General features: G+C 41.6%; 1 protein-coding gene across 2 annotated transcripts; it reads left to right on the forward strand.

Moving 5' to 3' along the window:
- The first annotated feature begins 29,563 nt into the window (after window positions 1-29,563).
- On the forward strand, window positions 29,564-224,638 carry LRP8 (LDL receptor related protein 8). Of its 2 annotated transcripts, XM_075155731.1 has the most exons (19): window positions 29,564-29,633; window positions 30,458-30,577; window positions 147,220-147,342; window positions 181,874-182,002; window positions 199,116-199,478; window positions 205,422-205,544; window positions 205,890-206,012; window positions 208,955-209,074; window positions 209,204-209,329; window positions 211,232-211,403; window positions 214,218-214,445; window positions 215,027-215,145; window positions 216,646-216,785; window positions 219,235-219,376; window positions 219,858-220,010; window positions 220,674-220,901; window positions 222,949-223,017; window positions 223,243-223,415; window positions 224,452-224,638. In XM_075155731.1, exons 1-19 carry the CDS (start codon window positions 29,564-29,566, stop codon window positions 224,488-224,490), a joined length of 2,760 nt encoding a protein of 919 aa, XP_075011832.1. In that variant the 3' UTR covers window positions 224,491-224,638. The 2 variants fall into 2 exon arrangements, with proteins under 2 accessions (XP_075011832.1, XP_075011833.1); XM_075155732.1 differs by lacking the exon at window positions 205,890-206,012.
- Window positions 224,639-238,987: the final 14,349 nt, after the last annotated feature.

A 238,987-nucleotide genomic window follows, 5' to 3' on the forward strand; every position in this document is an offset into this window, starting at 1 on the left:
GTGGCTGTGAAGAGACACCGGTACCCACATGCTCTTCTGAGTCTCGCTGCACTGAAGCACCTTTTAACAAATTGAAGCCCCTTGTAGTTGCTATGGGAGAATCACCGTCTTGCTTCTTACTGTGTAAAGTGCAATGCAGGAAAGAGTGGAAGTGCAGTACAGAAATCCTTTGCTGAGGTTGCTGTGAATATGCAGAGATCCATCTCTAGCAGCAGAGAGGCAGAAAAGCTTCTTCCAGGTTTATTTTTAAGGATTGAATCGTGTGGAAAACTTGCGAAAGCTGAAAATCTTCGGATTCAGATAAGCTTTTCCCATATATTTCTTATCTCCCATGGCTGCTGATAATGACTGGCCTTTTCACCTGTGGAACTGCTCAAGAGCACATTAGAATGTCAAGTGCTAAATGAAAGCAGGCAGCACGTATTCATGAATGCAAGCAGTAGCTTATGTCCCAATTTCCAATGAGCAGTTTCATTTGATGTGACAGAAAGCATGCAAATTGGGATATTGGCATGAACAAAAAAAAGTTTTTTGTGCATACGGTGTTACAAAAGAAAGCATCAGTGTCTACATATATTAAAACTAATCTGTTTTTAAGGTAGCACTACTGTAAGGAACAGCTCCTCTTGAATTCAGTGTTTTAAATTGGGAATACACAACAATTTACAGAGAGGGTTTTCATACCAAAGAAAATGTAATTCCTGAGGGTGACTGTCCACAAGTGCTATCAGTGGAAAGCCTACAAACTCCCAAACCACAAGTTAGATACAACAGTGTCTGGTCATGTGCCTGATGCTAATTAAATACTGAGCATTCAGAGATTTCTGACCTAAAACCTTAATTGGTGTTTTTTTTAAAAAAAAAAAAAGAAACCCTAAAACTAGATGTCAGGCAAATTCAGAAGTTTTTTTCTTTTTCTTTTTTCTTCCTAAAAGTTTATGTAGATTTAAATGGAAAATGCCACTGTTGACATGTTTATAGTTTTCTCTTTGGGTTGTGAAGTCTTTGACTTACGTTATAACTGACAAAGCAGAGGAGTGAAAGCTCTGCAGAACAGTTTTGCAAACTATTGGCAGTAAGGAAATAATGAGGAGCAGAAATACAGGCAGATTTGGTAGTCTCCCTTCCTTTTTGCCTCTTTGCTCTATTTGCTTGGCCTCTTCCCTTCTTCCTTGAGGCACATTTTCATCTCCTATGTTGTTGCTCATATTACAAAGCTCCATGTTGCATGTCTGTTATACAGGTAGATCTTACAGAGTGAACCCAGTGACATGGAGGGATTTTCTTTACCTGTGCAGTAGCTGCTTTCTTTTCCTTCGGCATTGATCAAAAACACATGATTGATCATGGTAGTAAGTTCAATCTCCCGTATATAGGTCAGCTGCTGGCATGTGTGGTCACTGCTTTTGTGGTGGTTCTCCTCCTTAGTGCTGACACTAGTTACCAGAGCTTTGCTAAGAGGTTCAGCCCTCTACTAAATGGCTATTCTAAGAAAATTCCATTTCTCAGAGAATCTCTCTGTGATTTCAGATGTGACTTCAGGAGTAATGACAATTGTTTCCTAATCTTGGACTGTCTATATGGTGATTCACTCCCCCAAATAAAGTCTGCCAACTCCAGATTCAGACATACTCAGTTGTCTATACATTGCTCTGTCTACCTTCAGACATCTGATATCTGCTGATATCCCAAAGGGACCCTGTGAGACTGAAACTAAGCAGTGGTCTTATTGGCGGAGGAAGAGGAAAAAAAGATGATCTTCTGCTGGCTAGTTTCAAGATGATACAGTGGAAAATCTGAAGTTTTGTCAGTGTTTAAAAGTGGAAGGAGCTGGAGACAGAATGGAACTTCACCTTTTGATAGCTTATGTTCTGCAGATGGGTATCTTGGAAAAGGCTAATCTTATATTGTAATGCTGGACTATGTTCCAGATGGAGAGAATAAATTGAGTTGGCAGAAGATATGAGCTGTACTTCGTTTCCATAACTTGCTGGCCTGAAATAAAAGGTGGAAGGGCTGGCATGTGTACACTGCCAACCCGAGCCTCCAGCAATTTGGGGACACCTACTTCCTCGCAATGACTATTAAAGTCATATGTGCCACACAGGCAGGGCGTGCTGAACTGCCCCTTTGTTAAATGTCTGCAGCATATGCAGAAGTTTCCACCTCAAAAAGACAGGCTGTAGTCAGGGCACCTGGAACAGTTCAGAAAGAAAAATGTTGGAAATGTTTTCTTTTCCCATTCCTTTTTCACTTAGGCTGCTGTTCATGAGGACTTGATCCATGCCCACTGTCTTCCTCTCATTCCTGGCAGCTTGAAGCTTTTTATGTTTCTGAAATATTCGGCCATCTTCTTGCATCTCAGATTTTTTTCCCCCTTCTTATTCCTTGAATAGTTTGTTCGCAATTTTGATAACCAAATTGTTTTATAGCTAGTGTCTTTTCTTCACTTAGCTTCTCACTTACAATATTCAAAAGGCAAGTAAAAATTTTGCAAGAAGTTTGGTATAGTCTGGCAAACTGTAGTCCATCCGGGACTACAGGACTTGCATTGTCTTTGTGTTTTTCTCTCCTGAGCTCATTTACACTGTCAAATGGTTTCTTGCTGTCAGCTTCCCTATTTATCTTCTCTATTTTTCCTGGTTGCTTCTGCCAGCATTCTTGCCTGCCACCTATCGTAAGTTTGGAGATGTCATCACTTTTCCCTAAGCCATGTTTGCATTGAGCGCACACATTTAAATATGGATGAGCCTGGATAGATTCCACTTTGTCTTTTGCCTGGCACTGTTATAAGCTTGTCATAAACACTTCCTAAAGGATTGCCACATTGAAATATTTAAGAGGCTGTTTAATCTAGTCACACTGATTAAAATTACTTAGTTCTTTAATGCACCTCTCTTGCTTGCTTATATTTGTTATATTTACTGTGCTAGTTTGCAAATTTGCTGAGAAAAAAGATCAACAAATAATGATACTAATCTTAGCAGCTTGCATGCTTTTGTCATGAAAGGCTCATCTTTTGCCACTTTCTCCAAAGGAGGAGTTGGCAGGAAAGAAATACACAAAAGAAATATAAATATAAAATATTTATAAAATAGAAAAGAAATATAGTGGCGGGGGTGTTCAATAATTGCTTAGGCAGAAAAAAAGCTGTAATTGAAAAGACTTTCAAATCATTTGATTCCAGGACTTCAAGCCTGAATTATAGTATCAGTGGCAGTTATGCCACTTCTGTCATTAGGGAAAACTTTTTACTGCCCTTCAATGTCTGGCAAAATCAACAGTCATCTGAGAAGTGTCAAATTATTAGTGACTTTGGTTCTGAATGCAGTAAGCTCTTGCTTTACGTGTCATTAGTTCAAAGCCAGTAAGGATGACCAGGTTTTGCCTGTTCTTTGTCTTTTATTCCCCTAGATAGCTTGCCATATCTAATTAATATTTTGTCATCCATCACTATATAAGTCCTCAATGCTGTCTTCCATATGAAATGTTTTAATCTATTTTGCTCTTTGTACCATGTGTTGTATGACAGGGTCTAGCCAGTAGACAATAGAAGCAGCTGCCTCTAGAGCTAAAATGTGTGGCAAACATGTCCTGTTCCTTGCTGCGCTGCTTTGAAGCTCAAACCTCATGGTAAGGCTCAAAACTCAGAAGCATGAAATAAAAATTAGTCCAGAGAGACAAAAATCTCGTGTTATCACCAGCAAGTAGCGAGAGTCTATGCTACCTTGTTCATTGTTCTGTGAGTCAAATGAATTATGTATGTGTTGTTGGTGGTGAAGAAATAAATAATAGAAAATAATAATAAGTTTAAAGTATTTTCAGGATACATATTTGTAAAAAGATATAGCTTTACATTTGTGGAAGCCTTTATGAGTTTGGAGATAACCATCGAGGCTTTTGGGGCCTTGAAGAATTGGTCCAGGAGTCTCTCAAGGAAGAAGCTGCTTGGGAAAATTTTCATAGAATCATAGAATCGTTTAGGTTGGAAAAGACCTTTAAGATCATCAAGTCCAACCGTTACTGTTTTTTCCTGATTTTTTTCAGTGCCATACTTGCTGCGTATTGGCACTTCTCTTTCTGGTATAATGTGACAGGGGGAGACACAAAACGTTACCTCAAATTATGGGAAGAAGAAAAGAGCTAACCTTGATCAAGGCTATTGAAAGGTGCCTCTGCTCATTTTTTTTCCACTTTGGTTAAAATTGGCAGCTTCCTGCTCATTCGGAATGGTTCCAAAAATCTCTCCAAATGTCTTCCAAATGCCTTGTGAGATGAAGCTGGGTGCATGAAATGCAAGTCTGCAAAAGTCATATAATTTAGCTAAGCACTGAATGACCACCCTTTAAAATTTTTTAAGGTGTCATAAATCAGTCTTCTTTTTTTTTTTTTTAGTTTTATTCTAACATGATGGCTATAACTATTCTAAAATTATTGCTAATTTCTGCAAAATCTTGACTGACATTACTTTGACCTAATTAATTTCTAATTCTTTAAATCTGTTACAGTGTTTACACAAATATTCCTCATCTACTTCACAGGTTTTAACGATACTGAGCTTGTTACCCTGGTATTTATCTCAGCACTTCCATGTAACTGACATTTTTGGAGCCAAATCCTCTATTTCAGTTGAGAACGGGAAGGCAGAATGATTGGAAACAACTTACAGAGTATTTCTGCATTGTTGGTAAGCCTCAATATGCTATAAAGCGTCTCAGAAGTGTCTGTGTGCCAGCACTCACTCTCCGCCTCTGTCATTGCACGGGCGATGGTGCAAGACAGGCTGTACTGACCTCTTAGAGTAAGATCATTTATCTTTTTATTTATGTTGCCTATTTTGTACCTTCTCTTGTAGCGCTTTACAGGTGGAGATACAGAAACTTAATTGACAGGGAATTGTCCTCCTTATGTGGGTTTCCACAAGATATTTGTGATTTAGTAGGAACCTGAATCCGGGTATTCTACAGCAAGCACAGTGCTTTTTTCTTTATCCTTTCTTGGGAATCCAACAGCAGAGGATAAGCCAGACTGGCATTTGGGCTGATGTTGCCTCCGAGGAGCACTTTGCTTAGGAGGGCACAGCGCAGATGAGTACTGATGCACCTGCAGCTGGTTTTCTCAAGACTTACCTCCATGCATCCAACTCCTTGACTCCTGAGTCCCATGAAGATGCCAGCACGCATAGGCGGCCCTCCCTTTTGTCCCCTTTCACAGGGAAGTCCTGTGCCATGGAGCTGCCTGGGAGGTGCTCAGCCGGCAGAGGGGCCAGAGGTAGCCTTCCCTGCCTGTCTCTTGTCTACCAGGCATTTGTGCAGCTTTTTCTGTGGCTGGCTCCAGCAGGAGTGCTCTGGCCCCACTGCAGCAGTATTTGGGGCTGAGCTGAGGGAATTGTGGCAAACCAAACCGTAACTTAACCTGTACAGTACTACATGTGGCGTAGGCATGATCTAACCAATCCTGTGTGCAACTCAGCAGTCATTTGCAGCTCCCTCCTCCCTCATTCGGACGGAAGGAATTTTTTGTATTTTAGTTTTCCTTGGGAGAAAACTCTTTCAGAACTGAAATCTTGGAATATACTGTTTTGCAATCAATACAAATGTGCTTATCAGTAGACTTGGGCTTGAGAGGCACATAGACCGCAGCACTACCTATCTATTGACTCTAATATATTAGCTGACTAAAGTACTTTCCAAGAAAATAGCAGCAGCAGTTTGACCTCTAAGTAATGCTGCACTCCCACGTGTCCTGTGAACTAGGCATCTTCATTCCTGTTGCTCAGAGATGCGGATGCTGGAGCTTGCAAAAGCAGGGAGATGAGAATTTCACCCTGCTGGTTCAACCATCAACATTTTTCCTTGTCTCTCCAGCCCCATCTCAGCCTGATGTACATCTTCTATATAGCTGACAAACTGAATTGGAAATTGGTGAAAATAACTGGGCTGTTATACCTTTTTAGTTGAGGTATAAGAACTGCAGCCCTTGCTTGCCTGAAGAGCTTTTATTTGGGGAAAGCCACAGTGGCAATAAATTCCAGTCTGAGCTTTGGTCTAAAGGGGGCTAGAATGCCAAATCTCCTGCAGAAGGTGGCCACAGGGCCAGCTGCTCTGATGATCCCAGACTGCTTCTAGTTGAGGGACGGAAGCCAAAAACCATCCAGATTTTTTTTTGTTTGTTCTTTGAGGTTCAGATAATGGTTTCCTGTGGTTCTTTGGGCCTGAATTCTATTTGAAGCTGTCTATTTTTTAGGAATCTGTGTAGCAAACAGTGACCTGTATTATTATTGTACCACAAAAGCTATCAATTGACAGTGGGGCTATAATGTAGGTCCTACCATATTTACTGATAGTTGGTGGGTAGGTTAAGCATCGACGACACTTTAAAGCAATCTTTAGCTTTCAAAAGGCTTGGATGTCTGTGGGACTGAAGAGGGATTTAAACTTTTAATGAAGATAGAAAGGAGTGGCAGAACCATTTAAACAAACTGGATAATAACATAAAGGTGAATTGAGCAGGGTATGGATGTCAGGCCGTTGCACTGGATGAAATAGTGGCATTAAACCCTTTCAGTTCTTATTCTGAAAAATACAACTGACCTCTTCGTTCTGTATGTTGGAAGCTGGGGTCCTGCTAGTGCTGCTATATTAATTTTCTGGAATTAATATAGGGGTATTTTTCTGAGCATAAAGAATCTTTCTTTTGAAGCCCTTCCTTGCTTGGGGGAGAAGGGCATTTGTTTATGCTTATGAAGCCAGATTTTACCATGTGCACCACATAAGAAGTCCCACTGAAATCAATTAAAGAATATATGTCATAATTGACCATTCAGTATGAGTAAGGATCGCAAAATCTGGTCTTTAGATAAACCACAGGAGGAGAAAAGTCTGTCTTAATACTTTATTTTTATAAATCCTGAAGCAAACACAAGACAGATTGGTACAAATGTTGCAGAAATTGAGGTGAGCAGGATTTCTTCTAAATAGCCTGATAGCTGGGTTGCACCCTACAAGATTGATCTGGCAATGAATACAGAAATAAACTAATTAGCAGCATTTTCTGTGAGAGACTAATATCCTGCTGTATTAGCTCAAAGTACTGGGAACGAAAGAAAAAAGAGACAGATGAAAGGATGGAAAATAAAGGCCTTTAAAGGAAAAGACAAAAGGAAAAAAAAACATTTCTGCCTCTGAACAGATTCCAAACGGATGATTGACATAAAGGATCCTGGTATTGTCTCCCACGTTCTGTTAGGGCTGTCTTATGGCTTGAACTGAGGAAATCTTAATTTTCTAGTCTGGTGTAAAAGGAAAAGCATCTTGAATTTCCTGGCCCGATGCCCTATTGAAGCATCAATTCATATGCCATTTCAGAATGGGCCTGGCTAACAAGTGCTTCTGTTTGAATCCTGAAAAGCTTTCGAGGATATGCAGTGGCTGTTGCCTGGCAGAGAGGGGCTGTCTGTTGAAACCCATAGCTGGTGTACATCTGAAGAGCTGGACCAACTGAAAATCATACCTGCTCTACTTATATATATGAAGAGATCAGCAGATTGGTGTGGAAGGATGCAATACTAAGACAGAATTCACATAGTGTACATAATTATGGTTAGTAACAGCAAAAGACTGACGAAGGAATGTGTTCACTTGCCAGGTAACAGCTAAAGCCAGAAAAATTTACCTAATTTATTTCTGATTTAAATTTCTTAAAAATGACTGCTGTGACTATTGTACATCTGGATGACTTTTAAACAAAAATACATAGTTGTAATTAAAATGATTATATTTAAAAGAACAGTTGTTCTTTTAAGAATATACAAATAAAACTAGAGAATGCACATGCCACACTAGGAAGAGAAAGGAAGAAGAAGAAGAAGAAGAGGAACACAGGGAACAAGAGGAACAAGAAGAAGAAGAACAAGAAGAAGAAGAAGAAAAAAATAGGAAGATTAAGGAAATTGTGTGATCTCCAGGGCATATGCAGCCCTCATCCAACTCGTGGTGCTGATAAGCAATTGCAACTGTGGTAGATGATGGTGCTAATGTGGGACAAACACCTAAAGCCCCAAGAAATCCTGAGCAACCTCAGTTTTTATGTTTTTTAGAGTGAGACAGCAGAGGGGAGTGTGACATCTTAGTGTGTACCACGATGAGGTTACCAGTTATGGCTGTGTAAGGAACAGGATGTGGAAATGTTGAATGAACTGCTTTGCTCTGCTGGGTTTCTGTACCCTGGCAGGGCTACCCACACTTGGGTTGGTTTATACACACAGAAGGGTGTACTGAGATGTAAAGATGCCATTTTGTTAAAACTATAGGTGGCTAAATGTAATGAACTGCTAGTAGTGCTCTGTTCTAATGACAATGCCTTTCATGTTCAAAGGGTCTTTCTTCCAAGAATTTTGAAGTATTTCAAATTAATCAAGGGCAACCTTAAATCTGTGCAGTTTTCTGTGATGCTACTTATGCAGCCTTCCGTGCCTCCCATGTTGAAGCCATCTCTGGTTGCTCACTGATGATTCCCTCAGATTTTATTGATTGGGCCATGGCAGAGAACAATTCTCTTGCTACTTTCCTGTACATGCCACTTGAAAACTTCAGGCTGCTCTCAGCTCCTCTGGCCACACTGGCAGATGACCAGGGCAAGGAAGCTAGTAGTTCTGAATGGAAAAATGAGTTCTCCCCTTTACTCGGGGAAGTGGTGGGCAGGAGAGGGAGCCGCTTCTGGAAGGATAAATTTCCAATTTACTGGACTCGCAGATGTAGTCATTTCTTTGTAGTTTGTCAGCTTTTCTGACATGTCTTTCTATAAATTCATAAGAAGACTGCAGCAATTTTTTGCATGATTGATAATGGTGCATACTTCATCCAGTTTTAAACTCGACAACCTTATGTCCTGAGCAGTTTTTCCATATCACTTTTCATAGGACAGATAAAAATTATCTTGAAGTCTCCTTTTTGTGTGTTACTAGCATTATTAATATATTTCGTTTCCAGTTCAGTCCCATTAAAATCGTAACTTCAAGCACATTCACTGCTGACTATTTCATCAGAGCGCACTGTGTATTTATAATCCCATACTTTTCCTCCTTCAGAACAATTTCATTTTTCAGTTTATCAATAGCTCTGACAGTAGAAGCAATGGGTGCTCTATTCTGGACTATTTGCTTTTACATTATTGCTACTTAATGTGTTATATGGTAGTTTCATCTTTCTATCTATCTCCTCCATTCCTTTGCTTATGGCATCACTGCAAATTTATATTCTATAACCTGCTGTTTTGTACCAGTCTGGGAAAAACATGAGCGATAAAAGCCCCATTCTCTCCTTTTCAGGGGGACATGCAGGCAAACTGTAGTGGTTATTAGTATAGAGGACAAAAAGAGATTTTAAATCTAAGTAGCTAGGTGAAAAGAATGGATACTTTATTATTCCATTAGGTAATTTGTGTAATAGTCACATTGCTTTATTATCCCACTCCTTTATCACTTCTATTAATAATCATGTTTATTTTCTATCAAATTGTTCCTGGAACTTACATCCCTGGAGCCATAAATTGTGCTGAAATATGTTGAGATTGTGTACTTGTTTATGCAATTTTGCTAAAGCCAAATTGGATAACAACGGCTGAAAGCGATGCTCAGGATTTAATCCATTGAATACTTTATCAAAAACATAAAATAATAGATAGTAATTAAATGGTGCAAGCAACTGATTAATGCTTTATGAAGCTGCCTATGTAGTCTGCCCTATTGCTGCTGTTTTCAAACAAAGGGCTGTGACAGTCACTCTATGCTTCATTGACTTGTATGAAAAAAATAAGAGTTGTACAGCAAGGCCACTTGCATGGTCATTTCGCTGCTGACATTGTAATACAAACCCCTTAGGGGTCTAACAGAGATCAGTTTATCAGTACAGTAATAACCTCATTAAGTGCCAGGGAAATCATAAAGCATTAATGCTATAACGCGTTCGGATTTTGGTCATTATTATGTTAGGAAAACGCTATTAATAATACCTTATGCCTGTTTATAGGAATTCTTATGAGCAATTTGAGATACTAAATGGCAGGTGGGTCGGTCATGCTCTCTTTAGTCAGTGAGCTTTTGGATGAAAAGACAGGGACTCCTAACTGCCACTCTCCTATTACTCCTGTGCAGCATGGGACTAGTGACCTGAGCCACTGCAGCGGCACTGACACTGCCTGACCTCGCAAGTCTCTTCATACACACATTGAGCATTCCTATCTGTCCAAGACAATATTAAGAACTTCAGCTTTAATCCTTTAAATATAACTGTTAAAGACATCCATAGCTGAACAGTATTGTCTTGTGATTAACACATAGCTAAATTGCGCCATAGGAAAGGTGACTCATCCAAGTTTTCATAGTTAAGGTCCTCCTCCATTTCCATAATTGTTTTAATTCCCTCTAAAGCACTGTGACAGGTGAGCTGAGTCTAATGCCAGGTATCTTAGCTGCAGGTGTGAGGGGCAGCTGTGTGCTTGCATCCCCTCAGGAGTTGTTATAGCTGGTACTGCTACCTATGGCTTTAGTTAACATCTGGTGCCAGCTGGCACCTAGGGAAATGGTGATCAGTATCAGTTTCTTCAATTCTTCAGGAAAATAGCATATTATTTTATGTGCAGTGGCTCTTTTCATAATGTTCCTGTGACAGTGATTTGCTCTTAAAAGGCACTGTAATATGTTGCTAATTCTGTGGAAGATACTTTCTGGAGATTAACAGTGTAATGTCATTTTACTAATGAATCTGTAAAGCACATCAAAGGCATTTCCAACCCTCCTCTGTAGTATAACATTAGGAAATGTGAGAACTATGGGTTCTGACAGACTAAGCTTGACCTGGACTCCTGACACCCAACCAGGCTTTGTGTTTTAAAGCACACAAATGCATATGATAGTCAGAGGTTTAAAGTTAGACACCCAGGCACCCAGGAGCTAGTCACATCAGCAAAGATGCTTTTTAGGACAGAATGCAAATTCTGTTTTTTAATTTGCTTTTGGCTTTTGTTTTGTTTGTTTGTTTGTTTCTTGTTTCTTTTTTTTTTTTTAATAAAGTGGCTTGGTGTGTAAGGAGGACAGAATCAGACCCTTCTTAGTTGTCCCCAGTGACAGGGAAAGAGACAATGAGCACAAATTGAAATGCAGGAAATTCCATATTAATGCCAGAACTTTTTTTATTATGAGTTGGTTGAACACTGGAACAGGTTACCCAGAGAGGCTTTGATGTCTCCATCCTTTGAGATGCTCAGAACTGGACAGAACTGTGACTGGACACAGCCCAGGGCAGCCTGCTTTAGCTGACTCTGCTCTGAGCAGGGAGTTGGAGTAGATGATTTCCAGAGGTTCCTTTCTACCTCAGCTATTCTGTGATTCCTCAGAGAACAAAAATTTGGTGCAGATTATGTAATGTTGTGGAAATAAGGAAATACTGAATATAGCCATGGGAATACAGGACAGAAGATAGACTCTTCAAAAGGTATAGCAAAGAGAGTTTACACACTTATTACCACAGCTGATGTATACTAGCTCCCGGAGAGAATGTAGAGCTTACTATCACCTCTGAGAGGAAGGCCAGAATGTGAGCTAATACTCAAGTCAGTGCTTAATTAACCAAGGAAAAAATATCAATACAGGTGCATCTGAATGTCACAGATAATACAGAAATACAGTTTCTAATTTAATGTAGTAAAGTCTCTAGACATGCCCACCCCATATAAATGAGATCTAGGCCATTATTAAATAGAAAGGATGATAAAGCAGGGAAAGAAAGGCTAATCTAAAACAGCTTGCTGCAACTTTATCAGTGATGTACTGATAGGGATCATCTGTGTTTCTGAACAACCGTACTTTCAGTTTCAGAAATAATTGTTTTAAAGGGATTAATTTGTCATTCAGACTTCTGGTTACAAGTCAGTGATCCACTATGGTTCAAACAAATAAACAAATCTACGATGTTTTTTTAACCTGAAGCCATTGGATTGGTAATATAGTGTAGCTTGCAGAGTAGGAGCATCTTTTTCAGAGCTGCAGCAAAGCTTGCCTGCTGAACCCCAGCAAGAGAGGGCGCCTAGACCCTGCCTGGTATCTGCAGTATCTGAAGCAAAACAATCCCTTGCCTTTTCACTGCAGATCCTGTGCTGCTCCATTCCTGAGAGTGGTGCTGGCATATGATTTGGTCCTATGCATTTACTTTGTGTTACTGGAACATCTGGAAGTAATGTACCTGGAAGTAGAGGAGGGTGTTTTCTCTGCCGTGGTATTGGGAAACCCAGTGTGGCAGATAGCTGTCATTGTAATCAGCAAGAGTACCTGTTAACTGTTGAATCATTCAAACTGAGCTAAATTTTGATGTGTGCAATGCAGAGCTTTGTTGCCTTGAACTGAAATAACTCCAATAAATTGTGTACTGCTGTTTCTTAGTAGGTCTGTAACAGCAGGTTATTTTGAAGTCAGATATGCTTCAGCGGCATGGATTTACACTGAATTTCTGGGATGTCAACACTGCAATCTGAAAGGAAGTGGTTCTAAAGTAATATCCAAGCTGTTATGTTTTTCTTTTCTCCTGCTGCCTAAATAATCTATCCTACTTTAGCTGTGTCCTTATTTTCCTGCACTTGAACTCTAAGATTTGCATAGCAGCCACAATGCTTTCTGCACAGCATATCAAATGAGTTGTGTAGTCCATAGCAACATCATCAGTTTCAGTTCTTGCTATAAGCCTCCTGCATTCACCCAACTTCATCCTTCACTGTAACTTTTTGGAGACTTTTATGACAACAAAACAGTAAATCTTCTTTGATTTGATAAATCTCTCTGTAAGCATGTGTTCTGTTCATGAACGGTACTGGGTAGTCCTGGAAACTGTACATCCTTTCTTTATCAGACAAAGATAGTGTGGACAGTGATGATGGATATTCTCCTCAACCTCTTGCATAGTGGTCCAGAGTCTTCCAAAAATAATGTTAATACCAACTATAGTTTCTATAGTTCGGGTACTTTTCTAATATCAGTGGGAACATCTAATCCTGCCATACAAGGCCTTGTTATTATTTAACACTACATAAATTAAGTTCTTAAAAGTAAATCCACTGGTGGTAGCAATTATAATCGTCTAGAGAAAACTTGTAGACCAGGAATTGCATGAAGCATTGTTTCTCAGAAGCCTATGTCAGAAAAAGATCACACAGGATATAGTCTTTTCCCAACCATCTGCTGCTGACCACTGCTGGAAGGAGGATACTGAGCTATGCAGATTCTTGCCTGGCCCAGTGCAGAAGTGATATCCTCAAATCAGCTGCCTGCTGAGGGTAACTTCTTGTTTCAAGTGATCTAAATTAATCTGAGCCAGCAATTTAATTTTTAAATGCTCCTTGTTCCATGACTGTAACACATAGTTCTCTGGTTGTGTTAATGATGACTATATTCAGTTAGGTCAAAACAGTAAAAAGTAGCAAAAGGAAATACCCATGGGGAGTGGAGGAAGTGTGGAAAAAATCAGTATTTCTCAGCAAGAAAGCACCAATATTATAGAAAAAAATGTGATTTTTCAGATCCACTAATAAGAAATACAGTAACACAGAGAAGCTTTTGCTCTCTTTTGTGAAAAGAGAGGAAATACATAGATGGCTGAATCCATTCAGTTAGGAGAATAAGTAAGCATTATTGAGTACCTCTGTCTTTCACAGCATGTGATTGATTTTTAACTAATTCTACACTGAGTGAAACTAATCCTTGTGTGAAAAAAATAATTGGATTTATCCATCAGTTCCTATTTGAACAAGGATGTCAACATCTGTGCAACCAAATATTGTCCCAGGGAAGCATATAGTGTAATATCACTCTGGACAGGTATGTTAGTCTCCACAGTGTTTTGAATAAGGAGTCTGATTGTGTACCTCCACTGAAATCATTACAATTTTGTAGTGAGCTCAGTCAGAACAAAATCACAAGCACATTGCACACATCCTAGGAGAAGCATCAGCAGCAGTTTAAGGATGCCCAGACCCAGATGTTGCTTTTTGCAGTGCAAAAGATGTCTGAAGATGTGACAAAGGTTTCTCTTGGCCACGATGGGCTCTGTGCTGTTCGGTCACTGGTCCTGTTTGCCCTCACTGTCTAGGCAGAGCACCGTGAGCGGGCTTTCTGGCTCTTACATTGTTCTCTGAACACTCACTCCTCTGATGTTAAGCAATAACATCAACCTGCCTAATAATGTGCCCTGCTGTGTGTTCCCTTTTTGAGCTTCATGCCAGCTACTGGCCAGGAATATCGCATCACTGCACAGTAATGTTTCCATTAATATACGTGCGATTTCCTGGTGCTCCATATACCTTTATCTTGTGCTTATATGCACAACAGCCTGTATCTGTGCTGTGCAGAAGGATGCATCCAGAATTCATTTTCTGTCTCATGTAATATGAAAGGTATTTCTGAAAGAGTAACTAGTGAAGTGATGAGAATCCTCCAGGCTTTGAAGTCTAAGCTTTGCTGGTGTGATTAGTTTAAATGACTCATTTGCCATATAGGGAAGTTGTATTGATGGGTTTGGGTTTCTTCACCCCCCTCTTCTGTTTTGAAATTTGATACCTCCCAACAAGTGCTATTTGGAGCAAGCTCAAAGCTGCTGTTGTGTTTCCCAACAGGAGCCCTCCAATATATGTGCAAAGAGGAAATTATCTGGCATTTCTGAGCTGTTCTTTTGGTTGCCCATGCACTACTTTACAATGAAGGTGTTTGAGAAAATGGTGGTGGGTGTATAATACAAGCTTAGTTGGAATCTCTCCTCTCCAGAAGCCTAGGGCACTTCTCAAGATACATGTTTCTGACTCACAGAGTTAGACAATTGCAAATGCTTACAAGAGCAGATGCAAGTTGTCTATGCACCCAGCTGGACCTTTCTGTAACAGTTATTCAGCTCCTCAGACAGTCTCCCACAATGAGGATTTAGCTCGGTGTTTGTTGCCTCAGTCTCATCTCCTCCTCATTAAAATGAGCTCTCAGCCAACATAACCAAGACACATCTGCCATTTATGGGGTCCAGACTTCCTCATGGCTGGATATTAAGATGGACTGTATGATGAGAAAACTCACTTATGCTGAAGACTGACTTGATTTACCAACACACAAAACAATCAATCCTAGAACTCATCATAAAAAAAAACATTTTAGTCTCTCAAACCCTCTTGTTACTCAACTACTCTGTTTCTGCTTTCAGGCCAGGAACAGAGAGGACACTAGGATCTAGAGATAGCTGTAAGCTGTAGAGGCATTCAGGGACCAGCGTATTTCTGTCATTATTTAAAGTCTAGCTGGTGTGTTACTTTTATGTGTTTGAATCTTCCTGTGGATAGTCACCTGCATGCTGACAGGCCAACATCCACGTGGATTGGGTCCAAACAGGCTTGCCAGAGCATCACTGTTGAAACCTCCTATGACTCTGTGTGCAGTGAGCATGGTCTGCTCTCGCTGAGCAGGGTTTAATTGCAATCATGGGATATGTTAAGTCAGGTTGGGCACTCATTCTCCCTCATCTCCTTACAGCCCAACAACTGCAAAAGCAAGCTATCTGAGTGAGAGTCTGAGGAGATAACAGCTGGGTCTCTGGTTTGTGCTAAAAAAGAGCACGGACTTTATATACAGATGTTTAGAAAACCTATGAAAAATGAGCGTTAAAATGACAAAGTTAAGTTCACAGTAGTTGAGCTTTCCTATGTTTCCAATGCAACCTTAATTCACCTGTTTTATACACTTGAATTTTGTTAATCTGTAATTATGGAATTCTACACTATATTTTTTTTGCTTGGGACTTTTGCTTCATTTAAAAATTAACATAATGAAGTGTGTTCTGGAGATAAATCAATAGTCTATAGTGAATGAGCACCAAAGCTTTTCCTGTTGCAGAAAATGAAGAGCACATAGCCAGTGATGCAAGATCTGCAGAAGGAAAAATGATGATTTTGTGATGGCTTTCTCTTGTGGCAAGTGAATAGCAGAGAAATGGATTTTATCTCCACACACTCCAGAGAACTCTTACGTAATTCTGAGCATCCTTCTTGCATCAAATGAAACTTTTCAAGGCTGTTTCCTACTTGTGAGTTTGTCTTTTTTTGTGGTACACAGCTAAGATCCCAGGGTTGTAAACTGGGTAGCTGTTGAGAAATCACAGTTCCAGCTGAAGCCACTGGACTCTTAATCTTGAATATATGAAGTACTGTATAATAGTCTGAAAACACAAGTTTTAAACAGCTTATGTTAGGTACCCAAGTTTAGCTGATACTTCTTACTCAGTTCATGTTCTGTAAAAATGGCAAAAACTATAACCTTAACATCCCAGAAAGTTTTTAAAAATGAATGCATTGATGTCTGAAGTATTCATACTATTCTGATAAGCACCACAGAAAAGCCTATGAAGAAATGAATAATTCTGTTTTCAAAGCAGAATCTGAATAGCGTGCAGTAAATAATGCCTGGTGAGAGTGAATAATGAAGGGAAAATAAACTATTGAAAACTACACATTAGTTGAACATTGTTCATTCTGTGCACTGAATGAAGTAAGGGTCTTATGGAAAAGAGCATATGTGACAGTGTCATTTACAGTGCTATCATGGTGCCTGGGCACGAAGCACATGAATTACTGTTTCACAGGCAACCACACCATTTTATGTGCTTGATTAGCAGCCTTTATAATGTAAGCATAGCACAGTTTTTGTGTGCAATAAATAAGTTACATGGTTTTTAACTCATTTGAAGTCCCTACTTCAAGATCTGAAGGCTCTGAAGCCTTTTCAATTAAATGGTACTAGGGTTATTCTATTCTTTCAGGTGGGGGAACAATATATTCTCCCTGCTTTAGTTCTCTGAAATATGTGAACTATTTTTTCTGAAACTAAGAAAGAAAATAAAGAGTCAGCCTGGTGCAGGTATCTCATATAATGGATTTTATTAATACTGTAAGTGAAAACAGAATTTGATCATGGAAAGTACTGGGCAGGGGCTAAGACATCTGTTGGTGGCTTCAATGTTTCCTGTTGTACCACTGTTATTTAGGAACATGGTGGCGGTTCATGCACCTCACAACAGTAGTGACTGCAGATGCCAGACTAGTCTTTTCCTTGGCAGAGTCACCAGTCTTGCTTATGTCCTACACTGCTGTTACTCACAGAAAGAAAAGTATGTGTAATTATCCACTTTCAAGGATAAAGGGGCAGTTTGGTCAGCCTCCAGGTGCTGAGGATGAATTGCCTGGTTTCATAAGTGGCTTTTGTAAACAAATACTCGTTAACACTGGTAGGATTTCAAGAAGAATCTACATGGAAGACAGCAATGCAGTATATAGAGATCTGAGCTAGATGGAAGTGAATCATGTGAGGTGTTCACGTTGCTCACGAGGTTGTTGTGAGGATGGATTTACATCAAGTTCGCTGCTGCCTAGATAAATATTAGTGCTGATGACACAGAAAGGTGTCAGAAGATGGTGGTCCCATATGGCAGAAGACAGAGAATTTGGGATTTGCTGAAAGTCATGAACAGCCTCAGGGTCATTAAGTAATAAGCTCCTCTGCTCACAGCAATAATTAAAGAAAGGCTACCATTCAACTTAAATTTTACTTTTCAGCCTTTTTTAGGGGAACTCTTCAGGTTTTATCCACTGACATTCCCATTCTGCTGTGCAGGACTTAGACACTGGCTTATTTCAAGATAAATTGTCTTAAATACTGGTATCTTTTTCATCTTAATCTTTGTACACTTCGTTAAAAAAAAAACAAGCCACCATGTTCATTGTTTACTCTTGCATTTAATCACAGGAGCACTGTCTTGCCCTTTGAGTTTCCTTTGAAGATGGATGAATTCCCAGAGATGTCTAAAGCAAACGAGGGGGCTTTAACTTAACATAAGAACAATGACAATTTAAAAATTTTATAAGGGTGCCAACCATGCTGGTTTAACTTTTAATAAGGGATGATACTACATTTCTGCATTTTTAATAGAGAGACTGACGAAAGAGTCGTTTAAGCTACCTAGAGAGACAAACTTTTACAGCAGGACTGTAACCAATTCAGATGTTAATGGTAAAGATACCAGGACAGTCTGTCTTAAAAGACTGTCATGAAATACACACTAATGTTGCTGCATAAAAGTAGAAAGATCACTTTTGATTTGCAGACACATTATATAATGCTTTCAGATTCTTAAAATTGATTTGGAAATCATTTTGATATTGTAAAAAACTGATGTAATAAAATCCATGAAAATACCACCCCAACTGCAAGTAAAACCAGAGAGAACTTAACTCTACTGGGTTTCTGTTTGTTAAGGGAAGACTTTGATTTTATATTACCAGAATTTTTCATGTGTTTCAGAAAGACAAGTAATTTCAGGTTACTAAACTCTTATGATCAATAGATCATAACACAAGCGTATAAGGCACAGTAATATTTGATTTTATTTGCACAGCCTTACAGATTATCCTTGCGTAAGAAAAGCGATGTTTATCCATGAAACATACATACTATGAGCACCACTGCAAAAAACATGACAGGACACTTTTACTCAAGGTCGGATTTGTGCACTTTGGCTATTTTGGGGGGAGCTGAGTTGTGAATTGAGACCTATCATCAGCCATGCATCAGATATGCTAGGTGGGTTGAATGGTAAGAAGAGGGGCTCAGTTGATTGGGAATAGGGCTTTTGATAGGGTTCAGTGCTTGCAGGGCCCTACTACCTGGTATGCTCCCTGGATGCAAGGCAATGCCATGGCCTATATACCAACTATGTCTTCTCCACAGTAGATCACCAAGCAGCCTGACCATCTGCATCCTGCATATGTTGCCACAGATGGGGAGAGAGAGGTCACAGAGCAGAGCTGCGCATGGATTTGATATAAGCCTCACTGTGGGGAGTGTGCAACAGGAGATAAATACATTGCTCTCAGCTCTGTGGATAGGATGTAGGATAGGATAGGATAGGATAGGATAGGATAGGATAGGATAGGATAGGATAGGATAGGACAGGACAGGACAGAATAGAATAAAATAGAATAGGAAGGGACCTACAATGATGATCTGGTCTAACTGTCTACTTGTACAAGGGTGTTGGTTGCCTTTTGTGGGCCTGTTCAGCCCTGTCTCATTCTTCTTCCCTCTCTAAAATGGGTCCTGCATAAATTTTCCTGGCCTGGCAAATTTTTGAGAGGTCAATAATGCTGTTAGACCCTAGATGAACATGAATAATAGCCTGTTTGCACAGCTGATAACTGAGCTGTAAAAACGAATCTGCTCCCAGATGAAACTTGACATGCAAAATTTAAGCTTGGGGAGCAATTCTTTGTATGTATTCTGGGGAAAAAAAAAAAAAAAGGCTTGGTCTGCTTAATTTTTATTCATCCTTAAAATAAAAACTCCACAGGAGGGTCAGCAGAGAAAGCTTCTGTGTTTTGATACAGCACTTGAAATTAGCTTTAAGCATAAAATACAGCAAATGTTTAATCTGTAATAAAGTTGAATCCGCTCATTTTGGAGAAGAACGATGGCCAAGGGTCGAAGCTTTGGGTTCTGCAGTTGCCAGATGGGATCATTTCCAAAAGGGAATTTGGATGGTAATCAGTGTCCGCTGGGATCCATGCCCACCGCTCCGAGTCCGCGTGCCACAAAGGAGAGATTAGGGGCAGAATGAGAATGTGCAGGGCTGGCACGAATCAAAGGGACTCCCTGTAAAACCTATTACATCTGCTCTCTAAAAAATGCATAGAGAAACTGACAGTCAGGAAAATGCAGTTTTGATTGTGCTTTGATGGCTGGGAAGCTAAAATTGTGTGGGTGGGTGGCTAAGTGTAATTCCTTGTCCATGCCAGCTTTATTTGACTGAGACAGCCAGAGTCAGGCCAGTTTTCATTGTCCTTTCAGGACTTTCAGAGGCAGCAGGATAAATAAAGGAATAAAATGGGGAAATGAATTTATAGACTTTGGTTGTCAAATGATTAACAAAAGGCCCAAACCTTGGTGTTTTGTTCTATTGATTTTGTTTTGGCAAGGCAAAGATAAGATTGCAAACCTATACAAAGGGAGATGGCCTTTACTTCCCTCTGTGCCTTTGTGAATGGCTGGGTGATTTGCTGAATTGAAGTTTCACTTTTGGACTGAAAGCAGGTGTTACTCTACACTGAATTATGAGCTACAAACACTATGCCATGTTTTTGGGACCCACAGAGTTGGCTAGTATTAAATCAAAACAGATCCCAAATGTTTGGGTGGGAATATCTGAATTTCTCCAATGTCTGCTTTGTAACGGTAAGAGAAACAATCCACTTCCCAAATCAAGTTTCAGGTGAACTACAAGGACTTGTCATGATCTTTGCGAGCCCGTGTTAGTCCTTGAGGCCTGAACCCTCTAGCAAGTGAGTGTGCCCATGGCTTGGGTCCTAGCCCTCTAAACCAGCTAAAGAACATGAGCTGCTTTAACCTGATCTGGCCACAGGATCATCTTCCAGGGCAAAGGGAATAGCTGTGCAAGGCTGTGAGGTTGGCTGCAGCCCTTCGGTGCTCTCCTCCAGCGCTTTGTGTTGGCCTGGTGTTGCCCTTCTGTCCTCCTAGGGATCATGGGCCTCCTTTGCAAGTACGGAGACCAGCCTTTGATGACTAGTGGACAACAAATATTTGGCAATCCTACCTCCTACCGAGGTTATATTGAAATAGAAAAGTTATTTAAAAAAATAGTAACTCTGAGATTAGCTTGGACATGTTTTAAGCTTTCTAAAGAGTGAATGAAAGGGAGACAGGGTCTTTCTGAGACAATAGCAGGAGTGTCATGACTAAAAATGAAAGTGCTTTAACAAAGTGCTGTGGGAAGTGCTTGTGGAAGTTCATATTGTATGAGTCTGACAAGATCTGTGCAGACATATAAATGCATAAATAATGTGCTTTACCAGAGCCATAGGAGAACCCAGGGCTGAAGCACAAGAGGTGCAGCAAATCAAGGACCAGCTGAATTAGTAGGAGTTATTTTAGGTCGGTTTAGACTACAAGTATCTATCTGCTTGTATTCTTTCAGGCTTGATCCATCTTGGTTAGAACTTAATATCTGTGGAACAGACAGACACTTTTGCTTTTGAAGGAAGAATTGGGGATGGGGGAATATTTTGAAGGGTGTACTAGTAAGGGTAGGAGGAGAGCCGTTTTGTGCTTCTAGAAACTATGTCTCTAGGACATGTTATTCTGAAGTGCATCTATCACTTCATGCTTTATGTGATATGACAAAATGCCACAGGGATTGATCCATCAACTTCTGTTGTTGCGACATGGTATAACAGGCAGGAAATCTGAAAGGACATGTTTTCTGAAGCTGTAGCTCTGGGAGTGCACATACACGTCTATCACTTACAAGCATGGATTCTACAAATGGCATCAGCTCTGTGCTAATATTTGAGAGAAAAGGTTTCTCAACTTCAAAGAAACAAGTTTTTCACAACTCAGTTACATTGATAACTCTTCTCAAACGTATGCAGAAATGTAAACAAGGCTGCATGTGTGACTCTTATCTATCTCTAATGAAGCCGTGCATAGAGACACCCAGAAGAATTTTATCATTGACTAAGCAAAACACCGTGCAAAGTGAAGAGAGATTTGAACATCAAGGCTACATTTGCAAGATGGTAATTGGATACTTTTTCTCTCCTGGAAAAAAGATCTCCCAGTGTTTCCCTTTTCTTCCTCTCCCCTCATTCCTATTTTGGGGAGATTTTAAAAACTAGTTTGATTTTTATCCACTTTGACCAAGCTGAAATGTTTTGATTATGCACAAGACTCCATTCCTTCTCTTGTTATTTAGGAATTGAAAGTGATGAGATGGCAATATCTAATGGGATAGCTTTGAAAAAAATTATTAAAGACAAGCTAGTAAATCAAAAAAGAAAGCAAGAAAAAAACATTCAGAATTCAACCTTGAAGAATTTGCTTTTAATGAGCTCTCACTTTAAAAAGGAAAACAAATGTTGAGTTCATATTCCTTCATAAAGAAAGACAGTCTTGTCTAGCAGCTATAAGAATTTACAAATTCGACGACTTAGGCTCTGCCCGCTGCTTAGCATGAAGGCATAGATTCAGCACTAGCTTGAAAGCAAGACGGGTTTTAAAGTGTTCTGCTGTCATAAAAAATCCATACAAATATAATGAGAAACATTCCATGCAGACATCATCTTAAATTCCCATTTGGGTATTATTTTCTCATTGATGTTGTAATTAATGCTAAAATAATTTGTCTGTGAGCCTTCAAGATGCTTAGAGCTTTCCAGAAGGCTGCTAGGAGCTGAGGGAATTTTGCACCTCACAGAACCAGACCTTGTCTCCGCTTCCGCCATCTATGCACAATGCACCACTTCTTTGAAGCATTGGGGCCTAAACAAATAAGGTGTGGGAGAAAAATGGAGTGAGTGTCTAGCTTACAGAATTTTTAAAAAGGAAAAAAAAAAAACAGGCTTAGTGGTGCTACTAGGTTTCACTGTTTGTGTCTAAGCCCTTTAGGAGCCACAGAGCAAACAGCAGCCTGTGGTACTAATCTGCTGCTTTACAGCATTGGTATATGGCCACTGTAGAGTTACACGAGACACTGTCAACTTCAGTTTTGCTCCAATTCATGATTCCTTTGTTACTAGTAATAGGATAAATAGTTGGAAGTGAAACATCTTGAAAAAATCCCACTGTACTTGTTACTAACTATGGCCTCAAGTCTGCATTTTTGTTAGCTTTCACGGTGATTAGTCACTGTACGACAGCAAAGAGCAGATCGGTCTATAGCAGTGCTCCTCTAGCATGCAAAAGATCTTGCCAGACACCTAATCCTCACTTTTTTTCTTGTCGGTCCCTTCATTCTTATGCTCATTAAAATTAATGGGAAAGGTCCCTATTGTGACTGTAGGTTTGGTTGCATTCAAAGATATATTGTCTAGGGATACTGCTATGGTAGGGTGTTCAGCCTTGGGATGGGAATGAAGGGCAGAAGCCTTCTGTGTTAACTCCTTTCTAGCTGAATAAAAAACTTCACAAATGGACTGCAAAGCATCTCTTATCTTCCCTTACTCCCTTGAAAGAGCTGCTCTAGAGTGGCAGGAGAGAGAACATGAAGTGGAAGAAGATGGATTTGAAGCCATACTGGAAAAGTATTGTGAGTAACTCTCCAGGAAGCCACGTTCCCAGGGAGCTGCTCTTCCCAGCTACTTTGGGAACCTTACATGCCCAGAGTACTGCTGAATGACGCTGGATAATATTTCAGTTGGAAAACCAGGAGGTGGTAGTCAAAGGGGACTAACTTGGGTTTGCAGTTTTATATATATATTTTTATATATTTATATTTTTTTAATATATATTTAAAAGTTTAAGAGAGTGATTGTAAGTCAGAATTGCTCTGAAGACAAGAATCCCTGAGTGTGAGATATGGACTGATATCTATGCATGTGTATATGCAGTTAGTGAATGTGTAATACAGTGTGTTTTACATTTAAGTGGAAGCTTTAGTCACTAAATGTTGCAGTCTCATACCTGGACAATGAATACCACTGGGATTTTGTTTGGCCAGCAGTGTGGCAGTGTTATATCATACTGCTACTTATGCTTGAATAAAGAAGAACTGAGTGACAGTTTTAGGACAAAGAATTATGGCTATGGAAGTGAGAGATTCTGGCTTGTAGGAGAGACAATTCTTGGATGATAAACTGGTGGGGTTTGTAGTTTGATTTAAATCTGATTGTGTGATGTCCTCCTTTCTTTACTAGGCCATGAGCTAACTAAAGATAAGGATATGATCAGAAGACTTTGAGTGTGCTAAGGGGGTTAAATTGACCTTTTAGGCATGAAACAAGCAAAAGGAAAGTCCTAGTGGCTGTGAAAGATCCCTAGAATGTGGAAGGGGAAGATGGATCCAATAGACAAAGTAGTACAGAGCATGGATTTAAGTAAGAAATATGAAAAGCAAAACAGCAAACAGCTGACTTCTGGGATTGGAGTCCTCTGGAAGAAGTTGAAGTTGAAAGAGAATAAAATTAACCTAAGAAACAAAAGAGATTATAGAAGATATTGAACAAAGCATTTTAAAACAATAAAAGTTGCAAAAATAAGAGCATAGAAAAGGGAGATCAATGTATGGACACCATTTAGTCAGATACAAATAAAAATATGAATTGAAAAAAACCCTAAAGAATTCAAGTACTAACTTGCTTTCACACACGCAAAAGAGGATTTGTGCAAATGAAAAGTAGTATCACCTGTCATTAAAAGTGCCCTTACAAAGAGACAGACAGGGATGGCCACAATGATGTAACGGGGCTGGAGTGTAAAATGTTAATGGCCATAGGTGCTACAGCAACAGTGGTCAGATGCATAAAGTAGGGGAAATTCCTACAGCCACATGGACAAGAGTGGAAGTATTTAAGGAAGCTAACAGGGGAAAATTTTTAATTGAGAGCTCTTGGAAATCAGTCTAGGGAAAACTATGAAAAGAGAGGAAGTAGAAGAAACTTTTCTGTGCAGTTTAAAATGGCCAGATTTTGAAGAAATTAATCAAAAGCAAAAAACTAAAGTATCTTAACAGATAAAAACAGTAAGCAGAACATTTTAAAACAGAGTATTAAACAAGGTGCGAACAAAAGTAGGTTTGGTAATCCCAAAAGTAGGAAGGAAGCTTGTGAAAAGTATTAGTCATTCTGAGCACAGTAGGTAAAAACCAGGAGCTACGTAAGAGTCTTAGGGACAAGTCCTGATCAGAAGCGAACCTGTACTTACACTCCACTGGGCTTGTGGCTTGTTTTGTGCTTCACTTAGTAGAAAAATGCATTTTAGTTTTAAATGTAATATACAGTACTACCTATAGCTGAAAACTCACAGTAGTTTTGGCAAGGGAATTTTATTTTAAAATGTAAATAATATTGCAGGTACTGATATATCATTTGGCAGTTTAAGGGATGTGGCTGCTAGTGCATTGGTTCAACTAACTTTAATTAAAAGGTTTAATTTAAATATCTGTTTGCAAAACATATTACATTAGCATATCTAAAAGCCGTGAGGGGATTGAAGGAATTAGGTTTGTCTAGTTGAAAGACAAGCCTGAAAAAGTCAGCCTAATGGACAGGCGATATTTTCAAAGGTTATTATACAAATAGAGGAGGACAGGTTTTTAAATGTCCATTTGAAAGAAAAAAAAAGATTGTAGAAGGACATTGTCTGGGGCAAGTGAGGCAGAGGGTGTGTGTTAGTAAAAATAGCTTAAGAAACTTGGTCTCCACAGCTTGAAGAGTTTCAGCAGAGAGACTGGAGACTTCCCAGTGGAAGTATATGTACACTAATCCTGTTCTTTCTCTTCCCTGACAGTCTGTCTTTTTTTTTTCACATTTCCAAAGATACTATTGACAAAGAAAGTGAAGCACGTTCTCTTCTTCCATACTTGAGAGAGCTCTCTTTGGCTGGGGCTGTCTCTCTGACAGTGGTCACAAGGCAGGGGAGGTCCACGGCTTGTTGACATTCTTGATTGTGAGTGGCAGTAAATAAGCCAGGGTAAGTTTGATACGGCTCTAACTTGGCACCATCATGCCCAGGTTATCAGCGTTAAACTAGATGGAATCTGTTGCCCGTTTCTAAGTCAGTGTGGATGGTGTTGGTCACCTCATCTTGCACAGCTAGTCTGCGGCCTCTTCAGGTGCGATGTGGTGAACACTAAAATGCTCCTGTGTATTGTACATCAGGTGGAAGTACTTGTAGCATATTGCTCAGGATGGACTTTTGGTCTGAACCTGTGTAGCGTTCTTCTGCAAAACAAGGGAAAGTGTACGTACAGTGGACAAAAGCTGGAAACACTAGATGAACTTGCATTAAAATAAGTTTGGTGCATTGCTTTTTACATGCTTCTGAATGACTTTTCCAATGCAAATGAAATCTGTGGTTGGGAGGGTGTGTATATGCATGCCTCTGTGAGTGAACAACAAAAGAACCTGGTATACTAATAAAAGCCTGCAGAAAATCCAGTGTGCAGAATACCAGTTATTCATCATGACATCGAAGAGACTTCTCTGATGTATAAGCTGTAGCTATCATGAGATACCTATGGATCTAAGTGACCAGTTGTTGCAAAATGTATGGAAGAAAGATCTGGGTTCTGTGTTAAGGGGAAAAAAGTAATCTAGCTATAAAAATCAGTTTGTGAAACAGATCAAAGAAATGGTGTGGATGATGAAAGACACAGAGCTAGCTGATGGGAACTCCATCTGGATGGAGCTCTATAGAAATAGCATTTCACTGTTTTGATGTACCTCCTTGCTCTGTTCGTGGCAGGCTGATTTGTGCTAGTTTGTGTTGTTTAATGTGCACCGGTATGTGACCAGAAGTAGAGGCAAATTAGCAAATTATACGTACAGCAGGTTATTGAACTGTCCCTTCCTTCACAGCACTTTGACGTGGTCTGAGAGCCTCCTGCTCTCATCTTCGTGCCTGGGGCTGAGGCTGCCCTATTGCTGGTTGGTCTGCCTGAACTTTTAGGATGACTTTGAATGTTTAGTTAGTAGATAGGGGTAGAACATACCCGTCACTCAGATGGAGAGAAAAAAGAGTTGACACAGCAGCCTGAGCCTAATTCCTAATAAAAACTATACATAACAGCCAGCAGAGAAACAGTCTGCTACAGCAGGAGCCCTGTACTAGTTTGAGAAATGTTGAATAAAGCTGGGTCATCCTTATGCTACAGATCAACCAAAAATAAGGAACATGTAGTTCAACTCTGTGCTGGTCTTCTAAAAATCATTAGGATGGTACTGTGTTCCTAAGCTTACTTACGTTACTTTTGAGCTGAAGTATTTCCATGCATGGCAAGAGCATACATTCTGTGCTATACACCTGGAGCCAGTAAGGACCAAACAGGGGCAGAGCAACATGAAGCAGAGGTACTTCACAGAACATGTAGGGCTGGGGAACTCCTTGCTTCAGGGTGTGACCCCTGCTAAAGCTTTTACTTACAGTATGTTTGAAAAGGAACTGATATTCACGAAAAATTGTTCAGGACTATTTGAATACAAAGACACTACCACTGTCTCAGGAAATCCTCAAGCCACTAATGGCTGGAAGATAGGAAACTGTTCTGGGCAAGCATTGCTGTATGCTGGCTCTGGTGTTAGGTTCGCTCTCAGGCATCTGCTATCAGCTGCAGTGTGGGTCAGAATGAGCTAGAGAGACCCTTGGTCTCGCCTACTATGACCAGTCTTGAGATTAGGAGACAGACTGGTTTTTATGTGTGTCAAATCCATAAGCAAACTCAGCTGCCAACTAGCAAATGCAGTATATTAGAATGTGTTCTGTATATGATAGTTACTAAATGTTGCATATTAGCTGTTGGAAACTTACTGTTTGGCCAAATATGCCTGTGCTGTTGCTTTACAGATTTCCATAGAGTCTGGACAAAAGAAGTGTGAGTTCCTGTTCCAGTTTCTGACTCAAGAGGTGAGCTCCTGGAAAAGATGCACCTTGGGAGGTAAATTAACAGTCTTAATTAACTATTGGAGCATAATGGATAAAACTAGATTTAATTTCTCTTACATACCAAATGGTTTCCCTTGCCCAATTTACTTCCCTTTTAGCACCTCTAGTTTCCTGCTTGCCTCTGAAATTCCTTGGAGACATGTATGTCCACAAGATGGTACTAGGCTACAAGTAGCCCCCACAATGGCTGGTCAGTGAAGGCTGTTGAAATTGCTGTTGGTCAGGTATCATCAGAGCAATTTACCCAAAAAAAAGCTTATTAATGTTGTTTTCTGTGAGAGGCATTCAGGCCAAAATACTGTTTGGGTTTTTTTAATAAAACAAAATTCTGATAGGAATTGTAGCAAATCATTGCTGTGACTGATGCCCTGCACACTTGCACCTGTTTCATACTGGATAGCTTCATTATTGCCTTTGGAGCCACTTCCAATTTAAACTAATTTAGGAAAGAGAAGAATGAGGCCAGGAATTATAGTAGCTTTATGAATCTGTGTTTTGGCACATTTAAAAAAGAGAAATTTGACCTAATGTGTTATAAATACCTCATTTGCTTTAAGCAATTATTGTAATCTATCACATTGATCCAGCCAACACAAACATGCGCCACATTTTGCATGCTAAAAAATTGTTCAAAAAGGCTTGAACAAATTGTTAACACTCTATAAGCTGCTAGTGAAATAGCTCAATGATTAGCTCTTCTTCACATGATTCAAACACATTAGTGACACTACTGACTAATGACTTGCAAAATTTTTGTTAAAGGCACAGGTGCATTTTTAAATGGCAGACCAGTTCTGAAGTCAATGGCATTTCAGGGTTTGAAACTGAAGTTTCATTACATCGGTTTATGTAAAATTAGTGCTCGATTATTTTTTTTTAAATAACACTCCACATATAATCATGTTAATCCTGTTGTGATGTTAGATTCAAGTTACTCCTGAAAAATATCTTTTCATAATAAGATTACTGAAATGCTCTTAATCCTGACTGTATGAACAACGCTGCAGTGTTAATTAGACAGTGAACCGGCTTCTCATCAGCACTGTGCAAACGGAGTGATAAACACGGCCCCTGATAGCTTGTGAAACATTTCCTTTGTAGTTACTGATCAAACCGCATGTGCTTAAGCAGTAGCAAGGGCGAGCCGTTCCTGCGAACTATACTTCGTACTTGTTTCACTAATTTGAACGCAATGAAGTGGAGATGACCACATCAGTGTGGTCATAATGAAATCCCTCAGTGGGAGAGCTGTAGTAATGAGGAGAGCACACAATTTGTGACTCAAGGCCGTTTAAAAGAGTCCACGTGTTTAATTGACTTCCTAACATTAAGATCATGAAGGAGGCTGTCATTGTAACCGGGCGGGAGGCTCATGACCAGAGGGCCCGACCCTGTCCGCGTGGTTCAGAGCGGTGCAGGCCAGTCTCTCCCCGCGAGAGCTCCGGGCTATCGGAGCGGGGCCCGGGCCTGCCCCGCTCTCCCAGGGCCCTTTAGCTGCTGGCTGCCCAGCACCGCCGGCCCCTCTGCCAGGAGGTGCCGCCACCTCCCGCCGCCGTGGCGGGACTTCGCCCTCGCGAAGCGGCAGCAGGTGAGCCCGGCCGCCGCCAGCCCGGTCGCCGAGGCGGCGAAGGCCACCATCCTCCGCAGACGGGCCTGGAAACGCCTGCTCGAGCGCGCCGTGTGCCATCCGCGGGGTTTTCGGTGGCCGCCGCTGCACGGCCGCTCCGCAGCGCACCCGTTCGCACGGGCGTGCCGAGGGACCTGTCCCGCAGGTGCCCCTCCGGGTACGGCCCCTTCGGTGCCCGTCCCGGCGGCGGCGCCGGGCAGGCGGGGCGGGGGCCGCGCTCTCCGGGGGCAGCGGCAGGCGGCGGCCGGGGCCGTGCCGCGCGGCGGCGCGCGGGGCCCGCCCAGCGGGGCGCGTCACGGCGCGGCGGCGGCGCGCGGCGGGGCGGGGGCGGCGCCGGCCGCAGTCGGCACGGGGCAGCGAGCGGCGCGCCGGCTGCGCGCACCCCGCACACGGCCACGGAGGGAGCGAGCACCATGTGCCGGCCAGCGCTCGCCCGGCTGCTGCTCCTCCAGCTGCTGCTGCTGAAGCTGCACCTCGGCAAAGGTGGGTCCGGCGCGGCCCGGCGGCTCTCCCTGAGCGCCGGGGCGGCCGCGGCGTGCGGCAAGTGCGCGCCTCGCCTCGGCGCTCCCGGGGAGGGGGCGAGCGTCCTGCCTGCCCGGGCACCCAGGGGTGTGCGGCCGCGGGCACCCACTCGCCGCGGTGCCCCGCGCTCGGGCCGAGCGCGCTCGGGGGTTGCGACCTGCGGGGGCCGGGCACGCTCCTTATCGGGCGAATGCAACCAGACCGCTGGTGACAGGAGCTGCCACCTTTAATCCCTTTCTGAGGAGATTTGTGCCTCATCAAAGCAGCGCTGCAGCGTGTCTGCAAAGCAGATTTGCTCCGTCCCCTCCCGCCCTCAACTTCAGTTGGGTCAGTTCCCTTTTCCCGGGACGGCGCCGGTGCCTGTTACCGCCCGCGTCCCCGAGTGTCTGTGCGTTTTGCCCCGGTAACGGACGCGGGGTCGCAGCATCGGTGTGCTTTATAATTTTTCTTTGTCTTTCGCATTTCGGGTTTAACCATCTTCTATTCCCAGGCTCCTTTCCCCCCTGCCTTTAAAACAATGCGGGGAAGCACGCGAATGGTCCCTTTTATCCCCGCACAAAGCAGCTTCGGGATCGCCGCCGTCCTCCCGCGGAGACGCATCTCCCCCAATCCGCACCGAGCCCCTCTGCCCTGGCGAGCCCAGCCCCAGTCCCCACCCTCGGCCGGCGGCTCCCAGCCCCCTGCCCGGTTTGTGCGCAGCCGGGGCCGGGCGGGGAGGCGGCCCCGGGATGCCCCCGCCGGGGGAGCGCGTCCCGCTGACCCAGGCGCGGCCCCGTGTCTCGCAGGCGCCGTCAAGGAGTGCGAGGAGGACCAGTTCCAGTGCCGGAACGAGCGGTGCATCCCCGCCATCTGGAAATGCGACGAGGACGACGACTGCTCGGATAACAGCGACGAGGCGGATTGCCGTGAGTGTCCGTCCCCTGGCACGGTGGGGCGGGGAGCCGGGGATGGGGGCCCTCCCCGCGCCCAGCCTGGAAGGGCGCGCTTCCCAGCTGCGCTGCGCCTCTTTTTTATGAATGAATGAATGAAGTCGCGCCGTTCTCGGCTCTGGCGCCGATTGGCTGCCGGGAGCAGCAGATCCGTGACGCGGCGGCCGGGCCCGCCGCGGTCTACGCTGCGCGCCGTGGGGTAGCGGCTCCTCGCTGCCGGCCGCGGCCGGGCTGACTTGGCCAGGGACAAGCGGAGGGTGATGCGGCAACGCGAGTCCGGCGGCAGCGCTCACCTGGCAGCTCCCTGCCCTCTCTCTGCCCGCCATGAGGTACCGCCCTGGCCTCCAGCAACGTTTCTGCTCAGAGCGTCTAAAGGGAACGGCGCAGTTTGTGCCCTCAGGGGAGTTGGGAGAGATGTTTAACCCTGGGGGAGTCCGTGCTCAGGGCCAGTGACAGGTGCTCATGTGAAATGCTGCTTACTTTTAAGTGTCCTACAAGATGTGGGGTTGGTGTTGAGTTTTGTGTTTAAATATATGTTTGCAGTCATGGTGAGGAGGAGGGAGATAAACAAGTAGCACTGCTTGGCAGTGTCAGTAACACTGACTGATTCCCTAGTAGCGTAAGGGAAGAGAGAGCAAGGAGATCTATACTTTCAGTTCTGAGAAGATGACAGTCTTCTGCAGTGTGGCCCTGGTGCACGTCAGTGGCACCCAGTAAACTTTGGGTAGTTTGTAGGGCTGTGCTGTTATTACCTCTCTGTTATTTTGCTTACAGCTTCTAGGAGAATTTTTCTCAAGTATGGATTGTAAGAAGCATCTGTAAAAGAAGTATCTTTGGATACTTTGGAGTAAATTTGGAGTTTAAGTTGCAAATATTGTAGCAAGTACCACGTCTCTTGAGGATAATAGACGTTGAATGTGCATCAGGTTAGAATTCACTGAATGAACTCTTGAAAGTTCATAGACCTGGGGGATGTGTCAAGAAAAGAAGAGTCACTGGTTATGCGTTTTTCAGTATGCAACTGTCCTGTTAACAGCTTCACCAATAAATCTGTGTCAGGTGATACTCAGAGTGAAGTCTAAGTAGATTAGTTTAAGGAGAGCAGGGATTCCCAAACTCTTCTTCATGGGAAACATCTTGATGTTATAACATAGAACATAACACTTATTTCTGGTGCTGCTGTATTCAGAGGATTTGACAGGCTTTATATACGCCTAAATTTATTATCTGGGGAGTTAGCAGCATTACTTAATTCGGGTATAGAAATGGTTTATGCAGTAACTATATTGGCATTAGGTAGAGGCAACTTAGATTTGGAATGTTTCAAATTACAAAAGGCTCAGGGAAGTCATGGCTGACTGAGAACTAGCTTGGACTTGTGTGTAGTCATAACTGGGCAAGTTTTCTCAGAAGCGTGTGAGTTTCCAGAGAGAGACACTAATCTGTGGAAGCGCTGGCAATCTCTGGGCAGGCTGATAATGGTATTCTTGAAGCCTTCTATTTAAAAGTCCCTCTGCGCGCTGTTCTACAAAGGCTCGGTGAGCTGCAGGTGACCTATGGGCTGTGCTTTGGGAACTGCTGTTTCAGAGGTTGGGGTTGTGGCTGGAGTAGCATCTTGAGGAACAGATGCTGCACCCCGCACTCCCCATTGAAGAGTAGGTTTGTGGCCTGAGCTCCTTGCCTAGCACGAGTGAGTGGGTCGGTATCTGTGCTGCTTTTTTATTTTTCCCTTTTTCTTGTGATCTGCCCTCTAAGCATTGTGTCAGAAAAGAGAGTGTAAAACAACATCCTGTTGAATATCAGCTCAGTGTGAATTGTGCTGTGTTAGAATGGTTAAATGGGTAATTGCATCTGATTTAATTTTATTTCAGAGGGTTGTTACAGTTGTTGGGGTTGGGGATGGTAAAAATATGATGGCGAGATTGTGGTAGAATGGTGACTTCTAAGATGTTGGGGAAAAAGAATTTTTGGATGTGGAGACATCAGGAAGAGTTCTTTGCTTTAATCTGAACTTGGCATTTATTATTGATTGAGGAGAATACTGCAGAAATTATTCATGGACTGTTTATTTAGTTCATATATGTATATTGACTTTGCAGTTGCTTCTCCAAGCGGTCTGAAAGACATTTAATTGCATTTTTCACTCACATTTTTGTCGCTTACATTGTTCTGAACACTGTTTTCTTTTAAAAATGCATACCCCTTTTCAGCATATGTAATGTTTAGCGTTATACTTACTGGGTGAAAGTATATGTTCCATGTGGTTTTGCTTCTAGATACCACCTCTCTTATCACTGTTGTAATAAACAGGTATTTATTTAAAAACTATTTTATGAACATATGCAATGGAAAAAACTGCTCTGGAAAACTCAGCATGCCGGAGTGGTGATGGAGAGGGAGAAGAATATGCAGGTAGCCTGCTGGTAATGAGTACTGATAGGGACCCTGATAACCCTGTAATTACTTGCTGATGCTTTTTTCCAGAGTTGATAACATACTTGTAATCGTTCATTGCTGCTTGTATATATCCTCCCTTGTTGAAGAGACAGGATGGTCTTTATTTGTATTAAAAATTGGTTTATGAAACAAGCTTGTCCTTGTGGTAGACGGTCTATATACACTGGAAGATTTTGTAACCAAGAGTAACTTAAATAGTTCTGGAAGGAGATAATTTTTCTGGCAGTACTCCGTGTGCTTCCTACTAGAAGCCATCTTTGTGTAAGACTGACATTGTTGGTTTTTTGGGGATTTTTTTTGTTTGTTTCTTCCCCCCTCCTCCAGAGCTTTGCTGGTATAATGTTGGCTTTTTTAAAGGAGTTTTAGACTCTAAGGAGAATGTCTCAGTAATCATCTTGTATCGTCTCCTTGGAATTTGCTTTCCGTTCAGTAATTCTTTTCTGTTGTCGTTGGTAGTTCAAGTTATCTGCCATAGGATTGATGTGTGAGTTAATATGGCAAACATAGGAACTGAAACATGAAAAAGTAGTGAGCTCAGCTCTTGCACAAATCAGATTACTCAGTACTGGTTTGTAAGGTGTATTAAGTTTATCCTAGGTTGCTCAATAACCTTCTTATATATCATAGGGCCAAATTCTTTCTTGGTATGTGGCAGTTGACTTTCGAGGTTTTACTGGTGGGAAATGAATGACATGAAAGAAATCCAGTTTGGTTTTCTTCTTTAAGAAAAAAAGGAAAAAAAGCTTTAACACATTTTCTTAACTTTAACTGATGTTGCTGATGAAGGCAGAATTTATGAGCTCTCTGGCCACATGGTTCACTTGTGATAGCAGGCAGTTGAGACTAGGTGCATGTTCGAGAAATGGGATTTGTTGCTCACACTATTTGGATTATCATGCATTGGTTGTTTTTGTAAGATACCCTCTGTGATACAGACTAGACTATGTATATCACTTTGGTTCAATTTAAATTATCTTTACAATTTTAGCATACTCCAAGAAGCATCTTTGGAGTTGAAACTTCGTGCCTCTTTGGTCTTCCCCATTTGAGCAAGTATCAGTTCTGCATATGGTGCATATTTCATATCACATATTTCAATGTTATCAAGTCCTTTTAGTAATGTTGATGATGTAAAACAGTCAAAGGGCTACCAGAAAAAATAGATGACTCTTGCAGTACAAAGACAAAGTGCTGAGGATTTAGGGAAGAGCAGGAAAATAGGGATTGCAGAAAGTGCCTCGCTTGTTGGGGAAGGGTAAAAAAAGAACCAAATAGGTGTAGGTAGCAAGTAAGTACGAATATAGTGACTGCCTTACAAGAATTAAAAGGAAGCAAGTCCTGGTAGCAAGAAAACTGTAGCAAGGGAGGCTGCCAGGAAGAAAGGAGACGGTGCTCATTTGTCTGGAGGCATGTGGCTTGTGAAGCGTTAACAAGAGAGAAAGAGATACTAATTTGTGTGCATGGTGGAAATATATAAAGCTGTATACAGATTGCTTAAATATGAAGATGCCTTTTTCCTGTCATGTCTTCAGAAAGTTACAGCATTTTATGGGGAAGAAAAGAAAAAGGGAGTAGAGAAGTTCCTTAAAATGTTCCTGTGTATCTACTAAAAAGAAACGAAACTCCCAAGAGAAAAACAGTGAAAGTTATGGTGTTTGGACTGCTGGGGAAATCAAGTCTTAAGCTCTGGAATTAGAAATCTTGGGTAGCTATTACAGAGTTTAAATCTATATAAGACTATTGACTCTGCTTTATATGAAATTTATTTGCTTGAGCTCAATCCAGTCTGTGTAGGCCTGACAAGACAAAAACCCAGTTGCAATTTACAGCTTGCACTGTCATGATCTGCACTATATGTGATCCACACAATGAAGACAGGGCTCCAGGGCAGTTCTGAACATGACTTTTTAGATGCATTTTACTCCTTCCCTGTACAAGCAAGTGATGCTTTTTCCTCTCAGGAAACTCTGGAAAGTCAAGACTGAATTTTATAACCTATTTCAGAGAATGTTTACAGAAACACAGTCATCGAGACTTTTCCATAATGGTATAGCAGCAACATTATAAAACACCAAAGCTATTTTTGTAGTGGGAAAAATGTCCATTTTCTGAGGCACAATGTTTTGGCAAAGGATCGCTCCTTGCTGAGATACTCAGAATGTGGGATACTGGGTTTTGTTCTATATCTCCCTCAGGATAGGTGGACATTGCAGGGCCAGGTCAGCCTCGGGGCCCGCAAGCTGCGTGCCCAGGGTGCCTGCTGCTGTGTGACACGTCGCCCAGAATGGAAAATCCTAGAGAGCTGCTTTGATGGGGGAGTGGCTCTTGGAGACTTTTTGCCCAGTTTTGCAAGTTACTTCTTGCTTGCCACTGCAGCCAGCAGAAAACAAGGAAGAACTTGCAAATTACAGCCAGACACAATGTATTTGACGCAAAATAAGAGCTCTTAGTTTGATGGTTGTGTTTGATAGGATTTTATTTTTCTGCTGGAAGTAGGGTTCACGTTATCTGAACCCAAAATTCAGAGTGGGTAAAAGGGACTGGAAGACCTCTGCTTAAATGTTTCACTGTTGATTAATCCTGAAACATGGCAAAGAGTATAGTTGCAAAAAGCAAGCAGTAGCTTAACCAGTTTCCTAAAATGAAACACGAGTTGCAAGGCCACTTAAGCTTTGTAATACCTGCCTGCAGGGAGACACAGTCAAATGCAGAATTACTATTTCTCTTTTAAAGCTCCATTTTCCATCTTTGTCTTGGGATCCTTTCTGTGGTGTTACTTTCTGGTGAGTACTCTTCATAGGGATATTTTATACTGGACAGCATTGAGCCTGCCTCAGGTATGAGATGCAGTCTGAAGGGAGTTACTGTTTCAAAGACTGTTCCTACGTGGGAATTCAGGGTAAAAACGTGGCTTCAGCAAACTTCCCCCTACTTCAGCCCTTGCCCTGCGTTGAGGCCACAGTGTGTGACTGTATAGCTGAGACACACTTCCCTTGCTATTGGGAGGAGGAAAGCCTCCTGTTCTCCTGCTGGCTTTGTGCACAGAGAATCTGCAGAGAGTTTGACTCCTGCTCCCTATGCGAAAGCCCAGGGGGCAGCCTGATATTCTCCTTGCTTTTCAGTTCAAATTTCACTAGAGCTGGAATTTGGGAATAAAAATATATCAAAAGCCTATTTGAGAACTAAAATCTGGATCCTCTGAAGAGTTAAATATGGCCTGAGAGGCTTTGAAACGCAGAGCGTAATGGTGTGCCATGCTTGCAGGTTTTGGGACATGACAAAATGAGACAGCAGGCAGTCCTAATTGCCACATATATTCTATAACGTTTTTGTCCTGTCTATAACTTTTGTAATCCATTTTTTTTCATGTTCAATGTTAAGACGGTACTCTCTGTGCTGAGTGATAGCTGCATGTTACTCTGGAGATGCCTGTGTGTCTTCGATATGTGCACATCACTATGTGGAGAGTTTTAAGTTTCCTTGACATATGCATGGTCATATGCTCTTGATTATGTCAGTGATAGTTTAACTGAGTTGCGTGGCCAGCTTGCATGCTCATCTCAAAACTGGAAGCACTGGGAAGAGGGTGCAGAGAGGCAGGGCTCATTTGCTTGCCTGTGTGTCTGTTGTCTGCCTGTCTTTGGTCTGTACTGTGTCCATGTGCAAGCTAGGCTCAAAACCAGTTTCCTGATCTCTTGTGTTCCACAGTGAATATTGTTATTCACTTATCTTCCTTTTTTCATTATATTCTCATTGTCTGTTCTGAGAAAACTAACTTGCATATTTTTGGGGTTTGGGTGTCTTCCCTGTGCTGCATCCTTCATGTAGAAAATCAAGCATTAAATACATGTGGGGAACATGCCCTTCTCCATTTCCTGGCACATTCACTTGGGGAGTTTTATTATCTCTAGGTACAAACTGCTTTCCAGGAGGCGGTGTTTTTCTGTCACTCCTGCTCACAGTCTGGGAAAGAAAGAGAGAAAACTGGCATAGGACCACTGAAAAGACAGAAGAGGGAACTCGGATGCATGGGATTGCCACTGGGGGCATTATGGCTACAGAGGGAAGAGAACTTGATTTTACGGAGTGCTGCTATGCTACAGCAAGAAAGCACATGGGTTGCTCTAGATACAGTTACAGGAACAAGCTGTGATCTGAAAAGCTTTCCTGAGGTCAAGGAGAGTGGGAAGATTGAAAATAATGATTAAGTTCAAGAATGAAATTATGAAAGTGCAGTCAAAACCAACAATGACTTGGTTTGTTTATCAGAGAGCTCAGAGCACTCATTTCAGAGGATATAAACATATTCTACAGTTTGAGCCAAGGTAGGCAAGCTTCATCTAGAGTATTTTAATGTATAAAAAGGTAGAACAAAAGTCAATGTAGACCAGTTCTCTTTTGTCTGCAGTGTTATAAACCCAGGATTAGCACAGGTTTGACAGGTGATTTCTTATTGGTGATAGAGTGGAAGATACTTAGGATAATTTAATATTAATCAGATAATGGCACCAGCTCTTTTAATTCACTGACAAATTTACCGTGTCTTTGGCGTACCTCAGAGACTGTGATGTTGTATTAGAGATGCGTTTGTGGTAGACTTGATTAGGTGTGAAGTTCTCCTGGTCCTTGTACTGTCGCTTCTCTGATGGCCTTCTCCTCTCTACAACTTTCCTATTTACCTGCGGCTTTTCCCTGGTAATTTCAAAGATGTTCCCAAAGCATGTTTCTGCTCAGCTCTGCTTTTCTGTGTCATTACATGCCTTACAAAATGCTGTAAGATGTCAATTTTTCTTTCTTTGCTTTTCCCAGAAAATATCAGTAAGCTGAATTTGAGTGATGGGGATGAAGATTTGTGTTGCTGCTTGTTTTCTTATGCAGTGGCTTGTCCTTGGTAGAAAAACAAACTGTCTGCTCCAGTGTGCTCTGCTTCCAGTGCAGACAGCTGGTTCTAGCCAAAGGGAAGCCTACACTGTTTTACGGTGCATATGCGGGAAGTGTTGAAAATGCCGAGTGTAGTTTTTCTAACTCTCTTTTTCCTGTTAAAATTATTAATATTTAGATAGCCACAAGGGAAGGGAAGGAGGTAAAAGGCCCTGTGATAAAATTAATGCAGATTTTCTGCTCTGTGAAAAATTCTGGCTGAAATACAAGAGATAACAAACTGACTAGACTTTAAAAGTTATAATAATGCTGTAAGCTAGTTGAAAAATAAAACGAAACCCATCCAAACTGAAATATTTTCAAAAGCCAGATTTTAACCTAATAGAAGCCAGAAGATTTTTAAAGTGGGGATGTGAGCTCCATCTCTGATGGTCTCTCAGGGTGAGATATGCTCTGTGTCTTGCCCTAATAATGATGCCCTAGTAGACTGTGGTTCTGTTCCTGGCAAGGACCATGACTTTTTCCCCAGAGCTGAGGCTGATCTGGCAGCCCTATGCCTTGCTGCTCATGAAGAGGTGAATAAATGGTGTTACAGCTCTTCTGCAGGTGGGAGCTGGCCCTGAGTGACTCATGGTTGTACCAAGTAGTCAGCAGCAAGAGCCAAGAACAGGAATGAGGTGTCCTACCTACCAGTCCCATGCTCCATATGCGCAACCATATTGCTTACTGCAGAGGTACCTGTTGGATTAGTGGAAGTGTCTCAATTTTTCCTCCAGGTTTCCTGGCTTTTTTCAGTATAAGCTAAGGCCTGGCAGTCAGTTTAACCTTACAGTTAATGCCAAGAGCGAATGTTAGAAACTAGGAGAGAGCAGGATTTATAGTTGGCTTAAAGTAAGGCTAGTAGCCTTTGGGCTGCAGCCATATAAAATGAACTTTATTGCCAATTTTTTTTCTTAGATGTTCTGTTTCTGATACATCAATATTATTTTTGCATTATTAATATTTATTAAATGCTTGAGAGCATGTGTGGCACTGTACCAGGACCAGAGCAGTCAGGGACTTGGTTTCCATGGCAGCAGGAGCACAGTCCTGTACTTGCAGAACCAGAAAGGCTCTTTTTGGCAACTGCTTTCTGTGCTGTGATTACTTTTTCTTTTTAAAGATAGATACATAATTTAAAATCTAATTCATTAGTGCTGCAGAATCTTGTCCATCCTGGGTGAGAATTTTGCCTGCTGTAAGTTTCTTTATCTTTTCTGGAGTTCTAGCTTGGTTTCTGTAGCTTCTGTGGGTGTGATTTCTTTTACTTGCAAAACACTGAAAGAGGGGAAGAAGAGTGTGTTTAAAATCCATTGAAATAGATGGAAGTTTCCTCTTGATTTTGGTTAAATTTGAAATGTTATGTCGTTGTAGACTTCTCTCCCTTTCCAAGTAGCCTATAGCATAGTTTTATCAATTTAAAAAAATAATTGTTGAAGAAACCAGTGTGTACAACTGACAGTAAACTCTTAACTGTACTTTTTTCCTCATTTAGATAACTGCTCCGATTCTGGGTTTTAACTTTGTTTTGTATTTTAACTGGCCTTGTTTCATACTTTTTTCATGCTTTCTTCCTTGAGACGTAATGTTAGTATGATGTACATTGAGGTGACATTTTGCTTCATTTCAAAGGGTGAATTAAAATTTTCTTTTGATCCCAAGTCTTTGTTCAGCCATGCATTACCTGGTACAGGTTTTCTGTCCATCTTTGCTTTCCACGTATAAAGTTAATGCGATTAATTTCTTTGGTGGCTTTTCAGGCTTTTTCTGTTTTTGTTGAACTAGATAAGTAAGGTTGTAGGTATCTTTCCAGATGTGTTGCATGGGTCTCCTACAATACCAGCTGCTTGGCTTGCTGATTTAGCAGTGATTGTGTATCAGTAAATCTTGCTGTGTTTGCTGGACCTATTCCGTCCAGATATGATGCTACTCTGTGTGGTCCAGGGAGTAGTTAAGAGCGTAAAAATCAGCAATAGCAGGAGTAGTGAATATACTTGCACTGAGAATAAGAATTTCAGATGTGAAGTTACAACTGTTTCTGTAGACTTCTCATCCTGAATCACAATTGCATCTATGCAGCTACTTACAAACAGAGAGAAATGCCCCAGTTTCTCTGATAACAAATGTCAGTGTTGACTGATACAGGCCAAGAAATACACCTCCTGTCTCTGTAACTGAGTGGTTCTATTCTTGTTAGTGTAGTTGTGTTATGCTGATTACACATTTGTCATCCAGTGGCTGGTTAGCAGTTTAGCTTTCTATAAATCTTCACCATACAAGTGGACTAAATATTATTTTACAGATGTGAAAACTGATGCTTAGAGAAGTTATCCTTTGCCCAAGGCTGTAGAGTGATTCAGCAACTCATTGTGAACATTAGTGACTCATGAAGAATGTTCCCAATTTCTTGTTTTCTGGTCCATTATCACATTGTTTTAACACAGATAATCGTGTTCCTTGGATTAAATGACTGCTCAAGGGCACCGCCTTAGCTGTGCCTTTGTCATACACAGTTTGTAAAATATTCAGAAAAATCCCAGTCTTGAGATAACTCACTGTTTCAAAATTTTAGTGTTGGATCAAGTGCAAGAAATACTTCAAATGGATCACTTCTTGTATTTAGTGTCAAAGACACTCAAAATACAGGCGTTTGAGAGGGAACATGGTATTTGTTTTGCTTTTCAAAATGGACTTCTTTCTTTTTGTACATTCTAACATATCCTAAAGAATAATAGAGCGCAGCCTGTATATGGGTCAAAAGACCCATAGCAAAAGAGCAAAAAGTCATCGCTGCAGCCACCTCTTCAGCTGGCCAAAAGTCCCGTTTTTTAGACTGCACACGACAGATTTTTTCCTTGCTAAAGAGGCTCTTTCCATTTCATGTGGGGATGCTGCCTCTCCAGACCTCCTTTACCTCCATGCCTACACTTTGCTGTTATCTGAGCTCTAACTGTTGAAGTAATTTATCACTAGTGCACCCTTGCCTCGATAAATTATTTGTAACATATCCTTGACTGGCAAGAACCAAGATGACTAGGGAAGTTTAATTTGTTATTATATATTTTATTGCTGCCTCTCTTTTCTTTCTTCCTTTCGTGTGTAAAACAATAAAGATACAATTTAGATTGCACAACTCTTAAGTTTGCACAACAATATTCATTTTTGCTAGCTTGATAAGTAGGGCTGCATCCTTACCTTGGTGGCAATAACAGGTAGCATTTAAATTAGGTGGGTGATCCCATTGGGCTTGTTATACAATTAGAAGGGGTAACCTATATGGGCACAATTCTTTGGTGGATGATAAATAATGAGTTTCAAAGGGAAGCTCTGGAACAATTTCTTCCAGGATCACATTGGTGTATTGAAATTGCATGCTTTACTTCAAGGAATTGCTCTTTGCTGGATGATTTCTATTCCCCTTTACACAAGAGCTCTTTAACACAGAATTTTGCCCCATTTTTTATAAAATAATGTGTTATGTATGTTTGCCCAAGGTGCCAGTGCATGTTGATCCCTGAAGTTAAATAAGGATTAAGGAGCTGCGTTGACAGGTGCTGAAAAGAATCGCATCTGTCCAGTTCTTGACTGGAGGGACTCTGATCGTGGCATGGCACTTCAAAGAGTGTGAGTGCAGAGCAGGGGAGAAATCCTGGGGCCTGCGGTATGAATCCAGGCACCCTCTTCTAGAGGGAAATGATAAATAATGTAGTTAATTTTTCTTCATGGTTGTGGATGAGCATGTGCCTGAGCAATGTGGAGCCTTTCCCAGGCTTGCACGCAGCATCTCATGGCCTTACGAGAATCCTTTTCCTTCAAGTCCTTCCGCATGAGTTTAGCCATTAATTCTCATGGCGCTGTTTCGCAGAGTGCCTGTCTTCAACAGCAATGCACAAAGCCTTTATTAACACCTTCTCTCACTCAGGCATTGAAGGAGACTCTGCAAAGCTTGGCTGAGAGCAGTAGGCATTTCTTCACATTTGATTACGCACACAATCACGTGAATGCTGCCAGCCTTATTTTGTGCAAATACTTGTAGAAAAGATTAATAGCTCCTGCACAAATGCTGTACTTCAGCTGGCTAGAAGCTGCTAAGTTCACCCTGCCCAGATCTAGTTAGTTCATTTAGTATTTTTAAACTTTGAGACTGAAATCTGGGTTGAAGCTGCTAGGGTGACAGTGCTGGAGAGACGGGAGCTGACATGGAGCTTCACACCTGCCTACTGTTGACTCCAATTCAGTTCAGGGCAGTTGTGCACCAAATTGTTGGGCATACTGTGAAGTGTATTGGCAAACAATAACCCAGAAAATGTGTGTTCACAGAACAAAAGCCATCACCTGTCACTGAGCAGTTTTGATCATTCAACTTTCAAGGCCAGGACTGAGATATTCAGCACCATGGGAAATGTTGCATTCCTGCAGCAAGAGTCAGCTTTGTGCTGGGATTTACAGGGTCCCCGGCTTACAGGGCTGTTGCCCTGATAGCTTCATCTCTGCCTGCTCAGCACACTGTAGGAGTGTTTGAAGAAAACATGAAACCAAAATATCCTTTTAGGAGACTGTTTTCTTTCTTTCCTTCTCCATGCAAGCTGGATAGCTGTGAGTGGGTTGTCCATAATAGTAACGGTTGAGCAGTGATCTTTGTTACTAACAGGTTCCTTTTCTGTACCATGTTGTGCAGGCTTCATTATCATATCACAGGGTTAATTTTAGAGTGCAAAAAAGATGCTTCTCTGGCAGTGAAAACCACAGAGGGGGAGGAAGGCAGCCAAGTACAGGACCTAATTTGCCCCCTTTCCCAGAAGAATTTTTTTTTCTTTCTGTGGAGGAGTGTGAGTTTGAATGTGGCATTAGGAACATATTCAATGATTGGGTTAGGGCAGAATCTTGCTGTATCATTTTTGAATAGGGTTTTCTCCCTGCTACTTGTTTTTACTGAAGTCTTGTGGGATTAGGTTTCTTGAGGGAAAGAACAAGCCTGATGAGACCTAGAACAACAAACCGGAATTCCCTAAAGCTTTTCTTTAAAAATTATGGCCATTTTGTGTGACTGTGGTACACCTGAAACTGTTGTCATCTCTCCTTGAGCTGGTTGGGGGTGAATTTCCTGTAGACAAAGCTTTTTGGTGCATCAGCTTGACCTTTAACATAGAAAAAGGGCATGTGTAAATGTCATTTTTCTACAGTAATCAGTTGGGATTATCTGTAACTGTGTTGGGTTTTTTCTCTGCTTTTATAATAGCAGAGATTTTTACAGCAGTTTGACATAGAAGAATGATGCAGGTTTCACTGTCTTACATTGGATAAATTCTCATCAGTAGATGGGAAGGAGAAGATTCATACCTGTTAGCACTGTGTGTGTTTGTGTGTTGGAGAGAGAATTATATTTCTCATCGGATATGAATTGGAAGATCGAGGGTTTTGTTTCATTCTGAAGTGTTAGAAATCAAAATAGTAAATGATGAGTATCTCGGGATTTGGGGAAAATATTTGCTGTGTATTCTACTCTAATTAATTGTGCCGTTTGGTGAGGTTTCCTTATTACTTTAATCTATGGACAACACCATTCCCTGATGTTGAAATTTGAAGAAAGAAAACATTTTATCTGTGTGATGGCTCAGCCTGATCTTGCTGCTGCAAGAGTCTCTGAGGAAACGCTGATCTGTTATTTCAGATTGCTGACTATCAACTTGGCCCTGTAGCTTCATAGCACAGGCCTGACCTTCTCCCTGCTGGCATAGCTCTGTTGAGATTGACGTCTCTTAGCTGGAAAAACTGCTGCTGTGGGCCTGGAAGGGCTGAAAGGAGACTGGTTTGTGTGGTCCGAGAGGTTCTGCTGAGAGAAGAGCCCTGGTTGGCCTCGCTGCGCCTGCGGGGCTGTACCCACCTAGCCGTACTGGCAGGGGCTCCTCCAGTGTATGCAGGGCCACTGTCTCCCGTCCAGGCAGAGTTTCACCTCAGGTATGTTTTATCTCCTGAGGTGAGCCTTGTGAAATAACGGTGAGGGGAGCAATGTTGTCAGGGGAATATGCTGGATAAAACACCACATTTTAAAGTGTTGTTTCAAGGGATCTTTTGTCCTCCACAGTTACAGTCAGTCACAGCTGACAATGAGGAACCTTTCCAAACTCAAAAATCAATGGTTTCAATCCTGTTTTGTTCACAAAAACGTTTTCTGCAGCAGTTTTCAGTAGGGTATTACCCTGTTTTCTTTTTCTATCTCCAGAAGTTCATGGAACATCATCGTGGACCTACAAAAAATCAAGGTCCAATCCTGGTCCGTGATGCATGCTTTATAGTGGTACAGATTGAAGTGGTTTCTGCAGTACTGCAGGCAGGAATAATGGCGTGCAGGAAGAACAGCAGGCTTGCTGGGGAGATACCATGTTTGATGACTACTCCTTGATCACAGTCAAGTTGTCAGATCCCACCTAGTTACGTGCAGAGTAGATTTGACGAGGGGGGCAGCAATTTCTCGGCCTGGAGCACAGTTTCGTTCCAAGTGAGGATTAATCCCTCTATAACTCTGTCTTGGAAAAGAAAGTACAGTTTCATTCCATTCCTGATCTCATGCATCCCCCAGCTACATTGTTGTGTGAGGACTTGTGTAGGCAAGCCATGAAAATAGAAACCATCCGTATTTTATTGACTATTCATTCAGTCTGTATCCAGTACTTCTTTTGCCTGTGTTCTCCAGTGTTCTGCTGGAGGGAAGATCAATCACAGGCATATTTTAGTTTGTGATATCCCTAGTTGAAGAATGATCTTGCTTTCAATTTGGAGATTGTAAAATTGTCCCCTCACCTGCTGGTAGGCTGCTTAGTCTACATTAACAGCTCTGCTCTTTTGTGGAAGGGGCCAAGCTCACTCCAGCAGATGGTGTGTTACTCCTACAGCTAAAGCAGGTTCTTTGTGTGCTAAACTTCAGGTCTCTCTGCTTTTTGGAGCAGAAAGACCCAGAGTTCTCAGTGTGGTGTAGGTCTGAACTTTAACACAGGAAGGCTAAAAGAGCAAGAAGTCACAAGGGTTGACATAATATTTAAATTGTATTGAGAGCCTGCTTATGGCAGTAAAATCCTCACAGTCACTTTGACTTGCCATGGGCTCTGGTTTTCACCCTGCCCCACACAATGAACATCGCAGCAGCTAAGGTTTCTCCAGGCTTGGCCTGCAGTTTGCAGCCTTATCTGTCCCAGCAGGGTCAGATCTGAGGGAGATGAGCAGCATTTCTCAGTTCCACAAAGTGGTGTGCAGGCTATGCTCCTACCACCGCTTGCGTTGAGTATCCCCAGTTGAAGCTCCTTGTCCTGCCTGACAGTCTTGTATCCTGGCCTGAATATGGCAATATTATTGCTTTAATCCACTTGCTTATGAAAAAACTTTAAGTTCCTGTTCTGTTTTAGATATTGTGCAATATATTCAATTGACAAAACAAAACAAAACAAAAAAAAAAGCTGAAACATTTGGAGAGGCGGTTTCTCCTGCTAAGCGGCAGGCTATTAGATTGCACAGCAGAACTCTGTGAACTCTGGTGAGTTTAAAGCGAGTTTATTGTTGCTGTGTGAGTATTTAGTGAGTCACTGTAAACCTCTCTCATTCTGTTACGTCAGTATTGTAACTTAGATCCTGCTTTTTCAGTACTCATTCCTCAGCTAATATGAATAGGATTTTCTTGTAATATATAGATACTAAACCACTTCCAGAGTATTAGGTTTTTAGTTCGACTGCAGAAAATGGCCAGGAGGAATTGCCAAATGTGAGTAGGCACTCTACATTTCTATCCCTGGTGTGCACTTGTTTGTTTATAAGTGTATGAACTTGATGGAGATTTGTTTTGATGAGCTTTTGCCAGGTTGGACTTTTGTTCAAACAGCATTATGTCTGAATAAGTGAGTCAAATAAACTGCCTTTGCGTTTTCCAGCATGCTGTCTCTCCTACAGATGAAGAGCAGGTAACTGCGGTTCAGTCCTGCCAAATCTATTGTATTACAAAGTTTTTGTAGGAAGGTGACTATACAGTAAAATTGTACTGCTCTTGCGAGGATCCTTGCTCACAAAGGCTTCATGCAGCCCCTCTAGGGACAGCGTTCAGGGGCTGTGTTCTGGGGAAACATGCAGGTGAGAGCCAGGCCTGCTGAAGGGTGATTTGGGTGCTTTGGACAGTTATATCTGTAGTTCTCCACTGGAGAGGTGCCTCCCTGTGCAGAGAGCTTGTAGTGTAAGCTTGCCTGATTGGGCTCAGACACTGGAAGACAAGGGAAACCAGTAGAGAAATAAAATGTCACCAGGGCTGAGAGTGAAACCTCTGTGCGAGGTCTGGTGAGCCAGCCAGAAACTCAGCCATGCCTGAACTTTGTGGTTTTAATAAATGGAGCTTGTGTGATGCCTGTTGAGAAAATATGCCCAATGTGGAGAACCCATAAAGGGCAGAAAGAGGATGTGATGGGAAAGGCAGGCTGAAAGCTTGACAAAACATGTCCCTGTTTCAACAGGCTCTGTGGCAGGCTCTCCCTTCCTCACCCAAAAAAACTGTGTAAACTTAACCTCAAATGTCATCAGAGAAAGTCCTCATCTGGAAATGAAGAGCTGTTTGTGCTCAGGCCTTTTCGTTCCTTAGCCTCAGACTGCTGACAATAATTGTGATGGTGTGTTCTGCATCACATAGACCTCAGCAGTTCTTTGGGAGTGGATAACTCCCTTCCAGCATCAGATGATGCTAGTTTGATCCCAGCTGTCATGCTGTAAAGGTGAGTGGCTTTCCCCATGTCATGACCAAGTCTGATGGGGTGACAGCACAGTTACTGAGACTTGCCAAGCAGCAGATACACAACAGGAAAGCAGGAGACCTTTGCATTGATTTATTGTTGCTATTTCCTGTGGAACTGGCTTTGCATACAGAAAACTATTACTGTCAATGTGGAGAACTGGAAGGGTGCAACTGCATGTCATAAGGTGTTTTTTGGCTGCAATAAGTAGCAATAGGAAAATAAAAACGCCTACCTTACCTATTTGACTATTAGGGGGGCAGATAGGCCACAAAAGTAATATTTAGGTTATTCAGTAAATGCCCTATTTTTTAAAATGAAAACAAGAAGTCTCATTATAGCCATCAAGAAATGCAGGGTACTTAGCTCTCTTAAAATGTGGGCTATTTATTCAGGCAGGGGCAGGGACTTGATATAAAATACCGTTTTATTTTATATTGGTGCCTTTCTAAGTTTGCATTGACAAGCCCCTTCAGCTCTCATTTTCCCAGTTTACCTACTTGCGAGATGGGGAAGTGGTTTGTCTTTATTTTTGTAAAATAGTGCAGTCAATATATGGTCAAAAGAATGGAATAGGAGCTTGGTATTGCAATTTAGTTAAATGTGTGTGCTTGCAAACAAAATCAGCAAATTGGCATTTGGTCAAGAGAAGCAGCTTTCAAGTTTAGAGGGACGGACTTCTGAATCCAGTAAGAATATTGAATGCAACCCAGATGGCATCCTGGAGGGAAGTTTTGTGGCATCAATTAGCTTGTAGGTGACCATGCTTCTAGCCAACTGTGAGTTATTTGGCAGCTTGCCACTTGACTGTTAGTGCAAATTCAAGAGCAGTGAGATGAAATAGAGTTCCTGATAGACAAAGAGAAAGATGTCTTCACTTGAGAAGAGAGATTTGTGGATACTCTTTCTTAAATGATTTAAGCTGTCTGCTTTTGTACAACCACATATCGCAGCCTCATTTATGTAAGTTTCTTTGCCACATTTGTCTAAATAAACCATTTAAAACTTGTCTCAAATTTCACATGTAATTGGTTCTCAGGAAGGAATTTGCAAATAAAAGGGCCACCAATAGCTGGACCAGTGCCCTTGTAGCTATCAGAAGGTGAGTTTAATTTAACATTTCCTTCTGGAAAGCATGTTCTTATCTAGATTTTAGAACTTGGGTATTTCTACTGCAGGTTAAGACTAAAAGAAATTGTTGCACTCTGGACTCAAAAGGAGCTGCCAAATCCCTGAAAAACTGGCTGCATTGTAGTAGATTGTAGTACCACAGTTTCCTATCATCCCACTGAGAACTGAGTCTAAAGAGCAGTAAGAGTAAACACCCGTTATGGACAGCTGTGGGAATGTGACTTACCTGAACTGGGATCAGTTTTTGTTGACTTACAGAATGTGCATCAGCTTACAGAAATATTTCTGCATGGCTGTTCTTTTTAAAGTCAATTTTAAAGGGACTTAAAATCATCTCCATGTCTCAGGTGCTAACATTTCAGATGGCTTTTGCATCTGTGCAATGAGGGATAATTAGGTTTGTAGAGCAGATGTTCTGGAAGCCTGCACTGCAGTATGCCTGGCTGTTTCTGGCTACAAAGATTTACTCCTGGGTGCACTTGTTTTCTTTTTATGTAGGAGAACAGCAAATTCCCAAACAGTCTTCTGTATCCAGTAAGAAATTCAAGATCTCATACCAGATTTAATCAGTAAATGCTTTACTAAGAGCTTTAGAAAGGAACAGTTTTGCTCCCAAGAATTTATTTCAGCTGCTTAGTACTGAGTTTTTACTCTGCACTGAAATGTGTTGTGGCTTTTTCAGAATGAGCAGAAATGTTTGCAAAGAAGTAATGATGGTGAGATTCTTCACTCCATTCTCCTGAGGTATAACAATTTAAAAAAAAAAAAAAAGCCCCCAGGGAAAGTATAACCATATACCTATAAACCATATACCTATATACCTATATATAACCATATACCTATACCATATACCATAAAACTATACCATTATCCCAGAATTGCATTCTGTTGTATACTACCTTGTGCTGTACTGCCTGTTGGAGGAAGAAATGGGATTTTGTAAATAGCCAGATAGGAACAAGGATATGAATTGTGAATATGTATGTATGCTAAGAGTGACCTAGGACTAGCTTTATAAAATATAAAATGTTCTTCATGGCACTTTTTGGTCTGGAGATGTGGTTTTGCTCAGTTTTATCACATAACACGAGGTTGCATGCTTCTCCCAGTGTAGCTGTTATGAAAAAGGCAGTGTTTTGCTTTTGAGAAGCGTTAAATGCAAAAAGCTATTAAATGGAGGTAGCTTTTTTTATCAAAAAGTTGCATCTGACTTTTTACTGAACAGATAATATATGCAGATGTGCTTTCCCTCATCATTTTGTGAGGCATGCCTGTTTTTCATGGACAAGGGCTTAGGCAGCTGATCAGAAGATCAGGTGGCCTTCTAAAGGCCACCAATTTGCTTCCATTCCAGAGGGGACAGGTCTTTTTCAAAAATGACTTTGCTAGGTCATTCCTTCTGGCATTAGTCCAATACAGCACACACGTTTGTTTTTACAACTTCAAAAAGATGTGGGATGAGAAACAACAATAGCTTCAAGGAAGGACCTGGAGGCACAGCACTAAAAAAATAAAAGCTTTCAAAGTTTCACAGGAGTGCATGTATGGGGGAAAAATACTACACATTCAAAATGATACAGTGGGAGATTTTTTGGGGAGTATGCTTCCAACTGAGCTTCAGAAATGGACCCTAGTTTCTTGTTTCCATCTTACTGCTACTGAGTTGGGGTCAGTTACATTGCAATTCTGAGCAAACTTATCTCCAGTTTGAAATCAATGGAAATTGCAGGGATTTCCTTGATCTAGTTCCTGCGTTTCAAAGTGACTACTGAAGAAGGAAACATGGGCATGCACTCTCAGGCATTTTACAAGAAAAGCCAAAGCATAATGTTATTTTTAGATCTGATTTTTTAAAATGCCTGCTGAAAGAGCTTTCTCTCTCTGCTTTGCATAAGAATGAACCTGGCAATCAGATCCTTATGTAAATAAAACTTGCAGCTCACTCAATCAATATTTTGTTCTTTTCTTGGCACATATAGAATAAAATCACAGAAGAGCTAGTTAATTTTCACAATTAATGCTGATCTTGCAACAGCAGTCACAATTTTAAGAGTCACCTGGAATCTAAGTCTCTGCAAAATCCTGGTCAGAGAATTTTTTTCTTTCTCCAGAGGTTGCATTTTCATGGCAGTCTTCTGTTCTGAGGATTTTAATTTTCATATGGCTTTTGGCAGAATCACAGTTGAGAGCTGCACGTTTCTCTTCTTTAAATACCGCAATAATTAGGAAGACATCCTGACAACTGAGTCATCTGAGTGACTTTCCTCTCATCCTCAATACAGGATGAATCCTCGTGCCTGATACAGAGGAAGGTTCAATTCCTTCCTCTCAATTACTTCAGTAGTTTATGCAGTGATTTATCAGCTGCTGCGAGAGAGAGGAAGCAGTAAATATGGCAGGGGTTGCTATGCATATACAATTTCTGTTGCTGGCAAAGTTCAAAGTCTGTTTCAATTTTCCCTTGATTCTTTCCAGAGAATCCCTCCAAAATGTTCTAATATATTGTCAGGGCTGTGCTCCAAGGATGCTGGATGAACTGTCAAAACCCAAAGTGCTACAGTGCTTCCCGTATGCAACAGCAGCTGCTGCAAGGAGGAGAGGGAACAGTGCACTGTTCCCTTCTGCTAGCAACAGCAGGAAGATCTTGTAAGGGGCACTGTAATATTTTAGTACCTGCTGGGACAGTTTATTTTCTTTTTATCTCTGAGGCAGAAAAGTCTCACCAAGCTGTAAGGCACTTACAATTTGGAAACTCAGCTGCTGATCATCAGCACTGAGAGCTGAACTTTAAATCTGATGCAGCCAAAGGTGTCCGAGGCTAACACAGTGTATTTTGAAGGCATTGGGATGTTTCCAGATACATAATCGTTAATCTTCAGAGTAGACAAGACCTTGATTTAACCTCTGGGCCCTCTACAGTGTCTGTTGTTGTGTTGATGTGTTATTGGTTAGTATAAGAAGTCCAATTTAGTCCTCAGTCAGAATTTGAACTTGTGTGGCTTTCACCTTTTGAAGTCAGCACTGCTATTCCTGTGGGATCATCTGGTGTGGGTTTATGCAGGAGCTGTGAGGACATTAGTTTTTCCATTAACATGTGGCAAATGCTCATGCTCTTCTCTGTCTCCCCGAGGTTTTTGGCATGGTACTGCATTCCTATCAAGTCATTGCTCTTAGGCTCATGACTTTCCTATACTCAGGGGACATTTTAAATTTAGTTTTTCCATTTCATCATGGTGGGTACTACTTGGTGGTTTTGTTGAATGTCTGATCTGAATTTTTTTAAAATGCTTTTCATATTTTGTAGAAGTGACAAAAGGAGGACTTGCCTCTTACCCTCTGGTCTAGTGGTGACTCAGCTTACACACCTGCCAGGAGTTCAGGCCACGTGGCCCACTGTGATTCGTGCTGGTAGTCCCAGGTGTAGACAGACCAGAAAAGAGAACGTGTGGCCTGAAGAAGGATAGCTGTGTTCCTGTTTCCTGCTTAATTCTTGTGTTTAGAATTGTCTGGCCTTTGTGCCATCTTTGCCTTTACGTCTGCAAAGAAAGTGGTGACAAAATCTTCTCTACAGACTTGTTTTGGCAGCACCAAAACCAGAGGAAAAATGTGGCTTGTTTTCTTTGCCTTTAAAATCCTCCTGCGGAAAGGGTGCAAGCATGGTGGCAGAACTTACGAAATAAATAGCTGTTGCGTGAGTTCAGACTCTGACAGCTTCCCTCCCAAGTTGGTCACTGCTTACGTTGACTTGAGATGAAGCAGGGTTTTAAGTGCGAAATATTTCACAGGCAGTTACTGAACCAGAGCTATCCAGCTATCCCTTTTGAGTGTTTTCTTAAGTCTTCAGTAGGATCCCCATCTTTTCAGTCCAAGTCGTATTGCTCACAGCAAGGTTGCTTTTAGGATTTCTAATAGCTTTCTCTTCCATTTGACTTTTGTATTTTGCAATAAATTATACAAACTTTTGGTCTGGTGCCTCATCTGATTACCTCCAGTTCAGTATTTTTCTGAGATGAGTACCTGAAAAACACAACCAATCCATGCCATGACACTAATGCCATTAATTATGAATAATGAGTGTTTTTTAAAGCATTCTCACAAGTAAATCCAAACCCAGCCTAGCGATGTTTCAGGTTACTGCTTGTTTTTTCATTGCTTTTTATATTTTTATCAAGTTTTAAAATTTAATGTTTCAAAGTTTAGCCATAGACAATTGTTGGCTTTTCTTTAGGTCTCTGAGCACCCTGGCCCTGGCTGGAAGCATAAAGCCTTTATGTCACACATCAACACAGAGTGAATCTTTTCTATTTCACAAAATTAAAAAAGAAATTGTCTGTCTGAGTTTCTGCTCTCATTGTAGGTTTGAAATTCAGTCCTGAATCTTCCATACTCAGTTTATAAGTCTGTTCCTATTTTTGCTTGGTTTGTTTGGTTTGGTCATATATTCTGTTAGCTCATAGTTGTCAAGATCAGTGAGATTAGAGTTTTTCTTAATCAGGAGGCATTTATTAAAGAAAATTGCAGTTAGAGATCCAGAACAAGACCTTCCATAAGCACTCAGCTTAACAAAATCTGAGCCGTATACTTTTGTCTTATGTGTCTTATCTGCATTTTCACCCTCCTAGCCCCTGCCAATCAGGCTGATTTCTGTGACATGCTCTCAAGAGAGCAGAAGAAGCCAGGTACTCTGTGTGAAGCTATGGATACTCTGATTGGGTTGTCAGTGCATCGCTGACTGCCACCAAACAGGATGTGTGCACAGGCTGAGATTTGCTTTCCTTCATTGAGGATGCTAATTCAGACTCCTCTCACCCAGGCTGTCATTTTCTGAATCTTAATAAAGTTCCTATAAAGATAATAATCTTTGAGACCTATACTTTGTTTTCAGACTTGATTGAAATTAGTCAGCTGGTTTGATTAGTGGATATTAAGAAAAGGTGTAACAGACAGAAAAACAGCATGGTCACATAATCATTGTTTCTTTAAGATACCAGTCTACAAACAGACTAGACTTCTACTTAACTGGAGTTCCAGCTTTGTCTCTGCTAGTACCAGGGGTAAGTTACAAATACATAACACAGACATCTAGTGGCTGAATACCATACTGCAAATAGAGGTGCCACTGGAGGGTCCTGGCTCCGTGTGGATGCCATACAGGAAAGATAATTCCAAAATATGAGACCTATCAATGCTCACAGCTCCAGAATAATGAGAAATTGGACCTTCTTCATAGGTGCAGTTGGTTGCGCTCCGCAGAGTGGGAATCAATGCAGAAATCCCTGGTAATACCCATGAAGCTGGTAGATTGCCAATGGGAGCAGATTTATTGCTTACATTGTTGGTCTTTGTTGTAGAGAAGTAGATGGGTAAGTTCAGGGCTGAAGGTCGGTATAAAAAATGCAGTTCAGAATCAGAGGAAAGTGATCAGTTTTTGGCATGAGATATTAACTGGTTTACTTGGTGCTGCAGATACCCCTTTATTGTCATCTTTCTGTAAACCACAGACATTTTTCTTCCTCTGATTTGATTTCATATTATATTTTATCTTCATCATAGATATTTTTAATGTACATTTGTATTTTTAATGTACAATTTTGCTTATCCCTGAAGTGCAGTTGTCCCATATTGGCTCAAGGGACACTTGTCAGACTGCTGTGAGGTGATCCAGACTTGACTTTGTTCAAGTTTGGATAGAGCAGCTTTTAGGCAGTTTCTGGCCTTAATCCTGGAACATTTGCCTTGAGGCTCAGACTTGGCATCTGTGACGCCCCTCTGGCAGTGGAGGCTTTGCCCCTGCTATGAAATTGGTACCATTTCATTGGTACCAAGTCTCAGGCTTGTGAGTGTTCCCTTGAACTACCTTATTCCACTGTAAAGATCAATTTTTTTTTTCTTTTCTTTGATTCTGTTGATCTGGATTTCCTCATGGCAATCTGATTTCTTCAAGCTGTTTTTCCTTCTCTTTACTGTGCAAAAAAGAGTCATCATCTGGTCTCCCCTGTGCTCGTTTGGTGCGTGCTTGCTACAGGCCTCACTAGTCCACCTTGACTGCAGAGACTGGCTTCCACAGCCCTGGAAGCCTTCAGAAGTGCAGCCTTTGATAATGGGGCCACAGTGTGGCTAGGATGCATAAGCTATAGGTAGAGAGGGTCTACATGTTTTATATTTTTTTTGGTCCTGATTGTGTAAATTGCTGAACACTTCCTCCTTTCATGTTGGGCTGATGGAGCTCTTAATTTCAAATGACTAAGCTCAAGCCCTTGGGCACAAGCCCTTGCATTTTAATCTGTTTTAGCGGTTTAGTTTGAACTGGAAACCTTGTGTGATTTCTTGTAGCAGGAATGAAAGCTGCAAATGGTAATTCCAAGGATCAGACTGACGGAAGAGTCAAGTATATTCTTGGAGATTTTGTTACTGACCTGCAGATGCGATGCAGGTTTGGTGTTCGTTAAATATTAGAGGTTGGTATTAGGACTAAGAAAAAAGTGTTTATTTATGTGTTTTCTTTTTTTTTGTTAATTTAAGTAGATAAGGTAGTCAACAATTACTTAAGAAGATGATAGAAGGCTGTAGTGTGATCACAGTGAAAAATGCACAGTGAAAAAATTCACATAGTGTGTGAATATGGTGTCATAGGAGAGACGTGCAAAGTAACCTTACCACTAGTGGAGCTTCTTTCCACGGAAGTACTTTGAGAATAGTACTGAAAATTCAGATTTTTGTAAAGGAGATTTAGATTAGACGTCTAAAGGGTGGCCACAGTAAAGCTGTGGTATGAACTATTTAGGGAGTATGTCTGTCACTGGAACTTTTTGAGAACAAACTTACTTCTGTCAGGAGTGGCTCAGGGCATTTGATCCTGCCTTGGGACAAGAGTTTGAGGTGGAGGACATTTCAAGATCCCTTCTGCCCTACTTCGTGTGTTTCCCTTTGCTGGGAAGGAAGGCATGGCTGCCTAATTTTCCTGCTGCTTCCTCTTTGTGCCTAAATTCAGAGGGGATGAATTGTTTTGCTCTTGATTGAGCAATTGTTTATATAAAAAAAGCAGTCACAAAACTGGTCATCTCAGTGTGGGAAGGAGAGGCTGTCCTAAAATAATGAGATTGTTATTCTTTGGAGATTGCAGGTTATTCTGGTGCCTCTTACTACAGCTGCCTCGTAAGCTTGCTTACTTATGGTGAGTGCAACTCTTCTTCACATGCTGCAATTGCTCTGTCTGTTTGAATGAGTTTTGCAATTTGTCAGATCCACACACACCAATCTTAGATATCCATAAAATACACGTTGTTTTCAACTGACATTTATTGCTGCTGTATTTCAGTTAAAAAAAATTAAATAGTACAATAAATATGGGATATTTTTCTCTTTCCAAGCTTCAGAGATCCCAGCTGTGAGAACATATCATAGAATCATAGAATGGTTTGGCTTGAAAGGAACCTTTAAATGTCAACCCCTCTGCTGTGGGGAGGAACATCTTTCACTAGATCAGGTTGCTCAAAGCCCCATCCAACCTGACCTTGAACGCTTCCAGGGATGAGGCATCCGTAACTTCTCTGGGCAACCTGTTCCAGTGTCTCACCACTCACATAATACATAATTTCTTCCTTATATCTAACCTAAATCTACCCTCTTTTAGTTTAAAACCATTACCCCTTGTCCTATCATTACAGGCCCTGGTAAAATGTCTCTCTCCATCTTTCTTATAAGCCCCTTTATATATTGAAAGGCTGCCATAAAGTCACCCGGGAGCCTTCTCCAGGAGTCTGCAGGATGAGTCTGTGTCTGCTGCAGCAAAAGCGTTTCAGGGATATGGGTGTTTTGACACTTGGATTCTGTGATACGGATGTGTTAGGAATACCTGCTCAGCAAGGCAAAGGGAAGAAAAATGCAAGGATGGTAAAATTGCAGTAGTCTCAGAAAATAAGCATGCATGGGACTCTGATTTCACTACTGGTGTCAAAAAACAGTAACAATGTAAAAGTCCAGTCTGCTCATTGAGCAGAAAATCCAGTTGTATTTGAATCTGAGATGGAGGCCCTAGTAATGAAAGGCTGTAGACCCTAATTTAGTTTTGAAAAAAGGCCAGATTGGTAGTGGTGTTCGGTAGCTTCGGTCCGGGGCTGTGCCTGCCTGCTGCTAGGCTCCATCTATGGGGGCTGTTAACTCCATGCTGGGATTTTCTGATGTCTGTCAGTGCTGAAATGTGTTTATTAAAGGAGATGGTGCTGGTGTGAGACGTCCACATGCAGGGTTGTCACAGTCTGGTTATTCTGCAAAGATTAGTTCTTTTATTGACTTCTTGCTGAAGATTGGCATGCATTTCCTAAAGAAAATCTGGACATCCAGCCCTAAAAATAGCCAAAGACAAGTGGCTTCCGAATAGTTTGCAGCTAGTCTGTGGCCTTATAGGAAACAAATCTGTTCATGAGCTTCTGGTGAGCCAATCCAATATGTGACTCTGTCCAGTTTTTTACATGTTCTTTTAGCCCGAAGCTTCGACTAGTTCACAAAATCACCCAAAGTGCAACCTCTGTCATAAATTCAGATAAGATTTAGGAGGTCAGTATGGCACTGTACCCTTGTGCTGGATATGGCTGCTCCAGGTAAATCCCACAGTGGGATTTAGGATATGCAACCTGTAGTAGCCCATGGCTTGGTCTGAGCTATCAAGCAGTTGAAGCTCTGCTGGACTGGGCTGTGTTCACGAAATTGTGATGTGTCTATGTAATCAATGAGAAAAATCAACAGTACTCAGCGTGTGTACACAAGTGGATAGGATTGATGGTTGTATAACTCACTGCCCTGTTACAGGTCTGCATACCAAGGAAAGGTAATAAGTAGCAGTATGTACAGAGACATAGAGGTGTAAATCATTTGCAATGTCTGTATCCACTAGTTTTTGGAAGAAGTGGGACTCCAACTGAGTGGGAACGGCTGCGGTGGCAGAGCTGAATTGAGGCAAGGTGTCTGTGCTTCGCTGCTTTTCAGAAATTGGTCTGTCCTTGCCTTCAGCTGTGTTTTCATGTGATATTGGACAAATCACTTAACCTCTCTGGGCATTGTTGCTTAAAATGGAAACGTCAATATTCTTGCCAACCTTTGTGAGCTATCGCTGGATTAATGGATAAAAATTGCTGTATAAAGTGTAAGCATCATTTATGATGTATTTTATCTTGTTTACTTGCAAAGCAGCTGGGCCACCTTGAAGTGTCACAATTGCCAAAATTGTGAGAGGGGACCTACCATGATTGCCTGAGTCAAGATACCCCCAAAACTAAGATTACCTATAAATTCTTGAGATTGGTTTAGAAACATTTTTAAATAGGGTTTATTTCTTGTTTGATGTAGTGCAGAACTTCACTTTCTCTAATAGACTCTCTAAGCTCCATGCTTTCAAAAATTGTTTAGGAAGATGACAGCACAGACACTGACAACCATAGCCATCATGAACAAACCTGGGTAGGCAGAGGAAGAGAAAATCCATTGTCGTACTTGCAAATAACCCATCTTCTGCTTGTTTAATTCCTTGGATCTTTGTCTTTAGCGTCCTATTTTTAAGCAAACTCTTCCTGTGCATTTTCATTATAATTACAATATTTAGAATTACAATAAGTATAATATCTAACTACTTTTTAGCAAGTGGCAAATTGTTGCCAAGAAAGAAAAAGTGTTTTAAAGGGAAGGTAATTCAGATTACTCCACAAAGGAGGAGCAGCATACACATGGACAGCTACTGAAGATGAGTTGATGTGCTAGCATTTCCCTGTGATAAGGTGTTTCTTCCCCCCACCTCCAACATGCAAATTTAAGACCTAAGAATTTGGCGGGGGGAAGTAATCTTGTATTCTGTTCAAGATGACATCTTTCTTTATGCACGTGTGCTTAGAATTAGCAGTCCACACTGAACCCTGTCCATTGGACTTGCTTGTTTCTGAGGGTGTCCCATACCCTGTTTTTCTGGCATGTAACTGTCCTCTTGCTTTGCTCTTGTGGAATCATCGCCTGGTTCTCCTCCTCCTCCTCCCACCTGTGCTGCTTCCATCCCTGTGCTGATGTTCAGCCCTTGGACAGTTCTTGGAAGCAGTAAGTTTTGCTGCCAGGCTGTTTCATGTCTACAGAATTTGTACCAAAATGGTTGTTTGCTGTGCTGTTCAGACACATCCTCCCGTATCAGGCAGTCACTATTTCAGAGTGATTTGAAAATCTTGCAGCATTGTTCTGGGGCGCAGTTACATTGGAAAAATGCATGGCTTGCAATTCTCAGCCATTCTCAGCCAAAACAGCCCACGGAAATAAGGAGCCAGTGGGGGAGAGTAGTGAGCATGAGTCAGGGCAACACATCTGAGAAATCTGGCTCGTACGGCACCTCTTGGCAGTTCTGCACAGGACCAGGGCACCAGTGTGTTGGGCACTTTACAAACACATAGCAAAGACCTGGCTCTTAGGTTTTTAATTCTCTGCTAGATGCTGATAGCTGAGAAGTGAGAAGAAGCACAGAGATACAGTAACTTGTAGTAGTAGGGTACAATAAGGGCAGAACAAATGTCTTTGAGTCTCAGTCCATCTCCTTATCTGCGTGACTCTCTGTTACTTCTTCTTCAAGCCTCTTGGATGTACATGTTTTCTCACTGCTAGAAAAACTTTCTGTGGCAAATGTGGTGTGACTCAAGCTGTGATTGGCAGCGACTGTTTCAGATTGTCCCTCAAAAATTTGTTGAGGTTTGCATAGGACTCAGGGAAGAACAATAGGGAAGGGTTGGGGCAGGAAAGGATCAGTAGCCGGCAGTGTCATCTTAGGCGAACCGCTGTCATCGCAAAACCCTTGCACTAAGCTAGGAGGAAGATGTTGGGGTGTTCATTTTGATTCCTTAAGCCACAATGGCTGTCTGCTTTTGTTAGCAGGCTTCCCTGTTATCCCATAATCCCTTCAGACACTTGAATTTGTCTGCTTTTCTGCCTAGATGGTGTGGGGTGTTGGGAGGCTTCTTGTTTCAGAGACAGTTGTGGTCTTTGAATGCTACTTTTTACCCTAATGTGACAAAAAGGAGGCACAAAGCCAGAAATAGCATGCTGTGCTGTTTATTGCTTGATTTATTTGTGGCCATGTCTGTCACACAGATGCCAACATGTTTTATCTTCATTTACAATAGCCCAAAATGTTTCACCTGAACTGATATACAGTCCTAGGCCAGACAGGGAGGTTCCACAGGGAGATTTTTCTTAGCATGTAGCTTGTTGCTGTGATTTTTTTTTTTTTTTTTTAACCCCTGCTTCCCTCTCGAACCTTAAGTTCGCTTGTAAAGCTGTGCATGTTTTCAGTGCACAGTTTGGATAATTAAAAATAGCTGCTTGCGGCGCTTGGCTTCTGTGCAGTCTTTTATCAATAGTGCCTCTGAGAATACCTTGTGTTTGGATGAATGATTTTAAATAGAGTGGTGAGAACTGCATGGAAGACAAATCAAACAGGCCTCTTTCACAGCAATCTTTTTTGCTTTCTAATGCCTAGAAATGATTTTTAAACTGAAAACAAAACATACCAATATTTGAAATGTAATGTATCCTTGTTAATCTCGTTTTCTAATTATTATTTTTTCTTTCTTCTTTCTTCAACTTTGTGGAAGAGTTGTGCTCGCAGAAATTAGTCATCAGTGGGTCGTTCTAGGAGTGGTGCAGGACATGCAGGACCTGTCACAGTGAGTCTGCTGCAGGGGCCCATCCTCATTCTGTCCTGTGAAGAACCCAGTATGGTGGGCTTAAAGGGGTGGTGCCAGAAGCCAGTTAGAAAACCATCAGTGAGAGTTGCTACCTAATCCTCCAGTGATTATCTTAGGCTCTGAAACTGAAGACGTTATATCCCATTAAAGCTAGAATTCCCATTAAAAAAACCTGTGAATGTACTTACGGTCAAAGTAATCGTCTAATTTCTTTCCTCCCTTTCCACAGAAACCTCCTCCTTCCTCTCACCCCAAATCTCGGGGATATGTGTTCATGATTTCTACTGGAAATCCACATGATGTTTAAAATCTTTCACTGATTTATTTGTGGCTCTTCAGCTTCATAGTCTGTCATGATTCATCCATTGTAAGAGCCTGCAGAGTTCCTAATTTCCTTTTTTTTCCTCTGTCATTTACTTTATTAAAATACTTTCTCTTCTTTCTCTTCTAATCTTTCTTGATCTTTCTCTTCTTCATCTCCTCTCTACATTAAACAGCTCAGGCTCCCTGGAGGAAATGGGAAGATACATGAATTGCTTTGTCTGTGGTATACTTAGCCTGTGAACTTAAATTTTCAAAGTCTTTGTTCTGGTACGTTTCAGAGCAATGCATTCCCTTAAATAAGGGTGTGTAGATGTAAAGGAAAAAGATTTCACCTCTTTACACACAATTTTTGGAACATACTGATTCTTGTATGTTATTTCTCAGAAAAATCTCACGTGGTTCTCAGTATCTTATTTCTTTAACAAACAAACAAACAAAAGCCAGGTGAGCCTCTTCTGAGCATGCAGAACATTGCATGAACGTGTTTTTTTTTTTTTAAAAAACAGGAATAGCCTCCTAATAGAAGAGGAATAAACCTATACCCCAGTAGTGTTGCATTGTAATCATGACTTGCAAATCTGCACGCATAACCTTGTCCAGTGCAAAGCTTACTGACTTTCTAGAAAACTTCTGTCCTGAAGAGCTTGAAATCAAAAGTGGTAGGTTTTCTTTAAGCATGTACACACGCTCAAAAGTAAAGAACATTGCTAGGGGTGTGTGTGCCTTTGTATGATAGGTAATTAAGTTATGTGTTACTGCAATACGATTTTTCATCATTGACAGGCTTGGTGATGTCTGAACCATTGATATTTTGAGTCCTGGAGTTATAGATGGGTAACATGATAAGTTTGATACTGTCCTAAGTCATCATGATAATGCTTTAATTTTACCTCCATTGAATTTCTGATGCTGACTTTGTTAACTTATACTTTGGGGAAGAAAAGTAATATATGTGGACTGAAGAGTGTTTGTAGAGTACCTGTGAAAGCATTGCTAGGAAAGCATGAAAGAGAAAAAAATAATGAAACCATAGTGTCTTGGTGACATTTTTGCTCCATATTTCTTTCCTGTCCTCTGTTTTGCAGTGATACTGTGGAGAAGTGAAATGAGAATTTGGTTATGGGTGAACAGCTGCAGAAATAAATTCTCAGGGAGGGCAAAGTCTTCATGTGTGTGTACAAATACACATGAGGATGTGGACCGGGCTATCTCCGAAAGTCTGCTTCCTAGAAAAAATCTTATTGAAGTATATACATACTCATTGATAGTAGGGCTTCCTTTTAGAAATGCCAGCTTCCCATTACTGATTACACTCAAGAGCAGACAGTAGAGTTTCAGGATGCCTCTGTGTTGACTCTTATTCTTGTGTTAATTAGCAGATAGCCGTCAGTCTGGTCTGTATGTGGTTTTCAGTGTCGGTCTTTCTGGCTTCACCGTTTATCTTGAATTTAAATGGGAATTCAATATATAATCAAGACCTAAAACCTGCTAAGCGCTGACATAGCAGCAATGCCCAGCTCTTCTCCTGATCTGACCGGCAGCATATAAGAAGCTAAATGAATATTAATGCATTCCTGTCGACTAGCAGCTTGGTTTACTTGTCTCTTTCATCTTCTGCAATGAAGTATGAGCTTTCTGGCTGGGTCATTAATAAAACAGCTAGTGGGTGATTTATTTCACCCGAAGTACTAGTTGGCCATTGTGTCTCCAATGTCAGCAGTGAATGGCTTTTCTGCTGTTGTCATGGTCTCTCCCTTAGTAATCACAAGGATTCAGAAGAATGCGAAGGACTAGTATCGTGGGGAACTTGTTTACCACACGTCTTGCTCCTATTGTTCTCATTGTGCAGTTTTCAACTGATCGTGAATCCTCTTTTCCTGGGAGACACCAAGACCTTCTAGGCCTCTCGGTAAGAATGCAGGGACCTTGTCACATCCCTTATGGTGCAGGGCAGATTAGACTGCTGTAGCCAGTACAAAAGAATTTTTTTTTTTTTTCCAGACTGCTTAAGATAGATGGTGTCTGTCCTTCTTCCTGGTCTGGAGGCTGTCTTACCAACCATCTCTGCGTATCTGATGTCTTCATGTCTCCGAATCTTGGCTTTGTTTGGACTGCCATGGAAAAAAGTGCTGATTACCTGTCAGTCTTAGGAAAATATATTATTTAGAGTAACGAAGTTATTCTATAGTGTCATTTAAGCGTAAACCAAACAATTTTGATGCAGCGAGCAGAACTTGATCATCTACTCTGCATGAATATAAGATCTATTAAGGAGAGGGATCTTCCTCTAGAGAGTGTCAGAAATGGGCTTAAGTTAATTGTTTTGGATTTGGACCGCTATTCAGTTCAGTTAGCAGACCTCAGTTAGCAGAAGAATTTGATTCAAAGCTAAATAGTTGAACAGTGAACTACGATGTGGCAAAAAGTGTCCTAGCATATCTAGACACATAAACTTCTGAAACAGATCTGAAGACTGTAACATACGTATGACTTAGACCAGCAGATTTTATTAGAAAAATGAATGGGCTCCCTTCCCCTGCTAATTTTGGTATATAATAATCTTCACCACTTTTTTGCAGCCATTAAAAAAATATGGAACAAGTCCTGCTTCTAGGACATTCATTCCCTCTCCTATGGTTTTAGTGGAAGCTGCACATGCATAAGCTGGTTACTGCTAAACTAGCAAAAACAGTTGTGCAAATTCTTGCTCATGGATACATTCTTTGCAAGCAAGTGATTACGGGTCTAAAGAGGCAAGCATATACTCTCAAAGGCTTCTGTATAATGTGCATTTCTATGTATGCAGATTTTTCTGTTTTCTCTGTGTTCTTTCTCCTCTCCTGATTTTTTTTTTCCAGGCACATTTTTGACATCTGCTGTCAAAAAATTTGCCCCTTCATTAAGACACCAACTTTAAAAGACACTGAAAAGCTCAAATAACCAATTCAGCTGGTATAAGCAATTACAGATATTTCCAGACAGCAAAATGACAACCTCAGTGAAGCTTGGACAATTGCTACATAGATGTTAATCAAGGGGGACATAGGTAGATTCCTGAATTATTAAAAATGCAATAATGTTTCTGAAGCCTTGATACACTCTGATGAACCATGCTTAGGGAACAGATTTTGCCCGTCCTAAGTTCTCTTATCTGGTACAGCAGAGTAAGAACTGAGCAGCCTCCTTTCGTTGCCTTTCATCAGTTGGAACATCTTTTCAGCTTTGAATTTCTGAGGCTGTTTCATTGCTTGTGCTGCCATTCCCCCTCCCACCCTTCCGCTTTGTTTGCTTGACAAGAAGAAAAGGCAGAAAGTGAAGCACGCGGCCACATTTCCATAAGCTTAGACAAACTATTTATTTCTTTTTCTTTCTACCCCAGACAGGGTGCTTATAATTAGTCATCCCTGCTGTGGTTGAAGCAGACTTTTTAGAAGAAAGCTGTGGTGGTTTCTTACCAGCAAGAGCAAGAGTGAAAAATAAAACGAATGCAGTTCATTATTGATTTGGGGAATACTTGTTAGCCTCATAATCCAAGCAAATAATTTTCTTCGGCCATGTTTGTTAGAAATACTGGAGCAGAGACCTAGTGGTACTTTTCCCTGTCATGCTGAGATCAGACAGTGCTGGCAGCATTTGGTGTCTTGAAGCTGAATGCAGAATTAAAAGCTTCTTAAAAAACCAGGCTATTAAAGTGGCACTAAGAAAACTCGTTACACTGCTTAATGGTTGGGTGGGATAATCTGAGCTTCTGCTTTTAATTAAAAGTGGACCCACGTTGCAGAATGCAGGCTTGGGTTGAGAGGGTGTTTTGTGTGTGTGTTTTAAGTCCTCCTGAAACTGGCGGTATTGAGCTCTTGGGTTTTGGCCAATGAGCTATTGTTGAATCAGAGAAGAAAGAGAAGTGGTGAAATAAAACTTAAAGGAAATTTTAATTCCTACTAGGGAAGTCTAGAGTGTAAATGGTATTGCAGACTCTTCCTGGTAAGAATTTTAAAGCAACTTTTTGGTGGTAAGATGTGAAATAAATTATTATTGATGTTTTAGTCTGAGTGATCAAGAGAAGTTATTTCTGTCACTGTCCTTAATACTTGCTGTGTCATTATCCTGTCTTGTAAGGAGCTAAGATGTGATCTAGCCTTCTCTAACCCTGCAAAGCTTATTCTCTCATCCTTTTTTAGTAGAAAAGGAAGGAAAAAATACACTGAAAAACATGTACATAGACCTTGGCTATGAAAGTCATGTTGTGTTGGAGAAGCTAAAGGGACGAGTCCTTGTAAGTAATGCACAAAATTTCCCTTTGATTTCATTTAAACAGTTGGGTGTACAAAGCTTGTTGATGTACAAAGTTGACTGTACAAAACTGAGCTCCAGATACAGCTCAGATGTAGTGTGAATTCAGGACTTGTTTGCACATTACAGCAAGGACTAGCGTATTATAACATAATCTATTTGTCCAAAAATTGGGCCCTCACTGCTATTTTTGCCATGCAATAGATTCTTAGAACTGTTGATTCCCATTTAATAGACATAATATGAACACCAATTCATTAAATCTGTCTTATTTCTTCTTTTTTGGTAACCAGAGACAAGTTTTGTTATTTCCTGCTGTAAACATGAAATTGCATTTTTAAGTTCTATTTAATTATTCTGGAAAACCAGTTCTTTCTGGAAACTTATACCATTGTTGAACTGAGAAATGGTTCAGAATTGCTTGGTCATTCTGGGAGGAGGAACAAGGGTATAAAAAAGGATTTGACTTTCTTAAGCAGTAGCGATTCAAAATTTGGAAAGGTAACCAGTGCTATGCCCAGTATTCCTTAGTTTTTATTGAAGTAACTGAAATTCTCTTTTAAAATCAGTCCACTACACAACAGATTTACCACTTAACTGAGTTTTAATCGACCCTTTTATTATTATAATGATGGGAATAATGCTCTGGTAAATGTATTTTCCAGTTGCTGATTTTGGTAATAAAAAACAGCCTTAGATTGCAAAAGACAGAGAAACTCAGTTTCATGGAAATAGGCTGCCCTTCCATTTTAAAGATAACAGGGTCTTCTTTTAACCTTGGATGGCACTCCCTAACTTGTTTCCTGTCTTTTCTTCATTATGTTGGCTCCTTGCCTTGAAGAGGAGATGGCTTTTTAATACAGCCACTAAATTCCACCAACTCAGAATCTTTCAATCCAATTACTATGGTAGATTAGTTCTTGACTCTCTCCCTCTCCAACTATAGCACTTGTGAATCAAGTGTTTGTTTTTCATTGCAAGTTTTTTGCTAGAATCAAAAGATTTTCTTTTTTTCTTATGACTTCGCTCGCATTGTTAGTATGGCTCTCAAATGTTAATGATAACAGTTTTACATAAAGCGTCAGCTAGGCACTGGCTGCTGTGCTTTGTAAGATAAAGCTTGTAAAGTTGTGCTTGGAGACAAAGCCAAGGTTCACATCCTGGAGCTGTGAACGTGGCTGGAAAAGGGGTAATCCTAGCTGGTGTTTAGTGCTGTCCAAAAGAACAACCCCTCCACTTTCCCACCAGGAATAGTAGTGTTGGTGTAGTACAAGATTTTGTAGCATATTCACCAGTTTGAGAACAAAGCATAGAATGATAACAATTGTTAACCTTAGTTATAGTCTAGGGAATGTGCCATAAATTCTGAGGAAAATAATCTTCTTGTCTGGAAAGGATAACAATCCTTTATTCTAGAAATGCTAGTTTTAAAATAGTTGGGCTCGGGCTGACATAGCTCGTTGATGAGCAAAAGATACATATTAGAAATTATAGTGGGATTTGGTTTTGAATTCCAACGTCTCAGTGTATTCCACTGAGTGCCTCCAGCACAGGGTGCAGAAGTTGGATTTGACTTACAGCACTTTTGTTCAGGCTCTGAGAAGGGAGGGTTTAGCGCCTTTACGTTACACTGATTCTCAAGTGGCACCAAAGCCTGGCTGGCTTCTGGCATACCTTTAGGGTGAGGGCTGCTCTGCTCTGTGCCGTCTAGAAAAGTCAGTCCACGGGCCAGAAATCGCTGTAGTGCTATCTAATGTTATCTTTGCACATCTGTGGTGTACTTGGTCTTCTCCTTTCCTTCCCCAGCTGATCCCCTGCTCCTGAAGAGACTCCACAGCCATTGCCATAGTACACATCAGCCCCAAAATTATTGAGCTGTGCTTGGACCAGTTGCGAGATGTAATACTTGTTTTCCGTAACTCATTCTAGTTTAATCTGTAAAGTTTGAGAGAGAAAACTGTCACTATGAAAAATTGTTTACCTACCTAGATAATTCTTTTAGTGCAGAACATGGTTTGTGTGGACAGATTTTTGTCTCCAAAGTACCTTGCTTTATGCTAGCTTCCAAATGGGAACTTGCTTTCTAAGCCAGTTTCTGCTGCAATTTATACTGAAAAGTCTCGGAAGTAGTTAGGGCTGGATGTGCTGTGAATGCATTAAAGCAAATCCTGTATTTGTGCTCCATTCCCTGGTATAGGAATTGAGCATCTGTTTTGACTGGCAAGTGTCCCTCAGCTGTATTCACACTTAAAACATAACATGGGAGTTTGTGGACAAAGGATGCATACAGACAAGATCTCTTGTGCATTCAAAAATGTGCAAATGTCTTTACTGCTGGTAATAGAAAGAAATGAACAAAATACGCCAAAAGATATAGAACAAATTCCAGGTATGATGGCATTTTTAGCATAAGCAATATATCAAATTTATAGCCTCCTGACGATAAATTGAAAGTTTTGAAAACTTCTTTTGTTATATAAGTTTAATGAGGATTAAATACTAAATGAAAGGTAAATAATTTGAATGCAGGCAAAACAGACCTAGGGTGGTTACCTGGTAGTGCTACATGCAGTTAATGTAATTTAGCCAAGGATGTTGACGCACTTTATAGATACCCCTTTTAAACTTTACCTCCCCACCCCTGTGAAGTTGTGATTCATCATTTACAGGCAGATGATTCCCATGTGGATACACAGGTATCTATTGCTGTGCTTCTGCAGGTGGCCTGCTACAACGAAAGCTATCAGAGGGGACTTGGGTCCAGAGTGACGGGCTGTTCTGCGCACTGAGGGCAGCTGGTAACCACTCGATGTCTCTCAGGCCTCACACAACAGCAGTGCTTATCAGCGCTGCAGAACTACTAGAGACTTCACATTCTTCAAAGTGGAGTTTTGAAATCCTTAACGGATTCTGCAGTGGATTATACCATTAAAAAATGTAATGGGAATAAACACTCAATCTTTCAAACCAGTAATATATATTTGAATCACTAAGCATCAAATAAATATTAAAAATGTCTAGAAACATCTTTGGAAAAAGTGTATAAAATTGATGCTTATGTTGTAAATGTACTGCAGTAGTTTCAGGAAAATATCTTAAAGAAAAGAATTAATTTAAAACTAAAGAAGTTTAAAAAAGGATTGTATTTAACAAAATAAATCTTAAACTTTGAATATAACAAAATGCAAATTTGACGGAACTCTGTAATGTGGTTCCAAGACCTTATGTGTAATTTAATTTCCAGTCTTTACACACATTTGATGGATGTAGTATAGCCAGAGTTTTATACACTAATAGCGTTCACTGTTTTAAGCGGTATGCTGCTGCTTTGTTGGATGAACTAAAGCACACTTGCTGTTAGCTTGCTTCTTATAAGCAACCTGCCCAAGCAGGCCTCCCTGAGTGTCCTTTGAGGCAGATTACAACTTTTTACTGTCTTTTACTCCATGGCTGCATCATAGCTGCAGAAAAGTGTGATTTTTGTAGTCTTTTGGGTTTGGTTTTTTTTTAATGCAACAAGGCACGATTCATTTTTATAGGGAGGCAAGCTTTATGTACACACTCAGTTAATCTAGCTCACAGGAAAACCAAGTCCTTCCAAATTTTATGATGAAACGTGTAATCTATTAACCATCTTGCCTTGCAAGGAAAAAATATTCCAACCATCTCACCTTTACTTCAGATTTTTTATTGTATTTGTGGTGTGGATTAAATTCCCACTTAAGCTTAACTTTCTGTCTTCCACTTTTTCACTAAAATTAAAAGGTTGTATCATGTACTTCAAATACTGATATTAAATTCTTTCCATTCTCCCTTTATAAGGGAGAAGACTATCCATATATATACACATGTGCACATATACATATACTAATTACCTAACTCTGTTTTCAGAGTGATTTTGAACATGTGCTTTTCCTTCTTTTGCTTTCATTTAGTTTGTGTTTTCTTCTGGATACTTATCTTTACTGTGATTTTCATTATTTTGAAGTTCCTAAGAGCAGTTATAAAGAGAACGGCAGTAGCACACTGATTATTGAATTATTTTTAAAAAGAACTGTGAAAAGACAGACGACCAAATGAATGTTTGCTCATTAAGTGTGTTTTGCAGATTTTTCCAGATTTTTTAAATCCAGTTTAGCTCCATCAGTTTCTCCTGAAACTGGGAATTTTGATGTACCCGTTGTTTATATTATACTACTTACTTAGCTTGATGCTTAAAATATTAAGAGGGAGCTGGTACACTAAGGCTCTCAACATTCCACTAATGTGGAATTTTGAACAGTTGTTGACAGCAAAGAAAACATTGTGCAATTTTCCCAGACCATAAAGGGAAGTGTGTTTTAAAATAATGGGAAGCAAAGGCAAATATATGTTGGAGAGAAATCTGCTCTTTAGATAGGATTTTATTACACACTTTGTGGTAAAGAGAAGATTGGATGGTCTGCAAAATCTCTGAACAAGTGTCTTGCCAGGTTCTGTGTCAGTGCTCAGATTTCTTTACTTCAGGGCATAAGCTGTCAATGCATCATACAGAGAGAACGTATTCTCATTTGAAAACATCTAGGAAAGAAAAACTTCTGTGGATGCATCACTATGCAGTTGCCTTTATAATTTATGCCTCTTTCTTGCTTCATTTCAAGCTGCCTTCAGCTCTGGTGGTGGTGAGGAGCTGAATCCCATTTTGCTCCTCCTGTCTCGTTTGAGGCTCTGCTTTCAGCATGCGGTGATGGGGTGACCCAGATTCCCAGGGGTATCTTGTGAATGCAGTGTTGATGCACTGCTTTCAAAGTCCTTGGTTAGCAAGTCTTATCCCAGCTAGACGATGTTATTTTCTTTCCTGCTCATCAGTTTCTGACAGGTGCATCTACCAGTAGTGGTATAATACAGTTAGCATTAACTAGCAGCATGTGTGCCTGGATATTTGTATGAATACAAATGGAAGTAACAGTTGGATGAAGGGGCAGACAGGTGTGTTTAATAAAATAGATCAGTGGGAGGGGGTGGAGAGAGAGGGGAAAAAGCCTACAGGCATAGGAGGCTCATGGTGGAGCCTGAGAAGCTATGAAGCTAGGTAAGCTGGAGAGGGTTGGAAAAGCCAAATGGAAATAAGGTGAGGGGGGTGGCATTTCCCAGGTTATGAGCAAAAGGAAAGAGGGAGTGGGAACAGATGGCTCTAAATTGTATAGCCCTGATGCTCTGTGCCTTTCTGGGATCAAACTGTGATTGACTTCTTATTTGAAGGTGGAACTGAGGCTTTTAGAATTGATATATAGAAAATCAGATCCTTAAAAGGCAAACCCACAATTTTGGTAATTCCAGAAAAGGAGAAGGAGCTTGCGGGTGTACATCTCTGTTGCAAGAGAGTGGGGTATGAACAGTCACGAGCCTTTTCTGATGGGTCATCATGTTTAAAAGACACCAGTCTGTTCATCTTAGATGGTCTTAGTTTGTTGTACTTTTTTTTTTTCTTTCTTTCTTTTTAGCAACAATAAAAGCAAGGTAGGTTGAGGGATTGTTTTCAGCAGCTTTCTCAGGTTAGATACTGTATCTAGGGTTCTTTTACCATGAATCATTACTGCTGCCTGTAGGCTCAGTATGTTTAAAGTTGGTTTTTTGTTATGTTTATAAAAATACTTGAATCCTCTAACACAGACATACAATGATGTTGCTCACTTACACAGCAGACTGAGTTTATAGCTTACCAGAGGAATGCCACGTGAGTGTGGCACTGCAAGGATCCCCAGTGAATCTTGAGATCCCAAAACAGTGTTTAGTTTTTCTTTTCTGTGAAGTAAATTATTGATAGTTTTAAGAAAGCCTACCCTGAATCATGAGAGGGTAAAGGTGCCTTCCAGTCTGTACCTGGCAAGCCACTAGCAGAGCTGGAAAAATAACTTGTATGAAATCTCCAGTGACTGAGATCCTGGGAGGAGAGTCCTTTCTTGGACCCCAATGCACAGTGTATCCTATGGTGTGTCTTTTCTGCGTGCTGCTTATTTCTGTTAACCGAAAGGACAACTTTTAGCAACTAGATTGTTTCCTGGCTGTCCATTAGGCAGAAAAACTTCTGCTTAAGTTCCAGGAACATACTGTATGATGCATTGCTCTCTGTGGACATTGCAAAACATGTTCTTGTTCTAAAAAGCTTTTAATATGGGAAACTACGAGAAAAAATGAATAGCTTTTAGTAAAAGTCTGGAATCCTACTAGATTTTATACCACTTCTCAAATATTTTTGCATATTCAGAAGAACAACTTTTCAGTTTCAGGCTTCCCCCCCTCCCCTCCACCATCTCAGACATATACCTACTAATTTTACTGTATGAATTTAGAAGCTGTGTAGGTCTTGGAAGCAAGATCCCTCTTGCTTTGGGATCTTACTGCCTTTATAAGGAGTGCTTCAAAACATGCCAGTAACTACTGAATTTGGCTTCAAAAGAATTATTAAAAGGTGCCCAATTTTATTATTTTTATTTTATTTTATTCCTTTTTTTTATCATATCTTCTCTGGTGAGATCTTCATACCTACATTGTATATCCTGTGCTCCTCTGAAATATGTTTAATTCAGTTGAGTCATTTTTGATGTGTGTTGCCGAGATTGCAGTCAAGCCAAGAGTTTTTGTTTCTTGAGGAAAAACAAGCCATGGAGTTTCAAACCCTGCTGGTTTAAATGTACTTGGCTGAAGGGCTTGAAAGCCTTACTCCTGTGCAAGCAACTGTGTGTTTGCAGCTGTACAGAAACGTAGGTGTGCAGGTTATGAACACTCAGGCTGTAAGACAATCCCGTATCTTTAGCCCGTGCTGGGATAAGTTGGCATAACTCAACTGAAATGTTGCTTTAGGATGGGCAGAGTTTTATAGCCTGTGTTGCAGACTATATTTATAGGATTTTTTTAGATTTGCAGGATTGCTGGTCTCTATTAGGTATTCTTTCCCTTGGCTGTCTTACTCTGTTGACCCTTTAGGGAGGTAAACATACATCTGTCATGATAATCAGAGCCATGAGAAATACTGAGGGAATTTCATGTCCTTGTTCACCAGCTCCTGCTTCTGGAGATAGCAGCAGCTTTCTGGGCATCTCTAGGATGCAACCTGGGGTTTGACTGTTTTGGCTGATCCTAGTTGACTGGAATGGGATAATGATGGTTTTGGAAGAGCAGCATGAGAGGACATAAAGTGCAGCTCGCTGAAAAGTTAAGAGGGCACCTTGGTTTCAGTTCATGGAATCCGTCACATTGGATTGGTGACAGATGGAGTGAATGGAATTTGGCTGTGTCAGGAGACTGTTTTGGCAACCAGAAAGAAATCTGAGGAGACAGACACAGCAAGACAGGAGCTGGGGAAAGGGCAGAGGGTGTTTTCATGTTGGGGAGGAGGGGATGGATAGAGCACTATGGTGCAGCTTTAGTTAAGCATCTTATGTTCCACCTTCTTACAAAGTTCCTTGAGAATTAGAAAAATTGTATTTGTGGTACTGTGCGTTTGGTGCAACTCTTGACCAAAATATGAAAAAACCCTTGGAAATCGGAAGTTAGCTATTAAGGCCAAAGGGAACCTGCTTGCTGTTACATTTCCGGGGCTGAGTTATTGTTTGCTGTCAGATCGCAGCCCAGCCTTAGGATTTAGTGGAAGGAGTTTTCAGGAAAATCCAGACAGGTGAAGGCAGTAGCAGCGACAGTGTGAAACACCTGATGATTTTGGGTTGCCTGGTTGTAGCATGTCTCAAGCTGTGGCCTACAGAGAGCTGTCTGGTACTGAACTGTAAGAGCAGAGTAGTAGTATTGTGACAGCTGGACAAAAAAGCTGCAGAACATTGCAAGTCTGCTGTGGGGAAACCCAGCAGTAGTTCCTCTGTTCTGAATGCGTAATGCTTTTCAACTCAATTTAAAGGATTCCTGTGGTTTGTGGGAAGGGTGCTAATGACCTTTCCCTCTTCCTCTGTTTGTGGCAGGCATTTGAAATCTAGCAGGAAGAAAAGCTGCAGACCAAGAAAGTCCAACTATAAAATTCTTTTCAGGTTTTGTTAAGATAAAAATAGTATTTTCCTTTTGTTGGGTTGTTTTATAAGACTAGCAGGATGTTTCTAAAATGCTGGCCTATGTTACTGCCAAAGGAGCAAAAACATATGCAAGACTGTCTGTGTGCTTGTGAATACTGCTTGAAATTACATGTTCTCCTATTCTGGGATTATGTTCTTCAATTACATGATGTGTCTTGATCGGCTCCATAGAATTCCTGTGTTCACTGGTGAATGTGTTGGACATGTAAGAGGGCAGAATTAAGACTGTATAACTCTTTTGTGTGCTTGATGCTGCAACATAACTTTTTTGAAGAATATATTGTATAGATAATGCAGTGTGTACTATTTATGGCAACACAAATATTTTAAGATTATGCCTGGAGCAATGAGAGCAGGAAGAGTTAGAAGAATTTGCAGATTGTAGTATGCAAAGGCAGAATATACAGTGATATCTATTACACTTGGGGATGTCTCATTGCTGGCACAGAGAGCTGAAAATGATAGGGACAAGACAGGGGTGAACCCCGATATCCCTTGAAATTGGCACTTGAAAGCAGTCATGTGCAAAAGGGAAAGGTTACTGCATCCTTGCCAGGAACAACAAAATGGGCAAACTCTTCACTGCCACTGACAGATCTGGAAGATGCTGGTGGATTATGAGGAAGCCTGTGGTTAGAGGTGAGTAACAGGTACAAGTGCTTTATCTTCTAGTTCAATTCAGTTTTACATGAATTAATAATTAACATCAAGCAACTGCTTCTGTCAGTGATGGGGATCTATCATGTAACTTCATTGGTCTAAGAGAAAGCTGTAGATGGTTTGTTTCCGGAGAACAGCTCGTCTTTCACTAATATTCTCTGGTTGGACAGGAGAAATTCTGTTCTCTCTGTTGGTGTGAAAACTGCATGAAGAAAGCAGAAGGATGTAAATAGATATCTTTTTCTCCATCCTCCAGTGCAGGCTTGAGGCAGGGTAAAAGTTACAGCTGGGTAGAAGAAAATGCAGTTGGTTTCCATACTACTGAGTCTTTGGTATATAGTGTCGAACACTATAAAAATAAACTTGAACAAATATATGCTCTTCTAACTGTCAAAAACTGCAAAAACATGCGCTGGGTTTGATGAGCAGTTGTCTAGGCATTGTAAATATATTCCTAAAAAACTGGGTTTGACAGACAGGGGAGAACATGCAAGCTGCAGGATTTCAGCATTTTTAAAATCTCGTTTTCATTTCTGGACTCTTGTCTTCTTTTGTGTGCACATGCACAAATACCCATGAAGGCAGTGTTCCCACTGCAAACTAGTTTCTAACTTTGATGCTTTAGAAGTCTAAAATTGTGCTGTTTGCATTTCAAACAGTATCAGATTTGCTGTAGCATAGGGGTACCCTAAGCAACAATATGCCCGGAGGGATATCTGTTGGCTGCTGGCTCTACAAGAGGCAAGTTTTCGAGGTAACCCAGAGTTTGCCCAGCTAAGGGGCAGGTTGTGTTTTAAAAAATCTATTGTAGTAATTCTTCTGGAATAAGTATTTTGGGAGAGCCGTTTCGGTAAACTTCCAAGTGCAGATTACTTCTGAGTATCTTACTTTCCTTCTCCACTAATTGCCTTAGACTCCTGCTAAGAATTGCCCATCCCCTGCATATGGAAGGGCAGTGGGGGCACAGGGCGTGGACAGTGCACAGATCTGGTAGGTATTGCAGCCAGCCCACCCGCCTGCTGTGCCCCGCAGCCTCCCCGCTGTGCAGCTCTGCAGTAGGACAGGGAGGGGACTCCACTGGGAAGCTTCATGGGGCACAGGCGGTGCTTTGGTATCCAATTCAGAGGATTAATACCACTTTCCGTTCCTTGGACACTGCAGCCAGTTGGCCTAGTGTTCATATTCAGTTTGCCCACTTCTTGAGTGCACTTACTTGTGTAAATCTGCTCAAGCGTTTAAGTCTGAAAGAGCAAACAAACAGGGAAATGAACAGACGGCTCTGCTGGCTCTGGAGGGGTCGCATGCTTCTCTGTCCTTGTTTCCATGAATGTGGCCCCTTGCAGTACACACAATGCCGTCTGTCAGCTCTCCTTTCCCAGATGAGGGCTTTGCTGTGAAGTCTAAAGCGCCGTCTGTGCACCCAGCATCTTTGCTCTTTTAGAAATTCTTGTTGGAAACTGGACACATACTCATTCCTCTTCCTCAACGCTCAGTTCCTCTGCTGATGTCTGTTTGTGCCCTAGTGCCAGGGGCAGGATGGATGACTGAGCCCTCAGGGGACCTGCTAGGAGGAGCCGCCCCGGTACGTGGTGGCTGCCTATAAACACACACGCAGAGAAGCGTACGCGTGGGAAGAGATTGTGTGCTCTATACAAAATGGCATGTAGGGTTATACCAAGGGAGGACGGAGGCCTTTGGCCGTGCGTATTCAAACGCCGTGGCTTGTCCCATAACCGATGGACCTCTACTTTACTAAGTAGTGTGGTGAGGATTGGCCTGCTACATGCTGGCCATACCACAGGGCTATTGATCAAGTCAGGCTCGTATCATCTAATAGGTTTTTCTCTCACAGAAGTGCCAGTGCTGTTTTATTGTAGGTTATGGCTTGGTTTGATGCATGCACGCACTTATTACTGAAGAAATCTGAGCATGTTTGAGATTCTTGAGATTATTTTTCCATTCTTTGTTACTTCTGTTAAATTGCAATGGTCACCCAGTAAATCTCAATTGTTTTGGATGCTTTGGTCTCCCAGGTTATTGTGGGAGTTCTTAGAAACACCCTTCTCTTGCAGAGATCCTGTGCTAGATTTTAGCATATGCAGTACTGCATATGCTGCATTGCATTGCATATGCATATCTGCATTTTGGCACAGTGCTTTCTGTATATTACCCTGCATGCTTTGTTGTTTGTACCCTCTTAACCTTCATACCTCTCAGTCTTACACTGAATGCCTAGCTCCTGATTTGAGTAAGTTAGACAAAGCAAACTTTCTGACCAAATTCAGGTCAAGGGTTTCAGGCTGGATTTCTCATGGGTAATTTAATTTTGCCTATTTTAAATTTCCATGCACCTCAGACATGACATTTATTCCGGTCTCTAACTCTTCTATGGCAATTTCTGTACTGCATCACACTCCATCCTTGAGTATCTGGTGTTATAAAGGTTAAAGGACTGACTTAGTGCAGAACTGGTCCTGACAGTATATTCTCAATTGAAGGAAAACTGTAATGACTGTAATTCTGTCATGGAAATTTTGTGTTCTTGTTGTTAAAGGAATGTCATCAAGCAAAAAGGAAAAATATCTAAGATCTGCCACATATTTTAATAGTAATTTGTAATTAAGCCTGTTTTACTCAGTTTAGTGCTATATAATGTATTTTGGGCATTTGGTGACAGAGTCTCCCAGGAAGAAGGAGGTTCTTGTTCTTTGTTGCCAGCCAGATGTGTTAGGGACCCCCAGACAGCAGTGTAAGAGAGGGACTCAGGCAGGTTCTGGACACTTCGGTATCTAGGGTCCGTTTCCTGTACCTATGCTGGTCCTGTAAGTATCTGTGGTGTGCCACATGGTGTGCCATCCATTTCAACATGTGCTTCCCTAAACTGGCTGGTTCATTTAAAATCCAGTGCTTTGTTGGGAAGCCAGTTCTCCAGGCTTTTTGCAATGAATTATGTTTCAAAAGTTGATGGATTTTGCTTTTTTAATAGAGCTATGATGTTAGTTTTTTCAGTGGAAGGTTTGTACAAAAGTGGCTCTCAAACTTCTCTTCTTGTGTCCCCATTTTCTGTTGCAAACTCTTCTACTGCAGTTGAATTTCATCCAACTTGTGATTCCACCTGGGATTCTTGCCCCTGTTTGGGGAGCTACTTGCCTAAATACCCATAAAAGTTTATTGCTTTCTGCAGGCTCCAGCAGGAGCTGCTGCTGCTCAAATCCTGAAAGGCATTCTTTTGGTGATACTTATGCTTGCTTTAGATGCGGAATGCTGGGCCAAAATCATTCCTGACATATCTGCATCAAAAGCAGGGATTTATTTGCTACCCTGCTGATGATTTTAGTGCTATTACTGAGTGTTTGGCTTTAGTTTAAAATGTCACCCCTAATCAAATGCACAGATGTTCCCTGTTGATTATGTCTAAGGTTTCCTACAAGAAGAGTTTATTTATAAATAATATTTGCAATTCCTGTTCAAGTCCTATGTGAACTCCAGTGAATATACCACACCACTGATTCTCTTTACCTCCCCTTTCACCAAGGTAAGATGTTTTCTCTGTTTTTTTAAAAGTGCTGTCAGACTCAGCCCTCCATCCAGGCAATGTGCCCTGCTGCTTTGCATTCATCCAGGTTTCTATCCCTTGCTATTAAACAGATGTTTAAAATGTCACAGAACTCACCAGCTGGCCTTTTGCACAGTTTGTTTATGATTATTTATTTGCCTCCTGGTGATGACCTGCTGCAAGACTGGAGAGGAAGGGAAGCGGGTGAATTGCATGAGACCTAAGGTCACGTCCCAGATAGAAGGTCACTAGCACAGCAAGAGCATTGAGAGAGTCTTACTAGTGGGAGCTGCTGGAGAACCCTGCTAGCGTGAAGGCTTGTTTGCAGTTCTCTCGGTTCTCTCTTCTCCTCTCAGTGAAGGGGAAGACTGTCTCTCAAGACAGACTGACCCCGAGGACAGAGGCTGTCCTGTGAAGATTCACCATGGGTAAGACATCCAGGCAGAGGTATATGTTGTGAGACACCAGAGAACCTTGTCACAGAGGCTTTATGGGACAGGATAGGAGGAGAAAGAAGGTGGAAGATGCGGGAACTACCAGTGAGTTGATGGGTCTATGCTACAAGAAGTATTCTTCTTAAGCCCTTGTAGCTCTCCAGGGGATAATCAGAGTGCAGGGTCCCGGGACAGAGAGATTCGTGGTTCATTCCAGTCTGACTCTTTATCTCTTCTTGGTTGTCATTGCTGTGTGAGGTCTAGTGACTAATTATACTAGCAATACCTCCTGTTCCAGATCGGGGAATTCCCTTGTGCTAATGCACTGCTTGATTCACAAGTCATGTTCTCTTTTTCTCTGTTTCAGAGTAGAATTTTACATCCCCATTAAATGGGTTGCCAAATCCAAACTTGCAGTAAACTGAAGCTGGCTTTCTTTGGCTAAATTCTGCCATTGATCTTGGGTCTTGACTTGCAGTATCCTAATCCTAGACTAGGCACTGGGTTCAGTGTGCTGCAGAAGTGGCCTAGATTGCCTCTCCTGCTCCTCTTTGAGGTGTCTGGAACTACATCGTTGCTTAACCGGCCTTGAACTGTGGCTTTGGGAGGTCTGCCAAGGCACTCTGTACCCCTTCTTTGACATTTGAGCAGATCTCTTGATCACGTGTATGGATCTTGGATCTCACTTGTGTTGAAAAGTCCATGTCCTTCTGAGTTGGGACACTTCGGACAAAAGTAAAAAGATGGCAGCATTAAGGCAGCTCCGTTCACTTGCAAAAAATGTGATCCTCCAATAGCATGCCAGCACTCTTGGATCCTTTTTAGTTTTAGTCGGGGTGGGGGGGAAGTGAGATGCAGAGCCGATTCCTGGGAGCCCTTAGGAAAAAAATATTGTGCCTTGTGAAAACGAGCGATTTTACTTATTGCAATTGAGCAGTCAATTAACTGGCTAATTAAAGCAATTTCTCATTACATAATTGAATTCTGGTTCATCACCATTTCTACCCTGGAAGACTGCCCCAGAGAGCAGGGCCATTTCTGAGTGCTCTGTATCACGAACAGAAGAACCAATCGCTCTCTCGGCATGCAGATGCGGCACAGAGCCACTCATGAGTCTGAGAAAGGGAGAGATGGTTGGGTGGGACTTCCATTGATTGCTTGTGGAAATAAACAATGGGATGTCATCTGGATGGCTAAGAAAAAGGCAGTCTTCTCAGACATGTTTCTAGTGCTGAAGATAAACGAGGAAAGGAGGTGACGAATACTAGAGACCCAGCTGTTAGCATGGAAAACATGAGGTTTAGGATGCCCAGGGCTGTGGGACTCAAAGGTTACACTCTCGAATATGCAGAATGTCTCAAGCTCAAAGCATTATGCTGGGTTTAGACCCGCCAGTGCTCGTCAAATATACTTTTAAATTGGCTGAGAGGAGAGAGAGGTTTTAAATTCTGGCAGCTTCCTCCTGTACAGAAAGATAGACTGAAGATGAGTTATTTTTTAATGAAGGGTGAATTAGAAAAGATGTACTGAAATGTCGTATGGTAATGGAAGGCATATTGAAAAAATGAATTATAAGAATTTGAAATACTTCAAAAATCTACAATACGAGATTTTAGTGGGCATAGTTAAAACGAAGCATGGTGTCAAGCCATGCCGTCTGAAGGAGAAGAGAAGAGGGGAGAGTCAGGTTAGTGACATTTGTTGCTGGTGAGCCATGATTTGACAATGAGGGGTTTTGGCAAAGATATTTTTGAAGTTAGGATAGAAGTACTTCAAAACCCAGAAGAAATTGCATTTGGCAGCTGATGTGGACTTTGAAGACTGAATAAGACACAATTAAAAGAGCTGCATTTAACATGTTCAGCTTCCCTCACTAGTATGATACCCAGTGACTCTGAATACCCTGATCATGTTGTACCTCGGAAGTAGGACTCGGGTGGAGCAGAAACCATCTTCTCGCTGAAGAAGGAAACTAGTTAAAATTAATTAATGTTGTGGAGTTACTTAGAATTCAGGTATTTTAACTGATGTCTTATTAGTGAACACAAAGTGCTTGAGAGAAAACTATTGTGTCATTTTTTGTTTGTTTGTTTTGTTTGGGGTTTTTTTGTTACTGGTTTTTTGTTTGTTTTAAACATTCTTTTCAGACTACAGACCTGGGCTTCTTCCTATGTGTGAGATGCTGATCAGGTACCTTGTTCCCTGAGCCCCAGTTCCTCATTTAAAACTGAATGCATTGCCTCTGTGTCACAGGAGCGCTTTGGGGCACAGTCATTAGTGTTTGCGAATCCCTCATACCTTGTTGATAATGACCTCTAATAGAAATAAGTAGGCTTCTAAAACTCAATGGGAAATTGTTTCATGCTTAAAACAGAAAAGATACTATACTTTGAGAACTGCAAAATTTACTGGATAGGGAAGAGCAGAATTTAAAAAAAAAAAAATATTAAAAAATTGGGGCCTATTGGTAATATTCAGCATCTCCAGAGTACGATGAAGAGAGAAAGAAGGGGATAATGATGGCTTTGCACAGTGGAGTATTTGCTTCCTGTACTTGGGCTTTTGGTCAAAGTACAGAATGGAAGAAAGGGAAGCAATGGAGGCAGATTGCAGTGTGAAAGCTGGGGGGAGGAAGAGGAAGGTTAGGAGGAATAAAAAATGCTTGTGTTAATGTATGTTTTGAGGAGGGAAGGAGAGGGAATAGTGCTGTGAAAGATTACTCCATAAGTGGGAAAGAGCATTAGATTGTTAATGACTGAGTTATATTTGATAAATGTATTACCAAGAAGAAAAAGAACAGAAGTTGGGAAATAACATCTATGAGAACAGCGTACTTTAAAAATATTCAACCAGAAGCTGAAGTGTAAAAAGCCCTAGGATGTGTTATAGGAAGCTGCCTAGCACTGGTAGAAATAGATCACCTGTAGAAACAAATCTTTTGTGGGCTCAGTTTAGATGGGTTTTGCTGTGGGTTGAGTGTGATGGGGTTTGTTTTTGTTTTGTGGGTTGGGTTTTTTGTTTGTTTGTTTGTTTTCCCTGTGGCTGGAGTATGATAGGAGGAGAAAATCCAGGCAACTTTTTTTTTTTTAAAATACATTATATTTCACTTCCGACTGCCACTGCTTGGTATCATGACTCTGGTGGAGCTCAGTTCCCACCCTTGACCAGCGGCATCAGCTTCCATATGTTCCTGATATAACGGGTGAAATGGGCATTCCTGATTTCGCGCAGTCTGACAGATGCTGGTTTTTACGGTGGCAGTGCTTTCCTCTCTCCATCAAGTTATTAGTGTCATTGTCATGAAGCACTTAACATCTTCCAGCCCTTAGGGAAGGGGAGCCCAGTTTGGAACAGAAACCTGTGCATCCTGACAGCACACACTGAAGCACTGTGGAGTTAAAACATACTCATGATCGCTGTCCCTTAGGAAGCACTCTAATTCCCAGGCTGGCACTTCTGACATAACTCAATTATGGAATCATAAATAAACAATTGACATAGGCCAGGGAACTTCAAAGCAATTAGTACAGTCATAATAGGTTCTAGCTTGATAAATAAACCACGCTGATATAGTCTAAAGGATTCTTAATTATTTTTTTTCTTCTGTCTTAGATCAAAGCTGCTTCCTTGAACTGCAGCCTGGCAACTCTTCCTAACCCCTTTCCTTCCCCCACATTCCCACATCCTACCTTCTTTTGGTAGAAGCATCATTACCCATGGGACCGGTTTCTTTGCAAGGTGTACTCCATCTCCTAAATTAATTGGATCCTGATACACACTTGCATGTGAAGTAGTTCTTAGGGAATGATTCTTGGCCAGCATCTTTTTTTTTTTTGATTGAATTGACACGCATAGCCTGCCTCCTTAGGTAGTAAGGATCACTTTTATGTTGGTCATAACAGTTACATCCATGTTGCATTCTCTCTTAGCTGCTTGCATTTTAGCTTTGTACCCACATAGTGGGGTTTTGTTCCCAACAAGACTCAGTGAGGTGGTGGCTGAGATGGTGTTGCTTGTGCAGCTTGAGAGGGTTGCTGAGGCCTTTCCCCCAGACCATTTATTACACTTAGAAGCAGTTGGTTGATGCGTCTCACCTTCACTGAGCCCAAGGCTCTCTTTAAGATATCCCATCCTCCGTTACCAGACTGAAAACATTATGGGACCATCTGAATGTCCTGTGAATCAGTGGCAAGCCTTGCGATAAACTTGCTCTGGGTTTAACACCCTATTTTTGTGCTGCCCTTTTTCTTTGTGTATTGTCAGTAGTGCGCTTACCGCAGGAAGGTACGGAGGGAACAGGTGCCTACCGTGCTGCCTCTGCCTGTGCTCTGCTGCCTGTGCAGGGAACACGCGTTATGTGAAAATGTCCCGTCTAAAATACGGTGAGTCATATGTCTGAATTCATAGTTCCAACTTAATTTGTGAAGTGCGAACCCGATCAGTGAATATATTGCTAACCGCTCTTCCCATTCATCCCCAGCAGTGGCACGGCACTGGTTCCAAGGAAAAGTGCTTCTGTGTCACAGCGCCGAATCCAGCACTGCCTCTGGGATGGTGAAGGGGAGAGGGGAAAGCAGCAGGCGCAAACAGGCTCCTGCTGTGAGCATTTAAATGCTAACATGTCAGGAGCTGGGAAATTGTGTGATAGACAGTTATCCTGAGAGCTTAAGGAGCTCTGAAACTTTTTTTAAAACAAGTTGATGTATTAATAACAAGCCTATTGTGTGTGTATGTGGGAGGGTGGCAGGTTTTTGCATGAGAAGATCTGACTTTCTGAGAAATCCCATGTGATGCCCGGGTGTTGATGCCCAAGACCACATATTACTGTGCTGCCTCCTGTCCAGAGGAGGAATTTGCCAGAATTTTCTGAGAAGAAACCAAACAAAAACCCCCTTGTAACTTCAAATAAACAGGGAAGGAGAAGTCACTGATGTTGTTAGCTTCCCAACAGCTGTGTTTACAATGAATCCTGTCAGTGAGGACAAATAAAATCTCTAGTTTTGGATTAACAAGGAGAGCCCAATCTACGAGGAGCTGATCTTTCCAGATGTACCGAGAGCTCTCTGGCCTGCCACAAGAGACCCATGTCACAACAGTGCAGAGCCTGTGCCTGCAGAGCCTGGGTCTTTGGCCCAAAATTGCTTGATAAATATTTTAGTGTTTTGCACATCTTGTTGCCAAAAATTCAGAGTCTAAAACTGTCTTCCGTGGAAAGGGATCTTTATGCATGCTCATGTTTGATTCAAGCACTTGTTCTTACTGTGTGTGGTGCAAAAAAGCAATCTTTAAAAATCAATTCTCCACTCCATTAGCATCCTCAAAGGATGTCTCTGGTCACATCAGAGGCAATCTGCTCTCTCTGTCTTTTATATTACTGTTATTTGTTTTGTTTAAAACTTCATCGTCTATGACATCATCTGTCACCCTCTGCAGAGACCTGTCAGGGCACTGTCTGTGTTTCTGCCTCTGCCTGGGAATAACAAAGAAGTTTCTTTGTTGCAGGCTGCCTGTCTGCCTCCCCCTCAGCTGAGGGAGAAGTGGTTTGCTGAGTTTTTGTGGCCCATTTGGACCTTGGCCTTTTTGCTCACGCTGCCGTTAAGGATGCCAATTAACGTTAATCTGAAGGTATACGCTTCTCTATTAGATCCTGGAGTAATGCCATCAACTAGTCTTGCATGGGTCACCAAGCAGCTGTCAAGCAATAATGTTTATTGCATTTTTACTTCATATCCTTTACTTCATGATTGATCACTGTGGCTTATATAAAACTAATAAAATTGACAAAATTTTAAACTATTGTCAAACCCAGTATGTGAAATGAGGGCATGAGAGCAGAGAGTTTCTAGCCAGCAGCTTTCGTACAGTTATTGAGAATACAGAGGGGGGAGAGACAGTGAAATTAAGTGCAAATAAGGGTGTGTTTTGTTTAGGTTTCAAACAGGAACCTTGGAAACTTTCCTTGTCATGTAAGGACGTGATGTTCAGTAGTACACTTTTAATTCATGTATTTTTACCTTGTCCTTAATGATGCTGTATTTTCTGTTTGCCCTTGCACACTCGCCTCTGGATGAACCTGAGGAACAACTCTCAGGATGATACTTGACTGCCTAGGGAACACTAAGATGCAGTGTCACATTTATGCTGATCCTCATGAGGTTTATATTTGTTTAATCAGTGAGCTGGACAATTTGGACCCAGTGCTGGTTAATTGCTCCCACATCATAAGTAAAGTTAACTTATTTGTCCTATAATACTTCTGATAACGAACCGGATAAAGTGAAAGCAGGATTAGCCTGGTCGATATGGGACCTCTGCTGCAGCACTGATGGCCTCTCTGAGCGTACCACGGCTCACTCTAGCAAATCTCTGCAGCATGTGCCTGGCCGTAAGCACGGGTATGGCCCTGATGGAGCCCTGGAGCCTGCCATGCTTAAAATGAAGTGCTCTGTTGGACTCGATCCACAGGCCTCATTTTGATTGTTTACAATTGAGTAAATTGGGCTTGTCCCCATGGAAGTTAATGGGATCAATCCTGGTGTGACAGCAGAGTGAAACCTTGCATGCTTGAATCTTGCATGCTTAATACAGTCCACTTTTTCCTGTTTCAGATCCTTTACTCTTTCTCATTGTCTTGCTTCACGAATGCATTGCTTTAAATGTGTCATGGATCAAAACTATAAAATACCATCTGTCAGCATGGGTGAAATCTGTAATCCCTGTGCTGTTTCAGGTAACCAGCAAATTGACATTCATTTGTTTGGAAAAGGGGCACTTAGCCATCCTACTAATGTTACGGATTTGTCGTGGTTTTTTTTTTTGTTCTTTCCCTCTCCCACATTATTACTTACATAATGTATGGACTAATAGTTGCTGTGTGGTTTACATGTAAGTTGCTTTCTAGAAGCCACATGTAGGCAGGAAGCTCAAGATGACATAATGTGGGATTAAATAATTGTAATATTATGTTGCGGTGCAAAAAGGGTGGTGATTGCAGTATGCAAATGATGCTATCCAGTTAAACTGCAACCAGGCAGGAGTGGTACAGGGTACAGATGGATGGGTCCTCCTTGACTCTTGTTCTCTGCAACTAAAGTTCTTCCTGCTATCTGTTGGATAGATTTGGGAGGACAGAGCTTTCCTAGTGATGCCACTGTAAATTGAGACTGAATTTATCCCAGTGTCACTGAGCTCTGAGCCTAGCTTGTTGCACTAGCATTAATTAGTGCCTTGTGATTGTGCATAGCTTAGTTTGGTATCCCCCATCAGTAAATTTCACTAATATTTAACAAATTAAAAATTTTTTTACTCCATTTTCTCCCTAGTCAGCACCAACTTTTTAGATCAACAGTTTGTAGCTTTAAATAACCATCTGAGATTTTGTTGTTGGCTTTGTTTGTTTGTTTTAATTCTGCTTTGGAACTGTTTGTACCTCAACTCGCTGTGACTCAGTGTGGGGTCTTGCTGTCTTTGCTCAGAAATGCACGTTTGCTGAACTCAGCTGGAAAAGATTTTTGTCAGTGGAGAGTGGAAAGGTGAAGAGAGGTGCTGGAAAAATTCAGTTAACACTTCACTGCAGTGCTTATAGCCCAGTTATTAACATGTCTTAGGAATGTGAAAATGAGTGTAGAGTATAAACAACACAATTTTGTAATATCCAGGATGAACCAAAAAGAAGCGAAAAACATAAGATGTGGTCAGGTAAGTTACAACCTAAAATCACTTCCCTTACAGATACCCAGAAGTTCCTACTAAACACAACAAAGAATGTTTTTTCCTCAAGGAATACTTTTTAATTTTTATTTATTTATTTAACCAGAGAAACCCTTAAAGAACAATGCTATGTCTTTGTTTCCATGAGGGCTGCAAGTTTCTGCTATGAGAACTGGGAAAAACTCAAGCCCAAGCCTCAATACAAATCTCCAAGAAAAAATACATGAGCAGAGACACAGGTGTGCCTTGTCTCTACAAGTGTCTGCAGGCTCTCCCCGTGCTCCAGGACAGTCTCTTGCCATTGTGTGCCATGAAGTAATATGTTCGCTATCAAACTAAAGCGGTTGGAGTGGCAGAGCCTTTGGGCTCGTTATCCTTTGCGGACAATGCAGTGTGACAGTGAAATGGCTGATGAAATCTAATGCTGTCTTTTCAGTTAAAAGGCAGTGTGATAATTATAGCCATTCATTTCCTGAAGGCAGCTGAGTAGCAGGGATTAACGAGAGCGAGGCAACTGTACTACATCTAATGACCAAAGGTTGTGCTGCAGTGTGGAGCTGACTTACCTCCTGAACAGCCAGACCAGCTCTGGCCTGAGCCCAGAGGGCTTGTGGTGGCCGGTGTATTGCTGTGATCACTTGAGGCCTGAGATAAATTCAAAGGAAATAATAGTTAATGTATGCAGAAAGCAATTAGGTTAACAGCACAGGATGATGTGTAAATGAATGTGTGGTCAGTGTAACTGTTTATTCAGGCCAGGTACTACCTTGTGAGCTTCTAGGCATGCAAGAGTAGTGAAGTTTCCCTGAGCCTTTGATGCTTGTGTTGTTCTCCAACCCAGAGAATGCTGCTCTTGTATGGTTTGTGGCTTACTGTTTCTTATGTGGAAGTGCCTTTTCTCTTTTCTTGGGAATTGGGAGGGTTAATTATAAGTATTAGTGGCCATTAGAAGTCTGAAGACGAGCTGAAGGTCTGCAGGAGAGTCTTGCACTTACTTGGTGATGAGGTTGTGCAGTGGGTGGGTGGAGGGCATGTTTAAAAAGGTGCACCTGGAGGCACGATTGAATTTTTTTCCGCATTTGGTTGCAGACATGCACCTGTGCTGTTGGAGGCCATTGTTGGACAGGGTAGATAAATTACCCTATCAGCTTAAGTCATGTTCTTTCCTCAGTGCAGATTTTCTTATGTATTGATTAATCTGCTTTAGGATGTATTGCCAAACTGCAAATGGCACCGTCTATAGAAATGATCAGAACTGGACACTGCACTTTCACTGGAAACAGCTATGTGAAGCTTTAGTTAGCTGAAGTCCTGAGTTACGGCTTCTCAGACATACTGTTGAGCATCCTCTGCTGAGGCCCCAGTGGATATTCCCTGGGATCTGGCTCTGTCACTGGTTCTTTGCAAGTGTCTTTTAGGCTTGGAGCAATTCAGTCTTTGGTGATTTTAAGGATACTTACGCAGTCCAGTGGAGATGCATGTTAACTCCCCATCCAGCCCTACCAGGGTGTCCGCTGATGAGCCAGTGCTGATGTCTCCAAACAGCTAAGCATTTGCCTAGCTGCTGTAGTCGCCTTGTGCTGCCATGCTGTCAGTCAAGGGGGTGCTGACTGCTGAAATAAATGCTGTCTATCTAATTAGTATGTGTAGCAGCAGAAGGTTTTAATTATATGGTTAAATACACAGAAATATAGGATTGTCATATGCTATCAGTCTATTGGCCTTTGTGGCTGACGTCCTGCCTCCAGCAGTAGCCAGTGCTGAATATATTAGTGCATAACATATTTCTTTTTGCCCTCAGAGTAATATGCACAGGCTGTTACAGAAAAATTTCCCCTCTTGTTTTGTTGAAGCCAGTTTGTGTCCAGAACAGTAATTCCTCTGTGTGAACCCTTTCACTCTGCTGTGGTTCAGGTTAACCCAGGGACTTTGTTTTATGTTTTCTAGGCAAAGTATGTAAGGTCAATGAGCTCCTCTGTATTTTTTCCCTGGCTTTAACAGGAGACTTGGTCTCTGCAGAATTTCGTGAAGTTTGTGGTTTCTCCAGATCTTTCAGTGCTTTCTTGTGCCTAGTGGAAATTCATTCGATAGGTGACCAAGTGGCGAGCTTCCAGAGTATTTATGCTCCTGTTACTCTTTCCTTTTCACCTTTTCTTGGGAATATTTCTCATGCAAATCAATCTTGCAATTTTTTTTTAATAACTTTAGGTTGCTTTAGGTTGTTAGGGTTTTTTTATTATTTTCACTTTCTACTTAATTAGCCATTGACTGGTGGCAGCTAATACAGTTCTGATCTAGAGATGCATAAAATGGTAAACTAAAATTGTATTTTGGTTCACATGAGACGTGGGATGTGCTGTGTGGGGTCTCTCAGCTTGAGCAGGTGAGTATGAAAAGCATGAAGAGAGCAAAGCGCTTTTCCTGGTGGCATTATCCATGCAGGGGATGCTCCACCACGTGGGTGGTGTGTGATGGGGAGAGTTGCTGTTCCTTTAGCATTGTGACTATTCTGCCTTCCTGTTGTACAGGAAGACAGATGTGAAGCAGCTATTGCCACGTGATGTTGGAGGATCCTAGCCCACTGAATTTTGATTCCCCCCCCTCCCAAGTCTGTCTCCTGCCTTATGGAAGGCTTGCTCATTCAGCTATGTTGGTGTTAGCAATAATGGTAAACTCGCTCACCGAGAGTCAAGAGGTCTCAAAATTTCATTCATAGAGATCACATAGAGAGTGTGTGAATATCAGTCTGCATAATCAATTTTAATCTGTGGCCATCTGGGAGCCTCAGATCAAGGCTCTGCAGAGTCAGAATGACTCATCAGCCGAGCCCAGGCAACCTTTGGTACAGGTGCAGCTGTTGGCAGCAAAGGAGTATCGCTTCTACGATAGTTTCTGATACCTCTCCAATAGAAATCAGTGACACCTGCAAAAGCTACAGTCTTTTGCAAGTTTAAGTGGCACAAGGTTTTTTCCAGAATACAAATATTACATAAAGCCCTCATGGCCCTGGCAGTTTGTGTTTCTCAAATTATAGACCAATAACGCATTTATCTTGAAGTGTGTGTGGGGTCATACACCAGTGGCTGAAATGCAGATTATAAAACGGTCACTGAAGGTCTCTGGAAACTATGAAATGCTGTTGCTCCTTTGGATGCCTACACACAAAACTCAGCACAGTGAGGGTGCAAGACGATTCCTGGGAAACTGGGTTCCTGCAAATGTAAATTCCAGCCACTCTGTGAATGCGTATCAGAGTATGTGGTAATCCGGGCTAAACAAGTGTGGGTGTTACCTTATTTTTCATTGTGAATGCTGATAAAGGATTTAGAGATCCCACCGGACTAAGAGAGAAGCCTAACAGGAATTTTCCTGATTACTTGTTACTCTTTTGACACTAACTAAATTGGAAGGGGGAGGGTGGAAAGGCATGGCTGTAATAGTTTTCAGATTTGATTGGTTTAGATGTGGTTGTGGGGGTTCATTTCCCCTAATTTTGGAGGAGATGTTTAAGTCTTGAGGTAATGGATATTCTCTATGTGTGAAATACACTGGAGATGGATTGATTTATGGGCAAATTAAATGTTACATTTTCACAGGTGGAAAAAATTATCTTCAGAAGTTCCTGTGCTCCCAGGTTCCCACCCACACCTTGGTCCACAGCACCCTTCCTTGTGCTGCTGCACTTACTATGGGGCAGTGTTATAATTGGATCATCGCAATGACTGTGTGTTTCGGGGTTTTGTGGGGTTCGGGTTTTTGTTTTTCTTTCTTTTTAAAGAAACAACACTGGAGAAAATGTAATAATGTAATGCCAGACTGTACCCTTCGCTGCATGAGTTATGTGAGATCTCTGATAACAGTATTTGGTGGACTGTATATTGTGTAAATGAAGTGATCAGCCAATACTGTAAAGAACACCTTGATTTAATAGGTTAAGGTAAGAGGAGAGGTAGTATTTAGGAGTCATAGTTTGTAGTCTGAGAATAAAGTGGTACAAGCATTTGCTATATTAATACATGTCTGTCTTCCCAGGGATAGTGACTTTTCCTAGGTGATGCATGCTATACATATAGGTATTGTCTATTTAGTTATCCTGCTGGATATTTACAGAAGCTCGTGAAATACACAACTGCCTGTATAAGTTTGAGGTTTTATATTCAGTCTGCATACAGCTCTCCTGCATGCCCTCACAGGAAGGGAATGATGAGAATGAGAGTGTAATGTAGGTAGCTGGATTTTTATTCACAGCATTTTGCAGCTGTAATTCACAAAAGGTATAGGAACTGTTTACCTTTCAATTTATTCTTCCTTTTCTCATAGATTGTTTAACAAAGACATATATTCTGCTTCCCTTTTGTAGGGTTTGGCTTGGAGACTCTGTATCACTGCTACAGGAACTGTATTGGAGTAGAATGGATTGAGCAGAAGCACTGGTTGTGATGAACACTGTTCAAAACTTCCCTTTTTAAAACCCTGCTTTTAGTTGTCCTAGTTTAGCTATCCAGACCCAAATATACTCTGCATCTGCTTCAGACAGGTTTTGTTGGAAAAGCAAAAGATGAGCTATTTATCAGAGAGTCTTAAGGCAAATAGTCTCACTTGTGTGTGTGTGTGTGTGTGTGTGTGTGTGTGTGTGTGTTTGGTCTTCACTGAAGAACTTGAGTCATTAAGAGCTTGAAATCTGTCCTGGCTTTGCCTTTCTGTTGAGGATGTGCTTTTAATAGCCCCATTAAAATTCGGCTGGGCATGAACCTTTGTGCAAATCTCTATAGATGCATGTTTAGCTTCCATCCTGGAATTGTAATTTTTCTGTCTGATTTTCTTTTCTTTCCAAAACCTGAGAATAATCTTCAAGGATTTCTATTAAAAGAACATTGAAGGCATAGTCAAGCACTTAAAAATTAGATATTGTCAGAATTGACAATAGGAGCTGGTTTTTGCAACCTCTAATACTATTTTAATCTAACTCTTTATCTGCACATTAAATATCTTACATGTGATCTGAACCTGGAGTTCCACAATTTCTGGCTCCTTAAAAGGAATTGTACTTTGCTAGAATAGAGAAAGTATGACAGATGATTTAGGGGGAAAAAAATAGACAGTTAGAAATTTTTGGTGACATTTACTTAAAAAACTATACTGTAAAAGGGAACATACCTCTAGCTTCTGGTAGCACATGTTGGGAACAAGCAAGCAGCTCATGCTTCTGGCCTGGTAATGAGATGAGCTCAGAGTCCAAAATCTTGTGAGTGGGTCCAAGGGTATTGAGGGAGCTGGTGGGAGAGCTCACCAAGCCACTTCCAATCATTTATCAGCAGTCCTGGCTAACTGGGGAGGTCCCAGTTGACTGGAGGTTAGCAAATGTGACACCCATCTACAAGAAAGGCCGGAAGCAGGAGCCGGGGAACTGCAGGCCGGTCAGTCTGACCTCAGTGCCAGGGAAGGTTATGGAACAGATCATCTTGAGTGCTGTCATGTGGCACGTGCAGGACAACCAGGTGATCAGGCCCAGTCAGCATGGATTTATGAAAGGCAGGTCCTGCTTGACTAACCTGATGTCCTTTTATGACAAGGTGACCCGCTTAGTGGGTGAGGGAAGGGCTGTGGATGTTGTCTGCCTAGACTTTAGTAAAGTCTTTGACACCATTTCCCACAGCATTCTCCTGGAGAAGCTGGCTGCTCATGGCTTGGATGGGCATCCTCTTCACTGGATAAAAAACTGTCTGGATGGCCGGGGCCAAAGACTTGTGGTGAATGGAGTTAAATCCAGTTGGCGGCCGGTCACAAGTGATGTTCCCCAGGGCTCAGTTTTGGAGCTGGTCCTGTTCAATCTCTTTATCAATGATCTGGACGAGGGGATCGATTGCACCCTCAGTAAGTTTGCAGAGGACACCAAGCTGGGCGGGAGTGTTAATCTGCTGGAGGGTAGGAAGGCTCTGCAGAGGGACCTGGACAGGCTGGATCGATGGGCTGAGGCCAACTGTATGAGGTTCAACAAGGCCAAGTGCCGGGTCCTGCACTTGGGTCACAACAGCCCCATGCAACACTACAGGCTTGGGGAAGAGTGGCTGGAAAGCTGCCCGGTGGAAAAGGACCTGGGGGTGTTGGTCGACAGCCGGTTGAATATGAGCTGTCAGCGTGCCCAGGTGGCCAAGAAGGCCAATAGCATCCTGGCTTGTATGAGAAATAGCGTGGCCAGCAGACTAGGGCAGTGATCGTCCCCCTGTACTCGGCACTGGCGAGCTGCACCTTGAATACCGTGTTCAGTTTTGGGCCCCTCACTACAAGAAGGACCTTGAGGTGCTGGAGCGTGTCCAAAGAAAGGCAACGAAGCTGGTGAAGGGCCTGGAGCACAAGCCTTATGAGGAGTGGCTGAGGGAACTGGGGTGGTTTAGCCTGGAGAAACAGGCTTTAGCTCAGGGGAGACCTTATCACTCTCTCAACCTGCCTGAAAGGAGGTTGTGGCGAGGTGGGTGTCGGTCTCTTCTGCCAAGTAACAAGCAATAGGACAAGAGGAAACGGCCTCAAGTTGTGCCAGGGAAGGTTTAGATTGGATATTAGGAAAAAATTTCTTCACCGAAAGGGTTGTCAAGCCTTGGAACAGACTGCCCAGGGAAGTGGTGGAGTCACCATCCGTGGAGGTATTTAAAAGGTGTGTAGATGTGGCATTTAGGGACATGGTTTAGTGGTGGACTTGGCAGTGTTAGGTTAATGGTTGGACTTGATGACATTAAAGGTCTTTTCTAACTTAAAAAATTCTATGATTGTGTAATTCTAATTTGTAAATAAACTTTAGCGATTCAGTAAACGTCTTTGCTTTTTTAATAATGGATGATGTTATTTAAAACCTCTAGTAGAGAACACATTGAACACCACCTTCATATAATTTTGACTGGTAATTGTTCACAAAGGATATGTCTAAAGGTGGCTATTGTGTTATTTGGCTTTTCTTTTTTTTTTTTTTAAAGTACGATATCTGTTTTCTTTTTGAGAAGCACTGAGACAGCTATTCATAAGATTTCCTGCAGCACCTGCCAGAGAGTATCATTTACTACCAACAGAAGCGATTGTTTGCTGTACCTCCCATTGTAAGTACATGCCACGAATCTTGAAGCAAAACAAGATAGAGCAGCCCAGCAGATGTTGTGCATTGATTCACAGGTAGTACAAACCTGATTCTGTTATTAAGACTTTTTTCTTGCAGTGTGATTACTCTGATTCCACTGTAACTTTTTATATCACTGTAGTTGAGAACAAAATTAGGCCCCCTGTATTTACTGATGAAATAATGATTTCAGAATACAGCTTTTTAGCTCTGCTGGTATCCCCACAGTTACCCATATTCCAATTGTTTAGGAATTCCTGTTGCTTTAGCACAGTGATTCTGTGCATCCTGTGTTCTTGCTGTACCGTGGGACTGGACTGCACTGAAATCCACTTCACAAGTGCATCTGCTCCAGGAGCTGCTGAATGCATCTGTCACACGAGGTTTTTTCATCTGCACTCATATTATGAGAGTGACTCTAGCTGTGCATGATGCATGCTTAAATGTCAAATCTGGCTGCCCCCAACAATTGGCTTTGTCTTTTTTGGTTCTAATGTCAGTAACAGGTTAATTTGTATATCTTATCTACTGTTATTATTATTATTATTAATTTGTTCCACACTATATATTTAATTTTCACATGGAATACTAGAAGTAATAAATCTTGCTAAGAGAAACATTTCCAAGGCAGGAGAGTTGAAGCAGTAGGATGGACTCAGAGGCATTTTTATAGCACTTAGATTGTCTAGAAATTCTGCTGTGTTCTGCGGTAGCAAGGGAGAATTTTCCTTCAGCAAACGACGCCTGGTCACAGAACTTGATTTTTAAGGTGGATTGTGTTTGTACTCTGTGGCATGCTTGGTCAGATGATTGGGATTTGGGTTTGGGAAAGCAGCTTAAGTGCTGACTTGAACTGTGAGTCATGGGTCACATGTCTGTGGGGCTGGTATGCATCTGAGCCACTGAAGTGCGTGGTAAGGGGAGGACTCGGGTGAACTCGAGGAGAGGAGAATGCATTTTATGCAAGTGGAGGTGAGCAACTCTGTCAGTGCAGGAACAACCAAGGAAATGTTGCCAGGAACAGAGTGAATACAGGCTGCGTAACCCAAAATTAGTATTATCCAAGATAATGCTCTAGAAGGTGAGGAGGAGAGAAGGGGTTGCGATTCTTGCATGTCCCCATTGAGCAGAATTGTAGAGGGCTAGAGAGCTGGGGTGGAGCAATAAGAAAGATGGGGACGTGGGGTGAAATTGGATCACTGTGATTTGCAAGAAGGCAGAGGGGTATGTTGTGGAGATCAAGGGGCTTTGTGAAAGAGCAGGAAGAAAAAAAACTTGAAAAGGAATGGTAATCTCTTGAACATTGAATTTAATCTGAAACCAGCCTTCCACACTTTGAGGCTCACTTTTTATGATCCCTTGGCTTTAGACTGAATATAATCAATCCACTCTTCCTCAGAGAAACCACCAGGTTTTGTGTTGTGTCATGAAAAGCTGGCCCCTGTGCCCACTGCAGAGTCCCAGCATTATTTGGGCTGTAATGCCTATTCAGTCACCTCATTAGCCATGTACTTTGGAGGGTCTCCTGTCATGTTATGTCTCCCTTACGCTGTCCTGCAGGTTTGTCTGGGTCTTGCTTTTGCTGCTTTGCACTCTTGGGGGGCTGGAAAGAAAGCGAGAGTGATTTTTCTTGCTTGGCTGTTGAGACAGTATTATCCTGTTTTATTGCCTTGTTTGTTATGTAGAGAATAAAGCAGGTGATTTCTGCTTTCCTTTCCTTGCCTTTCAGAGCAGCGGCAGCTGGGCTTGCCTTTCCCCAGTAGCTGGGCTTTGAAATGTGCACCTTTCACACTACTTTAAGTGACTTGATGGCAACAAACCCCAGGTACCACAATGAAGGATGTGAGCATACTTCCTCAAAGCAGACTCGTGTGGCTGAATTGCAGTTCCTGTTGCTGCTTTAGGTGCCATCCAGACTTCATGAAAACATGTCATGGGAGTGTTTATAAGGTAGAAATTGTCAGCTTGCTATGAAGTTTTACTGAAAGTAGAAATAATAGGGTAAAAATGTATTATTAATACTGAGATTCCTGGATACAAATGGAAACCATTTGACAGATTTCAAGTGTGCCGTGAGTTTCAGGTAGAGGAAAAGAGCAGAAAACTGCCAGGGAGGGAAGCGGGGGGAGACATATATGAATCACGGAGACATCACAGGTTGTGGTAGTTACTGTGAGACAGAATTAAAGATATGCTCTTTGCTTTGGGCGTCAGTGTGGAATATTTGTGTTAATGCATTACAGACTCTTGAGCCACAGGCAGTGACCCCTTCCTCCTCCCAACTGCCCCTTTCCTGCCGAGGAAGTGACAGCAAAATGCCCCCAGCGGGCTGACCCCATTGAAAGGGACGCAGCACATCTGCAGGCGAGTGAGATGCAAGGGCAGCACTGCAACATACATGCTGGGAGAGGAGGATGTGAGCCTACTAAAGATAATAGCAGGCCTCCATATAAAGAACAAATCTAGACCATGCCATAAAGTGTTGGTTGCCTCCCCGGCACCCTCTATTTGGAATCTGTCCTTTGGTGATGCCAATGAAATATATAAATAACTAGCTATTATTTCCAATGCTGTGTGCAGAAAGGAGGGCAGTGGTTTTAACCAGGGAGGTTTTAACCAGAACCAGCAGCAAGTACCCTCCATGCAAGCTGGTAAAGCCCTGCCTCATTAGATATATCTTTCTCTTTCATTGTCATGGCAACTCTTTACCCTTTTAATGTCTTTAAGATTCCACTAAAAGTGCAAAGATCCCAGTGAAAGTTTATTGCTGCATTCCTGGTGAGTGAAAGTTCATTGCTCTGTTCCTGGTGTGCTAATGGCTCTCGTGAGATCCCCTTCACCCAGTTCACATGCTCTGCTGTTAGCTTTTGCTCTAATGTGGATCAGTGTTGCGTGGTTTTTTCCTTGCTGTAAATTTTGACCTGATAATATCCAATATGAATGGAAGACCAGCCTCTTGGGTGGATGAGTTGTGTTTTCATTGTAACATTTGAGTTGGTGCTAGTGAATGCTCAGTACCCTTAGAAGCTGAGAGATGGATTTCTCTTTCACTGGGATATCACTGTTGTCTTCACTGGAGCTTGTTCTTGATTTACCCTGCAGCAAGTGAGAACAGCTCCCAGCCTGGGAATGCAAGCTGAGCGAAAACTACAGCAAGAGAAGGAAACCCTGTGAGAAAAATGCTAATTACATATTTTGACCTTGTTGCATTAGAGATGGCATCACCTGCATTAGCCGCTATTCACGATCACTCCCCAGGGCCTGTATTGCTTCTGGACAAGGAGAGAAGTCTGGGGCCTTTATTGTGGCAGCCTAGTTACGTTACAGAATGAAATATACACCATGTAATGCTTTTGGACAAATTCAGTGCTTTTCAGCTGCTTTTGCCTGCCATTTATCTTCCGTAGCTGTAACTAACTTCTGTAGCAGACAAGAATTACAAGACCAAAATAAAATCCTGGGCAGAGGATGGGAGTGAGGTGCCCAAAGAGGGCAGGGGTGGAGCACAGCATTCTCTTTGTGGAGGAGGAGGGAAGTTGGTCAATAAATTCACAAAGAAATTTGTTCTACTCATTTGCTTTAAATATTGACGGGTGGCTCAGTTGTCTGTGTGCACAACTGGGAGCCAGAATTTGTGTTGCAATGTCGTCCTGCTCAGCGATCCTTTCAAAACTTTCTTGAGCCCCCAGCTCTTACTCTTTGGTACCTCGTACAAGGCAAGATTTCTCCTAAATGGGAGTTGGTAACAGATCGAGTTAAGTCTGCTTGTGCTCTAAGGGTAGGAAAGGAGTGGGCAGAGGCAAGTGGGAAAAGAGGCACTCTGTGAAGAAAGATGAGAACAAGTTATTTTCTATAAACCTTCTTAGATTAAATCAGTGCTGTATTTGAGAGAGGTAGAAGAACTTAGTGCCTGGACGTGAACATAGCTGATATTCTCGGAGTGACTCAATATACACTACAGCTTCCCTTCTTGGGAGAAGTGGTCTATCTACTATGAATCTGGTTAGGGTTAGATCCAGTTTGTCTCAAGGTGTGTTCAGCTGCATAACCTCATTTTCCTGTAAAAACAAGACTTGCGTACACTCGCTCTTGGCATATAGGTGTCTGGCTTCTTTTATTTGTGGACTGATTTTAATGGCATTTGAATGAGGGAGGGAGGTCTCAAAGCTCTAAGGAGGTAGTTCTCCTGCTTCTGTCTTTTGAGTTTCTTGGTTTAGGGGGTTGGAGAAAGGGTATTACGTAACTATGTAAGACATCACAGAATCTACACAGAGGAGTCATGTTCTGGTCTCAGAAAACACTTAGTTCATCTCTTGAATGTCTTCTACACAAAATCCATTGAAAACTGAGCTTCAAGAAGTGCAGCGAACTAATTTGCTTTCTGCAACTGAAACCAAAGTTTTTGATCATGAGCACTGATCCATGTCCCAGTGGTGAGCAGTCAGCTTTACCCCAGTCAGACACCAGCTCATTTTGCAGTAAGGAATGACAGGATTCACTGTGGTGGTCAGTCCTTCAGCTCTGCTTCCACAAATCACAAACTGACTGAGCAAAACAGGTAGTAACACACAGGGTGGGATGCTGGGCTTCCTTCTTTGGGATTGCCTGTTTGAGCTTCCCAGATTTTGGAAAAGAAACACACAGTATAAAGTTTAAAGTAAAATTGTAGCTGTATGGATTAGATTTGGCTTTATCTTTTAGATGTTACTCTTCCCTGTTAGAAGCCCGTTTAATTTTCATCCATTAAGTGCACATTGTCCATCTCCGCATCCTAACAGTGTCATGGTCTGGCCTCTTGTAAAGATACTGATGCTGTCTTTCCTGCAAGTTGCCTCGCAGAGTGCAACCTCATCTAATTTGTCATCAGTTCATCTCATTTTTTAAGACTGTATTTTACATTGTGTTGTTTTCAAACCTGGACAAAGCACAGACACAGCCTTTTTATTTATTTGAGTCCCATGCTGCCAACTTGACCCATTTTTTCCATTCTACCGACTGTTCAGATCTTGCAGATTAATTAGTCAAGGAAGGCACAGCTGATCCTGGAGCGAAATTCATACCCACACATTCTGCCTCTCTGTTATCCAACCCTCTTGGTTTTTTTCCCCATTCTGGGATGTATGCTGTCAGTATTACACTGCGCTGTAATAGACCTGACTAGCCATTATCATTAGCAGTGGGTACCAGCTTAAAAACCCAGTCATCAAAGAACAAAAATGCTGGCAGCTAAGTCGAGAAATCCAGCCAGGAGGAAAACAACCCAGAGCATCAGCCAGACGGCTGCTACTCGCTGTACAGAAGAGGAGGACCATGCAAGACAAATCAGCTAAATGTTGTCTGACATTTAAAAACAACTGTTCTGTTGTATTTGAGAATGTTGTTAAGAAACCCCAACCCAATGCAAATCGCTGTCAGCATGCCTCAAAATGACCACAAACAGGCTGAATCCCCCTTTCCTCTGTGCGTGTATATATGTACGTATATATATAGGCAGCCAATTCTTTCATGTATTGTATGGGGGCCATGTTTCTTATTTATTAGAGCCCTAGGATGTCTTTAAGCTTGCGTTCTCAAACCTGTTACACCTGAGAGCCATTGTACTTGCCATTTGTGTTCATGTACTACTGAATTTTTTCTCATTTTCTCCTCCCCCCCCCCCCCCTTTTTTTTTTCTTTGAAAATGTTATTAACTAGAGCATTAAATGCTGGCCTCCAGCAGGGCCTCTCCATATGTTTACAACAAATGTTTCCTCCATAGAGGGAGGATGTATGTGTGTGAGAAAGCATGTAGATATAATGGGGCAGCTCCCAGATCCAGTCTCCCTGGGAGGGGAAACTCAGGCACTTGAAAATGCTTATCAGTTCAACTAATTCAGATGGAAACAGATTGTAACATCTCCCGATGCACCTTTCACCCATGGCGAGGAGAGGACTGCAAGCACAGCGACCAGATTTTTCTCCCTTGTGATGCGTGAAGATTGGCCTATCTCCTAGGGGAGTGCAGACCGTTATTTGGTGAGGCAGAAACTGCTTTATTGGGCAGGTCGGACTTCAAAGCCAGTTGGACTGACTTGCCCGTCTCCACTCTTCTTTCAATCCAAGTTCTGAGCATAAACCATGTTTCTTATCAAGCCACGACTTGCTCCCCCTGTGAGCAGTTGGGAGGATGTAGAGCATCTGCCTTCAGATGTTCCTGATGTTCCTGAACATCTATCTTTGCTGCTGGCTGGTGCAGTGTGGAGGGCTGTGAGGTTACATGGCTGCTGTTAGCCCTGAGCTGCAGCGTTCCCAGAAAATACCCCTTTCGTGTAGGAGGCAGGGTTAGAGAAACTGTTGAAAGCGACTCTTGTAATGCAATTCCCATGGTTATCAGTTGGAACTGGGCATCACTGCGTTGTTCCCTAGTGTCAGTACTTTGTAGATTAACTGTTCAGGTAATAGCAAAGGCAGAGTTAATTGCAGCTGTTTTGAACTGAAAATAGCAAATAATATTCATCAGTCATATCCCCCTTTTGGCTTCTGAATAATTCATAAGCTGACCCTTATTTTATACAAATGTGTACTTTGAAGGACTTATTTTTATTTAGTGTATGCTCATCAGCTCCTTCACCTTCATAATTTGTTCTGCTGTGGCTGTCACCCAACAGTGAAGGTTTTGTTTCTGCTTCCTGCTCAGCAATTGAAATTTAAATGGGGAGAAGCAAATAGAGTAACAAATAATATGCTTTGGTACACATTTTCATGAGGAATAATTGTTTGAACTAAAAGCTTTGAGGATTCATTAACTACTGGGCGTTTGTGGAAATGCTATCAGAGCATTTATGAATAATGGAACATGAGTGACTACTGCGCACTGAACTCTGCCCTTTTAGATTATGCTAATATTTGTGACACAATTGTGTATATTGTAACAACTCCTGAATCAGTTCCTCACTATTGCAAGGAGAGGAGTGGAAGCAAGAAAATCTGGTTTTCCTCCTTAGTTGGTTCATAAGTAGTTGTAAAAACACAGAAAACAGTTGTTAAAATTGAATGTGAAATGTTAAAATTAAAAACTTTTTTTTTTTTTTAAATTGGGAGAACCACACTTCCTCTAACTTCACAGACTGGTATAGCTTAAATTTGTGGTGTCTGACTTCAAATGTGCAGCCTGTGCTATAAACCATATGTAGGACACTTCAGTTGAAATCATTTGTTTGGCAAAGTTGTAAATGATGGAAAGTCCAGATCACAATACATATGCTGCACGTGATGAAACATCAAGGTTTTTGCAATATGCCTTTGGAAAGCTACAATAGTTAATACATTAGCCATAAGGTATGTAGGCCATTTCAAACAAGTTCAAGTAAAAATAACTCTATACTGCAAGATACCCACTTGTGTTCACAAGTTTTTATATATGTTACAGAGAAACTGCCTTAATGTTCCAAGCACGTTGAAAGATGAGGCAAAATGTAACCCAAAGCTAGCAAAGCTTCAAACATGCCTTTGCTGTATTTCTGTTTGTCTGGGCACTATTGATACCTATAGGTAGTTTTATTTCATCTTTCCCCGGAAATTCTTCAATGTTACCTGGTTAGTAGTTTACAAAGGGTGTCCGGTCTTTGTTCTGGAGCTGCGTGGCCTGGTTCTGCCAAAAAAAACCCCTGAATTTTGCTGGAATTGGTGTCTGAGGATGTTTTGCAGCATACGTGGTGCATAGGCAAATATTCTGGAGGGATTCAAGTAGTTTGAAGTTGAAAGAGGGGCAATGGAGCAGCTGAGATGTGGTATCGAGATGATACCTTTTGCTTGTGTCCAACCCAAAGACATGCTCACTGTCGTATTTGTGAGAAGGAGAAGTCATGCAATACTCGCCAATAGTGATTGCGATTGATTGAAATCAAAGGCAAAAACTCTGGTGACTTCAGTGGAAGCAAAAATGGGCCAGTCCTTTGGAAACTTGTGCTCTTTACGGGTAACCTGGAAAGTGTAACTAAACTAATTGTATCATCTCTTGAATTACTGTCAGATGTTAAGAATTAAATATTTTCTTTATATTAACAGCAGCTCCATTTGTTTTCCTAAAACGGTCTCAGCTCCTTCTCCCTCAGCGTGTCGCTCTTGCTGTGTTGCTCCCTTTACATTGGCCTGCAAGTATCTTAAGAGATTTCATTTCACTCAGGATGCAATGCTTTTTGAGCCTGATTCACTCATTTGGTTTTGTGGTTTATGATCTGCTGCGGGGGCTTTCTGTCTTCTGCCCAGCCTAGCATAACGCCAGCTCTGTCGCTTCTGCCTTTCTAAACATCGTAGGGTTACATTATCAGGCAGTGCTGCTCTGCTTGATAATGTTTGATGGGAAGTACTGTAGTACTGTAGTTACAACCGTTGCGTGCCGTGCCCATGGAGATGTGCTTTCACCTGTTTTTTTTCCAGCATTTTCCTGGGCATTTTGATGTGATAGACGGTGACCTTTGCCTGACGAGGCTAGCCGGTCACTGCTTTGCGTAATCGGGGCCTGGCTAAACAGCTGGTCAGTTTATTTTCCAATGACCGTTTCCTGACTACTTTGATAGCTACCTCGTTACATCTCAGTATTTAATGGTTTATGAAGCATGTGGAATTCTGTAATAACTTCAGGATTCATTTTCATAATATCAATTTGCAGTAGCTAGATAACTATTCATTTTCATTTTATTGCTTCAATAATTGTTCTAGAAGGTTAATACCAGTAGTTTGGCAGCACTAGTGGTGCATTAGCATCTGTTTCTCATTGAAGCGCGTGTCCTTCTGTCTGGGGGGGCCTGTTCTTGCCCTGATTCAGGGCGTGAGGAGCCTATGGAGGAAGCACATGAGGAAGTATAAATCTTTCTTGAACATTTATTCTTATGTTTTGAAATGGGTTTGGGCACAGGTGAGAGCAGAGCTGTCATCTGTGTGATTGCCTGGAATTTGCTCTCTGCTTCATGGACAGGTAATTCCCCTTTTTCTTCTTCCTTTCATCCCTTCAAAAATCCCTATTTCATTTAACAGCTTATTGCTGCAGAACCAGCAGTGGACTCTGCAACACTGTTCTGAGACTTATTAGCTCCTAGAAATGGCGTTACACTTCTAGTCTGAACTTCCCTTCAACCTAAAGTCACTGGAGCATGGTAGACTTGCCTAGGCTGAATGAACCTTCTAATACCCCATTTTTGTTTGCCAGGTAGGTGCTTCCAGTCACTAATCAAACCGTTCTTCACATCTGCTTTGATAAGCCACAAAAACTGTTATAGCCCGCTAAGGAAAACAAGTGGTTAATTTGACAGGATCTCATTTTTATAAACTTACGTTGATTGTCTTAAAATTAAAGACGAATGTAATTCACGTCCTTAGATTAGCTAGAACAGATACTGGGTTGTCAGGTCGATAAGCACTCATTCATTGTATTTAAATTCTGACATAACATTAGCTTTCTTTGAGTCTCCTGGAATGACATGAGTATTCTAAGATTTAATGATAATAAACAGTATTTGTTTTGTTGCCTCCCCTCAGCCAGCTCTTTTAAACTCTTGAGTGCAGGTTACTTGCCTTAAACAGCAGTTATTAAATTTAGACTTTTAACAGCCTTGTGTTACTTGTTAAAATACTTGAAGTATTTTGTTATCTTCTGCTGTGGAATGGAAACTATTTTTGAGCACTTTCTATATTATTACTGTCACTTTTAGTGTATTTTAAAATGTCTTTAGTCTTTAATTTTGCTGCCTGGAGAATTTCTTCTTGTATCATCTTGTTTGAATGTTGCTTTCAAGAGTTCCTGCCCTGTATTTATTGCTATCAATTTGCTTTTTGGTTTTCCTCTCTTCTGCATAGGTTGAGGGTTTTTTTTAAAAACTTAAGTCTGCATTTTTATTGACTATGGAATGAACATCAGAAAAAATATTCTAGCCTTTAAGTGTGAGGCAAAGATTTCAGTTCATCTTTGGTTTCTAAGTAGTTTTCAAGCAAAGTGTCCTGTGTATTCTGAAGCAAGTTAATATGCATTTACTGACTTAGCTGGCACAGGGCTAAGGACCACTTTATTATCAAAAACATGCTGAGGATGGCATATATGTCCAAGAGATGCTGATAACTATTTAATTATTATTAATTTTCTAGTGAAGTGATTTAGTAACAGACCTTTACCACAAAGATAATTTAGCTGCTAAATTGTATCTAAATTACATGTGCACTTCCACTCTGTACACAGCCTATTAGCACTTCTGTTGAAAACAGATAAAGTTGGAACACATTTTGTAAAGGAAAGCACATTAGAGAATAGGAATTAGTTTAGTTCTGCTTGTGATTGGGGGAAAAAAAAACCCACCAATCTTTTGAATATTTTATGTGTTTTATTTTCATTGTCTGACTGCATGTGGATTCCGCCCCCCCCCAGTCACCGGTACTAGTATAGCTGTTGCTGGTTCATCTTTTCTTTGTGGGAGTGTTTCTTTGTGTGATCCATGGGTTATGGGGTAAGAGCTTTCAGTGCATTACTGATGGAGCAATGTTGCTGAATACTTAACAACAAGCTTTTTCTCTCAAGTGTTTTTAATGAAACAGAAATTTTCTGTTGCCATCTAATAGGTTTAAATACTATTAAAAAGAAATTCCCTCCCATTTCAGTTAATCAGATTTTGTTTGCTACCCGTGATAATATAAGCTTGCTAGTTCTGACATGTTCAGAGGGAGATGAGACCTGAATGTTTAATTTTAAAAAGAAAGGCAGAAAAAAATGTTTTTTGTGTGAGGAAAACTTCCTTTGCAGTTCATAAAACCAAGAAGAGGGAGAAAAAGGGTGCAGTAATACATTTTCTTCCTTTTACAGCTCGTCTTAAAGCAGAATGCATGAAAAATACTTGCAAATTTATACACAGTAATGTGATTATATTTTCAAAACAGTATAGTTTTGCTTCAAAATTTATTACAGAAATTTGCTTTTTGCTTTTTTTTTAAAAAACAAAAAAAAAAAAAAAAACAAAAAAAAAAACCAAAAAACGACCTATCGCAAGAATATTGTTTGCCAAACACTAGGTTTGTTTAACTACTTCTCTAAAGAGCAGCTTGGTAACTCTCCAAGGATTACCATCCTGCTGACTTTAGAAAAAAAACAGAGAGCACAGAAAGAAATTTATTTGCAACCCAGGAAGTAAGAGAAGAACGAATCCCAAGTGATTGTGGGAACTGCTGACACTGTATTGCCTGGAAACAACATGTTTGGTGCATTTTGGGATTCGGCTGTTGTGTGACACTGAGACCCTCTTGGATTTGAGGGTAGAGTGAGAGTCCCTTAGCATCTCCAGTGGGCAGGGGGGCACAGCCGCCTCAGCCAGGCAAGGGGTGCCCAGTAGGCATCTGCAGCAAAAGTTAAAATTGTCTCTGCCTTGAATGATTAATAGCTCAAGTCTCGCAGGTCATCATTTTTTAAAATTGCACATAGTTGGTAGTAGTTTTATAGCAAGGACTTCTCTGACACTTCGAATTTATACGACAAGCTTTCCTGTGTTTTAATATTTGCCAAACTCTGACCTTTTAGTCTGACCTTTTCTGTGTGCAGTTGATGTGTTTTTCAAGCGTTTTATTACTTATTCATTACATATATATTTTGAGTTAAAATGAGTTAGAGGCTGTTGGGAGAGCACTATAAAATGCCACAAGGGAATTGCCAGCTTTGCATTCAGTGGAGAGGCTGGATAATGTTTACTGAAGATCGAATAACCAGGTATAGAATTAAAATGGTGAAGAGAAATATTCAGTAACTCACTGCTCTGTAAATGAGGCACAGCTGGTAGGAAAGAAAATAGCCCAGGAATATATAAGTCTGTATTATACTGTAAATACACAAGGGAGCTCAATTAAGGTTGTTCAGGAACTCTTGCTTGACAGTTTGCTTTGAATGTATGATTTTTATAAACTTAATGCTCTTTTAGAACAGTAGTTTCTAAACTACTGTGTTTTCTAAAAAAATGTATGATATACTTGCTTCAGGAGGAACCTGCAAGCAAGAATTGTGAGATACATTCAGGTTACAGGAGGACTGTTCTCACAAGATGCTGTCTTGCCAATAGAGAAGTCTGAGTTGTGCTGGATGCCAGCATGTCCAAAGCCACCACTGATGTATGTAGGTCTCTGGCTGTTGGGAGAGGACCGGTCGTGTGCTCCTTGATCGTACCTGGTTCCTGCTGAGCAGAGAAGTCTCGGCACTGAATTTATTCAGGCAGGTCGTTGTTCTTACAAGCCTGTGTTTTGTAGGCAGTATTGGGAGTGGAAAGTGGATGTGAAAGGGACTTGCTGTGTAGACCTTTAGTGGTGGCAGCAATGGGGTGGTTAGCGTAGTACAGCCACTGCTGCTTCTACTGCTGCTCCAACCCGGGGGATGTTTAAAAACCATGTGTGGATGAAAGATGGAGGCCTGGATCATCCCTACCTGCACGAAGGCAGCAGTTTAAGGCACTCTTAATGTCGCAGCTTTGGCAAGACGTAGCTGGGCAGAGCCCAGAGGAGCTGTACAACACGGCAGTTCACTTCAGCTTCCCCGTAGAGGCGTCTCTAGACAGCGAACAAGGACTCTGACTGGTTTGTTTTCCAAGACTCTGCAGTGACAGGTATGTTGGGCTATGTCTGTGATAATTGCAACAGTGTGGCTTGTTTAAAGGCGACCCTGTCCTCCCTTTATAGGTTTCCTTTACGTGTTAGCTGGAAGGGTAGTGAGGGGTGATACCCTTCAAATCATTAATAACGCAGAGTTCTGTTGTTGTAGAATAATATAGAATACCAAGAAAGTATTGCACCACCAAGTATTGTGCTGTTGTGTCTTTTGGACACAGGATTAGTGAATTGTCCAGATTTGACTTTTGTACTCCTGAGGTCATATAGGTCTTGGCCGTAAAGGGGAAGTATATACACATGTAGATACTTACATGTTTATACACGTGTGTTTTGAAAAAGTGGTTGGTTCACTTAACTACAGTAGAGTTTTTCTTCTCTCATATTCCTGCAGAGAAAAGTAATTTGCTTGTGATCCAGTTATGTGCAATGTAGTCTTTCAGATGGTTGATTTCTTTATTCTTATTTTGGTTTGTTTTTTAAACTGGCATTTTGAAACTGGATGCCAGTTGGTGTTCTGCATAGGGGGACAGAATTGTCTGCTTGGTCAATATTTTACCCTGATGTATCTTGTTCAGTGTAAGTTGAAATTAATTGCCTTTTTCTTTCCTCCACAAAACCAATTACAATTCTGTCATGTATTTAGGATTAATACTACTAAATGTATCCCTTTTTCCAGATAAATATTCCACTTAATACACAGGTATTCTGCTTACCCTAGGCTTATAAATAGGCAGAAGTTGCATCGATTTCAATTAAATCCCTCCAGCCAATTGTTATATACTTTTGTGTATATGTCCTTAATTTGAGTTAAATGTGGCTTCTATTGATGGAGTTTAAATAATTTCCTCACTGAACATAATTAAAATACTGCAAAATCAAGATTGCAAATGTCCAGTTGAGTGTTTCCCCCCCCCCCCGAGTTTTATACTGAGATACTGATACTAGATTCATTTAAACTTTTTAAATGTGTTAAGACAGCGAAAGAGTGAGAACCTTTGGTGAAACGAAAGATGATGGGGATGGGGGGAGGAGGGATCAGGAATCTACTCATGCAAAGATGCTTCTGCCTAAGTTTTGAATACCAGGTACTATTTGAATACTTTGGATATTTTGAGTGGATTGACTTTATTGATGGTGGGAAGGACAGGTTGACTATGTACTTCCCCCCCCCCCCCCCAACTTTGTGTTTGGTTATGTTTTAGAGTAAAATTTTGGGAGGATTGGGGTGATAAGAAAGTAAAGCTGAGCAATGGCCATTGAAACCAGACACAGATTTAAAATGTCGCTTGAGTCTGAGGATGCTTGGCTTTTCTTAATAATACAAGATAGATATGCAAGTCCTAGGATTTATCGCTTCCAGAGGTATCACAGCTTGTCAAAACTGCCACTAATTTATTGTTCTCTTGTACCATTGCCTGCTTCTTGTCTCACCCGAGGACCTCTTCTGGCCCTGAGAGATACATGGAGTGCTAAGCAGGAATTTGTCCTGATTATGCAGTATTGATTCATAAAGCAGATAAAAAGGGAAATGCTGACGGCTTTTGCAAGGGCTCATGTCTGTCAAAATCTGTGGGGTTCTGGGATTCATTCTGTTTTCATTTTGACTGAGTTTAATTCCTTGGTAGGTTACCTTTTTGCTTTGAGTTCCCTAAGTACAAGATTTGGCCCTCAGCCCGAGTGCTCTCCATTCAAGTGGAGTGTGGTTTTTACAAGGCTGTGATCTGAACTCCCTAGTAATTGGTCCCAGTTACCACTATGGAAGACTCCCCCCTCTTCCCTCCTTCCCCCCATGCTATGGAATGTCAACCCTGGAGATTTCCTTTTATTTTTAGTGTGGTCAAACAAGATGCATGTAAAGTTTGCATGAAAATAGCCATATATAAATTAGCCATCTCCTCCTAAAGTGATAAGTGATCTAAATGCTACGGTGGGGGAAAAAAAAGTATTCTCTAATCTGTGTACACATTGGAGAATACTTTTGTTTGGCTCAGGAAGGCACTCAGCATGAACTCTATCCTACCCAAATACTCCAGAAGCTGGTGTTACACTGAACCATTCATGTGGCAAATTAAAAAGTCTGGTGGACGGATGATATGGTTCCGGGAACTCAATAAAACTTATTACCTATGAGACTGATCTTTCTATTCCAGTGACATATGTGCTGGTAGTTTTGCAACAGCAGGAATAATTAAGAAAAAAAAAAATAGAATTTTAGTATTTTGAGGCTTCATTTTAATGGAGCAAAAGAACTAATTTCTGCCTTAATATATGCAGGATTAAGTGGAAATCTTCCCTCCATTGCCTTCCCAAAAAGATGTGAGCTTCCTAATCAAAGGCATACTTGTTAAGCTAAAATGGTGATGGAGGCAGGAATATATTAAGGTAAAACCTTGCGAGGGCTGAAGTAAACAGCAGTGATTTGACTTGCATCATCAGGGATATGAATTTATCAGTTTAATCTGGAAAACAGCCTCGTTTCATTTAGATGTCATAGCAGCTGAGAAACACACAGTTGGTCTTCCCTGTGAGTTAGCTGATTTTATAAATTTATAAAAATTCTCTATAAGGTGGTTTAAAAACAGCAAGTGCTATCATGCATCTCTCTTGTCCATGAACTGGTTGGTGTTTGCTAGGGATTTTCCAGGATAGGAAACAATAAGGAAAACCTTCAAATCCCAGCATCCAAAGTAAGGCAGATTCCTGAATAAGAGTTGTTTTGAACATTGAGGTAAGTATAATAAGCAGCAATGTAGTAAATCGCAATTACTCTTCAAGAGTGCTTGTCTGCCTCTTCTGCCAATCTGTCTTCCATGTGGCCCAGAGGTACCAGTGAGAGCTGAAGAGGTGATGCTCTTTCTCTTCCTTTTTGAGGGTGTATTTCAAAGTTCAGTCTGGAATAGGAGCACCAATTTAAGCACTAAAAACAGACTAGGGTGCCTGCTCGGTCAGCCACTGTCTGAGCAGTAAAAAGCATCTGTAAGTTTGGTAACTGAAACCACTATATCTCTTTCTATACTTTTTTCAGAAGTGAATGCCAGATAACTCCTTGAAGTTGAACTTGCAGGCTGTCTGTAGTGGAAACCTGCAGAGGCCAGCTGGCAGCCTTACAAGTATGATAAGCATCCTCCTGTTTCTGGGATAGTGTCAAATCATTTTAGCTCCATCTTTTTTTAATTTGCGGGTGGAGGAGTAGATCATTAGTGCTCTGAACCAGAAATCTTATTGGCTAGTCCTATGATTGTGCATGGGAATTGCAGTATACTTTTAGATGCTAGGGAAAAAAATATTTTTTGTCATATAAGTTTAGGCCTATGCTGGAACATATGCTTCTGCACAAGTCAGTTTAAAACAATTGCCATTATTCGGTATAAGCCTTAAAATCAATAGGTAATTCAAACTCTAGGCAGAGTTCTTTTTATTTCCATTTCCACTTGCGGCAGTGTTGCGTATACCAAGAGAAATTCTCGTTATACATTACTTCTATTTCAGCATTTTGATGCCGGCAGCACAACTATGTGCATCCTTGATCTTCTTTTTCTTCCCTCTGAGCCAAGTAACTTCAAGAAACATTTCGAGCTAATGATGACCATGCAGTAATAGTGACTCTACAGTTCTGGTAGCTCTCAATTACACATGTAAAATCACAAAGTGGCCTGTAACAAGTATTTTGGGATGTCCCTTTTGTTCTGTTCCCTTAGCTTTCTCCCCTCATTTGCTTATATTGTCTTGGGAAGGATTTCCTTCATTTGACTAGCGGGGAGGGCCTTCATTGCTGGATGCGATTCTTTTTATAGTCAATTCTGCTCTTCAACAGAATTTGCAGATGGAGTAATTGCCGTGTACGTGGCACCAACTTCCTTTGTTACTGCCCTGACAGGTTGCTTTTCGGTTGACTTGACTTTGAAGTTCTGAATTCTCATTTCTAAGAAATTTGTTGTGGTTTTTTGACATTATTTCTTGTATGTTTACGAAGCTTTCCATTCATATTCACTTCTTGTCACTGCCTTTGCACTGGCTGGTTATGAGAGAAATTTGGGGTGTTATAAATAATAAAACAGAACGAGACACATCTACTCCTTGTTCAGTTCAGCAAAGCTCTTGGGAAGCAGCATTCTTATGAATTCTCATCTTTCTGCCGGTGACACGAGAGGGGGAGTGGACGTGCACAGTTAAGGGGATGGCATTGTTGTGTTTTCATCGGTTTTGTCTCGGTGTGTGTTTGTGTTGGGCAGAGATGGGCGTGAGTTTTCCAGCTCTTACACAGGATCATTGTGGAAGCAGTTCATGACTGTTAGTTGTGAACAGATGGTAGTGCATTATTTTTGGCATGGGGAAGGAAAAGGAGACCTCACATTGCATATGAATAGACATCTCTGGGGGTTGTCCTATCAAAATGAGGATGCAGAAGTAAAAGCAGAATGAAACTTACCTGGGGTTTCATGCCCCACTCTATTGGACTTCAGTCTGGCTTATCTGTTGCTTCTAGAAATTCTTTAAACTTACGGTGGATGCAAACAGTAGGGCTGATGAGCATATTTATTTTAGCTAGTCAAAAAGATATTACTTGCAATTTTTGGAGTAGTATTAGAAATGGGTGGGTAGATGGGCCAGCAAGTTGGGTGAGAGACATAAGGACTAGCTTGACTATAGTAACATAATTTATGTCATTTGGGTTTTTATTATTAGTCCGGTTGGGACCACGTTGTATTTGCTGTCATGCTACTGCAGAACAAAAAGACCGTTTCTGAAGTCCACGCATGGGGAAGCATAAGGAGATGCTACTGTGCTGAGGTCAGTGTAATAACTGCTAGAAAGAACACGTTACAAACTTATCTGTATTTAGTTTTTCTTAGGTGGTGTAGCAAGTGGCATCTTCAAGGAAGTATTTGAAAGCAGTAATAGGGTTCCTTAGATTATGGCAGCTCCTCTGAAACATTAGTGACCGGGGGGGAGGGGGGGGGGAAGACTGCTTTGAAAATAGGCTGGAGAAAAGGTTAAAGTTTGTCCCTTGCTGCAATATGAGAGGAGTGTGAGTTCATCGGTGGAGGGATGCACAGAGAGGGTTGATGTGCCAAAGTGCTTGTTGTTTGTGCCAGTCCTTGGCTGGGGGTAGGTAGCTAAGGAAGTCTGCATCTATTCAAGGACAGAGGAAAGGATCCTGCAATGACTGGGACTGATGAGACTCCAGACTCCAGATAAGACCTGTACCTCTAAGCAGAGAGGAGCCCAGGGTGTGCGAGGTGCTATTTGGATGGGGAAAAATACAAAAAGGTATCAGTCAAAAAATGAGGCATGGACTACAGGTGAGTAGTATAATGTGAGGGTAGGTGCTGAATGACTGAGAAATGAGGTTGCGAAGAGTTTGGAGTAAAGATCAGAGTTTTGTTTTAGATATACAGACTCTGTGGTGAAAACCCAAACACCTGCAAAGAGCAACCGAGAAGCAAGCTGATTCTTCTTCACCATAGGAAGCTTTGTGATTCCTCCATCCCCACACATACGCCTCCCTTGCTCCATTTCCCACCCTATTGACTCACTGTTCAGCATTCAGTCTAGCTCTCAGGCTGTGTGGGAAGGACTGTAATACAGCTGCCTAGTTGCCTCCAAAATAAACTGCACAAAGCTCTATGGCGAGGAGCAAACCTAGGGAGTGAAAGAACAAGACCAGGAGATTTGAAATTGGAGTTGTTGGGCATTTGGGATGAGTGCTTGAAGGGCCACATCTTAGGAGGTGAGCGCAAGTCAGTAGATGAAGAAAAATCTGAGGAGCTGGGGAACTTCAAGAGATAACACATCCTGGGTGAGATGTGGCATTATATGTTCATGCCATCCAATACTGGACTCTGAGTACAAGCTATTGATATCTGTGTGTGCTGGTTTTGGCTGGGATAGGGTTAATTTTCTTTATAGTAGCTAGTATGGGGCGATGGTTTGGATTTGTGCTGAAGAGTATTGATAATATAGGGATGTTTTTGTTATTGCTGGGCAGTGCTTACACAGAGTCAAGGCCCTTTCTGCTTCTCACCCTACCCCACCAGCGATTAGGCTGGGGGTGCACAAGAAGTTGGGAGGGGACACAGTTGGGACAGCTGACCCCAACTGACCAAAGGGATATTCCATACCATGTGACGTCATGCTCAGCATATAAAGCTGGGGGAAGAAGAAGGAAGGGGGGATGTTCGGAGTGATGGCATTTGTCTTCCCAAGTAACCGTTACATGTGATGGAGCCCTGCTTTCCTGGAGATGACTGAACACCTGCCTGCCGATGGGAAGTGGTGAACGAATTCCTTGGTTTGCTTTGCTTGCGTGCACAGCTTTTGCTTTACCTATTAAACTGTCTTTATCTCAACCCGTGGGTTTTCTCACTTTTACTCTTCTGATTCTCTCCCCCATCCCACCAGGGGGGAGTGAGCAAGCAGCTGTGTGGTGCTTAGTTGCTAGCTGGGGCTAAACCATGACACCATGGAAGCAAAGTATGAACTAAGACAGAAAACCAAGTATTAAAACCTTTGTTTTCTGTGTTTAATAACTTGCATTTGGCTTCAAATGCCAATCATTTAAGCTCCCAACAGCATTCTCTCAGATTGAGGAATTAAAGATTCGTGGGGAAGTGGAAAGCTCTTTGTATTCTCATGGAGAGTCAGCCTGTGCATTCAGGGCTGAGTGGTTGCTCTCCAGCACAAAGCCTCGGAGATTCTGAGATGCGTGTGGTGCCTGGTTCCCTGCAGTTTCTTAGTTGTCTGGCTTTTTAGTTTGTTTAAATAAAACTTGACTTGCAGCATGAGAAAATTGTTTCTTGGATGCATTTTTAATGAGCTCTTCTACAGTTGGTGGGACCCAGAGGTAGTTCAGTGTCTTCTGCTCAGTGCCGCTGATCCTTGTCAGAGATAAATATTTAACAATGCTTAGTGATTTTTAAAAACTATTGAAATACTGATTATATCTTTTATTTTTAATTCTGTTTACAGTGGTAGGTTGGGTTTGTTTTGAGTCACTGCCACTTTGGCTTTGTGCTGTGCGTTCCTTCATAGAGCTGATGTGATAGCAAATGTTTTCAGGTCAGATCAGACTAATTAAATGCTAAGACACAATTGTACGTGAGTGTCTGAGAAGGTCAGCTCTGAGGCTTGCCTTTAGCCTTCTCCTGAGAGAGCAATTATACCGTATCTCACTCTTTGGGCTAAAGAGTGCTGCTCTGTTACCAAGCCTGGTCAAGTTAATCATGCTGTTCTGAGCAGACATGTAAACAAGGGTTGTACTGTGTATAAAGAAGATTTGGCTCTTCTTGTGAATACCACTTAAATATAACAGCACTTAGTACGTGCAGATGTCTATATTAGCTTTTGACACAAGTGTGCTATTGCCTCTTAATTCTCTTGGTCTTAATGTAATGTACTGGATCATCGTAAGGCATCGATATGCTGAGATGGTAAAAAATGATGCTTTTATATTTTATTACAGTGTGAGTAATAAAAAAAGGTATAAACCACTAACTTTTGTTTTAAGTTGTTTTTATAAATGACAAAAACTGTGCACTCTAAAAATAATCAAAATTACAGCACTGTAAATTTACAGCGACAAGAGCTAGGCACATGTTTTAACCCTTTGATGAATGCACCTTGTAGTTTAGTTTGGGTCCAAGTGATTTAAAAGCTGAAATAGAGGTTTGATTTTGCTAGATCTCTTTGTAGCAGGTATAACTTGATTTGATCTTAAAGATAGAGGGGTGGGGGGAGAATTAATTTGGAACCACAGGCAAAATTTTTTTTTTTTGGACCAAAAAGACTCATTTGGGATCAAACTGGAGGGCTAGAAGTTGGGGAGGGGGCTGGGGTCGGGAGCTCCAATATCACCCTGAAAGCTTTCAGTGACAGAGCCTATCCCAAAGTTGGGAAGACTCTTCCGGAGGCAGACGAGACCCATAGGGGCAGCACACCCTTTTCCCACACCAGGGACAGCTGTACTAGATGACCTTTAAAGGTCCCTTCCAACCAAAACCATTCTATGATTTTATAATATTGGAAGAACTGAGAGAAGAGCTTCCTTTGGTTTCAGAATGCCTTAGCTTATGAAGACTTGCTGACAGTCAGATGGGCTGAAAACCACTGAGCTTTCTAAGAAGCCATTTAAAGTATTTTTGCACATCCAGATGAGCATATCTTTAATTACTTACTGTTGCTTATGGCAAGCTTGTTTTTTCCCTCCCTTCTAAGTAACACACGATCAAGAGGGAGGGACTGCATGGTGACAGTTCCCCGGGGATTTTAGTGCTCTGTGAGAAATCTGGAAATCTCTAGGACGCTGCAGTGTAAATAAACACTGCCCCTCATGTCCCCTCAAAGTTTGCGGGCTCTGTGTCTGACTGCTAACGTGCAGGGTGGATTTACACTGATGTATACTGCTTTCAGAAAACATTTAAAGTTTCAAAGCAGTATCACTTCCATCCAGATTTTGTTCACCTATTTTGGGTCTGCATTTGGCCCAGGTCTGAATTCCGTACAAAATTTGCCTGACACTTTATGTATTGAGTTAATTAAATGTATGTGCTTCTACGGCTGTCACTGGTCTTGTCCGGACAGAGGTATGTGCTTATAACTTGTTCCTTTTTTCTATGATAAGTGTGACAAATACTGTTTTTTGGGAGGGAGTTGGTTGTTTTTACGCGCAAATTCAGCTCATCAACCAGCTGGAAATACCAGGAGAGCCAAGGTGCACAAATCTCTGTCTCACGGACTCAGGAGCAGAAGCTCTGTGCTTTTGTCTTTCCATTAGGCAAAGAAAAAGTCAAATTCTCACCTGGTGTATGTTGACACAGGCTCTGAAATCAGTGAACATTTCCAGTGATCTCTGGTTCGTACAGTGTGACTCTGTAATAACCATAGGCAAACACAGATGGTCGTCATTACTTCCAGGGGCCACGATATCTAAGCTCATCAAAGAGTGGAATGATAAAGCTGCTTCTTGATCTCTGGATCCTAAAGATCGACAGGAGTAGTGACTGCATCCAGACCCCCTATGACAGTGGAGAGCTGTATGGCATTGAAAAATTCTCCTGGATGGATATGCCTATGACTTTGTGCTTGTATAAGCAGAATTGGGCACTGTTATTTGTTTCTGTAGCAAAAAAGACATTGAGGTCTTTGTTGTGAAGAACTTGGATTCTAGGAATGCAAAGCAAATGAAATAAATGAATAAGAGAATAAAAATGATACAAATATAAACTGATGTGATGGAAATTGAGCTTAAGCAGATCAAAACCCCTTTTTATTTACATGAAAATATAGAGACCAGTCACTGAGAGCGTTTGTCATGACTGATGCCATATTTATATCAGAATGCGATATGACTTATTGTCGTGAGTGCCTCGAGCAAATCTCCATTGTTGCCGAGTTTGGTTTCAGTGTCAGTAGTTTGCTGATCATGACAAAAACTCTTGTTTGGAGTGGCCTCTACCGGGTTTCTCTTCAGTGCTATTCGGAGAGATTTGAATGAAAGTACTATAGCAGGCAGCCACTCGAGGCTTTCTGGGAATGGGGAAACACAGAAAAATAGTACCCATGTTCCTTAGCCTTGTTGGCAGATTGGAGCAGACGAGAGATCAGGAGACTCCAGTAAATGTTCTGATAGCCAAGCATTAAAGGAAGGAGAGGAATCTTTTGCTTGGCGCAAAAACACAGCGAAAGGATGACGTGGTCAGCAAGACTCATGTGGAGGCATTGGTGCCTGCATTCAGGGTGGATCGGAGGTGATGGCAGTGTCGGGGAGGGCAGAGAGAAGGAGGCTGTGCATCACTTGGGGTGAAATACAACATGATCTAGTGCATTCACTCTAGAGAAACCCTTCCCAAGGAATCAGAGGTTTTATATTGCTCACAGGGTGATGGCAGTTTCAGCTGCCATCCAGAGGAAATCCTTTGGAAATTTCCTCTCCAAAAGTGGATGAAGCAGTCTTGTGTGCCTTGCCTGCCTGTAGACCAGCTGTGGCTGTGCTGCAGCTTGTGGGGTGGTTTGTTTACCCTGTAGACATGACTCTGTAGGAGACAGTAATGGAAAAAGACTTGAAAGAATAGTTGTGCTTGGGGTTTGCAGAAAATTTTAAGTTTTTATTGGTCAGAAGTGGCCAACTGTATTGCAGAGGTGACTTTCTGGAGGCAGGTGGAGAAACACAGGTTAGTTAGTAGGGGCCGCCCTGGAGTAGACGCAATTCTGCTCTTGTTGGTGGTCTCAGCTACGGGTGCAAGGATGTGAGGCAACATTTTGCAAACATCTCCACAGTACATCACTCGGCAGGTTCATGTGCTTCCTCTGAGTAGTTCTGCTCTCACTGAGCCCAGACTGACAGTTCCAGCTATTATTTTAATGCTGTGTAAATAGTCTTTGTATTTCAAAGTGGGTTTTAGATTCTAACAACAGTTCTTTCTGCAAGAGCTGATATTTCTCAGTGTTCTTGCAGCATCCAAAATGTCAAGCCCCTTGGGAAATAGCAAGCCTAATGTACAGTGGTCAGTGCTAATTAAACTTCTAAATATTTCCTCTTGTGTCAGGACGTCGAAAATCCTTTGCTTTTGTTTAACTTGCTTTGTGATTTCCATGCTCTGATTATTTCCTGCCCCCACCCCCCCAGTTGCTTAATGCATGCCATAACCAGAATACTTGTTTTTCTGTGTAGAAAACATACTATTTCTGGGGGGGAATGCAGAACTTGTAATCAAAGTGCTTGCCTCTTCTTAATTATACTTAGTTTTTATTTTAACTATTGTTGTCTCTACTGGTAATTGTCAGGTGGTCTCAACACTTGCTGCTTAAATAGTGAGCTTTTTTCAGTGTTGTTGGAGAGGGTTGCTTAACACAAACAGAAAAGTAATTCTTTGTAATCCAGTGTTAGCTTTGGAGTCAGTTTGTGCTTGTGGAACTGGCAGAGTGACTTACAGCTTTCTATTGCTTCTTTTTGGCATTTTGGCAAAGAACATGGCTCTGGCACACTGAGCACCCTGTCCTTCCTGTACAGGAGGCTGATCTTCCTGAGAAATAGACCTTTTTCTATTCTTCTCTACAGCTGCTCTCAGCCTGACTTGGTCTTAAACTTGCGGAGACTCAGAGACCCAGTCACGTTATTCAGAGCCAGCGGCCTGGGGGGTAAAGTCATCCTGGGCAGCTGTGGGAGGTAGCCACCTCCATGTCCCTCTGCTTGGGAGTGCTGCTGCTTTTCCACACGTGGGATTCCCATGAGGGTCTGGGGGATCTACAGTTTTTCTTGTTACTCCATAAGGATGCGAGTACTAGAGCCTGGCCATGTTTGTCTCTCACTTTGGAGACTCTGAGGATTCAAGGACACAATGATGATGGGGACAGACTTTTTAATAGAGCCTGTTGCGACAGGACAAGGGGTGATGGTTTTAAACTAAAAGGGGGTAGATTCAGACTAGATATAAGGAAGAAATTTTTTACAATGAGGGTGGTGAAATACTGGAACAGGTTGCCCAGAGAGGTGGTAGATGTCCCATCCCTGGAAACATTCAAGGTCAGGTTGGATGGGGCTCTGAGCCACCTGATCTAGTTGAAGATGTCCCTGCTCATTGCAGGGGGGTTGGAACTAGATGACCTTTAAAGGTCCCTTCCAACCCAAACTATTCTGTAAGTCTAAGTGTGTCACTGATATTGCGCATCTGTGTGTCAGTGCTGCGGGATGATTCCTAGTGTGTGTATACCTACTCTGCAACAAATGTGAAATAAAACATTGGTTTAAGTGTCAGCAAAGGAGCCCTAAGCACCCACAGTGAATTTTAGTACATTAAGACAGCTGCTATATCTTTTAGCTGGAGCTACGTATATGATAGGTAATTTTCACAAGGATCTTTGAATGTTTTTCAAAGGCCTTTTATATAGCCCCAAGCACTGAAGTTGTGTTTTTTCACCCAACTTTATTTCAAACAAGAGGATGACTCCTTTTAGGGTGATGGCAGCCGGCACTCATGGGAAACTCCTGCCGTGTTGCAGTATAGGATCTCCCTCTGGGCCTTTACATTTTGTTCCTGAGAGGTCTTGTAATACAGCCTGGCACCGAAGAGAGGGGGCAACAGTGAGTGCAGATCGCTGGTGTAAAGCCTGCCTATCCGAAGCGCGAAGGTTGGCAGCAAAGGCACTGAAATAGGAAGCTAGAGGGTGACTGGGTCTCTGGAAATGGTGTTTGTGGAGATTAGGTAGAAATAATGAATCTCTTTTAGGATCATAGTGAAACAAGGTAAAGTTACACTGGCTAAACAGGCAGTTGCTCATCTGATGAGCAGACATAGCATCTCTGTGCTAATTTGGCCCATCCAGCTAGGTAGAGAAACATTCTGGCATAAAATGCAATGAAAAGAGCCTGTGTCTCAGCCCGTGAGACTGCACTGTCTGGGCAGTTATCAATATTATTGTTCTTTACTTCTGTTCTTTCGAACCTCTACAAGGCATGACTGTTAATTTACAGGCTCTCTCTCCCATTTGCTTATGTCTGATGCATGAACATGTATGTGTTTGGAGCAAAAAAAGAAAGGACAAGAGGAAATGGCCTCAAGTTGTGCCAAGGGGGGGTTTAGATTGGGCATTAGGAAAAATTTCTTTACTAAAAGAGTGGTTAAACATTGGAACAGGCTGCCGGGGGAAGCGGTTGAGTCACTATCCCTGGAAAGACGTGTTGCTGAGGCACTTAGGGACGTGGTTTAGTGGGCATAGTGGTGTTGGGTTGACAGTTGGACTCGATGATCTTAGAGGTCTTTTCCAGCCTTAATGATTCTATGATTTTAAGTCTAGGAGGAAAAATGATCCTGATTTTTGAAATTGGGAAGTTCAGTCTCATGGAGGATGTCTGACTTTCAGCAGCGAGCTCTGTCGTGACCCAGCACAAACAGCAACAGTGTTGGCCTTGTCATGGCTTCTTTAGTACTTTTTGAATTGGTCCTCAAAACTCTTGAATCTCTGATTGCTAAATGAAAATTTTCTGGGCCCTTTATGCTGTCACTTTATCTCCATCTGTTTCAGTTCAAAAGTATGGAAATCCATTCCAAATACACAAATGGTATGGGGGCCTACAAAATCTTTTTAGGGAAACGGATATATTTGAGTGTGGAAGCTTAACTGCTCTTTTAAGTCCCTGAATAGCTGCTAGAAAATTTGTCGCTGCCACTTCTTTGAATTGGAAGAGAACAATCTGTATGTTCTGAGATTCAGCGAATCCAGAAGATCGGCAGTCTTCCTTCTCTTTATCAGGAAAATGATGCAACATTATTCCAAACAAGATGAGCACTGCAAGCAAAGCATAATCAGGATCCCAGTGAAAGCCAGTCATTAAAATCCTTTTGCATCTCAGGATCTCCTTTATCATTGTATATTTGCACAGTGCTTATTCCTTTATGTTGAAAGACAGCAAGGAGGAAAACCCCTCTGGTCCGGGACTGAGACTCTGCAGGCAGCACCACTCTGGTTAGTAGATGTTTCTGTCCTCATTCCTTTCCATCTCACTGTTTTGTATATGACCCTTTGACGTTTGCATATGGCAGGAGTCAGAGAAAAGATGGTGAAGGATTTAGCCTGAAGGAAAATAGAGAAAATGAGACTTTCAACCTGGGATATGTGCACACAGCCTGATGGGGCGAGACTGGCTGGCTCTAGTTATTATTCACTGTGGATATGCATGACACGGAAGTGATGGTCCCTGTCTCATGGCAGTGGCAATGTAGATGGTCCCTGAAAGACTGAGAGATCCCTGGCATAGGAAAGAGTTTGCATAGAAGCAAACTCTTCTGTATGAAAATCCAGCATTTGAGATGGTAAACAGCATAATTCCCATTGCAGTTTCCAGCTGTCATTTCCTAGAAAGTAGGATTTCCCCCCCCCCCCCTCCTGCTTCCTTCATGGGATGAGAAGATATCCAGGTGTTAGACTTTTTCAGATAAAGATTCAGTGCCTCCATACTTGTGGTTTCCAATTGTTTTCCTTCAGATAATTCAGAAAGCATCCCTGTTAGTGTTACTCTCTTGAGGTCCCCTTAGGCATGCTGAAGTCTCAGGAACAATTTTCTGGGCTCTCAGTCAGTAGTGCAGTTCTCTATCTTTTGATCTTCAGCACTTCTTTCCTAAATTCTATGATTAAGACTTTATTTTAACATTTTCTGCAAGAAAGACTCCATGAAATTGTTCAAGTTCACTTAGGTGCAAAATGACACTATATATTAGATGAAAGAATTGGGAAAAGGATTAAAACTAAGAAGAGTTGGCATGTTTGCATTACTTGATCTTTTGTCTTAGTGCTGCCCAGACAAACAGAAATGTCTCCAGTGGCTATGTCTCAGCAAAGAACAAAATCAGGAAATGTTTTTCTTAGAGCCTTTCTTCTGATGTATGCATGCAGGTGCGTGCCCATACACACGGGATCTAGGAACCTAATAGATTTGTTGGTGATTAATAACGGTTAATTTTTATGGAGGCAGCCCCCGAGGGAACTGTCGTGAAGAATTAGGACCTTGTAATTCAAGACGTCATGCAGGCATGTGATAAGGGTAATCTTTGTCCCAGAGCTGTGACCGTGCTGTGACCAGAGCTGTCCCTGCTGGGACAGGGCACAGGAACTGAACGACTTGGGCAAATGGGTGTGTTGGGGGGGTGGAACAGAAGAGAACAGAGAATGAGAGGTTGACCTTAAAGCTGAGTTCTCTCCTAATCCCTGTGTTTCTATATTGGTATTACAGAGGACTTTAAAGATAATGCAGATGTTGCTAATTTTGAGCCTTCCTGTGTAAAGGAGGCAGACAGGGAGATGAACCCAGTGGCCGTTATCCTTGCTTTAAATCCCCAGCTAGATTGTTCCTTCTTATAACCTGTAATAACTTTTCCTTCTAAGATCAGCTCTTCCTCTTCACTTCCACATTCAGCAATGCAGCTATTTTTTGAAGCCTTTATGCACTGCTGTATTGTGCTAATGCAAGGTTTCTTCTCCATAATGTCCCTGTTAGATAATATCACCATCCATCAAAGTGGTGGTGAAAGGAAGCAGAATTGCATTATGTTTCCATGTTTGGTGTAGAAACCTAGTTTAACTTAAATAGATTTAGCCAATTTTTTTTTTTTAAATTGTCTGTAACTAGTCAACTTAATGATTATTTGTATAAGGTATTAAAGCTTTGAAGTGAATAATAGATAGTGTGCTGCATATTTGAGAAAATGTATTTTCCTTGCATCAGGACTGCATGCCTGATGGGATTTCTTGACATGGGTATGAACACAGGACTGCTGTAAGGGAGCCACAGTGGATTTTATCCATTACATCTCCACAAATGTGCTTTTCATTTTGTTTCTCACCCAAACCTTTCTTGTGAGTGGCATTCCGGGCTCCACCAGGTACCCTGTTATTGTCCCTGGCATCTAGACTGAGGTTCACTTATATTTGTGCTTGCTCTCCTGTTCTAAAGAAGAGGGGATTTTGCTTGGGATTTTCCTTTCTCAATCAGCCCAAACAGCACTTTCTGGATTAGGGGAGACACCACAGCTGTGACTTACATTCTCCTTGCTTCTGAGTGGTTTTAGGGATAAAAAAGCTGGTTCCTAAAATAACAGTATCTGCCTAGAGATATTCCATAGCTCCATTGCACTTTGAGAGTGAGTTAAATCCTTGTTCTGATGCTTGGTACCTTATCCTAGCCTTAAATGCAGCACTGCGGTGATTGTGCAGGAAAGGTCAAACTGGAAGAGATATTTAATTTAAACATGAAAAATACGTTCCTTTTTGCTTTAAAGGTCTTCCTACAAAGCTGTGAGTCCGTGAACAAGCTCAAGCACTTTGGCTAATATTTCAGTGAATCTCTCTCAAACTCAAGACACAGAGCACGAGACCCAAGAACTGGCAGGGAGAAGTGACCAGCCTGGTTATGCATGAAATGTGCAGGTACCTGCCTGTACCTTAGATAGCCAGTAACTGGCGCATTGAAAGAAGCTCTCACAGTAACACAATTGAAGTCAGAGGCTGAAATGGCTGTTGCGATAGAGGAAAAACACTTTGGGAGAAAAAGGAAAGGGCGTTAGGGGCAAGAAGAGAAGACTACTGAAGGAGAATTAACACCCTGTGAGATGTGAGAGCAAGTCAAGTTACTGGGTATGAAGTGGGCTCCTCTGGTAAACTTGCCCTGGTGTGACTTTTGCCATTGCTGAGCTGTGGGCGATTTTACAAATATACCTGGTAACAGCACATATAATATACGTGCTCATTATTTATAAGCTGGCAAAGTTCACATACTGCTGTTGTGTGAATGGTGTTGATTGATGATTGTATTGGAAGCTTTTATGATGACTATTTTAAAGCTTGTACAGTAATAAACAAATACAAATCCTGCAGTGCTGTATGTTTTAAAATCCCTGTTCTCAAACTGATAGGACATTAAAGGACTGAATCCTTAGCAGCAGTGAATGTAAACAGCTGTGTTGATTTTTGTAAAGCTACGCTGGTTTACGTTGACTAGGGTTGTGGCCTAAAATACTTAGGTATGTTTAGCACAGTGCATTTGTCCAAAAATATGACGACGAGTCTCTTTGCAGTGCCAAGAAAATTGTCCCACAAGCAGTGGAGCGCACTCAGTACGTCATGCCAGTTCGGTCAAGGCTGAATAGCAAACGACAAGCCCCAGAACTGGGTAAATGCCTCTGTAATTTGTCTTCTGACATTGTACTGCTTGCAGCTCTGCCAAGGAAATGGAAAAATGTAGAGGGAGCCCTGAGCAACCCATCACAGCACAATGAATCCAGATTCCAAAATTATTGTTACTGGGATGCTGCTCTCCTCACGCATGCCAGCAGCTACAACAAATTAAACAGAACAAAAGCAACTCCCCTCTTTGAAAGAAAGCAAGGGAGGGGGGATCACATGATGTCATATTTTGTGAAAGTAGCATAAACTTGGCAGTTTGTGCAGCAAAATTGGGTCAGTGTGTGGAAACACCAGGCAAGTTTAGATCCACGTAGCCTCCTTGCTTCAGGCCCAGCTGTCATACGCCTCTGACCAGCAAGAAGTCAAGGAAGCATATGAGATGTTCCTTTTGGTCACGTTCTGCAACATGCACTTTATTATGGCAATACGTACTGACGCAGCTTTGATGAGGTGGAACCCACTTAAGGAGCAAGAACTGCTCATCCAGACAGAAAATCTCTATTGACCACCAGTAGGTGAGGTTCTGACTTCACAGGAAAGGTCTACTACATTATTAAGTATGAAGTGAGGGGAACTAAGCAAAAGGCAAGCTTTTCTTGAAGCTTAGATCCCTTAGAGTTTTGATGCAATACAGTTGCCTGCTCTGGCTTGTCATGGACACGTAGGATCACGCCAGGGATCCCCTAAATAAATCTCCAGGGTGCTTTGAAGAGACAATGCAGCTTTCTGATCCTGCCAACATTTAATGTCCGGGATCTTTTCCTGTTGTGCCATGTTTCCTCTTTTTTTTTTTTTTTTCCTTTTTTCTTTTCAGATGTGTTATTAAATACAATACTTTTTATTCATATAAAGTAGATTTTTCTCCAGATAAATACATTCTTCAAACAGAACTCAATGGCAGAAATTTCCTGAGCAAAAATAAACCACATCTCTCTGTTGAAGCTGTGCTAGTGACAGAACATAGCCCTTTTCATCTTCAAAGCACTGTGCAAACTTTAAATAATGGATTTTTTTTTTTTTTTTTTTTTTAATCAGGGCTGTGAAGTATGTATTAATGTTCCAGATGAAAGATGGGAAACCAAGAAGAGAGGTTAAGTGATTCAGTTAAAGTTGTTGGGATCAGAGCCAGCTTAGAGTGGAGACTCTCTGGGCTGCCTGGACCTAGAACACGAGATTCATGCTTGCTCACACTTCTGAGATCTAGATGTAATAAAACTTAGTGAAGTCAGTGGAGATTCACTAGGAATAACTTTATTTAGTCTTATTTGTGTGCTGAGGTGCTGCACCATTGAGCAAATAGTTTTAATTATTCAAGGGCAGGTAATAAAATGAGGCTTTCTATCTATTAGAAAAAAGGTAAAACACAGAAGCTTCCTATGTGCTTCATGCTACAACCTGAGACAATCTGCACACTCACCCTAACAGACCCAGAATTTCATTGTGGTTTATTTGTTACAGATTCTTGTGGTTATATTTTAAACTCAGCTGCTCGTTGCCATGTACAATATAAGGCTCTCAGTGCCTATGCACAAGTGCGTGCTATACATGCTATGTGGCAAGGGGTAGGAGAGATGAGTGGTTCCAAACTTGAGCTAATATGTATCAATAAAGCTAGATCAAGGGGGGGTGTTGCATCTGGTCTTTTCTGTAAAACATGTTTATTTGCTTGATTTGCGTTGATTGGGGAATGATTTTTATTGCTTTGATACGAGATGCTGTGCTGTCCTTCTCTACAGTAAAGATGAATGTGGCCTTGGTGCTACATTAATGATCAATTTATGGATTTACGAGTACAGACCAGTCAACATGATTCATTGTAAGTGTACAAGAACGCATAATTGATATTAGTACTTCGTAGAACATGAAAGTCTAAATATTACTCATTTCTGCTAACAGCAGCCATTGCTGGCAATGTGTCCATCATACTGTTACTCAGAACATCCTGTGAGTTAGAGGGAGCTGTTCAGTAAATGTTTTCAATGAATCTTAAAAGTGGAGAATGTTCTTAGGAGTGGAATTAAACCTGTTTGGCTTTGGCATTGGTATTGGCTGTTCATGGGAAGTGTTTCCAGGACAACGACATCTCAAATGATGTTAAGAAATAAAGCGTATTTGGATTTTTCAGGCTTTGGAGAAACCTCACCCTGTACCCTTAGGAATGGATGTGTGACACTGCAGTGTGGTGAGTTTATGATGTCCTGACGGCTTTTAGGGTAGCTCAGCATGTTGTGATGATAAGGTCTATTTATTCCAAGCACAGTAACATAAGCAGCATTGTAACTTAATAGTTTTATTTATTTCATGATTCATTCTTGCAAATGTTACAAGGCAAATGAGAAGGAGAGACAACATTAGAATAAGACCTGGGATATATGAAGTGAGAGATTTTTTTAGTCCAAAATACTATGCAGATGCCAGGTAAATATGAAAGCATTTGAACCAAATGAAAAAAATGTTGATTTGTATAAGTGACTATTGTTTATACACAGGTCACCAAAGGAGCACATTATGGAAATAGGCAATAAATTAAGATGAACTGAAAGTAGGAGATGGGTTGAAAGGGTGAGTCTACCAGAATAATTCAAGCACAACCCAGTTGAAAGGTCAGATTACTGAGTGGTAGCTACTGTTCCCATGAGATTAGGGGAACGCAGACCAGATGCTTCCCAGTTCCTTATTGTTGTCAGAAAGATTTTTCTTACTAAGGAGCAGGATTCCCATCTGCAATTTCAAAGGGCTGAGAGGGTGGTCAAAATGCAGTGCATGGTCTGAAATCGGCTTCAGATACTATTTGTTTTCATAAAGCGCTGCCTACAGCTACAGCTGGGCTTGGCGGTCCTTGCCCTCGGTGCTGTACCAGTGTACGTCCATTAACAGGAACGAGGGAGGAGGAAGCACTAACCTCAGGTCTCCCTGAATTCCCCAGACTTCCAGTGAAATCTGATTTCTTTGGTGCTCAAATACCTGCTGCCATTAGCAGTAGGCTGAGGCTTCTGACAGCTGTTTTAAAAAGTAAGTTTTAAAAACAGAACGTCTTACTTGGGTTCATTTGTGTTGTTAAAAATGAGGCTGTTCACTGCCTTTGGTGCTGCAGAAGGATGGCCTGCAAGCATGGCTCCTAAGACCCCAGCAAAGTTTCTAATGGGGTGTCACAAAGACTGAATATTCCTACGTGCTCAGTCCTGACTTGTTTTGTGTGTCGCTGTTTGAGTGAGTTTTGAAAACTCACAGTGGAGCACAGGTTTCCATTCTTCAGAGAATGACGCTGCAGAAGTGGCTAGGAGGGTCTTCCAAGGGGTGGGAGCCGCCGGGTAGCCGGGAGGTTCTCTGCATATCGTACGTGCATCCTTTGCTCATAAGGTTGCGCTTCTTGTCCACTCAAGCTTTGAATAAGTGAGCAGTAACAGGCACTTGAGCATTATAAACAGTGACCGTGTATGTGTTCATTGGCTCGTAAGTAGATCGTACCTCCTGGAAAACAAGGAGGTATAACCACATAAATAATGTTTCTGAGTTTGAGGATGTTTGGAAAGGTATATTTCTGCTAGATAGGCGATTGTAGCAGTTGAAGAGTTGCGTACTTTCTAAATAACTGAGGGTGGATAGTTAAGCTCGTAACAACTATGTACGTGTATGAGTATGTGTATGTGCGTGTGTGCAAGCACACGGATGGTAGAAGATGTGATTTCCAGCAAGCAGGTTAAAACTTTTCAGGAAGTATTATGTTTTCTGCTAATGAGTTGTTCCTCTTTTGAGGTGTAGACAGTGCTGTCACACAAAATGGTGACCAACCTCAATGCTAAAGTTTGCAGCATTTTGTACCTGTTAGCAGCTGTATAATGCTGCTTGGATAAGACATTGCCTAAAAAGTTGGCCTTTTTTTTTGTTGTTGTTGTTAAACTCAACATCTGATTTGCCATGCTGCCTTCTGCCATGTTTTGAATTAAATCTTTCAAACTAATCAGGAATAAACTAATTATTAATCTTCAAAGGGAGTTTTAAAAAAAAAAATATTGCTTTAGGAAGTGCTGTTAAACATTATTTATGTGTGTCTGTTTTTCTTATACTTTCCCCTGGGCAAAAATCAATATTCCTGGGCAAAAGAGTGTAAAGCTATGGCAGATGTTGGCTTGCCAATACATACAGCTGGAGGAGGAAAGAGAACTGACTATTTGGGATCAATTTTTTTTCTCAGAGTTTCAGATGAATGCTGTATTATTCCATCTCCGTAGGCTGTTTGGTGCTTTGGCCTCTCTTAAATAGATAAGAAGCAGCTGAATTTTTTGTGCAGGTAGATTGATTTCTTGCTTGCTCCTTACAATTCATGTGGGAAGATTTCTAGAGCATCTTAACACTTTTGGATAAAGGGCTGTATGTGTTCAAATGAGAGATTCCAATGTTAGTTGTATAATGCATACAAATTTAAATAAAAATGGTTATTTTAGAGCTAAATTAAAAATAGTAAGACATTACCTTATTTAGCATCTTTCTCTTCTGTGCTTGACTTTGAATTGTTGTCCTTGACATGGAATATATAATAATTCCTTAGCTAGCATGCCCTTGCTGCCTAGCCCTGTGGGAGGACCTGGAACAGGTGGATGATTCCTAAAAGGTTTTAATAATGTATGAATAGCATTAAAGTAAATGCAAGTAAAGTTTTGACCTTTTGAATCTGTAAAATTAGATGCACACAGTCTAGAAGAGGGGTTGTGATTTATAGGTGCCCTGGGAGCAGGTAGGGAGCATTGTCACTGTTTGAATGTGATGTTATGATGCTCTTGATTTATTAACTTGTCATAATTTAGATTGTAAAGCGCTACAGTGTGGGAATGGCATCTCAGCCTGCTTCTGTCTAGCACCATACAGCATTCAGTTGGGACATGAGAGCTGCTGAGTGTAGCTGTGGCTGTTGGCAAAGTGGTCAGCTTGGAGACATCTGGGATGTAGCTGCTCCACAGGAGGTTTGTCCCTGCAGAGAGCAGATTTTGTAACCGACAGGTTACATGTGAATCCTGACAAGGAATGGTGTGGGGGGAATGTGGAGACTGGCTTGACTCCCTTTCTTTTCCACTTCTCCCAGCTTATTTTGCAGAGGTGGAAGAGCAGAGGTTGTGGGCTGGTGTGTGTGTGCTCACGTGCTTGTTCCACTTTATGTTGGGATTTCTTCCTGGGGACACCTAGGGTCCAGAGAAGGAAGGAAACCATGGGGCAATGCAGCCATAGAATGGGGGTTTGGCTGAATGCGATGCACCTCAGGTGTCACTGATTTAGGACTCTGCTGTGTCCTTGCAAGGTTAGAGGGAGGTTTTCATTTTTTGTTGTGGTTTTGTTTTGATTTTTTTTTTCACTTTCATTGTTATAAAATGTTTTATTGATTTATAAAAGAAGATCACAAAAATGTAGACTAATAATAAAATGACTAAGCTACAAACTAAAGCTTCACCCTGGCAGCCTCTGCTGCATGAATAAAAAAAGATTCTGCAGTGTGGCAAGTAAAATCGCACTGAGAAACAGCAGTGAAAACAACTAATAAAAACTGACATAAACATCCAGTTTTAAGAATGAGTTCAAATAAAGCAGAAAACAATGCATACTTTTCAAGGTGGTGATTGGGAAGGGGATGGAAATACCACTGCAGGCTGTGTATTTTCCACAATTTTATGTTTACATAAATCCAATTTAAGTAGTCTCTTATTGCTGACTATGGAAAAATATTTCAAATTGTAATTTTGTTGTGTGTGTTTTGTTCTGAATGTTTTTATTAGGTTTTCGATAATATCGAATCTCTGAGGATAGGCCTGAAGCTGAAATAATTGCAGATTTTCTATTGCTCTGCTATTTAAAAACTTGTCAACCATTCTGGTCTTAAAGCAGAAAAGCTGGTCCTGTGGAAAACTGGACTGTGACTGCAAGGGCAACAGCAGGTGCCTATGGCTTTCCTCTTTTCTTCTTGTTTTACTGCAGCTAAAACACAGAAGACCAGATTTGGTTCTCCATTTAAGCTTAGGTAAATTCAGATTAACCCATTGGGAGAGCTCTTCCAGGCTATGTTTGGAAGCACAGCATGACTTGGGGAAGCAGGAGGTTTTTGTCTTCTGACTTGGATTTTGATGAGTGAGGGTTTCTTGAGAGGATATAATTTTGAACAATGTTCTGTAGGCAGCTGGTAGCCATCATCAGTTCTGTTTTAAATATTAGTGACTGGTCTCCATTTGGCCTTGGATGACTTGTGGAGAGGATGATGAGGGTTTGATCTAAATCTTGAGCCTGTGTTTGAATTGACTTGGTGTTTGGAAGGACTTGGTGTTTTCACAGAAAACTGGCATGAGCCTGAAGACTTCTAAGCAACTATTTATAAATTCATCTGTCTCCAAAATAACTTTGTACCTGCATACATAGGGCATCTGGCTTTAGGGGAGAGACAAATTTAGTCTTCAGGAGATTGCCAGCAAACCAGTAAATCTTTGCTATGCAGGACAGGTCACTGTTAGTCCTTAATTTGGATTTGGGCACTTCTGTGTTTTGTAGCCTTAGACCTGTGGCTGGCCCTTGCTTACGATGCAGCAGCCTTGTAGGGACCGTGAGAGACCCTGTCCTGCGTATGCAAGGAGCACAACCCCTGTGGCTGCAGGACCCAGAGGTTGTGATTCTTACAGCCCGAGAGCCCTACGGTGTTTCCAGGCATTATATGCATTTACCAAGTTTACCCCTTGATAAACAGCTATTCCACCTAAACCTTGACTTAGTTGCTTCCATGGAAAAAGAAAAGGAAAAAAAAAAAATCAGTGTGGGGCAGCTCCATTACATAACGAAGGTTACCTGGAGACACAGATACTCTGAAAGTCCCCTCTGTTCTTTTCTATTCCCAGGGACAATCAGCTTATTTTCATTTTAACAGCTTACTATCAGTTCTGACCCATTTAAAATTCACCTGCCAGTTGAATTGTATGGCAGGACCTAGCTGACCCAGGAACAAAGTGGAACGTTTGTATCTTCTGTTAACCTAGCAGTGCCAAGTCCACCACTAAGCCATGTCCCTAAGCACCACATCTACACGTCTTTTAAATACCTCCAGGGATGGTGACTCAACCACTTCCCTGGGCAGCCTGTTTTAGTGCTTGACAACCCTTTCGGTGAAGAAATTTTTGATTATTGTAGTTTTTAAGGCCTGAAAGAGAAGTGGGGGACTCCATATTGTTTTCGTGTAATGACTTGCAGATTTTATTTTATTCTTGCATTCAAGACAAGGCTGAAACCATTATTTTTTTATTTTGGCTTGAGTGCTTCAGTAACTTTATGAAGGACCCTAGCTAATTATTGAAGGGCAGCATGTTTTCTCCTCAGAACTACAGAGACTTCAGATTTTATGGTCTGAGGCTGTTGAACAGGCAAGTGGGAAAGTGTGCAGAACCTCAAACTGTAAATGCCTGTAATTCAGAGTGAAGGAGCTAAGAAGAACTTCAAGGAAAGCATGGGTTGTGAATTCAGTAATGAATTGCCAGTCTTTAGCAGTTGTTTCTGCATATATGATTGTTGATGGGATGGCATAGGTAGGGCTGTATTTAAGTCCTGCTGTAGTTTTACTGAAGTTGGAGTTACGGTGGATGTGCATCAGACCTAAGGAATCTGGTGGGAATTATTGTTCATCAGACTGCCTTTTTTCTTCCGAGTTGTTCAGTGCTATTGAGCTCCCTTGCTCTTGCCTGCTCATAGTGACCACTCTAGCATTTCTGAATGCAGATTCATCCTTGGAGCCATTTCAAGCTGCTTCTCCCATATTCTAGGTGACCGGAAGGTTTCAGGGAGTCTCACTTCATTTGGCTGGTCAGGAACTGCAGCAGAGCACAGCAGGGCGCTAAGCTGCATCTGGTTGGGAGTTACGAGCTTTCCACTTACTCAGTTCTGCTGTAAAGTGTAGTGTTTCATGAAAGCAGGCATAAGTGAGATGATCAATGCAAGTGTGGGACATGGCCAGACTGTATTGCTTGGGCTAAAACTTACAACTTGATTTGAAATGGGAGGGAGAAGGAGCAGACAAGTTGTTTATGAGATTGAAAGACTGAAGGAAGTTCTGAGGTTTATAACCTCAGTCAGCTGCCAGATTGATTCAAAGATGAAAAGACGGTGAAAGTTATTGGCAGGTTTTGAATATCCCACTGATCAAGATATTGAGCCCCTTCAAAGCCCTGCACCTGACTCTGGTAGGACTTGTCCACTAAACGGGCAGGTTCTGACAGTGATGAATAGTTGGGAATGATCTTTTGGGAAATTGGAGTTCAGTATCTCCAGGTTTTTTATTATGTTTAATTATAATGTTGCTATCAGGGAATGGGTGATTGCTCAGCAAATTTGGTCTGAAACTTCCATTCATCTCTTCTAGCTCTGGTGACCACACGAGATAAGCCACAAACTGGAGTAGCTGTGGGATTTGCAGAGGAAGGCCTGCGTAGCACAGCCGGTTCAGCACGTTGTCATTAGAATTGATGACTATCATACTCTGTTGTACTCCTCTTCCCCAGTTGCACTTAATGTCCAAGTAATATTGGACTCATGTAGCCCAGCACAGCAGTTAGATCCCATTTTTGTCTTCTCTTGAGTTGTCATCAAGGTTTCCATCAGATCCACCATTACACTGTCATGACGGCCACTGTGTGCTGGCACAACTGCTTTTCCTGGCTCCTCACAAAAGCAGCAAAGGCTCCAGAGTTTACAGAATTTGGGGAAATATAGTGTGCTTCTTTTACTGTCAAGTTGAGCATCGAATGAGTTGGATTTTAATTGAAAACCGATTTTTTTTTTTTTTTTTTTAGTCTCTGTGACATCTCTTTGACCCAAAACATCAGAGATTTTCTGATGACTGTGTGCCGTGACCCCTTGGAGTCCTCTCTGATTAGCATACCTCAGCATCTTTGGGCCAGCCAGCAACATATGTGGTAGGCTCTACAAAATATTTTTCTGAATGTTCATATGCTATAAAATTGAGAGTTTTTTAATGCACAGACATGAAGAGACTTCTCTTGATTTTTGAAATAAACTCTTCTGGGATTTAATCAATTGCTCCCAGCTGGGCAAGGAAAGGCCTAATAACAGGAGGTCGTATCCCATGTCATCTTCTATGGAATGATCAACGTCTCAAGCAATTGTAGCTGCACAGAGAGTCCCACCAGGCAAATTGTCATCCTCTGGTGAGGCTCCTGCCTGGTCATACAGACTATCCAACAGTAATTTAACCTGGCAGGAGGATGAGAATTTTTACTTAAAAGCTTCACTTTATTAATCTGGTAGAAAGGACTTCACCCCTTAGCAAAAGGAAAGGTGGAACAGAGTGGTCAGACTTACATTGCCTTGCTTTTGGCTCTCTGCAGTTGAGCTGCTTGCACCTGATACTTTAATCAGTAAATCCTCTTGTAGCCAAGCACTTGATAAAGTGTCACTGTAAGAGGAAAAATAAAGGCATGTGAACACTTCAGCAACACCCAAGCAGCTGTGTGAGCTGTGGACAGCAGGACTTGTGAGCTGGCTTTCATTTGTGTATGGGATCTGCAAACCTGCCAAAGGGTCCAGGCCTCCTGTCAGGAATATTTCAGGAGTCTTGCTGGAGGAATATGGAGACTAATAATGAATCTTATTGATTCCATATATCTAGCATAACAACTAGCAACTTAAAGGCTGTTGATGCTCTGGTAGCTGAGTGGTTTATTTCACTTATCTTTCTACTTTCTCATTCTTACTACCCCACTGCTTGCTCTCGAGGGATCCAGTTTAGCATGCTCCCACCAAAATGCAGGGCTTCAGGGTTTTTTGTTGTTGTTTTTTGTTTTGTTTTTTTTTTTGTTACAATTTGTATGATGATGGGACAGCAGGGTGAGGAAGGAGTTTGGCCAGAACTCTCTTGGCTCTCGCTGGTCATGAGAAGCTTTAGGTGAAGTTACCTCCTGATGGAAGCCTGAAATGGAGGGCACCACCAGTCTCCTCCTGAAAATCTGGCTCTAACTGTTCTGATTGTAATGCGTTTGGGACTTCCCAGTGAAAAATGTTCTGACAGGATAAAAAAAATCACTGTATGTTACTCAGGTTTAATGGGGAGTGCGGCTTTCAGTGTTTCCACCCCTCCCTCATCCTCAGATTTCAGTCTCTGAGCTTGTCACGCATCTTAAAGTTCTTAGTTATGTTGCCTTAAGTCCTTATAATTACGCTTGCTGAAGCTATTTACTAACGTAATTTTTCAGGTTGGTAATGTAACTACCGCTATGCTTGGTTTATCAGCATTTTTGCAAAATAGTTTGTGCATCCAGAGCATTTCTTTAACACTCTTGCCTCACACATCAGTGCCAAAGGCAAAAGAAGGTATATTTCTTTTTTTCTTCTTCCTTTTTTTTGCAGTTATCGGAAATAAAACAATTGAAATGCACAGCTCCAGGGTTGTTCATAACAGGGCATCTCTTGGCACCCAAAGCTTCCTGGCTTTCTTACACGTAAAGTTTTGCCCCAACATCGGGACTTACTTATAGTTGATATCCGGGACAAGAAGTCAAAGAAAAAGTGATGTTTCCTAGGAAATGAGAAGCCCTCCCCTGGCACTCATGAATTACAAGGCTGAACTTTTTTATGTGTGTGTCTCCTCCTCCTTTTGCTCCGTTTTGTTGCTGCCTCCAGCAACATTTTTCCTGACTATAGTACCATTGACTCCTGTGATAGTTTAATAGTTTCTGCTGTTTACACAGTTGTCATTTAAATTGTTGTGATTTAAATTTGCATGCAGAGTTGGTAAGTGCTGGAGTTTACCGTGGTACCCCAAAGGTAATTTGTATTCTGGTTGCTGGAGTTGTCTTGGTAACACTTAGGTGACTGGAAACCATTTGCAGAGGGGAAGTTTAATTCTGATATTGCTCACTGGTCCCAATTCTGGTGGTGACAGGCTGGTGACAGGTGTTTAGTAGTTACAAAACCTTTTAACTTTAACTTGTAGCCGTAGTCTTCATATAGGGACTTACCTGTGCTGCTATTTAGAGAAGAGTTTGGAGGAACATATGAAAGTGATTCCTCTGCTTGTTCCTTAATTTCTGAGTTTGGGGATGTTGAGTTTGGGGATGCTGTCCCTCCTCTCACCCCTGAATCTCACTTTTTGCTTCTGATGCTACTTTTTAGTTTCTAGAGGGTACTGATTAGCTGGAGGCTACAGGTCATTCACTGTACAGCAGTGATAGCAGTATTGCCAGTATTGTGATGTAATTGACTTAAAAGATAACTTAAAAAAAACTCCTGTTGAATTAAAATTGTACACGTAGATTAATGTTTTTACTGTATGTTAATGCTGAGGGCCCAGAAAATTACTGAAGTATTGCAAGTTTAGAACTCTATACTCAAACAGCTAGGCTTGTACAAACTCCTCTTTTGAACATCTAAAAAGATATTGCTGACTTTCTTGTTAAAAAGTGTCTGGCATTTCATTCTGGCTGCCCTGGATAGAAAGTGTTGGTATTTTATCACCTACAAGGACCCAGTACAGAATGGGCAATGCTGCAAAAGAGAGAGAACATAATATAACAGTCATTTCAGAGATATTTTCGTGGTCACTGATCTCTTATAAATCCATTCATAGCTGTTTTATGAAAATCACAGTGACAAAAGACTTAATCAGGAGCCAAATACTGATACAAACGCCTGTGTTTCTGGGCTTGTGATGAAAAATACCTCTTCTGCAGTACATTTAAATCTGGACTTAAATAATGCCAGTGCACTATTGCAATACGTCTTGGTGAAAGTGGCTTTTAGAGCTAATCTGAATTGGAGTAGCTACGGTGACTTCAGAGCAGATAAGCCATTTCTCACACCAGCTGAGGGCATGGTGCAGGCAGATTGGGTATTTGGAAGTGCAGACTGAAATCTGCGGAGCTGCTTCTGCATCATGCAAGAAATGCTTTCTCCACTTTTTGCTTTTTTTCCTATTGTGAATGAACCACAAGAGAATAAGGCCAAAATCCACTTTTGTATCGCCAGAAGAGAGCTATTAGGCTTTGATAGCAGCTTATTTTCACAGAGTTTTCTCCTTTTTATGCCTCATTAAGGATGGTTTCCATAGGTTTTACATAGGTAAGTCACTGGCCTCATGAAAAAAACTAGAAACATATAGAAGGGAAAAAAAGTAATAATCACTGGGAGGATTATATACGTGGATGTCTTGGGCTTATGGTACTTGATCTTTCAGCAGTGTTTGTGTGGGACTCCTTAAGCAGTAAAAAGTTCACAGTTCCGCAGAACTTTATTTTCCCTTTATTCTTGTAAAAAATCTTTGGAAATCAGTTCAAAGACACAGTAGACTTTGTTATGCTTGTCAGTCATACCTTCTAATGTATGTTTTAAAATGCTTTTTTTCTTACAAAGTCAAGGGAATCGCTGATGAGCGTGACTACTTAATAATGGAATAAAAAAAGAAAAACTCCTGAAAGTAGAGAAGATCTGTCTGCAGCAGATGCTGCTGTACAAGTGACATGGGGATTGCTTATTAAGTAAGTTAAACTACACATCCTCCAGGTTTGCTTTTGGCTGTGGATCACCTCGTTACTGATGTTTTGCATTACGGATGGACTGCTGCATAGGACTGAAGGCAGGATGCTCCATCCACCTAGCCTGGTTGCGTTTGGCTGGAAGGGGCTTGGTTTTCTAAATCAGGGGAAAACTCTGTTCATCAACATCTTGCACAAAGGGGGAGGGTTGTTTGTGTTTAGAGGCAGCAGGCAAATTGGTTTCTCTTTGTCTTGGCTTTCCTGCGCTATTACCTCGCAACTCCTCCATCTCCAGCGAGAGACTCGCGGTTCCTTTGTTGTATCCTGCTCATTTCCATGGCAGCCGATCACGCCGTGGCAGGCCCAGGCCAAAGGGCACTGCGTGGACGAGCTGCGGGGAAGGAAACGGCCAAGTGTGGGAGCAGGAGAGCAAGAGCAAGAATGGAGCCTGTTGCTAGGACTGACTGTACGTAATTGCATAAATTCCATCAAGTGCATCCCATGGTTTCAAGCCCCTGGAAGCTGTAAATAATGCATTTTAATTAATGGGTTGCCAGGAGCTTTAAAGGAAATCAGATTGGACCAAGGGCTGCAGAATTCGACAGCTGTAGTGGCTGGAGCGTACGTGCGGTTTGACTAACTGCTGGTTGTTCATTTTATTTTAATTAAATGACTTGCAGAGCTGAAAGCTCCTGCCATCCTCACCTGGGTACCATTGAAATCCATGAGGTACAGAGCTGGGGAATTGGGCAGAACTGGTTGACAGTAGCAGCAGAGGAGGCTTTGTCTGAAGGCTCTGCGCAGGGCTGTTACTTCAAAGTCATACGAATCACAGCATTTCCTGTATTGTATTTCTTTGTGCGATCCTTGTGGTTTGGGTTTTACATTTTCTGCGCATCCAGTGCAATTGGTGGTGAACAAGAAGGCTTTCGTTCCTGTCCTGTGTTAGCTGAGTTTTAGGGCTGGCACGTGAGCAGCGTCGGAGGAGCAGTTGCTCTTTGCGAATCTATAAAGTACTTTGGAGTGATGTGTCCTGTAGCTGCGCTATATGAGTGAGTCGTGTAGCATTTGGTAATTCATTTGGCTGCAGAAATGAGCAAAATGAGCAGTGTAAGGGCCGCAGAAGGTGTGTTTTTAATGCCTTTCCCTGTCAGCATCTCGCAGCACAACCAGGGTTAGAGACTGTTTGTCTCTCTTTGCCTCAGTTTCCTTCTGTGTGCAGTGAGGTTAATGGTGCTACCATGTGGCATGGGGATGTGGTGGAGAGGAGGTGTCTGAAAGGTGGGAGCAATGACAGTAGAGGTGGGAGCACATAGGTACCTCAGACTGGTAGATAGAAGGGTAATGTTGATCCCTGGTGTGGTCCAGCTTATCGACAATCTGCCTGCTGCTCCCCCATGACCTCCGTTCACAGCAACTCGAGAGTAAGGGGAAGTGTGCCCACTAAAAATGTTGACACGCTTCCACCATCTGCTTCTACTGTATTAACTTTCCTGACTAATTGCATGTGTGATGCTGTGCCACATGGTAGCTTTGTTCTTTACATCAAAAGACAAAGCCTTCCACAGACCTTTGAACCACACTTGCCATTGAGGGCCCTGTCAGTGTGATTCAGTAGCTGTTGATGTCTTCTTGCCTTGATGATTAGAGAGCTCAGAATAAGTAAGCTTGGTCATACTTGTTAATAGGTTAAAGGGTATTGTTGTATGCATCATAATTTCCATGTTGTGCCTATTCATTTCCCATCCCCAGGGTACTAGTATTTAATATTGCAATGCACAAAAGCATTTGACAACACATGATGATGGGTAAAGAGGTTTGTGCTTGAATGGAGGAACTGCGTGACCGACGCCTAACTCTTAACCTGACCACTTCACTTAATGTAATGCAAGAGCCCATCCGCTCGTGCTTCCTGGCAGAATATTAATAGACGTTTGTTTGGCACTGTTCCGCCGTAACAGACTTGGATCAGAGGATGAACCTGCTGTTCAGTCTGAAACGATGCTGGCTTTGGAGACGTTTTTGAAAATGCTTTTATGTGTGATCCCTTACAATTCCCAGAGCTCTGATTCAGTGGTCTTAAAAAGCAAGATTCCTGGCAACTTAGTCATTGGATGCAATTCATGTCTTCTTTACAGAGCAGCTAACAGAGCTGTAGAAAAGGTATCTTCACAGGTACATACATAGGGACATCTGTGGCACTGGTCTGTCTAAAGATCATTAAGAACCAGGGTCTAAATTTCTTTTTATCATCTTGGATGTTCCTGATGTGTTGCTACCCAGTTAATTCAATGCAGGTTCCTATACCATACATATTGGTGTGACATTGGTATGGCTTTTCAGTAGTGTATATTATGGCACAGAGCGTTTCTGTGTGTATTTTTTCTTACGTGGCATACCTATTATTACTTTTCATTTTCCATTTCTATTTTTGGTGTCTGAAGCAGTTAAAGAATTCAGGACAAGCAATGCATGGTCAAAAAGGGGAACTTTTTTTTTAATAATCTTAGAAATAAATTTTTACTCCAAAAAGTGCCATTATTTTGCTAAAAACAAAGCAAATGGAAAAAGAGGATAAAGCTGAAAACACTGGATTAAGGCTTTAGAAAAATCCCCCCTCCTTTCATTGCTATTGACTCTTCATTCTTCCAAGACTGTGCAATGGACATTTTAATTGCAGTATTTTAGGCTCCCAGAAAAGTAAACCACGGCATGTGGGGTTTTTTTAACCGTATAGAGCATTTCTTGCATTTTTCGCCCTGCAACTTCCTCATTAAATTAGGAACAGGAGAAAAAGAGCAAACATTGATCCAATATTAAGCAACTGGACCATCTATAGAAGTGAGATTAAATGTGATGTGGCTTCTAATAAAAAATAAATACTTTGCTTGGTTCTGCTGCATTTAACAGCTTCATTTTCCCTGCTGTTAGCTGCAAAAGAGAATGCTCAGGTGTGTTACTACACATGTAATTCCCTAGCCAGGAGCACAGACCCGCGTTGCCTTTCCCTACTGGCCACCCACATGGATTTGTGCACAGAACCGGCAGTATTTTCTCAGTCATCCCAGATCTGTTACGCCTCTCTTGTCCCCTCTCCCTGTTTCTTACCAACAGAAGGCATCCTTTTGCCACTGAGAGGATTGAGTCTTCAAGTACATGATTTAGGTCCTTGATCCTGACTCTTGAAGAGCCTTTGCTTTTTTCCTTTTTTTTTTCCTTTTCTTTGGATTTTTAGGGATTGTGAGTTTTGCATTGAGTTCTGCTGGGTTTCCAGTGTGTCGTTAGATTTGGGTAATTTATATTACAGGTCAGAGATACCTGAGCTGTTGGCAACTAACGCATTTTTGTGAATGTGTAATGCTTGTTTATAGGAATGTCCTATGTGTGTGTGTTACTGCGCTTATAAACAGAGACCTTGCAGGTGTAAATACCAGGTTACTGTTTTTCCACACAGTTTTAGTAGCAATATGCAGACTGGACCCATGGCATGTTCTGCAAAACAGGGCTTAAATGGTATATATTTCTCTTCTGGCTGTTTTAAGGCTGAATTGTAGAGGAAGTTACTTTGCCTGCAATTTTGGGGATTCCCAGTATGTAATCACACTGCTCTGCTTTTGGTGGCAAAGGTGACTGGTGAAATCGCTGCGGCTTCCCAGCAGACGTGTTTTATGCTCTCGCAGCCCATGTCGACCGAGTGACCTGGGCTGCAAAACGTGTACACAGTTGTGCAAGGGTAGACTCTAGCAGTGAAGTGGCAAACATGCAGCCAGGGGTTGAGGATTGCCAGAAACGCCTCACGCTGATTTTAACCTAAAGGCAGCGTATGTCATGCAGCTGCAGCAAGAGCATGACGGGGTTTGTTGTAACTGGGTCTGTGCAGGGTTTGGGACTCCTGGATTTACCTTCTGCAAACTTGATTTTTAGGAAACTTGGCATGAAATTCTGCTGAAGATGCCATGTTTTGCTTTGATGTGCCTTAACCTCATAGAATGCATACTAAATTCAGGCAATGAGAACTTAATGTTGTGTTCGAGCTGTGAAAGCCAACTTCTGCAACATGGTGTCTCTCCTATAAACTCCAGTGTTGTAATGTTTCAATGCAACAACATAACCCAGGCAAGAAACAGTGGTCCTTCAGGCTTTGGGGATGTTCTTTGCCATCTTCTCCACTGGTCTTGGAGATTTTGTCACCACCACCTATAAAAAAGCAATAATCCTTAAAAACATCAAATAGAACAGAAAACTATATAAGAAGGCCTTCCTTTTGCTGATATCCCTTCTCAGTATAGCTTAGTGAAAGGATCTGCATTCACATGTCCTTAGTCTCCTCCTTCCTCTCCTTTTCTGAATAACTGAAGGCAAATTCAGCCTTGAAGTATGGCTGTTCTGTTTCCCTGGTGCCTATCTGACGAGCTATAGGCATGTTTGTAGGTGGGAACCAAAATTGCTCCGTGAACTTAAATTAACAACTTCTGCTTTTCTGCCTTAATATAGTTGCTCGCAGAAATGGCCTTCAGTATGTTTTGTCCCCAGGAAGCCTGACTTTTTTCATCAGAGGGTTGATTGTTTAACCTCTCTATGGAGAGGGATAGCCATTAATAATTTGGGGATATCAAGAGTTTTCAAGCTCTAGGGACTGCAGCACAGCATCAGCCTGGCTGGAGAGTCCAACACTTGTGATCACTCTGAAGTTTCAGAGTCTGGGGAGTTTTTCACTGTTTTGACGTTTCTGTCCAGGAACATTTTTGTACCTCTGTGACCATCCTGTTGAACAGCGGTATTTATAGGTGCCTCCTTGAGGCATATAACTCTGACTTAGGCATGGGTTATAAAACCTATATTGAAAACAGACATCATAGGGTGTCATAAAAACATCTGCGTCTTATTCTGCACAGAGACCACTCAGGCCAATAGTTATTCATGGACTTTGGTGATGTTTCATCAGGGTAGAATATGGCCCCTAGTGTTTAATTCCCAGAAATAGAAAGACAGAATAATGTGAAGGGCCTCTTGAGGAATTTCCAGATGTCCTTCATTGTGAAATAACATACGTATAGGTGCCACCCAAGAGCTCATGTCTTGCTGCTTGTTAAAAGACAGCAAAACAAAACGCAGAGCAGACAGACAAAGTTGGCAATTCTGTCAGCAAAAGTCAATGCAGATGAGTTTTAGTCAAAGAAATGTTTAGAAACAAACTGGAAACTCAGAGCATACCAAATCCTTTGAAGGGGTTGTGACTGCAGCAATATGGAGTTCTGGAAACATGTTCAACTTCCACGGCAGAATGATGGCTGCTCTTTTCTGTAAAGAGGAAACTTTGACTTGAGCTTAAGATACCACACTAGCAGATGTGGCTGAAAGATGTGGGTCAGATCCTTGGCTATGCCTCAGATTTGCTGCATGACTTTTGGCATGTAATTTAATGTCTCTGTGTCCATGTACCTCGAACTGAGGACACGCACGTCTTGTGCATTTCAAGTTCTCAGATCTCTTAAGTTAGGAGGAGCAAGCTTTCTGATAGTCCTTTCATACAGTGCTACCTTGCATAATCTTTGTTGTAATAAAAATTGCATTTTCTGAAACCTGAGCCTGTCTGTACACTTGCCAGCCTCCTTGTCACTGTTGCTGCTGTATGAGGATGGGCGTCAGTGAGATTTTGTCGGTGGGCATGTTTTCACACTGAATGGCAGGTACTTTTTTGCACCTGCCAACTTCCCACATTGCAGTGAGGTTGATCGGTAGCATCCAGAGGTGACTGCAGGCTGGATAGGGTTGTCAGCCTATTTCTGAGCAAAGCTGGGGGTGTATTTAAGGTGCTCATGGGGAAATTTGTCCCTTCCTCCCCCTTCCTCTGCAGAAGGACACGATTTTCCAGTTTACAAGTAGAAAGGGGGGAAGGTTGGTTTTCTTGTGGATTTGTTGTTTGTTTTTTTTAAACTCCAGAGACTGGAACACTGAGGTGATGGGGGTTCCTGGGAACAGTAATGAGAAAACTGTCACAAAACCTGGTTTTGTACAGCTTAAAAGATCACTGATGCTTTACGGGTGGATCTTAAAAAAAACTGAGAAAGCTGAAGGAAAAATGGAGAGAGCAGATGTTGGAGAGAGCCTTGCCTGAAGGAGTGTGGAGCACGTTCCTCTGAAGCGAGGCAGCGCTTGACCTCTCTGCCCAGGCTGTTCCCAGCTGTGAAGCTCCCCAAGACAAAGCCCCAGAGCCCTGCTGAAGCCTTTGAACTCCAAAGGAGAACTTGTCTTGATACCCAAGTAGTATGTTTTACAGACCTGTAATGCCCTCAAAGGAGCACGCCAGTCCAAGTGGTCATTTTGTCCTTCAATTCTCTTCTGGGATTCCTGCTTTTCCTACTGGTGACATGGTTTGTAGGGACAAACGCTTCATTCATTAGACCAACTTGTACATTTGGCAAAAAACAGAGCAACTTTTGAGCATACAGCCCCTTCTTGAAATCTGAAATGGCAGCAGCAACCTGAGGACAGGTTGGAGAAAAATTTTGTTCTGTTTTGCCTTGATTACATGAGTAAATTTAGCAATGAAGGCATGTATTTGGTAGTTGAAGTCACTTTAATTTCATACATGAGAACAAAATGCTGTTTCAGCGTTCTGGGTTTTTTCCATAGCTTTCCATAGCTTGCAATTAGCTGCCATTTTCCTCACGTTAAACTCAGCGTTAAACATGAAAATGTATTTAAGTAATTCTATATTACACGTATTACCGTTTAAAATGCACAAAGGTGGATATCTTTGATATTAATGAAAAATCACACGTGGCATCTCTTTTTCTCCTTTTAATTTAATCAATTTGGTTTGATTGATTAGAGGGGCTAGTTTAGACTCGGCAGCTTCATGTTTTGGTTACTGTAATAGCTGCTTCAAGCAGTCCCAAACCCTCTGACTGGGCTTCTGTCAATCAGGCGTTGTTTTCTGGTGGCAGTTCAAGGGGTCTTGGGGAGAAGTTTCTTTTAAAATGTATTTCTGGTGGAGTATGAAAGGGACTGTGGTCTGTGTCTGAGCACCGGCTGTTTGAGGTGACCTGATTAATCTTGCTTTTTAAATGTAATTGCCTGCTGAGATAGCAGCATCAAAAAAAGTGGACAGATTCAGAGAGTGGTTAAGTATTCCCTTTCGTTACTTCAAGGTGTCCTTAGTTGTCTGAAAATTAAAAGGACTTGACAGTCCACATCCACTAGGATATCCTGACATTTCAACTCTGATCTTATCTGTTGCCATCTTATAGCTGCAAAACAACATGTTCCTGGGATTTCCCACGCCGAGGGTTTGGCAGCGAGGGGCCGCCTGCAGCCAACCCTGTAACCCTGGCAGAGGTGCTGCCGGTGGGACTGGGCTCCCAACACATGGTGTTTGGGTGCCTAAAGTGGGGGCAGCTGGGCAGGGCCAGGATGGAGCACTGTTTGCCCACCTGCTGTGACCAGGAAACCACCCCGGGGTGGATTGTCCTACACTCTCTGTTACACTTCCTCCTTGGCAAAATCGATACCACAGTCGACAGCAGGAATTGAGAGTACTTGGCCTGCAGTACTGTCAGATGTAGGTTAGGATTTTCTAATCTCCTTAAGAGGACTAAGACATCCTTTGGGTGTACAACCTGGCCAAAGGATTTGGGATCAATACCGCAGACTTTTTTTTGAAGGGCAGGGACACTGACAAAGTATGTGGTTAGGGCTCAGTCTCCTGCTCCAACAGTTTCCTGAGTTTGGGAGTACATATCAAGTTTGCAGTGAATTTAACTTCAAATTTTGAAAGATTAAAAAAAGAATTTGTTTTCTTGTATCGCTGGGAGTTTTTGTTTGGGAGTGGCATCTGCAATGTCATGGTGGCTGTGTTTGCGATCAGGAGTTGACTGAGGTTATAAGCTGAAGATGTCTGTTTGCTGTCAAGTTTTGCATAGCCCAGAATCTCTCTCAAGAGCTAAATAATAAGCCCAGCCCCTACCTTTCTCTTGGTAAGCAGAAAACCTCATCGGCCCAAGCGAATGGTTCAGCTGGGGTGAATTCAGCTCACTGTGAGACTGGATTAATTGAGGTCTTTAAGAAGTGCAGAGTGAGCCATAATAATGATGTATTTTGTTCTGGAAGAGCTAGCTTGTGGCCGATGTTACACTTCAAGCTGCCGTTGGTGCCTCTCGGGGCTGAGTGATGACGGTGGTCTGTGTTAAGCTCCTGAACTCGTGTGATGCTGCTTTTCTTCTTCTTGTATGGAGCCTTGTCAGCGGCTCTGATAAGCCACTGATCAAAGTTGTCATTGAAGTTTCCCAGCATGAAATGAAACCCTGTTTTATGAATTTCAATTTCTCTTTCTGGGCTACCACTGTCTTCCCATTCTCATGTCCTACAGGGTTGTGCTATTTTACTGCTGCAGAGGGATTACAGCAAAACTTTCGTTGTATGGCCTTTTAATTTATTTTATTTTATTTTATTTTCACAGTGGCTTGGGTGAAACTAATTTCCGCAAGAAGGCTGAATACTGGCTGCAAATGAGAACAGATACACAGTTTGATGGGAGGGCTGGTGTTGATTCAGAAGTTAAAATAGGAGCAGGATCTGTATGAAGGAATGAGGGTAGCGGAACAAATGAAACCAGTTTTCAATGGTTTTGGTGTCTGGGGTTTTTGCTCATTTGTTTTTTAATCCCTAATAGCCTTCTTCCCTCTGCAGTAAACCTATCTTGAGCATGAGGCACAGAAGCTGCGCAGTCCCGGCTGGCTGGCAGCACACACTGCAGACCGGCCCAGCGGCCACTTTCTGCCCTCATCTCCCTCTGCGGAGCTGTAATTTTGATTGTTCTCTATTCGGCTACCAATTTTATGAAACTTGTAGAAGTAGACTTATTTTCACATCTTTCCCCCCTTTCAGAGTTGGTGGAAATTGGCCAACAGTTACTGAGGGGAGAAGATGGGGAGAGAGCGCAGTCTGTGGTGTCTCTGTGGGTTAATGCTCAAGGATGCTCATCATCAGCGTGTTTGGATAGACAACCAGAGATTGAACAAAACCCTTAATCTAAAAATCCTGTGTTTTGAGTCTGTTATTACTACGTAGGGGTTCATTCTCTTAGGGGGGAAAAAAAATCTTTGATGTATTAACTGTCCTTTAATGGCAAGTTGTAATCAGAAAACGTATGTATGTGCTTTTACATCACGGCTGCTGTTGAACAACTACAGCTTTGCTCACAGAGCTGTTGATGATTAGAGAGGAAATATGTTCACTCTGCTCTTCAGTTGTGTTGGTTGGGGAAAATTAGGAGTACCAAAAAATGAAGCAATTGTAGCGTGGTGTATTGCTTAGTATTACAGATGTGCAAAATACTAATAAGCAAGAGGCATGAATTGGAAATTGAATCACAGAAAGCCTGGTACCTTATAAAGAGTAACTGTAGCGATATGCCTGCCCCATAAAGCCTCAAGAACTCAAGCAAAGGTTAAGTGAGGTTAAATGAAGTGACTGAAGGCTTGTGGGGGTGGGTGGGAGGATGTTGGGTTTTATTAGAACGAGGAAGAAAGAATAAATCCTGGACCTTTCAGTTAGATTCAGATACCTGTTTGGCCTTAGGGTCAGGGATTTGATCTTTCAGAGAGAGAGATTTTTGGAAGTTAGAAGTCACATTTAGATCATCCAGCCCCTGCTCCTAGCCAGTACAAGAGTTGTTCCTTTCAGTATATATTTATTTCCTTCAGTCTAATTATACATATCCCTAGTGATTGCTTTTTTATGAATTCCCTCTATAAATGTTCATATTCTAAACCAGTCTCCCTGGGTTCTCTGCTTTTAATTTGTTGCAGGGATGAACCCTGAATCCTTACTTGCAGTTCAGGCTGAGATATGAGTAATGGAAAGGAAAAGGACATTTTGCAAAATGAGGGATCATGTTGGTTTGATGCAATTTAGTTTAAAATTCAGTGTGTTAGGGTATTTTTCTGTCATGGCTGGATAAAATTGAAACCTTTGTTTCCCCTCTTGCCTTTCTTCCTGGGAGAAGAGAAGCAGGAACGACTTCCTTTGATCAAGCCTTCCTTTGGAAAGCTGCCCAAGCTAGGGCTCATCCCCCATGGGGGCTGAGCCCCATGGCTGCACAGGCGCCAACTTCCACCCTGGAGTTTCTCATGTATCTGTCCAGCTGCAGATGTGAGAAGGGAAAAGCAGGTACCAACGGCAAATCAAGCAAGAGTCAAAAGAAAGGCAGTCTCTTTGGTGTCACTCTCTGCATCCGAGCAGGGGAGAAGATGAAAGGCTCTGTGTATGCTTCAGTAGCCTTCTCTCTTCTTGTTCCAGGTACTGGTTTGCCCCCCAAGGAGCAGAGGCGCAGGGATGCCGTGACTACTTACTCTTGTTTGTTTATGTTCATTTTGAAGAGACATGTGAGCGGAGCTCCCTGGGCTGCTTACGGCAAAGGAAATGGATCTCAGGGGAACAATTAATTTTGCTTGCCTATTTCTGAGCCAGGTGAAACTGTAAAATGAACCTGTGTCCTCCCTATGGTCTAAAAGGGATGTATTTATTTATTTTACATTTTAATGTACCGCTGACAGTTTATGGTGTGAGCCTCAATGAATTTTTAATAGAGAATTGATAGAAGAAAGGTGTATAATATGGGAGATTAATAGAAAAGGTTATTGAAAAAGAAAAAGGAAGAAAAAGACAGAGAGCTGATATTTTAATTAACTGCTCCCTGCCTGTGTTGTGATCCCAGAGACATGAGAATTGAGTGCCAGAAGGTGAATCTGGTTGGAAATAAAGTGATTCCAGTCTTGCATTAGAGGTGAGAAATAAGATATTGCTTCAGTATTCTCACAGTTTGAATAATCTGGGTTGCTGTTCGCAACACAAAGCAGAGTTTATTGGAATTAAGACAGTCTGCAGAGCTATGACCCAATGTGTTGGAGAGAATAGTAGTAAAAAATAATAACAAATAAAATATAGCATATAAAATATAAATAATAAAAAGCAGAAACAGTAAATAAAAAAAATAGAAATAGTAGAAGTAGATATAATAATCATAGAAAGCTTTGAGCTCTCCCTCCCTTAATCCTGCTCCTTTAAGAGATTAGACAGCTTAGATTCAAACAAAGGACTGAATGCATTTATATCCTGCTGATTTATCTGGCACGGGACTGTCAGACCTTTGGGTGGGCATGCGGACAGGGATGACACTTTTCGGTTAGGCCGCTGCTGATGAGAGGTTGTGCCCAACCTCATTTTGCAAAGAGGAGCTGCACTCAGGGAGCACGTTAACACCTTCCAAATGACACCCTGGGACTGTCAGTAAAGCTTTTCTCCCCCTTTTGTGAATCCTGGCAATCTATTAATTGTGCTGCCGAAAAGCAGTGTCAGGGGAACAAAGCAATCAGTGCCACCATCTGCTGTGAGCAGGTTGGCCGTGTTGAAGGGAATGCCTGTTACGCTCCTTTCTGTGGCTGATCCCCTCGCTTGCGCTTGCGTCCACATGTCCCGGAAATAACAGTGATCAGAGTGTTAGACTGATGGAAAAAGGGAAGGTTTGTTTTGAGGTGGAAAAGTAGTTGTGTTGCTGTTTGGATCTCTAGAGAATAAGGCAAAGGACAGTTTTCCTATGGAAAACAAGACATTAGGACATTGAGAAAGGTAGTATAAAACTAAATAAATTTTTAAAATTAGGTTTCTTTATGTCTCCAGTATTATACTAGTCTCTGCTTTCTGGATGAAGACGTGATTGTTTCATTTGTAGATGCCATAACCTTCCCCTAAAAGCAGATACTAACATTTTACCCAGTCAGCTTCACAGCGAGCAGGAGAGTGCTTCAGTTATGCATTCATATCCTATCAGTATCTCATCAGAGTTTCTGACCATTAAGTACATCAGATTAATTAAATCAAACTTGCATTAAATACACCAGAAGTGATGCACGATAGCCAGTTTCACAAGTTTTTGTTTTCTAACTAGAGATGTTCAGGAGAAAGTCTCTTCCCTCTGATAATGAATGTGCAATGTCTTTGTAAGATCAGACCAGATTCTTAGTATGACTGGTCTCTTGTAAAACACTTGGTCTATATGGGGTTGGGTTTTTTTGCTATATTAGTTCATAATATCTGGCTTTGAATGACTGAAGAGAAAATTGTCTTCCCTCTCCAAATCTGGCTCATTTAGCAACAGAAGGGGGAGTAAATGTATGTTCTCTTTATAAAGTGCTTCCTGAGAAATTGTACAGCTGCTTAGTGATGCTTTGCAGTATTTTCCTGCTGGATGCCTGTTCAGGGAAGCTGCATGTTTTGTGTACTAGAAAACGAGTACTTGATTTTGGCCACGTAGACCTTTCCAGGACCTCACACAGTAATGCTCCTTGTGTCCTTTGTGGGCGTGTGACCAATATTTAACATGGTTCCCTCCCTGACAGCAGCTCATGTAAGAAAAAAAGAAAGCAAAATAAAAGATCAAACCCTGGAGGCTTATTTGTTGTGTTTAATGCTTTGAAAATGTTTGCTGGAAGAAACATTGATGTAGCAATGATGTGTGCACATGACTTATATCAGGGAATATCTATCAAGCTCAAACCTCACTGTGAGGGCAGCTAAGCCGTGGAACAAATTGCCCAGGGAGGTTACGCTGTCTCCATCTCGGGGTTTTTTAAGACCAGACTGGATAAAACCCAGAGTAACCTGGTCTGACCTCAGAGCTGACCCTGTCTTGAGTAGGAGGTTGGACTTGATGACCTCCTGAGGTCCTTTACTATCTGAATTTTCCTGTGATCCTATTAGGTTGTGAGCAGCTTTGCAGAGGGAAGAAACAAATCTTCTCCCCGCCAGCACTTCCTATGTAAATTGGTCACTAACAAAGATAGATACCAGTTAGCCGTAGAGTCTTGCACTTCAAGGGTGCTAACACTGAGACTGATTTCATCGTTCATGACTCCCACAGCATGGCTGTTCGGTCCAGTTCCTAGCAGAAAAGCCACTGAAGTCACCGTTGCAAAAGCAGTGAGTGTCTGGTGATCACATTGACACTGATGCCACGGACTGAAGGGGCCAGATATCTGTAGATTACTTTCTTTCTGCTGCAGTGGAAAGATGCTGACTAGTATTACAGGGCACTGGTTGTACTGTGCCACTGGCACAGGGGAATAGACCAATTAATTGCTTGAGTTCGTGTCTTGCATCTTTTTCAAGATTGATGCAAGCAAAGCAAAGAGCGTGGAGTGGTTGACATTTAATGAAATTATTTTTAGTGTTTGGAGGAGTGCTTTATGATCATCTGCTATGGTGACAGATGTACTAAAAAGCCATGAATAGATTGCATAGATAAAAACATTATTACTTAGATTATAGTACTCCAAAGGTGAGATTTGTTTGTCTTGCCTGTCTGTAAATCAAGCAGCACGCTTTCAGTTCCATAGAGGCAGCAGCTTTTTGTAGTAAAAGCCTTAGAAAATTATTTTGAAAAAGTACATCCCTGGTTTTTGAATGTCTGAAAAAAGACATAAAAGAGTGAATCCACGTTAAATAATGAAGGGATAAGGGTTCTAGCGAGAAGAAACACCCATCTTTGATACCTATTTGATTCTGTCACGAAGAAGCAATATTGAATATGAAATGAATCCTCTCAATACAGGGCAATCGGTATCATCCTTAGTGGGACTGGATGCAATGGAGGTCTTCGGCACTGCTTATATTCATGTCAAGCACTTTTTTTTTTTTTTGTCTTGCAGCAAAGAAAACTTGTGCTGAGTCAGATTTCACTTGTGACAATGGCCACTGCATCCCAGCCAGGTGGAAATGTGATGGTGAAGAAGAATGTCCTGATGGGTCAGATGAATCAGAAGCAGCATGCAGTGAGTAGCACAGAAAAGTGGTGTTTATCCGACATTTTGTCTTATCAAAGCATAGAGAAACTGGAGGTGTTATTCCCAGCACTTGCAGGATGATCTATCAACTTCTGCTTCTGTTAGAACAGAAATTAAAGACACAAAAGATTCAGGTCATTCAAATCAGATGGTTTCCAAACTTTCAAATGTACCAGTTTTCCAGAATATGATACAGGCAGCACTATCTCGTGTGTATTTCTGTCTGTAACGGAATTCAAAACATCTCTAGCTCTGTTACAGTTTATCTGGTTGTAGGGCTCATGATTAGCAACAGTGCATGAAGATTCACGCTCACCTGGGATCAGGCCTTTTGGAAACTCAGATTTGCAGTGTTTTGCATGGTAGCATATTGGGATTTATCGTCACTGCAGACAGCACTTCTGTCATTACAGAGGAACTTTGCAATGTTAGAGCATTGCTAATTTTTTTTTTTTTGCGTCCGAGAACAAATGAAGAAAAAAGTAGCAGATAAAAGATGAGCAATGTAAAATAACTAAAGCTGAGAGTAAGTATGACAGATGTTAACTGCAGGTAACACCTTTTTAAAAAACCATTGATTCAGTAAGTAAAAGGACATGCTTTATTTTCACGTAGCGCATTTTATCTTGTTCTTTTGACTCTCTGAGGAGGTCCATTCATGCGCCATTGTTCTAGAACTGCGAAGGGTTGTCTTATGTTGAGTTAAAAGGAATCCCAGGGATATTTTAATGAAAACACTAACTAATATGTAGACTTCTATTTGTGTGCTTACTTATGTCTGCAGATTTGTTCTTGGACAGACCAAGAAACTAATACAAGCCATTCTATTGAATTTCCAGTCATGTTCTTCACAAATACATTCCCATGAGTCAGAAGCCGTGCTGGAGGAAGTATTTTATCGGATTTCACCCGAATGGGGCATATAGAGGACTTCAAAATTAACCATACTTTTATTTTTAAGCCTAGTACCAGTCCTACTTTTTCCCTAATTAAGAAAGATGAATGTGCTTCTTTTGCGTAAAATGAATGGAATAATTTTTGCAGCCATATACATGTTACAGAAAAAATTACTTCAGTAACTACATTAACATATTTATGCACTGTATGTGTTGGTCTTTCACCCTGCATCCTCCTCAGTCAAAAGCTATCTTATTGCTACTTCCACTACCTGATAGTCTGGAGGGGGGCTGAATAACTAAGCAGCTCCATTCCCTGCAGTCTCTCTCTGTAAATGTCTTGTCAGAGGCCATAGCACGGACTGCGTACAGGCCATGCAGCGCTAAGATCCCTGACAATTTCTCTTAATCGTCTTCCATTCCTTTTCTAGCCATTTCACCTTCCATTTTTCCCCCCACTTACTTCATCCTCTGTGGAAATCAGCCTTAAAACTTAAGTATCACGAAAGAGGCTTGACCTGAGCCTCTGATTGTTACAGTACGAGACTGCTGTCCTGAGAGGAAAGTAATTTGTTCAGGTTTGTGGTTTGTTTTTTTTTTATTTTTTCCTGCTTGAAACCTTCTAAGAGACTGAAGCCTGCATTTCTATGGTGATTCTTCTGTTCAGAAAAATAGATGGCCCTTGAAACATCTCCCTGCTTCTAAGGGGAGTGGGCCAGTGTCACCTCGACACAGGAAGTTTGTTCCCATTCTGTAGTATATGCCTAGCAGATGAAATCAGGAATTCCTAGTGAAAGTAGCAGTACCTGTATGGACCAATTCTTAATATTTTTTTTTCTAAATACAAGGGTTTTGAAACCAGATCAAAGACTGTGGCATATAACTGTGCTATATTTTATTTGTTTATAGCTGTCTCGAGCAGATTTACCATGCTTTGCCTCAGCATAAGATATTTAGGTTTTGTTTGAGTTTTAGCCAAAATAGATCAAATTTAGCCAAATTTTTATGTGGTGGATGCATGGACTTGTGTCTTGACGTTCACAGGATACTTGATACACGCCTATATCTGACTTGTGGCTAGCTCACAAGAGAAGCCAATGTTTCCGTCTGTACCAATTAAAAGCTTGCCTTCGAATCTTAAAAATGTCTGCAACTAGAATTTTGGAACTTTACTTGTTTTATAGGATTATTCAGATCTGAAGTTCACACTTAATCAGATGAAGATCAAGTAGTTTTAATCTTATAACTGTTGATAGCTGTAGGCTTTACTTTGCAGGGTAAGGACGTTCTTCCCAGGTGCTTTGTATCATTGTCAAAGTAGGTGTCATCTCAAAGGCTGATCCAACCTGCTCTGTGAGGAAACAGCATCAACCTGCTAATGCATGAGCACAGTGCTGGTTGTGGGGTTAATTCACATACATTTGCAGGTCTTACTACCACCACTGGTCAAAACAGCAGAGAGTTATAAACCTGTGGACTATTAAACAAGAAACGGGAGTATTAGGCTTTGCTTTTAATTTGTACCCTTAACATAAAAGGCCTAGCTCTTTGTGTTTGTAAATGTTATTTAAGGGCAAAAAAGAGGCTGTAATGACAGAAAATGTAGTGAGAGGCAAAATGTATAGTTGGACGTTCCTGTATGGTCCCTCCCTCCAGTCCCATTTTCATTTCTCCCTGATGAAAACAAGGCTGAACTTTCTCCCTGTGGCTGAGGAATGACTGCAGGCCCTATGACTCTCATTCTCCTGTTTAGAAATGCAGCACAGCCCTTTGGAGGAGCCTACACTGCAGAGTTTCCCTAAGGAAGGGGCAGGTTGGGAAACGGAGATTTCTCACCTCTGGCAAGATCAAACTGCTTTATAAAATCAATCGCTTTCAAACAGGCCACATAATTGCCAGCACCTCTGCCCAGGGTCTAGGGTTATTCCTCGATTAATGCAACAGTGGGACATTGTCCATAGTCCGTTCAAGCTAGGGAGGTTAAGAGCATTGATAATGCTGACTGTTGCATTTTAGGAGTATTTCCAGCTTAGAAGGTGATGAAAACAAGGCAGTTCCTCTCAACGTCTAGCCACCTGCTAAATGTCTTTTTATTTTCTGAATGCTTTTGTGGTGTGCTTTTATATACATTTTGTGCTCTCTTACTGGTAGTTAAGGATGTTGTGTCCCCATCTCTAATGCTCGGTTGAAGGTAACAGTTTGCGGTCCTTTTTTTTTTTTTTTTTCCCTTAAGATAACCCCGCTGCAAAACCAAAACAATACTTTGCTTTTTCTGTTTCCCAGATCACTGAACTTGCTCAGCTTTGTACCTAGCAATATCCTCTCTAGGGATGTTCCCCATCCCCAGGTGTTCAGGACACATGACCTGTTTCCTGTCTCGGTAAGACAGCATCACAGCTGGCCTGACTTCTGTTGGACCTGTGATGTCTGGGGCCTTTTCTGCTATTCATGCAATTATTTTTTTAAACTGCGTTTTCTTCAAGCCATTGAATGTGTCTGGGAGTGGTAGCTGTAAGGGTATCTTTTGAGTCCATTGAATTCACAACTGATGAGATCTATAGGACTTCTCCTTGCTGTGGGTTTTGATGCTAGTTGAAGGTTGATTAATTTCTATCATGGGCTGATTTTGGAGAAGATGGTTATCCAGGCTTTTGGTTTGAAATGGGTCATTACGAATAAGAAACTGCTTATATTTCTTCATTTTTCTTTGAGCCAGATCCTTAACCTAGACATGCTCTCACATCCATAGGTTTGTCCAAGTGAATTACTTATGTAACATGGGAGTGTCACCACTAAACCTCAGTGTTCTGCCATCTTGTCAGTTTTTCAGTGCTATTATCTGGCTGCTGAATTTATTTTATCTCATTTCATTTGTATTAAGGTTTCAAAGAAATGTATCCCCCTTTTCTGTGAGCTGATCTATTCAGGGGCATCTTGTGGGCTGGATCTGTTCTCTCTGAAGTCATCATCAGAAATATTGTCAGTTTGGGGGGGAGGTGTGTTTTGTTTTTTTGTTTCTGTGCAGAAGCAGAATGAGCCCTTAAATCAAGAGAAGCAAAACCATGTGAACTCAGAAATTAGTGCTATCCACAAGGGGCAGAAAGGACAGAATTCACAGTTTAAGAAGTTGTGTTGATTGAGGCTGGGGGAGAGAGGAGAGGGAGGAGGAATTTAATATTGAAGAGAAGAAAGTTATTTTGAGAAACATACTTAATAAATGAAAAGAAATGGGATGGTGGGTGAGAAGGAACAAAGAAACACCATTTAGCTGTGCTGCAGCGGTGCTCCTGGTGGGGAAGGGGAAGAGTTAGTACTTGGGCATGCCAACTTCCAGCCTCGTCTTCCTTGACAAAGCCTTTTTAGATTCAGTAATTGCCTGAACTAGGCCTCTGTTCAGGAAAGGTTGGCTGCTTGTACATAAACCAAATGAACCACTTGGGCCTTGCAGGATACGTGCCAAGAAAATAGCTGTGGGAGAAGCAGGCTTGCCCTCCTGCTTGACATCAGCCATTGCTGCTTGTCCCTGCCTGCTGTGAGGGAGAGCCTAGAGTGGGTGCAAAACTGCCGTTGTTGGAAGGTGCTCTGAAATGATAATGGATTTCATCTTTGTCGTGCCAGCTTGTTAGTATGCAAGGAGCTCCCCACAAATCATTAAAAAGGATAGCAGAGTATCTGGAGGTAGTGGGAGTAGAGTTAGTGCCTCTGTCAGCCTGACGCCTGCGACTCCCACGTACCTCATCAGCAGCTGTTTTGAGATACAGAAAATATTTTTGACCTCAGAGTAGGCTCGAACGCAGAGGATCTTATAATTATTTGCTGCAAGGTTATACAGCAGCATGCCTCTGCCAACTGCAGGGAGATCTTCCGTAGCCTACACGTATTCTACCATTGGAGAGCCCACCATGGCCAGAGCCCCGGACTTATTTTTCATTGTTCTTACTAAAAGCATTTCAGTGTGACTTGGTGATCACCCTAGAGCTATGGTGCAGCTGCTGCTGATATACACAGGCTTTGCTTATGCATATGAAAAGATTCCTCACTATTTTCCTATCCAGTTTCTTGAAGCTGAGAGAGGGGGGAGGGAAGTCATTTTTCTTACTGAGCTAACAGAGGCCTCCAGCAAAATGAATGTTATCCCCCTAATGCTGTTCCAGCACAGGTACTGAATCATTCTGCCTTTTTACAAGAAAGAAATTTTAAATTTCCCTCTGAAGTATTTTGATTATTTAACCAGTGACTTAAACAAAAAAATCTCTAGAGAAAAATAAAACCAAAAGCTAACAAACAGCACTGATGGGAACACAAATTAAAAAGATAGAGCAAGTGAAAATCTAAGCTGGCAAACTCTTGCCTTAGGACATTGTATACATAATGAGATCGAGGAATAAACTCACCACTTATTTCTTTATCAGATATGTGACATTCTCCTAGTTAAGAGCAGAAATTATTATACAGAAAGGTATAGCAGGGTGTTACGAGGAAGAAAAAGAGAAGGAGAGACCTGAATTCATATTGCATTTAATAGGGGAATGATTTAATAGAGCACGTTTAATAAGCAGCAGTCCTGAAAATAGATTTTTAAATAGAAATGGAATATAAAATCAAACCCTGAATGTTGGTTTGAAATACACTACCAGTTCATGCAGTCCTTTTTATTTTAAAGTACATGTCATGAGTCATTCAGGGAGATATATCCAAACTTGACAGTTATATTTTTAATAGGTATTTTCCATGGTTCTAGGCACTTTGTGTGTTGCTGCTGTGTATGCTGATTTCTCACAGTGGTGATTGGTTCTGTCCTCATTTTCCACCAAGTTGCCCAAATGCAAAATTCTGTAATTGTTGGTAGTGCTGATGGTATTGCTTACCCCACAATGCACAGCCCTCTCCTAGCTCCCAATTCATCCCAAAGGATATTATGTATCTATTATTCTTCTTTGATCCAGATCTCCTGCATGACCGAGTTTGGTGTGGAAAGTGACTTAATAAACTATTCCTTGCCCTTGGAAAATTTATCCTGGAAAAGGGTGGACTGTCTCATTCAGGGCATCACATACACTAGGCCATTGAACTTCAAGTAGCAGAAGAAAAAACTAGACCAAATCAGCCAGGCATAGCCAGATACCAGGTTTTAGGACCTGGGGCAGTAACAGAGAGGATTTTTTTTATTCCCTTTATATTTTTTCCCCCCAACATTAAGAGCAGATCTGTTTATATATGTGGTAAGATGGTGGGGGATTGTAAATGCAGTGGAACATGTAAATTAAAGACTGTTCTGTTAGATTAATTTGTTACAGATCATTCAGGGTATTGAATAAGGTGATGTTAAAGTCAGGTGTATAGGTGTGCATTTTAACAACACTCACACTACACTAACTGGCTATTGCCAGCATAAAATACAGCAGCTTTGGTAGTCTTGTCCCTGTCCCCCTGCAACTGTCCTCCCATCACTGTCCCTGCTGGGTCATTGGGAGCACTGCTGGATTACAGCAGCTGAGGACCACATTCCCGGTTTCCACCACATCTGTAAAACAAATATAGGACAAGGTACAGGATGTGGGAACACTTCTAGTGCTACAGGATCCTCCCGGTGACAAGGCACAAAGGAGGCAGTCTTATTTTCCAGATGCCCAGACTGGTTTGTAGGGCTAATGATGTAAGTTTTGATTTGTCAAGGTGATCAAATTTATTGAGACAGAATGAAATGAAAACACCCCATGATCATGTCTCCATGAAGTCATGGAATAATTTAAGATAGAAGGGATCTCTGGGGGTCATCTAGTCCAATCCCCTGCTCAAAGTGGACCCCTGTCCTCATGTTTGACCACCCTTATTAATGAAAAAAAAAGATCCCTGTATCTCACCAGAATTTCCTTTGTTGCAGGACATGTCTGTCACCTCCTGTCCTGTCATTATGCACCTCTGAGAACAGTCTGGCTCCATCTTCTGTAGTCCCTTCCATTTTGTAGTTGCAGGCAGCAATAAAATCTTCCTTTAGCCTTCTCTTCTGATGGCTGAACAAATGCTGTTCCCTCAACCTCTCCTTGTATGTAGTCTCTCATTTCAGATTATTTTGGTAGATAATTGGAAATGATACAATTCTACAATCAGGATACGGTTTTTGCACTGTTCACTTACCTCTGTCGAAGCTTTACCACATCCAAAATATAACTTAACTAAAGACATAAAAATGAATTATTTTTATGCCGCTTAGCTTCCAGGTCTACTTAGCAGAGGGTTCCAGACTCTTGAAAAGTTCTTTCCGTGGAAGTGTTTAACAGTACACTAGAGATGGACAAGACTTGTTGAGGCCTGTTAGCAGACTAGTAGTTCCCTATGGATCATGGCCTATAGTTCAGTGCAGATTTTTAAAAGTCCTTTTTATCCTAAGTGTATATAACTCTTCAAATTCTCACAAATGTACCTTTACTCCTGATTTAATCATCCTGTCTCTGCCAGTGTATACTGGCTTCCCAAGTGCCTCTGCTTCCTTAACCACTGTAACTGCTTTGAATGCCTCCAGGTGTGTCCATATTGAGCAACCCAAGTTGACCTCAATATCCCAAAGGACACAAAACCGTAAGGACTAACACAAGAAGTCTTTGACAGGGTGAGGAATCCAGTTTTTCCTGCATCCTCTTCCTTTTCTTGAAGCATGAAATTATCCTTTTTACATCAAAGGAAATTCAGCGAACTCAAAGCCTAGCTGTTTATCCCTAGTAGTGAGATAACTTTATCTGTGGCTCATGGGCAGTGAATTACATCTCCTTTTTGATGATTACGTGGCTTTGGTTATCTCAGCATTTTACTTACCTAGAGATGTAAATGAATTTAGGGTATGTAATGGTTGTGCTCCAATTCTACCAGTGCTAAAGAGTTTTAAGTAATACTTGTTCAAAACAAAAAGTGTTTTTCCTTTAAGGGAAGGTATTTAGAGCTTGTATTTCAGAAGTGACCTTTTCAGATGGCCGAGTTCTATAGGAAAACCAATAGAAAATACCTATCGGGTCTTTTCTGATGTTTTTATTGTTCTTTTCTTAAGCAATCTTACCTTGCGAGAAAGTCACTTTTTCATGTAGCATTGCAAGCTTTGACATTTGCGGTGTTCCTGTACCTCAGATCGACTTTGAGCTTTTGCTAGTTGACTGCTACAAAGATCTAAATGCTGGCATTTAAATATTTTTGCTATTGGTCTAATGTGTTCATGCAGTTCATAAACAGAAATGGTCATAAAAGGGTTTGATGCTGCCTTTTTATGGCTATAATTAATCTTGCAGTTATTTCAATGGGAGAGAATAGCAGGAAAATGAAAGTTGAGCATGTGAAGCTCTTGTATGTGTAATAATTTAACAGGCCATAAATATTGAACTAGTAAAAACTGAAAAGGTTTTCAGAAGTACTCAAGCAGCTTTTCATTGCCTAGTGCTTTCGTTTTTCCCATTCTCTTGCTGCTTGTTTTCTGAAATTCAGATTACCTGATTTCTGTATTTATATTTTTGCTTGTTTGTTAGGGGCGAGGAGGATCACGGTTGGTTTACTTATTACGGCTGATGTGAAAAGCAAATAATTTCTGGGAATCAAAGGCAAAACATAATTTGAAAATTGAAATATTTTGCTAACTGAATGAAGCAGTATTGCACTGCAAAGGTACAGAAAGCAAACATTTTCTCCTTTCTTAAAAGGGTGAATTATGGTGTGAGGAAAATAAGTGAATATCAAATAACATTATTTTAACATTTTTCACATTTAAATAGCTTCTGTGTTTTAGTATCATAATGAATTGTATGTTGAAGCTGTGATTCCTAGTTCTACCGCATTTTCCTTGATAGGTATTTTTCCTTCTCTTTCTCCATTTCAGCAGTTGTAGGATCGTGTTTTCATTCAGGACAAACTCCTACTGAAATCATTTGCAGTCTTAATAAGGGTCTCATGATACTCCATCCTGCTTCCTTGAGAATTAGGATCATGATTAAGACTGGTTTAATACGCAGTCTCTGCATGCTTTGGTAGATAACTTATGTAATTTAAACCTTGCACTGAAGATTTTTAATTCTCTGAAATGCTTCCAGCCAGATTGTGCTCTGGGGCGAGGCATGGTTGCGGATGGCGCTGTCTGCACGTGTGAGGGTAGTGTGGATCTTCACCCTGGGCATTTGTGGGATGCAATGAGCTTCCGTAGCTGCTGAGAGCTTTCATCAGGCCTTTGCTTAAGCAATAGCTTCTAGCCTCCTTTCTAGGGATGCTGTATTCAGTGGCTATATTCAGAGTGACAGATTTCAGCTCACCCTTTCTGTCTTGTATTTTAGCATATTAAAACATGTTAAGAATCCTTTGCATTAAAATACATAGGACTTAGCTCAGTAGCTTTGTTAGACTGCACATGCTTACACGTTCCCATATGAATGGACTCATGCCAGTTATTGCACCATTTTTCTGGCTTATACTGCTAGGGTAGTCATCTTACCATGTCATTTGAGTTCTCCAAGTGTACTGTTGTGCAAGACACAAGTTATTGTATGAAGACTCTGAATTCTCTGTTTTGGCATAGAGGTTGCAAACACTAGTCATTTTAGCACAAACATAACCACACTTCTCCCTTTTTTTTTTCTGTACAGGGAGAAGCATGTCTAGCATGTTTGACAGTCAGCAATTTCATTTCTAGTCATTGTGTGTGCGTTTATACGGGTAAAATTATACATGTGTATTTAGAAATGCACATATGCACAGACACAAAAAAAAATTATATGCCATTCAAGCATTTTAGCAGGTATATTGGCCCTATATGGGATGCGAATGAGAAATAGTGATTAACATACTGAATTCTGCTAGAATTTATATGTTTCTGCTTCAATTCCTGCCTCTAGACATGTTGCAAGTGTCCAGCTTGGAGCTGAGTTGTGTGAACCAGCAGGGATATTTGTAATGAAGTAAAGGTGTAGGTGGTAGGGGAAAGCCTTTTCTTCTCAGCCACAGGTCTACACACCACTATTCTTGTGCAACAGCCTGAACTCATTCAATTAAAATTGCCATCTAAGCTGCCTGTTCCATCCTCTGAAAAAGAAAACAGGTGGGGGTTTCTTTGTGTGTATATAAAAGATGAAATATTCACTCCGAGATAAGAAACACAATTATTTAATAGCAGCAGAGCCTTTTCAGACTTACTTTCTTTGGCACATATAAGAGCGAGGACATATTAGAAATTATTAAGTCTATGTTTGTCTATTGAATCCTTTTTTTGTCCTGGATTCTTCATGTTCTCTTGATCCCTTTGAGCAGGAATTCATTTATTACTACCTTTAACACCTCAGAAGAGTTGTCACCTTAGCGTGAAAAGCAGCATCTTCACTTGGTGAAGCTCAGATCCTGATGAAGCCATTGCCTCTTCGTGGCCATGCAGATGTTACAAGCAATGGTGCCGGATGGCTTCCTTTCAGCTGCAGTGGGTGCTGGAGATGGCATAACATAGAGTGTGACACTGCACTCAATTTTTCCTCTACATTATGAATTTTTAAAAAGTCCTGGATGCTATTTGGCATACTTGATCCTTTGATAGAACAGAGAGGATATACTGTAATGGCAGATACAAGGTGAAATACCAATGTTGTAGCATACTTAGGCAAGCTTTTAATTTGGATTAAAAAAAGGTGCAGACTTCAGGTAGCAGGAGTAGCAGGAAACAGTGTTTCACGATTAATTCTGGCAGTTTCCTGGAGACCTGTATAATTTTTCTTTCTATACTTTTTATCACTCATCTTGGCAGGTTTTATTATGTTTGCTCATCTAGGGACCTTTTGTGGCTTTATTTTCCCTATTGATAAGAAGCACTTTTGCGACCATAATCTCTTTTACAAATGCTACTCAACTCCTTTATCCTTTGTATAATTTTGTCCCCCTAGTGTTCTGTGGGGCTCTTTCCTCCCTGTTTCAATTAGAATCGGAGTAATCTCTGTGAAGGAGAGAAAGAAAATGAGCCTGGGAAGAGGGAAAGTGAAGGAGCAGCTGCTGATACAGAGGCTCAGAGAGCCCCACGGGTGTCTGCTGGACTCCTAGCCACAGCTGAGAGACTCCTGAAGAGGCTGTGTTTTCATCGCTGTTTGTAACCAGCAGGCTCTCGATCTAGGAGCCTAGTGTGCAGTCTGTGAGTGTTCCTTCTTCCCAGCGCCCGGGGTGCGGAATTGATTCTTGATTAGCCAGAGGAAGAAAGGGAAGGAGCCAGCACGCAAACGTGCACTTGTACATGAACCCCCTAGTCTCATTTATACTCTTGAGCATCTGCAGAAGTGGCGCTGCCTCCCCTGGACCCGATCTCCCCTGAAATATTGGTAACATATGTGGGTGTCCTGGGCTGCCATCAACTGCCGAGCACCCGCTCTGCGGACAAAACACAGGTGTTTGGGGGAAGGGTGGCGACTATTCAATTAGTAGCCTGATTATGGCCAATTATGGCCTCCTCCCCATGACTGACCTCTTTGACCATGTGTTTAATGATATTCCAGCTTTTCAGAGCAGGAACTGAAAAGCTGCTCTGCTTACCACGTACCTGTAAGTGCAACTAAGATGTTTCGCTTCTAAAAGTATTTGATTGCTGCCGTGGTTGGAAACAGCATCTTAGTCAAACAAGTTGCTTCAGTTGAAGATGACTGGTAGGAAATCAAGATAAAAAGCTATTGGTAAAATTTTCTAATCTTCTAGATTTATCAGACTACACCAAGCTTTCATATAGTTTATGTAAAAATAATAAAAAAAAACCAGCCTGTAAGAATAGATTTAATTAAATTAATCTGTGAGGAAAAATTAAAGTGAGCTTTGGAAGAGGTAATTCAAATTTCTCAACCCTTCAGATACAATGTTTTGTTTTTTCACAAAGGGAAAACATGTCTAAGTTTCTGGTAGGGCTTTTGATTATTTTAATCAATGGTTTCTTCCCAGCTTGCACAATATGTTCATTTATAAGAAACAGCAATGCTGTGGAAGATCACAATGGAACAATCTATGGAGTTTTTTTATAATTAAAGTTCCATTCTGTTTCCATAATTACCTAACTGCTTATCTGATGTGAAACTCGGAAAAACAGTTCCTGATCCATTATATTCAAGCCAGACAGCTTTAAAGGGATTAAAGAAAAATCGTCAACTTTAAAATCACATTTTAAAATCCTTTTTGCACTTAACTACTCTTCTATATTGTACTTCTATCCGATAACCACCAAGTACTTTACAAACTGTGATTAAACTCAGTGGTTATTTCAGCACTGAGAGGTGCGTTGAGGGTGCTTCAGAAAAGTAGATCAAACATGGGTCCTGTAATAGCATTCACCATTTCCTTTATAATTAAGTAATTGTGTTTGCAGTAGAGCATTACTGAAGCCAGGGGGTTCTGCCCAGGCCTGTGCAGCTGCCTTCTAGTACACAGCTTACGGTCGAGGTGAAGTTACTCACACGGGGGCTTGCAGAGTGGGTTTTATATGAGAACAGACTCAAGTAAAGCAAGAAGACTATGAAACAGAGGAATGGCAGAAGGAGTGGAACAAAGATTATAGTAATAAGGTTAAAGGGTCCCTCATCTGAGGCCAAGCATCGCTTGACTATTACCCTTTTTTTAATATATATGTGTGTGTGTGTATATTATATACATATATATATATGTATATAATAGATACATAGATATATAATTCTATTAACAAGATTATTACAGATTTGGCAAAAGTAGCTTGTAAGGGCAGATTTGAGGAAGAGAAAGAGCATGAGCAAGAAGTATGAGAGGATGCTCAGTGCAAAGGGCAGGGTGAGCAGCAGTTAAGGTAGGAGGGCGAAAGGAAGGGATGGGAGAAACAGGAGTCTAGTGCCATTGGTGGAGCATAGCTGCTTCTGCTTTCCACATTGAGGTAATGGTCGGAAATTAAGATACCGGTACAAGTTTCTTAGGGGGCTTGTATGACATTGCTCAGGAAAGTTGTTGAGTTGCAGGTCTGGCAGTCAAGAAACCTGGGTTTGAGTTTTGGCTCTGCTGCTGCCTTGTGGTGGGACCATAGGTGAGTGAAGTGGTTCAAAGTGTCACCATCTGCAAAAACAGAGTGGTGTAATTTTGTCAAAGCTACTCACAGTGGTGCCACTGTATCTTACTAGGTGGTTGGAGTAAGTCTGTTGACTATATTCCTCTTTGATAGGCACCAGTTAGTAATAGGGCTATGAACTGTCCTTCAGTTTTACCATGGGGTCAAAAGCTCTTAACTTCAGTACTCTTCTTGGTCTCATTTCTTGCCAGTTTTCTTAATTAACTGAGTAAAAGTTGAGAACATGGGGACGCTTTACGTTGAACATTGCTCTTTCACAATCCTTTACTTACATTTTCTTCACACCTATTTAGTAAGGTATTTCAGAAGTGCACAAGGAAATATCTGTAGGCTCTGAGCTGAGACCTTTGAAAAAGATTACCAATTTTTAAATGCATTTTTTTTGGATACTTCAGTGTAGGCAGTTTCTTGTAAGCTGAATGCCCTAAATTAATGGCTTCTAGGAAGCAATTTCTTCTGCAGACTTTACTTCTGTAGTGCTAGCAGGAAGGGAGGCATCTGGCCATGTCCATGCTTTAATATCATGTGTACATGCATCAGTAGTTCAGTGAGGGCAGCAAGATGCACAGGCTCTGACAAAAACTGAGCTTAAGCAACTTCAAAACCATCCGTGTGAAAGTTTTTAAAAAAAAAAAAAATGGAAGTTTTGAGTCTGTGTAGCCTTCAGGCACAGATCATCCCTTCCATATGTGCTCTCAGATTTTGCGTCTTGCTGTTCTAATGCATGCTGTAGCTGCACTTCATTGTCCTGAAATTTAAAGGTCACTATTGCTATTTCCAGCTGCCGTTGGACTGAGAGCATGGTTTTTTGGGTTGTCTAGAAGTCAGCACATCATTGCAGAATAGCAGTATGACATTGTCTCAGTAGCAATTATGCTCCATTGTTTAGTGTATTTTGAACTATTCCTTGTTACTTCTCATGAGCCTGTAATCTTGGTTGTGAAAGTTTAAGGAGAAATGCTTAAGCAGTATTGTATATCAGGATTATGGAGAAAAAGCAGAATTTTCATTGTTCTTCTTTTTCCTTTCTTTCATTGCCAGACTGTGCTGGTGTAAACATTACACCTTGTTTTATTTGAAATGCAGAGTTAGCCTTTTAAATGATACTTGCAATGAAAAACAGAAAAAGTAACAGATCGAATCTCTTGGTGGCCTCAGATCACTGGTGGCCTGAACTCTGAGCACAGTTTAAGTCCTAATGTGCAAGATTTTCTGTTTATCTAATAGTGGCCATTGCATTGTGCTTATGCATAGCAACTTCTATACACGTGTGTCTAAGTTCTGCATTACAGTTTCTTTCCACAGACTAGTGAGCAAGGAGTTTCCATGTGTGTGACTTTTCTTTATGAGATGGGAGCCCATGATATTTTCATCATATGGTATAAAATATTTATTACTGTTTTTAAAGGTTGGCTTTAGGAGGCAGTCTGTGATGTGACTGCATTTAGTAACATAAATTAAAGTCCTTTTCTTTTTGCATATATTTAAGAAGCTATGAGGAGTTAGTCATGGTGATTTCTAAATATCAGGGAGACGACCACTGTGAAAACATTTCAAAGGGAAATAGCTTGAAGCTGTAGAATGTTATTTAGAAAAGGCCAATTTAAACTAAATAAAAAAGTAATCCCTGTTATACATAATAAATGGAGGAAAGGTCTCTAAAATTGTGCAAAAGAATTAAAAAAAAAATTATATCTGGGATTCAGGTTCCCTGAGAAAATGTGTTCAATGATTATGCAAAATCAGGAACTTCACAATTGTGAGATCAGTTCTTATCTTTTCATCGCCTAACAACAATTCTGCATATTATTTTCCTTCACTTGGATTTTTTCATTCATCTCCTATGGTCCTGGCTTGGAAGAAGTGTTTTTTTCCAAAAAGTGTAAAGCAGCTGCCACTGGAAGCTGTTGTGTAACATATGTCCCAGAAGGAGCGAATACATCCCTATCTGCTCATCAAATATTATGAGAACTAGGGCTGATGTTTCTGGCTTTCAAGACACATTTTCTCTCCTACTGAGCCAAAGGAAAAATTTTGATAGTTCAAACCCACACATGTGCTGACTTACTTCCTCTGTACTGTAATTACTTAACCACTTTCCCAAACCGCAGAGATCTCTAGAGATCAAAACTGACTGGATGGAGAGAATGGAGAAGTTTGAGAGGAGGAGAAGGAGGAACAGTAGCATGCAGTCCTTGCATGTGATGGTTCAATGCAGAGGTATGGTAGCCATGGATGACACATGCCAATACACGCAATACATGGATGCCCGAATCTGTCTTTTGTAAAACATTTCCTATGCCTGGAGCTCCTGCACATTGTGTAGTGTGTAGGTTTTGTCAGCTAAAACCATATTATGAACTGGACATAGACAGCAGAGAGACTGGACAGAGCAAGTCAGGTTGTTCTGTTGATTGATAGTCAACAAGAGCATGTTATATCCTCACCTTGAATGTGCTCACAGAATTTGCATTTAATTTTCTGTATACCCTGGTTCGTTGAGACTAGGCACTATTTCAAAATAGTGCTGGAATCTGGATGCTGGGGTGACTTGTAGGCTGGTTTTATTCTTTTGTGTGGCCTCACAGTGTTACCTTTATTGAAAAGGCTGATATAATCAATTAATTCACTTGAGCATTGTTATAAGCACACTTCTCCAGTCATAGTCAATCAGTATACTGGGGTTATTTCAAATGGTAAGAAATGGATATTTGATTTTGCTGATTTCACATGGCTACTCTTGTTTGTTTTGTTTTTTGTTGTTTTTTTTTTTTAACCCAACAGAATGAAGAATTCTTGAGATATTCAGACAGTTTTCATACTTCTAGTTGCTTTTTAGGGGGAATGTAAGAGACACTTTCCTTTACGTTTTGAAGGTTATACTGGTTCAGCTCAGCCTTTGTTATTAACTCCAGCCTGGGATCATCAGAAGTGTGTTGTGCTGCAGGACTAGACCGTAATTGTGACACAGATCAAAATCTCTGCCAGGCTATCTTTTCCCTCTTCTAAAAGCAGATTAGCAGACTGGCATCTGTTTTCTTCGGGGAAGATGGCACAGATGCCCGTACTGCAGAGGAGCTGACTCACAGCGGTATAGCTGACCTTTCTGCAAGGCGTAGGATGATTAATGGAAGGTGCGCATGTGCTTGCCAGTCATCCCGTGTCCCTGATGTTAGCAGACAGGGATGGTGCTTCTCACTACTCTCATCTTTAGTGTGAAGTGGGGCTGGGTGGGAGCTTTGAGTCTTACAGTGAAGCTCTTACAGTCTGCTAGACCCTTTCCCCTTGAGCTCTGTGTGTCTTCTCTCCTGCAGTTGGCAAGTGAAAAAACCTACACAAAGACAACTCTGTCTCATTGTCAGAGAAGGTTTTGGAGAGGTTAGGCACTGCAAGGGCAGCAAGTTATTTAAAGTTCTGACATCAGATTCCCTCAAGTCTAGGTGGCTGCATAGGAAATTATAGCTGACCTGCATAGGAAATGAGGCGTACTTTCAACTTGAAAGTCATAAAAATTACTTTATCTAGACCAAATGCAATCTTACCTACTATGCAGGAGACGGAACTTTGTCTCAGAGATCTATTCCACCTCTTTTAGTTATGCTAGGCCGCAAAGAATGTCTTCCTGCTGAAAAAGTTAAAACCATGCAGCAGCCCTTAAGAACCAGTGCGTTATACTGTATTTCTGTAAGCTTTTCCCCCCCTGCTCTGTGGGTCGGATTCTTGCAAATAAAGATAATTCAATCACTGGGTTAGCAGATAGCTTCAGGGGCACCAGAACTAGGGAAGTTTGATTTCCACACACATCCCCTTTCTTCTCTCTTTTTTTCTTTTTTTTGTTTTTTCCCCTCCCACCCCCCTCCCCATTCATTTATGTCCTGGGCTTGATTGACTTTTTGGTGCATAAGAGGATAAGAATTCCAGTTAAAAGTTTTCCCGTTTCCTCCTGCGTGGATTCTTTGTCTTCCAATATAGGTTGAGTTTACGTGGCAGCCTTTTGTTCTGTCAGAGTATTCTGCCCAGTCATGTATTTTCACTGACCTTATAGGAACTCTCCTTGAGACCTCTTATCTTTTTGTTATTTTCTTTGATTTGGCCACTGCATTTAGAATTTATGAGGGGAGAGAAATAGATTCTTGGAGGTTTTTTAATTGTTTATGGAAACCTTGTTTCCATAGGAAATAAGCATAGGAACCTATAATATTGAAAATTGAAACAATTACAGTCTAGCTACAAGGCGTAGTTAGATAATAAAGACATTGAATAAGGAAAGCCAGAAGTATGCATGAAAAGTTTATGGCTGGGTATATTAAGGATTGTAACGAATTCTTTAGCTGTATAAAAAGCAAATCCATATAGTGTGATACTGGTCAATGAGAGTGAAACAGTAAGCTGCAGTGGCGGGAAATGAGGAAATACTAAGAGTATTTCTGATTTCTGCTCAGAAGGAGGAGGACAAAGACACATCTGCACATTTAACAGCCCTGCCACTAAATAGCTGCTGTTAAAGTTTTGTGTTTTTAAAACAGAAGTACTGGCAAACTCTCATTGAAAGACACAGCCAGTGAGTTTTCTGATCTGTATTCTGATTTTTATTTTTTTAAAAACTTTTGTTACTTTTTTTTTTTTACAGATGTTGAAACATTGGTGGAAGTTTCAGTAAGTTAGTAAAAGCTGGTATTTTCATGGTAGTTTAAAAGGCTAAACAGAGCACGGTTCAGAACCTGCTGTAGAAGGTCTGCAGTCCAAGACTTGAGTTCCTAACTGCTACAATAATACACAGTTCAGCTCTAAGAGCTGTATGTGCTGATCATGTTTTGGACAAAACTATAGAAAGGCTGATAATGGAATATAATACATCAAGATTAAAAAAAAAAAGAAATCTGCGTCAACATGTTAGGGAAAACAGGAGTTGTCTCACTTTTCACTGCTTCTTGATTGAATCATGACCTTGTTAATAAGATACTGTGTGTGTTAATAAGCTACTATGTGTATTTTGTGATATGTGATTTGACTTAAGCATAAAGTTTATAAAAATGTATTTTAAAGAATAATTAGAGGCCAAGTTAAACACATTGAAGAACAGGTGACTGAGAGGTGGTAAAAGACATGGGTACCTGCTATGAGGTGGAAAGATTATTAGACAAGGAGTTGTGAAAAATCTTAGAAGGCTCATGTTATTATAGAGTTGGAAAATATGCCTTATTAGAAGGGTATTTGATTTATTGAAGAGAGGGTTGAGAATTGCCTTTATCAATTTACACCTGTCTCCTCAGAGAAGAGGTTTCATCACACAGTTGTTTCTTTAGCTTAGCCAGAGACAGCATAATTTGATCCAGTGAACAGAAGCCGAAACTAGATAAGAGAACTAGAGATAAGGACTAGAACTAGAGATTAGAACTGGAGATAAAATGCAGCTCTTAACAGTAGTGGCGAATAAACAAGTGGACTCACTTGTGCAGAAATCTTTACCAATTGAAGTCTTTAAATCAAAACAGATACCTGTCTTAAAGATATCCTATCACTTAAATGGGGTGTTGATGTAGAAATGACAAGCTTTTGCTGTGCAAACATTCGGTTGATTTTAATGGTGCTGTAGCTTTTAGACATGGGAAGTTCTCTCAGCCGGTGCAAACAGATGTTGGTAAAGCCGCATAGTTTATACGTGAAGACCTTTGGCCCAGCTGCTGCAAGCCGCAGTAAGCCCTGCCACCAGCAGGTACTCCATCTGGGAATTAGTTGGGTATCCAGATCACTGGGAAGGAATTTTCAGAGCAAAAATAGCCTTGTTTGGTTAAGGGAAAATAGTTGGTTCATGCGTTGGGCAGGGCCACTCTCCTTCCCCCTCCCCAACTGTGGATCATCATCGTAGATCTGCAAAGATAGTCACAGGTATCGTTGGCAGGTTTTGCTGCCGTGACCTGCTTGAGGTAGGCTTGCTGCCTTTCAGGATTGGGCCTGCTGGGAAGCCGACAGTCACAGTCAAAGCAGGCTCCGTTGCCTGAACAAACTCTGGCTCATTTTCTTCTGATCAAAAGTGCTTGGTGAAAGGTGCAGCTTGGATTCTTTAAAGCATCTCATTATAGGTTATATTTAGAAGTGGGAAGAATATATTATTAATTACAAGGATGCTCTAAAGCAGAGAAGCTGTTTAATCCATGCCCTTGATGAACAGAAAAGTTACTGTACTGAAGGAAGGTTATGCAATTAACAGTATATTCATTAGGAGTTCATCAGATATCAAACTACGCTTATCTTCAGGATAGTGCTGGAATATCTGACAATTTCCTGTATTGCTTAAGTGATAAGAGCAAGAGGCAGGAACTGCCACAGGAAAATTTATATAATGCAGTTTACATATGTGTTATCTGCCAGTTTATATATATATTATTTTACATCTCGGTTTACAGGCTAAGTACTCTCCTGTTGCCTTGGTGGAAGTGGGATTTTCTAGGAAGAACTGGAGATGGAAGTTGGCCCCACATATTTCTTGGCTTATGTGGTTGCTAAATGGGCACAGTGTACAGCCACACAGGGTCATTACATTTTTTTCCATATCGTTTGTTCCCACAACACCCCTTTTACCAAGGGAGCTGGCCAGTGGGTTCATCCCAGTATCGTTCTGGATGTTTGCTTTGACCTGTTTAGTACACTCAACTCCAGTCTGTGTACTGGCCCTGTAAAACAGAGACATTTCTCTAACTTAAGTGATTTTTGTAATTACTTTAGGTACTTATAAAATATGATATTTTTTTCTGTCTTCAAGTTCAGAATGTGTATGAAATAAGCCTTCTTCTGGAATTTGTTTCTGGATTTGCTGAATTGGAATGGAGTACTCTGATATGCATGTTATGGGGAATTCTAGAAATTAATATATGGGAAGAGAAATAGATAAATCGGTTCTGGTGCTGTGCTCCGCTGCTTGTATAAGAATTTGACAAGTGACCAAGGTGATGGTGGCTGGTAGGCTTGTACTAAGTGAGATTACTGCTAGTGAAAAGAATGAATTCTTTTTAGAAATTAATTTTTAGCGGTTCAGGGTCACAGTGTCGCAGATTTGAAGAGAGTCCAGAAAATTGTCCGTTGTAAACCAAAAACAGTCAAATACCGTTTGATTCAATGAAAAGTAAATGTGTCTCTTGTCTAAAAGTATCTGTGCAGAAACTGCTCCAAGATGCTTTCAAATGGCTGAGTTACAAATCACACGGGGAGGTATGATTGATTTATTGTGTGCTGCAATCTGGAGTATTTTATCACTGAATCTTTAGTGAAGAAGGTTGATGTTAATAAAGCTGCAATGTATTTAGACCAAAAGCCTAAGAATAAAGAAAGAAGCACTTATTACTACAGATCAGGAGAATATAGTTATTATCTGCGTTTCTGTAGGGAATAGCTCTTTCAGCGGTCTCTGCTAAGTCAGGTCATGAGGGATAGGCTTCATGAGTCAAGGCGACAAGAGTTGGGTCTGGTGTGCCCATGGGACGCCCAGGTAATGGGAATTAGGCTGTGCTTCTTAAGCACACGGCTGACACAGCCAGGCTGGTACCTGGATAGATGAAAAAAGACTTGTAATAAGTCACACTTTGGTGGAGGAAGGCTAAGGCAGTTGTTCCCCAGCTGTGCACCTTTGCTCAGCAAGGCCATCGTAGGCCCCGGGAGCTGTATTCAGCAGCTAAATGCATCAATTTGTCAGCTGTGTGTCTGCGTGAGAAAGTTTGAAAGTTGTTCAAAAATCTATTTGCCCACAAGGCTTTGGAATCACTGATCTAGGGCAGTGAACAAGTTTTCCTTTCAAAAGTTGCATTTCTCAGGGTTAATTAGCTGACTTCCATTCATGCCTAGCTTGTGCCGCCTTAACCTCCTGACTCTCATTTCTTCCTTGACACTCTTCTTTCTTCCTATAGCATGTCTGTGTTTGAACTTTGCTGATTCCCAGCTACATTGCTACCAGTCTGTGCTGGGTCAGCTGTTACCTTTGAGCGTTTCATTCTCCTAAGGCTTGCCTGAATCAGAATTGCCCTGAAAGCATCATGCATCGGTAATCATGGGGGAACACATGTCTGCAGCCAGATTTAGGTTTTCACAGTAGGCATCCCTGGATATAAGCAGAGGTAGAGGATCTGTGTTGAGGAACAGAGCTCTGCTCTCAACCATGCCAAAGATTGGAGTTGAGTTTGATTTCTGGGCTATAGGAAAGGCAAATTTCTTTTTTTTTTTTCTTTTTCTTTTTTTTTCCTTTTCTTTTGTTTTTTTCCTAACCTCACCCATTACTCTTAATGCAAAAAGGAGGGGAGGCTGAACTGCATTACAACTTGCAATCTGTGCCCAGACTGACAGGGTAATTATTGATGTAGACGGTGGGATGGGAGGTTTGACAGGACAGTGTTGTACATCACTCACTCTCAAACTAGCTCTAAAAACAACGGAGTTTAAAGAAGATGTTATCTTCAGGATAGAACAAAGGGGAGTATTTTAACTGACCTTTGTAAACAAAGCCATTTCTTTGTTGGATTTTTTTTAGTCTTTGCTTTTGATTGAGCATGAAAAATGCCTCTCACAAAAGGGAATATTTAAGAGCTTTGCTATTAGAAAACTATCTCTAAAGAAAATTATGAGTCCTGGGTTTTGCTAACAGGCCTATGTATTTGCTAACTAACTAAATCAACTGTCAGTTATTAAATTATTAAACTGTTTGAGATCAGCAGGACACATTGCTACTTCAGGTACACCCAGAACAGGTGGTTCTTCAGCTGTTCTTGTTTCTTACTTTGATGCCTGAGTTTTTCCCTGTGTTTATTACTAATATCTTATCTCCTTTCCTCTGTGCCAAGCTAAGGGCATGACCAGCTAATCCCTGAGATCAGAGATGCTCGGTGAAGGGAAAATAAAATTTTAAGTAGTGCAAAATGATCTGAAGAACTCTAATATAGAAACTCAGGTTTTCAGTAGCCAGAATAATGTCTTAGTGTCACAACTGCTCTTGAAGACAAGTTCTGCCCTGGCTTAAAGGTGGAGCAGAGAGAAGGGCAAGAAGGTTTGGTGGTTTCACAGGGAGGGCCATGTTAGGGTTTCAGCAGGGTGGGGTGAAGCATCCAGCCACTCTGACTCCATGCCTATTCCTCCTGCTTGGCTATGTGATGGGCTTCAGTGGCATTTGTAGAACCAGCCTGTTTGAAGTCTCTGACATTGCACATTTTTATCCATAAATACCGACAGAGGCTACTTTTGTGCTGATTTAAATGAGTACCTTGAACTCTTCCTGTAAGCAGATATAAGTTAAGGTTTTATCCCGCTTGAGTTTAAAAGGACTAGTCTGCCTTATGACTGCTGCTGATAGAAGTACAAAACTAAATCTTCTGTATAGCTATTCTCCTCTTAAAAATCACTGTAGCAGTAATATCCTTTTGTGACTTAATATAAGGAAGTAAATGGCACAATTGGCAAGGCTATATTTTGATTGGTTTCCCTATTTAATGTTGGTCTCCAGGATACTAGCTGGTATGGAGCAGTCCCTGGACCCATTTTGGCAAATTCTCAATATGATCTGTGACTCGATTCCTGATTCAGTTGAAGTCAGCAGCGAATTTCTTGGGCCAGGATTTTTCCGTGCGTGCTTGAACGTTTGAAGGGGGAAAGGGATAAACCCAGGCTCGCTAGAGATAAGCCTGGGGGCGGCAGGCCAATGTTTGAGGGACGGTGTGCTAGCAAGGTCCTTTGGTCTGCTGTCTCAGTGGAGGTAGGGGTTGGAGATCCATGCGGCAGCGAAGATGCAAGGGTTATGGATGTGTTACAAACCACGGAAGCGCCTGAGAATGGTCACATAGGAATTAGAGTTTCTCCCCCCAGAAAGGTGGCGGGATCAATAGCCCAACTGAAGCGCATCTACGCCAATGCATGCAGCATGGGCAACAAACAGGAGGAGCTGGAAGCCATTGTGCAGCAGGAAAACTATGATATAGTTGCCATCATGGACACATGGTAGGATGACTTGCACTACTAGAGTGCTGCAATGGATGGCTATAAACTCTTCAGAAGAGATAGGCAAGGAAGGAGAGGTGGTGGGGTAGCCCTGTACGTTAGGGAGTGTTTTGATTGTGTAGAGCTTAATGATGGTGACAACAGGGTTGAGTGTTTATGGGTAAGAATCAGGGGGAAGGCCAACAAGGCAGATATCATGGTGGGAGTCTGTTACAGACCGCCCAACCAGGATGAAGAGGCAGACGAAATATTCTGTAAGCAGTTGGGAGAAATCTCACAGTCGCTAGTCCTTGTTCTCCTGGGGGACTTCAACTTACCAGATGTCTGCTAGAAATACAATACAGCAGAGAGGAAACAGTCTAGGAGGTTCCTGGAGCGTGTGGAAGAGAACTTCCTGACACAGCTGGTGAGTGAGTCAACTAGGGAAGGTGCCCTGCTGGACCTGTTGTTGGCGAACAGAGAAGGACTTGTGGGTGATGTGACAGTTGGAGGCCGTCTTAGGCATAGCAATCAAAACATGACAGAGTTTTTGATTCTTGGAGAAGTAAGGAGGGGGGTCAGCAGAACTGCTACCCTGGACTTCCACAGGGCAGACTTTGGCCTGTTTAGGAGACTGGTTGACAGAGTCCCTTGGGAGGCAGTCCTGAAGGGCAAAGGAGTCCAGGAAGGCTGGACGTTCTTCAAGAAGGAAATCTTAAAGGCGTAGGAGCAGGCCGTCCCCATGTGCCGAAAGACAAGCCGGCAGGGAAGAAGACCAGCCTGGCTGAACAGAGAGCTTTGGCTGGAACTTGGGAAAAAAAGGAGCATTTATGAATTTTGGAAGAAAGGGCAGGCAACTCAGGAGCTGACTACAAGGATGTCGTGAGGTTATGCAGGGAGAATCAGAAGGGCCAAAGCCCAACTGGAACTTAATCTGGCTACTGCCATAAAAGACAATAAAAAATGTTTCTGTAAATACATTAGCAACAAAAAGAGGGCTAAAGAGAATCTCCATCCTTTATTGGATGCGGGGCGGGGGCAGGGGGAACAAAGTGACAAAGGATGAGGAAAAGGCTGAGGTATTTAATGTCTTCTTTGCCTCAGTCTTTAATAGTAAGACCAGTTGTTCTCTGGGTACCCAGTCCCTGAGCTGGAGACAGGGACAGGGAGCAGAATGAAGCCCCCATAATCCAAGGGTAAATGGTTAGCAATCTGCTGCACCACTTAGACACACACAAGTCTATGGGGCTGGATGGGATCCACCCAGGAGTAATGAGGGAGCTGGTGGGAGAGCTCACCAAGCCACTTCCAATCATTTATCAGCAGTCCTGGCTAACTGGGGAGGTCCCAGTTGACTGGAGGTTAGCAAATGTGACACCCATCTACAAGAAGGGCCGGAAGCAGGATCCGGGGAACTGCAGGCCTGTCAGTCTGACCTCAGTGCCAGGGAAGGTTATGGAACAGATCATCTTGAGTGCAGCACGTGCAGGACAACCAGGTGATCAGGCCCAGTCAGCATGGATTTATGAAAGGCAGGTCCTGCTTGACTAACCTGATCTCCTTTTACGACAAGGTGACCCGCTTAGTGGGTGAGGGAAGGGCTGTGGATGTTGTCTGCCTAGACTTTAGTAAAGTCTTTGACACCGTTTCCCACAGCATTCTCCTGGAGGAGCTGGCTGCTCATGGCTTGGATGGGCGTCCTCTTCACTGGGTAAAAAACTGGCTGGATGGCCGGACCCAAAGACTTGTGGTGAATGGAGTTAAATCCAGTTGGCGGCCGGTCACAAGTGGTGTTCCCCAGGGCTCAGTTTTGGGGCTGGTCCTGTTCAATATCTTTATCAATGATCTGGACGAGGGGATCGATTGCACCCTCAGTAAGTTTGCAGAGGACACTAAGTCGGGCGGGAGTGTTGATCTGCTGGAGGGTAGGAAGGCTCTGCAGAGGGATCTGGACAGGCTGGATCGATGGGCTGAGGCCAACTGTATGAGGTTCAACAAGGCCAAGTGCCGGGTCCTGCACTTGGGTCACAACAGCCCCATGCAACGCTACAGGCTTGGGGAAGAGTGGCTGGAAAGCTGCCCGGTAGAAAAGGACCTGGGGCTGTTGGTCGACACCCAGTTGAATATGAGCTGTCAGTATGGCCAGGTGGCCAAGAAGGCCAATAGCATCCTGGCTTGTATGAGAAACAGTGTGGCCAGCAGGACTAGGGCAGTGATTGTCCCCATGTACTTGGCACTGGTGAGGCCGCACCTTGAATACCGTGTTCAGTTTTGGGCCCCTCACTACAAGAAGGACATTGAGGTGCTGGAGCGTGTCCAAAGAAAGGCAACGAAGCTGGTGAAGGGTCTAGAGCACAAGCCTTATGAGGAGTGGCTGAGGGAACTGGGGTTGTTTAGCCTGGAGAAACAGCTTTAGCTCAGGGGAGACCTTATCACTCTCTCAACCTGCCTGAAAGGAGGTGTGGCGAGGTGGGTGTCGGTCTCTTCTGCCAAGTAACAAGCGATAGGACAAGAGAAAACGGCCTCAAGTTGTGCCAGGGAAGGTTTAGATTGGATATTAGGAAAAAATTTCTTCACCGAAAGGGTTGTCAAGCCTTGGAACAGACTGCCCAGGGAAGTGGTGGAGTCATCATCCGTGGAGGTATTTAAAAGGTGTGTAGATGTGGCATTTAGGGACATGGTTTAGTGGTGGACTTAGCAGTTGGACTCGATGATCTTAAAGGTCTTTTCCAACCTAAACAATTCTGTGATTCTATGATTTCTCCATTTTAAGTCCAGGGTAAATCATGGATTTGTCTCATCCACAGAGAAGACATGCAAAGGGCCAAAGTTGGTAGAAGTAGGGGGAAAAGTTGGCAGATGGCCTCAGACTTCAGTTTGTCGAAATCCTCTTTTTGTTCCCCTAAACAATGAGGGCTGTGCTTCATGGTGGTCAAGCTAGGCACTTGCCTGTCATTCAAGGGCTGTGTTAATTTATTCTCTGGATAATCTGAGTAGACGTTTCTAGTGACCATATGGCTGTGATGTCAGGAGAGAGATAAAACTCTGCAGGGTTTAGAGGTGGTAAGAGGTTCATGGTATCTCACGTGGCTGCACACACTATAAAAATGTTTTACTCAGGTGGAGCTGGACTACACCAACCTTGTTTCTGTTGTATACCTCTGCCTTGCCACGTGGAGTCTTACCCTTCATGCTCAGCTCTGCAACAGGATCAACACCTCCTAGCGCCGTCATGCCACAAGTAGGTGGTGGTAGTAGTTTTGTGTGTTACTGTTGTCCAGAATCTATATAAAATGGTAGTAAGGATTGGAATCCCTGGGTTATGTTACGTCTCTGACCAAATCAATGCTGAGAGACACTTAACTAACATCTAAGAGACATCTAAGTACTATTGGTCATAAGAAGCTGGGCTGAGTGAGCTAGGTGGACTACAAAGGCAAGACAGTCCAAGGACTGACCTCGCTGAGGAATTGCTAACCCTCTGTGCGGAGATGTTAAGTGTCCCCTGGGAAGGGAACTTTTTTGTAACAAGTTGTTTGGGCATAAAATCTGCTGTAGGGAATGAGCCTTTACAATATGTTCTTGAATCCTCATGTGTGTAATGGCAGATAATGAAATGTGGTTTGTTGGGGAGAGAAAATCCGTATTGTGTCGTGTAGTTCTTTCTCATACCTAAAAACCTGTCGTGATCTCTCAGAAGCTGGTGTCTCTGCTCAACCAGACTTGACAGTGGGGGAAGGTCACTGTGTATTGTACAGACACCACTAAAACACTGCCATTTTACAAGTGCTAGATAGTTAAAACAAAAACCAGGAATTTTATGAGGCTCAACAACCTATATCCTGATTGTTGTTAAATATCTGATCTTAGTAAAATCTGAAACTTTAGAAAGTATGACCGTGAGGATAGGTTAAAAACAATTAAAAAGCTTCCTGACTCCTACTGAAAGTATCACAAGTTTCCTATAGTTTGAGGCCAGGGAGGATAGTGAAATCATCCAGTTTGACCTCCTGTTACCATGGGCCATTAACATTGACTTGGATTTACCCGAAATGAGCCGAGTGACTTCAGTTAAAGGACTTAGTTCTCAGCAGCAGGGCCTGTTGGGCGTATCAGGTAGAGAACAGAAGTGCCATCAAAACAATATCTTGCAAAGCTATGAAATTAATTAGGTGAGACATGCTCAGATGATTGCAGCAAGTGAGCATTTGCTATGTTTACAGAAAGACAAAATCAGCTGAAGTCCTGCCAGTCTGACTGAGGGAAGGAAGTGTTTTATCCAAGTTTGATGGTAGTTTTGATTTTTAAAATGGGTAAGACATAGCAATCAGGAATCTAAGAAAAATGATTTGCTGAAAGCCCAAGAGTACTAGTCCTTTCTGTCCAGCATATTATCTTGAGCTGTGCCGGTATTCAGTATTCTGGGAAAGGTTTAAAAACAAACCATAAGTGTGCCAGGATAGCTCTGAACTTGGGTAAAGAATCCCTTCCTGACCCATGCAGGTGACTCAAGTTGTGGGACATGAAGCTTAGTTATTCGTTACTATAAAACCTGATGCCATTTGTCTTTTCAGCGTACTATAGAAATATCTTACCTCTTTACGCTGTGCTCAAATACAATTTATATTACCTATTAAAACTATTGGCACTACCCCGAGTATCATTTTCTTCACTGAGGTTTTTTATAGTGTCTGTTTGAAACATGCTTTTCCTATAAAAGCTACCTCACTTTTATTCTGACAGTGAGTCTATATTTCAGTAATTAGGATTAATCCTGGGATTTTGAATTCCTGATTATTTCACTCTGATCTCAGAGATTATAATCACCAATGTGATAATCTGCACAAAAGGGAGGTACATGCTATCTATTTTAGACATGCTGAACCTTTTGTACGCTAAGCTTATTTTATCCCTCCAGTTTCTAGGTAGAGAAGGAGTTGGAGACTCATCGAAGACTCCTAACCCATGCTCTTGTAAAGAAGCCTTTCTTACAAGCCCACAAGAATGGATTTAAGGGCTATACTATGCAGTCCAATGGAGTTAAATCTGTGTAAATCCTTTTCCATTCCCCTGGGAACTTTTGAACATAAGTTGCCATCAAACAAATCACACCACAGAATCTAACTTTTTATCAGATGTATCAACTGTTAATGCAGTTTATGATATGATTTCATGACCTTTATAGTAGAATTTCTTAGTAGCCTTTCCTAATTTGTCTTTTGAGTCACTTATAGTAATTTATGTTCAAAGTTTAAAGGTAACAGCCATAAATTAATTATCTTTTTGTGCAGGAAGCATACATTTTCACTATTTCTCTACCTTTGCATGCTCCCACAAAGGTTATTGCACATAAGTGTGTTCTTACATACTCAAAAATGTAGAGTCAGGTAGCAGCGGTCCAAGTTCCCAGGTCCTAGGAAATCAGTGTTGTCAGCATGCCCCAATTCTGACCTGAACAGACCATCCTGTATTAGCAGATGGATGGGTCAGCCTCCTCTGTCAACAAAGGCATCAATTGTGGTGGTGGTTTGGTCTCATTCCAAGTCTCCGAGTGCTGTAATCTTAATTCACTTAAGCCACTAATCATGATATTCATTTTAACCTGGGCTTGTTTCAACTGGAAACGTAAAGTTGCCTTTATTTTCTCAGTGATCTCAAGTGTATGCATAATAGAGATATGGTGAGCAAACCAAATACTGCTATTGGATGCAGTTGCACCAGTTTAAAAGTTGCAAGTTCACATAAAGCTTGCCATCCCAGCAGGCTGATGCTCGTAGCGTGTTGCTTTACATGACAGAAGGGGAAGTTCACTGCAGAATCCTAACCTTTGTGGAAACAATGCTTTGATTAACATTCCCTGTAATGTGTTCTGTCTTTGCGTATTGCTAACACATAGATCCAAACACAGGCGCCCAGCGAAGCTGTGTGTGCAGGGGAGTTCCTGCGTAGTCACAGTGTGTGTGCTCTGTACACCAGTGCCAAAGAAATTCCTGAGACGCATCCACCATGGATTTTGCTGTCCCCACGCATACACTTCTCACTGTAAATGAGGCTCTTGTTTGATACTGTTTGGTTTGGGCTTGGCATAAAGAGGAGATAAGGGAGATTAACTAAATATAACAAATATGATTACATAACACTCTTTAGCAGAAAATCTGATGTGTCTTGCAGGGTTAAGTAAACTAAGGCAACAGCAACCTGCCCTGAGCTACGAAGTGAACTAGAAAGTGAACAAGGGTAGAAGCCAGCGTTCTTAGCACCCACGCTGAGGTGGGAGAAGAGGCAAGGGAAGGAAGAAACCAGTGCAGGCACACCTTCAGCTGTGATAGTAATTTAAGTCACAAGATGGAATTTGCCATGTTTCTTATGCACCCTAAATACTTTCCCATTGAAGTACCACATGTAAGTCAGTAGTGAGTGTAGACTGGGATATACATTCATATATATATATATACACACACACATATACATATATATATAAAAAAAAAGTTTATACATGCAAACTTGTGACTGAGATGTTTTTCTGAATCGCAAATGTCCAGGAATTGGGTACTCTGAGTTCTGAATTTCCCTAAGCAATCTCTACTGTCAGCTCACTCGCTCTCTCCTGAACAGTTGGTCATTTAACCAACTTGTACTTGTTTTGGTTGGAAACATAGAGGTACTAGTCCTGCACATGGGACTAGTTCATGGGCAGGTATGAACATTTATTTTCCTCTTGGTACGTGTCTGAGATAGGACTACCAGCTATGACAAAAGAAGATTTAAGGGCAATATTTTGGGGAGGTCCTTGTTAAAAACCATTCCCTGAAAAAAAAGCTGACATCTCAACCATTGCTGGAGGAAAGAGGGAGGTAGGAATTTTAAATTCCATAATAAAGGTAGTAGTGGAAATTTTGCAGGAACAATTTATTGGCATGTCAGAAATGAATTAAACCATTTTAGTATGGTATTTTCTCTGTTGTCAGAAATTAATTAAACCATTTTAGTATGGTATTTTCTCTGTTGCAGAATGAAGTTTTGGGTTGGGATTTTTCTTCTGAAGAACCTGGGAAAAACACGGGGGGCAGTCTGGAGAGGATGGGGAGTTATTTCAGCAAATATAGAGAAACTGTTCAGACCTGTAAGATGATGTATTTCTACAAAGGGCGTTCTTTTCAGTCTACTGATGAAAAGTCTTGTGGGTTTCCCACCAGTAGAAGCTGCTTAATTACATTTTGTGTATGCTCTTAGAGTACCTGTTTGGTGAGAACCTGACAAATGGTCTTCTGAAAGTAAATCAATTCTGTTTTCTTGGGCTTTCTTGAATATACATGATGTCTGGAGCCTGAAAGGCACAGCAGTGGCACAAGAGGAAGCAAACAGTGGGGCGCCAGTTAGGCTCTATGGTTCTCTGAAAGACTTTGTAGCCTCCTGTAAAGAAAAAGAAGAATGTGCCATTGGCGGTAGTGAGTAAATGGAACCTTCTTGTCTTCTTTGCTCTTGTCTCCTTATAAATAAACCATTGTTGTCCATCCTTGGCATTTGCAGTTCATTGTGATAAATTGGTCTTGATGTGTCTGACATTTTAACCAAGTTGTTTAATGGTGCTTTTCTGAAAAGGCAGATCTTGCTATAACTCGCATTGGTCCAAAATATATCCAGGGTAAGAGCACTCACCGTCATGTACAGCGCTAACCCTTTCCTTTCTGGGTGGATGAAGAGGAAAGTAGGAAGTAAACATTTTGGTCACGTAAGCCCAAAAGACCTGGGTTTGCGTAAGCAGTGTGCAGAAACAGAAACGTTCAGTCTGGATTGCAGTAGCTAAAAGCCTGTTTTATAGCGTGGACAACAACATCGAGTCCACTTGCACTGCTGCAGCATCTCTGGGGGCTGAAATAATGCAGAAATATTTTCATCAAAATTTTGCTTTGAGTTTCATGCAAGATCTCCTATCTGTTATCTGCCAGTGCTTACAAGTTGTTGCCTTCCATGCAACGATTGCTTAGGTACAGAAACCACTGGAATGCAGAGATTTGATGAACTGTGACCAACAGCAGCTTCTGTTGCTGCATCCGTGCAAGTTCAAGCTTTGATTTACGTTTTTTAAATGCCTGTAATTACTCTGGCAGCAAGATGATTAACACAGAGATTACTTTCCATAAGTAGGAGTCTTCTGTCCATACCTTTCCAAACCTTTCAGCTTCCCAAAGCTATTAAGCGTCTGTCCACAGCAGCCAAGCAAAAGTAATGCCCATACTTAAACTGTGACCAATAAATAACCTTTTTGCTGGTTAATGATCCCAGTGTTATGATACCATTTTATAATTATATTTCACCTTCTTCAAAATCAGGTGTGTGGAAAGTGTTCTCACCTGTCTTGACCCAGTTAGTTCTCAAAGGAGATTTACTACAAGGATGAAAAAGCTGGTCCTACTTGGCATCAAAGCAAATTTTCTTTTCCATCACCATAGGAAGAAGAACTAGAACAATTATTTGGGATGTGGACCAATAACCTGATTAACAAATGTCTTTGTGACTTTCTTTGGTCTCCCAGTTTTCCCAGTATGCCAGTCCAATGCAAACTTTGTTCTTGAATGCACTGCACAAATGCAGACAGGAGACAAACTTTCAAAGTGCAAAAGCATGGAAATCCATTTGGAGTAATAAATCTAGCGAGGGAAGTTATTTTTATGTCATGTATTCTAAGTATGTTTGCTCATGGTAAAAACTTGTTTTAGAGCATGGGGCAGCCTAGAAGCAAACCTCATCACAGGACCCAACCTTGAATTGGATGGGGGAAGAAGAGGGGCTCAGTAGGGCACAAGCGCTCTGTCCTGCGCAGCCATGTGCGGGGCAGGGGGAGCTGTGACCTCCTTGCCCCATCAGCAAACTCCCATCTGCCTGGCCCTCTGGAGCAGCTCCTCAGCAGCCAGGGTTTGGTGGTGAGGACGCTCGGGAGGGGGCAGCTGGGTTTCGGTGGCCGTGGAGTTGCGCACCTCAGAGCTGAGAGGCTTTGGAGGCCTCGATGGAGGAATGCAAAGCCCAGGTAGCTGCTAGAGACCCCACGTCATCCCTCTGTATGGTACTTGTGGCAAAAAGCCCTGTTTTCACCAACGCTGCTTTGGCAGGTCCCTCAGAAGACAAGGCAGCCCTGCTGTCGGGGTTGGGGTCCCTCCCCTGCAGCCAGGCGTTGTGCCTCTCGCGCGTCCCCAGGCCTCCTGTGCTGCCTCAAACGCATGGCCTGTGGCCGTCCCTGTTCCTTTCCCAGAAGTTGCTGTCTTCTCCTGAGAGTTGCCACCTTTCTCCTCAGAGGGGCCGACGGCAGTGAGGTGAGGCCTCCAGCGCCTTCCCTCCCTGGCCCCTGCAGGCTCCGCCTGCCAGAGTGCAGTCTGTAATCCTTGTGTGGCTCTGTACAGAGGTTTAAATAAAAAAAAAGCTATAGTGAATTGGCTGCACATTCTTATTTTTCCATGCAGCATTCCCCAGAGTCACACCTATGCATGTGAGGGCTGGGTAAGTCTGGCAGAATCGGTATGTTTGGGGTGCGAGCCCTCTGTGCTAAGGGGCTGTGGGCCATTTTAGCTCCATTTTTTCTTGTTTGAGGGGGCTGCTCATTGACAATGAGCTGCTACAGAACTTGTTTTTCATTCTGTATCCATGAATTACTTGGGCATGTTTGAGGATGCGTGCCCCGGCATACAGCTCTGGGCATGGGGTCTGGAGCAGCTCGGCCGCAGTGAGGCATGCCAGCTTCCTCGAGGGTGAGGGCAAGCACCATTTTTACACCATTTTGCACAGTTGGCAAGTGACCTGGTTTTCAGATGTGTATCTGACTTCTGTGGAAGGACGTGAGCGCTCAGCGCAGTCCCTGCAGTCGTGCGTTATAAACCTGCAGCTTAGAGGGACCAAGGCCGAGGGGAAAATGCGGGACATGGGTCCCGGCCTGTGGCAGGGCACCAATCTGAGCTGGCAGACATGTTGATCCTGGTGGGGTGGTGTTGTGGAGCCTTTCCAATGTCGAGTGATTTTTATACTGACCTGTGGATAAAATAATCAAAAAGCCCAATAAGGATCCCTTTTTTCCCTCCACTCTCTAGATCAGGCAATATTCATAAATGTTATTTAGGTATGCAGTGAGCAAATTTCAACAAAAACGTTGTCTTGCCTCAGGCTTATAAGACTTCATTACATCTGTTATTAACTGTCTGTCTGTGGCAGGACCTAATTTTTCTTGATATATTGGTTGCCCACAGCTTCTAGAAACTGCTTCTTATAGCACTTCGAGGTGCTAAGACAGAGAAATCCTGGGATTAAATGGCACTGCTTTCTAAGTGGCTGATTGATGTTTTGGGGCTGTAAGATGCCCCTCTACAGCCTTCTTGTGCAGATGGAAAGGGAGAGGTATAATTTTCATCCTCTCTTGCTCAGCACTTGGGAAGCTGATCGACTTTGCATAAATACCTTTACCAGGGCAGGGTAATGTGAAAGTTTTAATTCAGAATTTAGGTTCCTTCCTTTTCAGTAGACCTGCAGCCATATATAGCGTTATCATCATTAATACTAATAGAAGAACTATTTGAAAACATGTAGTTTTTTAAAGAGAGAAATTGGTCTGTTTAATAAGCAAATCCTGCCAAACTGGATGATGATTTCAGAATACTAAACAATTGTTTAAACTGTGGAACATTATGCATTTGAGCAGCCTTGTCACAATAAATGTAGATCTGTTGCTCTTTACACTAGTATGAAAAAAAAAAAAGAATTTTGGCAATGCAAAATAGTTATAAGAGAACGAGCTTCACAGCTTACTTGGTTCCAGATAAATTTGGCAGATTTTTTTTCATAGTTGTATTCTTGCATGTACAGGGGGTTTTGATTCTGTGGTTCTTCCTGTGTCTCCATGTCTTAGATCACAGTCGCCTTTAATTTAGGTAGTTACAGTTAAGTTTGTTTAACGTGTATGAGTTCATGCCTGTGCTTGCCACTTTTTCCCTAGGTTTACTGACCATAATCTGCCTAAATCATTAAATTTAGAAATTGCCTTGCAATACCAAAAATATAAGTAAACCCTTATACTAAAATTAGGCAATTTGTTTTTCCTGACTTAATTTGAGGTGGTATTTTCAGAGTAGTTTGTTCAGTACTACTGCTGGTGTGCAGGGTGCTAGTGTTTTAACAGCAAAAGCACAGTGTATTGAGGGTTTGAGGCAGTCACAAACAGGCAGTGCTGTTGCTGTACTGAGCATTACTCACACTGAGTATTCCAGTCCTTCTGCCAGTCGTTCAACCGGCCCTGGGCTCTTAGTTGAAATCCCTGTTGATCTATTGAAGCAACTCTGTCAGTTCATTTTGGCTGAATCAGTTAATTTCACTTTTTTTTTTTTACACCCCCCCCCCCCCTTCCCCCCATGTAAAAGTATTGTGATCTCTTTTGGGGAACACATACGGGACGTAAGCAGCCATACCTCAAAATCAGTGTTGACTTGGGATTTCATTACAGTATGTTTCAGGATTGAGCCATACAAAATGAAAGTAACTTTAAAAGTGCGAACAATGTTAGCAATGTCTAGAATTACATTTAACTTGGGTTTTTTCCTTTATTTTATTCTTCCAGCCAAGCAAGTATGTCCAGCTGAAAAAATTAGCTGTGGAGACTTAAGCAACAAATGTATCCCATCGTCCTGGAGATGTGATGGACAGAAGGATTGTGAAAGTGGTATTGATGAGGCTGGTTGCACTCCTGGTGAGTTAGAGTAATACTTTCATATGTATGCAACATCTCCCTTGAGGACTATAAAAGTCCTAGAGTGACTGTTACAAATTGCATGTAAAGGGATGACTTTTCCTGCCAACAAATTCATTCACTCTACATTTGCAGTGCTAAGTAGTGAATTTTAGAAAAAGAGAGGAAAGAAGGATTCTCCAGTTGGAGCTGGCTGGAGAGTATAAACTGAACTCTATAGAGAATTAAGTATTCTTTTACTGTTGTAGCAGAATATAGTTAGTCAGTTTGGAACATGATTATCAGGGTTAATACCCAGATGATGTGGTAAGGACTTAAATAACAATGTTCAAACCTTCCTCTGTGGTAGCTCAGCAGCTTTACTGCCATGTGCTTCCTCCTGCAGAGTGTAGCCCTATAGACTAAGGCTAGTGTCTGCTGGGATGTAATAGATAGGCCTGCACATTTCTTTATTAATAGCTTGTTGGTTTCACTGGACAGAGAGAGAATGATATACTATTTACTGTAACTCTTTTAAATTCAGTCCCTAACTGGCCATTGCCTTTTATTAGGCCTTTCTCTGCTGAATGAAAGAACTCTTTAACAGTGTTTTCCCTCTGTGAAAACTCCTACACTGTGTAATCAAGCCATTTCTCAGACTGTCTTTTTGATAGACTAAACATACTTAGTTCTTTATGCTTCATGTTGTCAAATATTTTTTTTTTTTTGCATGAATGCTTGATTCATTTTTGTGGCTCCCTTCGGTATCCCAGCTAATTTTCCAACTTTCTTTTTATACAGACCACCAGAACTTAGGGAATATCAGTCTTAGCAGTCTGTGCAGAAGTAAAATCACCCTTCTAATATTGTTCATATATAACTCTGTTTGTTATTATTAAATTGTTTGTGTGCAAACGATCCCAGGCTATTAAGAAGCTATCTCATGCTCTGTGTAGTTATTCACCCATCCATCAATATTTCTGGTGTTGCATGTGATATCAGCAATGTTATTTTTACTTCCAGATTACTGGTGAAAGGATTGAATGATTACATGCAAGCACAGATTGATATTTCTTCATTTGAAAACCAAATTTTGGGCTATAATACCTAGCCAGTTCATAATCCACATTATACCTTTTCATTGAAGTTGTGTAATGAAATATATATGTCTTTACTGAAAGAGTGGTCAGGCCTTGGAACAGGCTGCCCAGGGAAGTGGTGGAGTCACCATCCCTGGAGGTATTTAAAAGACGTGTAGATGAGGCCCTTAGGGACATGGTGTAGTGGGCATGGTGGTGTTGGGTTGACGGTTGGACACGATGATCTTAGAGGTCTTTTCCAACCTGTATGATTCTATGATTCTATGATTCTCTGTTTTATTTGAACATTTTGTGGTTCTGAGTAAAACGTGGATAAATTTATTTCTCTGCAGTCAGCTTTATCAAACAAAATCTTACCAAAGATTTTACTTTCTGATGAAGCTGTTCCAGTGTCTAGCCACTCATTGTGAAAATATTTTTTCTTTGTCCTTTTTTACTTTTTCCTTTGTCACAACTTGTGCCAATTGCATCTTCTCCTTTTGCTGTGCAATTCTGAGAAGAGTAGGCCTCCAGCTTCGCTGTATCACCCCTTTAGATATAGGAAAATTGCAATAAGATCTCCCTCTAACCTTCTCCAGGTTAACCAAACCCATTTCCCTCAGCCTCTCCTTGTATATCATATGCTCCAACACCATAACCATCTTGCTGGACTTCCACTGGACCCTCTCCAGGTTGCGAACGCCCTTCCTGTACTGTCAGGGTGGCACAAAACTGGACATAGTATTTCAGATACAACCTAACAAGTACCAGCTAGAGGAGAATAACCACTTCCCTCAACCTGCTGGCCTTGCTCTTGCCAATGAAACCCAGTGTGCAGTTTGTTATGTATGAAGCTCAGTATGAAGGTTCAATGCGACTCACTAATTCAATTAACTACAGGTTAGACACACAGTTTTACAAAGCATCTCAATTTCATATTGCACATGACTCAGAGGTCCAGGGGTAACGGCAACAGGTTACTGTGTTTGCACTGAGCCTGTGCGGCATAGTTCCAGTTGGGTTGGTTCATAAGGAAAGGCATAGGTTGCCTTAAGTTGCCTCCTGTTTCATGTGGAATTAAGTGTGTGTGCATGGACAATTCCTAAGTAATAAATTAGTATGATGAGGTAAGTTGGTGATGTGCTTAGACCCCCAGTCCTGTGTCCTTTAAGCTAATGATGTTTTGGCAGTTTTCAAAAGTCTTTTATTTGTTTTCTGTATGAAACTCTTAGTGTTCTCTCTATAGCATATGCTTTTTTTTTACCTTTGAATGGGAGGCTTGAATTAGAGGCAAGTTCAGAAGATAATTGTAACTGCTATTGAAAAAATTATTCTTTTCCCAATATAAGTTAGTTAAATTAAAACAATTTTTACACTGGTGGCTGCCTCCACTAATTTAATGCTGCGGCTGCTTACACCAGTAGGAGTTGTCTCATGGAGTCTTTTATTTATAATAAAAATCTACTTGAAATTGCTTTGAACTTCTTTTTTTCAAGGCTCTAGGTAACCCCAAAATGAATGTAAATATGTTCTGAATGGCACATAATTTCAGCATAATGATGCTATTAATGGATTTAGAAATAGCTGAGTGTTTCTCTTCTGGATGTTTCAGCATTTCTAGTCTTGCTTATCTTCCACATTTTTAGTGCACATGCAGGTTCTTAAAATGGAAATTTAATCCAAGGACAAATTACCATCTTCTGATGGCTGTTGGGTAACTCATATGAAATGAATTAGTGACTTTCATCTAGTTCCTTATTGACTGAGTGTTGTCTCCACATAGGCTGCCACCTCGGTGGGTGCACATTGGCAATCTTTGCCGAGGGGTTGCTGATGAGTCTGAATGTGGGATGGGCCGTTCTCTGGCCAGAGGACCAGGCAGAAAGGCCCTGACAGGCAAACGTGGAGCTTCCTGGGTGGATGCAAACATCAGAAGCTTTCAGTCCTAAGATCTGTTGACTCAGCACCTTTCAGAGACATTAAACTCACTTTGAGAAGGAAACAGGAAGCACTGCTGAATGGCTGTAGTGGAAGCATTTTCAGTGAGGTTGCTTGTCAAATTAAGGTGTTTTCCTCATGGATGAGAACAAACATGTTAGCCGTTTAAACTCTGAGAGCTTGTGGAGGATTGATAGCTATCCTCTCTCTTATCCAAATCTGATAAACCTCACTAAGCCTATCCACTGATACTCTGTTAACATTCCCATTTCTTCTCTGTTTAGAGTCCTCCTTTATCCATTTTCTCTTATCTCAGCAGCACACAGTATCCTAACAAAAAAAAAAAGTCTGTTCCTAGGTTCAGACTTTTTCTTTTTTTTTTTAATCTCTGCACCCACGTTTTTGTTCTCATTTTAAAAGAAGCTTCAGCACTGACTGTCACCTGCAGCCCCTTGGAACAGAGCACCCTGTAATAGCTGAGACTGCACCTCTCACAGAGCTGACCAACTTGTCTATAAATAACACATCTTTCTGGATATATGTTTGGAAGGGAGTTTATTTGTGCTCAGGATAATTTCTATGGTGAGAGCCTGCACGTGCAGTAAACAAATGGAAGATGACTTGAAGATACTGTGAGTAAGGGCATCCAGAAGAAAAACCCTAAGCTCTTTCTAAGTCTATGTTAATAAAGCTATTACTTCAAGCTGATGTGACACTTTAAACATATTTTAACTATGGATACTCCTATTTCTTGATAGGAATAACTGGCTCTTAGTATTATAATTCTTCAAAAGAACTTAATATGGAGTTTATAAACATTACTTGAGCCTGCATTTCTGCATTGGTAATTTGTACTACTAGCAATATTGTGCTGGTATCCAGATACAGGAGCAAGGCTTGGTTGTGCTGAGGCTGTGCAAGCACCTGTCCCTATGTCAAAATGTTCACAGTCCAAGATAAGAGAGAATCTACTGCAGGAGAGGAAAACAATGATTATGGTAGTAGAATAATCCAAAACTGTAAGAACAGTGCCAGTGTATTATGGTTCTTCCTCCTATGTCTGCTTCTGGCCTCCAACAACTTGCTTTTCAGATACTGTTCTGGATTTGATAATTCTTGATGGATTTTTCTTTTCAGAATTATGTAATTGCTTTTTGAATCAATGTGAAATTTATCCAGCTTAGTCAGTGTGGGCACTGGCATGGCTAGCTGGAGGGAGAAAGCTGCTGTTCACAAATTCAGGGACAAAAGTATAAAATATGAATAAGAGAATCTTCTGTTTGGGTTGGGTTCTCCTTTGTGCTTTGTATCAGCCACGTCCTTGGTGCATCATCTTGCATGAATGGAAACAAACTGGTGCTCTACAACCCTCTCCTTTGCTTTGGTCACTGTTGAAGACTTGCTGTTTCGATTGGCACCCTGTGTGATCTGAAAAAGGTTTGTCACAGCAGTGCTCAGAATATCTTTCCTTCAAGGAAGGAGAGAATTTGCAGTCTTGTATGCTGTCCGTGTGTAATCCTCTTTAAACAAAGGGTTCAGCTGCAGTTAGCAAGCTCTGGACTTACCTGAGTATGCTGAAAAAAAATGCAGCATCTCAAACAATGGATAAGTCAAAAATTTCCTTTGAGTTCCTCATCTCCCCCTGTACAATCCAATCCTATAAAAAGCTAGCCTTAGAAGTAAGCAAAGCAGACTGTATTCATCTGAAATGAGGGTGCCGTTTGCCATGTCTGGAGTGAGAAACAACAATTTGATAGATGAAATCCATTAAAATAAAAACTTCCACAGAGATGTGTAAAACAGCTCTTGCTGGCCTGTTAGGCCTGGTCTGGTACCAGCGTTAGGAAAGCAGTTATTTTTATAAGCAGTCCACGCACTGACCCCATCATACTGCTTGGAAGCCATTATCAATGGATGGTAAGGCACATTATTGTTGTTGTTCACCCATGGGCAAGGAGGAAAAATGGTGCAATTTTCACCCTGTGGAAGAACTTCCCAAGGAAACAGCGGAAGCTGTGAATTATTTAACCTGCAGTGGATAAAGCAGCAGTGATTAGGGATCCAGATTTGTGTCTGCACAGGCTGTAATTGCATGAGGGATTAATTGCGGGCGTTAATCCTTGCATCTAGGTGGCTAAGTGCCTGTCTGCCTAAATAATTTACTTCCAGCAGGTAGGCTTGTAAGTCTGCTGCTAACTTCCAGTGCACAAACAATTTTTGAAAATGCAAATATCTGCCTTTTTAAAATAAAAGAGTATATAAAAAGAAAAAACCCATATTTTTAAGTTATTTGGAGCAGAAGTAACTTGTGTCTTTACAATACTAAGTGTGTGGTAGTCATGGATCAGGTTTAGTCCTCTAAAATAGACATCAACAGTTAATAATGTAAGAGCAGTCTTGAATTTGCTGGCTTGGAGGTGCTGACATCCTCTTTCTTATTTCCCTGGTTGAGGTTTTCTGCTCCCAGCATACCTAACCTTTGTCACAATTGGACAAGCTTAGGAACGCGTTTACTGAGACTAAAAAGAGAAATTAAATATGAGAGAGTGTTATTAAAGCATCACAACTCAGGGTCAGTCTGGACTTTGCTAACTACTACAGAACTTGTTAAATCTCTGCTAAGAGAGATACTAACCAGTGTTTTGTCAGCCGCTCAGGAATGCGGAGAGCATTTCAGCATGGCTTTAGAACAGAAGAGCTACCATCCTGTAACAGCTGAAATAGGCATTGCCCCTCTGTAATGCACACATCACTTGTTCCTCCTGACAGGACTCTGGGATGCTCAACAGAGAGAGCAAGGCTCTGGCCCCATCTCTTCTGATTGTGTTACTGGTTCTCACCTGGACCACTTCTTGCACCCAGTATGGAAATTGTGTCTCGCAGATGAGGAGTTGGAAGTGTACAATTTTCCCCTTACCCAATAGTCAGATACAGTGAAATGATGTATTCATTGATATATCGATAGCGTAATAAGCTATTTTCCCATTCCATTATTTATTCCGCTTATCTATAGTACAGAGACAGCGATCCATGGGTACTTGTGCAGGTAACGGATATGCTTATACTGATCTCATAAAGTTGTCCAAGGGTGAGAGCCAGGAATTCCTGCAGGAGTCTCATGACAGTGACAGCCTCATTACCGAGAGCATCTTTTGGACCCTGGTCTTCCAGCTTTTCATTGCTGACCATATATCTCAGAATTAGTTACAGATTTTCAGCTGTATGATACAATACACCAGATTAAAAGTGAACAAACTGGGTGAAGTTTTTTAAATGAATAAGGGAAACAACAGTAAGCACATTCTTGCTCAGCTGTAAGCCACATGTCCTTGCTATGGTAGCTCACAGCCTTCACATTTCCATAGTATATATATCACAAGATCCTCCTTCACTTTTTTCTAGCAAAGCTCCAGGCACATGTGTGATTCTCCATAAAAAGCAGCAGTGCAAGTGAGGAGTACTTTTCTTGGAAGGTCCAAGTGCAGAAAACTTTCAGAGTCAACTCTTTCCAACGTTGCTCAATAGCCCTCAGATCACCTGAGAACCATTGGCAGAAGGCAGAATTTAAAGCAGGCTAAAGCTGGTCTGATCCCTCCAGCAAATCCACCTGGTGATGAGCCAGGTGAAGTGGGGAAATTACAAAGCTGATTTAAAACCACCTTTCTCCACACTGCACTCACATGAAGTGACCTTTCTGTTGACAGTTAAATTGTTTTATCATCTTTTATCATTGTCCTGTAGCAATAAGGAGCATCATGTCGTCTCAGCATCATTTTCTTCTTGATGCAGTAAAAGATACCTGTGTTTTGCATGAGTCACACTTCCAGTGCTACCTATGGGGATTTGACCATACTGATTCTGTTCGTTCCGAATCTCCACAGATCCTACTGAGAGCTTTTTAGTTGGTGATAACATAGCACTAATTTTATGCTTCCTTTGCAATCTGATTAATACATGCTTTCGTCAAAGTTATGAATTCTGTTCATTACCTTCATTAACAGGCTAGATGCACAGTGATGTACTGTTCCTCAGTGGGCTCAGAGGGAAATCAAACCCAAAGGATCGGATTTTGCCATATATTCTCCCTGAGAAACCCACCAATTTTAATGGGGTTAAAGCCCATAGTACTGCATTCATGCCTGTAGAGGAAATATTTATCTACTATCACTATTCATGATTATTTCAGCATGTGATGAAAAGAGACATGGCTAGCCTGAAATTCCTGTCATTTTATAGAAGGTAGCTGTAACTTGAGTATACTTGCAGTGGTGGAGGAATCTACAATTATTTCCAAGAATGGAAAGAAAATGACTATAGATTTAAAAAATGAAAGTCCTTCATAAATAAGATAAGGTAGCACAGCAATGTTATCCTCTGGACTTTACATGATGTTTAATTACTGGACAGCTGGAGGGATTAATGCTTGTGCATTATGCCCAGGCTCTCAGAAATTAAACATGTGCAGCTGCCACTTTATCACTGCTTAAAGTATTAGAGCTCCTTCGAAAGCAGTAGTAATTGCAGAAGAATCCCCATTGTTATTTAGGAAAAATCTCAGCCCATAATCATATTTGTCCTGAGTTCCTTCAGAACAAAACAGCAAGAAAAATGAGATTGGTAGTTACCTTTAATTGCACTTTTACAGGAAAAATGAAGGTAGTTGCATTTTTAATATATCAAATGTGTGTTGTAATTAAATGTAAAATACTGCGTGAACTTAGGTTAGAGGTAAGATAGTCATTGTGTAAGTCAAGAATTAAACCATAAAGCCATAGCCTAAGCTGTGCCAGAGCTCTACCTGCAGAAGGTTAGGGCAAGATTCCCTACTGCTGTCTCTTGAGCTTAGGTTTAAAAAAGAACAGACACGTGTAACGTTCTGCAAATAGAGTTTCCCAGTACTGAGTGGTGCCTCGCTCATGACAGCAGGCTTTGATGATGGCCTCTGCACGTTTGCTCTATGCTGATCCCTCAGTTACAGATAAATTGTCCATATCAGTATGTTCCATGAATAATTTATTTTTTAAAGCATAGTAGATGAAAACACAATATGAAAACAAGACAATTTAGAATTCGGTACTTTTACAATGTTTCCCTGAAAAAAGAGTAGATGCAAAGAACACACTGCAAGCATGCGCTCTCACAGACACACACACACACACACGCGTGTCTTACGCACCCCAAATTATAATTTTTCACGGAATTGTGGAAGAGTGGTATGAAAGAACTGGTTTTATACAAAGATTTATGGATAATTAAAACGAAAGCCTGATATTGCTGGACTGCATGTTACCTGTACACACACACAAGCACTTTGTCCTGCTGCTCTTTCTGTACTTTAGCTGGAGAAGTTATCTCTGGTTCTTCTTTCCAATCTTACATGTCGTACTGTCGGAGGAGCAAAAATTGGCCTGTAGGTATGTTTATCTTCTGGGCAGTCTGTCTTTCAACAGTTAGAGCTCTTGGAGTTGAAATAGCCAAGAAACAGCATCTCTTATTGCCAAATATGATTGTATTTCATGTCCCTGAAGTGCTTTCTTCATAAGAATGAAGCTATAATTCTGAGCCTATTCATCCAAAAAGCAAGAATCTGTTTAGTTTTAATAAGGGAAATCCTCTGTAGCACTCAGTGCCAACGATCGTATTACGATGGCAGATACGTGGGTGGGAGTTCCATCCTTCAGTGGCCACGGGTACATATGCGTTACACTAATTAACGAGTACTTAACAGTTATGCTTCCTGAGCATATGATCTGAAGACTGAATCAAAATCAGTTAGTTTGAACTCAGTACAGTCCTACGCAGGAGAGGACCATGTAATGTTTGATGAAAAACCAAAAAGAAAGCTGTTTTATGAGTCATGTTAATGGATAAAACAATATCTGAAAGTTATCTTAGTGGCTGAAATACACTGTTTTCATACAGAAGAAGGTATAATGGTTGGATTAACTTTGCTTATATTTTGCAAAGAAATTTGTTTATTTGATTAAATATAACTGGGAAGGTTCAGCTCACAATTAAATACACTTCTTTTTTCCAACAAGTTTAAAATAATTGCTCATGTTGTACAATTGATTCTTCACCTCAGCCCAAGTCCAGCAAAGCGCTGCCTTCTATTTCAAAGCCGTAGAAACTGAAGGGCAAATCCTAATGCCATAGAAATCTCACTACTATTAAAGTGAGTGCAGTTAGCACACGATCCTTACACTTTTAATTGCATTGAGTGTCCCTCAGTGCTCAAATTTTCCATTTGAGTAGAAAATCTAAGACATTTTTTCTAAAAATGATTGCTGTTCTTTTGTGGAATTGTGGGTACATTATGTGGATACATTGTTTACATCAAATAATAGCTGTGCCCCCTAATATCACATAACTGAAAATAATTAGGGGCTGGTTGTTTCCTGAAAAGTCTGTCAATCTCTCCCCCTCCCAAAACCACCACAGTTGTCTTGTCTTTATAGACTTGGTCAATATAGTATGTGCTTTTACTCATAACCTTGAATCTGGCCACACTGAATTCTGGCAATTGTCTCATTGTATCCTTGATGCTTCTTTTTTAAGGTACTCTTCCCTTCAGATCAGTTGCCTTGCAAAATGTTTTATTTCAAAAGCATCTTTTTAATTGTTATTGAACCTGTATTCAAACTCCTACAGAAATGTGAGAGACAGTTGGGTAAACTGGGGGGTGAGATGTGACGACTCTCAGCATTTCCTTGTTTTGTCTGTGCTCCAGAAGAGTTAGTAGTGCTATGTTCTAAATGCAATGAATATTTAAGTGTAATAGTGAAGCAAACTGCAATAAGAAGAAATATCTTCTCTTACAGAGAATTCCCGTCAAGCAAAGTACATTAGTGGAAGTGGAGATTTTATGGGGCAGTGACCTCATTGCTTGCAATGTGAGGGCTGCTTTGTCCCTCATTACTCAGCTGAGTTAAACCCCGTGCACCCTCCATTGCTGTAGCTACCAGATTATCAGGCTGAATCCAGGCTTTTCTGTCTGCCTTACCTGTTTGGCCCATTGGTTCAGAAACGTATCCTGGGGGTGGCAATGTGGCTTTTCTTTGCTCTATTTTTCACAGATGGGCCTGTGCGGCAATTCCATCAACGAAGAATTCTACCTAAGAATTCAGATTTTTTTTTCTTTCTCTACGAGTGCTTTTGAGGTGTGCACAGTTTTCATGACGTGAGAGTAGCTGCACAAGCATTAGTAGTGCATGTACCTTTGTAGCGTCTGTTGCTGCTGCCTTGTTCCTTATCTGCGTTCAATAAGATAAGTATTGTAGATAGTTACAAATCTCCAGGATTCCCTTCTTAGTTCATAGAATCATTAAGGTTGGAAAAGACCTCTAAGATCATCGAGTCTGAGTTATGGCAGTGTAAAAGACTTGATTGATTCTGGTGGAAGGGTTCAGTTTTCCAACTGGTTAAACTGGTGCCATTCTTGTGCTTGGGAACATGTGGGTAAGGAGGAAGTGGCAGGCCAGCAACACAGATGTGGACCAACAGGCACGGCTTTGAATTCCTTGCCTTTCTCAGTCAGAAGAAAAACGGAGCTTGCAAATTTTCTGAGAATAAAACAAATTGTGCCGTCATTTGCCAGTGTGACTGAAGTGTAGCTTTTAAGATTCTGATGAAGTCTCTCTCCTGAGCTGGACATAAGAAACCATAAAGCAATGGAGAAAACAGGCAGGTATAATAAGGCAGTTCATGTCTCTCTATCAGCAGATGAGCACAGAGTGGAAGTCTGCCCAATGGATGGAAGGCGAGATCTATGGATCTTTGCCTTCCTGGCAACGTATCTGTGATTTAAACTCTGCAATGGCAAAATTAATTCCTGGACATGCAGAAAGTTCTGTGCAGGCAATCGTCATAACCACAGGGAGTCTGCTGAATCCAAGAGGTCGGCGTACGCAGTAATGTGGTTTTTGTGTGTACTGTCGCAGGATCAAGGCCCTGTTCAGTAATGCTGTTCTGGTTGCTGGAAGAACATTTATATATTCCTCACAAATACAGAATTTTGTGTGATAATATTAGAGCAGCTGCTAGTTTCGTGGATATTATCAGATGTTTCTGAGAGATTTGCCAAATTGGTGTAATTCGTAAAATTGACGTTTTAATAAGCGAGTCATGTCTGAGGGAATAGGAGTGAGCTTGTCCCGTACAGGTTCCAATTTTCAAGTCAGAAAAGAAACCCGCTAAACGCATCCCAGCATATTTTTTTTCCATTTAAATTTTGGCTAGTGCCAAACATCTCCAATCTAATTCAGCTGATTATATTCCAGTCAGAATACAAAAGAGTAATAATAATGTCTTTATCACCATGAGATCCCCATGGAGTGTCTTGGATTTTAGCAAAAAGCACAGTATCAACCTTAGGCATTTTTGACCATCCTTTTTTTTTTTTCTCCCAGGCTGCTTTATTTTACCCCCAAACCCTCTACACTGGTCTCACTTGTTCTTATTTTGAAGTCATTTTCAATCATTTAACCAGAAGAACTTCTGATAAACTTCCTAATACTTTCCTGGTGTGAAGTAAAATTGAGGAGACTGCAAGTATGAGTTAGTAACCTTATTACACATAAGTAAGATTAAAGACAGGAAAGAAATTCAGAGTGTGCATATCTTTTGTACATAAACTGCTTCTCCCTGTAAATTGTGGGGTCATAATTAGTTCTATTTTCAGAAAATTAAACCACTTGGAATGAATATAATTCTTGGGAAATAATTCTAAATCAGAAAATACATTTTTTGAACCACCTATTATTTATCAGCAGGGGCTTTGGCATCTGGTTGCTCCATTATAATTAACTAATACTATGCAAATACTGCTGCAGAGAATGGAAAAATAATTCATTTGTGTTTGAGGGGAGCAGTGTGGCAAAGGCAGTGAACGCATGCAAATATTCATTTGCAAGAGTGTGTGAGATGGCTCCTTAGCTACATTAGTGATTTGAACAATATCAGGAATTACTATTCCTTCTGCAGTCTTCGTCTATATGGGCTTTTCGGTATCAATCACCATAGCAACAACCACTGTTAGTAGTGAGACTGCAATTCAGCTGCATTATTCCCTCCATGGGAGGCCTGTCATTTTTTCAGAGTAATGCGCTTCAAGGTCATCTTCATTTACCTCCATCTCTTTTGCTGTCCTTCCTGGAGTGCAGCTTTCCGTGGGAACCTTGTCCTTCTAGTCATGAATCCGTGCTTTAAGGACTGGCATTTGACAAAAGATCTGTATGAAATATTTAGATATTTGGTAAGCACACCAATTGTCTGCAGACAAAACAAATAATTTAGATACAATTAAGCCTGAAAATAAATACTAGTTAAATAAAACTAACAGCATTGGTAATTGGCCTGGGAGTTCCAACTTAACTTAGCCTGTCTGGACTCTGTGACATCTTTATCCATGGTCCAACTAGGAAATTAATTTATGTGGGTTGTGGTAGCTGGGTTTGCACTTCATGCAGAATACCTGGGCAGATGGAGCTCAGGCATTCCACTCCTGCAGCCATGTGGAGCTCAGATCCTAAACCTCACTGCTTAGGAGAGTTTCTGAAGTCCACCAGCCTCTCCTGCCAGTATTGAAGCGGTGATAAATCAACAGCAAATCTCTCCCTCCCCAATGCAAATGTTACTCTGTGCAAATCATCCTTTGCCTTCTTTAGAAGATCCATTATCAGATTTAAGCAAACGAGAAATTTTGAGCCACACTTTTTTTAAGTTGCTTTGGGGAGGGTGTCAGAAAAATGCAGTGTAATAATTCATCTTGCTTTCTTGTCTTCAGCATCAGTAATTGCTGTTATCCACTTTACCACAAATTTTACCAAATAATTATCTTTCTTTAAGCCATTCATGTAATTTCAAGTGGAACTGACTTTTTTGCAGGAGAGAGATGAATCTGACTCTCACTGAAGAGCTAGAAAATCGTTAATTAAAGATTAGCAGTGGCAGCAGTTATAGTCTATTGTACATAATTCCCAGCTCCTATTAATGATGTATATCCTGTTTATTTCATATTTTGAGTTTTATCCAGATTTGAGGATCCATGCTTGGTAGAGATGTCCACTGTAGAAACGTTATGTACAAATATATATTTTTTGAAATTACAGTCTTCAAACAGTGCCCTGTATCTTTAGAGCATTCTACTTTTCTCTATAAGCACTTAAAAAGCATGTGGTAGAATTATCTTAATTTTTTGGTGCAGCGCCTGAGGTAACATTGTCCCTGCTGCACCAGACTACTCACTAAAGCCTCTGGTTAAATCCTGGCTCCGGGCAAAAGAGAACCAGCCGGTACTGAAACACTAACTCCACAACTGCAATCTCTCTCTTTGTTTTTTTAACTTCCTCTATCCAAAGGCTGCTTCTGCTCTACTCTCCTCAAGAGATGTGACAAGACTGCAGCTGGAGGCTGTGAGGCAAAAACTGTGACAGTTGTGCTCTTTGTGTTGGCATATAGTACAAGGCAGAAATTAATGCAGAACATCTCTGGTATATATTGTCTATAGGCCAAAGCACGTGTACACTATCATTTAGATGTCATATTTTGCTTCCTAAAACTGTGAAGAACCTTAACAAATTACAGTACTGTACAAAACTGCTTTTGTAATTATGCTTGCTTACTGCTTTGAAGCCTGTTGGTTAAACACTTCTTCCTGACAAACATTTCCCAGATTTCTACTAGGATCACTTCATATTTGAAGTAGGTTTTGCACCTTGGAGTATGACATTTATTAATGTCTTTGGCACTAAGGAAAACAAGCTAGTATTTGTTTCCTGTGTTTTGCACAAATAAGCTTACAGGAGGACAGGTAGCAAAATCAGAGAATGCAAACAAATTGCTCAAGTCAAAGAAATAATACCCCAGTGATCATTTAATTACTATTTGCACATTTTCTATTGAAATGCTCTGGAGGCAGTGAAATGCTGTAGTGATGGGACTACCTAGATACCCTGATAGATGTATGAAAGGACGTGTGAAGTAAACTGTCCCTGGGACTTTACTTCCTCATCCTCATCTCTTCAGGTGCTATGTAAGATAATTTGTAGTGCTGCTTTTTATTCTTCAAACCAGTACCAAACCACACAGCAGGGGCCTCGAAGAGCACAAGCATGCTGGCTCTTGGCTAGGTACAGAGGGATTGTAAGCAGCTTTTCTCCTCTGTTGCCTGTTTGTGACAGAGCAAGTCCCTGAGTGGCTGGAAGCTGCAGACTTTGCTTTATCCTGGCACGCCCTGTGGATTTTAGCTGTCAGAGAGGATAACAGAAGGGTAAGAAGAATTGGGATATTATCTGCCTTCCCATGGCCAGCAGGAGAGCCAGCTGTACACGGAGACTCAGAAGGAACTGTCCCATTTGAGCTGTCCTGAAGATGGTCATTAGGTCTGTAAATGAAGAAAAGGGCATTTTTATTTCTTGAGTTCACCAGGAGGTGCCTAGAGCAGCCTTCTGTAGTGAGGAACTACGTGCTCCCATTTGGCACTGTCACTGGCTGCTAGTGCATGCACTGCAGTGGCCCCTGTGACAGCTCTGGTGGCTGTCCAGCGGCCTCCTTGTCATGGCACAGTGGTAGCAGCCCATCAGTCTTACTGGTTGTCCCAGCAGCGTATGGCTGCTATAATTGCAGGCAGGAAGACCCCAGCACAAAGAGCTGCTCTTCTCCTAGGCCTTGTCCCAGTGCAGGTGATGCCCTGTCAGTGCTGGTGCCGCTGCCCCTGGCTTCAGCTGCACGAGTGAGTTGCAAAGATTGATCCGCACCTAAGGACTGCGGTGGTGGGATGGACGAGTTAGCAACAGCCAGACTGCTGTGCTTGTTCAGTGGAGGGAGAACTTGTAGTCTCTAGTGCTGTCATCACACTACATTTAATTTTTAAAAAGAAATAAAATAATCATGACCATGCGATTTTTCTAGCTAGTAATTCACAAGCTTCACTGAGAAAGTCCTCATGAGAGGTTACAAAACCTGAACTGCTTCTATTTTCTGACTGCGATTATCAGTAATTTTATATCTGTACTGGGATTTGTAGGTGAAGAGGAGGAGCTTTTGTGCAAGCTTCCATTGTCTGTATCCCACACATATGTTTATCAATCGTTAATTTGCCAATGCAGCAGATTTCTGAAGGGAAATGCGTACAGACAGAAGGAGGGGTGGAGGTGGGACCAGGAAAACACAAAGGGAAAAAAGATGGGCTCATTACAGTTGGGGGAAAGGAAATTAATGCATGTTTGGAGTGTGCAAACCATTACAACTTTGCCCAAAAATTAGGAATCGAAGGACTATGCAAAATTTTGCTCACTGATCTGTTTCTGAGATTCATCAAAATAATGCCAGAAAAGCAATTTCTTCTCGGCCTTGATCTGTTACAGAATCTGTACATAGCCCTAGAAATATTCCTATTTCTTACTTTTTAAATAGATTGGTAAAAATTATAACTGTTACCTTAAATTTCCACTTGGCTGTTCCATATTATGCATCATCTGAAGAGAGTTAGGTTATACTGTGTACTGATCAGTAGGGTTAATTTCTAGTTATGGGATAAGGATAGAAAAGTATGCTCAATGAAGAAAAAGAGCAGAATTTGGGTAAAAAACGGAGCATTTTAATGGTCTCAATTCTGCCATGCAAAAGAGGGGTTTTTTTTAGACTGTGCTCGTATTTCAGGTCCTTATGAGAGGGATTGATCTCCTAATATTAGTTGTCTGATCTCAGTTCCCTCTGTTTGGAGAGGAGAAATTTTAGCCCCTCCAAGGGACAGTTCTTATCCTAAGGTAGGTGGCAGGAGTTGCATCTGGAGGGCATCTCTCTATATCCAAAATACTCTACTGAGTACAGAAGGAGCCTGAGCAACCCGCCTGCACCAGATGATACTTTGGTGTCTAACACTAGGTGCTTCTTTGGTGACCACGCTCTGTTGCATTTAATTATTGATGTCAAGTTGGGCACACAGCAGTGTGCAGCAGAGATTCTCATTAACATTTATCCCTGTTGGAGGGAGCTTGGGTCATAGCTAGTGCATGGTGGTATTGCACCAAGGAAGGCAAACCTTTTTTTCTTCTGAACTGTGTGGTTTATTATAGGGGCTCTACAGATAGGACAGTAAATAGTTCTGCTTCTGAAGACAAAAAGACTCCCAAGTGCAATGTAAAAAAAAAAAAGTTCCTTGTAATTTATTTATATATATTTATTGTACTTGTAATTTATCAAAGCCATAACTTTCCAATAGATGACTGAAACTGCAGAAGCAGAATTCTTTTTTAAGAAACTACCTAAAAGTACTTATGGAGAATTTCTTCCAGGGTTTTGGTTCCCCCACACCTTGATGAAATAAAGTGACACTGAACTGCACACTGTTGGAGTACCTGAAAGTTTAATTTGAGCAGGCTTCTCTGGTTCAGCTGTCCATTAGGCTTACAGAGTAGAGCACTGACTCCACTCAGCTTCCTATCTGACAAACACCTCATTTGTATGTCAATGTTGAGTTGTGATTTCCAGGGAAGGCACTCAGTGTGTTGTAAAGGGCCTTACTGGCAGATTGCAGCTAAATTGATGCTCGACTCACTAAATATTTACCCTACACATCCCACTTAATATGTCCAAAACCAGGCACACTGTGAAATCCTGAAACCTGATTCTGTGCTTGTGAAAGTCAGGAGGCTGGTAATGTCAGCACAGAGCAAAGCGAAGCGCTGTGTGAGTTCACCAGCGCGTGCCAGCACACCTCCATCCCACCCTGCAATCTCCCCGCTCTTTCCGTGCTGTCACCCCATACACCGGGGCTTGCCTGGCTGCTCTTGCCTCAACACCAACACTGCAGCTGGCCCCTCACTTTTCCTACCTACAGTTCTTGCAGCCCTGCTGCCCCTTCTTCTTCAGGGCTGCCCGTGGCCCATAGAGGATGCATCCTGTGGCACAGCTGGTGAGATGACCACTGCGTCATCACCTGCTCCTTGCCATGTAGTTTACCATTGGAGAAAAATGTTTTGGGTTAGGACAGCCAAGGTAATGCTTTTGTGCCCTTGCCCTCCCCGTCTCAGACATTCCTAATGTGCTAAAGCTGGCACAGTGGTGAGGGGTAGGTTGGAGACCTCACAGCTCACCTGTTTGTTTTTATTCCCAAGCCTGTTCTCCCAATGAGTTCCAGTGCAGTAACAAGTCGTGCATCTCCATCATCTTCGTGTGTGACGGTGACAATGACTGCGGGGATGGCAGTGATGAAAGAAAATGCTCCCCTCTGACCTGCAACCCCAATGAGTTCCAGTGCAACAACAGCATGTGCATCCCAGAGCTGTGGGTCTGCGATAACCAGCCGGACTGTGAGGATCAGTCGGATGAGTCCGTAGAGAAGTGTGGCTACGATGCCAAGGCCCTCAACACCTGCGCGGCTCATGAGTTCCAGTGTGGCAATGGTGAATGCATCCACCTGAACTGGAAGTGCGATGGGGACGAAGACTGCAAGGACAAGTCTGATGAGCAGGATTGCCGTGAGTGTCTGCAGGGACAGGGCAGGGCTGAGGGCTCTCCTTGTGGGGGAGAGGGGCCAGAAGGCTGCTGTGGGCTGTGTTTTAGGGCAAGTCTTTGATGTCAGGCACAGCAGCTCTGTGCCTGATAAGGAGTGTTTGTGTCCCAAATGGCGTGGCTGGGTTGGCCCAGCCCAACAGGGTCAGGTGTATTCCAGTCCCTTTTATGCTTTTTCCTTGAGGATTCAGAGAGGAGGTGCAAGAGCTGTTGAATGGTACCGTGCCTCAGAAGAGATCTGTTTCACTAGAAAGACAGGGAATGGAAAATAGGAAAAATGTTCAAAGCCTTCAGGCTGCATGGTGGGGTCATAGCCTGGAGGTTAGAAGCCACAATGCTAAAGGGAATATATGATCAGCAGAAAAAAAATAATTAATTTTCTGCCTCTGAAGTTAAGAGTATGCTGAACAAGGCAGTCAAGAGCAGCACCTCTGAAGAATCCAGTTTGAAATGCACTTTGAGCTTGGCACAGAGCTAATAAATAATGGATTTCTTTTCAGCTGGCTTTATGCATTTAACATGGTGTTGTTGGTGTGCGTGGTATTTTGAATGTTTCATCCGTTTTTAGCCACTAAACTGTTCCAAGCTGGTCACCTACCTGAGGAGGGGGAGAGAGAGAGAGCGAAGAAAATAAGAGCAAAATGTTTTGCTAAAATATTCATAATCACAAGACTGAAATAAAATAAAATATTTACATAGCTGTATATATTTAGCAGCTCTGACATTGGGCCACCTCTGGGGAGGAAGGCAGCAACCAGCTGCAGAAACCAGACATCTTTGCAAAGGTACCTAAGAAAATTTACCACTTTTGCCAGCACCATCTTTTCATACCCATGACAACACTGAGTCCAGGCTGGTGAGCTCAGAGCAGCTGTGTGGGAGAACCCTTCAAGGAGCGAGGGATCAGACTCTCTCCCAGGCAGAGAGGCAGATGAAAATTCAGTGGCTTCTTTAGCAAGAGGAGGAGGATGTGGTAAGTCCTGGACGCCACTGTTTACACCGCAGGAGAGCAGGGGGATGAGCCACAGGTAACCCAGGAGCTGCTGTGCCTTTAAAAGAGCCAAGGACTCTTTTAGAAGAGAGGTGAGAGCAGAGTAGGAGAAACCAAATATGTTTTGTTAGGAAGAGAGCAGCTTTGACTGCTGGGTGCAAGGATATCATTGCTGTCAACCCCCTTCAGAGTAGGGATGTATTAGGTAGGATGTCTTTTCCTTCACCTCCAAGAAGGGGATACAGGAGCTGACAGAGCTCTTGGGCAGCAGGTACCCAGGCAGTACTTCCAGGGTCTGAAGCGTCGCAGGGACAGTGGAGTCAGGAGACAAAGTTGGTTCCTGGCATCCATTTCAGTATGAAGTGACTGTAAGAAAGCCATGCAGGAGCATGTCCTGTGGAGATGTGCACTGCTAGCTGGGACAGCCTGTGTTGTTTGGTGTCTGTTTTCATTCTGAGACCTCCTGCAGACAATCCTGTATTTGTATCCCCTCCGAATCAGGAGGCAGTGGCTAGGCGCACATTACAAACACAGGTGAAGAACTGGTGTCTGGCTCAGGGGACTCCCAGCAGAACTCATCTCTGTCCCGCAGATTGCGTTCCCTGCAGTGACGGCAACCTGGCAGGATGGCTGAGTTTAGACAACTCAGGAGAGGGAAAGGTGAGCTCCCTTCTATTTCCAAGTAGTGAAAGAGGGGAGCAGCTTACAGATGGCACTTTCTGATGAAATGTCTCTAAAATTTCAATCCCTGCTGTTCAGCTTGAAAGGAAGTTTTTGTGTCTTTTACAGGCCCCATGTACTTTGTCACTCTGCTGGGTGAGAGGAGTGGGATTGTGCCCATGTACTTGCTGAGGAAGAGGGAGCACTCTGTTCCCCAGCTTCTTTCCTTGATTTGACAGACACCAGCAATATCCAGCTGAGCTCAAACTGCCGAAACGTGAGGCCTAAAAGGAGCATGGCTCTGACAGCATCCCTCAGCTACAGAGCAGCTTCACCAAGTAGCACCTCCAGATACGCCAAGGGCAGCCTCCCTGGGGCAGAGGACGCAGCTGGACACCACTGCAGCACAGCACAGTGCTGACAACCAGTGGAGGAAGGAGGAAATGTGGTAGAAGTGACTTGAGACAATTATATCTCTGACTAGCGGAGATTTAGCACCCGAGGTTTTTTTCCAGTAAGTTTCAGCACAGCACAACGTGCAGCTTATCAACTCAGGAGAAACGAGCGTGTGAGCTGCTTCCGCTGCTTTCAGTCCTGTGGGCCAGGAAACAGTGGGATTCAAAGCCCCATGTTTTAGCTACTGCGGTGCTCCTCTGTACGGAGTGCCTGGTTCTGCCCTTCACACCCGTGCAAACTAGGAGTCACCCCAGTGCCACAGAGGCACTGCCTCTGCTGCAGAACCTGCTGCTCTTTACACCACGGGGAGGGCTATCTCTAAGGTAGTAGCCAGGAGAGGACTCGCGGCACTGAGTGCTGGTGTAGCTGATGGGTTGACTAGGTCAGAGTCAAAACCAACGTTTCTTCCTCATCCTAAATGCAGCTGTTGCTTGGGTGCACGTGCCTGCAGTAAGAAAGTGACATTTGAGAGCTCTGGAAACTCAGCATCGCTGATCATCTGTTGGACTGAAGAGTTTAGGGATTGACCTTTATTATTCTTTTTCCTCTCCAGAAATTTTCTTTTTGAGATCAGTATCGCATAGCACGCAGGGAGTTACAGGTGTATGACACTGCTCCATCCCCTTAGCAACAGCGGTGGCACAAGTACCACTAGGTTTGACTTGATTAAAACTGCAGATACCAGCACTACGTCCTCTCTTGCAAATGGCAATCATATGGGGTTTGCATTGTATAAAATAGAGAGATGGGAGCTAATGCTTTAAAAAAAAATGTCATGAGGCCATCACCAGTCATTTGTTATAATCATTTTGGGGTGATAAATGAGTAGAGCAGAAATGAAGGGTGACAGTTGGTGAACAGGTTTTGGCAGTGAGACAGCAAATGAATAGGAGGGAATGAGTCATTTCAGGAAAGCTGTGTGAGAACATTGAGTGGTTGGGGTTTTTTCCCTAGCATATATATTCAAATATGTATATATATTTATAAAATGAACATTAGGTTAGATTTATTAGTCTCCAAATCTCGAATGGTTATATTTTAAAATGTCCTTTGCAGCTCACATTAGGGCATCCAGGACAGAGAATAAATAATGCTTACAACTGACAGCTAGAAAACAGATCCTTTGAGACCTGACCTCACACTTTTGTGCCTCTGTCTCCCCATCTATAAAATGGGATTGATGCATTTTGCAAATGCTGGGGTTTTCTTGAGATTAAGTTCATTTTGGGGGGGCGAAAACCCAGAAGACAGAAGAAACACAGGCTCAGACTTGGAATCTGGAATATATCTGCTGAATTTGAGCAATACAACTTTGTGCCTAGTATTTGCAAATGGGCAGTGTGTCTGTTTGAGTGCGCCTGTTCATTTAGCAGGGCTTTGGTAAATTGTTTCATATTTGATTTGCAGAGCAGAGGAGATGGCTATAAAACTGCTGAGATTTCACCGATTTAAACCCTTCAAAATAGCACAGCAATTTTCTGAACATCTTGTGCAAATAAACAGCAAGCTCTTCCCCCTTCTTGGGATATTGCTCTGCTTTGGGAATGGCCCTGATGGCAACCTGCTGTCAACTCTGCCAGTAGTGCTAAGATGGGTTTGTGTCCCAGCTTCAGGGCAACAAAGTTCCTGGCTCTCTCCCCTCAAACTTAATGCTCTTCAGCCCAAGTATAAATGTAGCATTCTCCCTCCTGCTGCTGAAAAACACACCAAAAAATAGAAATGCTGTATATGCATTTTAATATCTTTGTGATCAGTAAGAGTTGTTACTGTATCTGCTCTTTTTAGATGTCTCTTAAGAGGCTCAGGGGCCATTCCTCAAAGGTCTGAACTTCCACAGCTCTGCTGGAGTGAGAAGTGAGCCAGGAAACCAAGCCTGGTCTCCAAACTTCTGTCTTTTCTTCTTGAAGCAAAAGCTTTGTGCCATGATGTTGTACAGTCCCACATCTGTGTTTTGCAGTCCTTGTAGCCACCAAGCTAAGAGCTGTGCTGTCATTTTTCTCTCAGTCTTGTGGTGCTTGTGCAACATTGTCTTTGCAGTTCCTGCAAAATTCTCCTTCATTTTAATTTGTTTTAGGATTAGAAGCCTTTCTATTCTTAGCATCTAGCTATAACTGCTTTTTAGAAGAGCTTTGAAGATTACAGTTGAGGACAATTAGTAGCTTTTATAACAGCTACTTTCCAAATCTGTAGCTGTTGTCATGCACATTTACTTGATAAACTGGAGACCTGTTCCTGCTCCAGGAAAGACAAGACCCCCATTGGCTTTAATTACATGTTACACTTTTTGTGGGGGTTAATACTTACAGGCAGAAATGGAGGACCATCCTTTCCTGTCTCCACATATAGAAGTTGCTACAGAAAAGATGAAGTAAACTGTTTTTCATGTTGGGGGTGAAGACAAGAAATAACTGTGGCAAGGGAATTTTCAGCTAGACAGTAGGAAAAGCTTTGCAATGGCTAAGGTTTAGCTTGGAAGAGGTCAGGATTGCCTAGGGGGAAGGTGGTCTCTCCATCATCAGAGCTTCTCCAGGCAGGTGGTTGTACATGGCAGGAACCATTCAAGCAGAAGTGCCTCTGCCTCCCTGCAGGAGCTCTCAGTGCCACTTCCAGATCTGTGGTCTGTGATTCTCCCAAACCACAGCTTTGTTTCTTCCTCTCCTTCATTTTTCTCCATTTAGAGCAGCAGTTCCCACATGCTTAGTTTGGAGCTACTGTCCCAGATGTCCCACTCAGGTTTCCCATTTCTGTGCCTGGGTTTATTAGCTGAAATGTGGCAACACAGCTGGTCCCATAACTATGCTTATTGCTTCGGATTTTTTTCTCGCTTTGCAGCTTTTTATGAATATAGTGCATATGGCTTTCCTCTCCAAGGAGCAGTGCTATTTCCAAACTTTCCTCATGTGAATACTGTGTATTTCTAAAGGCAAGATTTCTCCCTTCCCCCACCAGCCCTGCAGTTGTGGCTTTTCCTGTCTCTTGTGCCTTTCGCCGGCTGTAGATGCACTAGAGCTAAGTCCAGTGAAGCAGTCATGAATCTGGATCCTGCATCCTGTGGGATGCAATTGCCAATAATGCTGAGCCTTTGTGCAACTAATACTTTATGGTATCGATGCTAGCTCGCTTCATGTCTGTGGCTCTTCCTGGGTTATCTGAAAGTAGTAATTTTTGTATTAGAACCAGTTTGTCAAATTGTCAAGGAAGGTCTGCCACGTAGCTCTCACTTCCCATATAGTAACATCAATGCTGACCTCCTCTAGCTATTCAGAGGCAGTGATTTTCTGTCATATGATACCAGGACACAATCAGCAAGATGGAAAGGCTAGAATGAAGAGCTCTCCAGGGTGCGCTGCCTTAATGGGATTTTAAGAAAACATCTGTAAGACGGTCCCTTCAGAAGTAAGCTGCATAACATGTCCCAGGAATGAAGAGCCTGTTTTCCCAGTGAACTACAGGGCTGCAACCCTTTGCTGGCTAGCGAGTGCCTGTACCCTTTGTCAGCGCAAGTGTCACCCGAGAAGCTTCACTGCCTGCACTGATTCTGTTTTGACTAGATCTGCTCATACGGGCTTTGATGCTCTTTTCCCGAGGACACAGAGGGTGATCTGGGATGGCAGAGGGGCACAGGAGGACAGTGGCTGAGGCAGCTGCTGCCTCTGTTGCTTTGGCGGAAGCAGCCGATGCTCTGTGACATTTGCTGACAGAGGGTGCAAAACTCCAGCAGTGTCAGAGGTACGTGGCTAAAAGGTACCACACAGAAGTTTCAAGTCCTGTGTGGCTAATGCTTGAATGTGTTGTTTTAAAGCTCTGGTGACCTGCCGGCCGGATGAATTCCAGTGTGGCGATGGGACCTGTATCCACGGAGCAAAGCAGTGTGACAAGGTGCACGACTGTCCTGACAACAGTGACGAGGCAGGCTGCGTCCAAGGTAGGTACAGAGAGCTCTGCACGCCTCGTGGTGTAAGCCTGCGAGAGCTGCGTGGCCATTGGAAAGGGGAGAGGCCTGTGCTGCTCCTCCGGGCCATGGCAGGCTGCTTCCTGTAGAGAGTTTTAAGCCATTCTGGCAGTGGGGTTGCTTGGGAGAGATGATTGTGCTGACCAGGCAGACTGCATGACTTGAAAAGTTCCTTGCATGATACTCAGGCTTAATGTTTGTTTGCTTAATCCCATCCCATTTCTGCTAATGACACCCTCTTGAAGCTTTATGTCAGGCTTTTTGTTGTCATGAGCCTCGTCTAACTTAGTTGCTTTCCTCTCTTGCCCGACATGACAGAGTCAGCATGTGAAAGTCCCAGCAAGTTTCAGTGTAAGAGTGGAGAGTGCATTGACGGAGGCAAAGTGTGCGATTCACATAGAGACTGCAGGGACTGGTCTGACGAGCCTCTGAAAGAATGTGGTACAGTACTTGCCTTCTACGTGTTGCTCCTGTTGTAACTGCTTCCCCTCTCCTCCATCTGGTGCTCACAGCTTTGAGTGTAACCACATGTAGCTGCTAATGCTATTTCTCACTCTGCTCCTCTTTCTTTGCCTTTATTCTCTCATCACCCTTCATATGAATATAATTAGTAGCCTAGTCTGATCATCTGTAAGTTTGAACTGTGCCCTTCTCAGCTCAGCTTTTGTTCTTGGAGGGATGTATGAACTGAACACGGAATTAGGAACCAGGAATTACCCCTCTCCCCAGATATTAGTGTCCTCCACAGCACAGACCAGTTTACTTAGCCTCATTGCCTAAGTTATCTTTGAATTGAAAGATGGTGATAACATCATAAAAATTTAGCATTGGGAACATGCTTTGAAGGTGAAGACACATAGAGTGGCAGCAATCGCTGAGAGATGACTTCAGCCATTTCTGGGTTTTACATGTTGTTGCTGCTTCCCTTAAAAATGACAGCAGGTTGCTCTCCGCAGTGTCCTGCCAGCTCTGGGCTAGCGAGAATGCGCAAGCCATGAGAGCTGGGTCTGCATCAGGGTCTGCATCAGGTCAGAGTCAGCAGAATGGAAAACCCAGGCCGGAGAGCTGTGCCGCTCTCCTTAGGGCAGCCCCTCTCTCACCTTTCCCACCAGGCATTGTGGGCACCAGCCCCAATCTGGAGCATTACTCAAACACATTTGTTTTTTTTCCCCAGTGCAGAAATGTCTCAGACAGACATCCCTTTCCATGACATCATGGAGCACCAGTAGCATGGAGCTCAGTGCCTGCCTCCTAAATAACTCACATTCGGGAAGAACTGTCAGTCTCTTCTCTGCATCAGACAAGAAGTGTGTGTGCATGCCTAGTGAGGATGCTCTTATCTTGTGCTTTCAGTATGCTCTTGCTTTCTTCCACACTAATCCACATCTCCCTGCCTTTCTGAGTGGGTGTTGCAACTTGTCTGTCTGTGGAGGTCTCCCAACAAAGCTGGCAGCCCCGTTTATCTTAGGAGATTGGGCAGTTGCACGGCACAGCTGGGTTTGGTGCTCAACCTTACGGTGGTGCCGTGGCTAACTTGGTGCAGTCCCAGGCTGGCAGTGAAGTGTCATTTGAGTTAGGAAGCTGATCAGAGAATAGCCCCCAAAGGAAACACGTTTCTTTAAGAGTGCAGAATGATGTGGATTGCTGTGAATGTAATGCCCACGCACAAGTAATCCATGCAGAAGGCAGGAGGTGCAGGACATGCTGCTCATCTTGGTGTGTCTGTCTAGCTGTGTGCTAGACACTGCAGTGCCCTCTGAGATTCCCCAAAAAAGCACAGCAGATGACAGAACATCACTTGTCTTATTGTAGGCAGGCAATGAATATACTGCTGAAGTTTGGGTAATGGGCAACAGCTGCCCAGCAGAAAGAGAACAGGCTAATGTCTCTGCTTGGCTCCTCCTCAGCTCCTATTGAGAAGTGCAGCAAGTGAACCAGCACTTAATTTACAGTCTCTAAATCCATTCCACAAAGCACCTCTGAAACCATGGGAATCATCTGAGTGAGGGTTTGCTTGTTAGTCGAAACAGCCTTTGTAGTATTTTGCAGAGAGCAGTTGTGCATGTTTATGACCCAATTTGCTAGAGGCCCATGCAAGTGTAGGAATAGGTGATATCCATTAATAAACATCATTGAACAGTGACAACACACAATGTGACTCTGTGGACACCTTGGAGCCTAGAGAACTTGCTCTATTAATAATGTATTGATATCTATATGTGTGTGTCTTTGATAGGAAGATGAAAGCATCCCAGAGCTGAGATGGGGTTCCTTCTGGCATGGTATTTTCCTAGTCTTACTGACTTAATTGGCTTGTGGTTGTTTTCATTTTCTTCCAAGAGCACTGGTTTAATGGCTCTGCTGTACTGCTCACCTGCAGTGTGCAAGGAAGCAAGAAGTAAAAGATAAATGAAAAATTTGCCTTTAAATTCATTATAGATTGAAGCAAATCAGTTTTGCTTGTTCTAGTAAGCCCACTATGCCTGAAATCCCACAGCTTCTGTTCAGTAGTCTTACTTAGGGAGAGGACTTTCTCTTCACCCTGTGTAGGTTAATTACAACACGAAATGTTATTTCTGACAGGAAACCAGCTTTCCTCAACCTGTCATTCAGTTCTAGTTACAAGGATCCATTTAGTCTGTTTTTCATTTTAGCACTTCAAAGCAGGATCAGAGAGGTGGCCTTGGATTAGACAGGGACCCAGGAGAGGATGGGGGCTGTTGCTTCATAAATTGCACACTTGGGCTGATGCAGGCTGCCAGCAGAGACTGTCGTGTGGGAGGTGTTTGTGGGAGGACTGCATCTCAGTGCTAATGGAGTATCTCTGACAGACTGTACTTTGGTGTTTTCTGGAATTTTCACATAGATCATTCCTTGGGGCTAGATGGGAAAACAGTGCAGTATTTCAAAATAGCTGGCCCCTGGGAGATGAGTCTTGCCCAGCATGAATTATTAAAGCTCAGAGAGACTGTTCAGAAAAGTCAACATGAACCAGTGCATGGGGAAGGAGGAGTCTCCTGGAGAGAGCCCTTAGGTCCCTTGGAAGTTTCTCACATGTGGCAGAACGTGCTCAAAGCAGCAGCTCTCTGATGGGATGAGATGCAGAGATTCACGTACGCTGTATCCCCAGGGCTTCCTGTTCATTGAGCCACTAGCTTTCAGTCCAAATGATCCTACAGTGTTGGTTTGGAATAATGAAGAGCAAGAAAGTGATATGGTGGTGGCTTCCTATCTGTGAAGTCACTCATATGCTCTATGGGGCCAGCTCCTGGCTACCAAAAGCTGATAGATGTGGGAAAACGTCTGAGGATGTCTCTTAATTTTATTCACTCTTACAACTAAAAGCCCTCCTTTGTCATAGATAATCTGTATATCCCTTCCAGGTATTAATGAATGCTCTATGAACAACGGTGGTTGCTCACACATATGCAAAGACTTGAAGATTGGTTATGAATGTGAATGCCCGCTCGGATACAAGCTTCTGGATAAAAAAACGTGTGGAGGTAATTTACATGCAAACAGCAGTCCCTTGTGTTTCACCATACAGAGACGTGATTATATTCACTTCAGCATTGCTCCATCACAGATGGTTTGATTTCAAGTTATTGATGGGTTTCAAACACTCCTTTCAGACATAGATGAATGTGAGAATCCAGACGCTTGTAGCCAGATCTGCATTAATTACAAGGGGGACTACAAATGCGAGTGCTACGAGGGATATGAGATGGACACCCTGTCCAAGAACTGCAAAGCTGTAGGTAAGACAACACCACAGGCACTTAAACTCTGCTTGCTCAACACCACAACTCCGATAAGAAAACATGCTTGCAAGGCTGAGGCTAGGGGAACAGAAACAAAAGGAAACTAGCAAAGCAAGCAAGCAAAGACATTTTATTTCGAGCAGCACAGAACTGCTGCGGTGATAGCAGATGCGTCTCTAGGCAAGAACTACTGATCATGCAGATCAGAATATTTTAACAGTGTACAGAACAAGATTACAGTCACTAGTTGGCTGTTCGAAGCTGAAACTAGAAAAGAAAGTCTCTTGACAGGTGTTATTAAAAACAGTGCAGCAAAAACATTTAGTGGTAGTAGTATTAAAAGGAAGAAAACATCCCAATTAAAGCATGGTAGGTTAGCCACCTCTCCACCTTCCCAGCCTCCTAACGCAAATACCAACATGAACACCAGCAGTTCGCTCGATCTTTTTGCAAAAATGAATGTTAATGTCAGAGGGATAGAAAGTTGAATTGTGCATTACTGAGCATTAGCCATGCTGGGGATTTCTTTAATGGAAATAGAGGGTCTCTTGGGGAAGGGTGAGTTACCTGCAATGCAAAATTGCTTCTCTAGTGTTATCTTGCACATCCATGTGGCCTCTTTCTTCCCAGGTTCTATATGGTATGCGCAGTGTCCTGCTGTCCTCATAAAGTCTGTTAGTCTCACACCTGCAGTGAGTTAGGACTGACCGAAATCCTGGGACACTGATCTGCTTGTTGCTTAGAAAATTCTGTTGTGCCCGCGAGTCTGTGCCAGGAGCCCTGCAGCATGACGTAATTCAGAGCTAGAACCTTGTCGCAGCTCTTCCCTTTCTGTATCATGTTCCTCAATCCCCTTTTGTCCTTCCCAGTGGAAAGACGCTTTTCACTAGGATCTTCTACTGGCCACTGTTAGAGACAAACCAGTCTAACCCACTAAAGCTCATTCTGAGCCTCCCACCCTGCCCCTACCTCAAACAGGGAAGTGCACAAAGAGCAAACTAAAACTTTAGCTATTTGACTCGCAGCTTATTTTAGTGACACTTAAGAACAGAGAGAATCACATGCTTTGCTACTTGCAGGGCAAGGATGTGCATCTCTTGGTCTGAGCCTAGAGACATAGGTGTCTGTCTCCTGCAGTAGGAAACTGGCCTCATGGGGCTCACTGTCAGTAACCGTGGAGGCTAAGGTGCTGGCTATGGTCTTCTAAGCAAAATAACTATTGGGTTTCTATATGTCCTGCTCTCCTGTCTTTTGGAAAACTCAGGTCACCTTTATGCTTTTTGAGAGGCTCTGGCCTGGGCTGGCCTGAGGTCACAACTGCAGCAGCAGTATCACCGGCACCTAGGCTGCAGGCTCTGGCCCCACAAAAAAGAGATGTGAACTGCCTGAGCCCAAGTGCTCAGGTGGACTGTGTGAGTTCTGCATATATGTGACAGTGTAAAATTCCTCTCTGGCAACCAGTCCTGGCTTTGCTGGATTCAATGTGGCTCTATCATGCCTCAAGTCTGACTGCCTCCCTTCCCTCCAGCCAGCCCCGAGGGCTATCTCTTCCTTGTCCTGGCCATGAGTCACCAAAATCTGGCCCATGTATTTTGTATCTAAAATGTGTAATTGACGGTGAGGACATTCCCCCACAGTTTTGCTTTTGGCTTAGCAGAATGGGCAGACCAAAAGCCACTGTGCATCTAATAACCACAGAGGTGCTGCAGTCCTCCATGTCCGCGTGTGATAGCTCTGCCTCTGGAAGCCATTTACACTTGCTTCTGGTGTGGTGTAAAGCTTCTTTACAAAGCAGAACTATCAGTGACCGATAGTTCTTCTGTTGTTTGAGAAATGAAAGCTGAATCCAGCCCTTCGGTCAGTTGCTAAAATGACAAATGCGCTTATTTTCTGTGGTAGGCAAGAGTCCGTACCTGATCTTCACCAATCGCCATGAGGTCCGTAAGATAGACTTGGTGAAAAGGGACTACTCTCGCATCATTCCCATGCTGAAGAATGTTGTGGCGCTGGACGTGGAGGTGTCAACAAACAGAATATATTGGTGTGATTTGTTCTACCGAAAAATCTACAGGTAAGCGGCAAGAGAGAATGTGTGTTTTGGTACCTTTCCAAAGCTGTGGTTCAATCGGTACCCCTTAAGGATAATATGCAGAGAACAATGCAGGTACAGTGAACCTGAGGACTTTTCTTCCCTTACTGGATTACCTATTGTGGCCCAGACTTTGTAAGCTTTTTTAGGAATTGAAAAAGAAATCAGGGGCTTATGCAGTTACCTGGTTTGATAATACAGGAAGGCTTTTTGTCAATAATAGATCCTGATGCTTTGTGCAATTACACGTAGACTCTTGTTTACTGAATCATAATATCGCTAAGCGATGCTGCGTGAGACTGCTGCTGGGCTGTGTGCTTGCTGTACGTGAAACCACAAAGGACTTAGCATCTGAAAGCACAAAGGAGGCAAATGGTGGAGCAAGGAGGTAGTAACACAGATACTAGGTGTCCACTGTAGTCTCTGGTAGACTAGATTTAAATTCACAGCACTTGACCACAGTATACATTCTGTAATTCTCATTCTCCCTCCTCCTTCAGCTGTTTGTATGTCATCCATCACAGTATCATGTACCAGGGCTTGTGAGTGTGCCTAGTCAAAAATGCATTCAATTTATGCGCTGAAAATCCCCCATGTATATTCTGATTTGCATAGCTATGGCACCCTATTAGAGCTTCTAAGTGATTTGTTCTGGATTTTAGCTAATGATCAGGCAAAGGTTGATTGGTTTCAGTGTGTGGGAGCCAAGCCAGGGTTTCTGCAGGCTGTGGTAGCTCCCATGCCATTGGCAGGGAAATTTGCCCAGGCTGTGCTGAGTATTAAGCACTCAAGTAGCTAGGCAGGTACCCTGAGTGGGCCTGTGGGGCTCTGAAAATGGGGAGATGGTTCACAAGAAAGCTGGCTGCTTTCACTGTGTCTGATTCTGTAGGCACAGGCACGGGTGGGTAAGGGCTTTGTATTCATACAGAGAATTATTCAAGACACACTGCTCCTCCTGCAGCTCTCTGACAGTGAATGCCCTGGGGCGCTGGGGGCCACTGAACAGTGTTCATACACTGAACGTGGCTATATCAAGCTTTTTTCTTTTTCCAAACAGCAAAATTTTTCTCTTCCTTACTCCTGCTTGCATTAGCTTTGTTGTAAGTCCCACCTTTTCTGCAGAGCAAGCTGTGCAATTATAACTCCTTAACAATTAATGTTGCTGTTTAAGATACTGCTACTATCACTAATACCAAACACTTCTAAACAAAAGGCCACCGTGTCCTTCCAGCAGAGAACAGGACTCCACCTGCCGGAGTCCTCTGGGGAAAAGCAGTCTATAGTTGAGAGGCTATTGCAAGGTGAAAACTATGGTACAGGAGGTAATTGCTGGCAAGAGATCCCATCTTTCTTAACGCTCACCTCACTTGGCTTTCCAGATCCTCTTCTATTGAAGTCATGTCCCCTTTGGGGTGTCAGAGGACCTTTTACAATTTTTAGTTACTGGGAGAATTGAAATGTCACCTGTGTTTCAGCCCTCCCATTCTGAAAGCTGCAGGAGCCTCTCTCGGCTTTCCCACCAGTGCAGCGAGTCACATTGCCAGTACAGCGCAGCAGTTCACCACGATGGTGGGCGGGAAGTATTGAACACGACTGCTTCACTGGAGAGGAATTAACTGACCTGGAGTTGTGTAGTTAGAACACGTGGTGCTCGTCAAACTAAAATAACAGAGTCTTGGGAACATTGTCAGATGCCCTGCAGAACCCCGATGATACCATTCATTTGGTGTTGGGTCAGAGAGAAACCAAAACCATTCCTTCTTGTGAAGATGCAGTAGTGTGCTGTTAATCCAGGGTGACTCTGCATAGCCATTCCAGCCTGGGCCGCAGACTATAAAACAGTGTCAAGAATTCCTGGTTTTAGACATTTGTTTCCAAGTCTTTAATCTGATACTTGAGAGCTCAGCTCCCGTACGACTTGCCCTCTCATTCCATGACCAAAGGCAGGATGGCCGCTGAACAGGAGATGTAAACCATCTTGCAGTTTCAAATTTTGGGGGGGGGCGGAACTTTCTGCTGTTTTGTAACTTTTTTAAGATGTACCGAGTTGTTCTCAGAGCCAGACTAAGCTCTTAGAAACACTGATGCAAATTCAGAATAACTCCATTTCAGTTCACTCGGTGCAATTGATATTGGTGCTGGGGCAACAGAGCAGAATCAGCCTGTATGCTTGTAGGAGCAACATTGAGTTATTTATGAAACATCCATGTGGAGTGTGCTGCCTTTCATTAGCGTTTTGGAAGATTTTGAGGCTGCCACTGATATTTAGTGAACATTTTCTTTGTATCTAATGAGATCACTTGCCAAATTAGTACAGCTCCAGGAATTCCTTTGATGAATCATAATTAGTTACACAGGTCCTAATTCTGCAATACATTTAAGCACTTTTATTTGCATGCTAAGTTCAACTCTGTTCAGCAGAGCACTGGAGATTATATTTCTAATGTCCATAAATCCCATGAATCGATGCTATTGAAGTTAACTTGTCTGAAGTTAAATGTTTTGCTGAATCGTGCAGTTGTAGCAGGAAGCAGGTAGAAAGATAAAATGGCAGTTCCCTATTCTGGAAATTCCTGCTGTCCAGATACAGAGAAATAAGAACAAGTTGTAGGAGAAAGCGGGCGGTTGCAGCCGTAAGGGTTTCTATGTCAATCATGCTGCCACATGTGCACTTTCTTTCTGTGGGGTTGCGGTGGTGCTACCTGGCATTCAGCTGTCTGAGGTCCAACCCCGTCCCCATGTGCACAGCCCTCTTTGTGCCGTATGTCGGTCCAGTGACAAATCCTGTCTTTGCAGTGCCTACATAGACAAAGCGAGTGACACAGCTGAGCAGGTGATTTTGATAGACAGCCAGCTGAACTCTCCTGAAGGACTGGCAATAGACTGGGTTCACAAGAATATCTACTGGACGGATTCCGGAAACAAGACCATCTCAGTGGCCACTGCAGATGGAAGCAGGAGGAGGACACTTTTCAACAGTGACCTCAGTGAGCCAAGAGCCATTGCTGTTGATCCCACACGGAGGTAGGTGTGAAGAGCACAAACACTCCTTTCGCCAACAGAGATGTTCCAGTCTTCTTTCTTCCTCTCTTACAAACTTGTGAGTGGTTCTCATCTCATCAAGACTTGAGATGCACTTTAAGATAGATAGATCCATTGAACTTAAACGGGACTGCTGAGATGGTTCAACTAACTCTTTACAAGGCCACTGCTGTTAAAGGTAAGTCCTGAAAATAATGGTCAGGTCATGTGTTTGATGGGCCTGAGCTGGTCCACGCATATAGGTTGTGCTGGGAAATGAAGTAGTCTGTCTGACATGTGTATGGGCTACTTGGATAAGTGAAGTCCACATACCTAGCAGACACACCAGGAGATAGTTTGCATGGGGTTACTAAGGTGGGATTTTGCATTCTGATGGAAGTTTTGTGGTAGAGTACCCTGTGGGACAGTATGTGGCTCCACTAGGTGCATATCAGAATTAACTGAAGTGGCTGAGGGTCTCTGCAATAATAAGGAGAGAACAGGGCACCTCTTACTCCAATTAGTAGTGCAGATTTCTTACACTAGAGTCCAATTTACTGTATGCTTGCATCTGTCTCTTTCAGGTTCATGTACTGGTCTGACTGGGGAGACAAAGCTAAGATTGAGAAAGCTGGCCTGAATGGCGTGGGGCGGCAAGTGCTGGTGACTGACAACATTGAGTGGCCAAATGGCATCACACTTGGTAAGTGCCCAGGTTAGAGATACAGCAGCCACTGTGGCTGACATAAATTTATTTTTATTGTTAAATAGGAAAACAAAATTGTAAATGCGCAAAGGCACCTGCACAAAAAAGTCCTGGAAATACTCTGTAATTTACTGCTCACCAACACAAGTGATTTTATTGCAGTAGCAAGCACAGGCAGTAAGTCTTGCCACAATCAGAACCTCATACTGCAGGAGCTTTGAGTTGCTTTTAGGTGTGCCTTAAGGCAAAGGGAAATTTTGGGGGAGGATGCAGAGCTGCAACAACCCTTTGGAAGTCCCGGAAGCATCAGAGAGTCCTTGGTGCTAATGTCTCTGGGCCTGGACCTGTCTCGGAAGCAGTGTCAAGACACTTCATTGGACTGATTAATGCGTGGTACATCAAGGAAAGAGACACAGCCTGCAGAGCCCATTCCCCGTCGACATGCCTGCCCAGCCGCTCTGGGTGGGCGTAGTGAGATGGAACCCATCTTGGCTCATGTCCTGCATCCTGCTGGCCCGCAGAGGGCTGTGGCCTTTCTCGCTGCCACACCAAGTTGCAGGAGTGGAAGAGAGGTTTCCTGCCCTCATGGGGCAGCCCGGGACACTCTCCTCTGGAGTTACAGCTCTATGTGTTTAACACCATGCAGATGCAAGGTTCTCTGCTTGGTTTTATATTTGAAAATTCTGACCATGACAAGGATGTAGAAGAAAATGCTGCTACCATTGCATAGTCTTGAAATGCTACTGCTGGGAACAAATAATGTTATCTTTTAGTAATTAAGAAATTAATTAATGACTTGTTTAATTACAGAACTTGTTTTGTGTTGGCACTCATCCACTTGCATTCTGTTTAGTGAATCTCATCCAAAATGAGTGAATTTGCTCCAGGAAGACAAATTCAGGGCTCAGCACTCTAAATAACATTGGATCCTTCCCTCACACTCTTACCTGCACCCTCCCCAAAACCTGGCTGGTTGTGGTAGGAGTGTCCCCACCACCAGCATTCCCCCAGCCTGCAGCAGCAGAAGGGTTTCTGGACCCAGGATTCTTCCTCACTGAAAACATGTAAATCGCACAGCTCCCTCAAGGAGGTGTTTCATTTCAATCACAGTTGTTGTTCTCCAGCAAGGGCCAAGGACTGAATAGCCTTGAGAGGGACGAAGCTCCTCGCTCAGGCACTGATGGAGCAACTCTGGGAAACCCAAACTGCTGCTGGCCTGCTCCTCCTGGTAACAAAAGAACCTCATTGTACAAAGCTGTCAGTCAGGCATTCCACACACACACACCAGAATGTTCCTCCTTTTTAATCTTTTTTATAGGATCTTATCCCAACATATCTGGGCACTGATTCAAAATCAGAACTAGTGTTAAAAAAAAAAAAAAAGGGCCCAATAATAAAGAGATTAGTCATGCTGCCAGCAGGAAAAACATGCTGGGCAAGAGAAAAAGAGTTGCAGGAGCTGTGTGTAATTTTGCTTCATTGTGTTTCACTTCTCAGATTTGCTGAATCAGCGTCTCTACTGGGTAGATTCCAAATTGCATTCACTGTCCTGCATTGATTTCAATGGCAGCAACAGAAAAGTTCTGATCTCTTCTGTTGACGATCTGAGCCATCCTTTCGGCTTAGCAGTGTTTGAGGTAAGAGTCGAAAACGGATGCAGAACAGACTGGAGACTGCAAGAGGTCTCAAAGCTCTTCTTGATTAAAAGCTCTGCCTTTTGCATAGCACAGAAAGCTCAGTGAGGGCGTTTGCTGCTATAGAAACCGATTGACCTGGTACAGCTTCAGCAGGGAAAATTGTTTTCTAAAGCCCTTAATCAGGAGCCATGCGTTGTCTCACGCTTTTATCTAACGTACTACCAGTGCATCCGTGAGGGGCAGGTCGTGCCCAGCGTAACACCTCCCACAGAATTGGAAAATGGGTGATGGGTTTTCCTCGATTTGAATTGAGCCAGCTGTCCATACAAAGGCCAAACTCTTAGCAAGGGACGGGAGAAGCCACTTACTGTGGTCAGCAGGTGGGACAACCATTCACTGAGTGACACTGCAACATGTCTCTCGTCTTTTGAAAGTTGGACTTTCAGGGGAGCTGCACAGGCTCAGAGCAACCTCTCAGCCTGCAGTGGAGCACTCTGCTGCTCTCAGCAGCTTTGTTTCATACCATCTTTGCATACCTGTGTTGCATTTTCTGGTGCCAACAGAACCCTCAGGGGAGGACGGCCCCTTAAATTTTGTTGTGTTGGCTAGTTGTTTCTGTGTCCATCCCAGCATCTGCAGAAGTATCCTCAGAAACGTTTTCACCTGTCTCCGGAGTCTCAAGGCTTCAGCTGGGAGTATCTGTGCCAGCAAGGCACTTCCAGGGCTCCCCCTGCAGTCACTGTGCACCAGTGCATTGCTGAGGTTGGGGACTTGGCATTAAAAAGGTGCTTGTTCACCTAGTTCTGAAAGCGTCTTTCAGGCTGAACTGCTCCAGTTATGACACATAAACCCTGCCACACATCAGAGAAACTTCCCTCTCAAAAAAAATATAGCTGTGATCCTACAAAGATATGTCAATTTTCACAAAGGCGGTAGAATTCCAACTCCTACTTGACTATGTTCCATTGAAAACCCTACTAGTCTTGTAGATTCAGTACTGTTGTGCCATTCAGTGTCACACTGTAGCCTTACTAAGAGCAGTGCAGTAATTAATTAAATAGTACAGTTGAGATCCTCAAATGTCATCAAGGAAGAACTAAGACCTGCTGAGATCTGCAGAAATTACTACATAAATGGGCATCCACATTTCTGCCGTTAGTTTATACACAGCTACCCAGTGGCAGGACCCAGGGCTACTGGCTTCCTTCCAGTTATATCTCATGCTAAGTATGTGTTCGAAACTCTGCATTCCCCGTCCTATCTCAGGGTACTCCAGGGGTATGGAAGACATAATTCAAATCCCTGCTTTGCCTGGGTGGAAGCAGAGAGACAATCGAGCTCTTCCCTGGTAGAGGACTGCCAAGTATCACTAGCCTGGGGCAGTGAAGTCTTCTCTCTTGTAGCTAAGCTCCTTTCTGTCATTATTTAAATGGTTATGGCAACAAAAGCTTCAATTTTGGCACCTCAGTCTAGGTAAGCTGTAGCAGAGGAAGGTGTCTGGTTGGCTCCCTGTCAAAGTGTGTGTCACAGTCTCCTTTCTTTTCATTTCACTTAATTAAGTTGGCTTTTGACTCAGCAAACCCCTCTTCCTTAAAATCCATATTCCTCCCATGCAATGTGTGTGATATCTAGGCATCTAACTTTGGGCATAGGTTTCCCCAAGACATTGCTGCTCTTTAGTTTTATCCTCATCAGCAGTGTTTGGAAGGTTCTCTTGGGTTATTTAACCTCTGTACACTCTTCCTCATCTGAATGGCTGGTTAGAATAACAGACAACCCTTCTGCTTTTGGTAATTTGCCCTTGTTCTCCAACAATGTGGCTTTCCTTACTGAAATATGTGTGGTTTTAGCAGGCAGCAGCATACATAGCTGACCAAGCAACTAAATAGTTTCATAACTGCAATTCCTGTGTACCTTTTTGACCAGTTATTTTCTATCTTCAATCGTAGTATGCCATGCAAAAGATATTAATAAAAAAAGATAAATAGATACTCATCTTCCAGGTGTGCTGTAGGCACTGGCCTCTTCTCAGATACCTGCTTAATGCAGGTCTTATCTTTGGAAGGAAGAAAAAAATCAGCAAAGATAACAAAGTTTCTGGTATGGCCCTTTGGTTCTGCTCACGATCCACCCTGTCTTGAAAAAAAATGGTTCAGAAACAGAATGTATGCAACTCTTCCGTACTTAATCAAATTTCTGCTCCCTTGTCTCAGTCTCATAGCTACTCAGAATTACTAAGCACTTTATAAACACGTAGGATTGCTGTGCTTTTAAACATTCAAAATGACGGTGTCCAAAAAAAAGAAAAATGCTGCAGATAGAAGCAGCATGAACCGAAGGTGCCCCAAGGTAGGAACACAGTGTGTTGATTTGGTGACTACTGCAGTTTAATCCAGCTTGAGCTGGATTTGAGCAGGGCCAGGTCAGAAATCCTATGCATTTCCTGCAGGACAGAGTGTTCTGGACTGACCTGGAGAATGAAGCAATCTTCAGCGCAAACAGGCTGAATGGCTTGGACATCTCAGTTTTGGCAGAAAATCTCAATAATCCTCATGACATCGTGGTATTTCATGAATTAAAGCAGCCCAAAGGTAAGACATGACGTCGGAGTATTTCATGAATTAAAGCAGCCCAAAGGTAAGACATGACCTCGGAGTATCATGGCCCTAAATCACGTTTATTTAGTTAGTAAATTAAATACTACCTGACAGTTCTTGATAAGAGAGAAACACAGGTAATAATGTGAAATCAATGCCTAATGTTTGAAGTTCCTGCATAATTAATTCAGCAGCAGCATTTATTGAAAAGTCTGCAATTTGTTAATAGCTGTTTAATGATAACAGTGAGTTACGTTCATCACTCTGATGCTTGCCATTCATTATATATTTGGGCAGTTTTTGTAGTAGTCTGTAAGGTTTCACTCTACTCCAAACTGTAAAGATGATTACGCAGCCTGATTAATTGAGGTAGGGAGTGGAAGAGAGTCTTCTTAGAGGACCTGGTATTTCTTTGCCAAGAACAAGAAATAAATAATTAGAAAAATAACTTCTCTTTTCTCCCATCCTTGAACAGCTCCAGATTCCTGTGAGCTCAGCCCCCAGCCAAATGGAGGCTGCGAGTATTTGTGTCTTCCTGCACCTCAGATCTCTCCCCATTCTCCCAAGTATACATGTGCCTGTCCTGACAATATGTGGCTGGGTCCTGACATGAAAAAATGCTACAAAGGTAAATACAATCACATCGCTGTTTCGCTATTCCAACAAAATCATACTTAGAGTGAATGTATTTCCTGATGGTGGAACGCAAACATTAGCTTTTGAATTCCACATGCTTGCTGCCTTCTGAACCCAGCATTGTGGTGTCCTTTATTGAAAACTTGCTTATTTTTGAAAGCATAACCAGAAAAAGATACAGCAGGAGAGGAAAAAAGACATAAGGCCCAGCACTAAGTGTGAATGGTCAATAAATCATTAAAATTTGCTACATTACTGCCCTATAGATTCTGGATCTGGAGAGGCCACAGTCATTGCTGATAACATCCTGAAGAGATGCGTGGTTTCAGTGTAGTTTTCTCTAACACACAAATAGTTCCTGGTACAAATTCAGTATCTTCTGAGGTACTGAAAAAAACCCTAAGTTTTTGAACTTCTTGCCTCCCGTCCAGAGTGCTTTACTACTATTAATAAATAAAGCTTGACTTCAGGTAATAATTTCTGTAGCTTTAGGCAGAGAACTATCAATAGTCTGACTACCTGGTAAATAGAATTGGAATTTGATTTCTGCTTCTAATCAGTAAACGTAACAATCCTCCTCAGATTTTCATCACCATTTGTGATTTGCTTTGTGTACTTACTTTTACCAAATCTCATGTTTGCTCTTGCTTTTCAGATCTTCCAACTACTTCAACTGTACTGGTTTCTACAACCACAGCATCCCATACTGCCAGTACCATGACTGTCGCAACTGTAATTGGCAGTGCCAATAACACCACTGAAGTCGTCCCCAAAGCTGTATCAGAAGCTACGATTACCACCCCAAGTTTTCATTTACCTTCCACCACATCCATCCTTATAGATTCTGAGATGACCACTGGAAACAGCAATTTATCACAGCACTGTAAGTCAATGAGATTCCTCTTTTCTTTTTCTATATATACCATATCACAAAAACTCATGCACTGGTGGGACACCTGACCTACCACCTGAGTTATAAACAGGTCAGATGCAGGCACATCCTGTTGCATAGCGGGAGAAATCAGGTACTCTTTCTGCAGACACCTCTGTTATGATGGCTGATGTGACTCTAGTCACTCGGGGTGTTAAGGAACTTATGTCAGGTTCTCATCCAACACACGTAAAGCTGACTGTAGAGATGAGGCCCTCATACTGGTCCTCGCCTTGTGCCTAATACTAGTTCATACCAGCTTCAGCGCTGTTTGTCGTGCTGCATACTGTAACAGGGATGATTCTACAGGTACTTCACCTATTTTAATTGTTGAATTATTAATGTGATCCAGCACAAGTTGTGGGTGAAAAATGCCTCCTGTCCAGCTTTAGCCCTGCTGGACGTTTGGAATTACTACAGCCCAAGACAAGCTGCATCTGTTTTTGTGGCTGTGCTTTTCATGTTAATGTGACCTGATCCATGACAAACTTTTGAAGTTTTTCATTACAATATTAGAAAAGTATCCCAATGGAGAGCGCTAATAGGCTGTCCTAAAGTTCACCGTAAACAATGAGTGCGTAATGAAACACCAGCCTACCTTCTCAGTGCTAACAGGTCATCCCTCTAGATCGTGCTGCCAAGGCGAAGCAGAAAAGCTGAACTGCTTTTCCAAAAAAAAAAAAAAAAAAAAATTCTAGTCCAGAGAGAAGACTTTACTTTTCAGGACTGTCATTCAAGACCTCAAACAGATCTAGACTGCTCTAAAAAGAGAAGAATGCTTTTTCTCCTTAAACGTTTCACTGAGCAGAATAGGCAGTTTCCGTTGCATCTGGAAAGCAAAAATAAACCATCTCTGTTTGACTAGGGTGCCTTTTTGTAGTAACAGTGATGCAGTGCACTCTGTACTGCATGTGGGAAGGCAGAATCCAGTTTTTAAAATTCGTTCTTGCAAGTTCTTTTTGTGCAAATTTCTTTCAAATGCAGTAATTAACTTTTTAATAAGCCATGGAAGCAAGGTGCTTTAATTGTCCACATTTGAAATAGTCTGGCCTATTATTAAGTAAATAACTAAGAATGTAACAGAACAACCTGCCAAGTATTTAAAAGGATAAATTGCCTTTTAAGTTCCATGAATTGGTGTATGAAAAGAGAAAATACAGTTAGTTCCTCCTCTCTCAATTCCTGGTATTTTAGCAAAAAGACATTTTCTGTGCTAATCCCCTATTATAAGAGCTCAGAGCAAACATTTTTAAGTATATAACTTGAAAGGTATTTTGATTTTTTTTTTTGGTAATTATTTTTCCCTATAATTATTTTTTTCTCTTGTAAGTGCAATATCGAGTTGGGGGGGTCGTTCTTGCATGCTGAGGCAGACTGCAGCAATGAGTGATATATGTGTTGACTAACACCTAGCTGTAAATAAATAAAAAAATAATTAAAAAGAAAAGCTGGGCAGATGGCTTTGAACTACATTCTTCTTCTGACAGCTCAATAAATCATTAATTGTGTCAGTACTAGAAAGTGTTCTACTGTGGATTTTTAAGAGCACTATTCAGCATCCCCTGATCCATGCATGGAATTTCCATTAAATTTCACGGTTTTTAAAACTGGCCTCCTTTTTTGTGCTTGAAAATTAGAGGCACAAGTACAGTCACTTACTATTTCTGGTTAGAGCTTCTCTATCTGATAACACGGTGCTGAGCACTTCCCTTAAGTGGCCACACTCCTGGTATGTAGTTTGCAATCCTGCGAGGGCAGCAGCACTTTATGGCCAGGCTGTTTATCGTTCCTAAGAAGAAACAGCTCAGCTTAGCCCAGATTTGTGTGTATATGCTTTTTATCTTCGTAATAATTTTATTACAAAACTTTTCATAAACTCCTTGATTACAAAAGTTTTCTGATGGGCAGAAAACATGGTTACTAACATAAAACATTCTTTAGATGTGGCTTTAAAACGAGCAGATGAGTGAAATGATCAGAACCACTTCTGTAATTACAGATGCAAATAATGACCAAGGCTTTGATTCCACTGTGACAGCAGCTGTTATTGGAATTGTCATTCCTGTCGGTAAGCTGATTTGATTTAATCTTTCTTTGAAGAAGATGATACCAAAATGCTAGTGGAAATACACTCTTCTGACTTTCAGGGTTGGGGTGGGAAAGAGTACAGGAACAGTTGAAATGGGGAAAAGTAGCCTGGCTTCGAGAAAATTGTACAAGGACAGATACCTACATGGGAACATCCCGGCAGATTCATGCCTGGCTAACAGCCCTTTCTCTCCCCTTTCCTCAGTGGTCATTGGCTTGCTGTGCATGGGGGGATACCTCATCTGGAGAAACTGGAAACGGAAGAATACTAAAAGCATGAATTTTGATAATCCAGTGTATAGGAAGACAACAGAAGAGGAAGATGAAGACGAAATCCACATTGGGCGGACTGCCCAAATTGGACATGTCTACCCAGCAGTAAGTATCTGAGGAAACTGCTGACGGAGAAGATTAATTTTGTTGAGAATTTAGATACAGAATTATCTTCAGCCGATTACAGTGTTGGTTATTTGGCATATAATGACAAAAACCAGAACTACTTTATTAATCATCGAATAGGCAAGAAGCCTAAAACTTCTAGGCAGCTCATGCAGTTGTCTTAGAATATAGTGGTCTATATAATAAGATACTCTGTTCAAATTAAAAATAATTGTTCTAATCGATATACGTAGTAAGCTAGCAAGTGTAAAGCTGTCTATCTCAAGAGCTGATTACTTATCCTCTACTGGATTCCATTATATCTGTGCTTAGACTGCTACCAAGTGTCTAAACTATCTTAAGGATAACTTGAGTTTCTCTACAAACCAGGGAAAATATTTTCTGTGTAATTTAACAGTGTAAAGAAGAGTCAGATTCCTCTAAATGAGGTTCTGCAAGAAGTTAAGGAAGTTTGCCTTGGCAAGATTAAGCTTTACAAAAAGCAAACGCTCATTTTGATAGCAAGTCCTGTGTACGCAGAAGAAAGAGAACCTGTTCTGCATGGCAGTTTGCCTGTAAAGGAGCCTCCTGCAAAGCAGCAGCCCTGGTGACATGAAGCATTGGCAGTTATAACTGCATTGTATTTCTAGAAGCAAGCTTAAACATCTGTAAGTAATGAGTGAAGGGAATATAGCTTCTATAGGGAGGCAGTCATGTAGGTAATGCCCTATATTATCTAAAGATCCTGCTAGAGATCACACTAGAAGAAGGTGTCGTCTCTTACAAGGAACCTTATCCATGTAATTCACAAGCGGATTAAACTTTCCAACACCTCTTCAGTAACACTGGAGTGAGCGACCCCATTTGGGGAGAAGAATCAGATCAAAAATAGATTTCTGTCACCATTACACTAAGGGCAACAATGAGATTTTTAACAGGAAATACAAGATAGCAACAGTATCAGAATTGGCTTCTAATGCATCAAAATTCACAAGTCACAAACTTTCTCCTCAAGTGTTTTTTTCTTCCTTCACAGCGTGTAGCATTAAGCTTAGAAGATGACGGGTTGCCATGAGGATGAAGTTGCTGCTCTAAACAACACACTCAACAAATTTGCTTTGGATCACAGAACCTGCTTCTTCTTTTTAATCGTTATTTATGTTGCAGAAGGGTAACCACAAAGTTATAATGAACTGCAAACATCCAAAGGATGTGAGAGTTTTGTATGTATAATCTTTTATACACATTTTAACTTGTTGCACTACCCATTTGTGATAGTGAATAAGCAACAGCTGAGCTACTAACTCAATGTACATAACCAGCCAGGCTGAAGGTTCAGTAGCTATTGCTTTATTTTAAGACTATATTTATAGATATTTTGTAAATATGTTGAATATGCTTTGTGGCTATCCATCAACATAAGTAAAACAAATTCTGTACAGGCAGTTTAGAAATATTTATTAACAAAATCTGGATTATAAGATCTGTTCTGTAAATATAGTAGAGGGGTGAGAGTATTTATTTTTTGTATGTTTGGCTTGCTGTGCATAGATTATCTGTGTATATATCTATCTAGGCTAGATAGATATATAGGTATAAATATATACATATATATAAAAATATATACATATATTTTAAAACTACTAGCCTACGTTTATGAAAATTAGGGATAATTGAATTTTTACAGGATGTTTGAGAAGTTCGCTTTGAAATCGAAAGACACTGAGTAAGAAAGAGCTGTACTGTAAGGTAGCTGACAAACGAAGCACTCCCGTAACAAACAGAGCTCCTGTTTTCCAGACTGGCTCATAAGGGTGGCTTTTACATTTTCCAGTCTGTGCAGGATTCACCTGCGGTGCTTCTAACTGAAGAGCTGTCTAACTGACAGCATTTCAGTCAGGAGAAACTCCTACAGCACCCAGGTTTTTTTGGTTTGTATCGTTGCTTGGTACCGATTTGATTTAGCTCTTTTTGTTTGTTTCTAAATTTAAATCTAAATACTTTTCCCCTGGGAATCTTGCACCTCTCCAATTAGCTTAGAATTAGTAGAAACAAAGATTTAGCCATATACCTCCATACACTCAAAGCGAGCACCCTCACCCGGCTCATCAGGGGAAAAAAAAACCACAATAACAAAAGTTAATTCCTCCCCTCCTTGCCCTTTTCCCCTACTTACACTGATTAAGAGTCCAATTTCAGGAGGTGCTACGGGGCAGTGTCTTAATTCACCATATGTAGAATTCTTTGAAGCGCAGCAAGCATCTTCCCCATCACTGCCAATGGAACAACCTGCACCATGGCAGATCTCCCATACCACAGAGCGCTAGGCAAGGAGGTTAAAGGAGGTTAAAAATTCACAGCCTTATCCATATCTTTGGCTGGGTCATCCTGCACCTTGCAGAAAAAAGTCTTCTCTCACCTCGTTCTGTAAGATTCGCAGGGGGTTCTATGGGAGGTGACTACACTTACCTACCCCTGATCATCGACTAGTACCTCCCTGAACTGTACCAAAACCTAGAGAAATCTTCCTAGCATTCTTTCGTCAGTCCAAGCTTTTGTATTCAAGTGAGTAGAAGAAACTCAGCCAGAATAGGTGTGGGTTTTTTTCCTTTTTTCCTTTTGTTTTTCTTTCTTTTAGAATAAATTCAGTGTAATGTGAGCTGGAAGTTGATCCTTGGCTAAGAAAATGAAGAAAGTGTCTGAAGACCTAGTATGCATTGTAAACATAATACATACTCTCAAAATACTTCATGGCCTGCATAGACAGTACATAAATAATCAAGCATCCTTCTATTCAAATTTTACATTTTAAGGCAGTGAAAAAATGATTGAGATATCCAATTATTGTTTTAAGGTATGAAGCTCTGTTTCTACAAATCCATGCACTGTGTACATGAAGAAAAAAACTGAGGAAAGGCTGTATGTGGTAACACTAACTAACAGACGAATGTAAATATATTTGAAAAGTTCTACAGTTTTGATACTTTTTTAAAAACACATACACACAAACAAACCTGTATAAACCATGTATAGAAGGCTGCAGTTTTTTTCAAACCATTGTAAATGAACTCAATGTGCAGTGTTGATTTCAACCTTTACAGATTTATAACTACTGAAAAGTCAAACACCAAATTTGTTTTTTAAGAAATTAATTATTTTAAATAATGGTTCAGATTGTTAGGATGATATTTAACATTGTAATCATTTCTGATCTGTCTTGTCATATTGAAGTTCTGTTAGAGTAAGTTCCTGCTTGGTGCCTTTTGTGTTTCAGTTTTTATGTTATGGACAAAAGGACCAGGGAGGGGCAGGGGCGGGATCTGCTCTGCGTAACACTTGCTGTACTGACATCAATACGGATTACTGAAAACCAAATGAACACATTTGTAAAACAGTGCACTGTTTCTATAGAAAGATTAAATTTTTTTATCTGGGACTACTGAACTAATTACTTTATAGTGCTTAAAATGCCATCATAGACCTGGGATGGTGTCATATTTTGGTCTAAGTTTTCCTTAACTCTATTTGTCCAAACCCAAAGTGGGACATGGGAACACTGTTGTGTAATGCAGCTGTTCTCTGTACAGTTTCGCTCTGTATCTGCAGTAGCTGCAGCTTCACAACAGCAAGACTGTAAACATGGACAGACCATTTTGTTCTGAATTATCTTTCTCTGCCTCTTTGGTTTTGGTCATCTTCAGATCACCTGGAAAGCAGGACCTGGTTCCTTACTTTCTTCAGCTGAACAATTATCAGCGATGTAGCTAAGTGAGTAAAACTTCCAGTGGTACAAGTACACTAGTCCTTAGCCATCACGAAAAGATGTTGTCTCAAAATTGAATAGTGCATACAACAAAACTGGTGGTGTTTTTAACCCGAACTATTACATGTTAGACTATTCAAGGGCTAGTTGCAAACTACTCAATTTCTTTGTACAGCTTTTGGTAAAGCATATCTACTGAAGCTGAAAAACTTGTTACAGCCAAATATGCACTCTTTTGCCTCCTGAAAAAAAGACAGAAATACTGCTATTCGTGGAATCGCAACAGGCAGTCTTAACTTTTTTTTTTTTAAAAAAAAAAAAAAAAAAAAACATACAAACAATCTCCTCTGTGGAAATAAAGCTGAAAGGAGATCTACTGTACTAGAAGTACGATAGCTTTAATTGGAGACACAAGTGAGGCAGCTGGCTTGCTCTCTCTTCCCCTTCTCTGTAAAAAATGAAATCCTAGACAAGAAACAAGGATATTGTGAACAAGGAGGGACAACTGGAGGCATTTTCTGAAATGGATGGGCAGTTTGGGTCCTATACAAGCTTATGTACAGCATCTCCCTGTGCAGAGAAAAGCTTGAGCATGCAGTCAAATGCTTAAAAGGCTTTTCTCCTTTTAGTTATTGCTGTATGGCCCGTTTGGTCTGTTTTTGTGGGAAATCTACTGCATAACTTAAGTTAAAACTCAAGTTATGAGCAGGGGAATAAAGTAGCCATAAATACTAATATCCGTTGATATGTACCTCTTGAAAACCAAGACAACCAAATCGTGCACTAAATGACCATTCCCTTTCCTACCCCAGGTAATTTGCAGGATATACTCAAAGAAGCATTAGAAACCAGAGCTCTGAAGACAATACAACCCTTCACTGTCATGGGCTGTTATAAAGCCTTTTCAAGCAGTGTATTTATTGAAAGTAACTTTCAGTCATTTTTCCTCCCTAAAGGAACACTGCCAAGCAGCTAACACTTTCAGACACAAATAGTTATTACCAAATATGGACTTATGTACTGGTAAATATTGGTGGGCTAGTTTTCTATTTAACTGAAAATAGGTTTTTCTTACTTGAAAATATTTCTCCATTTCAGTTAATTATTTTAGCAGAGTAATATGGTAGCAAGTAGAAAAACTGACCAAGAAAAAAAAAAGCTCTCCAGGTCTAGAGAGGAAAGCACAAATGAAAGAAGTGAAAAAGCCTCAACGAGAGTCCCAAACCTGGGGCATTGAGGTATGAGGTATGCCTGCTAAAACAATGAGCTTTTCCCACCCACCCCCCCATCATTTTTTTGACTCTATGCTGTATTAGCAATAATACTCTATTTTTTTTTTGTTTCACTTTTTACACATAGTAACTGTACAGTATGAGATAACCCATACCAATACTGTGCTGCCTACTTTCATCAAGATGCTGTACTCATATAAAGCCCTGTAGTGTTTATATAACACATGTAATGCCATTACCTTTCTGCCTTCTGCAGGAGTGTGTATGCATCATTTCCTCACACCGAGTTTGTTCTCCATCAACTCAGTCCTTTAACTTTGAAACAGTTTTAAATTTGTCTTCCTAATTTACATCCTCGCCTTCAAGAAGGTCTGCTGCAAGCTTTTTTACCACTTCAGTGCAGGAGTCTCTAGAGTAGTGCCAATTTCAGTTGTCTCCTAAATGCACAGTGTCAACATTGGAAGGATTCACAGGGAGAAAGATGTCAGCAGAGACAGTGAATTTATATGTGGGATACATCAGCCACCTTTTCGATTCAAGCCACAGTCCATGTGCACATTAACATGCTGGGTGCTCAGTGCCCAGCTCAAAACTGATTAACAAAACGCCCACACGCCCTCACTCTTACTTTGCAGGTCCTGGTGGCCTCTATTCAAACAGCTACAGCAGGAGCACTTTGTAAGCGTTTGCACTGACCGAGGATGCTCTGGAAAAGCACACTGGTTGATGAAGGTATGGTACAGTCCCAGGTGACGGCTTGACAGAGTTGTTTTCAACCGTAGTTTGATGGTTGTGGATTGTCCTGAGGACAAAAATAGGGGCTGTGGCTTTGCAGCTGTGTGTTTCTGCAACAACTATTCCCATGGAACAGCAGCAAGCACGTCCTAGCCAAGACTGTCATTTCATGATGAGACAAAATGTGGTAATTCTGGGGTGAACCAGAGCTCGCAAAGCCTGAGCCAGGGACAGGGCTGACTGAGCTCTTGCACATGAAGAGTGGGACTGAGCCCTAATCTGCTACAGTGAGCTGGAGGAAAGGCATTACACTGGTCATCCTAGTCACAGGACAAAAATATGCAGAGCCATGCATTTAAGTATATAATCTGAGGTCCCTGTAAGAGAAAATGGGGGGCTGACTTTCTTCAAGGTAGTGACAGAGACTGAACTGGCTATTCTCAGCTAGATTAAATGTGCCTGGCAAATAGTTTACCAAGCTCATTACACCTTGATCAGTAGGAAACAAACTGAGCTACCGCACCTCGTCTTACTTGTATGGCTACGAGCACAGACTCCCCAGCCAAGACGCAACTCTCACAGAATCAAATCTTACACCTGTGGAGATGAACTTGTGGCTTTTTATATCACAGCAGCAGACACAGTAACACAAAAGATTAGCTTCACAAAAGATTACCTCACAACAGTGTCCCCAGAAGTGAGGCCATCTGCCTCAGGACACTGAACTTTTTGATTTCTCATACCAACAGTGGTAGCATCTACCAGAAGAAACCAACAAGCACTAGCTAAGGCTATGTTCTTAGCTCTTACAGGAGGTTAGTAATGCTAACTTGTGTCTGTACCTATGCATCAACAAGCAGAATAAGAATTAACATGATTTAAAAAATAATAATCTTTTTCAGTGAAATTTGAATGCTGCAAATAATCTATGTACCTCAGTGGGAGAACATTTTCTTAAGGGATTAGCCGCAGCTGCCTGCTAAGTTCTCCACACTATGAAGGAAACCATTGTAATCTTGTTACAGTGCCCTGTAATCTTAGCAGGGTGCTAAAAGTTATGATAACCTAACAAGCAAATCTCCCTGCCACCTGGACAGGCCCTAGCCTGGTTCCATGGCTTACACAGGATTACAGGATACTTTTTTTTTTGGTCTTCACATCAGTTTGTTCTTCACTCCTTGCCCACAGGCTACAAAGTCAGCTGGAAGAGTAGAGGTTATAACTGCAGTTCTTGGCCAGGTACAACTGAGGCCAAATAACAAAGACATTTCACATTACCCTATTCAGGATTTTATCTGCTGAGTCTGCCAATCAAGGAATTAATTACTTCCAAGTGTAGTAATTTATTTTCATGCATATATTCCCCCACCAGGACTTAGCTGAAAGCACATACATTCATTTAATTCAAGCCATTACACATAAAGGAGGATGGAAAGCCTTAATGACCAAACATTGAAGAAAAATCCCTGAATCTATGTATTTTGCTAATAAGGCACAGACCTAAATAAGATCTAAGCAAAGAGAACACCTTGCAATAATGCTTAGAAGATAAACAATACTTGGAAAGTTATGTTTAGGTCTAAGTTTTGACAACAAGAATTTTCTTACAAAGGCTAAGTTGACTTTTAGACTTCCTGTAATAATGAAAAACTGACATGAAATTATTGGAAATTTACCTTAAATTATTATTAGCAATATCTGAAATGTGTGCCACATTTAAAAGCCTGATGTCATAAACTGACTTCATATTACTTTGATGCGAAAGGCATCAGTGGCAATAAAAGTCATGAGGAAGTTAATAATAAACACTTTTTCAAACACATCAGAGGCTGGAAGCCTGCAAAAGAGCAGGTGAGGTTAACAGAATTTGTTGCTGTAGAGGAAACTCATAGGAATATGTATTTTTCATTTTGCATACAACCTTCATCATCCATCCCATCCTAAGAAAGGCCTAATGCAGCTAGGAAAGACACTGAGAAGGTGAACAAGGGTAATTGAAAAAGATTTTTCAGTTTTCAGAGCTTCAACTCAGAAACACACAGCTGAGAGGACACACAATACCTATATATAAAATCATTAACGGTGCAGAGAAAGCGCTACTGCCTAATTATTTTTCTAAGTATCCATTACTAGCTACTACCAGACAGGAGATAGAGTAAATGGAATTAGTCTGATCCAACAGGACAGTCCCAATGATCAGATAAGTAATTTCTCATATTTGCTTTTCCTTCTTTTTTAATCATTGCCTTATTTACTATAGAAGATGGAAATTTTCTTTAGAAAATACAGTAACTGAAGTTTAACAGACTTATTGTCCATATGAAGAAAGCAGTTCATGGACCTCAAAGGCAGCTCTGGTTCCATGCAGAGCCACACCAGACAGTTACACACCTTTCCTTCTTTATTCCTTAATATTTACAGGAGAAGGAAAACCTTCACAGCTCACCTCTTTCAGGCAACACCTGACCAAAAGCCTTTATCTCTAGGCTGCCATTAAGGTCACAGTAGCACTTTTATGCCTGTGCCTGCCTTTCTGTTCCTCTCAGTTGCCTCCTGTGGTTCTTTTGGAGCACCTTTCTCCAATAAATACCTAATATCCCTTGTTTAAAAGGCAATATTCAGTAGAGTCGCTTTGATCACATAGTATTGTTAATCATACCCCTATGAGCCGAATGAGAACGATAGTCCAGCTGGGATGTTTAACTTCCGTTAAGTCCTGTGAAACTGCAAAACTCATTTATGAAATAGTAGTAGTCTTTAAAACAGAAGCATCATCACCCAAAAAGACACATGCAGAGTCGCTCAGGCACTAAAACTGACGGTGCTTAACAAATAATTTTTTTAAAAAAAATCAATGTTAATAAATTCAAAATAGATATTTTAGGAGTTGTTGTTGCCTGTGTTGTTGTTCATACAGGCCTTTTTATTATCAATATTACAATCTTAACAAAGGGGAACATCAAAATTTTAAAGGCAATGGAATTGAGAAAAAAAGAACATCTATTTACTAAAAGGAATAAAAAAGACACAGTCTGTGCAACCTTAACATTACAAAACATGGTTGAGTACACACAGCAGAGATTTTAAACAACTGTAAAATTATTTTCATTTCCAAAACTGACAGATAAACATGAACTTTTAGGATCCGTATCATTGTACCATAAATACAAGCATCGTAAGAAATTTTAAATAGTTCATTCTGAGAATAAGTTTGTTCTCTCAACCGAATGAGCAGCCTCGACAGACTGTCATTTATGAGCACTGGTCTTTCTGCAGGAAAGGCCAGATTTCAAATCCTTTTGCCCTTTTGGGGTTAAGTAGATGTGAGCTCCATCGCAGTGCGGTGAGGCAGGAACTCTCCAAACTACATCTCCCTTTGTTTCTTCCTTTTTTGTTTGTTTTTTTTTGTTTTTTTTTTTTTTTTTTAATTTTGTTGATTTAAGAACTACCTATTAAGAACAATCAATACAGACCCTGATCATGAATACCTACTTTGTCTCTTGCAGATTAAGAGACGAAAACAGGGCTTTGGCACACCATCCCAAACAACAGTTAAGGTTGTTCCTTTGCTTTAGTCATCACTCTTTGCCCAGGAGGTAACTACAAATGGACAGTGATGTCTTAAGCGTTACAACTTACACGGACAACCACCAAATACAGAACATTTGGGGTTTTTTCTTCAGTCATGTTATCAGTTTACAGAAGCTCACATAACTTCAATACATAAGGCACCAAAACAATTAAATTAGAGAAAGTATGATATTCAAAGTATGATCACTGGCCTAGATTCAGACTCTAAGCAATACAAATATACACGGATAGGGGTGCACCCAAGCCTGAGTTACACACAACCTAAGATAAGACATGGGCCCATCTGTAGACCTAGATAAATGAATTGAGAAGCTGTGACAGAGGCGTCTAGTGATGATGCTGCATTTGTTTGTAGCACATTACTCCGGACTTTGAGCTACACTATTCCAGGAATTAGCTACAGTTATGGTTTCCCATAGCAACAAGGTATATGGGACTAATTGTTCAGGAGAAAACCGAATGGGAGCTATACCTCCCCACAGTGAGCTTACCCAAGTGTTTCCTTGGTTTGCAGGAAATTGAAACAAGGCTCCTCCATGCACATCTGAAGTACAGCTTGAATTTAGTCAAAATGTACTCCTGTTCACAGCAGCAGGTCCTTGACCATACCCACGCTGCTTCAGACCCTGCAGACAAGCCTGGTCAAATCAAGGAAGAATGGACTAAACCCACTAAACTTCCCCCCAGATTCCTCCGTCCTCACTGATTTAGGAAAAAATGAACACAGGTAAATCTATGTCTCTGCAACAGGATAAGACAGGAGATTAGCCTTCACAAGCACTTATATTCTATAATAAAAATATTTATTAATTCTTAAGTGAAACAATGCATTGTTTGAAGAACCATACCAGGACAGTCCCAGGTACTGACACCATAAAAGTGTTAGTAGGCTGTAACAAGTGTACATGTCATCAGAGTTATGACCTATCTTAATATTAACCATTATTTTTCCAAGTACCAAGCATTGCATAGTATGTAAATGCAGCCTATGCACACACTAATAAGCATTCAAGATTTGTTAGGAATGGTCAAAACTTACCACAAGCAACCCCATAAGAACACATTCTCTTCAACTCCTCTCCCCAGCCTCAAACAAACAAACAAATCCGGCCTGGATGGACTTCCAGGATGGACTGAGTATTAAATGCTCAGTAAGTTATCATTCAAAACAACCTGCTGACAATTTCTGGTTTCCCATTGTGCCTTCAAAGCAGAAAGCAAATGGTTTCATTTGGGATCCACTGCATGGGTGGGAAGACTATCTTGAATTAACGGAAGGGGAAAGAAAGCATCAACTGGCAAGAAAGAAAAGGTGACAAAACCAAGACTGCAGTGGCTGGCATATGGAAAAGCAAAAAATACATATCCAAAATAATCATGCACAACATAATATACACTGTAATTTCAACAAAGATTTTAGTAAGTCTTGAGCACAGGAACTGTGCTTACAAAACCACTGTCATTCAGTTCACTTCCCCTGCACAGTGACTATGCAGACTGGTTCTGCATTGATTGTGCTTTAAATGGTGCCTGCACAGCAAACTACTGCAGGGAATATGAATGACTATGTGCAAATCTCTAGCACCTTACCTGATAATACACAGTTACTTCAGAGTTGGCGTCACATTTGTTAAGAGTTTTCACCTTACAGAGCAGATACGTATTTGGCAAATCCACCACACGGAACTGAACAGGTCCCTCTTTCTTGAGGGACCAATGCACTGTTTGTGCTACCCATACAGCAGGCTACAAAAGGCCCAATTTAATCCTAAATACTGGAGCAGCGCCTTCCAATCTGCAGGTATACAGAAGCCTTTTCATTTCAGTGAGTCGATTCAAGCCAAAATCCTAATGAAGACAACCTAATTTCTAGTGTCAATAGCTATTAGCACTATGAAGGCTACAGAATACACTGAGCTTTGATTTAACATCTCCCTTTTAGAGCGCACTCTTCCTTCGTAACTGGAATAAGGCCAAAGAGGAGTAACCTGCAGATGCTCCTGCAGATCAGGAGTCTACAGCCATATATATTATTTTGATCAACATTTTCTCCTTTGAGAAAAATCAACACACAGTGCTATCAGAATATTTATGTCATCAGATCCAGTGAATATCAAATAAGATGTCAGATTACATTCATACAATACTAGCTATTGCCTTTACTCGGGAGACTTAGCAATGTGGTTTCCCTTGGTCTGTTGAAGAAGATTCTAGGCATCTCTTGCTCTTTTGGGCTACAGAGAAGCTCTGACCCAGGAAGGTACCCATTCTGAATCAAGCAGAAATTTTGCTGGTTGACACTGATCTTACGCAATGTCTAGTAAGTTTTGTCTACTTACCCTAACTTTGCAGCAGCAGGCCTTAAGTATCTCCTCTTCTCTACCAAAATTTTAAAAAAGAAAGGAAATAAACAAAAACTGTCTAAATTATAATCAAAGTATAAATAAAGTTTGCTTCCAGAGAGGATGAGAGGGACTGATAAGGAAAGAGCGTGAAATGTGAGTGATCTGAGACCAATGGCAATTAGAAAGAAACAAAGGGCACCTGGGCTGGAACTCTGGGAGGGGAATGACCCCAGCTGACACTTATTCAGAAGATTTGATTATCTTCTATACAAGGAATTTTAACCTCCAACTACATACACACAGGTGCTGCTGACAGAAGAAACGCAAGCAACTATAAGAAAAAAATACACAGGATAACTTTTTATATGTGAATTCATGTCAGCCTTTGACACCTGATCATTAGTACTAGTACTTAGTATAAAGCAAAAATATTTGGCAGTTTGAAAATTGTGCTCACATATAATTATTGTGCTGGCATTCACTATATTCAACACGAGTATGCATGGTAATTTCTGATAAAAAAGACAGGCAACTCCTCAAGCCACTACTTTACGCTACTATGACAACACAGGAAGAACAAAGATGACTGCTTTTTTTTCTGCCACTACCCTAAAATTAAGCCTTTCCCCACTGACACCCATTTGGCTAACACCTCTGATTTGACGAACATATTGAAGTAAGTCTTTTTTTAGTTCCTCTTTAATCATCTCAAAGACTGCTGGAGTAAAACTGAAGTCAGACAAATGGTCAGTGATGAGCTGGCTGTAAAGAAAATGCTATTTCCTTTGTAGAAGAGTTATACCTTATAAATCTTGCATCAGACCTCAGTATTTTTAAACATTTTCATTTTTCTTTCTTACTCCATGCAAAAAGCATCGCCTTAGTCAAAGACCAATTGCTTTGTATTTAGCCTTCTTTACTCCACACTCATTCTTTTTATAATTATGTCATAAGATCTCCACCCTAAGCCATAAGTCTTCACCTCACTAACCTTACAGTTTTGAGGTACTCGGCAAAAAATGCACGTTTTTTTATTGTATGCAAAACCATTATCCCTCTGTAGTTCTTAAAACCACGCAAAACAATGAATTAATGAGTTGCAGTGTAAACCTAAGCATTTCAGGCTTCTGACTAATGTAGAATATAATGTTCAACATATGATTTGTTGAGCTCTATTAAGGACGATGTGCTATTAGTACTTAGCGGTAGCTTATGATGTAATCCTTTCACTCTAATGACCAAACCATGCTCTTCAGCCACCAGTTTCTTCTCCAGTTTAGCAGTATCATCAGCTCCATATGCTGGTTCGGACAGATTCAGAGCGAGGACGCTTACAAAAGTGTCTAGAAGCACCACACTACATGAATGAAAAAGGACATTATAGTGGGAATCAACACAAAAGAAACAAACATTCAAGTCAATAGTTCTAAGAACAAGAGGTTGTTCAGGCCAAGACCTTGAAACACCTAGTTAGGTATTACTTTTTTCATTCAGAGGATACACAAGGATATGTAGTTTTTCTGGCACAAGACTTAGAAATTTTGTATGCCAGAGGAAAAGAAAAAAAAAGATATCAGTGTATGATTACCAGCAGCATTCTTGAGAGTATACAAGGATAACACCTACCTTGAATAAAGAATTAATTTTCAAGGACTACATTAACTCTCAGTAAAATGTGTTTACTGTATATTAACAATGCTAAAAAAATGTGTTAGATGTAGCTGCAGAGAAGACATGTGGAAGATTTATAACTTTAACTGAAATGGAAGTGGTCGTGATAAAGTAAAAAATGCATTTTATCACTTTAAGGAATCTTTCATGATGGTTATAAATTGTGAAATGCCCCAGAGTATTAAAATCAAGCATTTCTATTAAAAATTCAAAACTTTTATTTTTAAGGCCTGGAGAAATACAGGCTTTTAAAGGTATTTCAAATAAATGATTCTCCCTTTCATGAAGCTCTTTAGTGATCTTACAATAGAACTACTATCCAATTTTTTACAACAGACAGTCTTGATCAAAGGTTAGTGGGCACGCTGCATGGGGGGGATGTAATATATTCATAGAGTTACAAGCAGAAGACTATGTAATATACACACACTTTACTGCTGCTCTGTATCAGTTTCTTCCACAGCTACGCACTAGATCTCTCAGTTTGTTGAATGCGCTGCCCACGGTTGATGGCCCATTCCAGCAGAGGCTCTGATAGCTTTCTGTTCTAGCCGATTATTCTGATTACCATAAGGGTTATAAGTTACTTTCATATTGAGCCAGCTGCACTAACACCTAGTATGCATTTCCTTTCTCCTGCAAAAATACGCCATCTCTTACATCCTCAAAAGATAACTACCAAGATACAAAGAAAATTAAATGAAAGAAAGGAATTCTTTATTTTAACCTGCACTGGACATTTTAATTAGTATTACTTTATCAAAGATTTAATTTTCTGTCTTGGTCCGCAAGGCAGATTACAGAGAGATATTCTTACCTCTCTGCAAACCTGTGAAGAAATCAGGTGGAAATGTACAGAAGCTGAGGGGGGGACGAAGGGGAGGAGAGAAAGGGGAGAGAAAGGGGAGAGGAGAGGAGAGAAAGGGGAGAGGAGAGGAGAGGAAAGGGAGAGGAGAGGGGACGGGAGGGGAGGGGAGGGGAGGGGAGAGAAAGGGGAGAGGAGAGGAGAGAAAGAGAGACAGGAGAGGAGAGAAAGAGAGACAGGAGAGGAGAGGAGGAGGAGAGGAGAGGAGAACTGCAGAAACACTGTCAGCTTCAATTCCAGTATGCAAACACTCTTCCTCTAGACTGTTCTGTTTTTTCACCAACTTGCGTACCTTGAACTACATTTAAAACTAAAGAGAACTTGGAATCGTAGTCACTTTGCATTAAGAACACAAAAAGCCACCCTTCTGGTGAAAAAAGATTTAACGTTTATTCGGTTTGTAAATTGCTCAAGACTGGCATAATGTCTTTGCTCCATTATCTTTATAGATGCTAGTATTACCCCTCTATGTCAAAAGCAATAAAAGGCCTCAAAACAATAATCCTCTTACAGTATATAAATGCTACATCAAAAAGCTTCTCAATAAGAACTAAGATGTCATCCTACAGAATATCATTATACTAATAATGGTAATACAGTTTTATTTTGTATTGTGTCTCTGTGATTCCAGCTAGTATTTTCTGAGCATACAGAGAAAATATGAAGGTTTGAGGAGACGGAAGGTTCGCAAGGTTTTGGGTTGCCGTTTCTGACTTTTTTGGTTTGGTTTTGTTTAACTACTACCAGTCTTGCAAGCCCCAAACTGGCTCCTTCCTTCCAGATGCTTTCACGGCTGAAATGCCCTCATATTTTCTTAGTTAGATCCCTAATAGAAATCAGGAAAAAAAAAAAGAGGAAATAGACTGAGTTGTTAGAAAGGCTTTCAGTTCTTGGAGCAGCTTCATGTTGAGAAGTTAGAGGTCAATGAAATAATAAGAATGCCAATACTCGGTCACTGTCTTCTACTGACTTCCATTTTGAACAAAACATGAAAAAAATCTACATGAATGTAAATGGCATATCAGGCTAGCATAGCCAAGACATTCAAGTTTCTATAACGCAAATAAAACAAAGATACAATCATATGCAGGCACCTCTGATATACTAGACTGCATGACAAAGTACCCAGCTGGAGCTGGGTTGACTCGGGACAGGTGAAGTTAGGGGAAAAAAAAGAAAAGATAAAAAAATGCAAGAAAAAAAAAAAAGAACTTCAGCTTCAGCAGAAATAATGCAGTTTTAATAGACCACGGAATATCAGGTACCCACTAAGATGACCTTTTCTCCAGTACTGAAATAACAAAGCCATAGAACACAAATGGTGATAAACCAACTTCAACTTTACAAAATCCATTTATGCGAGAATAAAA

The sequence above is a fragment of the Calonectris borealis genome, chromosome 8, assembly GCF_964195595.1.
Source record: "Calonectris borealis chromosome 8, bCalBor7.hap1.2, whole genome shotgun sequence".
Classification (NCBI taxonomy): domain Eukaryota; kingdom Metazoa; phylum Chordata; class Aves; order Procellariiformes; family Procellariidae; genus Calonectris; species Calonectris borealis.

Coding starts and splice junctions, on each gene's coding strand:
- LRP8 (XM_075155731.1), top strand. CDS start 29,564: ATGTGCCGGCCAGCGCTCGCCCGGCTGCTGCTCCTCCAGCTGCTGCTG. Junction 205,545..205,889: donor CGAGGCAGGCTGCGTCCAAG/GTAGGTACAGAG, acceptor CCGACATGACAG/AGTCAGCATGTGAAAGTCCC. Junction 209,075..209,203: donor GGATAAAAAAACGTGTGGAG/GTAATTTACATG, acceptor CACTCCTTTCAG/ACATAGATGAATGTGAGAAT.